The sequence below is a fragment of the Mytilus californianus genome, unplaced genomic scaffold, assembly GCF_021869535.1.
Source record: "Mytilus californianus isolate M0D057914Y unplaced genomic scaffold, xbMytCali1.0.p SCAF_1, whole genome shotgun sequence".
In the NCBI taxonomy this organism is placed as follows: Eukaryota; Metazoa; Mollusca; class Bivalvia; order Mytilida; family Mytilidae; genus Mytilus; species Mytilus californianus.
Genome location: NW_026262581.1, coordinates 117,098,739 through 117,368,096, shown reverse-complemented (window position 1 = coordinate 117,368,096; position 269,358 = coordinate 117,098,739). Strand labels below are relative to the sequence as shown.

Sequence of the window (269,358 nt, the reverse complement as noted above, 5' to 3'; positions counted from 1 at the left end):
ACATGTGTTCATTTCCAAACGTTTATGAAATGTACCTCAGAAAGAAGAAGCACTTTTTTCCCGTTTATTTGTTGCACTTGAATGGTCATATTGTTAAAGCATACATTAAATATTCAAAAGAATGTTCAGCAATTTGTATATAATAATAAAATGAAAATGTTATTTAGAGCAGAGACATGATATACAATTATTGATTAATGATGAGGTTGATGCAATGATTTATCAACCCCAGAGATATGATATTCACCGAGGTCAACTGATATCAAAAGTCAACAATTGTTTCATTACATGACTTTTATTTATCCATCTCAAATTTTCAAGTATTTGCTCTTGATGTTTTTTACTGAATATATTATCTGTTTCACCAGTTGATAACTTCTTTGAGTTGAAATACTAGTATACAATAACATTTAATAAAACTAATTAACACCGAAAAGAAGAATAAGAAAAACGAGAACTTGCATGACGTCATTAATCTATGTCATTGACGTTGCCAAGGAAAACAACTATTTAGGTTCACAATAGCTGTTCCAAATCTAATATCAACCTCTCATTATTTTTCCAGCGGTTAATATAACGTTTTATCAGAGAATATTCTCTATGCTTTTAGCCAATGAGAAAAACAAAAACAAAAACAAAATATTAAAATTGCAGTTCTGAACAATAGGTCGGCATTGATAATTTGACAAATAATCACGTCAAAATCTCATTTAAACTTAAACTCTGCAGAATTTGTAGAAATTTATTTGTTTAAAGTGTAATACCACCAAATCATAGTACATCACATCCGGTTGCATACGAAAAAGGGTCGAAAAAAAATATTCCATTGAATTGGACAGTTGTAGGAATTTAATCCTACGTTTCATTGCAGTAAAAAATTTCTGAGTCATAAACATATGTCTTGGGTGTTTCAAAGCACCATTATTTTTTTATTTGGTGTTTCTATAGAATATTTTGGAAACTTGAGGTTACATGGTTACTAAAGCTTATACACAGGAAAAAAGGGGTGAAAATTCGATTGGTTAACTTCAAGTGATGGTTATTTTCTTATATGCAATGAATTAGTTTGTGAAATTTTGTCTATAGTACTGGACAAGACAAAACTTTACTCATGTCAAGTATTTCTTTATTTGAAACAAAGATAAATTCTGCACAATTTTTTGAAAAGTGCAAATTTAACAAAGACTAATAGGGGAAAATCAATGGTGATATTACACCTATTATGGGAAGCTGCACATGCACCTTTGACCTTGTTTGTACTCTCATTTGTTAAAATTTCATGCTATTTAAGTGAAATATTACAAAAATGAAATATTCTGAGTGGATTGAGTCTCGAAAACACATCTTATGAAAAACATGCCTTGAAATAGGACTTTACCATGAATATTAGTAGACAGAACAACCCATACTCAGTGTTTTGGGGAGCTTTTTCTGACTTTTTCTCCTTAGTTCTTATATTTTGCTATCATAGAAAAATTTCTCCTAAGTAATACTTTAATAAATATATAGTTTTCAGTAAATGAAATTATTTTTGAAGGTGTAACAACAAATTATTCACTAAAAGGGAAGCTTTTTATGTCCCTCTCTGGAACGCGGCGTACATTTAAGTTTTACGTAAAGACTTATTGAAACCTCCATTGAGTCAGTAAACTTTTATATGGATAGTTCATTCAGCTTAAATACTTCAATTACTCATTTATTATCACATTTCTTTCATAAATGAGTGAAAGTTACCCCAAAATTTTTATTTATTGGCCTAAAAAATTGAAATTTTGAAGAAATGAGAGGTATAAATGGACCAAAAGGGACCTTATAATAAAGACAGAGGTCCATTAGTGGAATTTATCATCCTAGAGTCATCTTTTGTATCATATTCAACTGTTTGTATGCAGATGAGATAAATATTTCATCATTTATTGGTCCACACTAAATTCTATCATGATGCAGCTTGATTTCGAAATTTTGCGCAAATCGCAGTAGATGTCGTCTTACATTATACTAGATTTTTCTCAAACTATTGAACTGATTATGACAAAACTTGACAGTAATGCTTGAAATAACCAGTATTACAAAGGCAAAAAATTCACATTCAGTTTATTCAATAAAAAAGTCTTTTTAATACGGCGTTAGAGTGAAACAAATTCAATAGAAATTGGCACTATCTAATTTTTGTTGAATTATTCCTAGCGAAGTCATGTAATCGATCTTTTAAATTGTTTTTCTTAAATATATTAATATTTATGTATGTAATAGTATATTATATAACAATAATATTATATCTGATGAAAATGAAAAGTGGTCAGGGTGTCAATTGCTTTACGTTGTGAGATGGCATAAAAACCTGTGGCAGATATCATATTACACATTATCTATTTATTTATATATAGATCAGTGTTCTAGCCAGGATTTGAAAAGGGCAGGGTGCTAGTCAGAAAAATGACAATTTTACGCGTAAATGTCATTGAAAAAAGGGCAATTATTTGAGCCTCATAATTTATTAGCATATGTCATAAAATACATATGTACATAACATTACAAACAAAGTACTCTATATAACTCAGACACTATGGTAAAATCAAGTTTCAGTTAAAATGGAGTAATAAAAGTCAATACTTTTGGCACAATCTTCTGTTTAACTTAAAAAAAAACTTTGTTACAACATTGTCTAAAATTGAACACAACATGTCATTATGACAGTTAATTTTGATATATAGCAAGTTCTCAAGTGTTGATTGCTTGAGCCTATTTCTATGATCACATTTGATCAGCTTTACTTCAGAAAACACTCTCTCAGCCTCAGCTTTGCTCAGTGGCAAAACTGCTGCCACACTCACAAGTTTCAAAATTTTTAGATAGACATCAGTCAATCCTAGTGTTTCATTCATAAGCACAGTTATGCAATTCTAGATTGATCTGAGTTCAGCTGAAGTGTCCCCAAGTAGTTTTCTTTTTAAATTCTGCACAAAGTGAACATTGCATGGTATCATCAACACATTGTAACTAGTTTCTGCCGATTTGCCAACACCTATCAAAGCCTAAACGATGGCCACTATTGTGCCTTTTACGCGGAGATTTTGTTTCAGTTTGGCTAGTTTCCGGTAATTTTCTTTTAACTGATGAGACATGCGCCTGAAGTAGTTCTATTCTACAAAAAAACGTAAATATCTTTCATTTTTTTAATTTGGTGGAGTTTAGTTAAGCGACGTAAAAGATTTCAAAAGGATAAACTTTTTTTTCTAAAAATAATTTCCACTTAGATAGTAAAGAACGATGTCAAAGCTTTATTTTGGCTAGCATTCTTTTTAGTTTCATCTTTCAGGCGTCTATCTCGAGTCGGCATTGTGAAAATAATGATCTAAAATTTATCTGGCCTTAGTTAAGTTTAATTCTAATCACGAAATCGATCGATAGTCAAGGTAAACACTTTTTATGCTAATTAGTTATAGGTGGCGCGTTACGCATTGTCAACAAGGGAGAAAAATGGCGACGAAAATTTCGAAAAAACTCATCCGAGAAAAAGCAAATTTCGCGATAAAAACGGCAGGGCGCCCGAGAAACGGCAGAAAAAGGCATGGGCGTCAATAAAAAAGGGCGGGCGCTGCGTCCTGTTCAAACTTTGTAGCTAGAACACTAAATATTCCCAGATGACATCCTGTGAGAATGTCTGTTCCATTTAATTCAAACATCTGATGTATTCAGTTATAGAAATTATTATTTTTCCATTAGATATTCATCCATCATAATAAGATGTATCGGGCAAAATTCTGAATATGGTTCTTTAAAATTAACTTCATCCCTTGGAACAGGTGACCTGCAGAAAAAAATAAAGATATTTCTATAGTTTTACTTATTCTTTATTTTGTTAGTTTTGAATGAAATCAAAGAACAAAATCTAAAACATGTGAACTACTGTAAAAAGATCTGACAGCTCACATTTTAATACTTTTAAATAGATGTATACAAAATCAAATATCTTGACAAGAAGTACGTTGACCAATGTTAGAGTCGAAAACCATGAACAGCTCCTTCCAAACTTATGAACATTTTCAAACAAATAGGCCGGTTTATATATGGTCAGATGTCATCCCGTAACAGTTGTTCTCTATAAGAGCTAACGTTGTGTTATTTCATTGTAGAGAGTGTTATTATGTGAATGTGAAATATATCTGTATTACTTATCATCTTAATCGGAATGTTTTAGTTCTAAAGTTCTATATGACAGTATTTCGTAATATTCAAAATTGCAAGATCGTAAATTCCCATAAACTGATTCGTGACAATGTGACAGGGACATCAGGATTTCGACATCATGAGTGTCCATACTACTGTGCTTGCTTATATGCTTTGAAATTTCTGGTCATAGACATCATCGCTTCGGACGCATGAAGTTATTAAACGTGTTGTTTTCAATTTTTAAATAAGAAGGATCATGATAAGAAAAAATATTTTTCTAATCATGATGTTTTACTTGTAGACATTCCTTGATCTAAATTCTCCGAAAATATATATTTTTGAAAAATTATAACATTGCATTTTCAATAGCATTAATTGAATCATAACATTAATGTTGAAGAAAATAACAAGTTTTGAATGGAAATATTTCAGATCAACATAATATATTCAATCAATTTAAATTAAAGGTAAAGTATTACAAACAAGTTTACTAAAGCTATTCCACGCAAAACCTAACTATTTCTTACTAAATGAGCATCAATAGGAATTATAAGACACCCTCATGAAACCCTAAGCTGAAGGATGATCTTTACAAAATGGCAAAATAGCTTAAATGTGATCAATTTATATGATAACTGTCAAATGAAAAGGTTATGCAAAATAATCTCAATCTTCACAAATACAATTTAATATATAACATATACAAAACAGTCAACAAATAATAATACAGACAGTTATTGTTTTCTAATTCATCATGAATATAATTATTACTATTGGTATCTTAAATGCTTGAAAAACACCATTCTTCATTAAAAAAAATTTAATTTTGTTATGGCGTTCGACAGTATAAACTCAGTTCATGCCCATCCATGACATGACAACCAGCTGTCTGATTATAACATTCTCTAGTGTTAACATTAAAACCATCAACAGCACAGTGGCAGCGGTTCTCACAGTTTTGTCTATAAAACGCAGGCTGGCATACTGTTAAATGAATCAAAAGTACACAAGATGAAGTCGACACGAGACGGTTTAGAACTTCTGTTTGTTATACCCAATATCTCTTTTAAAACAATCAGCAAGTTTAGAACATTTGTCAAGTATTTTCTTTTTTTAATTTATGGGAAATTGGATCATTGATTTATTGCATTATGGTTAGATCTCCCTAATTATGTCATATTTCTATCAAAATAATAATTTTGACCCAATTAATGTGAAATTTTGTCAAACTTGACAAAAAATCACGCTAATTGAGGTGAAATAACAGAAAGTAATGGTAAGTAATGCAAATGATAGAATTCATTCTTTGAACTTCTTAAAGAAGTTCAAGAAAAAATCCATACTGTGAATGGGAATATAGTATATAAATATTAGAGATAATTACTACATGAAAAACTATGTCATTAACAACTTCTGGAATTTAATCTTGTGACTGATGGATACAAATTCAAGGGAAAATAATCATACATATTTTGGTAGTAAGACTCTTTATCAAAATTAGAATTACTATACTGAATTTTCACACGTTTTTTTTAATGACACACTGTCCTGTGAAATGTCGAGAAACGTATCAAAAGAATGCGTAGACAATGCTGAATATTTCGATCTCCTCAACGAAATCAATGATTGATTAGATGCGATAGAAGAAAAAAAAGAATAAAATAGACTGAATAGACAGAAACCTATCTATACTTACATCAAATGTGTGTTCATTGGAAAGACAAGTCGAAGACGTTACAAGAAAAGCACAAGAATTAGAGCAATGGACGAAAGGCATCATCAATCTTTTCGATTCCATGATAAAGAAATGTGACCCAAATTCGTTAAGTATAAATCGCTTAAAAGTGAAGTATCTGAGTTAAAACATTATATTGGCATATAAGCAGAGATGAAAGATGTGTTTGATATTAGAGAGAAAATCTTAGATCTTCCATGTCGATCCTTGAAAATAATCTAGGCTTTACGGAACTCAGAGAAAACAGTACAGAAAATAATGAAGACCTTATGAAAAACATTATTAAAGACGAGGTGAAAATAACAAATTGATTGCATTAGGCAATGTCAATCGATTCGATAATAAGAGAAATAACAATGAAAACATAAACACAGACAAGATTCGTATACCACCCAGACTTGATAATGATACCAGAAGCAGGTTCGAACCTAAAACGAACTACTTACTGTGTGAACCAATAATACTGGAATCAAGGAAAGGAGACGTTTTTATCCAAAGATGGAAGAAGCTAAAAAAACAAGTGGAAAAGCTACAATCATAAAAGATAAACTGATAATAGATGGTAAAGTATATAACCCAATGCCAGATAAGGAGATTCAAGTAATAATAGTAACTGAAGAAAGGCCGAGACCTGCGAACAGACAAAGTGAAGGAACACGAACTAACTCGTCCACCATAAATATACATGAATAATATTACGAGGCGGGAGTGTAAAACAAACTTGATAAACAGTCTTAAGAATCGGACTGTGTTATTGGCATAACTTGCTTGAAAATATTTTTTTGAACGTTTGTGGTATAAAAACTATCTATTATACCTCAATAAAAGTGGATAATTTGAGTTTTGAGCATATAGTTTTAATTTGGAACATGCCAAAATGGCAACAAAATCTGTTTCATATTGTATGCTTTTGTTTGAATTGAAATGCATAAATAAGAACATAACTAAGAATAAAATGACTAACAACTTTAAAAGCATTTTGATGACTAGAAACGTCTTTTATTCTTTTTCAAAATTAGGAAAGTTTCGTTATTTCAATCCAAAACTAATTGACACAAGATTAGACATTCTTTTCTAGGCAGGATAATTAAAAGAGGGACCGAAGATACCAGAGGGACAGTCAAACTCATAGATCGAAAACAAACTAACAACGCCATGGCCAAAAATAAAAAGACAAACAGACAAATAATAGTACAGATGACACAACATAGAAAACTAAAGACTAAGCAACACGAACCCCACCAAAAACTGGGGGTGATCTCAGGTACTCCGGAAGGGTAAGCAGGGTAATCCTGCTCCACATGTGGCACCCGTCATGTTGCTTATGTTATTACAAATCCGGTAAATAGTCTAATTCGGTAGGTCACATTCGTGAAAAGGGAAGGGTATTGTAGTTACGACATAAGGAACATATTCGATAGCATCTGTGAAACGGTTATTCCATAACGGTCAACCAACTCGTGATGGCGTCCTTAAAATTTACGAAGGGATGATTTCAACTTCACCATTTGGAACTCTTGGTTTAATAGCTTCCTTGTGAGCAGCAATCCTCTATCGAGGAAATCATGATAGGAAATACAAGCCCGGGAATATCGTATCAATTGGGAGATATATACTCCGTATGCAGGCGCTGCTGGAATGTTGCTACATAGAAATGGAAAGTTCACAATTGGGAAGCTGAAATCATCTCTTTTGTCGTAAAGTTTTGTTTTCAACCGACCCTCATTGCCAATTACTAGATGTAAGTCAAGATATGAGGCAGACTTAACTGTATCTGTAGTATCCTTTATGTATGTACTCTAAAAGATCTTTGGAATTTTTTAGTAACATCGCATTAAAAACTTTATATGTAATTTTGACCTAAAATGACTTCTGTTAGAGTATTGTGGGAACATTATTACCAGATTCTGACTCTTGGCTGGAACATTTGTTCGTACAGCAAGGTTCTGCTAAACAAATGACGAATATCAACATTGGTCCAAAGTTTCACGATAGTGGATAAGAAACACTACAAAATGCATACACCACAAATCCTAATAATTATATTCCGGTTATGAATGTAAAGTTTTGAACATTTGACTTGTTGTGCAATGGAGTAGAGTGCTGGTACAATGTTTGTGTACAACATGTAGCGTGCTTTTTTCAACATCATAGGATATTTTAAAACAATCTTCTTTGTAGAATACACTTTAGCCATGTTAATTGATTCAGTATCTTATATTTGAGGATATAAAATAACTTTTACATCGGAGCGCTTCTATGAAAAATTAAAAATAAACCCTGTACAGAAAAAAATATGTTGTCCTGTTGGATGTAACGCTATAATATCCCTCAACAAGAAAAACCAATCAAGCGAGAGGTTTAGCTAGATATAAAACCAGGTTTAATCCACCATTTTCTACATAAGGAAATTCCTGTACCAAGTCAGGAATATGACAATTGTTTTCCATTCGTTTGATGTGTTTGAGCATTTCGGTATTTTTGCTATTTTACCTTTTTCTATGATCGACAGTATACACGTGCCATAATCACATGATTGTAGTTTATCGTTTGTCTTGATTGTTCTATCCTACAGCCTGGTCTGTATAAATTGATTTGACATCTCAGTTTATATCATTATTAACCTCAGAATCAGTATAACCTTTAGCTATTTTATATCGCACTGCGCATTTAAAAAGCTTGTTCTGTAAATTTGTCTTGGTTAATTAACCAATAAAGTTTGAATCCCTTTAAAGACTTACAGGGGTGGTAAGGCAATTAGTCTTTACCTGAATTTATTTTAGAGTACTTAGTTTGTAATCATTTGTCTTGCTTGTAGCTTTCTCAGTGCAATATATTCAAGCATATGGAAAAAATTAGATAGATTCAAGCTTTGATATTCGTGACTTTGATTTTATGATCCGGCTGCTTTTTTAACGGTACATCTTCTAGCAAATCAGAGGCAACAGTTTACCGATGTTGAAAAAAACTAAGGGAACAGATTGAACTTTAAAAGGAGTGAGATCAGATGAGCCGAAAGCGTAAGCGTCTTTTGCTATGCATGCATTTCCCGTGACAATTTTGAAATAATAATAAAAAACGTTTACATGCGTTTCTATTCTTTAGAAGCAAAATACATTTTATATATTATATTATAAAATATTTGTTTCAAAGACAAAAATAACACTATACATATTTATACCTCCCACGTTGTTATTGTTATAATTTAGATTGTCCCTTCGTTTTAATTTCAAAACACAACTCAATGTGTGACACTTTGGTCATGATTTCGTTTTCTTTTTTCAAGTAAGTGATCATCCTGTTGGTACATGTAGCTTCCCTGTGTAATCTTGAACATTTTATTGAATGTTTTAGTTCAACGAAATTCGATCTAGATAGGCAAAGGGCGAGGTTAATGCGCATGTAAAAATCATTCATTCCCCCTCCCATTTTCCTTACACACATATATGCAATATGTTGATAAATAAATTTCCGTTTTAATAATGTAAAATTATAATAGGGTCACCGACTCAGTTTTTACGGTATACATAATTCAAAGTGGTGACCTAGGTGAACAAATACCACAAAACTAGAAATAGGCGTAACGTCATCGCGTTGTAGGCCGTAAAACCCCGATTTTTGACGTTGTTCACTACCAACTGCGTTAAAGATATGTTCATACACCAAACATGAAAAAGTTACCAATATCTGTGACATAGCCCATTTACTGTAACTTAGGTAGCAATACACAGTTAGAAGTTTTGTTTCGCATTTTGGCCATGGTGAATTTTTTAAATATGAAAGTTTTTGTACAATAAAATTGATTTTTAGATAGTTGAAGAATAATATTTAGCCTTCCAAGTGGGTTTATATGAACATTTAGATTGTTTTTAGCATGTTTTATAGGCCATTTTTCTGTTTGACAGTCCGTATTTTCACATCCGTACCGCCCATAGGTACAGAAATTATTTTAGTGTTTTTCAACAAAGGTTTGACCCTCGATCTTTTCAATTCAATTTATGGAAAAACGAGCAGAAATGCATATAATTTTTTTGGACCTCTTGATAGATAAATGTCTATGGTTTCTGGAAAGGTATCACTCTAATAGATTGAAATTCTCCTTTGGACCAAATTTTAGAGACTTTTGTGACATTTTCACCCCCCTTTTTGCAATATTTTATATTAGATAAATGCAGATTGTTGCCATTGTTACACCAAAAAGAGATTATATTTCACCATTATAACTATTGGAAATCAAATCTATGGAAGATACTCTTTCAATAAATATACACATGCATAACACAAACATTAAGCCTTACTTGTTTGGAAGGAAGGGAAAGAGGGTGGTTAAAAATTATGAGTGTCAATTTTAAGTTTTTTTCCTAACTGTGTACTGCTACCTTAACCTTAAATTTGTAGTAAAACAAGAAATGATTGTAACAGGATGCTGTTACGAAGTCTCTCAAACGAAGCTCCCATAATTCGTCATTCCCAGCCCTGACAATGGGCAAAGTCCAGTAAAAATTGGTTTGGTCCACTAAAGTGATATGCAATAGTAACGCCTGGGGACTGACCCTGTAATTCATTCTAATCTTTGTGAAATGACGAACAGGAACATATATGGTTTAGGGGTGGTGAACTTGACCATTTACAAGATATTTGAACAAATTCAAAAGACAGGGGGTGGGGATGACCCCTTGGGTCTTACCCCTTAAACCATTTAAATCATCATGACAAACCAAAAAATATATGGTTTAGGGGTGGAGATCTCGATTATTTACAAGATATTAGAACATTGGTAGTGGGGGAATCCCCTCGTGACTGACCCTATATATCATTCAAATCTTTGTGACATGATGAACAGGAATATATATGGTTTAGGGGTGGGGATTTTGACCATTTACAAGATATTAAAACATTGGGGGTGGGGGGAACCCCTGGGGATTGACCCTATATATCATTCAAATCTTCATGTCATGACGAACAGGAATGTATATGGTTTAGGGGTGGGATCTTAACCATTTACAAGATATTAGAACATTGGGGTGGGGAAAACCCCTGGGGACTGACCCTATATATCAATCAAATCTTCAAGACATGACGAACAGGAATATATATATGGTTAAGGGGTGGGGATCTCGACCATTTACAACATATTAAAACATTTGGGTAGGGAAAACCCCTGGGGACTGACCCTATATATCATTCAAATCTTCATGATATGACGAACAGGAATATATATGGTTTAGGGGTGGGGATCTCGACCATTAACAAGATATTTGAACATATTAAAATGACAGGGATGGGGATGACCCCTTGGGTCTTACCATGTATATCATTTAAATCATCTTGACATTGCAAACCAGCATATATATGGTTTAGGGAAGGGGATCTTGACCACTTTAAAGATATGTGAACTTTCTTTAATGACCGGGGATCGGGATGACCCCTGGTGACTTACCCTGTATATCATTCAAATCATCTTGGCATGACACACCAGAATATAAATGGTTTAGGGGTGGGGATCTTGACCACTCAAAATATATTAGAACTTGCTCAAACGGCAGGGGGTGGGGGTGACCCCTGGGGACTAACCTTTTATGTCATTTAATGTGCTTTATCGTTTAGAACATTTTCAATAATAAAAACTGTGTCTATTACTAACTGTTTTCAAGTTATACAGAATCATTTGAAAATTTAAAAAAAATAAAATCCCATAGGGTTCTATAGTAAACCCCTCCTTCCTTTTTGCCACTCAAAGTACCCCTTTATAAACCCCATTGCATAAACAAAACCCTGATTGCCCCACTAGACATGTTAGTCTAACATATTGTGGAACCCTAAGTTAATCTAAAAAGCGGGTTTGGAGAACGGGTGCGGACAAGTTCAAATTTAAAAGCGGCGGAAGAAGAAGAAGAACTGAGCAAAAACAATAGGTCTTAATAATTTCTATTTAGGTTATTGTAGTTGTTGTTCAATAATGGCATCTGTTATGTCATTTCATGAATATAAATTCGCTTATTTATAATGTGAAACTAAGCTTATTTTTTTTTTTTATCTGCTTTGAAATTATGTACAAAATTTATATTGGACTTTTACAATGTCCCATTTCGTAACTTTTATATAACTTTATATTTATGTAAATATATGGTTCTACACTCCGTAGATATTATGTCCTTATCTTTTGAAAATGCACAAGGTTATGCTTTTACAGACTGCTATGACGTTTTTACACTAAATGCGTTGGATGGTACTGATTGATACTTTAGTCTGGAAGAACATGATTTATTTATTAGTTGTTATTTTATATGAGCTAGCTTTCAGCAACTCCGGGTTCTCTTAGATCTGAAGTTTGTGTTTTTTGTCTTTATTTTAATTTCTTTTGTGCTCCGGGCCAATCAATTGAGCAAAGCTATTTCGAAAATACAGTTTGTAATTATGATACACTCAACTGCAGTCAAGTTTAGCGTTTGCCCAATCACTCATAACAATTGTTTGTATTGAGCAAACAGAAATGTATCGAACGATTTCATTGGCCAATAACATAAACACAACAATCATAGTATTGATTTAATTTTATCAATGAACTCACATGACTACAAAAGAATTTACTATTAATACTCACTGTTACAATGAAACCAAAAAATAAAGCTAAACACTGAAATTTCCGATATGTCTATAAAATCCATTAATATCGGACTTGTTTATTTGCTGAATTGCTTAAATCACTGCTAATTTAAGTTTTTGGCTAATAAGTTCCTTTAATCTTTTTGCATTATTATAGTTTTAAGTTTTGAAAAACACATTTCAACGGAGTTCAGATCCGGTAGCCTTTCCTGCTAATTATTTTTCTTTGCTGCCATATTCGATTCGAATCATAAATTGAGCCAACTTTTATGTGAGCGGGAAATCGTTTATTAATAGATTTATGCGATTGGCTCAGTATAATAGCAGATTTGGGCGGGTTTATGATTATTTAAGTAGTATTTTTTTTCCTTATTTTCCAATAAACTGACTGTACGTAGTGGAGCGACAAATCAATAAAAGGGTGCTTATTTTACGACTTTAATTGACCGGCATAACTGCAGGCTAAAAAGATTTTGTTGACATTAACGAAAAAATCAACTATCGAACTTTGACCTCAAATTAAAAAAAAATGCACCTTTTTCGATTCTAGGACAAGGCAAACATTAAAGCTTAAACATTTCCATAAACGAAAAATCATAATTTAGCCTGCAGGTAGGGTGGTCCATTAAAGTTGAAAACTCGTTGGCTTGGTCACTCAACTACTGATTTCACGCGTGTAAAAAACAAATAATAATACAATTTACATTTGTTTCCGATAATAGTAAGGGGAATGACTATTTATCAATGAACTTCATGCAGTGGTTGATATGTTTTTAATATTAATTTTGTCGAATTCTTCAACTGTCTTAAAAGTTTAAAATGATTAACATTACTATAATTTTAAGCATTGTAAAATTAGATGAACTGATGTATTTGCCAACACGACGGATGCCACTAGGTGACCAAGTTCTGCTTTCTTTTCCGGATCATTTGATGTTACAACCGGTTGTTGATAGGGTTAATGTTGCGTAATCTGTAATTTACTGTTTAGATTTTTGTAGATTGTTTGTATTTTCGTACTTTTTATTTCTGGACAATGTTGTTATGTCTTTTTCATCGACTTATTGGTTTGTTTTTTTTGGCCCCTTGGTTTCTTCTGTACCATTTCATACTTGACTTTGTATTTATACTTTAATGGGTTTTTTTTTTCAATTCCTGACAATTCTTTTACTATTTCAATACATATACCTGACTTATTATTTTTTTTAATAAAGCAATATACGAGGTTCTGGATGGGGTCCTTCATTACTGTATTCTTTAGTTTTTTAAGGTTTTCTCAAGTCTTCATATTTTAGCACCCCACTTTTCTCTATTCTTTATTCATTTGCATTATTTTTCTCTATCCTAGTTTTTTGCCCTTTTTCTGCACTTTTTACCTATTAAAGGAGACGTGACACGATTTAAAAAAAAATGAATTTAAATCAATAGATATTAGTCTTAGAACATGTTTCGTACAATTTTGCTTGTCAAAACCTGATCAATCGGCATTTTTTAGATCAAAGAATATCAGCGCTTGTCATAATCAATGATTTTTAATTAGATAATTAGATAACGTTCACGTGATCGTGCTTACGTCACGTGTTCCCAGCTGAGAAAATGTCTCAAACTGGACGATGTCGATCACTTTTCTGTACAATTACACGATGAACGGTATTGAATGCAGGTTAACCGATTGCTGACATACTAAAGACAATTGACCTCATCAAATAAAACTACTTTTAGTCATGATCGAAGTATAAATTTCTAATTATTGATCATCAAATTGTGTCCGTTTATTTCTGTTACGGTAACGTTATAGGTATGCACCAGAAGCAGAACAAACCGATAGTAGGTCTTATCATCCTTCCCTACCGCTATATCAGCTTCCTCAACATATCTTTAAAACTCGTATCCAGTTAGCGCGTGCAAGTGAGGAGACATTATCAAGTGAGCAGGACTTATCAACAAATTCTCCCAACAAATTGCTTTGTATTGTAATGGTGATAAGTCACCAAATAAATTCTTTTAATAAAATAAATTACACTTGCAGTGCATATTTTACAATGAACCATTTCTTTTTTCCTAAAATTACTTTACATTCTGAAACGAGATGTTGATAAAATGGTGTCGACGGCAGTCTTGATAAGTTCTGCCGGGACTACTTTTTTTCAGAACTGAACTATTTGACCTAATTTGAACTATTGATTTGACCTGTATTGAGATCAATCTATCGATACAAATGTCAACAATGCGGGGGTGGCAGTTTAAATTATTAAAAACATTTATAGTGAACATAAAATTCACAGTAAAACTTATAATAATCAAAGCGCGAAAGCGCTGTAAAGGCAGTTAATTACAGGTTGTGTGTATTTTTAGTCCAGTTATATCATTATCTTGCATAGTACAGTGTACTTATCAGAGGTGGCTTTCAGTATTTAAGATTTAGAGTTCTCTAATGATATTGAACAAGTTTTATGAATGTCATATTCTGAGCACTCATCTATATGAAGGAGATTGTTCTCACTTGTTTATGAACTAGTGCATTATGTCCAGTTTGTACCTTTTTTTTATCTATGTTTATAGTCAAATACTGTTTAAAATAGTTAGGCATTTTCTTTTTAGTAATAAGTAAATTATATCAACTGTATTTTATTCAACTTTGCAAATGTGGTTTGTTACTGGTAAGTATGGATGATAGTTCTTTCATTGGCAATCATAACACATCTCCTTATTTATATAATGATCTATATTCAACGACCTCAGGTACAAAAAAAATGTATGTAACTAAACTATGATGGGAAACCTTTGACTTCTTTCTTTTATATAAACTTTTGATTTGGTACCATAGAACTATGTAGAATAAATGTACATTGCAACATGTCAACTCTTTCAATGACCATACTTTTTTTAGAAACTATTACTCCAAGCAAAATTATATTTCCAAGTATAAAGTAATTTATGAATGAAAAAATGAGTTCTTAATTAAGAAATAAACTGATTCGCTGAGCGCAGCTGGATACACCCGCAGAGGTCCAACCCTGAACAGTTGGGGCAAAAATGGACACAATATTCAAGCATGATACAGGTCTGAATTTGGATTGTAATTAAATATTCGACATATTATAGTTTCTGAATAAATGTAGTCAAAGAACTTGAAATCGGTTATATGAAATGAATTTATATTCAATTAAAGATTTCTAGATTTGTGCAGTACACTGTGCTGTTGCGTAATACTTAATAAATCTGTTGCCAGACTATAAACAAATTAAAGAACCTTTGTGAGCACGCTCACATACCCCACGCCCCCACATTGTCACTGGACAAACAAAATCTCACCAGATTCCTAAGTTCAAAGACTCATAACTCTACAAAAGTCAACTGATAAAAATTTTCTTGTGGATATGCACATTTACATATTATGTCCTCATTAACTACAAAGTTTCATGAAATTTTGTAGTGTGGTTTCAGAGGAGTTGCGATGACAAACTGTGCAGTAGTATATTGAGGCCAATAAGTTCAAAGGGGCATAACTCCTAGAAAAAAAATTGAATCATAATTTCCTGTCGATATGCACATCTACCGGGTACATAGTATGTCCTTATTATCTACAAAGTTTCATGAAATTCTGTTGTGTGGTTTCAGAGGAGTTGCAATGACAAACTGTTGCAGTAGTATATTGAGGCCAATAAGTTCAAAGGGGCATAACTCCTAGAAAAAAAATTGAATCATAATTTCCTGTCGATATGCACATTTACATAGTATGTCCTCATGAAATTCTGTTGTGTGGTTTCAGAGGAGTTGCGATGACAAACTGTTGCAGTAGTATATTGAGGCCAATAAGTTCAAAGGGACATAACTCCTAGGAAAAAAAATTAAATCATAATTTCCAGTCAATATGCACATCTACATAGTATGTCCTTATTATCTACAAAGTTTCATGAAATTCTGTTTTGTGGTTTCAGAGGAGTTGCGATGACAAGAATAGGACTGACGGACTGACAGACGGACAGACGGGTCAAGAACATTATACCCATGGGGTATAATAAAGTTCAATTTCTTCTCAATGTCATATTTGAAATTTATGAAAATCAATAGGGATATTACATCAATAGCTATAAATAATTCACCAAAGTTTCATGCGAATTGCTTAAAGCATTTTTGAGTTGTTGTAAAAAAAACTGGAAAATCCCCCATTTTTAATGAATAAAACCCCATAACTCAGAAATGTAAAATCTAAAATTTATAAAATTCTAAAGGGAGCTTACGGATTAATAATTTAGTCTTAGATGCAAGATTTTTTTATCAGTTGTTAGTGGCTTTGAACTAGCTGTCAGTAACTGCGAGTACTCTCAGATCTGTACTTAGTGTCTTTTTGTTGTTTGGATGTACAACTACCTGGCCACGTCCACTTGTATTTGTATTTATCCATCTGATGAGTTAAGCCTCTTTCAACTGATTTTTATAGTTCGTTCTTATATTGTACTGTTACACCACTGTCCCAGATTAGGGGGAGGGTTGGGATCCCGCTAACATGTTTAACCCCGCCACATTCTGTATGTACATGTATGTGCCTGTCCCAAGTCAGGAGCCTGTAATTCAGTGGTTGTCGTTTGTTTATGTGTTGCATATTTGTTATTCGTTTATTTTTTGTACATAAATTAGGCCGTTAGTTTTCTTGTTTGAATTGTTTTACATTGTCATTTCGGGGCCTTTTATAGCTGACTGTGCGGTATGGGCTTTGCTCATTGTTGAAGGCTGTACTGTGACCTATAGCTGTTAATTTCTGTGTCATTTGGTCTCTTGTGGAGAGTTGTCTCATTGGCAATCATACCACATCTTCTTTTTTATATTTACATCAACAGATATAAACAATTCACCAAAGTCAAGGTGAGACAACAAAACTTAGTTGTAAGATCTCTGAAATTTTTTACACGGTACAAGTTTTTCTCATTGTTGGAGATTGTATGGTGATTGTACCTGTAACTGCTTAAACCCATTTCTTATGCACTTTGGTTCGATAAACTCACTGAATATCATACCACATCTCCTTATTTTTATATGCATTACAGTTTACATGTGCATGTAATTGTAAATATATATATATCAGAACAAAATTCATTGCGTCACTTTTATTTATGCATCTTTTGGCACAATACAAGTTCTAAAATTACACAACATAAAACAACTAAATGTTATTTCAGATGAAAGTTTTGTTTCAGTTCCATTCCTAGGATTTATTAGAATTTTGTATGTTTTGCCAAGTCCAATAATTCGCTCTATGTGCACGTGTTAATTGGAGACTTTTCTATCCTGTATAAGAGTTTTGGAACTAATTCTGTTTCTTTTTTTGAAAAAAAATGGCAAACAAATCTTGCACATTTAAACCTTTGTCTGCCATCACACTGTCACCTGGATCACATAATTGAATTATTCTACATCTTTTAACTATTTCATAGTCACTGGTACAACCAACATATGCATCAGAGACATAGTTGACTAAACCACCAGGTGTCGAACATACAAGTATTTTCAGTGTTTCTGTTTTTATATGATGAAAAGGTTGCCTGAGCTCTAGGAATTTTAGGTTTCATCACGGGATATTCTGTGCTGAATAATAATCCAAGTTGTAGGAAACTTTAATTTGAAGTTGGATGGCGAAAAATACCTGACTAAACCACTAGATGGCCAAGTGTTAGCCTCACACCACTGTTAAGACATAAAAACAATCCATGTATACACAATATTCTTAACACTAGATTCAATCTAGAATCTAGACAGTTCAAAGTTGGTTGTATAATGCCTCAATTTCATCAAAGTCATAAAAAAACTATTTTTCAACTGACACCCTATCAATTTGAAAATATATGTATCTCAAACAATGTGCTGCTGGACCAAGTGTGGTCAAAACAAGTAAAAATTTAGTATACAACTCTAAACCGGTATAAAAATGCATGGCTGTGTCACGTGTCTTCATTTCAAAATTCTCTGCTGAAAACATAGGCAGTTGGTGGTGGACAGTCATAAATCCTTTCTGCAGTATGAATGACTTCTTCAGGAAAACCAACTTTACAATCAAAACTTTCCTCTAGATTTCTACTACAATGTTCATCAAGTTTAGTTCTTTTGTTTTCACAGGAAACTGCCCTGATTTTTCTTTTTGCGGACGATTCAGTCTCTTGCTTGGTCCAGGAAAATAGGCTGGGAATGGCAGTAGACTTAAGTCTCTGTATGGTGGGTTTGCACCCTGAAAAAGGTTATAAAACATTAGTTTTTTGATAATTAAATGAACTTCCATTAGCAATGTATACTTTGTACTACCTGGCAAAATATTAACTAGATTTATTCATTACAATCTGGATAAAACTATGTTTGCCTGATTCAATGTATGTTATGTAAATCCAAAGGACAAACAAAGAGAGACTTATGCAACAAACGTACATTGTTTGTACTTAAATAACTATAATATAGATGAGAGCATGTCATTGTTTTGTTCCTGTTAACATTGTCATTGATATTTTTCAAGAAAGTCTATGAGGCATAGCTTATGCATTCCTGTCATTACTACATTAGCATAATTACTGCTAAAATAATTCTCAGTATGATATACTTCTTGTAAGAAATCATTATAATTGTAGCAATCACCAAAAAATCTCAAACATATCACATTGAATCGTATTCCAAAAAATTATGACGTCCCTTAAATTAACCACCACCATTTGTTCTAAAACGATTAATTGCGGTTGTAAACAGACTTTGGTTTATTCGCATGGCGATTATATATATAACTATATATTTCAAAAAGAAAATAGAGTTTTACCATGAATAGTTTCCTGCACGCAGTCTTTTTCAGTAAAATGTGCCTTGCAAACAACAGCTGATTGAGATGGACTCATCGTGTTCTCGTCCAATCTGCGTATGGGCCATGGCGTTGATCCAACTTTTCCTTCTTTTTAAGTCATTTGGAAATGCATGTCCTCCTCTTAAATGACATCCAGGTACACAACAACAAGTACTTGGCATCTTTAATTAAAAATGTACAAATAGTTGCACAGTGCAGAAACCGGAAGTTGAGGAACAGGATCGGCTACCACGGCGCCACCTATTCAGGAACGATAATTTGCTACTTTATATAACTGCGAAATAACAATAACGTTAGACGGGTTCACGTGCAAACAGAAAAGCGCTTTAAATTGTATAATATAATTCATGTTCAGTCGACCTTTAATTATTATATCAACGACTGAAATTATTTATAAACATCTAGATTGCAGATAACACTCGAAATTAACCCGACCTCTTTCCACACGGAATTCAAATAATTCTAGTTTGTCAATCGGTTGACTGCTTATAATGCAAAATACAAATATATCAAAAGTATTTAAAACTAACAAAACACAATGATCGTTTCTCTATTTCCCAATGTAAATGAAATGAAACAAAAAACATTTAATATCACAATAAGAAGAGGAGAGAATTCAACATTTCCGGATCTACTTGGAGCCTAATGACCCCCCACGTAGATAAGTTGGATATCGCGGAAGGAAAGATTAACCCGGCAACCAGAAAGGCATTAAAGCACTGCCTTTAAAAATTGATTAATTAAATGCACATATATTATACACTCTAGATTAAACATTTCATTTTAAATAATAAAATAGGGGGAAAAAATCTACCACAAAACAACAACCCTCATTCCGACAAGTCTAAAATAGTTATTTCTTCTGCTAAAACAAAAAAAACAAAACAAACATACAAAATGGCTACTGACAAAGATAATGCTTTTGAAGACCAATCAAACAGACATTTTTTACTTCAATTCGGGGAAAATTCAGCAAATGAAAGTCAAAGTCAAACTGAGTGCATGTACATACATGTATCACTAATGTAAAATTATTTGAGCCTGAGTTACATATACCAAGTTTTCTCAAATTGCTTGTAAAACAAAGAAAAATAATTGTTTCATAAAAAAAAGCACACATACAACAATTTATTATCATGTTCACTGCATATTAAATTGTTATCCTGAAAAATTCCACAAAAAGTCACAATTTAATGTTTTTGTTGTGAAAAATGGTGTAAATCATATATATTGGCTATATCTGTATATGTACATTGATAATTCACATGAAATAGACTGAAGAGGGCAAAATATTAAATAATTAATACATGTAAAACATGTTAAGATTCCATTTATAGTATTTACTGTTTCAGTGTAACTAAGTTAGGATTTGAACCTAAGACCTTCTCATAAAGAGATGCTCTGACCCCTGAGCTACCTAGTTGAATACACTGAAAGCATAATTTTTTTCAAGAATCATAAACATGATGTACCTTGTCATTTTAACTCCAAGTCATCAAAAGAATGATATATCAATGTACATGGACAAACAGAATGCAGCGAAGCAATTTTGTATAATATTTCAAAAATCCAGGTGATCTGGTTCTGTTATTTGTCAATACAGAAGAAAATATCTGACGGAAAATTTTGACATGTTTGAACCAAATATGTTTTCCCTCAATGATAACATTTGGCAAAGCACTTATAGGAAATGGTACCCCATAACCTGAACCAGAATACCGTCCCAATGCAATTTGGTGGGGTAGTCGTTACAAAAATGACACCTACCTTCCTTGTCTTCTCACGTACAAATGGCGGGTATATACAAGGTGCGAGATGTCGAGGTATTTACATACAAGAAGGACAATTTACCAACATCAGTCTTTCTCAAATTAACTTCTCCTTTACGAATTACGACTACTTAAATATATATGTGTACTTTTAGTCTTGAAAACAAACAGCATTTTGATGCGTTTCTGGAATTTTTTTATGAAGCGTATGCTGTTCAGCAGTCAGCGAGTAGAAATTTTCTTCTCTGGTGATATGAAATACTACGATCTTTCAATATAATCTTTAATATTTCTTTTTTTTTTTTTGTATCATCTTCAAATATTATACTCTCATATATGCATTATCATGTACACGAAACATTTTTCTTCCTCTAGTTAATGGGAATATTTTACCCTGCGTATTTTGGCCACAAGGTGTATCCGCGGTTTAATATTTTGATGACGTGTGTTGCCTGGTAATAACAATTACCGCGAAATTATTGAAAAAGGAAATTTTGATAAAAAAACATTGCTTTGAAAGATGATAAAAATGTTATCTGAATGTGGATTGTATAGATATTGAAAAATATCAGCCCCCTCGACAGAATATGAAGCTAAATGGATCGTTCGCTACGCTCACTCTACATTTAGCTTCATATTCTGGCTCGCGGGCTGATTTTTCTATATCTACATATCCACATCCAGATAACATGTACAAATTAGGCGTTCGCTTAGACGTTATACACGATATTGCGTCTCAATTGGTAACGCCGATAATTTAGAATATTTATTTTTCGTTGGTTTTTTTCTGCACATCAATATGGATACTTCTAAATGTTTGGTTGTGCTGAATATGCATGAAATACTTCCCCCTGAAATTAGATTTATTAACTGCTAAATAACCTCTAGTTTATGAAAGATATTTTACATATTTGCTCTTTAAAAAGGCAAGGGCTTGGTCAAAAAGAAAAACGAAGTAGGCTCTACACTTGGCTAAAGTATCAAAAATCTGATATCTTATTCGCACAAGAAACCCATTTTGTCCCAGAAATAGAAAATAAGATAAGACAAGAATTTAAAGGAGATGTATACCATAGCTTTGGGACATCTCAATCTAGAAGAGTCGCTATCTTTATTAATAAAACATTAAATCCTAGAACAATAGACACTTATTATGATCAAGATGGTCGTGTAATTTTGGTAAATGTAGAAATAAACAATAATATATTTTCTTTGATAAATTTGTATGCACCAAATGATAAGAAAAAAAGGAATACTTTCTTTAAAAAAGTAAACACAATTATTGAAGAACATAGGCTTGGTATTTTAATAATGGGAGGGGATTTAAACGAAATAATGTATAATGAAGACAGAAAAAAATAAATATATAACTGGCAAAAAGCAAAAAAAATCCAATATTTTGAAAACATTAATTAAAACAAAAAAGTTATTAGATATATGGAGCATATTACCTTCTTCTTTAAAACAATATACATGGAAAAGAAAAAAATAATGATCTTGAGGCAAGTAGGTTAGACTTCTTCCTGATTAGTGAAGAACTTTAAACACTTATTGAGTCTACAGATATCAGACCATCCATGATATCCAGTACAGATCATCAAGCTTTTTCATTAAAAGTAAATTTAGAAACCAAAAATAAAGTTAAAAAAGGTTATTTAAAAAAAAAATAGTATACTAAGTGAACCTAACTTTAAAGAAAAGAGAAATAATTTAATAGATTCCTATTTAAAAAAAATGTAAACATAATGAAAACCTATCCCAATTATGGGATTTATTTAAAATTGACAAAAGAGAAACTACAATCTTATATTGTAAAATTAGGGCAAAAAGGAAAAAAAATGAAATAAATGATTTGGAACGAATATTGCAATCATTAAAGAAAAAAACAGAAAATAGCAAAATAAACAAGACAGAAAATGATGAAATTAAACAGTTAGAAACTAAAATAGAAAACTTATATCATTTTAAAGCAAAAGGTGCACAAATACGCTCAAGAATAAAGTGAATACAAGAAGGAGAAAAGAATACTAATTTTTTTCTTGGTTTAGAAAAATGTAGGCAAGCAAGAAAAAATATTATTAAATTAAACTAGATGTGTCGGAACGACACGAATGGCCCAATCTCAAAAAGTTGAAAAATCTGCAATTTCAACAACACATGTGGACACAAACATGCATGGATAGTATCCAGCTCTCAAGACCAATACTAGTTTGATGAAAAATTTCCTTGATCAATGAGTAGTTAAATTTCAAACTATCAGCAAACAGGAAGTGGATTAAGTGAAGATGTGTTGAAACGACATGAAAATCAGCATATCGGAACGAAACATAAACTTGATCTGTAACTCATCATGGTAGACTCACATATAAAAAATTAGCGCAAAATTTGAAGGCGTATAGAAAAAAGTCCGTATAACTGTGATTTTCAACAATTTTCAAAGTCCAAAACCCGAAATTACGGCAAAAATCAGCAGAGCAGAACGAAACTTAAACTTTATCTGTAACACATCATGGTTAACTCACATACCAAAAATCAACCCAATTTCTGAAGGTGTTTAGAAAAACAATTCGTATAACTGTGATTTTCAATTTATCAAAGTCCAGAGCCCGTAATTTCGGCAAAAATTAGCAGAGCGGAACGAAACTTAAACTTGATCTGTAACTTATCATGGTTAACTCACATACCAAACATCAGCCCAATATCTGAAGGTGTTTAGAAAAAAGTCCGTATAACTGTGACTTTCAACAATTTATCAAAGTTCAAAGCCCGTAATTTCGGCAAAAATCAGAAGAGCAGAACGAAACTTAAACTTGATCTGTAACTCATCATGGTTAACTCACAAACCAAACATCAGCCCAATATCTGAAGGTGTTTAGAAAAAAGTCCGTATAATTGTGATTTTCAACAATCTATCAAAGTTCAAAGCCCGTAATTTCGGCAAAAATCAGAAGAGCAGAACGAAACTTTAACTTGATCTGTAACTCATCATGGTTAACTCACAAACCAAAAATCAGCCCAATATCTTAAGGTGTTTAGAAAAAACGTCCGTACATGTATAACTGTGATTTTCAACAATTTATCAAAGTCCAAAGCCTGTAATTTCGGCAAAAATTAGCAGAGCGGAACGAAACTTTAACTTGATCTGTAACTCATCATGGTTAACTAACATACCAAACATCACCCCGATATCTGTAGGTGTTTAGAAAAGAAGTCCGTATAACTGTGATTTTCAACAATTTATCAAAGTCCAAAGCCCGTAATTTCGGCAAAAATCAGCAGAGCAGAACGAAACTTAAACTTGATCTGTAACTCATCATGGTGGACTCACAAACTAAAAATCAGCCCAATATCTAAAGGTGTTTAGAAAAAAAGTTCGTATAATGGTTTGTTGTTGAATGACGGAATGACGGAATGACAGAATGATAGAATGACGGAATGACGGAATGACAGAATGACGGAATGACGGAATGACGGACAAGGGTTAAACTATATGGCCCCGACAACTTTGTTGCGGGGCCATAAAAATGAACAAGGGGAAGTAATAACGAATCAATCAGATATACTTAACTTAGAAAAGAAATATTATGAAAAACTTTATGCAACTTCTGAACCAGACAAACAATTAATTAATGATTATATAACCGACACAAATATTAATGCTTCATTGAGCGAAGAAGAAAGCGAGTCTTTAAATGGGTCTCTTACAGCCGATGAATGTACTAAATCTATTTTTCAAATGAAACTAAATAAGTCCCCAGGTTTAGACGGTATGTCTGTTGAATATTGTAGAGAATTTTAGGATAAATTAAAAAGTTTTGCAACAGATAGTTTTAATTACTGTTATAAAGTAGGAATGTTGTCAGAATCTCAAAAAATAGGCCTTATTTCTTTATTATTAAAAAAGGGGGACCTTACAAATCTAAGTAACTACAGACCAATTACATTACTGAATGTTGGTGTCAAAATCATTGCATATACATTAGCCTTAAGACTGAAATTATTATTGCCAAAAATTGAACATAGTGATCAAAATGGATACATAAAAAACCGTTATATAGGTTTCAACATACAACAAATACAAGACATTATTGAACATGCAGAAAAGCTTAAAATAGAAGGGGCCATACTGTTTCTTGATTTTTCAAAAGCATTCGACTCATTCGAATGGGAACTTATGTACCAATCTTTACAAAAATTTGGTATAAAAAAAATCTATGTTAAATTGGGTGAAAACGTTGTATAAAGATATAAGAGCCTGTATAGCAAACAATGGATGGATTTTAAGCCCATTGGAAATTTATAGGGGAATTCGTCAAGGATGCCGTTAAGTGCTATTTTGTTTGTTTTAGCTGTTGAAATACTAGCATGTAAAATAAAAGAAGATAATAAACTGAAGGGGATCAAAATAAAATTAGATGGGAAAACACATAGTGTAAAAATTAGTCAATTAGCAGATGACACAACACTATTTTTAAATGCTAAAGACGGACAAAAAAAATATCCAAGAAAATTTTGAAAACATAAATTGGAGTAGAGATATCATTAAATGTTTAGGTGTTTATTTTGGACATGACAAACCACAATGCATGAAACTTAACTTTGAAAAACAATTACAAAAATCAAAAAATATCTTAATTTATGGAAAAAAGAAATCACTGTGGTCAAATCACTAATTATCCCAAACATAACCTATATTGCATCCGTTTCAAATATTGACACTGAATCATTGTCCGAATTAAAGAAATTGGTATATGAATTCATCTGGGATGGAAAGACAGAAAAAGTAAAGAGAATTACGTTAAATTTAGTCAAAAAGGAAGGAGGACTAGGAATGATAGTTATTAATAAATACATAGAATCAATAAGAAGTAAATGGATAAAGCGATTAATAGATGACGAAAGTGCAAACTGGAAAATAATTCCATCATACTATTTAAATCAATATGGATCAAACCTATTAATTTTTCAAATGAATTTAGATAATATTAAATCAACCCATAATATCGCAAAACATATACCCATATTCTATTTAGAACTACTCAAAACATGGGTTAAAAGCAGGGGCGGGCAAACTGAATAACCTGATAATTTTAGAATAATCAGACAGCAAATAATATGTGGAAATAAATATATAAAGTCTAACAGACACAGTTTGATCTTCAGACACTGGATAGAAGACAAAATAATTACATAAATGACATTATTGAGGACAAGGGAAACATTTCTCAAGAAAAAAATTTAAGTAAATTAAAATGTAAAAAAAAATGGATTTCCGAATAATGCAGATAAAACATCGCATACCAAACCAGTGGAAAAAAATATACATTTTCTAAAGTATGCAATTCCATCCAGACCTTTATAAACCTAACTTCAAATTATAAGAAAGTTAAATTAAATTCACATATTTCAACCTCTCTCCCAAATTTTATTTAGCATTTAATTTGTTTATTGCTACCAGCAAAATGCTTGGAGTCCAGGAATATCTTTACAACACATAATTCTCTTTTTGATGTATGTCATATATGGATCATTTAAAAAAAAATGTTAAGATTTTCAATCGGAGCTGAGCATGAAATTGTAAACATGTAACAAACTTCAGTCTGAGAGAACATAAGTTATTTATTTCGGTGCTTTGTGTTTATTGTTTTTATGTTAGTGGTCTTTGTACTTCGTACCGATCTTTTGAGTTAAGCCAATTGCAACTGATTTTTACAGTTTGTTCTTATGTTGTGCTGTGAGACCACTGTCCCACGTTAGGGGAGGGTTGGGCGCTCATAAACATTTTTAACCCCGCCACATTCTGTATGTGCCTGTCCCAAGTCAGGAGCCTGTAGTTCTGTGGTTGTCGTTGGTTCATGTCTGTCATATTTGTTCTTTGGAAATTATTTTGTTATAAATTAGGTCGTTAGTTATCTCGTTTGAATTGTTTCACATTTTTCATGCCTTTTATAGCCGAAAATACGGTATTGGTTTTTTCTCAATGTTGAAGGCCGTATGGTTATACCAAATAATTGGTTCAAACAACATTTTCTAGTTGAAAAAGAAATGGTTTTCATCATCTGATTCTATACCAACTAGATATAGCCGATCTTTTCTTTGTAGTCTTATAAATCTGGGACATAATATATTATTTAGTATAATAGTCCCAGACTATATCTACCAAATCCGGCTATCTAAAGTAGGTGTTCACTATACATAAAAAGAAGATGTGGTATGATTGCCAATGAGACAACTCTCCACAAGAGACCAAATGACACAGAAATGAACAACTATAGGTCACCGTACGTCCTTCTACTAGTCTTGTTGTCAATAATTATATTCGATGAGAATTATAAGAATGTATAAGATTTATGATTCATATTCTCGTATCATTTCCTATTTTCCTTTTTTATGCTTTTTATAAAAATAATATGTGTGTATGTGTGTGGTTGGAGGGGGTTAAATTAATGAGTCTGACAAAGTGTTTTTTTTTTTTTGATAGTTCAATAGTCTAAAAGTAAGTAACTTTCATATATGCATTCTCAATTTTAACAAATGTCAACAATAGGGGTGTTCGGCAAAAACATAGTTTTGACCCGCCACCGATGAAAGTGCGGGGGGGGGGGGGGGGGTTGCCCCCGTGCATCCAAGCTCATACATCAGTTTTGTTTTTGTGTATCTTTTCTATTAATTTATCGAGCTTCATGCCTAACAATTTCTTAGGAAATTATAGACTTGCATGCATACAGGACTATATTTTTTCTTAACAAGTCAAAATAAAAAAATGCATACTGCAATAAACCTTTTTATATCGGCATATTCTTACAAGCAATAAAAAAATGAGATCTACATACAGTTATACCGGTATTGCTGTAACAATAATATACTCCTACCTCACCTGTGCCCTCGGCAAAATCTACATCAATGATGTACACAAAGTCAGAGCATATGAAGTAATATTGCGTAATAATTATGTCTTATCAATCACCCATGTGGCATAACACTTGCAGCTTAATTACAACTTCAAACGAGACCTGAAAATGCGAATCACCTGTACCACACACCTGAGACCCCAACTCTGGATTCCTTAGGAAAGTGGGCGGAACAAAGTGTAGTTTTTGGTTGGTAAAAAGTCCTATCTTCACCCCTTCTAAGTCTGCGGGTCATTCGAAAGACGAAAAATATCATGTCATTATTCTTTTTCATTATATTGTTAAATCCATCGGCATCACACAGAATCATTGTTTATCACTGTCATGCGTTTTGTTGAATAATAATCGAAAATAAATTTGCGCTATTCCCTTCTGCCAATACGATGATTGGAAATCGTGACGTAGCAGCCTCGTTCTGAGTGACTTCCTGGATGGAAATATGCATATTTAACAGGTCGATAGATCGTTGCATTAAAATACATATTTTATCAAATATTTGACACTTAAATTGCTATCGATGTATTTTGGGGAAAGTTATGTATAAATAAACATTTCGTGTCATATCTTCTTTAATCTCTTTTCTGTAAACCCCATCCACACCCCAATATAACTTTAGTATACGGATCGTGTGTAGCTAAACAATTTTTATTCAGTTGTATCGTCCAAGAGGTGTAATAGTACAACGAAGATTTTGATCTATAACACTACATTTAGCATATATGAAGTTTAAATAACCTGCTGTATGGAAATAGACTAAACCGAACGTAGCTTGGGATGCACGAGCTAGAGGCACAGAACAAAGCACTTGATAATGGACACGACACAAGTTCAAGTAATGTATGAGCCTGGGAAAAGCAGAAAGGCTGTCAGTGACACTTGCATAACGAAAGCATTTAGTTTCACAAAGGAGGTCGAGGGAACATACATGAGACGGGTGAAATTGATAATTTTTAATGGATGCTCTCCCCAGGTTAGTGGGTTTTCGACAGATAAAAGGGATGTTATGGAACCGAAATGCTTATTCGAATCCAGCAGAGATCCCGTTGAAGCCCTCGAGGCGGACTGTAAGCGTCAGTTACGGAAGAATGTTTACAGATCTCCACTACAGTTGTTAATTGATGAGCTTGAAGATAACTTTCACGTTAAAAGTGTGGAGTTTGATAGTGCTAAGGTACACTTCAAGTCTTTGGGGAAAAAAATCATCAATCCGAATATAAAGATTGACAAAACTAAAACTCAATGTGGACAGTGTCCGACATGAGACTTGGACATACAAAACGGAATTGCGAACTTGGCGTGTGCGAAGGTCAACAGATTTGTAATGATCTTGATAAACACGATGTTGTGAAAAAACAGTTTAGAACCCATCTACGACTGTCAAAAATGTTACCAAAGATCTTGAGAAGCTGAAACAAAACCTTCATTTGAAAAAGCAAACATATGAGAATACGTGCAACACATTGTTAAGCAAAGTTTAACCACATCTTGTTAACACAAACTCAGATAAGTACTATTCGGTAGGAAGTTTTGGTTTGAGAGAACTTTCAATGGGTGCAATTCATCCTGACATTGCGTTTTTGATAAACATTACCGGGGTACTATAACTTAAGACTTATACTCGGCTGCCAGTTTTTTTTTGAGAAATTACAAAAAGATAATCGCAGAACAAAAGAAAAAACAAAAAATTCAATCCAGAGATTTATGGAAGAGAGATGCGTCGAGTTTCCAAAATTTAAGACACCTCAAACTACAACGTCTACTATAACTACAACTCTGCTGCGACCAAGTTTAGCGAAAGGCCGTGCGACATAATCAGTCAAACAAACTTTATTAGATCAACTCGTTAAGGTCATTGGTCAATTCAAACCTTCGACCTCGAATAAACTTTCAAGCCCCGCCAAAGCACACCAGCGAAAAAAGAAGACGCGTATAAAAACGATCGGAAGTTGAATGGACTGATCACGTAAAGGATTGTGTACTTGATTATCTCATGGAAATTTTGGCATATACAAGTGCATGTAAAATTTATTTATATTATAATTTTGTGCAATAGTTCAAATATTCTAATAAGGTCCTTTGTTTTAAATTTTTTAATTTTTTCACAAAAACTCGGTTTTCACGGCGAAATATTGATTCCAACTATCTCCTCTCAAAGTAGTTCCGGACTAACCCCGTGCACCTTCTCTATATGTTAAATTGCATCATTATGTGTTTGAAATGAGACCAAATTAGGAAATATGAATGAAATGACTCGATGCTGTTGGATAAACGTAAATGAGACCGTAAATATAACCAAATTACATAATAAAGATATTGCACGATATTACAGTGAAATAAATTGTTCACTATTCATATTCTATCGTCAGTATATCACAGGATTTCTTCCTATGGAGATCCGTTATAATGGTTCCGTTCTGGATTTAACTCGTAGTATCAAGGAAGATTATTTTCTCCATTGATGGAATATAGTAAATGACATTACAATAAAACTGTCAAAATGCCTAAAAGTTGACATCCTAAACATAGCTCCCGTGGTATCCCTTTCAGTCAGGCATTGCGAATCAAGAGAATATGCTCAACTGAAAAAAAAGCAAAATACCAGACTTGGACAACTACGTAAACATCTAGTTGTTCGAGGATACAATAACAACAGCATTGATACAGCTTTCGAAAAAGCAGTCAAAACTAGCCGCCAAGAACTTTTGGAGTACAGGGATAAGAATAAAGGAGTCAGCAATACACCTCTTGTACTCAATTACTATCCTGATTTTAAAAATGTGTCATCCATTGTTCGAAAGCATTAGAAAATGTTCAGTCTAGGTGGCCGAGTGGTCAAGAGCGCTGGACACAGTGCAGGCGGTGTTGTCTCGATATCTCAATAGCATGAGTTCGAATCCCGGCGAGATAGATAGCTATGGTATAATTTTCGGTTATCGAGATTTATACATGGGTTGCATTCCCATAGGTTACATTGTACAGCTATAGGTTAATTATTTTTATTTTAGTTGTTTTGTGCCTTGTGTCGATCTTTTGAGTTAAGCCTATTGCTACTGATTTTCATAGCTTCTTCTTATGTTGTACTGATATACAACTGTCCCAGGTTAGGGGAGGGTTGAGCGCTCTCAAAGATGTTTAACCCGCCACATTTTGTATGTTCCAGTCCCAAGTCAAGAGCCTGTGTTTCAGTGATTGTCGTTGGTTCATGTCTGTTATGTTTGTTTTTCGTAATTTTTTTGTTATAAATTAGATCATTAGTTTCCTCGTTTGAATTGTTTCCCATTTTTCATGTCAGGGCTTTTTATAGCCAGCTATATGGTATTAGTTTTTCTCACTGTTGAAGGCCCTACGGTTGCCTATAATTACTTACAATAGATATTGTCAATGAGAAGATATATTGCTTTAGTCAACTCAACACAGTTTTAGTAAATACATGTTTATTTAGCATATTCCCCTATTTTCATTACAGAAGAAGTCTTAATAGTAGTTGCAGCAAGTGGATCTACAATCAGATTTTTAAAAGGACCATTCAATTGAATAAGAGAACTTCTGTTTGATAAGATGATTGTGTGGAAGTGTAGTGTACAGAGTCGAAAAGTTATAATTGTCAACCGAAAAAAACGTAACTTATCAAAAACATGCAAAGAGTTTTTAAAACTTCAAATATAATTAATATCATTATTTTCATATGTTTTATTACAAAAATTGATATCAAATTCTTTAATAGAAGTAAGGTAACTGGTTAGCAGCACAGAAAGATCATTTGTATCGTATACATTGCATATGAACAAAAAGAGATGTTGGATATATATATCAAAATAATGTGAAGTGATATGATCGCAAATGCGACACTATTCACAAGAGACCGATGGACGTGAATGTAAGCATCTATAGCTTCAACAGTGAGAAAAAACTTATTGTAAACTGTCATATGCCCTGGCATGGCATTATGTGAAACAATACAACAGAAAAGACCATGCTAAACGATCAAAAATTGCAGACAACAACAACAAAAAATCACTAAATAATCGACTCCTGAAATTGGACAGGCGTATAAAGAATGTATCGGTGTTAACCATGTTTGTATGCGCTAAACACTCTTCCTTACCTTGGGATAGTGGTGTTACAGTACAATAGTTAAACAAAATGTGAAAATTAGATCGTCATCAAGCAAACAATTAACAAAACACTTAAGACAGAAAGTACCGATCTAGGAGAACTCGAAATTCCTGAAAGCTAGATCAAGGTCAATTACGACTGGTCTCTAAATAATGTTTTTCCAGACTAAAATATCTATCAATACATATCCAATGAATTAAGTAAAAGACGTCATAAAGGTCATCAAAAGCGTCATTTAGACAAAAACCAAATGACAAAAGAAAGCGAAAAGACAATATCAGGTGGTCAATAATAAACAAGTGTCTGAATAATTATATTGTCATCTAAATCCGCCATGAATCCATGAAATTCCTGCTTAAATTTAACAGAGAATATAAAAAGATTGCCATTTATACTTAATAAATTTTCCCCTTTTTGTCAATTTTGGTGTTTATCTTATGTTTTTCTTTCTTTTTTTTTTGTTATAGACTTTTTTGACCGGAATAAACATATACACAGATAACATTTCTAGTAATTGAAAACCGAAACAACCTAGATATCGTAAATTCACTTGTTCATTAATCTCGATTCCTGTGTGTTGATTTACGGTCACCGATTATATTATTTTTACAACCGTTGCAAGCTATTTTGAGAAACCTACAAGGGTTCATAGTTTTAAAGCTTAATGTTAATTATTTTCAAACTATCAAATATTATAAGTATAAATATGTTTTACTACATTTTATTATTTCTGAGTCTGAGTCCAACGTAGGCAATTTAAAACAAAAACGTATCGTTATACTCAAAAAAAAAATGCGTATCATTACAGTGTTGACAACAATGTTGACATTATAACATACAAATTATCACTTCTTTCTGTATTATGAACATAATTTCGCTGAACTGAAATTGTTAAGGGGCCAGCTTAAGCCCGCCTACGGGTGCGGGATTTTTCTCGCTGCGTTGAAGACCCATCGGTGGCCTTGGGATGTGGTCTCTTTGACACATTCTCCGTTTCCATTCTCTATTCTATATTTGACTGGTTTTTTTTTCATTTCATTTTTCTGTATTTTTTAATGTGGAATTATGATTTGGTGTCTTTTGGTTATTTGTGTCGCTAGGGTGTTTTTTCATTGATATATACAAGGCATCTCCTTCGATATTTATCGATATATTACACCACTCAAACCCTTAGTGACATTCCATAAACTGTATATTAATTTCTACAACGACACTCATTAAATATTACGAACCGCGATTTGTGATAACACAAAACTCATCATAAAAAATGATATTTCCACAACTTAAATTTTGCTAGCATGATATTTGAATTTTCAAACAAATTTGATCGTTTGAGTTAACATAATTATCTAGTTCAGAAGACAAAAATAATTTTTCTGATCTGATCACAATCAGGGGTAGTATTTCCAAATTTCTACTAGTAGATATTGGAATTCCTGTTTGTACTTGTAGATATTAGAATTCCAATTTGTACTAGGAGAATTCTGAATTCAAATAACATGTACATGTAGTAATTATGTACATACCCATTTAGAGGCCACTGTCATACTGTAATTGCGTGAAACCATTGTTATTTGATTTTATGCGTCGAGAAATCTTTGGCGATCCCGTGCATTTAATAGAGATGTTGCAGAACTGAAGTATTTTGATACGTATACGTGTCGAAGTATCCATATACGTGCGATACAGTTAAAATGGGTATTTTTTCTTCTGACCCGATGACGCCATCAATGTATTGATTAAATCAAAAAGTGGTATTTTGTCATGTGTACTAGGTTTCTTATGTATGCTTTATTTATATACAAATCATTGAGGTAATGAAGAATGATATTTAAAGGTATAAATAAGAACAAAATGTAACTTCGAGATTCGAGTGCACCTTACTACTTTCGAGTGCTCTCTAACTGCTAAAGAATGACCCAACACTTGTGTAGATAAAATATCAACCGTTTTCCTTATTTGTTAATACACTAAGTAGGATTTTGGAAAACAAGGTCATTTAGGGAGCAAATATTTAACTTCAAAGGGGTTATGGTTTTATTTTGTCTGAGTCAGAAAAAATGTCCTGTAAAGCGCGAACATTTTTTTTTAGTTTTTCGACACTATCAATCAAGTTATTTTTTTCTTCAAAATTTAACACTATAAGGTATGGGGAAAATCTGGATTCATTATGTTTTTGTCATCTGCTTGACCGCAATATTTTTTTTCTTCATCAAATTAAGGATCAGAATTTTTTTTTTAAGAAAAAACCATAACCCCACTTAGGCATGTTGACAAAAATAAAATCCTGACGAAATGTTAAATTATTGTATTTGGCTATTTATAATTCATGCAGGCATGCAAGCTTGGAGCATTTCATTTAGTGCAATTCGCTACGGTACATCTTTATGCTCGTTAAACAATGTGTGAGTGTGTTGATTTGCTTAGCACTTATCCCTAAATAGTTACTTTACTTTAATAGAATTCAGAAAAAATTAAAACCGTTTTAACTAAATACAAATTGCACAAAACTACTGATTTTGGTAAGTTATATCATTTTGAATCTTGAAGATGCATGCATAAATTTTATTTTGAAATGAGTTTCCACATAAATGTAAGAGATTGTTCTGTAAAAGCTTTGATTTGGATCTCTGCCCCTGTAACAGTATTTTGAAGAAAAAAAATCATCAAAATAGCTAACAATCTTTTCATGGTAAGAAAGTCGGGTACACCTTTTATATTAAGCTTGTTTGGGTCACCTGTTTCGTTCTTTAGATGTTTTATACAGAAACAAAGAGTATATCATCTCCCTTCAATTTCATTATTTTTTATATTTTAAAGCTATATGTATATATCAATATTCAAATTTCATATTACTAGAAAACAGAATAGATCGGTCAAATATCTTTGAAATAAGTCATCATAACAGAGTAGGCGTGTTTGAATATAAAAATAACAGACCGAGTGCTTGCATTTAATTTCATTTGATCAATTATTAGAATAAGATTATTGCATACCAATTATCTTATTCATAAAATGTCGTTTAAAATAGAAGTCGGATTTCCATTTTATGTCGAAAAACTTAACGAGCCTTTACTTTGGGATTTTTAAAATGCATAAGCTAAAAATAAATCACTTTTTTTATAATTTTTTTCAGCAACTATTAGCCTTCAACTTCTAAAATCTTCTTGTTTACCCTTTCACGAAATATTTTCATCTTATTTTTAGAAAAAGTAGTGTTTTATTGAACTTTCCAAAATTCGTCGTGACAAACAATTATACAATAATTTTAAGTTTTATAAAGACATACATATACTTAATGAAATAAACCTTTATCTTTCCGAATATATACTTTCACGTACATCCGTAATGAAGCAATCTGAATAAAATAGACAAAAACGAGTCATCAGAGGCGGATTAAGGGGGAGGGGGCAGGCGGTCCCCCACGGAGCTACATATATGACAAATGTATATACATGTTACAAGCATCAGTCCAAACGTTGACTAACTAGGAGGCCCCTTTTTCAAAATCCCGGATATCGTTCTGCCATAAGAAACAGTCAACAGAGCAGCTTAGGTCCAGTGTGTTTAAAATAGAACGTAAATTGTCTCTATTGTTGTTTTATATAACTTAGGAACGTTGATGAAATACTTAAGCCACTATTCAAATGTAACTGTCATTTCCGATGACAGTTTTTGCGTGTTTTTAATAAGGCAAAAACGAATAAAGTCAAGTTTTATCTCTCGTCGTACACATCTTTTTTCACAAGTAAAACGACATCTGTATCCAAGTTTTCCCCTACCTTACAAGACCTACCTGTTGTATTGATTAATGTTTTTTTTAGTCCTGAACAAGAAATATTTGCCACTAGACATTAAACAAGCAACAACCAATCATGAGATATAGACATCTCTGTATCCATGTGATGTTTGCTCTCCCTATTATTGAGAGTGTTGATTGTTACACACCTCCCTCTCATGTTCCGTTCGGATTTTTATATATGTTTAAATATTGCCCTCCTTTCAAAGTGGTTCATATTCATTTTAACATCTCCCCCTATTACATACACTTCAAAGATCTGATTATACGTCAAATACGTCCTGGGAATATTCCATTTTTACTTTACGTGCTATAAGTATTTACAAAATTTGATTGGTTGAGCTCAACAGTAAACCTGTTGGATACATCGGATACGTTGGAGGAACATTCCATTTGTAATGCTGTTATTTCATTGGCTGTTCGATACGTATAGAAGCTTCAAAGGATGGTTCCATTTTATTTGTGGTGCTAATCAAGCGGACCTCGCTCAGCTTCGGTGTACTCTTTATCTGATTTATAATATAGTGTTTTACAGAAACTTTTCTGGACTACTCTTAGTATCCGTGGAATTATATTCAATCATTCTTGCTTTATGCTTCACGTGATAAATTTTTGAATTTTTTTATGTAACAAAATCTAAATGCAGCTTCAAAATGTGGAATTCCTCTTCAAATCGGTTAATATTGATTTTAACAGCTCCACATATTACACACACACTTCAAAGATTTAATTATACGTCAAATACGTTCTGGGAATATTCCAATTTTACTCCACGGTGTACTCTTTATCTGATTTTTAGCAATATGTATAGTGTCTATAGTCACTGTGGTTTACAGAAACTTTTCTAGAATACTCTATTTGGAGTATCCATGGAATGATATTCGTTCTTTATGTTTCACGTGATAAATTTGTGAATTGTTTTGTAAAAAAATATAAATTAAGCGTCAAAATGTGAAATTAACATAATGTTAAACACGATTATATGTTGAATCTCATTAGACAACGTTGAACTCAAACTCAAACATGCCTTCATTTAAAAGTTACGAAAATTGAGCACACCTTTTACATGAGGCGTGTTTGAGTTTCTCCTGAAAACATGACTCAAGAAAAAATAAACTGTTATCACAGAGATATGTCTCGCCTTTTTGTAATTTTGATAATGCAAATGTTGAAATTAAAATAGCAATACTTTAACATATAAGTTATGCAAATATTCAAAGTCGATGAACCATGACTGAAGGTACATGACTAAACAATCTCCATGGAATGAGATGTGCCAATGCTAATACAACTGCATACCAAATACCATTGACTTATTATAAGTCGTTCCCTTTAAACAAACCTAAACACAAACATTAACTTGTAAACTATGTAAAAGTTTCAAAGTCAATGAACCATGATCAGGGGTGGGGCTATATAATCTCCATGGAAACGATACTTGCAAATGCCAATAAATTTGCATACCAAATATCATTGACTTAACATTAGCAGTTCATCTTAAACTGATCTAATCACAAACTAATACATGTAACCTATGCAAAAGTTTCAAAGTCAATAGACCATGACTGAGGGGGCGGGGCCAAATATTCTCCATGGAAATGAGATGTACTAATGCTTATACAACTGAACACCAATTAACATTGGCCTACCACTAATGGTTCCCTTTGAACTGACCTAATCACAAACTAATACATGTTAACTTAGCAAAATTTTCAAAGTCTATAGACCATGACTAAGGGGGCGGAGCCAAATAATCTCCATGGAAATGAGATATGCCAATGCTTATACAACTGCATACCAAATATCATTGACCTACCACTAGTGGTTCCCCATAAATTGACCTAATCTCAAACTAATACATGTAAACTATGAAAAGTTTCAAAGTCAATAGACCTTGACTGAGGGGGCGGGGCCAAATAATCTCCATGGTAATGAGATGTGCAAATGCTAATACAACTGCATACCAAATATCATTGACCTACCACTAGTGGTTCACCATGAACTACACCTAATCACAAGCTAATACATTGTTGACGCCATCGCCGTCGCCGTCGCCGTCAAGGCGAGACAAAAATTGTGTTAAGATTTTTTTACATTTAAACTTAGGGTTAAGTTTCACTTGGTAAGAATGGATTGTATAAATATGTGGAATATCACGAGTAAACAAACTTGGGTGTTTTTACGTAAAATTTATCACTCCATTAGTAGTGCTACTTGATAAACAAATCATTTTCAAAATCTGTCTATTTGAATTATATTTTATTACTTTTACACTAAAGAATTTTATCGTTTGTAAACACTTGTTAGAAGTTCTGAAATTTTTTTCAGATATAATATATATACAATACATGATTGTCACTCATAATTGGACGATACGTCGGAGGAACATTCTATTTTTGATGCTATTATTTCATTGGCTGCCCGATACATACAGAAGATTCTCAGGAAGGTTCCATTATATTTTTAGTGCTCATCGAGCGTGCCTTTCTCGGCTTTCTAATTGGTTGATTTAGCTATACATATAGTTTACAGAAACTTTTTGGAAATATTTCATTTTAAGTCTACAGGATTACAGGAAGCTTACGGGATATTTATTCATTCTTCATCGAAGTTTCACCAGGTTTTGTCAATAAAAAATGAAGTTGCCCATTAGGTCTCTATGAGGGGGAGGACAGGGGGTAGTCTGCTCCCTTCTTTCATCCTCTCCTCCCTTACCCCATCAGATCAATATATCTCCCTTCGCAAAAAGTTAAAATTAAAATTATTTCATTTAAAATAAAAATCTTGTAACTGTCTTGACAACTGTTTCTTCTGGTTCAAATAACTCGGTTTTTTTTTTGTAACTGTTATAGTATATTTTTGTACCCCCTCAAGACATCGCACGAGGAACAGAGAAATACCGGGCGTCCCTCTGTTCGTCTGGCGCTTTCTCGCGTACAGTACGCGTACTTGGAAACATTAGCTATATTGAAAATGACTTTGAAAGCTCTCTTACGTGTACCATTCTAGACCCAATTTTTATCAAATTTATATCCAAGGTTTATACCATCAGTTCTCGGACAAGTTTGAAATTCAGCACTGGTGAACAATTTTCAAAAGAGTTATGACACTTTGAAATATTAATTATATGGGAAATTGCAATGTAAGTTCTCTAAACCCTACATTTCTCTAAAATATTCATAAAAACTTATAAAGACCCAAATAAGAAAACAAAAAATAGCTAATAAATATTTTGGATTAGGCGAATTAAAAAAAATGAATTTCAAGAGTTGTTCAAAATCCCGAATAATTCCATGGCAAGAAATGTTTTTTAACCTTGTTTACATGCTCGACTTGCATTAATTTGAACTTAACAGATTTTGTTTCGTGTTTCAGTCCATATTCGAACTATAATTGATTCATTGATTAATGTTGTAGAGACGGTGAGCAACATACAAAGAATTGTTCCTTTAAAAAATACATTAATTCATGTATATTCACCCTATATGCAGTGGTAGATTAAGGATAGAAGGGTGTAAAAGACATAAGCTCCCTCTAAGGTGACAAATATGTTTTTCCTTTACATTATTTTAAAAATTCAAATCGATACGCCGGCAATATCTGTACCATTTTTTTTTATTATAACGCCAACCCTCTCCTCGGACCTTGATCAGCCCCCGATGTATGACTACTCAAATTGCAGAAACCTTGTTAACTTTGTATACTGACAAAGCTATATAAATTTTTATAAACTAAACCCTATGCATGAAATATTTAATAGATGAGACTGCTGTCACATGAATATCAGCCAATAATTATACCATGCAAAGCTTTGTTTACTGCTAGTGATACACACCTTTTACTTTCTGCTCCAACTTGCAAAAAAATAAAATAATTTTCTTTGTTTGTAGTTGAAAAAAAGTTAATAAATTGTGACTACCTGTTGAGAAAAAAACATTTTCAAACCAATATAGAAATAGTAAACCCCTTGAATTGAAATGGTGATTCCCTTACTTTTAATTATTTTGAAAGCAGTGAAATCTTGTTCAGGCAATCTTTGCATGCAAACATCTAAATATTTGCACGCCAGAACTGATGGTTTCCATGATTGAAAACGTTGAACGCTCAATTTATAAGTAACGAAGTCAAAAACATGATCAAACGTGAAATCAAAATTCACATTACCCTAGTTTCACCTTTACCGTGATTTATATATTCGATTAAATGATAAAGTTTGATTATGTTTCTTTACCGTTTTGTCATTTTGTATCATGTGATTTTTTTTGATTTTTTTTTGTTTCCTCATTTTCACCTTTGATTTCTTTTTTCTCCTTTCTCTCGTCCTTTTTCTAACACCCTTCCTTTCCTTCTACCTACTCCCGTTTTACCTTGGATCTCTTTTTTCACCTTTGATCTCTTTTTTGCCTTTCTCCCTTTACCCTGTCCTCCCCCTTCTCTATAATAAATTTGTACTTAACAGTCTTTACACAGCAGCCATTCGTTTGTTCATAGCAGTACGTATGCCATTCACTTAAATACAAATGGAATACCCGTGATCATGATAATCACCATTCATATTTAAAATATGTTGTTTAGAATTATGAATAGATCATCTAACCAGTTACTGCCACGGTCAACTCGCTTACTCCATTTCTGATTATTAAGTTTGTTATGAAATTTTTAACAGTAGATCTAAGGGCTTAAGAAAGCATTTTTTAAATTAATTGTCAAAGTTCGTATACAACATAGATAAATATACACTGCAAAATAAGTAATGTAATTAAAAAATGTGATTTTTGATAATTCATTTTAGAAGCTTTATAGAATTTAAACGGACTATTGAGGAATTTTTCAAACTCCGCTTTCATCGTGAAAAAGTACAACAAAATACTACATAAAAACTACACTTTTCGATTGGCAATTCATATTTTTACAGAACTTCACCACTTCATGTAAGGACAAGGGAACAATAAATTCGTGTTTTTTACGAATACATGTAATACTCATTGTAGCATATTCACAAATACTTCATATAAGTTCAGTCATATACGGATACGTCCCCGACACGGGAGTTCTGCAACAGCTCTAATTAAATATCCATTGTAAATGCAACGTAGTATGTGTGCGTAACGGACAAACGTTTACTAGATTTGACCTAACCAATCGATGCCCAAAACTGATAAATGGCCCGTTCTACATTTAAGCTCTTATGGGTTGAATAATAAATCATTTTGTCAATTGCTATCAGACAGAAACTCTTCAAACTCATGAACAAGCAATGTGACTATAGCGACTAAGCAACTCAAATTATTGCTAGACATAAATTACTCTTTTATTGACTTTTTAAAAACAAATGCTGGTGTATGGACTATGGTAATTTTTCGATGTTAAACTTAAATTAGGGAGCTACCATTTGATTTTTATGGGGGGGCTAGGATGAAATTTGAAAAAAATAGGCAGGACAGGAGTTTTGAGTAAAAAAAAAGGCAGGATGAGATTATTTGCAAAAAAAAAAGGCAGGATGACAATTTATGTAAAAATAAAAAGTCAGGATAAATTAAAAAAAAAAGGCAGGACCGAATAGAGTGAAAAATAAAAAAGCAGGACCGAATAGAGGGAAAAAGAAAAAGGCAGGACAAAATTTTTAGCCCCCCCATAAAAATCAAATGGTAGCTCCCTTATGTGTTTTTATACATACCATTCGACATTGAAAGACTTCCAGAAGATAAATAAATACAAAAAAAATACAAATGAAATCATTTATGCACGAGCAACACACAGCCTTTTTGGGGATTTTTATCTTAAATAAAAACTAGTTACACGTCAAAGGTTATTCGATATTAAAAAATTCTATGCATGTTCCAGTGTAGGATGGCATGGTTTCTAATCAGCAGAATAAGTATTATATATCTCAACTTGTACGATTCGCTCGTGTATGTAACAACGTATTAGATTTTAGCGAGAGAAATTAATGTATTACTGAAAAATTATTACACCAGGGTTTTCGATATCACAAACTAGTCAAAACATTTACTAAATTTTATCATTGGTATAAGGACATCATTCGTAAATATAACTCAACATGCAGATATCTTATACGTTCGGGTATTTCACATCCAATCTTTTATGGTAATATTCTTTACAAAGCACAAAAAATGTCAGTATTCACCTCAAAAGCTAACAAAACCTTTAAACAGACTTATTAAGAAGGGATATAGTTACGATACTGTTGTCAGGTCATTAAAGATTGCATATTTTGGCTTTAATATTAATTCACTTATAGGGTCTTTGCATCGGAATTAAACACATTTATTCTAAAACCAGTTGTTGGCATGACACGGGTTATGTTCTTCTCATATATTTTATGACGGTATAATACTAAACCCCTAACAGGAGGGATTGTGCCTGATATTCATATGATGAAGACATAATCTTTTAATCAGTTTAATTGAGGTCTGGAGCTGGCATGTCAGTAACTGCTAGTAGTCTGTTGTTATGTATGTATTATTGTCATTTTGTTTATTTTCTTTTGTTTCCTATTCTGACATCGGACTTCTCTTATACTGAGTTTTACCGAACGTACTGTTGTGCGTTTGTTTTTTCTACATTGGCTAGAGGTATAGGGGGAGGGTTGAGAGCTCAAAAACATGTTTATCCCCGCCGCATTTTTGCGCCTGTCCCAAGTCAGGAGCCTCTGGCCTTTGTTAGTCTTATATCATTTTTAATTTTAGTTTCCTGTGCTTAATTTGGAGTTTAGTATGGCGTCCATTATCACTGAACTAGTATACATATTTGTTTAGGGGCCAGCTGAAGGACGCCTTCGGGTGCGGGAGTTTCTCGCTGCATTGAAGACCCATTGGTGGCCTTCGGCTGTTGTCTGCTCTATGGTCGGGTTGGTGTCTCTTTGACACATTCCCCATTTCCATTCTCAATTTTATTGAAAGTTTTACTTTCAATAACTGCGAGCATTTGTTGATACGGTATTGTTTATATATTGTTTGTACTCCTTTTCTATTATTTGTTATGGCGATATTATAGACTCCGACTATACGGTATGGTGTTTCACCTTTTTGAAGACCGTACGGTTGCCTATAATTGCTTATATCCACTTCATTTGACCTCTGGTAAATGGCCCTATCTACATGTAAGCTCTTATTGGTTAAATAATAAATCATTTTGCCAATTGCTGTAAGACAGAAACTCTTCAAACTCATGCAATGTGACTATAGCGACTAAGCAACCCAAACTATTGCTAGACATAAATTACTTTTTTGTTGACTTTTTAAAAACAAATGTGGTGTATGAAATATGGTAGTTTTTCAATGTTAAACTAAAATTATGTGTTTTTATACAGATCATTCGACATTGAAAAACTTCCTGAAGACAAATAGATACAAAAAACTACAAATGAAATGAAAAGTACAGTTGCAAATGTCTTTGAACCACATCAGAACAATTTCGACTGTCCAAACTATATTTAAAAATCCCAGAGAATTTGGTGTGAAGTATTACACGTAAACATTTTTTTCCAGAATTCATGTTGTATTTGAAGATTTTTGTAGACGTTGATAACATTTACGGTACCAATTTTGATTCACCAGATGCGCATTTCGAATTGGTGCTTTGAAGGTCACTAATTTATTCAAACTTTTATAAATAGTCTATCTTCTCATAGATATCGACGGTCTTGTTGGTCAACAAAGCATTTCAGCCTGGAGAACGCTTCGGCTATCGGCGTTAAAGTAGGCGTTTGATCTATGACCTACACTGTAGTCTCTTTTAAAATTAGTCTATCAATACTCATGTGACAGAAACTATGTGTCATGCTCTTACTATAGGTAAGTGGTTAACCCCGGTCATACTTCCCAATAAAACAATAAAATAGATCCCATGAAATTGTGGAATGAATGATCAAGTTTATATTCAGGATAAATTTTCAAGACTGAACCTCTGGTTATATAAATCACAAAATATTATAAGTCTGACTATTTCATTAGTATAACATGATATGATAAAAAACATGTCAGGTACAATGGGTGCCCCTGGGTGTATTTAACACGAGGACACATTCCAAAACGTCTTTTAGTCTTTGCCAAAGTCACGCCTTCATATGTATACTTTGCAGTTGTAACACAATTATAACGTTAATCTGAACACATATCCAAATCGTAAATTTAACTTACTATGGATTCCAATGAATATCATACTACATAATCAAACTACTGTTGCATCTAACTTTATATTATTTTCAAAATCTATTCAAGCAATTTTTTTTTAATCGGCTTATTTTATATATTTTTTTTAGATCTTTCCTCTTTTCATGAAAAGACCTTTTCCTTTTTAAAGTTCGTGGAAAGACCTTTTGCTTTTGTTCTGATTATATTTTTTTTCTTCTGCCAGATGCTTTTTTGTTACTTGACCTATCGAAAAGCTTTTTGGCCCATAATATCGTACAGAGATTACGATTTCACCATTGACCCTGCGTAACCGAACACTTTTCTATATAGATTTATCTCCCCGTGCCCTCTTTTTCTTGTTATCTTTATGTCTCTGTAACCGTAATAGATATCGACAAAACAATATTTCAAAATTGTTTTGTTTACTCCTAAGGATGCTTTAGTTTAGTTTAACGGAAGTTATCCAATGACATCTTATAGGAGTTATTTTACCTTTTCAAATTTGATATACGTGATATGTTGAATTAATTCATACACCATAAGACATACAGACTAAAGTCTTTTGATATAAAGTCCTTGGTCCATTAGGAAGAAATTGAGGTCTAAAGTCAAGGACATATTTTTACGTTTTAACTTTTATCATTATTCCAAAGGTACCGTAACAGTTAATGATAAGAGGCTTTTGCCAAATAATTGTTTATGACATGGCGCAACTCTAACGCATTTGAGTCGAAGAGTTTCGGTGACCCTTTTTAGAATTTTCTCCCCTTACATATTTGAAATCAGTATAACTCATCAAACATACATGCGAATGACCTAGGGCCTTTCGATTTGAGATCAATAACCTATGACCTTGAAATTGAAATCAAGTTCAACAATCAATTTGACGTTCTAGATAATTACCTTTTCTAAAAATTCATACTGGTTCATTATAAAATCATTGGGTCTTTTGCATTAGGTAAGAAGACATATGACCTTTAAAAAGGTGAACCGGAAGTGACATTCTTTAAACCGGAAGTAGCCATATTTACACTTATATAATTAAAAAGTACCTAGAAACCTTATATTTATAAAATCGGTTTGAAATAACCAATCATATGAACCACAAGTGACATCTTCTAACACCGTTTTTTGTTTAAATCTAATTCTTTATTATCTAAAGCTGAGGTGGAAAGAACTTCACTAACTTAATTTTTATTATTCTGCTGTCTGAGATGTTTTTTTCTTATTTAACATATTGAAAGGATGTTTGATCCATGATATTGTACACTGATTACAATTTCACCGTTCGTTGATCCTACGTAACGACACACTTTTACTTATAGAAGCTATCTCCCCACGTCCCCTTTTTCTTGTTATCTTTATTTCTCTGTAACCGTAAATGATATTGACAAAAAAAATCCAAATTATTCGTCTATTGTTTAGGATGCTTTGATTATGTTTAACTGAGGTGATCCAATAAAATCTTATGGGAGTTATTTCCCTTTTTCAAATACACCATAAGTCTAAGACCTAAAGTCTTTTCATATGAAGTCCTTGATCCATTTGGAGGAAATTGAGGTTAAGGTAAAATGTCAAGGTCATGTTCTTAATTTTGAACTTTGCTTGTTATCTTTATTCCAAAGAAACCTTAACAGTTAATGTGGAGATCCTTTGGCCAAATAACTGCTTACCACATGGAGCAACTACAACGCATTTGAGTCGAAGTGTTTCGGTGACACTTTATAGGAGTTTTCTCCCCTTACATATTTGAAATCAGTATAACTCCTCAACCATACAATAGAATGACCTGGGGTTTTAGATTTCAGATCCATGACATATGAGCTTGTAATTTAGGTCAAGGTCTAAGGCCAATTCATACTGGTTCATTATAAAAAATTATTAGGTTTTTGCATTAGGTTGGAAGACATATGACCTTTAAAAAGATGAACCGGAAGTGACATTCTTTAAACCGGAAACAGCCATATTTACACTTATATAAATAAAAAGTACTTATAAACCTTATACTTTTAAAATGAAGTAACCAATCATATGAACCCGAAATTAAGTGCCGACTTTTGTCATCCTTTTCCGCAAAATAAATTTGACGCCTGTGTTCAATAACACGGTATTTTCTAACTTTCTAATTTGGTCAGATTCTTTTAATCGTATGCATTTGCTTTGCAAATGAATGTTTTTCATTTGATAATTTAACAGTTTTTCCTATTTATTATATTTTATGATAAATTTGAGTTCAAACTTGTGTATCATTACTTTTGTTGACTAGTATATTTTCGAAATAAAAGTGAAAAATACAAATAGGTGTAGTTTTAGGTGTGGAGGGGTCGAAACAATAGAACACATTTATGGACTTAACATTTATACAATTAAAAAGTACTTATAAACCTTATACTTTTAAAATGAAGTAACCAATCATATGAACCCGAAGTGACATCTTCAAACACCGTTATTATCTAAAGGTGAGGTGGAAAGACCTTCAATTGTTCTCTGAACAATTGGTTTTTAAGTATTATTCTTTTTTGTTCAGTGAAACAGATATGATATCCAAACGTGATGTTTTATTTAAGATAGTTTTGATATTGAAAGAAATGAATGCTTAGTGTATAATTATGCTATAAAACTGCAATTTTGAGTGATTTCGGTCAATGCTGAGTGTTTATCCAAAAAGTAAAATAAAAAATGTTTTACCAATAAACAAAATTCTATCGGAAGTAAAGCAATAAACTAGCTTTCAAATTGATCAGGCTTCAGTGCGAGCATTGCTTTCGACATTGATAAATCAAAACGTAGCAACAACATGTATTCCTAAACTGTCATGATCACTTATGGTCCCACGGCTTGTCGATAGTTATATTTTTGTATTGCTGATTAATGACTTGTTAGATGAATGTGGAAATTTCATTACTTTTGATAACTTTCAAAATGTATACAATACCAAATCTAATTTCTGCAATAAAAGAGTATTTAAAAAAATATATATAAAATGTTCCAATGATTTAGAGAGAAAAAACGGTCAAGTTTTGCCTTCAGTTATAAAAATATTCTTTAAATCCCTGAAAGTTCAAAAGATATGTATAATATTTGAAATAGTAAAAAAATCAAACCTTAACCAGAAATGTGAAAAATTTGGTCCCTAATTCTCAATACAAACTACAATCGAAAAATATTCATGTATTGCTCTTTTATATTACCAAGAATTCAAAACTGCAGTTATTTAAATACATCGAATTTTGGTACGAATGAACTTATACTAGACAACAAAAGAAACGATACAATGCAATGTATTTTCCATATATAATGAAATTTGATACACTGTACCAAGGTAAACAATTGCCTAATAGGTCTGATATTGATAGAGGGTTATTTTCTTATCAAAACCATTGATTTAAGGCAAATACGCGATTTTTTTTATTTTGCAATTTTTGTTTTTTCAAAAATCGTATTTTCACCCAAAAATTCAAAAATCGATATTAGAAGTTAAAACTTTAAACTTAGACATGGTCTGCTTAATATTTTGAATGCCTTTGCAGGTATTTGAATACTTAATTCTCATCTTCGAAATTAAGTGCCGACTTTTGTCATCATTTTCCGCAAACTAAATTTGACGCCTGTGTTCAATAATACGGTATTTTCTAACTTTCTAATTTGGTCAGATTCTTTTAATTGTATGCATTTGCTTTGCAAATGAATGTTTTTCATTTGATAATTTAACAGTTTTTCCTATTTATTATATTTTATGATAAATTTGAGTTCAAACTTGTGTATCATTACTTTTGTTGACCTTGGGGCCTTGATCACCCCTGTTTTTGTTGGGTTCGTGTTGCTCAGTCTTTAGTTTTCTATTTGTTTTTTATGTGCTGTGTCTTTTTGGTCTTTTTTTTCTTTTTTTGCCATAGCGTTGTCAGTTTTTTGTCGACTTACGAGTTTGAATGTCCATTTGGTATCTGTCGCCTCTCTTCTAAACATGGACCTAAATTTCGAATACTTTTTATCTTTGATAATCAGAAGTTCACCTCTCGTTATTATGATTTATAAGCCTGTCGAAAAATGTAAAAACAAATTAAACACTCCATTGTTTGACAACAAAAAGAAAACGATTTTAATCGTCCAAAACATTCAGTATATTTTTTGTAACAATATTAAGTACTATATATATACCATGGTTCTTACGAGTTATCATATTTAAACAAAAATATGAGTTTGTTTAAATATTTTAATGAGTATATATAATTTGTAATATAAATTAAACGATTGACAGCATTAATATTAGACACTGATCATGTTACCGATTTATCCAGTAAGTCAGTATTGAAAGGTGAACTGGCACATATGCAGATTTGTAACAATTAAGTTCATGTTCAACATTATTCAAAAGACGGCGGTAAGTTTGTATAATTGTTTATTTTGAGGATAGTGTACAAATATGCAGGTGCGAATCCAGGATTTTTAAAAAGGGGAGGGGGTTGGGCTAGCAAGCCAACGTTTGGAGTTATCTTTGTAAAAAGTCTATGCATTCTTTATATATGAAGCTTCGTAAGGGGGCGGGCCCCCTGGACCCCCTAAATCCGTCTCTGAAATTTTTATTTTACAGGCTGTTTGTTTCATTTGAAAAAGTGCGTAAATTTACCTTCTAGCTTTTCGTACGTCAAACGGTTTCGTTATTTAATCAGATTTTTTAATTTACATCCAGTAGGCTATATGTGAGCATATAAAACGATAATTATAACTACTTTCATGATGTATGAATTAAACAAAACAATACACGCTATGTTTTTCCTTATTTTTTGTACAGTTGGTGAGAGGCAGCAAAACACAATTTAAGAAATTATTACCAGACACTTAAGACAACAAAAATATTACAATTGGATTTTTATTTGCTTTCAGTTAACCTTTGTTCAGTATCCTAAATAGTTGAGAGGCAGAAATGGGGTGTAGCTTCAGCCATGGAATAATACCAAAATGAACATGTTGTACCATGGCTAATCTCTACAAACTTTCCTCTAAGATTCTAGTTGGGTTTTATGTTTAGTTGTCAAAGTATGACACAACATTAAGTTACAGATAATAGACCATGGTTTCCCCCAACACACTTTTAAACCAAATTATTCATCAAAACATCAAAAGAAAAATTCCAATTTATATTACAAGCCTATTTGTAACAGTGGAAACCAATGAAAGAAGTCTTAAGTGTGAAAAAAATTATAAACTATGTCAGATCAACCGGGTATATAAACTCCTCATTTAGATCCTATATGAAAGTTTAATGTTTTAAGTATCGCTCTTGTCTTAAAGCTTAGCTGTCAAAAGGCGCTCACTGTCAACTTCTTACTTGCTACGACCAACTGTACCATCATCTATTTTAAGTTAGATAAATTGATACCATCTTTACAGTCACCTAACATTGTTTTATTTAGAGGAATCATTAGATATCTGTCATTTTTGTCATTAAGTTCTTCATAGAAGTTTTTAAAATATTTTTTCGGGTACTTGAAATATGAGTTTCTATAAAATAATAAACCATCTGCTAGTGTTTTCAAAAATTAAGTTCATTGATTTCAAGAACACAAGCAGATTGGAAAAACAACATATAACTTATTTTGAATTTGGGGTCAAAGTTGAACAATATTTTCCCATAGCATATACAATTCTAAGATATGTGAAAGAAAAAATAAACACATTCTTTTCTTTCGCCATATTAGGATAACAACATGTAAGAATAAAAGTATTTTATATTCAGTAGCAATAAAACTAAAAAAAAATATATAATAAATATCCTTTCTTCTTAGACTTCATTTGATAGTTTTTTGTATACTTTTTTTTTATCCTGTAAAGATAAGTTGATCACCCAAACCAGATTCAACTCCTTTAAACAACTTCATCAATGTATTGCCATTGGAGACTCATTAAACTCACACTTAAGGAAATTCAATTTTACCCCATAAAAGTAAAAACGTTAAAAAAATAATCTGACAATACAACACACTAAGCAATCTTTTAAATAGAAACTGTAAGAGGGTAAAAAACGGGTGCTCGACAAAAGCAATTTGAAACTCCTATTAAGTAAATTTACCCCTTTGGTATCTTTATTTTCAAACTACATCCCTTTCATTTTTTCAAAAAGCTTCTTCCAAGATAAAAATAAACAAGAAAGTAATTGTTTGTCTGCAGTCATGGGTTCTCAATCATAACTTGGTTTAAAGTAAGTTTGCTCCTCTTGTTTTTGAATTTTTGCCAGATATTCGAAATCCTCTGGTTTTGTCCATGTAGTGCCATTCAAACATTTTGCCCACTAATCCCTACTTTTCTTTTCATAATTTTATTACATATAGTTTCAAAAGCCATATTTGAAAATGTTATAAAACCCTTGTTATTTTTTCATAGTTTTTGAAAGAAAAAAGGTGCCAATGTTAAATGTATGAAAAATCTAGAGAGAATTATTTCCCGCCAAATTTAAATGGCTTATAAATGGCTTATATCTCGAAAACAAGCACACGGACCCTTCATTTTTTATATACTATCAATTTATAACAATCTTTTAAAAAGCTTTTTCTTTATTTTGAAACCGAGTAGCGAACATCATTTTGAATCAAGCATTGAAATCACGAAATCTTTTTTAATTTAATTTAATCCTGGTCCTGGTGGAAACTTTTAAACTTTTGCTTCGTCTCATAATTCAACCATAATGGTCGAATAAATCATCTGAAGTTGACACTTGTAAAAGAATATTGTATCAGTAGATATTCAAAACGTATATTAGAGATCACAATATCACAGGGCAGGAAAATTGATTAACTCTATAATAACGGTATAATAGATAATAAAAAAAGACAAAATAAATAACAACTATCTAGATAAATCATACATAAAAGAACATACAATAAAAAAAATATATATACAGGAAAAGTGTTGAATACAATACAAACAGTATAAAAGATAACAAAACAAAACAAAAAACACAAAATAAATAACAGTTATACCGTATTCAAGAATGCTTTTAGATTCTGAAGGCAAGTTCAAAGTACTTGACCTGCTGTAAATAAACCATGCCATCCTTAACTTTATATCAGTTGCTTTACTGTATAAAAGATTTTATAGAAGGGCACCGTAAACAGTACAAGAAGGCATGCATTTGTGCAATGCCTAGAACAAATTTTACAGGAAAAAAGAAACATTAAAGTATTGCTTCGAACTATAGATAAGCTAATTATGAAAAAACACTACAAGGCACAGTGATTAAACCACAGCATATAATCCTTTACCACTGAGTATATGATTGCAGCGAGACAATTTTGAAGGACACATCTTAAATTTTCTAGCTTTATAAACAATGTTATCGTAAAAAGCTTAAGGTCAAATGGAATCATACTTCCACAACAAATCTCTTTATTTATAGTTTTATCCATTGTGTTAGAAATGAAAATTTTACGTTCATTAAAATTAGAGACATGATGAATATAGAAAATATAGTCATTAGATAACCATTACTCTCGTAAAAGTGTTAATATTAACATGAAGGTCAAGAAAAGTCGACTCCATATGATGGCAAACAACCCTTCTACGTATCAAATACATAGTTATAACTTTGCAACAGTAGACACACTTGTCAAAGTCCACTTACTCGCGCAACTATTGTCAAATCATATAAATCGATAAAGAATAGTCGACTACATAAATGTAGATGTAGCTTTTGCATGTACCGGTACAACTTAGAGTCTGTAAAAATTGTAAACGAATACATATATAGCTAATTACGCAATATCAAAGGGTATTAATATTTTCACGACAATGGTTTTGTTATTTCCTTTACACTATTGATAAATTAATACTGAACTCAACAGTTTCTTGATAAAAGGGCTATTTTATATGCATACATTTATGATAAAAGAGATGATTTTTCATTTCCTATTGTAATTATCCATTTTTAGATGGTGATGTTCCCTTGTCACCATCTTATGGTGTTTATATATCTCAACTTGTACGATTCGCACGTGTATGTAACAACGTATTAGATTTTAGCGAGAGAAATTTATATATTACTGAAAAATTATTACACCAGGGTTTTCAATATCATAAACTAGTCAAAACATTTACTAAATTTTATCATCGGTATAAGGACATCATTCGTAAATATAACTCAACATGCAGACATCTTATACGTTCGGGTATTTCACATCCAATCTTTTATGGTAATATTCTTTACAAAGCACAAAAATGTCAGTATTCACCTCAAAAGCTAACAAAACCTTTAAACAGACTTATTAAGAAGGGATATAGTTACGATACTGTTGTCAGGTCATTAAAAATTGCATATTTTGGCTTTAATATTGATTCACTTATAGGGTCTTTGCATCGGAATTAAACATATTTATTCTAAAACCAGTTGTTGGCACGACACGGGTTATGTTCTTCTCATATATTTTATGACGGTATAATACTAAACCCCTAACAGGAGGGATATGCCTGATATTCATATGATGAAGACATAATCTTTCAATCAGTTTAATTGAGGTCTGGAGCTGGCATGTCAGTAACTGCTAGTAGTCTGTTGTTATTTATGTATTATTGTCATTTTGTTTATTTTCTTTTGTTTCCTATTCTGACATCGGACTCGGACTTCTCTTAAACTGAGTTTTACTGTGCGTACTGTTGTACGTTTGTTTTTTCTACATTGGCTAGAGGTATAGGGGGAGGGTTGAGATCTCAAAAAACATGTTTAATCCCGCCGCATTTTTGCGCCTGTCCCAAGTCAGGAGCCTCTGGCCTTTGTTAGTCTTGTATCATTTTTAATTTTAGTTTCTTGTGTATAATTTAGAGTTTAGTATGGCGTCCATTATCACTAAACTAGTATACATATTTGTTTAGGGGCCAGCTGAAGGACGCCTCCGGGTGCGGGAGGAGGTATAGGGGGAGGGTTGAGATCTCAAAAAACATGTTTAATCCCGCCGCATTTTTGCGCCTGTCCCAAGTCAGGAGCCTCTGGCCTTTGTTAGTCTTGTATCATTTTTAATTTTAGTTTCATGTGTATAATTTAGAGTTTAGTATGACGTCCATTATCACTAAACTAGTATAAATATTTGTTTAGGGGCCAGCTGAAGGACGCCTCCGGGTGCGGGAGTTTCTCGCTGCATTGAAGACCCATTGGTGGCCTTCGGCTGTTATCTGCTCTATGGTCGGGTTGTTGTCTCTTTGACACATTCCCCATTTCCATTCTCAATTTTATATTATAAAGTACCATAAGGTGGTAAATGTTCATATCTTTACATAGCACATAGATTAAAAGCACCAAACAGTTCAAATGAATTATAAAACTAATTTGTTTTTAGTAAGAGGCATATATAATGGACGATTTGATTTTTATAAGAACAGTTGTTGTGTCACTGGAAATTAGAATACGTTTCAAACTGTTTCAAGTATTCTAAAACAGCATCGTAAATAAACCGGAACTGTTCCTGAAAAATGAAAGAAAGAATATTATTATAAAAAGACCAATATAAATGACTATCTTACCAATCTAATTTGTAATACAAGTGGTAAGAGTTAATTGTTCCTTCAGTTTTAATCATTGTCATAAGTTAGTGGGAATAACGTTGATTCTATATATGCGATTCTCTAAGTAGGACGTACCTTTTGTTAAAATAAAATCAGTAAACATGGTGAATTAAAACCATACTAAATATTATTGTTATGTGACATACAGTCCTCGGATGGTGTAAACTTCCCACTAACACCATACACCATTACACTATTCACCATACACCATTACACCATACCACATTCACGGTACTACTATCTGTCGATACCTAGATTTTGGCATTGCACAAGCTCATGTTTTTCGTTGACTGTCAATGACGTCTTTACATTAAATCCATTGGATGTTGGATGTGTATTGATTGATATTTCAATCTTTGATACATGTTTTTTTTATTATTTGTTTTGGGCTTTGAACTAGATGTCAGTAACTGTGAGTACACTCAGATCTGCATTTTGTGTCTTTTTTATTTTCAGGGATGTATGAATACCCTGCCACGCCCGGTCTGTGTTTTTATTAGATGTTTTTCTGCTTTGTATTGATCTGATGAATTACACCCTTTACAATGATTTTTATAGTTTGTTTTTATGTTGTACTGTTACACCACTGTCCCAGGTTAGATGGAAGGTTGGCACCTTCAAACATGTTTAACCCCGCCACATTCTATATGTGCTTGTCCCAAGTCAGGAGCCTGTAGTTCAGTGGTTTTCGTTGGTACATGTCTGTCGTAGTTGTTTTTCGTAAATTGTTTTGTTATAAATTAGGCCGTTAGTTTTCTCAAATGAAATGTTTCATATTTTTCATTTCGGGTCCTTTTATAGCCGACTATACAGTATGTGTTTTTCTCATTGTTGAAGGCCGTGAGGTTGCCTATAATTGCTTAAATCCACTTCAATTGAATTTTGGTGGATAGTTGTCTCATTGGAATAAAGGCAACAGTAGTATACCGCTGTTTGAAATTCATAAATCGATTGAGAAAAAAACCAAATCCGGGTTACAATCTAAAGCTGAGGGAAACACATCAAATATAAGAGGAGAACTACGACACAACAGAAAAACAACATTAAAATGTAACACACACAGAAACGAACTATAATATAACAATGGCCATTTTCCTGACTTGGTTCAGGACATTTCAAGAAAAAAAATGGTTTTGTGGCTAGCCAAACCTCCCGCTTTTATGGCAATGTTAAATATAACATTAAAATGACAACACTACATGACAGGACTACAATACAAATAAATGGGAGAACATATAGGACAGAGAAACATACGAATAATAGCTAACAAAAGGTACCAGGTTTAAAATTTAATACGCAAGACGCGCGTTTCGTCCACAGAAGATTAACCAGTGACGCTCAGATCAAAAAAGTACGAAAGCCAAAACAAGTACAAAGTTGATGAGCATTGAGGACCAAAAGTTCCAAAAAGTTGTGCCAAATACGGCTTAGGTTATATGTCTGGGATAAGAAAATCCTTAGTATTTAGAATAATTCATACTTTTGTAAACAGTAAATTTATAAAAATGACTATATAATAGATATACATGATAACACCGAAGTGGTGACTAACTACAGAATAAAAACGGATACATAAAACAACATAACCCAGCACATAAAAATTCACAGCCGAGTAAGCCAAAGAGATCAACGCTAAAAAATGGTGACGTCACATTTGAATTTCTGAAATTTCCCCAAAATAGGATAGAATTAGGATAGAATTCAAGATTTGGTTTATAATACTCATATAACATTTATCAATAACAATGAAAATTACAATACTAATCAAAATAAAATGTAGTAGTAATAAGATAATTAATAGTATTATCTAGCTATGTCGGTGTTTCTTCTAAATCAAACTGTAAACCAAATATATCGTATAAATTTAGTTGACCCAAACTAAAATCTAATTAACAAACAGGGTGATTAATAATCTTTACCATAACACACGAATACAACAGAAAAAAATAAGATTTACAACTACAAACGATAAGACATTTGACAAAATCCGATGAGAGTAACAAGTATAACGTCAAAACTAAATACATGAATTTTGGATAGAAAGGTACCGTGTCACGTCTTATAGCAATGCGAATTCACACTCAGCAAAACAGTCACAATCGGGAATAAGTCACTTTCGGTAATTAAAAGATCAGACGACGTAATGTCAAACCACAATCTAACACGTGGTAAAAATGTCCTTAGTTTGTTTGGACAAAGACACATCGTATGGATCGACCAATTTGTGATGGTGTCCGTAAAATTTACGGAGTGTCATATTTAATCTGTCCTCCGCATAACTTTGTTAGAGCAATTTCTGCGTTAGGAGCATACTCCTGTATATGAAGTCCGTATAGTGTGAACATGCACGAGCATAACGTATCAACTGAGATATGTAAACACCATACGAAGGGGCAGAGGGTATGTTACTGCTGAGAAATTGGAAATTCATAATTGGGAAGTTGAAATCGTCCCGTTTATCATAAATTTTCGTGTGAAGTCGTCCATCTGTGTCAATATTGAGGAAAAGATCAAGGTATGAAGCAGTCCTTCTAGTATCAGTAGTATCCTTAATTTCAAGTTCACTGGGATAAATGAGATGTAAGTATTGGCTGAAATATGGGTTATTCAATGATAGGACATCATCAATATATCGGAAAGTAAAATTAAAGAATTTCGCAAGGTGCTTTTTCTTTTTGTCTTTTAGAAGGTTCTGAATGAATTCTGCATCATACGAATACAAAAACAAATCGGTCAGTAGGGGTTCACAATTAGTGCTCATTGAAATACCGACTGTCTGTTGAAATATAAATTCTCCAAACTCAACAAATATATTGTCGATCAAAAAGTCCAACATTTTGATAATATCATCTTCAGTATATTTTCTGGTAGATTCAGTGTGGTTCTTCACAAAATATGAATTATTGTAACCCAAAACAAGAAATTCGTATCTACGATTCCCATTTCTATAGAAAAAGCTCTGTTTAATGAGATGGTGAAGTCGATCTTTCAACTGAGCATGGGGAATAGTAGTGTAAAGCGTAGAAAAATCAAAAGTCTTTATGTTGCTGCAAAATTGCAAAGATTGTGATCGAAGATTAAGCAGTAGGTCTTTCGAATTTTTGAGAATCCACATCTGGTTAACACCACTGGTAGAATATATCTCATCACAATATTTTTGAAGCCCATCTTTAACTGTAGAAAGAATAGTAATCAGTACTTTAGAAAGATGTTTAGTCGAACATTTTGATGACCCAGCTATGTATCGTTCAACCACATTTTTACCGTAACAAGACAGTACAAAATTGTAATTGTTTAATTCCGAGAGAGAGACAAATATTTACCAAAACCAATTGTACGTCAAAATTTTTACCATTATTATACAGGATAAACCACGTGACATTTAGCACGGTGAATATCCTTTTCCTCTGGTGAATATGCTAATTTTTTTTTCAAATACAATTCGTATAGAAAACCCTACTATACAGAGCACTTTAGTTCCGCTCCGTTTTTAAAAAAGGGGTTCGTGTTGCACAATGTTGATTTTTTTGCGTAGTATTTTTGTTGCTTGTTTCCCTCTAGCCACGGTGTTATATATTTTCCATTTTGTGTTTTAAATTTATAGAAATTAATAAATACGGATAATTTAAACCTGCATTACAAAACATTGTATAGTTTATTTATCAGGACGTGTTAAAACTAATAGTTTCATTTTAATGTTCATCACTTATACAGCAAAAGTTATCGAACTAAAATGTTTCTCTATAAATAAGCAAATTTTATAATCAACAAGTGATTTTTTCCGAGAATGTATTACCTTGTAATGATGTACGATCACTGGTAAGGTAACATTATAAGACAAAAATCAAAGCTTACATGTCGTTTTGCTTAACTATAAAAAGAGATGTTCAGGTTTTTGTCAATGAGATTGTTTCCAAAAATATCAAAAGTACAGATGGTGCGGTCATAAAATGCACATCAAGTTAACTTGATGACCAAATATTTTGACTTTTCAAAGTTAAATTGTGACAGCCTTAAGAATTTCTTCAACCAGTCCTAGAAACAAAGTGAAGTGGACTTAAAAATCAAACTTAGTCCTTGAAAAAGAGAGGCGAAAGATATCAAAGGGACATTCAAACTCATAAGTCGAAAATAAAATGACAACGCCATTCCAAAAAAAAAGAAAAAGACCAAAAAAACAAACAACAGTACACTAAACACAACATAGAAAATCCAAGACTGAGCAACACGAACCCCACCAAAAACCGGGGTTGATCTCAGGTGCTATGGAAGGGTAAGTAGATTCTGCTCCACATGATGCACCCGTCGTGTTGCTCATGTAATTACAAATCCTCGAATTGTTATTATGGCCTAAGAAAGAGTTATTTGTTTACATTTCCGCTTCTGAGATTAACTCGATGATGTTAACTTCAACTGGACTGCATCGATTGAACCGGCTATGCTGTTGAGTTTGTTCTGCTCCAAACTAAAGTTAAATTTAAATCAGGTCCGCTGTGTATTGATTGATAAAGTGTAATAAAATGTTCTTGTTTCTGGATATCAACATATCGCAAACAAACTAATATAATATTATGATGTTCTTTTACCAAAGAGAGAGCTACACTGTTAAAAGAGAAACAAATTTAGTGTCAAAAGCAGACTTGTCCAAATGTCTGGTCTGGAGTATAGTTGTGTGGGACTGGTGAAAAGTACACACATCCAAAGGTGTGGTCTTTGTTAGATATTGTCAACAAGCAGACCTAAAACGTAGACATAAGTCTGGTCTACCACAGATTAAGTTAACTTGCTTTTGTGCGCCAAATACATTATGTTAACTTAAGCAGTCAAAATACGTTATTTGGTCTCTGGTGGAAAGTTGTCTCATAGGCGATCGTACCACATCTTCTTATTTTGTGTTAAAACGTCTGCTAAAATAACTTTTGTAGAGGTTATAACACGCGCCCATCTTTGAACTCTTATCTTATCAATATGCTGAGCTCTAAATAGCCTCTAGTGTTGAAAAGTTGTGAATAAATTAAATTGGTTAAATCAAACATCAGTTTTGATTCATGAATGAATGAATTTTCAAAACTTGTATTTTACTACAAATACATTCAAATGAAACAAAAGTGGATATTTTATTGCATAAAATGACCTTTTAATGACCATGTTGTTGACTTGAAAACATACATTAATCGTATAAAAAGATTTTTCTACCTACATAGTTTAAGATAATCTGTGGTCTTCTATTTCTCGTTTGTTTAATGATGTGCTGAATATCGATATCTTGTTCTATTCTCAGTCGTTCTAGCACTGTCGCCAAGACACAGTATAGTCCACTTTTGTCACAACCATTTCTATTGAATGTAATAAAGAACAATTAAAAAAAAAAAATTGAACTTTGAATTTACATCACACATTAAGAGTAGAGTAACCAAATTAATTTCGTAGTCAGACAACAGATTTGTTTTAATTTTCGAATATTGTCTTACATATTTGTATTCAGGCTTTTAACTTCTTGAATTTAGGGCAAAACTGCAAAAACTGCCAAAAAGCCACATTTTGAGATCTCGTCTTCAATAAAGATAGCCAACTAAGAGGCTTTACCCAAAAATATATTTTGCTACCAGATGAATTTTACTAAAATGTTGATGTGCGTAAAACAATTTTAAGGAAATCCCTTGTATAATTTGTCCAAAGACTGTGTGTAATACGCCCATTTAAGGGCAAATATGCCTTAATGCCATCATAGTCACATCACAAATTACTTTACTTCACTAGTGTCCAGATCATATCAATTTGTACATTTGCTTATTTACATAATTTCTGAAAGGCTTGAATATTTTTTCTATTTTTGTCATTTCAGGAGCCAAATTATGACTTTTATCATACCAACTCTTTTATTCATTTTACATTTATTTACTGGATGACGAGTCTTGTTTATATTATGTAGACGAAATACGCGTCTTGCGTACCAAATTGTAGGCCTTGTATGTTTGATGATTTTTTTTTTCAGACATGTATTCATCTTTATCTAGCTAATGATAATGACAAGTGACATATTATCATTAAATGAATGGCTCGAGTTTCATGACTTTATATTCTACAAAAGTACCAAACACATAATGTTGAGCGGACTACTTCGAGTTAGTCAGTAAGTCATAAACTGATTCAGATTAGTTAATAAATTATAAATGCTAAACACTCATATATGTATATGACTATAGTTGTCATTTTTATTTAGTTATATTGTATTATGTAGTCTGTTCACGTAACTTCGAGCTTTTTTCTATCTAAACTGCTCCTGTCACCATGATTATTGCAAGATTAGATACAACGAAAATGTGCGAGATTGAAATCCTTTCTATTTTTGTAAATACATTTTCGATCGGGTTTTTATATTCTTTTAAATTCTTCTCATTTAACAGAGTATTTTCCTGCAAAAATGGGAATAGTTAATACAAATTCCTTGTTTAAGGTAATGGAAAATCTTATTTTTTGAAATACCACATTGAATGCATAAAAAATGCACCGAAGATGATATCATAAAAATGCAGAATTTTTTATCGACTAATAAATTTGTTGAGTTTGGTGGATTGATATTTTAACAAAGAAACTAAGATTCTAACTCCCTCAAACAAAGTTGAACTTAAGCTGATTTGGCTCGGTTTTTCGAGTCCCATTAGTCATAAAGCTCATCACAAGTCTAGGTAGTTATACGTCCTTGGCTTTAAACATTTAAGGTGTGAGAGTTTTGAGATTTGTTAACCCAATACTCACACCCTAAATGTTAAAAAGTGATTTGACGCAGATATGTTAAAAATTCTATTTGGATTTTCAGTCAGTGTTTCAATCTATACTAATTTTGTACCCCTACGCCCGACTATTGTTGTACTCGAATGAAGCAATATTCATTCAAAACTTTCTTCGACTTATATCTTTAGCTACTAGACAATTTGTCTTATTTGATCATTTCTCGATTTTGTCCTATTTCCGATTTGAGACGTTTGGATTGAGGATTGAGGATGGATTGTATGACTTACGTAAAAAGAGGTCCGTCAAGTTATATTTCTCATACGGTGCATGTCTAGATTTTTAAAATGTGATTCAAAGATAGGAGTAAATGTATTGTAACTATTTTATGTGGTTTTATAGGGCTGTGTGTTTTTTAACCATCTGCAAATGTGCCTCCAAATTTTATATTAGTTACTATTTATGACAATAAACATTGAAAAAAGAAATAATAGTAATACCATCCCTCTCTCTCTCTCTCTCTCTCTCTCTCTCTCTCTCTCTCTCTCTCTCTTTTAACTTCCATTTGTCTCCTTAAGTCTAAATGTGTTAGCCTATATATTAGCGCATTAGCACAGAGCAACTTAATTAAGATGATGATTCAACTATAACCAGTATTCTAGAATATTTAAACATCCACGTACAGGCAGTGAACAAGGATAGGACTATTGTCGCCATTATTAGATTTATTCTCCACTTCAAATAATAAATTAAACAAATCCTCTTTTGAATCTGGAACTACATCATTGTCATCCCAAAACTTTGCTTGATACATTACCAAAGACCTTTCATCCTAAAAGTAATAAAAACATCTATGTGCCATACGAGTATGAAGTATATATCCAGATACAAGAAATATTGCAATAGGTTACTTACAATGTGCGATTTACAATATGAAAAAAATAATAATTGATGAATATATTATTGAAATGTAATCTCGATTTTTTAGTTCGAGTTTAAAGTTTAAAACATAAATGGTGTTTTGCATTAAAATTGAACATTCAAACAACTTGTTTGTATGAGTTCGCATATAATCATTCTTTTTCTTCTTATTGGACTTAGCTAAACTATTGACCGACAAGACAAAAATACATATTTTTTTAGTTTTTTCTTAATTGGGTGGGTTTATCATGTACGTATTTGAAGTATTCTAGCTTGTTATGGCAAATTATAGCCGACTATACAGTATGGTTTCAGCTCGTTGTAAAAGCCGATACAATGACGTTAATGCTTACATCCACGTCATTTGGACTCTGGTGGAAAATTGTCTCATTGCCAATCATACCACATCTTCTTATGTTCAAATTGATAACAAAGAGATTGAAGCTTATTTGTACATACCCAGGTTTTATACTTCAAGGTAAGATGTAAACAGTTACAGTAAGGCTTTGATTCCATTGTTGTAAGTTCTATTTTAAAAGCTCCTATTTGGATTGGTGTCTCTTGATTTTCAGGCCAATACGCATCCTAGGTAAGATTTTTTTTTACATAATAAGCTTTATTTATACTTGATAAAAACAACATTTGAGAAACAAGACTAAAGCTATATAGAAATTAATATAATTTCCAAAATAAATATATATATATCTGTATATATTTTTTCAAATGCATATTTTTCATACAATAATTAATTACTAGCTTAATCAATATCTCATTAATTTTGAAAAACTCTCATTTAGTGACATGCACCTTCTGAAGACAACATTTACGCATTTTTTGTTTTTTTGTCTTAATACGACTTTTGTTAATATTAGATTGAAACTTATTATAGAGTTAAAAATCAAAACGTCGTATAAAAGATTATTTTCCTTTCTGTACGTAAAGTGAATTGTGCATTTACTGACATTATTATGCTACAATAATTGACATGATCATTAAGGATGCTTCGTGTATAATATAATCATAAAATGCTCCTGCAATATACAATACATATACCTTTGGCAAAAAGTGCGTTTAGATTGTCCAAATTATAAAATAAAGGAAAATATTCATGTCAGGATAGGCATTGAAATTAGGACTTATCCAAAATAATGCCTATACAGGTTATTCAATCAACAATATTTTTTTTTAAATATTGCTTACAGGCCGCAATTTGGTCTTCTGAATTCGAAAATTTCATTTAATGAAAATCACGTTATAAATTTAGTGCGTTCGACGTGCTTTACTGGATTCTCCTTGATGAGGAAAACTTAAACCTTAACATTTGAAAGTCAGGAATGCATAAACAAGTAGACATGTTAGGGGCTATACTAAGAAAAAGAACATAAAAAGAACAGCCAAATTTATCTGATCAACTTTGCCTTAGGGAGTTGGAAACCTTAGTTTCTTACTAATTTCGTTATTTATCCACGGGACATTTTTAGTAAAAAATGTTATAAATCTTGTCAGTACCGGAGCACACTTCTTGGCTGATGATATTCTCGAGACTACCATTTAACTAGAAGAGGTATCAAAAAAGTATAACAGAAAAACCGAACTCCAAGGTAAATTCAAAAAGGGGAAGCCCATAAAAACTGACCAAATCAAACGTAACCAATCAACGGAACGAGTGAAAAACAACTGTCATATTCCTGACTTGGAACAGGCAATATGTTACCTCCTATACATTTCTAGGAATATGATTGGTTAAAAGCAACCGCGCGGAGACCGTGTATATTCCATATTGGGTTAGTAGGGTTCCATATTGGGTAAGTAGGCGGGGCTTATTTCAATACACGGTTAGTAGTGGTGTTACGTCCCTTTATAAAAAGAACACGGTGTTGAGGAAAATCTTAAACTTTTCAACAGACGAAGAAATTGATAATGAATGATTGAAATAAATTCATAAAACACATTCAAAACTAACAACTTGTTATTGTTGGCATTTGTTTTTGTATAGACCAATGGAAGTAGGTTCTTAATACGAACGGTATTAAAGACTTGATGACTTTGATATGCCAGTAGTCTATATACCACATGTTAAGACAGTCGGTAAGATAAATTCGTTACATAGTGTGCTAGTGACCAAATACGATATATATGGGGTCAGTATATTCCATATGGGGTGATAGCATATATCGTATTAGATCACTATCACACTATGTATCTAATATTACCCGAAGAAAATGGTGGGTTAATCAATCCAGTGCTAGTTTTAATGAAAATGATGTGTTATAAATTGAGTGCGTCTGAAGTGCTATTCTGGATTTACCTTTTCAGAAAAGGTCAAACCTTAACCTTTGTATGAATAGCTTCCTCCAGATATTTACGAAACATTTGTTATCTCAGATATCAGTATTTATTTGTTATTATTTTGTCAATCATTTTTGCATTTTATCTTCAAACTTCTTGTATGAAGACAAAAACTGAAGAAAGAACATATTTGGCCCAATATATTAATTTCGACATGTTTATGTGGTTACTTGAACATTACGAAGTGCCTAGTTGATACAATCATATTCATTTACCAATCAAGCTAATGGTATACGAATTGTAGTTTTTTGGGGTTTTTTTTTTTTTTGCAATTTCAGGTACCAAATAATGCCTTTAATTTTTCATAGCAGAACACATTTTATGTTAAAAGATTAAAAATTCACATGATAAAATATGACCTCATCGTCTATATTAATCATATTATTTTGAACAGAAATGCATATACTAAAAATGTTTAAAATGTTCATACACTAACGTTATTCAATCACAGTCTTTGATGGCCTTAGCCAGGTTTGGTACATTTTTTCGACTGTTTGGTTTTAACGTTCTTCAACTTCGTAATTCATTTGGTCGTTTCACTGTTTTAATTCGAAGTTCCCTGAATAGTCTTATAAGAGAATTCCGGACCTTCGATTTAACTTATGCTTTACTGCATCAGTCGTGTATCACAAACGTTTTATGCATTTTCATTATTAAATTATATTTCGATGCATTCAAATTTTGAGCATGTTTAGTGTTAAGTAAATATAATGTGTACGTGATGTCGCAAATCCGAAATTTTATATTATACAAAACGGGAGTTTGGCGTTCAAAATTATAAGCCTGGTATTTTTTAAGAGTTCTTATACTAACCGTATCTTCTTTAACTTGGTTGAGCATAACAATTGTTTGTATGTTGTGGTCGTACACCAGCCTCCAAAGATCCATTTTCGTATGATAAAGTGGCAACTGTGTTACTATGAATGCTTTCTTATTTTTGTAGCCCTTTAAAATATACCAGAAAACCATTTTCATTTAATCATAGATCACCAATGAACAAATTCTACCGATCGCATTTGTTAATTTTACTAAAATATGTGATAACAAAACTGAATAATATTAAAGGAACACATACAACAACATAGAAAATGAAGGGATTTATACTGTTTTTATTTTGCTTAGTTTTTTACATGTTATTGTCGTTATCTATTACATTAGTGATTTTCCGTGTCACTTCTGTCTGTTTGTACAACTTGCAACGTGGATATATAAGCAACATTTAAAGGATTTAAAACTATGATTAAACTGAACACTTTGGATAATATCTGTTTACAAATGGACTTTTCATTTTTGAAAAAAGTAATAAATACAAGTAGTAATGTAAAGCAGTATAATACAGCGACCTGCAGTACGCGTCACGCAATCATGAGTGCACAGAATGAATTAAATATGAAATACAGTAAATACCCGTCTTATTTGTTTTTGATTTTCTTTTGTGTTTTGTTTTCTTGGGAAGGAAGGAGGTAGGTGTTCCTGTCTCATTGACGTGTAACCATAATTCAATGTGTTTATAGTATGTTTTATATCATGGAAAATATAAACATTATGAAGTTTTTGGCATGATGAAAAAATAAAATCTAAATATTTTAACTGTCACAAGCTATGTATATTCAGGAGGTAAACTCAATTGAGAGAACGTTTTCAAGGTGCGATAATTGTATTTATATTAAGTATGCAAGAAGAATATGTATAGGAAGTCTTTTCAATTTTTGAATTCAATAAGTGTAATTACTATTCAAGTATGTTTGCTACTTTGTATATGAAAGAGTTCTTTTTTACATTTGCATATGCAATTTCACAATTACAAAATTAAAATCAAATAAAACTATGTTACAAAATTTTAAAATGATTTCAAACTATTTGACTTACAGGTAAGAATACGGCATTGATATATTCATTGTGTCCTTCCACAAATGTTGACAGAATTGGCATTTCATATTCAACTACAAAACCAATACAAATAAGTAGATCTGCCCTTAAAATGAAATGTACATGTAATGAAGTTACAAGAATCAGTTACTTGGTATTCAAAATCTTTAAGATGTAGTTTTGCCATATATAAATTACTCGCAGAAGTTTAATTTTTCAGTATTTAAATCTTAATTTGTTGCAATCAGCCAAGTTTACAACAGAAGCTCACTACATTAAAATGTGTCGACAGTAACAATTGTTAACTCTTTGTTTTTTTGGTCGTTTTAATTTAATAAAGCAGCTACATACCTGGAAGTATTGTACTGTCTCTATTCTTTGTCCTATTTTCAGGAATTTTACCTTGATCAAATACATTATCTTCATGTTTTTCGCACATTGCGTTCATTCGCTATGGAAAAAGACAACATATATATATATTGGAATTTTACATTTTATTAGATATGTTATAACTAGTAATTACAGAATTGGTTTTTTTTTTATCTTTCTTGTATTTTATCTTCATTTATAGAAATGTTAAGTGAAGTTTGCAGAAATGTAATTGAAGAATTGATTGGAGTACAAAGAAATAAACCAGAAATATACTCATACCTGATACTCCACTTGGAGTTTTGTTTTATTTCTACTTGAATCGTGCATCATTAACTCTTTATATAAATCAGGAAAATCTTTCGAAGGAATTCCAGAATTAGGACACATCACTGCTTCTAATATTGCTTCATGGAGAAACACGTACTGACGCTAAGAAATAAAGAATATCAATATACAAACTGTCAGTGTAGATCTTTAGGTGTTCTCTGTATTGTGTTGTGGACTCTTGTTTGTATTTTTGGTACATTTTTAACTCATGCTTTCTAATTTTGACATTGACACCGTTTTGTTCTTTCATAGAAAATACCTATGTAGAATGCAAAAGATTAAACAAAATAAGATCAAGTAGAAGTTGAGGAGGAATAACGTTTATGTTTTAAACACTTTTTTATTTGCAACAGACTGAAAGAAAACGAATGTCTAAAATTATGTAATAAAGAGACTGAAGAAGTATGAATAGCTAAGGTTTACTTATATGACATTATTTTTCCACATCATTGCATATTTGAATAATTAGGAAATAATCATGAATTACTTTGATAGTAAACTGCATTTGTTAGGAATTAAAACTGATCTTAGAACTAAAAAAGGACGTTAATTTCAGATTCCCTATGGATCTGAATCTTAATCTACCATAGGTCGGTTGCTCTCTCCTTACATCCCAACTTGCTCCTTTGATAAAGAAATTGTCGTCATGATATAGCCCAAAATAATGAAAGAAGCGTTAGAAACCAACAACATCAAACAACCCAAATCTCATTTATATTTGATTAGAAAATTCCACCATATAAAAAGTTACTCTTCTCATTTTTAGAAACGTTATATCAGCCGAAACTCTCTCACTGTTAATGACTATATAGATGTAGAGCAAGTGTGAGCAGGATTATTTAAAATTCCCTTTTTACCAAACCCTGAAACTAGTAAATGCAGATGTGAAACAAGGATTTTGTGTAAGGGAGAAGCATACTAACGCTTAGTAATACCATTACACAAAATAACTAGAGCTTTCAAGGCGCCTGTATCGACCACCGGTCAATTTTAAACAAATCTAATCCAACGCATTTAGAATTTTTCAAATACTTTTCCGGCAAAGACGCCCCAAATTGTTATATCATCCTTCCAGAGCAATAAATCCTAAGTGTATTCGAGACGACTGATGATTTCATGTATTTTGACATTTTGATAACCTTTCTTTTTACAGTTTCTCTCCATCTACTATAGTTTACGGAAAACAATGGTTAAAAGGTGTCTTTCAAAAACATTATCTCCTATAAGGAGGCGACTGTTCATATCGGCCATATTGACATATCTGTAGATGTTGTCCTGTTGATTTTTGGTGTCTACAGTTTCCAGCTTTCTACTCTATTGTCCGCAAAAACAACAATAAACACAGAAATTGGTTAAAACAAAATTGTCTTTGAAGAGCAATAACTCCTATACGGATTCAAATAACAATTTCGGACATCTAAACTTATCTATAAGTCTTGTCTTGCTGATGTTTTTACCATTTACAGTTTCTCCCTTTTTACATGTTCTAGTATAGTTCCGCAAAATCAAAACAATGAGTAAATATCTTTCTTGAAGGGCAATAACTCCTTCTATACGAGTCAATTGAAGAGTTAGCACTTTGGACTAATTAGCAAATCTTGTTCTGCTGGTAATGTTGTATACATTTTCCTTCTATCTACTATAGTTTCGACAAAAACACAAATGAGTAAAAAGAGTCTTTGAAGTGCAATCATATTTCTTTTCATATAAGGGGGCGACTGCTGAATTTGGCAATGTAGAGTTATTAGAAGATCTTGTCCTGCTGAAAAATTTTGTTGTTTACATTCTCCAGCTATATTTTCTAGTTTCCGCAAAAAGCAAAACAAAAATGATAAAAATATCGGGTTTTTTTAAGGGCAATAACTCCTATGAGGAGTCGACTGACAATTTCGGTAACATTGAAGTATTTGTTGCCTGTACCAAGTCAGGAATATGACAGTTGTTATCCATTCGTTTGATGTGTTTGAGCTTTTGATTTTGCCATTTGATTAGGGACTTTCCTTTTTGAATTTTCCTCCGAGTTCAGTATTTTTGTGATTTTACTTTTTGATGTTTTCCTGTAGATGAGTATTGCCATTCCAGTTGTTGTTGTTTATCTATTAAAATTTAAAAGATAATAGCAAATATGCAAAAAAAAAATGCTAAAAATTGTCATTTAAGGGCAATAACTCCTTTCAGGAGTCGTCTTACAGTTTTGGTCAAAATAAGGGGGTAAGTAGATCTTGCCAGAACATTTTCCATTTATAACAATTAACAAGATAATAGACAATATTTTCATTTTAACCCTATGTTCTATTTTATACATTTGCAGGCAGGTAATATTATCGGACAGATACCTTAATGATGACTTTGTACCAGTAGTTTCCGGGGAGAAGATTTGTAAAGGTTACAGGAGGAGAGACAACCACGGCGGATACCAAGTGATAGCAAAAGCTTACACTAGCCATTTTGACCAGGTGAGCTAAAACAATTTTTCCATATACAACTTTTCTTAGGACATTTTTATCTTAGACTTTACTAGTTTGAGAACCAGCATAAGGATGTTCGCTCTTCTTTTTCAAATAACAAGCATTTTAAAAGACTGTTATAGATTGATAGTATATGAATAACACAAAAAAAATAAAAGGTCCGTGTCCTTGTCTTTGAGATATAATCAATGGAAAATTTGGTGGGAAATGATTCTCTCTTTACTGTTCATATCTTTAATATGGGCACCTTTTTTCTTTCAAACACTATGAAATATATAACAAGGATATTTAGATTTTCAAAAATGTATTTTCAAACTATATGTAATAAAAATGTGAAAAAAAGAAGGGGTTAGCGGGCAAAATTTTTATTGGCACTGCATGGGTAAAACTTGAGGATTCCTTATATCTGACAAAAAGTCTAAAACAAGAGAAGCGAACATCCTTTAAAACAACTTTTACAAAAATTTAAACTTTTATGTATAAAATGACTGTATACAACTTACAGCTGTCTGCACCATGTTGACCCTTTGCCTCCTGAGAGTTTCTACACATTTAAACACGTCTATATACTTCAAATCATTCGCCTCATTCACAATATAGTCCAATGCAATGAAGGTTCCTGTTCGTCCAATACCAGCACTGAATGTGTATTTTGTAGATTAATAACATGTTTTAGTAGGGAACTATAAACGACTTTGTTTTGTGCATTGTAATTGAAAATAGTAACTCATCTAATTTTAAATCTTAAACACGAAAATGTTAACACTAAATTGGTATGACTTAGTGTCTATATGAGTATGGGGAAGATTTCAAAGACATTCCGTTGTTTTAATTTAAACCGGATAAATAAATATGGGAAAACATCTAATAGCTGGTTTCCTTCGTGTTTCCCTTGTCAAGGAAACATTGGTTGTAAATACTCAGCATAATTTGTCGCAATGAAGGAAAAGAAGCTACCACAAGTAGAGCGATAAACCAAATCGTGATAGCGTCGGTGAAACCGTAGAAGAGACTACTTTTATTTCAACTTTACCATTACTAAACTTTGATGCAGTAAATATTATAAATCAAAACTAAAAAACTGTATTGGTATTTGAATACACATGCTACATCAATCTTTACAAACCCAAATGTTTCAAAGCACCTGTCCTACCTCCATGACAGATATGTTATTGTTCCCGCAGATAAAGCCCCAAACAATATCGTTTGTGTGTGTAAATCACATTACATAAACTGCTTGATAAATGAATTAGGTATTGACAATTCACTTGGAAACTCAACATATACCCCCACGACACTTACCAAAGAGGAAATCCTTGATATTCATAGGTCTGATCTATGAACCTTTAGAATTTCAACCAGAGATGAAGTTCTAGATCTTCCTTAACTGTATTTGATACCTAAATTTTATAATGTCATTACAACCAACGTTATATTGCTGGGTCTTTCTAGTGATCCACGAAACCTCTTTCTAAATTATTAACATCCATTTGATCAGCAATCAAAGACAAGCTTCAACGTTATTGTGAAACTACCTATCATAGAGGTGGCGTGAATTAGATGTGAAACAAAGATCTTTTAGAGTACCGTCAATCAAAGACTCCTTCAGCTTGTAATAGTATTAAAACATTTGACTTTTCTACTCTTTACACAAGTATTCCCCATTCCAAACTAAAAGAAAAACTGAATGAGTTGGTCCTGCTTTGTTTCATAAAAAAACGGCCAACGTAGATACAAGTATTTTTTTGAGGTAGAGATACATCTTACTTTGTTAAAAATCACTCTGATGCAAACAAAAAATTGTCTGAAACTGAAATTGTCAAGATGCTTGATTTCTTTGTTGACAACATATTTGTTACGTTTGGAAGATGTGTTTTTCAACAAATAATCGGCATTCCCATGGAAACCAACTGTGCTCCTCTTCTTGCCGACTTGTTCCTTTATTCATATAAGGCTGACTTCATACAAGAGATTAAGAAGAAAGAAAATAATTAAGCATTATCCTTTTACTTCACTTTCCGCTATATAGATGATGTTCTCTAACTAAATAATTCAGAGTTTGGTGACTATGTCGAACGTATCTATCCTATTGAACTTGAGATAAAGGATACAACAGATACAGTTATGTCTGCCTCATATCTTGACTTACATCTAGAAATTTACAATTAGGGTCGGTTGCAAACAAACCTGTACGACAAAAAAAATAATTTCAGCTTCCCAATTGTGAACTTTCCATTTCTATGTAGCAACATTCCAGCAGCGCCTCCATATGGAGTATATATATCCCAATTGATACGATATCCCAGGGCTTGTATATTTTATCATGATTTCATTGATAAAAGGTTGCTGCTCACAAGGAATCTTTTAAACCAATAGTTCCAAGTGGTGAAGTTGAAATCATCCCTTCGTATATTTTACAGACGCCACCACGAGTTGGTTGACCGTTATGGAATATCTGTTTCAAATATGACGACGGATATGTTCCATTGTAGTAACCGCAATTCTGTCCTCTTTTGCAGTTTGTGACCTACCGAATTAGATTCATCACCGCTTTTGTACTTACATGAGCAACACGACGGGTGTCACATGTGGAGCTGGATCTGCTTACCCTTCCCGAACAACAGAGACCACTCCAGGTTTTTGGTGGGGTTCGTGTTGCTCAGTCTTTAGTTTTTCTATCTTGTGTTTTGTATACTGTAGTTTGTTTTTTGGTCTTTTTCTTTTCTTTTTGCCATTGCGTTGTCAGTTTATTTTCGACTTATGAGTTTGAATGTTCCTTTGGTATTGTTTGCCTCTCTTTTAACGCATGCACAATAAGTTCTCAGTAATAGGTGTACTCTTTTTCTTAATCATGTCATTGTAATCGTTCACTGCAATGTCTCTTTACCATTTTATGTAAATTTAATATAGTTGTTTTTAATAAGTAGCTATCAGCTCAATTTTCAATGCTTTGGTACTGGCATGAGTTCTAACATACCTTTCTTGAACTCTCCGTTCATAGTTAAAGAAATTATTTAGAAAACTCTCTCAGGCTTAGTAAACCTTAGGTGAATTTGGCTAAGATTGTTTTGTTTCCGTTTGGTCATTTATCTTATCACGTGTTCAGGGAAAAGAAGAAACGCGCTTCAGGTGCACACCAATTAAAAATTGTTATTTTCATTTTCTAGCTACTGCTCGATACCACTGCTAGTTTACATTTATATCAAATAGCATTGACCTACCGTTAGTGGTTCCCCTTAAGACAAGTACAGAACAGTCAAACCATTCTGATGTCAATTTTGATTTAAGGAGGTTAATCTTTAAGGAAAAAAGGAAATGTGGAATACATGTTTACAATTCTTTTATTTCAAATAAAAACTTTCATAAAAGTTATATTCAGTTCACATACTCTGCATGTATCTTGTATTCGGTTTACATTTTCTTCTCTCTTTCCAGAAAGTGTATGTAATTTTCCGGTATTTGTGCTTAGGCATGCAACAAATTATGCATACTGAATACGTTAAAAGAAAATAGTTTCTTTGTCACTTTGATGTGTACATAATATTAAGTTATCTTATATTAAATTAAAAAGCAGACACTTGCAGCCTTTTCTCAAAAGCTGTATTGAACATATCTGTTGACTGCAAGTTGTAGCTTACCTGCAGTGAATAATTATTGGTCCATTTGGTGAAACCTTGGATGAGAACACCTTATGTCGGAAGTGCACTATTGATGATGCATATTTTGGGACATCTTTATCAGGCCAAGCAGTAAAATGAAATTGTTTCACAGTTTTGCTTTGGTTTTCCTGTAAATGAAAAAAAAATAAGTGTGTACATATGGGATAAAGTATACATGGTTTGTATGTGCTTATTGTTAGGTTTTTGATCTTGTCTAAATTTTCCACAAATGAAAGGTTGTTGAACTTTGTCACTTTTGGGGGATATATTACACATACCGGGAACATGCTTTGTTCTGCTAACCGGTCCTTTATTCCTTTTTAGTGTTCAAGCTAAAAATGTTATACTATGCATAGATACAGTATAGTCATAATTTTTATAAGAATGTTGAATTTAGTCATATGTGTGCCCCCTCGAGCAAAAAATCCTTTATATAATGCATTAATGATGAATATATTATATCACATCAGTACCATATTCATCGCCTATTTACTGCTATTTCATTTTCATGTATATTTTTGCATTATTCGCATTTTTTACCTCTTGTTAACAATGCAAAAGTTGGGTTATGAAGTTTAAAAGGAACAACAATTAAATTGTCCTACGTTAGTGCATTAATCATTACTATGGAAGGAGCATTTAATTTGTTTGACAGACACACTAGTAGGTCTTCGACTTCACTTTTCGTCATTGTCTAGTTTTTAATGAATGTCTTACGTATATATGTGATAAATGCTGTGGTTGGAGATTTACCGCATACAGTGAGTATTATAAAATTTCTGCATTATTGAAACTAATAAACAAACGTATTGCTAGTAGTATAGACACACTTGGGATCAATAAAATCTTGAATGGTTTTTAATTTCCAAATGCACTTTCGGCTAATAAAAGCTCTATAGTGTGAATGCTTGTTTCAGAATAATGTAGATTGTGAAAAATAAAATAGCAAATATACCGAAATCCAAAGAAAATTCAAAACGGAAAATCCCTAATCAAATGGCAAAATCAAAAGCTCAAACACATCAAACAAATGGAAAACAACTGTCATATTCCTGACTTGGTACAGGCATTTCCTTATGTAGAAAATGGTTGTATAGCTAGCTAAACCTCTCACTTCTATGACAGTCGCATAAAATTCCATTATATTGACATCAATGTGTGACCAAAACAAACAGGGACAATAGGTAAAAATGTCAAACATAGGAGCAGTCAACATTGTGTTATTATTTTAATCACTATGAAACAAACAAATATGTCAACAAAGAAAAACAAAAAGGCATATAGACAAAGCACAGAAGCACAAAATGAAAGACACGAATACAAAAAGTGACCACAGCACAATAACACAATGGCAGGATGTATATGTACCGAGACACGTCAAAAGGATATAACCAAAAATGGACTAAACAGTAGGCTATTAATTTACAACGACAAATAAAAGAACACTATAACACGTTGAGATGATAAACAACGTCAGTACCTAGAATCTATACATCAAGACCATCATGTATTATTTGTGAAGTTGGAACGGAATATTTATCAATATTTATGTAACAACGTATTAGATTTTAGCGAGAGAAATTTATGTATTACTGAAAAATTATTACACCAGTGTTTTCGATATCATAAACTAGTCAAAACATTTACTCAATTTTATCATCGGTATAAGGACATCATTCGTAAATATAACTCAACTTGCAGACATCTTATACGTTCGGGTATTTCACATCCAATCTTTTATGGTAATATTCTTTACAAAGCACAAAAATGTCAGTATTCACCTCAAAAGCTAACAAAACCTTTAAACAGACTTAGAAGGGATATAGTTACGATAAGGTCATTAAAGATTGCATATTTTGGCTTTAATATTGATTCACTTATAGGGTCTTTGCATCGGAATTAACACATTTATTCTAAAACCAGTTGTTGGCATGACACGGGTTATGTTCTTCTCATATATTTTATGACGGTATTATACTAAACCCCTAACAGGAGGGATTGCGCCTGATATTCATATGATGAAGACATAATCTTTCAATCAGTTTAATTGAGGTCTGGAGCTGGCATGTCAGTAACTGCTAGTAGTCTGTTGTTATTTATGTATATTGTCATTTTGTCTATTTTCTTTTGTTTCCTATTCTGACATCGGACTCGGACTTCTCTTATACTGAGTTTTACTGTGCGTACTGTTGTGCGTTTGTTTTTTCTACATTGGCTAGAGGTATAGGGGAGGGTTGAGATCTCAAAGAACATGTTTAACGCCGCCGCATTTTTTGCGCCTGTCCCAAGTCAGGAGCCTCTGGCCTTTGTTAGTCTTGTATCATTTTTAATTTTAGTTTCCTGTGTATAATTTGGAGTTTAGTATGACGTCCATTATCACTGAACTAGTATACTTATTTGTTTAGGGGCCAGCTGAAGGACGCCTACGGGTGCGGTAGTTTCTCGCTGCATTGAAGACCCATTGGTGACCTTCGGCTGTTGTCTGCTATATGGTTGGGTTGTTGTCTCTTTGACACATTCCCCATTTCCATTCTCAATTTTAGGTCTTGGTATCTTCCGATGAACTTTTTTTTTCTTTGACAAAACCCTGGTTCATCAACTTTCTGCTCAGACTCTGGTGACGTTTTTTGACTTTTTGACACTATCAGATTATTACAAGGAAGTGTTCATATCATAATCTTTTTATCATATACTTCCACGTAGAAAAAAATACATTGTAAAAGAATGTTTTACTTTAAAAATTTCAATCGTAAGTACCTGTACGCAATTAATACTGCAGGTCATGGGCAGTTTCAAATATGTATTATTTTCAAAATATATTAAACTGAAGAATAATCATACGCCCTTATATTTTCTATGAGTTTCATATTGATAAATTCTGTACGGTACGAACATATTTCTTATTAGGCCGCTAAGCACCATTTCGAGAAAAATGGAATTTACGTAAATTTAAATCTTTTATCATTCTGTAAACATTATAAGTTATGTACTCCAAGTATACGATAGTATATATTATTATACCTTCACTATCTTCAGTGTTCTAATAGTAAAATCTGAGTAGACGTCTTCATCTATCAGCAAAATTTCAGTTGATCCATATCTTTTTGTTTTAGTTTCGGGATCAGGCCAATACTGTTTACATTTTGGCTAAAATGGAATGACAAACCTAAACATGTTTTTACACAACTTTTAATTACCTTTTCAGTTGTCACATTTATAGCAGTTTTTATTTTACTTATTTAATCTATCAAATGATTTAAAATTTCTAAATCATAGAGATAACTATAACTTTGAAACGAAAAAAAAGTGAAAATAGGAACAAAATAAATTTTAATGGTTAAAGAAAATGAATGATAGTAGTAAAAGACAGGAACATAACATAATATTTTTTTTTATATACCCTTATTTACGTCCGAAAAAAAAGTACTTAACATGTGTTTTATTATACAGAAAGTACAGGAAACTGTTTGCCTCCAGTAAACAATTCAAACCCAGTAAATAGTTTGAGAAACTATTAACTGGTAAATTGTTCATTTACCGGGAAATGTTTGTTTAACCGGTAAATATCCTTATTCAAACAATTTTGCAAAAAGAGTAAAATTCGTCTAAATTTTTATGAAGACAATACATACTAAAGTATAATGAAAATGCGCTTATTAGTAGCTATAGTTACTTTTTATTCTTTCTAAAACTATTTCAGATGATCTTTTATAAAATACATTATATAACATTCTCATTACCTTGCCTAGTTCAAAAACATTTGTTAACATAACAATTTTGCCACAATCATATTGCCAGATCATCCTCCAAAAATCATTGATAGTAGATTCCAATGGTCCTACAATACATTCAGAACTGAAGTTGATATTTTACCTTAATCAACATCTGGAAACGTAAAAAGTTCTATAGTATGTTTTAAATATCAATAGTGCACACATTTCCTATATGACATAATTTAGTCAGACCTTATGTTTGTCCTAGAGGAAAAGGAATTGTTTCTGATAAATCAGAGGATATTTATGTTTTCGAATAATCGTTAATAGTTTGACCCAATGGTCCTACATAATCCCAGTTTTTTTCCTGTCGATGGTTGGTGTTTCTATCCGAATACTTCGGTTCCACCACCAATACAAACTAGCCGTCAGGATAAAAAGTAAAATAACAAAAACACCAAACATGAAGAAAAATTCAAAACGGCAAGTCCCTTATGATAAAGCACAGATTTCTGAAATGGTGTTGAATTTAATCAATCAATCAATCAATCCTATAATCCATTTAGACCTTAGATAATAAAAAATCGTGTTTGAACTCAGAAATGTTCATACTACCTTTTACATGTAAATGTGTATAGTTCATAAATTTGCTTATGTGATTTATATGTCAGTCTTTGCTGAAGGTCACAATATGACTTTGGAAATAAAAGCGTTGTTCTTGTGTTCTTGGCTTTTTCAATATGCGCATGCAGTTGTGTCATTATATTCTTTTCTTCCATTTTTCTACGCAATTGAAACAGGCATTATTTTTTTATAATTCTTTTTATCAAATATAATGCTAAAACAATCCTGAAATTCTATAAATTCTATACCTACTTACCTTGGGCAGCTATGTATTTCTTTACTTTACCATATCCCTAAAATAACATTTTGTTAAAATTTTGTGTAAGAATAAGCTTTCTTGATAAGTTGGTATTAGTACAAAATACTATTGCCTAATAGAGAACTCAACTTTCCCTCATCAGCAGGGTCGAACCCTTTTTTAGGGTATACGGTAGTATATGTGTAGGTATAAGATATAATGCTAAATTACAATGTACTTAAAATGCTGCTTTAATAATAAAGATCAGAAGAAGATAGTTATATGTGCTAGATGCATTTTAATTTAGCTTTAGTCCTTTCAATCATATGATGTCATGACCAATGAAAAAGACTTTTCGAACAGATAAAAAAAAACATATTGCTAAGTATGTGAAGATTTCTACCATTAATAGTTTACAGAGCTTCAATAATAAATAGATAATTATGTATGAGTCATACAATCAATCACAGCGCCTCCGATTAAGGTACAGAAAAGAGCACCTCAAATGCTTTGAAAATTCAACACTACAATTTTCCTTTTACAAGTTATAGTTAAAAAGTGACAAGAAATATAGTAAAACATCCAAACTTTGACTATAAAAATTTCTTTACAAATAAATGATGAGATATAAAATACAACACCGCCCTCGTGTGAAATATTTTCAAACATGACTGTGTTTTACAAACTTCTTCTAACTGTCAAAACATTAAGCCAAATTATTCTTGTCAAGCCTTTCATGAAATCAGTATAATCTCCGTCACGATTGGCAACACTTAAAATTAACAGTTCTTGAATCTTTAATTCCTTTTCTTATATCAATTCTTTAATCATATATTCTATTCATGCGATCAATAATGGTATCATTACAATTCTCTACTTCAAGGGAATTTACAATGTAGAATTGGTATAAAAATAAGAAGATGTGGTATGATTGACATTGAGACAACTCTCTACCAGAGACATAAGAAACTATAGATCACTGTATGGTCTTCATAATATTTCCGTCTCATTATGTTCTTAGCATATATTTAAACGGAAGGGTAACAAACAACATCATTATTATAGTAACATGCTGATTTTACTTACATTTATAAATGATGCGTTAATATAGTCAGATGCTGCTTTTCCTGGTTGTAGGTCAAGTATAACACGAGTTTCATCATCTAAATGATAATTCAGATTAATTAAGAATTATTCAAGTTGATTGATATTTCAATGTTATTTTTTTTAATAAGGTGTTAAATGTAAATGAATAAGGCACAAAATAACGAGTTACTGTACCTTATAAACCCATCATAGATAACAGGTTTAACATTTTGTACGACGACGGGCGTTTATTCCACAATAGACTCATTAGTGACGCTAGAATAAAAAAAGGTAAAAAGTCCAAATCAAGTTGAAGTTGAAGAGCATTGAGGACCCAAATAACAACCATATGTGAAGCTTTCGTAAGAAACCGTTTATGAAGTTAACATGATGTGTTTCCCACTATAATTGCATTGTTTTATAAATAAAGATGTCAGTTTGATAAAGCATTCTTCATGATTGACCGATAAAACCATGTCTTGATTTTCACCTTGGTTCTCAAACTTTCCACTAAATACATATATACATTGTGTTTTATTCAATCAACTATGTGTTAATAACTTATCGGATTAGTACTAAGCAGAACACTAACATATGAGACACAAAATACCGATCAAAGAGTACGTGCAGTAATTACGGAAAGGTAGTTCAAGCCCAATTTCTGGTAATAAATAGACCATGATTTCCTCAGACTAAAATGTCAAACAGAACTACTTTTAAATTGTTTATACTAATAAAAAAAAGGGTCACAATTTCCTATTAGTCAATCATATATGTGTATTATGAATGTGTTTTTCAGACTTTCACGAGATTAATTTTGGTGGATGAAGCAATTTGAAGTATTAAATATGTTTTGACATTACTGATATCTTTTTGATACACATAATTGTAATACTTTACATACATGGAAATACATTTTTGTATTTATTTTTGCCTGTATTTTCAGTCATTGATGCTGTTTTGGTTTCCTTAAGGTGTTCCTTTTTCAGTTTCTGAAAGAAAGAAAAAACAATTGATATTTGCATATCACTATGTAAAAAAAATAACAAGAGGCTCCTAGCAGCCTGACAACCATGTCACATTATTGATATTAATTTCCCTATTTCGCGATCAAAATCTTTTATCACAAAAAACACATTAATAACAAGCATACTGCTTTTCGAGCGCGCTCAATTGAAATTGGGATCATCCCTATAATTTATATAAACATCAGGATAAGAAAAAAATATTGTAAAAAATCCTAGAAGCCTCCATCAACAACCCCTCTCACACCCTACCCATGCCCAAGTTTTTGTCCTCCGTTAATCATTTGTCGCAATGTTAACAACAATTAAAACGCTTTTGTTGAAAACTTACAGTTTATAAAAAAAAAAGATGATATCCAAATTTAACAATTAGAATCTTACTTTAAATGAATTGATTCAAGCAAGAACTAGTCTCATAGTTCTGGTGGACGTTGACTTGGTTTTACACTAGTCATTTTTGGGGCCCTATATAGCTTGCTGTTCGTTGTAAGCCAAGTCTCCGTGTTGAAGGCCGTACTTTGACCTATAATGGTTTAGGTGTAATACCACCATTGATTTTTCCCTATTAGTCTTTGTTAAATTTGCACTTTTCAAAACATTGTGCAGAATTTATCTTTGTTTCAAATAAAGAAATACTTTGCATGAGTAAAGTTGTATCCTGTCCAGTACTATAGAAAAAATTTCACATAACATTTCATTGCATATAAAAAGATAAACATCACTGGAAATTAACCAATCAAATTTTCCCCCTTTTTTAACCTGTGTACAAGCTTTAGTAACCATGTAACCTCAAGTTTCCAAAATATTCTATAGAAACCCCAAATAAAAAAATAATGGTGCTTTGAAATACCCAAGATATATGTTTATGACCAAGAAATGTTTTAATGCAATGAAATGTAGGATCAATTACCTACAGCTGTCAAATTCAAGGGAATATTTTTTTTCTACCTATTTTCGTATGCAACCGGATGTGACGTACTATGATTTGGTGGTATTACACCTAAAGAAGACTTTTTTGTTAAATAAACTGAATGTGACTTTTTTCCATTGTAATACTAGTTATTTCAAGCATTCCTGTCAAGTTTTGTCATAATCAGTTCAATAGTTTGAGAAAAATCTAGTATAATGTAAGACGACATTTACAGCGATTCGAGCAAAATTTCTTCGAAAAATCCAAACCAAGCCGCATCATGATAGAATATAGTGTTGACCAATAAATGATCAAATATTTATCTCATCTGCCTACAAACAGTTGAATATGATACAAAAGATGACTTAAGGATGATAATACTACTAATTGACCTCTTTGTCTTCCTTATAAGGTCTCTTTTGGTCCATTTATACCTCTAATTTCCTCAAAATTTCTACTTTTTAGGCCAATAAATAAACATTTTGGGGTAATTTTCTCTCATTTATGATAGAAATGTCATAATAAATGATTAGTTGAAGTATTCAGGCTGAATGAACTATCCGTATAAAAGTTTACTGTCTCCAAGGAGGTTTCAATAAGTCCTTACGTAAAACTTGAATTTACGCCGCGTTCCAGAGAGGGACATAAAAAGCTTCTCTTTTGGTGAATAATTTGTTGTTACTGCTTTAAAACTATATATTTATTAAAGTATTTCTTAGGAAAAAATTTCTAGTATAGCAGAATATAAGAAATAAGGAGAAAAAGCTCCCCAAAACTCTAAGTATGGCTTGTTCTGTCAACTAATATTCATGGTAAAGTCCTATTTCAAGGAAATTTTCTCATAAAAAGTGTTTTGGAGACTCAATCCACTCAGAATATTTCATTATTTGTAAAATTTAACTTAAATAGCAAGAAATTTTAACACATGAGAGTACTCACAAGGTCAAAAGTGCATGTACAGCTTCCCATATTAGGTGTAATACCACCATTGATTTTCCCCTATTAGTCTTTGTTAAATTTGCACTTTTCAAAAAATTGTGCAGAATTTATCTATGTTTCAAATAAAGAAATACTTGGCATGAGTAAAGTTGTATCCTGTCCAGTACTATAGAAAAAATTTCACATAACATTTCATTGCATATAAGAAAATAACCATAACTGGAAGTTAACCAATCAAATTTTCCCCCTTTTTTAACCTGTGTACAAGCCTTAGTAACCATGTTACCTCAAGTTTCCAAAATATTCTATAGAAACCCCAAATAGAAAAATAATGGTGCTTTGAAATACCCAAGATATATGTGTATGACCAAGAAATGTTTTAATGCAATGAAATGTAGGATCAATTACCTACAACTGTCAATATCAAGGGAATATTTTTTTCGACCTATTATCGTATGCAACCGGATGTGACGTTCTATGATTTGGTAGTATTACACCTTTTTTTTAAACTTTTACAAATTGTGACTTGGATGGAGAGTTGTCTCATTGGCACTCATACCACATCTTCTTATATCTATTGTCAAAAGATCCAGAACAGCCAAAAAATGTAATAACAAAAATAACGAACTCTAAGGTAAATTCATGAATGTGAAGCCCGTTAAAGTGACAAAACCAAACGTTCAACTATATCAACCAACGGAACGACTTGAAAACATCTGCCATATTTAATATAGTAATTTTTCGAAGAAAATGGCGGGTTAAATCTGGTTTTATAGCTTGCTAAACCTCCCACTTATTTAACAGTTGTATATAGAACCTTTATATTGACAAAATTGTGTTACCAATCCAAACAGAAATGATTGGTTAACACGATGATAATTTGGATTTAGCAGCCAAAATAGTGAAAACAAACATATAAAAGATATACATTATTCTTGAATCCCAAGAATAATGGGATTTTTTTCTGCTCTTTGGTCGGATTATTGTCTCTTTGACACATTCCTCGTTTCCGATCTCAAATTTACAATATAACAACATAATAACTAAACCAACTTTGGAAAAGGTCAACTGTCGGTTGGAAGAAATCCAGGCGACCATTTTTCAATACCATTATATGATGACTCGAATACAAAGTCAAATAGTAGATTCAGTCATGTATATATATTTGAACATCTTACATTGAGGATATTTGTATGTTTAAAGTTTTAAGACGTTTGCAAGTTAATAAATAACAAAAGGTTACGTGTACGATTTTCTTACAATGTTTTATATTTGAAATTGTTTCATGATCATGATTAGTATGTAGAAGAATTCCTTTTTTTTCAAATTATTTTGCATTGTTGATACTCCAAGGATGCATTGTTAAGATTAATTTATGGTTGAACAGTAGTGATTTAACATTTGTATTAAAAGTTAAATGTGTATGGAATCGTTATGTATACGTATATAAACAAACCGCAAATTCCCTTTCTATTGGTCCCTTTGTTCCGCGTCCTTTGTCAACATAGTCATAGAAATCATTTATTGAGATAGCAGTTCCGGAAATTTTTATGTCCCCAGCAAAACTATAATATTCTCCCTTCTCTTCTTCCTGGTTCTGGTTGTCATATATTGCGCCATTTGTTGTGATTTGAAGGGAAAGTCTTGAACTGTCTATATCTCCTGCAAACAACGTCAATATATTGCATGTCGATGAAAAAAAGTTCAGTATCATTAAGTTGTACATGTGTATTTATTATTGTTTTTTTTTAAACAACACACAACACTGGGACAACCCATTATTCCACAAAAATCATTCCGATAAGAAAAGCTTCCTCGAAGAGTACACTTATCCCTTTACACCTGTAGTGTTCATAATGATGATCAAATGTAAAAACCACATGCGAGAGGGATTCCGTTATTATTTTACGCATGCTTGTCATTTTAATCTATTTTTAGTGTCTTCTTCTTAATTTTCTCGTGTACGACATAAAATTTGATGGACCCGAATATCCGGAACTTTCGATTTATATTATCCAGCATTCGGGTCTGAAAAATTTTACGGAATTTGATATTTTATACACTCCGGAAGTGAAGGGTCTTGGGAAAACAGGAAAACCATTTTAATCACGAAGTAGATCATTCCACACTTCAAATGGAATAGTAATTTATTTTATCATTACTTTTGGGTATTTCTGAAAAAAATTTGTACTAACAAACACACAGAAGGTAAGACTTCTTTATATGTTCAAAATTTCTAGGCGCTAATATAGATTTCATGGCAAAATTTGGTCCCAAAGTTCCGCCAAAAATTCTCTCTCAAAGTCCAGACAAAAAAAAATTGATTCAGCGTTATGACGTCACAAGAACCCGTCACAGAAAAAAAAATTAAATAGCCTTTCAAGACGTCATAACTATTTGGACTATATCTCAATGTGAAGACATAAAGTCTTTATTTAAGTACTACAAACAGCCCCGAGCGTTTCAATCGTATTACCTAGAAACTTTTCACGAAGAACGAACTTTGTAACAACTAAATCCACAATATTCGATATAAGTATAGCAGTTCTATTTCATTCATATCATTGCCATAACAACAAAAGTATGTTAATGGATTTATAAAGATTAAGGATGACATTTTTTTATGAAATCAATACTTAAATATTCATCTTCTAGCCTTGGAGAATGGTGAAACACAACATAAGAAACAAACTGTAAAATCGGATGGAAAGGGTTTGACTTATCAGGTAGATACTTACCACAAAATCACTAAATATCATTTAGTGAGTAAACTATGATATCCAACGACCCAAAATAAAAAAGGAAAAGTTGTTAGCGATATGATGGCATGGTTTGTTCCCATTTTATTAAGATGTGATTCATTTTTGTTATGATTTGAGAAAGTAATATTGTCTTACACACTCTTTTTTTCAGTAATCATAACCTTGACTTTTAAGTTATAGCAAGTGACTTTTTCATATTCAATCACATATCGAATGAAGGTCGCAGTCACATATCTTGTATTTGATATTGCATCCTGAAACCACTGTTCTACTAGAAGTAATTTCGTCCTTGACCTATGAGACATTGACACCAAAATAAAATAGGTGTCTTCTAATTATATTTGACAATATATATAAGTAATGGTGCAATTTTATACATAGTATTTGATTAAACACTCGTCCATCACTTTACTGCAAAACTTTCAGTCATTTGCATTAAATATGACCTACAATCCGATATAAGACCCATTAAATCTCGAATAAATTTGTACACTGAACAAGGCTTAACTTAGAGCCTTTATCGCTCATCTGTCAAAAATATAGCTTGCATTGATTTTTTTTTGCTGTTTACAGTTTCTACTTATGTATATTATACTTCTCGAAATAATAGGCAAAACCTCGAAAATTAATCAAATAGCGTTATTTGAAGGCATAATTTTTATTAGCAGTCATCCAACATTTTTTATCATGATAACATATTTGTGGATCTTGTATTGTTGATCTTTTTTGCTGTTTACTGTTTCTACCTTTTTATCAAGGTAAACGAGAAAATAGCCAAATCCAACAAAATTGTCAAAATATCGTCATTTAAGCTCAACAAATCGAGTGTTTTCGGTCATTTGACATTTTTGTAGATTTCGTTTTGCTGATATTTTTTATCTATAATTTCTACATAAATATAACTGTTTTCTAAATTATAGGCCAAAAACTCGAAAATGCGTCAAAATTCGTCATTTAAGGACAATAACTGAGAGGTAGGTAGATCTTCGCATTCTGAACATTTTTGCTCCGGTCACATTTTACAATTAGTACATTTACCCCTTATGTTGTAGTGTAACCATGCAGTTAATTAGTATAAACAAAAAACTAAAAAGTATAACCAAAGTACCAAACTCTGAGGCAAACTCAAAAAAGGGAAGTACATAAAAACTGACAAAATCAAACGCAAGCTAAGAACTAAACAAGTAATGTTTTATTCAGCTTAATCTTGTTTCAGTTTGAATTCGTGTTTTTTTTTATTTAGTACATATTCTTTGAACAGCATATTACATCCAAGTAAAAACACAAATATGCATTTCCAAAAAATACAAACAATTTTAGTCTGAGAAAATATGGTTATTTATCAGCAAAGTAATTCTATTAAGTTTTACTTTATAACCATGGGATTAGAGTTGTGTAAATATGGGAATATTCATCTATGAAATTTAAGTCTTTATTCGTTTTATATCCTGTAAGGTATGATACACACAAACATGGTGTACTTTTCTCCAGTCTGAACTATAAAATACCTTTTCAGAGTTTTAAAACGTACCTTTATGAAAAAAAGAATAGGATGTAATTATCTGTGTACCTTTTTTACTAACTTGAGCATAAACGTCAGTACTTTTTGGATCTTTAAGAGGTTTACTTCTTGTTTTATCATCCGGAGATCTTCGCCTAAAAGACAAGAAACAAAAAAGACACTTAGAACTTCAGCTTAATTAGTTAGTTTCACTACAAAATATAATTTCAACTGGTACAACTAAGGTTCTTTTTGTATTAACGAGATAACACAATGATTTACGTTATAGAGAAAGTCCAAATACTGTCCCTTCCGGGAAAATAATGGATACCAAACAAAAATATCAATTAAGTCTGAAATCGTACAGGATAGAGGGAGTCAATTAACCATCACCAAAAAAGCGTATGAAGATATTACTTATTGAATATTTTTTTGTTGTTGACCGGTATTTATAATTTATAACATTATCATTTTTCCCTGTTTTTGAGATATACAGGGAGAATTCAAGTTAAAAAAAATTGTCAATCTTAAATATGTATTTGTCTGTCTAAGTCAGGAATTTCATCAGTATACATCGGTCTGTGAGACTGTATATATTATGTCTATTTCAAGTAATATGTTAATGTCAATTTTCAGCTTTTACAATAGAATTTATACCAAACCCCGAAACATTCTGCATTTGCCTATCCCAAGTAAGCAGCATGTAATTCATTGGTTACCGTTTGTTGTTGTTTATCATATATCATTTTTTTTCGTTCCTTGTTCGGTTCATAAATCAGGCCGTCAATTTTCTCGTTTGAATTGTTATATATTTTGTTATGTCGGGGCCTACTATATCATGCGAGGCGGTATGGATTTTGTTTATTGTTGAAGGCCGTACGTTGACCTATATTTGCTAACATCGATGTGAGTTGGTCTCTGGTTGATAGTTGTCTCATTGGCAATTATACTACATCTCCTAATGTATTTTTGTCTACACTTTGGCAGATTTCCATAAGATCTGATTGCTTTCAATCGTTGAAGAGCGTATGATGACCTGCAAATGTTCTTTTGGTGTGGTTGTTTGATAGATGTTTTACATTGACGTGTATCTGATTCATCATTTCATTCATAAAACAACTGCCAGACAATATGTAAACACATAAAAAAATGTATATAAACAATGTTTTGAGACAGTTCCTGTTAAATTTATGGCCTCGTCGTGCCACTCATCGGTATATTATCTAGTCATACATAACGAAATATTGATTGACAGTCAACCAAGCTAAGTTATGGATCGTATATTTTTTAAAAAGAGAGACGAAAGATACCAAAGGAATATTCAGACTCAAAATCAAACTGACAATTCCATGACAAAAATAAACTGAAAAACGATCAAAAGACAAATAACAGTATACAAAACACAACATAGAACAATAATGACTGGGGTGGTCATGTGCTCTGGAAGTGTAAGCAGATCCAACTCCACATGTGGCACCCGTCGAGTAGCTATTTTAAGTACAATCCCGGTAATAAGTCTAATTCACATTCGGGGAATGGGTGGGTTGGGATTTACGACGATTTGAACATATCCGTCGTCATATATGAAACGGATATTCCGTAACGGTCAATCAACTCGTGTTGGCGTCCGTAAAATTTTCGAAGGGATGATTTAAACTTCACCACATGTGGCACCCGTCGTGTTGCTTATGTTATTACAAATCCGCTAAATAGTCTAATTCGGTAAGTCACATTCGTGAAAAGGGAAGGGTATTGTAGTTACGACATAAGGAACATATCCGATATCATCTGTGAAACGGTAATTTCATAACGGTCAACCAACTCGTGATGGCGTCCGTAAAATTTACGAAGGGATGATTTCAACTTCATCATTTGGAACTCTTGGTTTAATAGCGTCCTTGTGAGCTGCAATCATCTATCAAGGAAATCATGATAGGAAATGCAAGACCTTGAATATCGTATCAACTGGGAGATATATACGCCTTATGCAGGTGCTGCTGGAATGTTGCTAAAAAGAAATACACTAAAAATGGCAATATCATAATTAACAATTTTATTATTGTCAGCTTATTTATCCATTATATTTTACAGCAATTAAAGACAGAAGACATAAAACTCACATTTTATAGTAGGATCTCTTGTTTCTTACCTTCTAATAAATACTCTCACACAAATAACTACCACAATCAAAGCAAATGTTGCTCCCAATCCTACAGCTACTGCAGTTAATAGGGATTTTTCTTGAGTTTTTAAATCCACTGAAAATAAGTTTTAGAGAACTTAAATCGAATCAACATTAAACTACTAAGGTGAATATAGAATATGTTTCTGAATACCCAGCATAGTATCTGTTAGTATAAAAGGTGACTTTTTTTTCCGAAACGTATTATAATTGAAAATGTAGGCATATGGTAGGTTTATGAAATGCACAAAAAGTTTTAACAGTAATTTTGTATTGAAAGTGAAAACAATCTTTGAAAATAAGCAGCTTAAAATGTATCATACTCTTGATTCATTATAAATTTTTTACCTTTACAAGAAGGAACTGGCGTTCTCCAAATACCAGCCGCACTACATTTCAACCAACTGGAACCGTTTACAATATATCCAGTCATACATTTTATCATTATACTATTTGGATAACGGTATTGGCGGTTTTCTATTTGTTGTACATTTTCAATCTTTGGTAAAACAGGACATAAAAGACCTGTACACTCAAAAACAAAAGAAAACATGTGTAGAGCTACTTTCTGATAAACTGTTTTAAACATTTCAAATGTCAATATGCAGTTTGATTTTTTTTTTGTCAAACAACTAAATGTTAAAAAAAATTCGTCGACAACAACAAGTTCAAATTAAATTCGGTCTACTATCACCGTGGTAGGTTTCGAACATCGATTTGGTCATTGGTCAACATGACAAGGTTTATTTACTACCTTGTTTGACATAAAAAAGAATACCGATGAATAGGAATAAATGTGTTGCCTATCAAAAAGATAATCACATCGTTTATACAAGAAAGCCTTTCCCTTACAGTACATGCTACAACAGCTGATTTTATAATTTCAATACGCAGAGGGAAAAGTTTTAAAATCATTTAGTACAAACAATTCATGGTATTACTCATGTTCCGGTCATTAAAATCGAACAAATATAGACAATCTTGAACATCACCAAGATTTAACAAATAATTTGATGCGAGAGTGATAGATGATTTGTAATACGCGTTCACAGATTTGGCTTTGATTGCGCCTGACGAAGGTCAATCCAGAAAAGATCTTTGGAAGCTTAACATTTTCATTTTATTTTTCAGTAACAAAAATAATGCATGAATAAACACTCATATTAACGTAAAAACAAACCTACCTGTACAAACTGGTGGGGTACTCCAATCTCCGGTTTGATTACAATGCAGTGGGTTGGAACCGTTAATCTGGTATCCTGCTTTGCAAGAGACATTCACAGACGCCGGAAACCGGTATCTTTTTGTTGCCTGTATAGACGTCACTATGCTGTCTATTTTGGGAAAGTCTCTACATAAAACTCCTGAAAAAACACATGTATCATGTAAAACAGTAACATATCAAACATAGATATTAAATATTTAGAGACATAATGTATATCTATAATCATATATTACATTTTTACTTTTTTGCAGTTGTGCATGTTAATTTGGAGCAACCAGAGAAATATTGAGGGATCGCGTGAACTTATTTCATTTTATACTTTTATTGCGTATTAGACATGATGCAGTTGTGATGGATTGTTGAGTATCATTAACGTCAGTTGTTTTGCTTTATCAAGCTGAAGAAAAAAATCAAATCATCACGATGTGTTCATGTGACATTTCTTGGGAAATCTCTTATTTATTATTTTGTGGTTTCTTCTTTTTTTGTAAAATTAATAAAGCAATACGTTCAACAAGGCAAATTATGAGGTGTTTATTTGATAAGGATATTAGTTGTGCGAGTTACGAATAGTACAGCTTGCTATAATATAATGTGCTTACTTGTGGTAAATCGTAATAGAATCAGTTTTTCACTAGCAAATTATGTAAAATTGGATATTGGAAGGGTTTTTCAATTGATCACTTTTATACATGCACAATTTAGAAGAATAATGGTAGGCACAATAGGTAATGATAAAAGATACAGTGTAATAAGTTTAATAACGTCTATCAATAATAATGCAAATCGAAAAGGGCAACATCAACACGAAGAAAGAGTGTATGATTGTGACTTATCTTTTAGTGTATAGTCCTTTAATTTTTTTCCCCATCAAATGTGTTATAAACTTTATTCATGTCGTTTACCGATGTATCCCCCCCGATTCTACTGTTGACAACAGATCAAATTTACAACTGTGTTGTTTATTTAAAAATGACAGGGTCATAGATCAAACTTATACGTTCAGTGTATGTTTACTTGTTTTTATTTAAATGTCTTTTTGATCGAGTAAAGCCATTTCAATTGATATTTTATAGTGTGTCTTTTTTATGTTGTAATGTTACACTACTGTCTCAGGTTAGGGTTAGGATGAAGGTTGTCAGCTGTTAAAACGTTTAAACCAGCTGCATTTTTATGCACCTGTCATAAGTCAGGAGCCTGTTGTTCAGTGGTTGTCGTTTATTGGTGTGGTTCATAAGTGTTTCTTGTTTCTCGTTTTTTATATAGATTAGACTGTTGGTTTTCGTGTTTTACACTAGTCATTTATAGGCCCTTCATAGCTTGTTGTTCGGTGTGAGCCAAGGCTCTGTGTTGAAGGCCATACTTTGACCTATAACTTTTTATACATTGTGACTAGGATGGAGAGTTGTCTCATTGGTACTCACGACACATCTTCTTATTTATATGAATGAAATAATTAACACAATTATCAAATCATCGAAAATACTCTAATTCATAATATATCGATAACCTCCATAAAGATTGTGTTATCGATAAGAAAAGTACGGCATAACCAAACTGTTTCATATGGCAGAGATCATTACTTATATTGCCAATATTACCTTTGCATTGTGGTATAAATCCCCAAAATCCACTTGAATTACACTGGAGTAGATCAGAACCATCAAACACATAACCTGTTTCACAAGTGACTTTCAATGTTTCAGGATATCTATATCCTTGTATCTTGGTTGGTAGTAAGGCATTGCCAACCTTAGGCAAAGGAGGGCATAGAACACCTAATGAAAAATGAAATATTTGTTTTTTGACAACATGAAAACAAATCTGAAGTACATTAACGTTTACATCAATTGTATTTTGGGTGCTGCCTCGTTGATATATTACACAAATCTCTGTGTACTCAATAAACACGATAGTCAATGCAGTCAATTGCTCTTGATACTATTAACGCTATTCTTTTGTAATAAGACTAAATGTAGGTGTCTTAAATTTCCTAATAAATAGATATTGTAATTGTCGATATCTTTTAATCATTAGCATCAATTTATACAAAATGAACCGTGTATTTAAACATTGTTATCATATGTTCAAAGAACACAATAATGGTTCAGCAAACCTGTTTTTCGATTTAGAACAGATGAAGATGATAAGGCTTATAATGCAGTATTTCATTTATACTGAACTATAGATAAGACTGCTTCAAATAGAATTGGCATTTCAAATTGCCGAAGATTTTCAGAAAACCTGCAATAGAGATCATTTCCTACACATGTTCTTTCATGTGGAATCTGGTTTATTTAATAAAAAGATGAATGTCAACTAAAAGCATATAGTATGCGTAGAGTGAAAATGTTATATTGCAACATTCTCTTCATTATTTTGCTTTTTCTCGCAAACAGACATAAAAAAAACAACTGGAAATGTATTGGAGTCTATCTAATTTACATTGTTTTGGAGTTTTTTTTATAATTTTAACTTTTTTTCTTTCCTTATAGCCGAGATGGTATCGTTGTCAAATTTTTCATACGAAATACAAATGTATTATTAGGTTAATATTTTGTACCCATACTTTAAACTCCCCACTACTGCAACAGTTTAAAATCGTATCTATAAGATAAATGGTACTGAGATGATTTTTCATACTTGTCTGTCCCGTCTTTCTCACGTAGAAACCTTTGTGTTGCACGTACACGATCACAGTTTCGATCTTAGATGAAGTAGGCTTTGTATATGAATAAAAGATGCAAAGTATCAGACAGTAGTACGAAGACATAAAAACCCAAACGACATTAAAAGACTCACGTTCTTTTACAACAGACAAGTGCAATATATACCATTTCTTTGTATTAAAAAGAAATTCTAGATAAATATAAAAATTATTCCTGAAAATAATTTTAATCGGGAAACAGTTTATTAAATGATATTCATTTAAATTGCATCCAGTGTACTTTTTATTTGTTTATTTATTGCATCATATATACCTGTACAATTTGGTTGTTTTTTACTCCATGTTCCATCACTTTGACAGGTTATGGTATCGGCTGATGACAACTCATATCCATTATCACATTTAAACGTCACATTGTCTTTGTATGAGTATATTGTTTGAACTGGGTCCAACTTTTGTTTGTGCAATGTTCTCAATTCAAAACAGGTTACGACTGTCAGTTGAAACATATTAAACATGTATGAATATAAACAACAAATTTGTTTTTTTCTGTAACAATGAAAGAATGCATATACCAATGGTTCAGATTTTAAATGTTAGTGTTATTCCGAATGTTTTAACACAACGATAAACTAAACAGAATAAGCAATTATGATGTGTATTATATAAACTCATGTTATCTGTTATGAAACAGATCATTCTCACATATTGCTACGTCTTACTGGAGTAAATCTTCCTGATTTCTATTAAAAAGGTAACCGTTATAATTCTATTCATGCTTATCCTTCTTCTATTTATCAATATGTTATTCATTCCTCTAACCGACATGTTGACTTCGTCTTCATTGCACTCTAACTTCTATTTTTCCTTCGTATTCCAAATTTATTCCTGAACTGTTTATGACTAAACTTCATACCGAAACAACAAAACACCACTTGATAGATATGTTTTACAATACCTAATGATATATGACGATATACTTTACAAACAATACATATTTTTTTCTCAAATATAAACTTATCCACATCAACTCACTATAACTTAATTCAAATCTTGATACTACTTCGTGGCAAATAATGAAAAACATGGCGACTTTTCATTTTAGTAATCGTTAATTTTTATTTTCGTTGATGTTGATGTTGATGTTCTATTGCCTCCTTCGTCATGAGTGCACATTTAAATGTTTTACGTGTTTTCAGATTTTATTGAACGTAATATTTTCATTACAACACATCTTCTATAGAAGGATACAAATATCATAAAATTGAGTAAAATTTTATGATATTTGTATCATTCTATAGAAGATGTGTTGTAATGAAAATATTACGTTCAATGAAATCTGAAAACAAGCAAAACATTTAAATGTTCACTCATGACGAATGAGGCAATACTTTACTCAATTTTATGACAAATATATATATATATATATAGGTTTAATCTAAAATTATTTTTAATAATGAATAGGGTATTTATAATTTTGTTCATGAAGCTTTCTAAATTTTGACATTACGAACTGCTTTGCACATGTCAGATACCAACGTAAATGAAATTGTCATAATGAATTAAGATTACCGTGAATATATAAGATGGATAGAAGTATAAATGTAATAAAAACAAAATACGCTTTAAAAATGAGATTATACAAAGGATGTAATCAAAAACAATAAGTCGAAAATGATAAAAAAAAAAAACACCATTGCCAAATCACGTACAGTAAAAATACCGTTCACAAAATTCTACATAGAAAACTAAACATTGAGTGAAACGAACCCAATAAAAAAACCGGAGTGCACTAATAATTCGGAAATAACACATTTCATACATTTTGCAATACGTTTCATTTCTGAAGTTAGTTCTTTTCTTGTGGTTGATACACAATTTTTAAATATAAATTTGATTTAAGATACCATTTCTTTTGTAATTGATAAAGTAGTTTTTACGAACCTTGACAATTAGGTAATTTGCCGTTCCAATGCCCTGATTTTTGACATGTCAGAGACTTTGATCCTATCAATCTGTATCCAGTTTCACATGTCAGCTTCACTATCTCTCCATATCGATATATAGTCTTACCATCTAGTGGTTTTAATTTGGGAATAACAGAAAGGTCGGGACATTTTTCACCTAAAGCGATTAAGAACAAACTATCTGGGTTTACACAAAACATGTCTCAATTAATATCAATAGTATCATATTTGGACATTGGTTTGAAAGATCAACAACTACTCTGAGCTTATAATTATCTCCGTAATATACCCAGATATGAGATATACAAATAGTTAAAAAAAAAACATACCACAACAAGTTGATTTATTGGTCCTGCTTTCATACGGGCGATGAGTTATGGATTTCCGTAGTCACAAATTTTTTTTATTTAATGAAAAAAAATATGGTTTATGTCACAGTGAAATTGACACAGAGTTTACACAAGTTACGAAAACTGATTCGGTATCATACTCTCTCGAAGTGTAGACCAAAGGAAAAATTATAACGGATAAATCACCTTCAAGTATTGCAGATATGCAAATTATACTAGAATTATTTCTTATTAGTTTCGACTCAGAATATTTTATTATCGAATCGACTACTACAAGTTTGATATTGAAATCTTATAAAACTTCATATTTTTCATCTCGATATCAGCTTCAATATAATGCACCTATTTATCGTTTACCTTAAACACTAATTAAGTAGTTTGTATAACGTTGAAATTCGTTATTTTATAAGACATATCAAACAAATGCTGCAAAAATTAAACATCGGACTAGGTTCATCAATTTCCCCTTCTAATTATTTTTTTTTGGCAATTAATACTATAATGCATTGTATTTTTTTTTAAATTGTCGCAAATGCAATGCCGACTTACTGTCATATTTTAAATAAGGGTATTATAAACGGTGCAATCCTGGTTTGCAAACTTTTAATTGTAGCTTTATAAAAACATTTTTTCCTTTTTTTTTAACAATTATGTTGATTTCTAAATTAATTTTCTTGCCTGTATATAACCAATAAAATTTTATAAATAATACTTACTTCTACTATTAAATTGAGGGAAATGTGCAAAAATATGTATAACAAAAATTAGAAAAGATGTGAAATTTTGTGGAAATTTCTTATAAATTTTCAAGGAAAATGCATTGAATTTCATAAATATTTGAACAAACTATACAGAATTGTTTATAGTTTTATCAAATATAAAATTCTGAAAAAAATTAGAAGTAAAATAATGAAAATAAAATGAGTCCCATTAATAATTTCTTATATTTTTTTCACCTCATCTATCTATTATTTTTTTTCTGTAATTAACCTTTTTGAAATTTTAATATAGAATAAAACAATGAATTCTAACAAATAAATGCAACTGTATAGTGACCGAGTTTTATAATTGACATTATGAGAACAATATTCTCCATCCAAGCTACTTTTTTTTTCTTGCTTCGATCTGGAAGACATTTGTGAACTTGCCAACGTAACAGTTCCAACAATTGTTACTAACTAAGTAACAGAGTTTGAGTTGAATGATACTGCTTTTCATGGAACCACTACTTGACCGAAGGACCCAGCACCATCAACCACCTTGAAGGATTGCACAAGCATATAAAAAATGGGGATCAAAATGCCCACCCTAACATCTACGAGATCATCGAACTACTCATGAAGACCCAAGCAGTAACATAAAGTACATTTGTCCAGTATGCAACATGAAGAGCTCGTTTTTTTGTAATATAGCTCTTCAACTGTTTAGGTTCTTATACATCCTTGGCTTTTGAATATTCGGCTTTATGCGTTCCTGATGAAGCTTAATTCAGAAAAGCGCTTCGGACACATGAAAGTTAAAACGTATTGTTTTCATTTTTTACAGCACTGGGTCGATACCTCTGCCGGTGGACTATCAGTCCCCGAGGATATCATCAGCTCAGTAGTCAGTACTTCGGTACTGACATGATTTATAACTATAAAAAGATGATTTGGTATGATTGCCAATGATACAACTCTCCACAATAGACCAAATGACATAGAAATTAACAACTATAGGTCACCGTACGGCCTTCAACAATGAGCAAAGCCCATACCGCATAGTCAGTTATAAAAGGCCCCGAAATGACAAATGTAAAACAATTCAAACTAACGACCTAATTTATGTACAAAATAATGAACGAAGAACAAATATGAAACACAGCGACAACCACTAAATTACAGTTTCGTGACTTGGGACAGGCACATACAGAATGTGGCGGGGTTAAACTAGTTTGAAGGCGCCAACCCTCCCCCTAACCTGGGACAGTGGTGTAACAGTACAACATAAGAACAAACTATAAAAATCAGTTGAAAAAGGCTTTACTCATCAGATGGATACAAATAGAAATACATCCAACAAAAACGCAAAGTGGACGTGGACGGGTACTTGTACATCCCAACAACAAAAAGACACTTAACACAGATTTGAAAGTACTCGCAGTTACAAACCTTTCTAAAATTGTCCGTTGAAAAAAATTGAAATTATTAGAAACTAAGGTTTCAATTCCCTCAGGCAAAGTTGACCTTAGATGGATTTGGCTATTTTTTTATATCTTTTTTGGTTACATAAATGAAATGAAAATAAGTAGAAATTAGACGATTTTTTTTTCTAAACAAATAATTTAATCACTAAGGAAAAAAGAAAAAGAGGTCTATGCCCCAAACGCTTGTGGTTTTACTTACGGACGAAAAATTTGACATGAAAAGGGCACTTTAAATTGACTCTGTCGAAGGCAAGATAACAATAACAATATGTCAAAGATAAAGGAATTCAAAAGGTAAATTTTCCCGTCTTGGGTTAGGAGAACGAGCTGTGTGTTTCTGCGATGGAAAAAAGAATTAATTAAAAAAAATAAAATAGTCTTAACACGCATATTGTCCGGCCCGTTGATAACCAAACGAGTATTATTCTCATAGGTTCAAACAATACGCATAGGTCCAAATAATCATAAGTTCGGAACACATATTCAAAACTTACTTTCACATACTGGTATATTACATCGGTCCCACCGTGGATCAGTAAGACCTGTATAACACCACGGACCTCCCACGTTATCAGAATCTCCATCTGGTGTCCTGCAATAGTTCTGGTCCTCTGATGTGTATTTAGTTGCACTTTTCCAATATATGCAATTATGACCTCTTCTAGTAATATTTATCTGTCCATGGTAAACAAGGTCTTGTATTGAGTTTCTACAATCTATATTACAATAATCAACAATTAACTAGTAATAATTGGCACACATACATAAAATTATTAGCAGTAGTAGTAGTAGTTATTTTATTTTATTTTATAACTTTATTTTACATATAAGCAGATTCCTCTGAAGCTGGAAATTAATATTATTAAATAATATTAATGGTTGTCATTTTTCCTTCCTAAATGTTTTTCAAACCGTTTTAATGTTACACTAGTAATAACTATAGTTCTTTACGCACATACTTAACCAAAAATGTTATCATATATTTTTTATAGCTATTTATTTCAGCTTTATTCATATCTTAATATTTATTCGGAAATGCTGTTTTATTTAGAAAAGAGGAGCTTAAACCTTCTATAAGTATGGCCTATATTCCATTTATTTCATGGCATTATAATTTGTTTACTACTTTACCACAGACTGGAATGATGCACTTTTCAAATGCCCATTTGTTTCCAGCTTTATAACAATATGGTCTGTCAACTGCTGATGGTAATGGATTTCGACAGTAGTTATGGTCCTCTCTGTAGTTATGTAAAGGATGTTTTAGCACTTCACTCCACTCTAAACAAGGTTTTCCAGATGGTATTTTACTAATATTTCCGATATAGTTTATTCCCTTGTTGTATCGGTTATAACAATCAACTTCTGAAATTGAAATAATGCACTGCAGTTTAAATGGATTTCAAAATATTTTGAATATCGAAGAAAGTGAAGTTAAAATGTCTGTATGGATAGTATGAAATTGTTAAAAATTAGAAAATCTTCCCTTAAAAAGGGTAATAAAAAAAAACAAGACGCGATTCACCACAATGCATTAAGTACACGTACATAACTATGAACAATTTTTAGGTTTGCTATGTAATTTAAAAAAAAAGTATTAAGTTACAAATTATAAAAATCACTATTTTGACTCCTCTGATTCCAGTGATATGATTACTCTTCTGGTGCACTTAATATTGCTTCCTGTTTTAATACATTAAAAAAAAATTATACATACGATCTAGTAAGTGTATTAATATAATAAAGTATATTTACAGCTGAAGAAAATTCTATGGCAAAATCGCAATACTGTATTTCTAAACATGTCACAGATATTTAACAATTAGTTATGATTCAAACTACCTTATTTTTTTGTTGCTGAAAAAAATGAAATATAATCTGTATTCAGGATAAAATTATCCAAAAAAGTGTGTATTTAGGTGCTGCTAAAATAGTGATGAAAATGGAAAGTTAAAAAAATGAAAAACTGAAATGAAGTTCATAAAACCTATCTGCTACATGAATATTGCCTTATAATTTTTATATCATATTTTATTATAAAAATAGAGATTTGTAGGACGGTTGCCAATGAATAACTATCCACCAAAGGATGTTGATACATTGAACAAAACTCATACCGTATATGCCGTTTATTAATCTTTAATATGCCAACTAGCTAGGAAGACAACATTGGACCCTTTAAACCCAATTTTCTGATTTATGCTAACACAAAAAACAACAAACAATTATGGCAGACAGAAATAAACGAAAATCCCTAGAATAGAGGCTACTGGCTTGAAACAGGTACATAAAGAATGTTGCGGGGTTGAACATGTGTGGTGTAACAATACGACATAAAAGGAAACACTATAAAACATTAATTGAAAAAAGGCTCAAATCATCAAAGTATGAATACTAACAGATTTTAGACAAAAGTTAGACCATGAAAACCAAATTACCAAATAGTTAAATTATAAAAACCAGAATGAAATAATTTTGCAAAAACATCCGGTCACTTATGGACCATTCAAAAAGAGCTTGTTGAGAAGGATCTTTAACGTGCTAAGAGCGTGGTACTCCCTGAACACGGGACCTCGGATTTAACGTCCCCATCCGACGGACATGCTCATTTTTACTATTTACATTTTCTATATATCTGTTACAGTTTTCGAGATAATTGTGAAAATAGGTAGACACAGATCTTGACATCTGCGCATTTTTACCATTTCTGATTTCTTAAAAAAAAGTTTTTAATAAATAAGACAAATCATACACTCATATTCCATTTTTAGCCATGGTGGCCATGTTTGTTAACTGACTAAATACCATAAGAATCATTTACCCCAAGTTTGGTTGAAATTAATTGAGTAGTATCAGAGGTAAATATCTGGCAAAGTTTACGATGGACAAGTCAGGGCGACTATAGCATCAACTTAAGGTGTCTGTTTTGGAACACCAATTTAAACTAATTATTTTTTAAATATGTGAAATGTGAGATGCAATACTTGATTTTGAGTTATGGGTATGATGTTCGTGTTCTTTGACATATATTTGTTAACTTCCAAATGTAATGTTGCCCTAATTGCAATATATCATCCTTTTTTAGTTCATGAAACTCTTCAAGTCTAGGCACTTTTAAAAACGCTTTTACAGTAAAGAGGGGTATCAGTAGCCGAGTGGTCTAAAATGTTCAACTAGTGTATAACTAGCCTGTAAAATTTGAGGTAGTGAGTTCGAATCCCACATGTGGCAGGTGCGTTCGACATCAATTTTTATCCACTAGGATTGCCTGTTTTCCTGTCGAAGGTAGTTGGTTCTTTCCGGCACTACAAATTGGTCGCCACGACATAACCAATAGTGCTCAAAAATTCAATCAATCAATCAATTTACAATGAAGACAATTCTGATGGCTGATTTTACTAAAATGTTAAGTAAATTAATAAACTTCAAAAGTAAAAAAAAAATCAGTTTAACATGTTTAAGTTAGTTTGATTTTCTCATGGACAAAAAAGTGGTAATCTTAGTTGATTATTTGATAAATTGAATAGTTATAATACTGCTCAAAGTAAGTAATGATGTCCAAAGATAATAATCCAATGATGAATACGTTCTAATCCATAATGTAATAACACAGAATAATATTTAAAACTGGAATGGAATCCGTCTCTGATACTGATCAAAACAGAAAGTTCGGGAAGAATAAAAATGTTGGATAATCTTAAAACTTTTGCAGCTTTTTCGTCGTTCGTCATATTATTTTGACATCACTGCCTGACATTTGACATGGAAGTAATCAGTGGGGCGTGGCCAATAAGTTGTTATTCAATATGAATCAAACAATCAATAAAGCATATGTTTCTTGTTCTGCATAAACAGGTTTATTACGGGCGCGAGACATTTGGGCTAAATCATAAGCGTGGCCATGGTATCAATTGGACTAAAATTTTTGGAGTCAAGTTTACATTTGGGCGAATTATTTGTGTTTATCTGTACAGATAAATTACAGATAAAATTTATCTATATCAAAATTTGATATGAAATATATAAGATATGTATTAAAAAAAATAAGTTATAGATATTTCATATCTTTTGAATAGTTTTGTGGTGTTTCGTAAATTATACGATAGCTTTTGTTGAAAACCCCGGCAATAACCTCACGAGACGAAGTCGAATGAGGTTGCCGAGGGGTTTCAACAAAAAACTATGGTATAATTTACGAAACACCACAAAACTAACCAAAATATATGAAATATCTGTTTTAACCTATTGCATATGTTGTTGTTTAAAAATGTGTATTTCATATATTTTTGTTTATTAACTTCAAAAATAATTTTGATAAGAATCGGTCAAATTACCCTTTTAGGACCTTACACATTAAGCTCCGCCTACTTTCCAAAATACGCACGGGCTTCTGAAACAGCGGGAAAATCAGTTGGACAAGATTTTTCGACAGCGATGGATGCACATCTACATTGGTGACGGGTAACGTTACAGACTAAAAACTGTTGAAGGAATTATATGTTCTGCATATGGACGCAAGATATATTTGAAAGATTTCTGGAACCAAGATTTAAAGTTGAACTGCAAAGGGTTAGTTTTTATTTTCATTTTATCAAAATATTTGAAATGTTTTTAAGTTTTTGGTATTAATTTATAATTCTGTGGAAATTTAATTCACAAGAATCTTTCTGAGAGTTTGGATGAATCATTCTATGTTTTAATTTGTACCAGAAGCCCAAGTTGTACATTTAATTTAATTTAATTAAAAAGGATTTCAAAATGATCACGATTAAAGATCACATGTAGACTATAGATAATTTAAACAAAAAGTTCACCATTATTTAGAGTAACCAGACGCTTTCTATTCTCAACGGCCCAACATTATAGTTATTACTTAAGCAAATCGTTAAATTAAGATGTATATAAAATCGGATACGGATCCAGGATTTTGAAAAGGAGGGGGGGTCTAGTCATCCAACATTTGCAGTAATTATACGAAATATCTATGCATTTACCATATATAAAGCTTCTTGAAAGGGGCATGCCTTCCCCCTCCTTCCCCCTTAAAAAAGCCGCCACAGCAAATTTCAACCTTTACATGTAGCTATACAGTTGAGCCTAAGGGACTACAATCCAAGTATACATCTCAATAACCGAAAATCGAATTATATTTTCAAGTATAATATGATAATACATTTATATATACGTTTTTTTTTAAACTTTGTTCTTGAATCGAATTTTCGTGCATTTAAAAATATAGGACAACGGAGTTGGTGTATGTGGGTTCGATTCCCTCCCTAGGCATTCATTTATATTGGCTGGTGCAAAGCGGGCAGTTTAGCTTAGTGGCCCCACACTGACTCTGTTGTTCCTATTTCAAAAAATTCAGGCGGCCTCGGATAGGCCTTGCTATCTTTCTTTTTTTCTTTTCGAATACCAAATACAACAAAACCATGGTATAATTGTGAAAATTATACCATAGATAGCTATTGTATAATTTTCGGTTATTGATATTTATACTCTTGTTGCATTTCCATAGGTTACATTGTACAGCTATAGGTGAATTAAAAAATACAACCTACATAAAAATTCCGTCATTGGGAAACCATGCTTGTTTGCAAAAAGAAATGACTTTTAGTTAAAGTTATTGACCAAGCAAATCGGTATATATATATCTAATCTGAACGGCTTAGATGACCCTACTGGACCCGAACGACGTAGGAGTTCGGGTTAAAGGGTCACCCCGACCGTGCAGATTAAATGATATATACCAATTTGATTGGACAATAAATATGACACCATCAATGTACATGAACGTTTTTGAAATTTGCGGACGATATTCAATTCACGGCTCCTATGAATGTTATCTTGTAGATAACGAAAGGGTGAAATACGCATCTGAGTAATAAAAGGTTGGTAACTTTTAAATTATTAACTTTTTAGATATTGAGGCTTCCTCCTAGATTATTTGGAAATTGCGATTTAATGGCAGATGTTTTATTGTTTCTGTTAAATATATTCACAATTTTTATATAAATTCATGAGGATTTAAAACTTGACATATTGTGTAGACACCTATCTATTGTGGAAAACTACATGTTGCTCTCTAGATGTCCTTGGATTGTTTTTGTCGTACGATTGCTGTCTTAATGACGTAAAACCAAGATAACCTACATCTCCTACAGTTTTAGTGCCGTTTGTTGTACTTTTAAATCGGTTTATGAAAAATCATACATGAAAGGGTTATTGAGTAAAGATTAGTTGCTTTTCTTCCCATCAAGAAAAATATCCTCAGAAGAAGATAAATCGAGGAGAGATTTACCTAAATTTATAGTACAAAGTAAACAGAAAAAAAGTTTCACTTTTCAAAGTCTAATCCATATCAGATTTCAATTATTTAGATATTCTAAAATACATTTCTTTTTTAGCAGAAATCACAAAAATAAATTATTATCTTGTTTCACTTGAAACACTGATTAAGATTTACTTTGTACACAAAATATCATAACATGTTCCCAGTTTAAGGAATGAGAAACACTTTCCATTTCATATTTTGGAACGACGAAGTTTGTACAAAGTTGTTAATTGATCAACTATGTCGTAACTACAAGATCAGTGGCGGATTCAGGGGGAAGGGCGAAGAGGACGCATCCCCTTTGATTGGAAAAAATATGCCACTCGTCGGTATTTCTTCTATTTTGAGGAAGAACGCCCCCTTGTGAAAATTCTTGGACCCGCCATGCCTTCCCCCTCCTTCCCCCTTAAAAAAGCCGCCACAGCAAATTTCAACCTTTACATGTAGCTATACAGTTGAGCCTAAGGGACTACAATCCAAGTATACATCTCAATAACCGAAAATCGAATTATATTTTCAAGTATAATATGATAATACATTTATATATACGTTTTTTTTTAAACTTTGTTCTTGAATCGAATTTTCGTGCATTTAAAAATATAGGACAACGGAGTTGGTGTATGTGGGTTCGATTCCCTCCCTAGGCATTCATTTATATTGGCTGGTGCAAAGCGGGCAGTTTAGCTTAGTGGCCCCACACTGACTCTGTTGTTCCTATTTCAAAAAATTCAGGCGGCCTCGGATAGGCCTTGCTATCTTTCTTTTTTTCTTTTCGAATACCAAATACAACAAAACCATGGTATAATTGTGAAAATTATACCATAGATAGCTATTGTATAATTTTCGGTTATTGATATTTATACTCTTGTTGCATTTCCATAGGTTACATTGTACAGCTATAGGTGAATTAAAAAATACAACCTACATAAAAATTCCGTCATTGGGAAACCATGCTTGTTTGCAAAAAGAAATGACTTTTAGTTAAAGTTATTGACCAAGCAAATCGGTATATATATATCTAATCTGAACGGCTTAGATGACCCTACTGGACCCGAACGACGTAGGAGTTCGGGTTAAAGGGTCACCCCGACCGTGCAGATTAAATGATATATACCAATTTGATTGGACAATAAATATGACACCATCAATGTACATGAACGTTTTTGAAATTTGCGGACGATATTCAATTCACGGCTCCTATGAATGTTATCTTGTAGATAACGAAAGGGTGAAATACGCATCTGAGTAATAAAAGGTTGGTAACTTTTAAATTATTAACTTTTTAGATATTGAGGCTTCCTCCTAGATTATTTGGAAATTGCGATTTAATGGCAGATGTTTTATTGTTTCTGTTAAATATATTCACAATTTTTATATAAATTCATGAGGATTTAAAACTTGACATATTGTGTAGACACCTATCTATTGTGGAAAACTACATGTTGCTCTCTAGATGTCCTTGGATTGTTTTTGTCGTACGATTGCTGTCTTAATGACGTAAAACCAAGATAACCTACATCTCCTACAGTTTTAGTGCCGTTTGTTGTACTTTTAAATCGGTTTATGAAAAATCATACATGAAAGGGTTATTGAGTAAAGATTAGTTGCTTTTCTTCCCATCAAGAAAAATATCCTCAGAAGAAGATAAATCGAGGAGAGATTTACCTAAATTTATAGTACAAAGTAAACAGAAAAAAAGTTTCACTTTTCAAAGTCTAATCCATATCAGATTTCAATTATTTAGATATTCTAAAATACATTTCTTTTTTAGCAGAAATCACAAAAATAAATTATTATCTTGTTTCACTTGAAACACTGATTAAGATTTACTTTGTACACAAAATATCATAACATGTTCCCAGTTTAAGGAATGAGAAACACTTTCCATTTCATATTTTGGAACGACAAAGTTTGTACAAAGTTGTTAATTGATCAACTATGTCGTAACTACAAGATCAGTGGCGGATTCAGGGGGAAGGGCGAAGAGGACGCATCCCCTTTGATTGGAAAAAATATGCCACTCGTCGGTATTTCTTCTATTTTGAGGAAGAACGCCCCCTTGTGAAAATTCTTGGACCCGCCCCTAAAGGTTAGAGTACTTTTGAACTGTGCAGAATATCTGAGGAAGTTAATACACACCTTAGCTGTGCATTATCAAGATTATAGCACAGTAAAAACAAAGAGAAAGGCAAATTCAAAAATTCGGAAGTCTATAACAACTAACGAAGTCACACGGTACATGTATCCGTCAGCGTAACAAGTGAAAAATAATGTCTTGGTACACGCATTTTCCGATTATAAGGGCACTAGCTGTTAAATTTATGTTCACCGATTTGACTCAAATTCTCATATTAGATTTCTAACAATGTAAAAAATTTATCCAAATTATAAAAAGTCTAAAATAAACAATATACAGGACATGGGCTCGATAATATGTAGCTTCGTTTCGTGTGTATTTTAGTCTAGACGCCATCTAATTAACTATCGAGATGACTCTGAAAACAAACTACGGTCACATAACACGATATAAACATAAACATAAATATAAATAGGTATATGGACCTTGTGCAAATGGATTTTTCTATGTCTGTTTGATTTCAATTTTAAGGTTAAAGAAATAAGTTAATTATCTGTATAAGAATGTTTTTTTTTTTTGTGGATTGAATCAGTCAATCAAATGATTTACCTTTGTTTCACTTTCAATGTTGACATTCTTTTCTTTTAATAGCCTAACACGCATCAATCATGCATAATCCATCTCTAGCTAAGGGGTTAAATTGAAGTTCGCATGAATACGGATTCAATGAGGTCAAATTATTCACTTGCAAGTGAATAATTCATCATCGATGTTTCTTAGCTTATCATGACAAAATTGAACCATACTGGCTGCTAATAGCGAATTATTATTTCACTATTTCACTTTCATTAATGATTGAACAAAAAAAATCATAATTTAATTTTTTTTTATGTATCTCGTAGCTAGTGTCCCTTTAAGACATTATAGTTTAATATGACAAAAATTGGGATCTTGCGGTCAAAACTGTGTAAACATACATCACAGATATACAACACAACTGACTAAAAATTCTAACAAGCATACAAATTAAGGTTCATCATAACCTTTTGGCTTATATGGCCGCATTTACACCACAAATTTTACTCTGAGTACAGACAAACCTGTGCACCTGGAAAAGTTTTAAGGCATTGCAGGAGCTAGATAATTAAATTTTAAATGCATTTTATGTTTCAGAAAATTATAAACTTTTCTGGATTTTTCTAATCATTTTTTGTTTTCATTCCTGCAGAAGGTGTCAATATAAACTAAGTTGGGAAAGAGGTTATGACGCTCCCCTCATATAATAAATGATGTGAGTAGTATTGATTTACAGCTCTTATCCTAATGCTAGCAAGTTAAAGGTTTGGTTTGCTTGCTTGCTTTGTTTGTATTAAAGTTTGTTCAAGCATTGTAATTAAGATTGACATCTACAAACAATATAAGTAGGCGGAGTTAAACCTGTATATAGGTAAATTTGGTTATTTGATAATGTCCAAACCTTTAACTTGCTAGTATTAAGATAACAGCTGTAAATGGACAATAGATGGACAATAGACATCTGCAAACAATAGGTGGTTTAAACTGTGTATCTGAGTGGTCCGTATCAATGAAACTCGCGTGTTTGTTTATTTTTCTATCTTCTGCAGACTGGAAAAAAATGCACATCAAAATCCATGTAAGTTTTTAATTTTCGGAAACATAGACTACATATTACTTTTAAATATCTAGGTCCTGCCATGCCTTAAAACTTTCGTAGAAGCATCAGTTTTGTGGTGTAAACACGGCCATATTTTGAATTTCTTTTAATGAACCTTAATCTAATAAAGACCGCAGTTTGACAATGACGTCAACAAAAAAAGTTTATCTCGTTGATAGAACATACCGAGTTTTCAGTATCACAAGATTAAATTTTTCAAAGGCTGAAGTCCAACTACTTTATCACTAGCCTGTTAACATTGAGGTTGTGAGTTCGAATCCCAGACGAGGCAGGTGTGCTCGACTCCAATCCTACTGACTATGAATGTTAGTTTTCTTACCGAAGCTCGGTGGATCTTTCTATAGGTCACCAAACGACCTTCAAAAATGAGCAAACTCTATACCGTATAGTAAGCTATAAAAATCACCGGCATGATAAAACAAGTAACAATTCAAACAAGAAGATCAACAGTCTGTTCTATGCTAAAATACTAAACGAAATACAAATATTAGACACAGCAATAAAAGAAAATCACTGAATTACTGGCTCCTAGCTTAGATGGTGTCGTGGCACAACATAAGAACAAACAGAACTTTGGAAAGGGCTTAACTCATCATATCAGCACTAAGCAAACAAATAACAAAAACAGTCAATTGCACTTGATAAATGGATCATGTTTTACCAGATTAAAACATCAATCAGTGCACATCGAACGGATCAAGTCAAGAAAAGTTATGTAGATAAAAATAAGACAAATGACACGATAAAGCGGAAGGACACGTAGAGGTCCACATATGGTATTCAACAACAGACAAATGCCTACATAATTATACTGTAATCTAAATTCGCCAAAACTCCGTGAAAATTCTACCTTAATCTTATATAGAATTCAAACATTTGCAATCAATACTAAATTTATTTTTCCCTTGTTTGCCTATTTCAATTTTAAAAAGAAATTTGATAACTTTATGATTTCTTTCTTTCTTTCTTTTTTTTTGCTAAGTTCTGTTGGTTGCATCTTTTGCTACAGTTTTATGACAATTACAATCATATATATACTATATCTGCCCTTGAATTTTTACTTGATAACATTTTTGTTCGCTTTGAAGATTCCGTTTATCGTCAAGTTATCGGAATTCTAATGAGGACTAACTGTGCACCACTTATTGCGGACCTGTTTTTGTATTGTTATGAGTTACAATTTATGACTAAAATCAGCAAAGACCCATCGAAACAACATCTGTCAAATTTAACAATACTTTTAGATATTTGGATGATATATTGGCTCTCAATAATGACGACTTCAGTATGTATACTAAAGAAATTTATCCTGTTGAACTTACTTTAAATAAGGCTAATACTAACAATGACCACTGTCCTTTCCTCGATCTTGATATTTATATCATTAACGGGAAGCTTAATACAAAAATTTATGATAAAAGAGATGATTTTTCATTTCCTATCGTTAATTATCCATTTTTAGATGGTGACGTTCCCTTGTCACCATCTTATATATCTCAACTTGTACGATTCGCTCGTGTATGTAACAACGTATTAGATTTTAGCGAGAGAAATTTATGTATTACTGAAAAATTATTACACCAGGGTTTTCGATATCATAAACTAGTCAAAACATTTACTAAATTTTATCATCGGTATAAGGACATCATTCGTAAATATAACTCAACATGCAGACATCTTATACGTTCGGGTATTTCACATCCAATCTTTTATGGTAATATTCTTAACAAAGCACAAAAATGTCAGTATTCACCTCAAAAGCTAACAAAACCTTTAAACAGACTTATTAAGAAGGGATATAGTTACGATACTGTTGTCAGGTCATTAAAGATTGCATATTTTGGCTTTAATATTGATTCACTTATAGGGTCTTTGCATCGGAATTAAACATATTTATTCTAAAACCAGTTGTTGGCATGACACGGGTTATGTTCTTCTCATATACTTTATGATGGTATAATACTAAACCCCTAACAGGAGGGATTGTGCCTGATATTCATATGATGAAGACATAATCTTTCTATCAGTTTAATTGAGGTCTGGAGCTGGCATGTCAGTAACTGCTAGTAGTCTGTTGTTATTTATGTATTATTGCCATTTTGTTTATTTTCTTTTGTTTCCTATTCTGACATCGGACTCGGACTTCTCTTGAACTGAGTTTTACTGTGCGTACTGTTGTACGTTTGTTTTTTCTACGTTGGCTAGAGGTATAGGAGGAGGGTTGAGATTTCAAAAAACATGTCTAACCCCGCCGCATTTTTGCGCCTGTCCCAAGTCAGGAGCCTCTGGCCTTTGTTAGTCTTGTATCATTTTTAATTTTAGTATCTTGTGTATGGAGTTTAGTATGACGTCCATTATCACTGAACTAGTATACATATTTGTTTAGCGGCCAGCTGAAGGACGCCTCCGGGTGCGGGAGTTTCTCGCTGCATTGAAGACCCATTGGTGGCCTTCGGCTGTTGTCTGCTCTATGGTCGGGTTGTTGTCTCTTTGACACATTCCCCATTTCCATTCTCAATTTTAAGCTAACTGTTACGTCATATGGTCTCTTGTAGAAGGTTGTATCATTTGCAATAATACAACATCTTCTCATTTTTATATACATGCCAGTTATGTGATATTATTTTGCAAATTGATATTTGACAGAAACTCTTCAGACACATGAACATGCATTTTGACTTTACGGACTAAGAAAACCAACTGTGCTTGAAATATCACTTTTGTTGACTTTTTCAAAGAAAAAGGCTTTAACTAATGTGTTTCTATACATACCTTTCGAAATTAAAAAACTTCCAGTAGACAAATAGATACCCAAAATTAAAAATGAAATCATTTCTGCACGGGCAACAAACAAACAGCCTTTGTCTCGGTTTTTGTCATATATAAAAAAAAATATAGTTATTGTAATACTTCTCAACGGTTATTCGATTTTTAATAAATCTATAAAATGAAAGATAAATTTTTATCTTCGTACTTATCTGACCTACTGAAATTATTTACTTTTGTGAAGTGCAATACTTAATACATGACTTGTGTCGTTTAATATTTACAAACACTTTTCAATGTTTACATATGTTAAGTCTTGAATTCTAAGGTATTTCAAAACGACAAGGAAGTATAAATGCAGTATGATATTTTGTAGACTGAATTGAAAATACCAAAGATATGTGATAAAGCCTGGTATAAAAAGAGATGAAATAATAAATAGGCAAATAGAGAGATCTATTGCAGGTTTTTTTTAATACATTCAGAAATAGGACAAAATTGTCAGAATCTAAAACTCTGATAGCGTACAAACTTGTTTTGACACCATTTTTTGTTTTTTTTTTGTTAAAGATTTAACGACTTTTAAATGAGCTTCTAGCGCGTTAAATGTAGAACAAATGTCTCTGTTATTTGTAGGTGGTATATGAAATCGAGTATCTGAAAAAACAATTAAGACATACATTTTTACAATAAAATTGAGAATGGAAATGGGGAATGTGCCAAAGAGACAACAACCCGACCATAGAGCAGAAAACAGCCCTAGGCCACCAATGGGTCTTCAACACAGCGAGAAAATCCCGCACCCGGAGGCGGGCTTCAGCTGGCTCCTAAACAATAATGTATATGAAGACTTCTATTCATAAATTGTCTATCAGCAGGGCTTTATCTTGGATTTTAGAGAGGAAGAAGTGACTTTTCCTACCAGGTAGGAGTAGGGAGAAGTGATCAACTTCTTGGAGAATTGGAATTCCATTACCGTTTCGGTGGCGTCATGTTTTTATGTTTATCTATGGTATATGCATTAAGGAAAGTGTTATATATGCAACACTTGGATGGAGAGTTGTCTCATTGGCACTCATATCACATCTTCTTATTTAGATAGAAAAATATACCTGCGATATTTGTATATGATATTGTATATAATGAAAAAGTTTAATTAAATAGATAGTATTCACAATGTAGTTGTCATGTATTTAGTCATAGTTTTGTACTTTCAACTTGATTTTAAAATGAGATCAAAAGTGTTGTTAGTATTGCATGCATTAGTCTCATATGCATTTTCCTCAATTTATCCAAAAGAATCCAGAAAAATATACGCCCAGTATGTATCTGACGATATTTTATTTCATCAAGAACTGCTCGAGATGAAAGCATTGCCGCTTTAGCTACAAAACAGATTTCACAATGCCTGGGGTTTTCTTTAAACCAGTCAAAGCTATATCTTGGTTCACAACTAAACCTAACTTTAACTATCATTTCTAAAATTTTCATCTGTTTTTTTAAATGTTAAATTTAGATGACTTAACTATATTAAGATCCAGGAATTACTTGCCAGAACCCAATAAAACAGTACTAGTGACCACAAGTAAACTGTAAAATGTATGATCAAGTTTATATTCAGTATAAACAGGATAGTCTGCAACATTTCAAGACAGAACTTCTTATTTTATTTTTCGTGGATTATCAGAAGACTTAATATTTCATAGTATATCAAAATATTATATAGAAAATGTCTGACACAAAGAGTTAAGGTCAATTTCTCCATAAATGAATATAAAAAAAAAACATTTTTACCCAAAAGCAAAATTCTGTCGAAAGTAAAGCTGTGAATTATCTTCTGAATAAAAATAGGTTCATTTTGATTATGGATGTCCTTCGATGCAAAATTTTACAAAAACATATAAAATTTGTACTTTTGTATCAAAGTTTTCTCAAATACGGTGTAAACCTAATGAAGAGTTTGTGAATAAACATTGTCTGCATAAAATTAATTGTTAACAAATATTTTGAGTACACTATAATATATGTAACTCGAAAATTGCAATTTCTAATACTTGCATTTTGACTCCATGCGTGAACCAAATTCATGGAGAAATTGTTCATCTGACGACCAGGTCAATTTGAATCAAACTGAATTGCAGAATACTACAGTCATATACGATATCATGTAATGCATGTTCGTATCACTGACAGAATTATTATAATAAATCGAAAAAGAAATAAGACTTATACAACATTAACGTTTTAACATCAACCTTGGTTTTTCTCAGCAATCTAGAGGATATTTATTGTATTTTACAATCTCTTCAACTTTTTTAGTATTAAAATATTTAAATAAAAATGAAACTCAAATATAGGATATTTTTTTTGCATTACGAGTATATTTTCGTATATCTAGTTTTCCATACCTTCACTAAGGGTCTGACATCCAACATGCAAAGAAAATGTCACAAAGACCAAATATTCTAAAGTCATATCTACACTGGTACTAATAACATTGTTATTGTTATCTAATGTGTTACACACTACAGATACATTAGGTCAAAATAATGTACTTAACCGGACATTATAAAAGTACATCATCTGATATCCTGTAAAACCTTACGTAAGAGAAAACTTTTACAAAATTTCTTTTCTTTACACCCACAAACCTGTTATTAATTTTTCCATATTCAGTTTTATATGTTATTCTATTTTGACAAAATTCAGATGGTGCAATATTGAGACAGTATAAAAAAGGAGATGTGGTATGATTTCCAACTATCAATCATGTACCAAAGGACGAGGATGTAAGCAACTATAAAACGCAGTACGGCCTTCATCAATGATCAAAACCCAAATCTGTATAGTAAACTATAAAATTCACCGGCAAAAAGAGTGAAACAATCAAAAAGAGAAAAACAATGGGCTGATTAATGCTTAAGAGAATACACGAAAAAGAAATATGCCAGACAGCAACCAACGACAACCACTAATTACATGTCCCTGATTTGGAACAGACACACAAAGAATGTGGCGGAGTTAAACATGACTGTGAGCGCTCAGCCTTTTCCTAACCTGGGAGTATGAACTGCTGTGCTGTTTTCCTTAATAAATTTTACAACTGTTTCCTGTTAACACAAAGATAACTTACACGGAAGAAGTCCAATTTCGACTACCATTTCCGTGATTACAAGCTCTTATCGTATCAGTACAACTGATATTGGCAATTATCAGCAAGTGACTAAATTTAAAACTGGAGTTAAAAGTAAAATAACAAAAATACCGAACTTCAAGGAAAATTCAAAGCGGAAAGTCCCTTATCAAATGGCAAAATTAAAAGCTCAAACACATCAAACGAATGGAAAACAACTGTTTTATTCCTGACTTGGTACTAAATTTACTAAAACTTTGGAGAATGAGTACCGCTGACTTCTTAAAACACTCTTATTTATATTCTAATAAAGCAGAAAATTCCAATCCATTCATAAATGTTTTCACCTGAAATTCATAGTCATGCATTGTAAAAATATGTCTTAATGATCTTACATTAATAATTGATAATGAATAAAATACAACGTGTGTCTGTATTTGCCTAATGGCTGTATATTTTTATTTTCTAAAAATATTATGTTTTAACTAATTATCTGCCCAATTTGACAGTCTGTATATAATTACAACATAGATAGTGAACCCTCATCTTAGAAACACGAGTTCTACACGGTTTTCTAAAAAGCTAAGTCATATATAATATTCAAAAGAGGCGAAAGATACCACCAAAGGAACATTCAAACTCATAAGTCGAAAATAAACTGACAATGATGTGGCTAAAAAAGAAAAAGACAAACAGACAAGAAACAGTACACAAAACACAACATAGAAAACTGAGCAACATGAACCCCACCAAAAACTGGGAGTGATCTTAGGTGCTGCGGAAGGGTAAGCAGATTCTGCTCCACATGTGGCACCCATCGTTTTGCTCATGTTAGTACAATCCCGATGAAAAGTCTAAATCATTTTCACCACTTGAAACTCTTGGTTTGATAGCTTCATTATGAGTAGCAAACGTCTATCAAGGAAAACATGATAGGAAATACAAGCCCTGGGTGTCGTACTGCTTAATTGTGAAATTTTTTTTTTTAATTTCTGTTATGACTATAAATTGGACACATGGTTTCAAACGCAATTGTTTGCCTTATATCTCACATATAGCACAGTTAAAGCAAAACTGGCTGGCATAAAATGATCAGTAGGTCATGATCTATCCACTTTTATATTTTCAGGGAAATCGGACAACCCATTTTGAGGTTATTACCCTGATATGTGAATTTATAGCAAACTTCGCAGTTTTAGCTATTCTCTTGAAAACTGAAGTAAAAAAGTGAGAAACTTTTATTAATTTGCAAAAATAATCAACTTGACACGATCTACAAAGAGTTTTTATAGCCGGGGTCGTCAGTGGACTCCTTGTTCGAATGTTTACCCTTAAATAACGAGCTGTACCCATTTTTGCGTTATTGGTTATCTTAAAACAATATTAGAATAAGAGAAACTTTGAACAGCAGAATGATCAACTAGAATACGTCTCTTACCGATATAACGACCGACCATTTGAAAGGAGTAGACGCTCATATTTTGGCAACAAGTAGAGTTATAGCCGTCATCGTACTTCTTTATCTATTGTATTCTTATTTATAGTAAACCATTTTGTTTCTCTTGTAGTTAAATTTGTGATAAGCAAACCATGCACAAAAGTACATAAATAAAACCCAAGCTGCAGTGGTCCTTTATACAAAACATGATATCTTTGCTTAATATTAAGTACAGAAAAGTCCTGTAAAATTAATAGTATAGGGTTCTTGTGCAGCTGAGAGACATTAATTGCAGGAACCCACTTTTAAAAACTCCATTCGGATAAGTTTGAGTAAGGGTTTTCTTTATCCGTGAACCACCTAATTTTATGTGATTTGAGATGATATATGCAATATTAAGCAGGATGTGATATCTACTGAAAGAACAGTCTACTACATAAGTGTCCTTACAAACAACGTTATATTGCTGGGTCTTCCAAGTACTCCACGAAACCTCTTTCTAAATTATTAACATCAATTTTATCAGCAATCAAAGTTATTGTGAAACTACATATTCTAGAGGTGGCGTTAATCAGATGTGGATACTAAAAATTCCAAATATCTTTTGGAGTACATACAATCTAAGACTCTTTCATCTTGGTATAGTATTAAAACATTTGACTTTTCTACACTTTACAGAAGTATTCCCCATTCCAAACTAAAAGACAAATTGAAAGAGTTGGTCCTGTTTTGTTTCATAAAAAAGAATGGCCAACGCAGATACAAGTATCTTGTCTTAGAGAGGGATAAATGCTACTTTGTAAAAAATCACTCCGATTCAAACAAAAAATTATCTAAAACTGACATTATCAAGATGCTTGATTTCTTGATTGACAACATATTTGTTACGTTTGGAGGACGTGTTTTCAACAAACAATCGGCATTCCTATGGGAACCAACTGTGCCCCTCTTCTTGGCGACTTGTTCCTTTATTCATATGAGGCTGACTTCATATAGGAACTTCTTAGGAAGAAAGAAAAGAAGTTTGCAGTATCCTTTAACTTTACTTTCCGCTATATAGATGATGTTCTCTCACTAAATAATTCAAAATTTGGTGACTATGTTGAACACATCTATCCCATCGAACTTGAGATAAAGGATACACCAAATACAGTTAAGTCTGCCTCATATCTTCACTTACCTCTAGAAATTGACAATGAGGGTCGGTTGAAAACAAAACTTTACAACAAAAGAGATAATTTCAGCTTCCTAATTGTGAACTTTCCATTTCTATGTAGCTACATTCTTACAGCGCCTGCATACGGAGTATATATCTCCCAGTTGATACGATATTCCAGGGCTTGTATATCCTATCATGATTCCCTTGATAGAGGGTTGCTGCTAAAAAGGGAGCTATTAAACCAAGAGTTCCAAGTGGTGAAGTTGAAATCATCCCTGCGTCAATTTTGAGGACGCCACCACGAGTTGGTTGACCGTTATGGAATATACGTTTCACAGATGATAGCGGATATGTTCCTATTGTCGTAACTACTATCCAGTCCCCTTTTCCCGGAATGCGACCTACCGAATTAGACTTATTTCCGGGTTTGTAATAACATGAGCAACACGACGGGTGCCACATGTGGAGCAGGATCTGCTCACCCTTCCAGAGCACCTGAGATCACCCCCAGTTTTTGTTGGGGTTCGCGTTGCTCAGTCTTTAGTTTTCTACGTTGTGTTTTGTGTACTGTTGTTTGTCTGTTAATCTTTTTCTTTTTGAGCCGTGGCGTTGTCAGTTTATTTTCGACTTATGAGTTTGAATGTCCCTTTGGTGGTATCTTTCGCCTCTTTTGAATATTGTATTTGACTTAGCTTTTAAATATAACGTTAATGTTGGACCTAGGTTACTTTCGTAAGATAGTAAAAAAAACCTTATAAGTGAAAGAAATGAACGAACATTTAAAGTCTAATTATAGCCAATTTTTTTCCAAAACAATCTCACGACACCCTTATTTTACCACTGAATGCCTAGTTTGTATATAAAGGGGGTTGCTATTTGTTATCATCGATACGTACACATATAATAGACAAATGAGGAGGAATACATTAAACGAGCAAAATAATTGTGCTCTGTGCAAAGAAGTAAAGGAAATGTGTATCGAAGCAATTGTGTCATAAGGTCAATCAAAATGCCAGGTCAGAGAGTATCCAAATATCTAAAAAAAGAAAAACATATGAGAAACAAACAAACCATTTAAAATATTTGACCTTTAAGCAGGCGAGGAGAATAATTAAAAAAAAAATCACTTAAACCTTAATCAATGACGTACGTACCATATTGTTTTTGTTTTTGTTTTTGTTTTTTTTACTTTATCTTCCTATATTTATTTCCCTCACATTTCTTTAATCGAGTAAGGATTGTATTACACGGTCTTTGCGGAAGTTACTGTTCACCTCTTTATCTCTGTTCATTTAAAACAATCTGTAGGGACAATAGTTTGTGCCATTCGGTCACGATGATTTTACATTTGATAGTGCCTAAATACAAATGTTCATTAAATTTCTCACGGATTATATCAATTTCAAGTTTGTTCCGGAAATTTCAAGAAGTTAACTTATACTTTTTCTTGAAATAAAGTATTTCCCTATCACCATTCGTGCAAGATAGAATATGAAAATAATTAAATATATAAAGAATCAAGAATTGCAATTGACATGTTTTATCAAAACAAGAAGGGATTTGTCATACGGATCTTCTGTAAATTACAATATTCCTGTTTAGCCCGAATTTGTCAAATAATTTCAGGATAAGAGGAGACAATATTTTACTTAAACGTACGATTGTGAAAAGCAGGTGCAAGGGTCATGACACAGCTGAATTAACCTATGATTCAGGTGAATAACAATATCATAATCAAAAGCTGGAATTTATCGAATCATAAAAAACACTTATTAACTTGACCTTACTAAAACGGTAACAAATTGACCTGATGTTACTAAAAAGAAGGGACAACAAATAGAGCTCTGTGATGGTAAAACGACGGTACATACTGAAAGTAAGAGTGTACACACCAATTGTATTGGGTCTTTTATTCACCTTTTTGGTCACTGTTTGTGTACTATTTAAAATTAATGAAACATGAATGTAGCACCAAAGAGTTGCTGGGTAGGTTACCAATAGTCAATGTGACAACAAAAGAGAATAGAAATGGACAAAACCGAAGAATCTTGACTAAATAGATATAAGAAGATGTGGTATGAGTGCCAATGAGACAACTCTCCATCCAAGTCACAATTTATGAAAGTAAACCATTATAGGTCAACGTACGGTCTTCAACACGGAGCCTTGGCTCACACCGCACAGCAAGCTATAAAGGGACCCAAAAATTACCAGTGTAAAACCATTCAAACGAGAAAACCAACGGTCTAATCTATATAAAAAACGAGAAACGAGAAACACTTATGAACCACATCAACAAACGAAAACTACTGAACATCAGATTCCTGACTTAGGACAGGTGCAAACAATTGCAGCGGGTTTAAACGTTTTAATGGTACCAAACCTTCACCCTTATCCGAAACAATAGTGTAACATCACAACATAGAAAGACACACTATAAAATATCAATTGAAATGGCTTAACTCAATCAAAAGACATATTAACACAAGTGAACATACATTTTTGGGGCCCTTTATAGCTTGCTGTTCGGTGTGAGCCAAGGCTCCGTGTTGAAGACCGTACTTTGACCTATAATGGTTTACTTTTGTAAATTTTGACTTGGATGGAGAGATGTCTCGTTGGCACTCATACCACATCTTCTTATACCTATACACTGAACGAATAAATTTGAACTATGATACAATGTAAATACAAAATCAATAAAATAAGGGATTAATAATTGAAGTAACAGTATTATATCGCTGTGAAATGTTAAACAATTTCAGAAAAACAACAATAACCTTAAACAAAAATCCGCCATTTACAATAATATTATACACAGGTAAATGAAAATAATTGTGTTATTAGGTATACAGTTTAAAAGGAGTAAGGAAATATTTTTACAAAATAAATAATTTTGATGTTCATAGTTCGAAGAAGTGAAAATTTTTAGTAATACCAAACACTTATCAAAGCTGGTATATAGACCAGATGTAACCCTGAATAAGTAAACATTAAACAACAAAAAAGCATTACAAATAGTATCAACAGGTCGAATTAACAAGAAAGTACGATTTGAGAGTACTCGCAGTTACTGACAGCTAGTTAAAAGCCAAAAACAAAAATAATAAAAAATCATGCATCAGAGACTAAAATCAACTAAAACACATCCCAGGGATTTAGTATTTTAACGTCATGGACAGCCAAAGAAGACGTGACTTGTTCAATGCCAAAAATAAATGTATCGACAGGCAGTAGGTTAGGAGTTAACCTCTTAATAGATCAAAATGAACGTGGGTGTGTCTTTATACATCCCGTTTGAAAAGAATACAAATTTACAGTTTCAATTTGCTGATGACAAAATCGATATTAGTGCCAATGTAAACTATTATTATTCAAAGATCTAATTACAACATTGGTAAGATAACCTTTACTAATAAGTTTGTTTAAAGGTTCGATGAGTTTACACGGATCACAAAGTGATTTCCGCGCTTTTAGTACAATATTACCGTAAAATTTAGGATGTGAAATACCGTTTTTAATAAGTTTTCTACAGGTACAGCCAAATTTACTAATCAAATCTTTGTATCTATGAAAGAATTTTGTAAAAGTTTTAAGTAATTTATGGTAACGAGATCCCTGACTTAATAATTTACCAGTGATGCATTGATTACGTTCGTTAAAAAGTATGACATCACTACACACACGGGCATAACGAACGAGTGGGGATATATAAACACCGTATGATGGAGCCAAAGGAACACCGCCGTCTAAAAAAAGGAAAATTAACAAAAGGGAATGAAAAATCGTCTCTTTTTATCGTAAATTTTAGTATGGAGTTTCCCTTTAGAAATTGAAATCTAAATCTAGAAAAGGACAACTACTGCTGTTTATGTCAGATTTAGTTAACGTAAGTTCTTTTGGGTAAATATTGGTAGTATATTTAGAGAACTCTGGATTATTTAACGAAAAAATATCATCCAGATAACGATAGGTATTGTTGAATGTATCAACCAAATGTAACAATGACGTGTCCTTACTGAGTTTGGTCATACACTGAGATTCATAGCGATACAGGAATAAATCTGCTATTAAAGGGGCGCAGTTAGTGCCCAGAGGAATACCTACTACTTGTCGATACACTTTATCGCCGAAACGTACATGTATGTTGTCCAGGAGAAAATTTAAAGCTTCAATCATATCTTCACATTTCCAGTAAGTGTATCTAGCATACGCTCGGTATAAATAGAGCAAAGCATAAAAAGTAACACAGGAAATAAAACTTTTACAAGAAATCGTACAAAACAAACAAAAAAATAACCATAAAAGTTTGAGGACGAGAAATTGAACTATTTGTTTTTAAAAAGCTCTTGTAATTTAATCTACTCCTTTCTAACAAAACAAAAAACGCAAATCTTATTAATAAAGGCAACAGTAGTATACCGCTGTTCGAAACTCATAAATCGATAGAGATAAAAACAAATCCGGGTTACAAACTAAAACTGGGGGAAACGCATCAAATATAAGAGGAGAACAACGACACAACAAAAACACAACATTAAAATGTAACACACACAGAAACGAACTATAATATAACAATGGCCATTTACCTGACTTGGTACAGGACATTTTAAGAAAAAAATGGTGGGTTGAACCTGGTTTTGTGGCATGCCAAACCTCCCGCTTTTATGGCAACGTCAAACACAACACCAAAACGACAATACACATGACAGGACCACAATACAAATAAATGGGAGAACATATAGGACAAAGAAACACACGAATAATAGCTAACAAAAGGTACTTGGCTTAAAATTCAATACGCCAGACGTGCGTCTCGTCCACACAAGACCAACCAGTGACGCTCAGATGAAAAAGTCTGAAAGCCAAAACAAGTACAAAGCTGAAGAGCACCGAGAACCAATTTCTGCCTGGTACAAGAACATCCTTATTATTCAGAATAATTTATAATTTTGCAAACATCCACTGTGTGTATCATAACTTTTAATGTTTAATAAAAAAAGGTTATAATGCGTTTCAAAGGTAGTTGTGCATAAATAAATTTTAGAATTAAAGACACTAAACTAAAAATTACTAGTAAATAAAAAAAAAATCAGATTTCATACATTCTGGGTATACATAAAAAAAACAAGATCTCCGGTCAAAGCAAATTCAAATATGATACAAAATGCTGAGATATTTGTAAATTAAAGGCCACTGTACCTTCTGCAGAAGTTACTGATCCAATATAAATAAAAAATACCAAACTTATCAAAAATACAACAGCCATGTTCTTTTCCTGGATGTTACATGAATTATACAGCTTTATCATGTCGAACGTTTGCCGGACGTTTAACGCGATTTCCTGTCATACTTATAAAAAAATATTTAATAAAATCATGGTTAATCTTAACCTACTATGTACTTCCTTTAACATTAAAACTTAACATTTTTAAAGAAGTGCATGCGTCTTGATTTTGATTTTTAATCTAAAATATATTTAGACTTATAGTTAAGATCAAACATTGAAAATTTTTAAAAATAATTAGGAAGTTTTAATTGTTTTAGGCGATATCCGATGTTATGGCTATTTTAAGGTTAATTATATTAATCATGACACTATTAACATTTATTTCCGTTTATCAGAAATCACCATTAGAAAAACAATATGTGTTAATTTCCAAACGTTTATAAAATGTGCTTCAGAAAGAAGAAGCATTATTTTCCCGTTTATTTGTTGTACTTGCAGGGTCATGTTGTTAAAGCATACATTAAATATTCAAAAGATTGTTCAGCAATTTGCATATAATAATAAACTGAAAATGTTATTTAGAGCAGAGACATGATATACAATTATTGACTAATGATGAGGTTGATGCAATGATTTATCAACCCCAGAGATATGATATTCACCGAGGTCAACTGATATCAAAAGTCAACAATTGTTTCATTACATGACTTTTATTTATCAATCTCAAATTTTCAAGTTTTTTTTACTAAATATATTATCTGTTTCACGAGTTGATAACTTCTTTGAGTTGAAATACTAGTATACAATAACATTTACTAAAACAAATTATCACCGACAAGAAGAAGAAAAAAAAAAACCGAGAATTTGCATGACGTCATAAATCTATGTCATTGAAGTTGTGAAGGAAAATAACGATTTAGGTTCACATTAGCTGTTCCAAATCTTATATCAACCTGTCATGATTTTTCCCGCGGTTAATATAACGTTTTATCAGAGAATATTCTCTATACTTTTAGCCACTGAGAAAAACAAAAACAAAATATTATTTTGCAGTTCTGCAGTATTCTTCAATACGGCGTTAGAGTGAAACAAATTCAATAGAAATTGGCACTATCTAATTTTTGTTGAATTATTCCTAGCGAAGAGATCATTTAATTTTTTTTCTTAAAAAAATGATATTTATGTATGTAATAGTGTTATATTATAAATAATGGTCCCATGTCCCTATAGAGATAAGATATGGGGTAGGAGAAATATCTCCAGAGAAGACTATAGAGACATGGGAACTAAACAGTCTGGGAAACTGGCAAAATAATAGATTATCTGTATCTAAAGTGTGCAGACACTCAAACATCGATCATTAGCATTTTTTTTTTTTTTTTTTTTTCTCGCACATATACGTACATAAACATTCGGCCATGAAGCTGTTACTCTCCTTATTACATAAATATTATATATTTCCTCTATAGATATGTTTCTCCTATCTGTGAGCGAACTGACGGAGTACTAGGGATATCTTATCTCTATATAGTACATGTGATTATCATTTAGAATAGTGTTCTATTATAAATGATTGTCCCATGTCCCTATAGAGATAAGATATGGGGTAGGAGAAATATCTCCTCTCAAACATGAAACGTGATACGAAACACACATCTCCCTTAACTCCATTCACAAACAAACACGAATTCCAGACACTGTCAATACTTAATTCATTTTCCTAAAACATAAATCAATGACTTCCTTTTCATTCACATGCTAAAACATTTCAGTTTTATAATACCGGTAAAACAAAATTAAATGAACATCAAAACAAAACGTATGGGTAAAACACATATAATCACCGACAATCTGACACGTAAGTACCTTAAACTTTGGCAACAAAAATCTGTGACGCAATAACTATTAGAGACAACAGGACATGCATTACCCTTTTCGAGCAAAGAATTGAGATGCAGCTGTGATACATTAGTCATCAGGAGATATGGAATTAAATTAATTACAGTCGGTAGAGGGTCATTTGAAGATTATGAAAACAAACTGGTCTGCAGTTTATGACACCCTAATGCTATAGCAGAAACCAAAATAAACTAATGTGTCCAACTAAAACATTTATTACTATATCAAAGACTACTGATCTCGTGATTATTCCTATGTCTAAAGTTTAGTACCATACCAAACGCAATTAAAGCCACATGACATTGATGTGTCCTGTTTAAAGATACTGCCTAATTATAATAAACAGACCATTGTTCTGGTATTCATCTGATACACGTGTCTAGTGTGAAAATAAGCATAACGGCACTTCTCAAATACATTTATTCTATCAATTAAAACATATCAAAACAAAGTTTCATATGTAATATTCAGACAAAAACAAACTACTTAACTAATGTATCTAAACGAAAACAAAATTAATAACTTCTTATAAAATCATATTGACTTACACATGCTCTTCAACAATACAAAAATAAGTAAAGTTACAAAAATCAACTTAGATTTCTAACGAATAGTAATTGTCCTGACTCATTGAAATGTACAACATCACTCAAATATGATGATGAAATATTTGATTGATCTATATACAAATGTTTACCCTTCTTACAGAGTTCTTTCAAAATATTATTCAATTTATTAATTCTCAAATTAATAATTTTATTTTTTGTATACACACAACCAGAAAAAATAAATGCAAACTGTTTAACCTTCTGCAACTCAGGTATTAGTTGAAAAATGTTATCTAGATCTCTTACAGCATTTGCAAGTTGAGCTGTTTCCGGTTTTGCAGATTTGTTTACATTATTCGTTCCACAATGGAAAATCACTATAAAGCTTGTTGAATGTTTTAAAAATTCTACTAAAGAAAAGTAACAATCTAACAATTTTCCTCCACTTAAGGAAATAACGTTAACATTTTTATTTGTATTGCTCAAAAATTTAATCATCGAATCACCTATAATTAAAACCGGAACAAAGTTTTTAGGAGGTATTAAATTATGTTCAATTTTTTCATGAACTCTATCAAAGGAAAAACTAGCAGCAAGCATATTCCATTGCAATCCCTTCTTGTCAGAAAGAAACCCCTTTTTGGAGGGATAAAGCAAAATCCCCTTTAAAACCAATAGGAACTACTTGGTTCGTTTGTGCTAAAACAACAGGAAACCAAGGTTGAACTGGTTTAAAATCTGGAAAAACTAAAGTACAGCTAAGTCTTTCTTGTAAAATAATATTTACTACAGTGGAAATCAAACAAAAAGGGGGAAATGCGTAATATCTTTCTCCTACTTCGTATTTCTGGGCGAAAGCATCCACCACAGTTGGAAGAGGTGTAGGAAAAGTTGTAAAATGAGATAATGATTTACCATCTTCATCTAACACTGTGTTACTATCAATTGAAAACATATCAAGTGTGTGTGGGCCAAATAAATATTGCAAGTACCACCAAGTTCGCTTAGTAATCGATGCATCTGATTTTGATAAACTTCTAGAGGGTTCATCGGCCGGATTTTCAGATGTATGAACATAAGACACAGATAGGTTAATGTTAGAGTGAAAGGTCAATTGAAACATATCTTTCAAAATTTTGTTCCACATATCGTTTTTACCATACTGATTATTCCAAGCAAAAACAAGGGCTTTGTTATCTTCTCTTGCCTCTATGCTTGAATTTTTTAACTTTTCACCTAAAGATATAATAGCGTTCTTCAAGGCCAGTGCTTCCTTTATCATAATGTGCGAACCCTTTATTTCGTCACTCCAGTAATCTGAAAATGTTTAAGACTGGCCATTGCTTAAAAATGATACCCCCATTTAAAATCAGATGCATCAGAAAAAATAGACAAAACATGATGTCTTTCTGCAATCCAAGGGAGCGGTTCTATCAAATTATCTAAAAACTTCCAATGGCTAACTTCTTCCCTAAGATTTGAATCAATTTTAATTGTCGTTGAGTTCTTTACAGCTTTAGAAATAGCCCTATTACATACCGAAGTGTAAAGTTTTGCCCCTGGGATTGCCAAAGACATCGATATACACATACCAGTAAATTTTTGAATCAGTGCAATTGGACATGAATTACAGCTTAAAATGTTTTCCCTCAACATTGCGAATTTATGTTTCCTCTGCTCTGTGATGAAAAATGACATACAAACAGTATCAATAATCATGCCTAAAAATGTTAAAGACTGCTTCGGCAGGAAACTAGATTTATCTATATTCAAAAAATACCCTAAACTTATAAAAAGTCTAACAGCATATCTTAAAGCAATATGTGACCTCATTATGGGGTTATCTAGATCATTAGGAAGATAACCATGAAACTCTTCAATTAATCGGTCATCAATATATAATAAACATGAAATAGACTTGCTTCGAAGGAATGAAATGCCCTGTAAATTTAATGTATGGTATATGAAAGCTGAATTTTTCCATCCAAATGGGAGGGTATTACAGCAGAAAAAGTACCCTCCCCACTCAAAACCTAGTATTTGTCTTGATGATTCAGTAACAAATACATTGTCGTAACCAGATTTATCATCTAACTTTGTCAAAAATGAGCCCTTTCGAACAGTTTTTGGAACATCAACCAAAGTATCCAGATTAAAAGGTGTATCTTTCATAAACGAGTTAAGGTACATCAAGTTAATACACAAACGAGGCTTGGTAGGTTCTATAGTAATTGGTGATACAATATACGGCGGTTGCACTTCTCCAACTTTCCCCAATAATGTAACAGCACCAGATTGTAAGCGAGAAGTTATTTCATCATTTATAAAATCGATATGTTCTTGACAGTTTGCTGCATTGTTGAACTGTCGGGATCGTGGGTAAACGTCATCATATTGTACACCCCAAATCATGCCTTTAAATGGCTGCATAAAGTCATGGATATCAACGTAATTATTAACCCAATTTAACACTTCACTATTACTTTTCTCGATTATTTTAACCCAAACATGTTTATTATTATGAATACTGCCAGCAATAAAATTACATGGATCGGGAAAAGCCATTTCCTTATCTAGATCGAAGTCTAAAACATATCCTTCAGGATCAAACACCACATCAGCATATTTAACCGTGTCCTTATTCCTATTTACATACTGCATACTACACCGCTTCACAACTTCGTACGGTTTGAAGGAGTCAGAGAATTCCCATACGCGTGGCTCTACAAGGTATTGTTCATCTGAAACCTACAAAAGTTATAACACTATTATTTTCTTGGGCAATCTACTCTAAAATGAGATACATCTCCACACTTAAAACAACCAGAGAAGTTTTGAGGTATCTTTCTAGGAGCAGCTAACCTCCTGTAATTTACATTTTTGACTGGCGGAGGACTCTGAGCCGGGAGTGCAGGTTGGAAAAAGGATTGTGCTACTTGCATCATATTGACGAACTGCTGGAGGTCATTCTCTGATTTTGGATTTGATGCATTTTTGGGGCTTTCGTCCGAAACTTTTTCTTTGTTACACCCGTGAACCTTTAAGAACTTTTGCTCCTTTTCAAATATCTTTGTTTCAGCGGGAGAAAACAGCAAAGAGGTGACCAGAAAACCAATTTTCTCATGATTCTTATGGCACAAGAATCTTTGTAATACCATGGAATAGAATTCTCTATTGCTGTCATTTACTCTTCGAGCTACTTCGTCCAAATGAATGAGCTTAAGTTGCATGGTATCGACGTTAATCTCTGAAGAACGGGCCGCGTACTCTTTTACCTCCCTTAAGGCTTGGGCGACAACATCAACATTCAAACATTTTTTCAGGATCTCTATCTCTAACAACAGATCTTGATTCTGTAATTTGATAAAATTATTTAAACAGTCTACAATTTTCCTAAGATTTTGAATTTGTTCTATATTCGCAAACACATTAGCTGGAATAACCTCACTCGTTTTAGATAATGACTTTGCAGACTTTATTTTATCACATAAGACATTTGGGGCAATGTAATGTTTTAACATGTCATCCGATTTCCAGCCTACATGTGACTTAATTATTTCATTGCTAATTCCTAACCAAGCTAATGTTAAAGCACACCCACTTCTGGCACTATGGGGAGTTTCACCTTCCAACAAATCAAGATCCTTTAAATACAATTTTAATCTCGCATTAGCGGCTGATGATGAAAATGGTGCATCTAGAATCTCATTCTGAGACGATGCTAAAGGACGGAAAAAATATCCACCTGATAATGCAATATCATGTTTTTTACAAAATTTTACATAATTTTCCATTTCATAGTAGGAACATATTTCCACATTACTCGACGGGAATACAAACACTATTCGCGGTTCTCGAATATCTATAGTTTTCCCGGTTACAAGAAGCAAAAGAATTCCTTCATTATTTGGAAGCCATTTAATTTTATCTGTAAGTACTGAACCAAGATCTCCTGCGCGATCGCCAGTAAAGGCAATCACTTTAAGGAAAACTATGTCACGCATTAAAATGTATTGCTGAAAGGTTGTTAATCTCTTATCCGATAACTTATATGAAATGTACCGTGACAAAAGTAAAAGTTTATTAAAAAAAAGAGGGACTGCTCTTTTCGGAGATGTCGCAGCTAACGATTGTTCTAATCTAACAGCGGACAAATCATCGGTGCACCTGCTGGATTGCCAAGTTTTAATACTTCGTTCCAATCACCCCCTTTACCATTATCCCTAAAAATTGCACGAAGTTGACCAATTAGACTATCAACCGAGTGTCCATACTACTGTGCTTGCTAATATGCTTTGAAATTCCTGGGCATCATGTTGGTTATTTATGTTTTAATCGACTTTCGAATATTTCACCTAAATTCTATAGAATAAATAGTCACAATGTAACGGCTACCTATTCGGTACGCAACGTGTTTTCATTTTAAAAAGTTGAATAGTGAATTGTAAGTTAAATCCAGAAAAGCGCTTCGGACGCATGAAATTTATAACTTGTTGTTTTCATATTTTTTAATAACATTCAACTATTTTTTAAATCTTTTTGACGAATTCGATCTTATTTTCCTTAAATTGGACAGATAAAGAAATATTTTTGTTGTAACGGTATATTAATTGACCGCTTACTTTTCCTTATCTGATACTGTCAATTGTTTCCACATTGCAAATTTGAGAGTGAGAAAAAAACAACATCTGCAACCGGTAAAAGTTCTTTGTTTGACATTCATATTTTCCCTCGTTTTATATTCAAATAACTCATAGGATATGTAAAAAATCATAAAAAATATTAGGCTTATAATTAGGTACGCCATACGTTCGTTTCGTCTACATAAGTAAATGATATTTGTTTGCCATTCGAATGCAGAATAAGGGATAAGTAACAAACTTGGTGTCGATTTTCTTAGAAATAATTATCATAAATATTTAATTTGTATTATATTTTAAAAATTATATAGGCTTGGTTATAAACATTTGAACACGTTGTCGTATTTTGAATAAAGTTATAACGATACTTACAACTTCAAGTACACCAGTCGCATAAGTAGCTTGACATCTACTTTCTCCAACTACTGATAATGTTTTGATGAAAGTAAATCCATACAAGCGCCTCAAACGCATGAAATTATTAAACGTGTTGTTTTCAATTTTTTACATCACTGGGTCGATACCTCTGCTGGTTGACTATCAGTCCCCGAGGGTATCATCAGCTCAGTAGTCAGTACTTCGGTACTGACATGATTTATAACAAACTTTTCTAAAATTGTCCGTTTATAAATTTTGAAATTATAAAGAAACTAAGGTTTCAACTCCCTCAGGCAAAGTTGAAATTAGATTATTTGGCTATTTGTTTTAGGTATTTTTGTCATACAGCCCTTCAACTGTTTCGATAATTATACATCCCACGGATTTCAAATGTTTGGCATTGAGCGTTCCTGATGAAGGTAAATCCAGAAAAGCGCTTCGGACGCATGAAATTATTAAACGTGTTGTTTTCAATTTTTTACATCAGTGGGTCGATACCTCTGCTGGTGGACTATCAATCCCCGAGGGTATCATCAGCTCAGTAGTCAGTACTTCGGTACTGACATGATTTATAACAAACTTTTCTAAAATTGTCCGTTTATATATTTTGAAATTATAAAGAAACTAAGGTTTCAACTCCCTCAGGCAAAGTTGACCTTAGATGAATTTGGCTATTTGTTTTAGGTATTTTTGTTATATAGCTCTTCAACTGTTTCGATAATTATACATCCCACGGATTTCAAATGTTTGGCATTGAGCGTTCCTGATGAAGATAAATCCAGAAAAGCGCGTCGGACGCATGAAATTATTAAACGTGTTGTTTTCAATTTTTTAACAAGAAGGATCATGATAAGAAAAAATATTTTTCTAATCATTATGTTTTACTTGTAGACATTCCTTGATCTAAATTCTCCGAAAATATATATTTTTGAAAAATTATAACATTGCATTTTCAATAGCATTAATTGAATCATAACATTAATGTTGAAGAAAATAACAAGTTTTGAATGGAAATATTCCGGATCAACATAATATATCCAATCAATTTAAATTAAAGGTAAAAGTATTACAAACAAGTTTACTTAAACTATGCCACGCAAAAGCTGACTATTTCTCACTAAATGAGCATCAATAAGAATTATAAGACACCCTCATGAAACCCTAAGCTGAAGGATGATCTTTACAAAATGGCAAAATAGCTTAAATGTGATCAATTTATATGATTACTGTCAAATGAAAAGGTTATGCAAAATAATCTCAATCTTCACAGATACAATTTAATATATAACATATACAAAACAGTCAACAAATAATAATACAGACAGTTATTGTTTTCTAATTCATCATGAATATAATTATTACTATTGGTATCTTAAATGCTTGAAAAATACCATTCTTTATTAAAAAAAAATAATTTTGTTATGGCGTACGACAGTATAAACTCAGTTCATGCCCGTCCATGACACATGACAACCAGCTGTCTGATTATAACATTCTCTAGTGTTAACATTACAACCATCAACAGCACAGTGGCAGCGGTTCTCACAGTTTTGTCTATAAAAAGCAGGCTGGCATACTGTTAAATGAATCAAAAGTACACAAGATGAAGTCGACACGAAACGGTTTAGAACTTCTGTTTGTTATACATAATATCTCTTTTAAAACAATCAGCAAGTTTAGAACATTTGTCAAGTATTTTCTTATAAGACATAATTTTGGTAAGTTTTGTGAAATCTCTTTTTAATTTATGGGAAATTGGATCATTGATTTATTGCATTATGGTCAGATCTCCCAATTAATGTGAAATTTCGTCAAACTTGACAAAAATTCACGCTAATTGAGGTGAAATAACAGAAAGTAATGGTAAGTAATGCAAATGATAGAATTCATCCTTTGAACTTCTTAAAGAAGTTCAAGAAAAAATCCATACTGTGAATGGGAATATAGTATATAAATATTAGAGATAATTACTACATGAAAAACTATGTCATAAACAACTTCTGGAATTTAATCTTGTGACTGATGGATACAAATTCAAGGGAAAATAGTCATACATATTTTGGTAGTAAGACTCTTTATTAAAATTAGAATCACTATACTGAATTTTCACCGGTTTTTTTTTAATGACACACTCTCCTGTGAAATGTCGAGAAACATATCTAAAGAATGCGTAGACAATGCTGAATATTTCGATCTCCTCAACGAAATCAATGATTGATTAGATGCGATTCATAAGAAAGACAAGTCGAAGACGTTACAACAAAAGCACAAGAATTAGAGCAATGGACGAAAGGTATCATCAATCTTTTCGATTCCATGATAAAGAAATGTGACCCAAATTCGTTAAGTATAAATCACTTAAAAGTGAAGTATCTGAGTTAAAACATTATATTGGCATATAAGCAGAGATGAAAGATGTGTTTGATATTAGAGAGAAAATCTTAGATCTTCCATGTCGATCCTTGAAAATAATCTAGGCTTTACGGAACTCAGAGAAAACAGTACAGAAAATAATGAAGACCTTATGAAAAACATTATTAAGGACGAGGTGAAAATAACAAAGTGATTGCAATAGGCAATGTCAATCGATTCGATAATAAGAGAAATAACAATGAAAACATAAACACAGACAAGATTCGTATACCACACAGACTTGATAATGATACCAGAAGCAGGTTCGGACCTAAAACGAACTACTAACTGTGTGAACCAATAATACTGGAATCAAGGAAAGGAGACGTTTTATCCAAAGATGGAAGAAGCTAAAAAACAAGTGGAAAAGCTACAATCATAAAAGATAAACTGATATTAGATGGTAAAGTATATAACCCAATGCCAGATAAGGAGATTCAAGTAACTAAAGTAACTGAAGAAAGGCCGAGACCTGCGACAGACAAAGTGAAAGAGCACGAACTAACTTGTCCACCATAAATATACATGAATAATATTACGAGGCTGGAGTGTAAAACAAACTTGATAAACAGTCTTAAGAATCGGACTGTGTTATTGGCATAACTTGCTTGAAAATATTTTTTTTGAACGTTTGTGGTATAAAAACTATCTATTATACCTCAATAAAAGTGGATGATTTGAGTTTTGAGCATATAGTTTTAATTTGGGACATGCCAAAATGGTAACAAAATCTGTTTCAAAGTAATCTTATATTTAAGTTTAAACAATGTCATAGCTTTTGTATGAATTGATATGCATAAATAGGAACATAGCTTAACATAAAATGACTAACAACTTTAAAAGCATTTTGGAAGACTAGAAACGTCTTTTATTCTGTTTCAAAATTAGGAAAGTTTCGTTATTTCAATCCAAAACTAATTGACACAAGATGAGACATTCTTTTCTAGGCAGGATAATTAAAAGAGGGACCGAAGATACCAGAGGGACAGTCAAACTCATAGATCGAAAACAAACTAACAACGCCATGGCCAAAAATAAAAAGACAAACAGACAAATAATAGTACAGATGACACAACATAGAAAACTAAAGACTAAGCAACACGAACACCACCAAAAACTGGGGGTGATCTCAGGTGCTCCGGAAGGGTAAGCAGATCCTGCTCCACATGTGGCACCCGTCGTGTTGCATATGTTATTACAAATCCGGTAAATAGTGTAATTCGGTAGGTCAAATTCGTGAAAAGGAAAGGATATTGTAGTTACGACATAAGGAACATATCCAATAGCATCTGTGAAACGGTTATTCCATAACGGTCAACCAACTCGTGATGGCGTCCGTAAAATTGACGAAGGGATGATTTCAACTTCACCATTTGGAACTCTTGGTTTAATAGCTTCCTTGTGAGCAGCAATCCTTTATCAAGGAAATCATGATAGGAAATACAAGCCCGGGAATATCGTATCAATTGGGAGATATATACTCCGTATGCAGGCGCTGCTGGAATGTTGCTACATAGAAATGGAAAGTTCACAATTGGGAAGCTGAAATCATCTCTTTTGTCGTAAAGTTTTGTTTTCAACCGACCCTCATTGTCAATTACTAGATGTAAGTCAAGATATGAGGCAGACTTAACTGTATCTGTAGTATCCTTTATCTCTTGTTCGATGGGATAGATTCTTTCAACATAGTCACCAAATTTTGTATTATTTAGTGAGAGAACATCATCTATATAGCGGAACGTAAAGTTAAAGGATATTGGTAACTTCTTATCTTTCTTCCTAAGAAGTTCCTGTATGAAGTCAGCCTCATAATAATAAAGAAACAAGTCGGCAAGAAGAGGGACACAATTGGTTCCCATTAGAATTCCGACAGTTTGTTGAAAAACACGTCCTCCAAACGTAACAAATATGTTGTCAATCAAGAAATCAAGCATCTTGATAATGTCATTTTCAGAGAATTTTTTTTTTGAATCAGAGTGATTCTTTACAAAATAGGATTTATCCCTCACCAAGACAAGATACTTGTATCTACGTTCGCCATTCTTTTTAATGAAACAAAGTAATACCAACTCTTTCAATTTGTCTTTTAGTTTGGAATGGGGAATACTTGTGTAAAGTGTAGAAAAGTCAAATGTTTTAATACTATTGCAAGATGAGAGAGTCTTAGATTGTATGTACTCTAAAAGATCTTTGGAATTTTTTAGTAACATCGCATTTAAAACTTTACTTAATATGTAATTTTGACCTCAAATGACTTCTGTTAGAGTATTGTGGGAACATTATTACCAGATTCTGACCCTTGGCTGGAACATTTGTTCGTACAGCAAGGTTCTGTTAAACAAATGACGAATATCAACATTGGTCCAAAGTTTCACGATAGTGGATAAGAAACACTACAAAATGCATACACCACAAATCCTAATAATTATATTCCGGTTATGAATGTAAAGCTTTGAACATTTGACTTGTTGTGCAATGGAGTAGAGTGCTGGTACAATGTTTGTGTACAACATGTAGCGTGCTTTTTTCAGCATCATAGGATATTTTAAAACAATCTTCTTTGTAGAATACATTTAGCCTATTAATTGATTCAGTATCTTATATTTGAGGATATAAAATAACCTTTACATCGGAGCGCTTCTATGAAAAATTAAAAATAAACCCTGTACAGAAAAAAATATGTTGTCCTGTTGGATGTAACGCTTTAATATCCCTCAACAAGAAAAACCAATCAAGTAAGAGGTTTAGCTAGCTAAAAAACCAGGTTTAATCCACCATTTTCTACATAAGAAAATTCCTGTACCAAGTCAGGAATATGACAGTTGTTTCCCATTCGTTTGATGTGTTTGAGCTTTTCGGTATTTTTGCTATTTTACTTTTTTCTATGATGGACAGTATACACGTGCCATAATCACATGACTGTAGTTTATCGTTTGTCCTGATTGTTCTATCCTACAGCCTGGTCTGTATAAATTGATTTGGCATCTGAGTTTCTATCATTATTAACCTCAGAATCAGTATAACCTTTAGCTATTTTATATCGCACTGCGCATTTAAAAAGCTTGTTCTGTAAATTTGTCTTGGTTAATTAACCAATAAAGTTTGAATCCCTTTAAAGACTTACAGTGGTGGTAAGGCAATTAGTCTTTACCTAAATTTATTTAAGAGTACTTAGTTTGTAATCATTTGTCTTGCTTGTAGCTTTCTCAATATATTCAAGCATATGAAAAAATTTAGATAGATTCAAGCTTTGATATTCGTGACTTTGATTTTATGATCCGGCTGCTTTTTTAACGGTACATCTTCTAGCAAATCAGAGGCTACAGTTTACCGATGTTGAAAAAAAACTAAGGGAAGAGATTGAACTTTAAAAGGAGTGAGATCAGATGCGCCGAAAGCGTAAGCGTCTTTTGCTATGCATGCATTTCCCGTGACAATTTTGAAATAATAATAAAAAACGTTTACATGCGTTTCTATTCTTTAGAAGCAAAATACATTTTATATATTATATTATAAAATATTTGTTTCAAATACAAACATAACACTATACATATTTATACATCCCACGTTATTATTGTTATAATTTAGATTGTCCCTTCTTTTTAATTTCAAAACACTACTCAACGTGTGACACTTTGATCATGATTTCATTTTCTTTTTTCAAATAAGTGATCATCCTGTTGGTACATGTAGCTGCCCTGTGTTATCTTGAACATTTTATTGAATGTTTTAGTTCAACGAAATTCGATCTAGATAGGCAAAGGGCGAGGTTAATGCGCATGTAAAAATCATTCATTCCACTCACATTTTCCTTACACACATATATACAATATGTTGATAAATATATTTCCGTTTTAATAATGTAAAATAATAATAGGGTCACCGACTTAGTTTTTACGGTATACAATATTCAAAGTGGTGATCTAGGTGAACAAATACCACAAAACGTAGAAATAGGCGTAAAGTCATCGCGTTGTAGGCCGTAAAACGCCGATTTTTGACGTTTTTCACTACCAACTGGGTTAAAGATATGTTCATACACCAAACATGAAAATGTTAACAATATCTGTGACATAGCCCATTTACTGTAACTTGACCTTAAATTTGTAGTAAAACAAGAAATATTTGTAACAGGATGGTGTTACGAAGACTCCCAAACGAAGCTCCCATAATTCGTCATTCCCAGGCCTGACATTGGGCAAAGTCCAGTTAAAATTGGTTTGGTCCACTAAAGTGATATGCATTAGTGACGCCTGGGGACTGACCCTGTAATTCATTCTAATCTTTGTGAAATGAAGAACAGGAACGTATATGGTTTAGGGGTGGGGAACTTGACCATTTACAAGATATTTGTACAAATTCAAATGACAGGGGGTGGGGATGACCCCTTGGGTCTTACCCCTTACACCATTCAAATCATCTTCGCATGACAAACCAGAATATATATTGTTTAGGGGTGGGGATCTCGACCATTTACAAGATATTAAAACATTTGGTGTGGGGAAAACCCCTGGGGACTGATCCTATATATCATTCAAATCTTCATGAAATGACGAACAGGAATATATATGGTTTAGGGGTGGGGATCTCGACCATTTACAAGATATTAAAACATTGGGGTGGGGAAAACCCTGGGGACTGACCCTATATATCATTCAAATCTTCATGACATGACGAACAGGAATATATATGGTTTAGGGGTGGGGATCTCGACCATTTACAAGATATTTAAACATTGGGGGTGGGGAAAACACCCTGGGGACTGACCCTATATATCATTCAAATCTTAATGACATGACGAATAGGAATATATATGGTTTAGGGGTGGGGATATCTACCATTTACAAGATATCAAAACATTGGGGATGGGGAAAAACCCCTGGGGACTGACCCTATATATCATTCAAATCTTCATGACATGACGAACAGGAATATATATGGTTTAGGGGTGGGGATCTCGACCATTTACAAGATATTAAAACATTGGGGGTGGGGAAAACCCCTGGGGACTGACCCTATATATCATTCAAATCTTCATGACATGACGAATAGGAATATATATGGTTTAGGGGTAGGGATCTCGACCATTTACAAGATATTTAAACATTGGGGGTGGGGAAAACCCCCTGGGGACTGACCCTATATATCATTCAAATCTTAATGACATGACGAATAGGAATATATATGGTTTAGGGTGGGGATATCTACCATTAACAAGATATTTGAAAATATTCAAATGACAGAGGGAGATGACCCCTTGGGTCTTACTATGTATATCATTTTAATCATCTTGGCATTGCAAACCAGCATATATATGGTTTAGGGGTGGGGATCTTGACCACTTTAAAGATATTTGATTTTTCTCAAATATTTTCCCCTGATGACTAACCCTGTATATCATTCAAATCATCTTGGCATGACAAACCAGAATAAAAAATGGTTTAGGGGTAGGGATCCTGACCATTTACAAGATATTAGAACTTTCTCAAATGGCAGGGGGTGGAGGTGACCCCTGGGGGCTAACCTTTTATTTCATTTAATGTGCTTTATCATTTAAAACATTTTTAATTATAAAACATGTGTCTATCACTAACTGTTTTCAAATTATAATAATTTGAAATTAAAAATAAAATAAAATCCCATAGGGTTCTATAGTAAAACCCTCCTTCCTTTTTCCCCTCAAAGTACCCTTTATAAACCCCATTGCACAAACAAAACCCTGATTGCACCACTAGACTTAGACTACACATAAAAGAGTAGTATTTCACATCAATTTTTGCAATTTATCACAGCTATAATGGTTATTTTTAACATGGATTTATACAGCAAACAAGTTCAAATCTTTCGATCTTATTTGGATGTGTCAAATTTCTATTTAGATTGTTGTAGTTGTTGTTCAATAATGGCATATGTTATGTTATTTCATGAATATAAATTCGCTTATTTATAAAATGAAACTAAGCTTATTTTTTATTTTTTTTATCTGCTTTGAAATTATGTACAAAATTTATATTGGACTTTTACAATGTCCCATTTCGTAACTATAATAACTTTACATTTATGCAAACATATGTTTCTACACTCTGTAGATAGTATGTCCTTATCTTTTGAAAATGCACAAGGTTATGCTTTTACAGACTGCCATGACGTTTTTACACTAAATCCGTTCGATGGTACTGATTGATACTTTGGTCTGGAAGAACATGATTTATTTATTAGTTGTTATTTGCTGTGAGCTAGCTTTCGGCAACTCCGGGTTCTCTTAGATCTGTAGTTTGTGTTTTTTGTCTTTATTTTAGTTTCTTTTGTGCTCCGGGCCAATCAATTGAGCAAAGCTATTTCGAAAATACAGTTTGTAATTATGATACACTCAACTGCAGTCAAGTTTAATGTTTGCCCAATCACTCATAACAATGTTGTTTGTATTGAGCAAACGGAAATGTATCGAACGATTTCATTGGCCGATAACATAAACACAACAATCAAAGTATTGATTTAATTTTATCAATGAACTCACATGACTACAAAAGAATTTACTATTACTACTCACTGTTACAATGAAACCAAAAAATAAAGCTAAACACTGTAATATCCGATATGTCTATAAAATCCATTAATATCGGACTTGTTAATTTGCTGAATTGCTGAAATCACTGCTAATTTAAGGTTTTGGCGAATAAGTTCCTTTAATCTTTCTTGCTTTATTACAGTTTTAAGTTTTGAAAAACACATTTCAATGGAGTTCAGATCCGGTGAGTAAACCGGAAGAAACCCATAATCAATACCTTGCATATTAAAGGAATTATTAAGGATTCTCTCAGCTTGGTAGTGGTGGAATGCGCAATTATCAACAATTATCAAATCTCCCGGAAAAAAGGTCGGTCGGATAACCGTCCTGTGTTAAACTTGCCTCATGCAAAAATTAAGATAACGCCCTGAATTTGATGGACCGTCGACAAAATTGTAGAATGAAACGCAGTCAAATCCAATAAAAAGTTTAAAGTGAAATTTGCACCTGGAATAATTCTACCAATTTCGATACACTGCTCCCCTTTTTGTGAGTGACCATATTTTCTGTTTGCACTAACCAACTCGAAATCGCTCTCGTCCATGAACTTAGTTTGGTGTGGCCTTTTAGTTTGGCAAAAGTCTAAATACGCTTGGGTAACGTATATCTCATATTTCCCGGTGTAAACCTATCCCCGGACTGACGATGTAATCGTTTAAATGTAAAATCAAGATCTCTGGACATGGTGCGATAAATAGTGAACACATATACATTAGCATTCCCAGGCGAATAACGGAGCAACTTGTCCTTCAATTTCCTTGCTGTAATTGATGGATTTTCTTTCTTAATAAATTCAATTAATCTAAAGTCTTGTTCATTTAATTTTCTTCGTCCAAGCAAAGTTTTTTCTTTCTTTTTCTCTGAGATGGAGCCGTCTGTGACATATCTATTCTAGAAATTTGTTACAGATTGTCTGTTTATCTTGAATTTGTTGGCGATTTTGGTGTAAACTCCTCTTGGTACTTCGCTAGTTATCAAGTTTCACCAGCTTCTATCATTTCTTGTAGAATTAAAATTCTCAGGTATCGCCCGGTAGCCTTTCCTGCTAATTATTCACGTTCGTAACTTTTTTCTTTGCTGCCATATTCGATTCGAATCTAAAATTGCGCCAACTTTTATGTGAGCGGGAAATCGTTTATTAATGGATTTATTCGATTGACTCAGTATAATACCAGATTTGGGCGGGTTTATGATAAATTAAGTAGTTAATTTTTTTAAATTCCAATAAACTGACTGTACGTAGTGGAGTGACAAATCAAGAAAAAGGTGTTTATTTAACGACTTTAATTGACCGGCATAACTGCAGGCTAAAAAGATTTTGTTGACACTAACGAAAAAATCAAGTACCGAACTTTGAGCTCAAATTAAAAAAAAATGCACCTTTTTACGATTCTACGACCAGACAAAAATTAAAGCTTAAACATTTCCATAAACGAAAAATAATAATTTAGCCTGCAGGTAGGGCGGTTCATTAAAGTTGAAAACTCGTTAGCTTGGTCACTCCACTACTGATTTCACGGGTGTAAAAACAAATAATAATTTAATTTACATTTGTTTCCGATAAAAGTAAGGGGAATGACTATTTATCAATGAACTTCATGCAGTGGTTAATATGTTTTTAATATTTATTTTGCCATACTCTTCAACTGTCTTAAAAATTTAAAATGATTACCATTACTATAATTTTAAGTATTGTAAAATTAGATGAACTGATGTATTTGCCAACACGACGGATGCCACTAGGTGACCAAGTTCTGCTTTCTTTTCCGGATCATTTGATGTTACCCCGGTTGTTGATAAGGTTAATGTTGCGTAATCTGTAATTTACTGGTTACATTTTTGTAGATTGTTTGTATTTTCGTACTTTATATTTCTGGACAATGGTGTTGTGTCTTTTTCTTCGACTTATTGATTTTTTTGGCCCCTTGGTTTCTTCTGTGTCATTTCATATTTGACTTTCAAATTGTATTTATACTTTAATGGGTTTTTTTTTCAATTCCTGACAATTCATTTACTATTTCAATACATATACCTGACTTATAATTTTTTTACTAAAGCAATATACGAGGTTCTGGATGGGATGTCCTTCATTAGTGTATTCTATAATTTTAAAGTTTTTTCTCTATTATTCATATTTTAGCACCCCATTATTCTCTATTCTTTATCCATTTGCATTATTTTTCTCTATCCTTTGTTTTTTGCCCTTTTTTCTGCACTTTTTACCTATTAAAGGAGACGTGACACGATTTAAAAAAAAATAATTTAAATCAATAGATATTAGTCTTAAAACATGTTTCGTACAATTTTGCTGGTCTAAACCTGATCAATCGGCATTTTTTAGATCAAAGAATATCAGCGCTTGTCATAAACAATGATTCTTAATTAGATAACGGTCACGTGATCGTGCTTACGTCACGGGTTCCAGCTGAGAAAAAGTCTCAAACTGGACGATGTCGATCACTTTTCTGTACAATTACACGATGGACGGTATTGACAGCAGGTTTCCCGATTGCTAACAAATAAAGACAATTGACCTCATCAATTTGAGCCATTGAGTGTGGAAAATAACCCAAAAAAAAAACATGAATTCTTCATGCGAAGAGTCCAACATCGACGATTTTTCAGTCAATACCGATCGGCTTGTGACCATACATATGGGTTCGTCTGATATAATAAAGCACTTTAGTGATCTCGTTTAAAGTGTTTCACATTTTTCGTGCCTTTTATAGCCGAATATACGGTATTGGTTTTTTCTCAATGTTGAAGGCCGTATGGTTATACCAAATAATTGGTACAAACAACACTTTCTAGTTTAAAAAGAAAGGGTTTTCATCATCTGATTCTATACCAACTAGATATAGCCGATCTTTTCTTTGTAGTCTAATAAATCTGGGACATAATATATTGTTAGTATAAAAGTCCCAGAATAAATCTACCAAATCCGGCTATCTAAAGTAGGTGTTCACTATATATTAAAAAGAAGATGTGGTATGATTGCCAATGAGACAACTCTCCACAAGGGACCAAATGACACAGAAATGAACAACTATAGGTCACCGTACGTCCTTCAACTAGTCTCGTTGTCAATAATTATATTCGATGAGAATTATAAGAATGTATAAGATTTATGATTCATATTCTCGTATCATTTCCTATTTTACTTTTTTATGCTTTTTATAAAAATAATATGTGTGTATGTGTGTGGTTGGAGGGGGTTAAATTAATGACTATGACACAACTTTTTTTTATAGTTCAATAGCATAAAAGTAAGTAGTTTTCATATTTGCATTCTCAATTTTATAAAATGTCAACAATAGGGGTGTGTGGCAAAAACATAGTTTTGACCCGCCACTGATGAAAGTGCGGGGGGAGGCGGGTGGGGTTTCCCCCCGTGCATCCAAGCTTATACTTCAGTTTTGTTTTTGTGTATCTTTTCTATTAATTTATCGAGCTTCATGCCTAACAATTTCTAAGGAAATTATAGACTTGCATACAGGAATATAATTTTTCTTAACAGGTCAAAATAAAAAAATGCATACTGCAATAAACTTTTTTATATCGGCATATTCTTAAAAGCAATCAAAAAATGAGATCTACATACAGTTATATCTGTATTACTGTAACAATAATATACTCCTACCTCACCTGTGCCCTTGGCAAAATCTACATCAATGATGTACACAAAGTCAGAGCATATGAAGTAATATTGCGTAATAATTATGTCTTATCAATCAACCATGTGGCGTGACACCTGCAGCTTAATTAAAACTTCAAACGAGACCTGAAATTGCGAATCACCTGTACCGCACACCTGAGACCCCAATTCTGGATTCCTTCGGAAAGTGGGCGCAACAAAGTGTAGTTTTGGGTTGGGTAAAAAGCCCCATCTTCACCCCTTCTAATTCTGCAGGTCATTCGAAAGACGAAAAATATCATGTCATTATTCTTTTTCATTATATTATTAAATCCATCGGCATCACACAGGATCATTGTTTATCACTGTCATGTGTTTTGTTGGATAATAATCGAAATAAATTTGCGCTATTCCCTTCTGTCAATATGAATGATTGGAAATCGTGACGTAGCAGCCTCGTTCTGAGTGACTTCCGGGATGGAAATATGCATATTTAACAGGTCGATAGATCGTTGCATTAAAATACATATTTTACCAAATATTTGACACTTAAATTGATATCGATGTATTTTGGGGAAAGTTATGTATAAATAAACATTTTGGAAAAAAATTGAAAATCGTGTCATATCTCCTTTAATCTCTATTCTGTTAACCCCATCCACACCCCCAATATAACTTTAGTATACGGATCGTGTGTAGCTAAACAATTTTTAATCAGTTGTATCGTCCAAGAGGTGTAATAGTACAACGATGATTTTGATCTATAACAGTACATTCAGCATATATGAAGTTTAAATAACCTGATGTATGGAAATAGACTAAACCGAACGTGGCTTGGGTTGCACGAGCTAGAGGCACAGAACAAAGCATTTGATAATGGACACGACACAAGTTCAAGTAATGTATGGGCCTTGGAAAATCAGAAAGGCCGTCAGTGACACTTGCATAACGAAAGCATTTAGATTCACAAAGGAGGTCGCGGGAACATACATGAGACGGGTGAAATTGATAAATTTTAATGGATGCTCTCCCCAGGTTAGTGGGTTTTCGACAGATAAAAGGGATGTTATGGAACCGAAATGCTTATTCGAATCCAGCAGAGATCCCGTTGAAGCCCTCGGACTGTAAGCGTCAGTTACGGAAGAATGTTTACAGATCTCCACTACAGTTGTTAATTGATGAGCTTGAAGATGACTTTTACGTTAAAAATGTGGAGTTTGATAGTGCTAAGGTACACTTCAAGTCTTTGGAGAAAACAATCACCAATCCGAATATTAAGATTGACAAAACTAAAACTCAGTGTGGACAGTGTCCGACATGAGACTTGGACATATAAAACGGAATTGCGAACTTGGCGTGTGCGAAGGTCAACAGATTTGTAATGATCTTGATAAGCACGATGTTGTGAAAAAACAGATTAGGACCCATCTACGACTGTCAAAAATGTTACCAAAGATCTGGAGAAGCTGAAACAAAACCTTCATTTGAAAAAGCAAACATATGAGAATACGTGCAACACATTGTTTAGCAAAGTTTTACCACATCTTGTTAACACAAACTCAGATAAGTACTATCCGGTAGGAAGTTTTGGTTTGAGACAACTTTAAATGGGTGCCATTCATCCTGACATTTTTTGATAAACATTACCGGGGTATTATACCTAAAGACTTAGACTCGGCTACCAGTTTGTTTCCTCAAATTTTTTAGAAGTTACAAAAAGATAATCGCAAAACAAAAGAAAAAACAAAAAATTCAATCCAGAGATTTATGGAAGAGAGATGCGTCGAGTTTCCAAATTTAAGACACCTCAAACTACAACGTCTACTATAACTACAACTCTGCTGCGACCAAGTTTAGTGAAAGGCCGTGCGACATGATCAGTCAAACAAACTTTATTAGATCAACTCGTTAAGGTCATTGGTCAATTCAAACCTTTTACCTCAAATAAACTTTCAAGCCCCGCCCAAGCACACCAGCGAAAAAAGAATACGCGTATAAAAACGATCGGAAGTTGAATCGACTGATCACGTAAAGGATTGTGTACTTGATTATCTCATGGCAATTTTGGCACATACAAGTGCATGTAAATTTATTTATATTATAATTTTGTGCAATAGTTCAAATATTCTAATAAGGTCCTTTGTTTTAAATTTTTTAATTTTTTGACAAAAACTCGGTTTTCACGGCGAAATATTGATTCCAACTATCTCCTCTCAAAGTAGTTCTGGACTAACCCCGTGCACCTTCTCTATCTGTTAAATTGCATCATTATGTGTTTGCAATGAGACCAAATTAGGAAATATGAATGAAATGACTCGATGCTGTTGGATAAACGTAAATGAGACCGTAAATATAACCAAATTACATAATAAAGATATTGCACGATATTACAGTGAAATAAATTGTTCACTATTCATATTCTATCGTCAGTATATCACAGGAGAGATAACTTGATGTTTGTCTGTTTTCTTCCTATGGAGATCCGTTATAATGGCTCCGTTCTGGATTCAACTCGTAGTATCAAGGAAGATTATTTTCTCCATTGATGGAATATAGTAAATGACATTACAATAAAACTGTCAAAATGCCTAAAAGTTGACATCCTAAACACAGTTCCCGTGGTATCCCTTTCAGTCAGGCATTGCGAATCAAGAGAATATGCTCAACTGAAAAAAAAGCAAAATACCAGACTTGGACAACTACGTAAACATCTAGTTGTTCGAGGATACAATAACAACAGCTTTGATACAGCTTTCGAAAAAGCAGTCAAAACTAGCCGCCAAGAACTTCTGGAGTACAGGGATAAGAATAAAGGAGTCAGCAATACACCTCTTGTACTCAATTACTATCCTGATTTTAAAAATGTGTCATCCATTGTTCGAAAGCATGGGAAATGTTCAGTCTAGGTGGCCGAGTGGTCAAGAGCGCTGGAGACAGTGCAGGCGGTGTTGTCTCGATATCTCAATAGCATGAGTTCGAATCCCGGCGAGATAGATAGCTATGGTATAATTTTCGGCTATAGAGATTTATACATGGGCTGCATTCCCATAGGTTACATTGTACAGCTATAGGTTACTTATTTTTATTTTAGTTGTTTTGTGCCTTGTATCGATCTTTTGAGTTAAGCCTATTGCTACTGATTTTCATAGCTTCTTCTTATGTTGTACTGATACACAACTGTCCCAGGTTAGGGGAGGGTTGAGCGCTCTCAAAGATGTTTAACCCGCCACATTTTGTATGTTCCAGTCCCAAGTCAAGAGCCTGTGTTTCAGTGATTGTCGTTGGTTCATGTCTGTTATGTTTGTTTTTCGTAATTTTTTTGTTATAAATTAGGTCATTAGTTTCCTCGTTTGAATTGTTTCACATTTTTCATGTCAGGGCTTTTTATAGCCAGCTATATGATATTGGTTTTTCTCACTGTTGAAGGCCCTACGGTTGTCTATAATTACTTACAATAGATATTGTCAATGAGAAGATATATTGCTTTAGTCAACTCAACACAGTTTTAGTAAATACATGTTTATTTAGCATATTCCCCTATTTTCATTACAGAAGAAGTCTTAATAGTAGTTGCAGCAAGTGGATCTACAATCAGATTTTTAAAAGGACCATTTAATTGAATAAGAGAACTTCTGTTTGATAAGATGATTGTGTGGAAGTGTAGTGTACAGAGTCGAAAAGTTATAATTGTCAACCGAAAAAAACGTAACTTATCAAAAACATGCAAAGAGTTTTTAAAACTTCAAATATAATTAATATCATTATTCTCATATGTTTTATTACAAAAATTGATATCAAATTCTTTAATAGAAGTAAGGTAACTGGTTAGCAGCACAGAGAGATCATTTGTATCGTATACATTGCACATGAACAAAAAGAGATGTTGGATATACATATCAAAATAATGTGATGTGATATGATCGCAAATGCGACACTATTCACAAGAGACCGATGGACGTGAATGTAAGCATCTATAGCTTCAACAGTGAGAAAAAACTTATTGTAAACTGTAATATGCCCTGGCATGGCATAATGGGAAACAATACAAAAGAAAAGACCATGCTAAACAATCAAAAATTGCAGACAACAACAAAAGAAAATCACTAAATAATCGACTCCTGAAATTGGACAGGCGTATAAAGAATGTAGCGGTGTTAACCATATTTGTATGCGCTAAACACTCTTCCTTACCTTGGGATAGTGGTGTTACAGTACAATAGTTAAACAAAATTTTGAAAATTAGATCGTCATCAAGCAAACAATTAACAAAACACTTAAGACAGAAAGTACCGATCTAGGAGAACTCGAAATTCCTGAAAGCTAGATCAAGGTCAATTACGACTGGTCTCTAAATAATGTTTTTCCAGACTAAAATATCTATCAATACATATCCAATGAATTAAGTAAAAGACGTCATAAAGGTCATCAAAAGCGTCATTTAGACAAAAACCAAATGACAAAAGAAAGCGAAAAGACAATATCAGGTGTTCAACAATAAACAAGTGTCTGCATAATTATATTGTCATCTAAATCCGCCATGAATCCATGAAAGTCCTGCTTAAAATTAACAGAGAATATAAAAAGATTGCCATTAATACTTAATAAATTTTCCCCTTTTTTGTTAATTTTGATATTTAAAATGGTGTTTATCTTATGTTTTTCTTTCTTTTTTTTTGTTTTAGACTTTTTTGACCGGAATAAGCATATACACAGATAACATTTCTAGTAGATTGAAAACCGAAACAACCTAGATATCGTAAATTCACTTGTTCATAGTTTTAAAGCTTAATGTTAATTATTTTCAAACTATCAAATATTATAAGTATAAATATGTTTTACTACATTTCAATATTTCTGAGTCTGAGTCCAACGTAGGCAATTTAAAACAAAAACGTATCGTTACACTCAAAACAAAAAATGCGTATCATTGCAGTGTTGACAACAATGTTGACATTATAACCTACAAATTATCACTTCTTTCTGTATTATGAACATAATTTCGCTGAACTGAAATACATTATTGTTAAGGGGCCAGCTTAAGCCCTCTTACGGGTGCGGGATTTTTCTCGCTGCGTTGAAGACCCATCGGTGGCCTTGGGATGTTTTCTCTTTGACACATTCCCCGTTTCCATTCTCTATTCTATATTTGACTGTTGTTTTTTTTCATTTCATTTTTCTGTATTTTTTAATGTGGAATTATGATTTGGTGTCTTTTGGTTATTTGTGTCGCTAGGGTGTTTTTCCATTGATATATACAAGGCATCTCCTTCGATATTTATCGATATATTACACCACTCAAACCCTTAGTGACATTCCATAAACTGTATATTAATTTCTACAACGACACTCATTAAATATTACGAACCGCGATTTGTGATAACACAAAACTCATCCTAAAAAAATGATATTTCCACAACTTATTTTTGCTAGCATGATATTTGAATTCTGAATTCAAATAACATGATTTTATGAGTCGAGAAATCTTTGGCGATCCCGTGCATTTAATTAAATATCGATTGTAAATGCAACTTAGTATGTGTGCGTAACGGACAAACGTTTACTAGATTTGACCTAATCAATCGATGCCCAAAACTGATAAATGGCCCTATCTACATTTAAGCTCTTATGGGTTGAATAATAAATCATTTTGTCAATTGCTATCAGACAGAAACTCTTCAAACTCATGAACAAGCAATGTGACTATAGCGACTAAGCAACCCAAATTATTGCTAGACATAAATTACTCTTTTGTTGACTTTTTAAAAACAAATGCTGGTGTATGGAATATGGTAAATTTTCGATGTTAAACTTAAATTATGTGTTTTTATACATACCATTCGACATTGAAAGACTTCCAGAGGATAAATAGATACCCCAAAATACAAATGAAATCATTTATGCATGAGCAACACACAGACTTTTTTTGGATTTTTATCTTAAATGAAAACTAGTTACACGTCAAAGGTTATTCGATATTAAAAAATTCTATGCATGTTACAGTGTAGGATGGCATGGTTTCTAATCAGCAGAATAAGTATTGAAAGCTTTACTTTCAATAACTGCGAGCATTTTTTTATACGGTATTGTTTATATATTGTTTGTACTTTTTATTATTTTTATGGCGATATTATAGACTCCGACTATATGGTATGGGTTTTTGTTGAAGGTAGTACGGTTGCCTATAATTCCTTATATCCACTTCATTTGATCTCCAGTAAATGGCCCTATCTACATGTAAGCTCTTATTGGTTAAATAATAAATCATTTTGCCAATTGCTGTAAGACAGAAACTCTTCAAACTCATGCAATGTGACTACAGGTATTAAGCAACCCAAACTATTGCTAGACATAAATTACTCTTTTGTTGACTTTTTAAGAACAAATGCTAGTGTATGAAATATGGTAATTTTTCAATGTTAAACTAAAATTATGTGTTTTTATACAGACCATTCGACATTGAAAGACTTCCGGAAGACAAATAGATACAAAAAACTACAAATGAAATGGAAAGTAGTTGCAAATGTCCTTGAACCACATCAAAACGATTTCGACTGTCCAAACTCGATTTAAAAACCCCAGAGAATTTGGTGTGAAGTATTACATGTAAACATTTTTTTCCAGAATTCATGTTGTATTTAAAGATTTTTGTAGACGTTGAGAACATTTACGGTACCAATTTTGATTCACCAGATGCGCATTTCGAATTGGTGCTTTGAAGGTCACAAATTTATTCAAACTTTTATAAATAGTCTATCTTCTCATAGATATCGACGGTCTTGTTGGTCAACAAAGCATTTCAGCCTTGGAGAACGCTTCGGCTATCGGCGTTAAAGTAGGCGTTTGATCTATGACCTACACTGTAGTCTCTTTTAAAAATTAGTCTATCAATACTCATGTGACAGAAACTATGTGTCATGCTCTTACTAGAGGTAAGTGGTTAACCCCGGTTAAACCTCCCAATAAAACAATAAAATAGATCCCATGAAATTGTGGAATGAATGATCAAGTTTATATTCAGGATATATTTTCAAGACTGAACCTCTGGTTATATAAATCACGAAATATTATTAGTCTGACTATTTCATTAGTATAACATGAAATGATAAAAAAAAACATGTCAGGTACAATGGGTGCCCCTGGGTGTATTTAACACGAGGACACATTCCAAAACGTCTTTTAGTCTTTGCCAAAGTCACGCCTTCATATGTATACTTTGCAGTTGTAACACAATTATAACGTTAATCTGAACACATATCCAAATCGTAAATTTAACTTACTATGGATTCCAATGAATATCATACTACATAATCAAACTACTGTTGCATCTAACTTTATATTATTTTCAAAATCTTTTCAAGCAATTTTTTTTTAATCGGCTTATTTTATATATTTTTTTTAGATCTTTCCTCTTTTCATGAAAAGACCTTTTCCTTTTTAAAGTTCGTGGAAAGACCTTTTGCTTTTGTTCTGATTATATTTTTTTTCTTCTGCCAGATGCTTTTTTGTTACTTGACCTATCGAAAAGCTTTTTGGCCCATAATATCGTACAGAGATTACGTTTTCACCATTGACACTGCGTAACCGAACACTTTTCTATTAAGATTTATCTCCCTGTGCCCTCTTTTTCTTGTTATCTTTATGTCTCTGCAACCGTAAAAGATATCGACGAAACAGTATTTCAAAATTGTTTTGTTTACTCCTAAGGATGCTTTAGTTTAATTTAACGGAAGTTTTCCAATGACACCTTATAGGAGTTATTTTACCTTTTCAAATTTGATATACGTGATATGTTGAATTAATTCATACATCATAAGACATACAGACTAAAGTATTTTAATATGAAGTCCTTGGTCCATTAGGAAGAAATTGAGGTCAAAGGTCAATGACATATTTTTACGTTTAAACTTTTATCATTATTCCAAAGGCACCGTAACAGTTAATGATAAAAGGCTTTTGCCAAATAAGTGTTTATGACATGGCGCAACTTTAACGCATTTGAGTGGAAGAGTTCCGGTGACCCTTTTTAGAACTTTTCCCCCTTACATATTTGAAATCAGTATAACTCATCAACCATACATGCGAATGACATAGGGCCTTTCGATTTGAGATCAATGACCTATGACCTTGAAATTGAAATCAAAGTCAACAATCAATTTGACGTTCTAGATAATTACCTTTGCTAAAAATTCATACTGGTACATTATAAAATCATTGGGTCTTTTGCATTAGGTAAGAAGACATATGACCTTTAAAAAGGTGAACCAGAAGTAGCCATATTTACACTTATATAATTAAAAAGTACCTAGAAACCTTATATTTATAAAATCGGTTTGAAGTAACCAATCATATGAACCACAAGTGACATCTTCTTACACCGTTTTTTTTTTTTTTTAATCTAATCCTTTTTTATCTAAAGCTGAAGTGGAAAGAACTTCACTAAAAGATGCATTATATCTATTATATGCATACTATGATTTGGGAGTAATTACTTTGCAGGTACAGCATAGAAACTTTAAACCACCATAGAAACAAATATGCCCTTTTAATCATTTTTCTTCTGTAATTTAGAGCTTTATTTTTTTTTCATTTATTTCCAGTACCTATCCGCTTGTTACACAAATATTTTTTTCTAAATGAAATAGATATTTATGTTGAGGTTATCCAAATTAATAAATTGATCGATAGAGAAAAATACCATTGAGAAACGCAAAAAACCAAAAAACAAAAAAAAGACGAAAAGGCAATTCCAATGAAATACAATTGTAAACATTAATCGTAAGCCTAACTATGTTTTGCTACACAGGTTGGGCCCGTTAGGTTGTTGATGTAAACATAAAATTCGTTGATATTTTTTACAAGAAAAAGAAGGATAGACCCTCGATAAATGGTAAACTTATCGATCCTTTAAATAAACTTATTTTTAAAGGTTAACAACTCAACACTGTAATTATATCTTTGAATATTGTTTTATTGGTATTAGTATTGATTGTGTTATCAGTAAATCAAAATCAAACTAAATATTATTTTATATTTTCATATACACATTCATGACTCTACAATCTGTCGATACCTGTATCTAGGCATTGCACAAGGTCATGTTTTTCTCTGACTGTTAATGACGTCTTTACACTAGATCCATTGGATGTGTACTGATTGATATCTTAGTCTTAGATGCATGATTTTTATTAGTTGTTGTTGGCTTTGAACTAGATGTCAGCAACTGCGAGTACTCTTAGATCTGTACGTAGTGTTTTTTTTTGTTGTGGGGATGTATAAATACCCTGTCACGCCCGGTCTGTTCTTTTTTTTTTTTTTTTTTTGCTAAATCTCTTTCTGCTTTGTATCGATCTGATGAGTCAAGCCCTTTTCAACTGATTTTTATAGTTTGTTTTTATGTTGTACTATTTCACCACTGTCCCAGGTTAGGGGAGGGTTGGCGCCTTCAAACTAGTTTAACCCCGCAACATTCTGTATGTAGGTCCAAAGTCATGAGCCTGTAAATCAGTGCTATTCGTTTGTTGCTATATATCATATTTGTTTTTCAATCATTATTTTGTACATAAATCAGGCCGTCCGTCTTCTCGTTTGAATTGTTTTACAGTTTTCATTATGGGCCCGTTTATACCTGACTATGCGGTATGGGTTTTGCTCATTGTTGAAAGCCTTGCGGTGACTTATAGTTGTTAACTTCTATGTCATTTGGTCTCTTGTGGAGAGCTGTCTCATTGGCATTTATACCACATCTTCTTATTTTTATATATATAAAGAAACGCATTGGACGAACATGATTTCTAAATTGTTATTTTCTTGGAGCATATCCGTGGTCATCTATGACTTGCTTACCCGTCTGTTAACCGAAGCCTTGCAGTACATGAAATGAACTTAAAATACACCTGTGACGTAAATCTTTTGCTCAAACTATCCATTATTTTTCAGGAATGGAGAGTTATTTTCTATTGTTCATCTTCATTCATCCGGACGTTTTTCCCTTTGGATATTTGGGCTCTTTCGTAAAAAAGTGTTCCCCTATGGAAATAATTCTAAAGGACGTAACGCGATATTGAATGAAAATGAAAACTTACTAAAACGGCTGATACTAGATTTTTAAAAATTGGGATCGTAGTAATACAATGAACACCAAATATCTCTTTACAAACAAACATCTTTTTTTTGCGAGTCGTAATTCCATCGTATGATATATAGTATTGTATTCACTAAAATTCAACAACATTATCCACAATTTGTTTTGCGATGAAATCTTGGCTAAATTTCTGTCACGGATAGTATCCAAACGGGTAAAAACGAATATTTTCCGTTAAGTGCCATTCCTCTTCTGTGCATCTACAAAATATTAAAATGCGGGATAGTTTTTACAATATATTGTGGTTTAAAAAAATAAATATTTCAAGAAACTGAAATGGTCAAAATAGCGTATTCGGTATATTTTTTTTTATTTTTCGTTGTTATAATCAAAATATAGTACTTATGAATAGAATTTGAGGGGTATGAATACCATGTGTTAAATATTGGGCGGGGTTTTTATTAAATTTTTAAGAGAAACGCCTACCATAATCGAATTCATTCATGGTTTTTATGTGTCCAGTGGCAAACATAACAGTTATATCGGCAGCGCAAATGACGGCGTAGATCTTAAAATGTTTAAATGAAATTAAAAAGTGGTTTTCCACTTAAGTTAAAGACATACAAAATGGAATCCAGAAATGTTTTAATCAAGCGAGTGTTTTTCTTAAACTTTTTGCTTCCTTTCTGATAATAGAGAAGAATGAAAAATATTTTCAATTTGCTTGTATTGCTATTTAAGACTCATCTAACAAATGCATCCACGTTTTGTTCGTTGTAACGAGCAAAGAGAAAGAAAAAATGTTGGGTTATGCATGAAACATTGTTTTCTTGTTTACTTTATTTCATCTAATAGAATGGTTTGAAATATAGAATCACATTTTGTTTTCGATATGACATATAATCGTGCACACCCTTATTTGTTAAATAACGTAGACTAGTGTGTAACATGTACATACCTGGAAATTCTAGTTGTACCATTTCATTTTCTTAGACGATTCTACATCCAATATTTATCAAACGAAAAACTCACATAATCCATTAACATAATTATATGCATAAATAATAGTGTTTGCTCTCTCTCCCGAAATACCACTTAAAGACACAAATAAATATCATTTCAATCCCAAAACAAAAAAAGAAATGCGTATCCAATGACTTAAAACATAAATCTGGATGAACTTTATTCTTTTTATAGTAATTATTCTACTGTTCATAAATACTTCGTTAAGTAGGTAGATGGTTAGCTTGATCTTAAATTTTGCCTGTGGATTTTTTGTTACAACATGGGGGAAATGAAATAAAAATCATTACAGAATGAAATAAAATTCTTTAAAATGTTATAATCTGAAAATACGTTCTTAATATTTAAGGTGTATTTTAAGTTAGCGAAAGTCCAAATAACTGTCCAGTCCTGGGAAACAATGGGCGTCGGCCCTACGGGCTTCCACTCCATTATCTCCTAGGAAGGGACAGTTATCTGGACTTTCTCTATAACTGATATTTACATGTAGACTGATTTATCCCCTGTCCCACTGACCTGTAGGACTCATCCACATTTTGAATGTTAAAAATAATACCTCTGTCCTCATTGACATGTTGACCTGACGATAGGCATATCTTGTCGACTTGCTGACTTGTTCAATATAACTAGAAATAAATACTGACTTATTAATTTGTTGACCTGTCGACTCGTGGACTAGTAAACTGGCTGCTCAAAAATGGTCATGCATGTTCACCGATGTATATAAGGGAAATTTACCAAAGCATCGACATATAAATTTGAACCGAATTTTGCCGGAATTAATTCAATATTTTTTTCCAAATGGTGCAGTTGAATAAGGCAACAGTAGTATACCGCTGTTAAATATTCATCAATCGATTAAGCAAATACAAATCCGGGTAACAAACTAAAACTGAGGGAAACACATCAACTGACGGAACAACAGAAACACTGAACTACAACAAAAGCAAACGCCAACATACATAGAAACGGACTATTTGATAACAACTGACATATTCCTGACTTGGTACAGGACATTTTAAGAAAAATTGTTGGGTTGAACCTGGTTTTATGTCTATCCAAACCTCCCGCTTATATGGCAATCTTAAAAATACCGTACAGACAAACGCAAGAACACTCAGCACAGAGAAATACATAAATAAATAATTTAATAGTATATAACAACATGTAAACCGCAGAATAACAATGGACACCTCCCATGAATTTACGACAGCCATCACGAGTTTGTTGACCGTTATGGAATATTTGTTTCAAAGATGACGACGGATTAGTTCCAATCGTCGTAAACACAATCCCGTCCTCCTTTTCCCCGAATGTGACCTACCGAATTAGACTTTTCACCAGGTTTGCACTTACATGAGCAACACGAATGGTGCTACATGTGGAGCAGGATCTGCTTACCCTTGCAGAGAACCTGAGATCACCCCTGTTTTGTGTGGGGTTCGTGTTGCTCAGTCTTCAGTTTTCTATGTTGTGTTTTATGTAATGTTTTTTGTCTTTTTGGTCTTTTTTTTCTTTTTTTTTTTTTTGCCATGGCGTTGTCAGTTTATTTTCGACTTATGAGTTTGAATGTCCATTTGGTATCTTTCGCCTCTCTTCTAAACATGGACCCAAATTTCAAATACTTTTATCTTTGATAATCAGAAGTTCACCTCTCGTTATCATGATTCGTAAGCCTGTCAAAAAATTGAAAAGCAAATTAAACACTCCATTGTTTGACAACAAAAAGCAAACGATTTTATTCGTCCAAAACACACAGTATATTTTTTGTAACAATATTAAGTTTTTGTAACAATATTAAATACTATATATACCACGGTTCTTACGAGTCTTACGTTGTTTATTTTGAAGATAGTGTACACATATTCAGGTGCGAATCCAGGATATTTTTTTTAAAAGTGGGGGGGGGGGACAAACCAATGTTTGGATTGATCCTTGTAAAAAGTCTATGCACGCTTTATATATGAAACTCCGTAAGGGGGCGGGCCCCCTGGACCCCCTTAATCCGCCTCTGATATTTTTATTTTACAGGTTGTCTGTTTCATTTAAATTTACCTTCTAGCTTTTCGTACGTCAAACGACTTCGTTCTTCAATTAGATTTTTGAATTTACATCCAGTAGGCTTTTATGTGAGCATATAAAACGATACTTATAACTACGTACATTTATGAATGAACAAAGCAATACACGACATGATTTTCCTTATTTTTTGTAGAGTTGGTGAGATGCAGCAAAACACAATTTAAAAGATTATTACCAGACACTAAAGACAAAAACAATATTACAATTTGATTTTTTTTTTTTTTTTTTTTTTTTTGCCTTCAGTTAACCTTTGTTCAGTACCCTAAATAGCTGAGAGGCAAAAATGGGGGTGGAGCTTTAGTCATGGAATAACATCAAAATGAACATGTTGTACCCTGACTAATCTGTACATACTTTCCTCTTAGATTCTAGTTGGGTTTTATGTTTAGTTGTCAAAGTATGTCACAACATTAAATTACAGATACATGTAATTGACCATGGTTTCCCCCAACACACTTTTTATCCAAAGTATTCATCAAAACATCAAAAGAAAAACTACAATTTCTATGACAAGCCTATTTGTTATAGTTGAAACAAATGAAAGAATTCTAAGTGTGAAACAAAAACATAAACTATGTCAGATCAACCGGGGATATAAACTCCTCAATCAGATGCTATATGAAAGTTAGATGTTTTAAGTATCGCTCTTGTCTTAAAGTTTAGCTGCCAAAAGGCGCTCACTGTCAACTTCTTACTTGCTACGACCAACTTTTAACATCATCTATTTTAAGTTAAATAAATTGATACCATCTTTACAGTCACCTAACATTGTATTACTTAGAGGAATTATCAGATATCTGTCATTTTTATCATTAAATTCTTCATAGAAGTTTTTAAAATACTTGTCCGAGTACTTGAAATATGAGTTTCTATAAAATAATAAACCATCTGCTAGTGTTTTCGAAAATCAAGTTCATTGATTTTTACGAAAACAAGCAGATTGGAGACAACATAACTTAGTTTGAATTTGAGGTCAAGGTTGAACAATAATTTCCCATAGCATATACAATTCTAAGATATGTGAAAGAAAAAAATAAACACATTCTTTTCGCCATATAAGGATTACAACATGTAAGAATAAAAGTATTTTATATTCAGTAGCAATAAAACTTAATAAATATATAATAAATATCCTTTCTTATTTACACTTCATTTGATAGTTTTTTGTATATACTTTTTTATCCTGTAAAGATAAGTTGACCATAGAAACCAGATCCAACTTCTTTAAACAACTTCATCCATGTATGGCCATTGGAGACTCCTTAGAATCACATTTAAAGTAATTTTCAATTTTACCCCATAACAGTAAAAACCTTTAAAAAGTAAGCTGACAACTGGTTATTTGCCAGAATATAACTGACAATACAATACACTAAACAAGCTTTTAAATAGAAACTGTAAGAGGAAAAAGAACGGGTGCTCGAAAAATGCAATTTGAAACTCCTATTAAGTAAATATATCCGTTTGGTATCTTCTATCTCTATTTTCAGAATACATGACCTACATCTCTTCAGCTTCTTCAAAGATAAAATAGACAAGAAAGTAATTGTTTGTCTGCAGTCAGGGGTTCTCAATCATAACTTCGTTTTAATAAATGCTCTCTCATAAATGCCTTTTGAACAAATTCAATTTAATCCTGGTCCTGGTGTAAACTTTTAAACTTTTGCTTGGTCAAATATATCAATTTAAGTTGACACTTGTAAAAGAATATTTAATCTCGATCAGTAGATATTCAAAACGTACATTAAAGATTATACAATATCACAGGACTGGAAAATTGTATAACTCTATAATAACTGTATAATAGATAATAACAAAAAAGACGAAATAAACAACAACTATCTAGATTATCCAAACAAACAAAAACAAACATACAATAAAAAAATGTATACAGGAAAAGAGCTAAAATCAATAAAAACGGTAAGAAAGATTACTAAACAAAAAAACACACAAAATAAATTAGTTATACCGTATTCAAGAATGCTTGCAGATTCTGAAAGCAACCTCAAAGTGGTTTACCTGCTGTAAATAAACCGTGTCATACTTCACCTTATATCAGTTGCTGTACTTTATAGAAGATTTTATACAAGGACACCGTAAACGGTGCAAGAAGGCATGCATTTGTGCAATGCCTAAAACAAACTTTACAGAGAAAAAAAGAAATCATAAATAATTATATACAATTACTGTCTTTTGATGAGGTAAACATGTGGTTTTATTGAATTTTGAAGAAAAAAGACCTGATATTCAAGGAGGCCAAAGGCCGCAGTGAATATTAGTTTTTCAAAAGTCAATCCAACCACATATTTAACGGGAAAAAAAGACAGTACAAAAAATATGTAATCGATTTATTACATTAAAGTATTGCTTTGAACTATAGATAATTGACAGTTCTCGTAATTATAAAACAAAATCAATACCAGACGCAGTGTTTAAACCACACAGTATATAATCCTTTACCACTGAGCATATGATTGCAGCGAGACAATTTTGAAGGACACATCTTAAATTTTCTAGCTTTATAAACAATGTAATCGTAAAAAAGTGTCATGGCAAATGGAATCATACTTCCACAACAAATCTCTTTATTTACAGTTGTGTAAGAAATGAAAATTTTACGTTCATTAAAATCAAAGACCTCGTGAATATAGAAAATATAGTCATATTAGATAACGATTACTCTCGTAAAAACTGTTAATAGTAACATGAAGGTCAAGAATAGTCAATTCCATATGATGGCAAATAACCCTTCTATGTATGAAATACATATCAAAAGTCATAATTTTGAAATTGTAGACAAACTTTCTCAAAAAACTCGCGAAACTATTGTCAAATCATATAAATCGATAAAGAATTATTATAGTCAACTACATAAATGTAGACGTAGCTTTTGCATGTATTGGTACAACTTACAGTCTGGATAACTTCGTAAATGTAGACACATATATATATAACTAGTTTCGGATTATTAAAGGGTATTGATATTTTCACCACAATGGAATGTTTTGTTATTTTCTTTACACTATTGATAAATGAATGTGAATACATATAATAAAGTGACATAAGATGGTACTTGCTCATATCTTTACACATTCTTTGTTCATAGCACACTTGATGAAAAGCACCAAACAGTTTGAAAGAATAACAAAACTAATGTGTTTTAGTAAGAGGCATATATAATGAACGATTTGATTTTTAGAAGAACAATTGTCTTGTCACTGGAAATTTGAATACGTTTCAAACTGTTTCAAGTATTCTAAAACAGCATCGTAAATAAACCGGAACTGTTCCTGAAAAATGAAAGATAAAATATTATTATAAATGACTATCTTACCAGTCTTATTTGTTGCATTGTTATACAAGTGTATTTGTCCCCTCAGTTTTAATTATTGTGATAAGTTAGTGGGAATAACGTTGATTTTCTAAATGAGATTTTCTAAGTAAGACCTATCTTTTGTTTAAAAAAAGTAAACATCTGTATAACAAATTATGTTTTCAATACAACATACTATCCAATAAATAAATACACAAAATCAAACCTCTGTCACAGATGACCATGTATGTATTTATCATAAATAATTATATACAATTACTGTCTTTTGATGAGGTAAACATGTGGTTTTATTGAATTTTGAAGAAAAAAGACCTGATATTCAAGGAGGCCAAAGGCCTCGGTGAATATTAGTTTTTCAAAAGTCAATCCAACCACATATTTAACGGGGAAAAAAAGACAGTACAAAAAAATACGTAATCGATTTATTCTAAGAGAGAAAATTGTATTTAATGATAAATTTACCAAAACCAATTGTACCTCAAACATTTTACCATTAGTATATAGGTAAAACCAGGGTTTCCCCTGGCTCAATTATCTTTTTCGCCACCTCCTTCTCCAAAACAATATATTTTTCGCCACTTTCAAAATTTTTTCGCCAACTAAAATAAACATATTTTTTGTTTAAAATTCTTTCCAACAAAACAAAAAATCAGTTTGCCATATTGTTGTCTATTATTATTCTAGATATCTATTTTTAATCTACATGAAATTATCATTTTTGACTTCTGGGAACACGGGATTCATCTGCATTAAGTTTATCGGATACATTCCGTCTAGTTGAAGGATAAAGACTTATGTCAGAGTTTGTTCTTACTTTTGAATACATTTCTTCATGACAACAGATTTCTTTTCTAGACCATCGTCAAAAGAAGAAGTATAGATGTAAAACTATGCTTCAAACACGTTCGTCGCTAAAACGATTGTAAAGTAACCACCTCAAAAAAAGTACCCACGTGAAAACAGTTATTTCTATTAAAGTTAAAGGATAAAGTTTAAAGTCTTACTTTTGTACATTTTTAGTCATAACAACAGTTTTCTTTTCTGGACCATCGTTTAAAGAAAATGAGGAGACGTAAATCTGTATTATAGATACAATGGACAAGCGTTGATTCTTGAAAAAGAAACTATAAGTCCGGAGGCTTAAACTTAAACTATTGTGTTGATATCTTTTCACAATTAAAGCCTTTTCTTAATTAGAAGGTATTGTAAGTGAGTTTAGATAATCCTGTTATCATGTTTAACGATCAAACTTTACAATTAATTGGTTAGAGAAATACAAATATAACATAACACATCTGTCTTTAAATTATTATGCATCTGCATATTATCCGTAATTTACAAAATAAGACATATTCGAACTTATTTCTAATTATATATGATTGTATGATACCGAAATTTCTAGCAAGAAACCTAATTCTAGGCACATCATGATTTACTCGCATAAAACAGATGAAATCATATTATATTTATAAAACAAAAATAGACAAATTGAATGTAATATTTTTTTCTTCAAATACCTGAAGTAGCCAATAATAATCAAAAAATAAACGGGAAAATCCGCTATAATTACATAAATATCCACAATAACATACAAAATAAGAAAAACGGAAACACTAAAGAATAGGGGCAACAAAGAGAAAACAGGGATTCGAACCTAAACCGACAAGTCTCTACTTCTAAGTTGACTCTATAATTTATTGATCTTAACCTCACAGCTACCAACTTATACAATACGATTGTCTATTATGTATATATAAAGGTACACGCCCTGTGTGTCCGTTGTACCGATATGTATCATATGTTAATTTATATATATATAATCTACATCTAAATTGCAACCCATTGGTAGCCGAGAGGTTTCGACGATGTGTTGATGTCAGCCATACATAACAGATTTCATGGAGGGGTTCGATTCCAAGTGAAGGCATAGAAAAATTACAAAAGTTAAAGGTAAGTTTTTAAATTAATTCCATTGGTGAACAGAAATCAGTGAATTAGCTAATTCAAACTAAATGAAATTAGGCACACAAAGGAAACAATTGAATATAATTTGGTGAGTTCATTTCAGCGACAGATTTGGGAAACCTTGATTCTAGAAAAAAAACCGTGATTCGCTAAAACGATTGTGAAGTACCCACTTCAAAACACAAAACAATTATTTCTATCAAAGTTGTAAATAAATCCTTTAGGTGACATGTGACGCCATTTCACCACACATTTCATTAAACAATACAATCAACACCTTTATTAATTAGTCCATTGGTGCCGATAGTTATAAAATGCAATCAGCTGATTATTGACTTTTTATCAAAATCGTAACGAGTTCAAGGTGAATTCCTAGTATTGCCTGATCAGAGAAAAAGTCCGAGAAACCTGAAAAAGTAAACAAGATGGACGAAGTCGAGCCGTTATATTTTTTTCGCCAAATTCTTTCGCCAATAATGAATTTATTCGCCACAATTTTTATTTTTTTCGCAAAATGTGAAAATGGCGACCGCCAGCGGAAAGCTTGGGTAAAACCACCTGACGTTTAGCACGGTGAATATCACTTTTCCTCTGGTGAATATGTTGTTTTATTCAAAATTCAATTCGTATAATAAACCCCGCTACAGAGCACTTTAGTTCCTCTCCATTTTTTTATGTGGAGTTCGTGTTGCACAATGTTAAGTTTTCTGTGTTGTATTTTGTTGCCTTTTGTCCTCTCGCCACAGTGTAATTTATTTTTCTTTGACTGACAGTTTTTGATTGCCCTATAGTTTTCGTCTAACCTTTTCAGTTAAGATCCATTCGTAAAAGTAGAGTGCATGTACAAAGAGAGGTAAACCAAGATTTTTGGGTCATTTTTCATTTTGTGTTTCAAATTGAAATAAATTCATGACGTTTCATTATTAACGAAAAAAAGTGCGCATGTGCAAGAAGTGAAAGTCATAGAAATATTAGTCTTAAAAAAACTTAGTTTTAAAGTAATTTCGTGCTATTTCTGTGGAATATTTTTTGCTCTGAAGGATTATTTTAGTTTTGGAGACAATTTAGCAAAAGAAGTTTGTAGAAATATTTTGTCTTTGTGCGATATAAAGTGAGTTGAAAATACACAATGCAGGTGAGCGACGTCAATAAAATAAACATGATCAGCCAAGTAAATCCTACTCAGCTGGATTATAATACTTCAAACAGTGACGGCAATACACAACCAGGTACGTCTAGAAAAAGGCAAAGTTCGGAAAAGGACGATATCGAAAATAAAAAGCTGAAAGTAACTGAACAACTACAAATCCCTGTAATGGGAGAGTCCGAGAAGTTTCTTTTTTCTGCAATCCAGAATTTGGCAACCAATATAACTGTTAGTTTTAACATGCTGAATGATAGGATGATCCAAATGGAATCGAGTATTGAAGCGAAAATATCTGCAAAAATCGAGTCTGCATTGGAAACTAAGGTCAAAGAAGAAGTTGGGAAAATGAAAAAAGACATACAACAAGATTTTGATCGTATTTATGATAAAATCGACAATGTACAGAAATCATACGACGATCTTGCCAAGAATAAAGACAATGGAACCATAAACTCTGCAAGAGCAGCAAATCTTGTGATTAAGAATTTAGAATATGATGCCCGCGAGAAAGATGACAATCAAATAACTGTACACAAAGTGCAAGCCCTATTTAGAGATGGTATGACAATTCCCGACGTTAAGATAAAGTCCGCCTCTAGAAAGCAGGGAAGGGAAAATCACAATGGCATAATCATTGTTGAATTAGATGATGCAGCTCAGAAGAAAACAATGTTTAGCCAGAAACGTAAACTAAAGAACAATGCCGCCTATAAGAAAGTTTATATTGACAATGACTTGCCTCTAGAAACAAGAATTGTCCAAAACAACATGAGAACAATCATCAAAGAAATGGGAAAGGAACAAGACATGGTATTTGTCGGTAACAGATTGGTACATAAACGTCACTAGGATAGATTGCGGTTAGGTGTGTGGAACTGTCGAGGATGGTCAACGCGCAGAAACGACAATTCGACGTTCAGAAAGTTAGTTCTCGAACACTCTAATTGTGATATTCTTGCGATTTGTGAATCGTTTCTACGAGAGGAAGAGCAACTTTGTGTCCCAGGATATAAATGGATAGGTCATAACCGTACGAATCTGCATAGAAACGCAGTACGAGGATCTGGTGGAGTGAGTGCTTTTATTCGTTCAGAGTTGTTTAACTCATTTGATATTGAAATAATAGATAAAAGTGTTGAAGGAATATTGTGGATATGTTTTAATTGTAAATATAGTGATCTTATTTTTTCTCTTGGAATATGTTATTTGCCACCAAGTGTATCGACACGGCTGAATGATCAAGAAAAATTCTTTGAAAATCTTTTACACCAAGTTTACTGTAATCAATTGAAAGGAAATACGATTATTTGTGGTGATTTTAATGCTAGATGTGGCTTTAACACGGATTATATTGAAGGTATTGACGATGTTATACCTAGATCGGTCATTGATTCTATCGAAAACCATAACGGAGATCTATTTAGCGATTTTTTATCAGATGTCAATTTTGCTATGCTAAATGGTCGATTAGGCGTTAACGATTATATATATATATCACCAGCCGGAAAGTCGTTTGTGGATTATATTTGTGTGCCGTATGAGCAATTAAACCGTATTTTAGATTTTAAAGTATTACGAATGTCAGATGTAATTGATTCTGTGAATTATCACCCCGAAAGTATCCCAGATCATTCAATCCTATTATGTGATCTTAAATGTGTTTAACAAAATAGTGAAAATTACGATTGTAAAGTCAGTAAAAGGATCAAGCGCAATACCAAAAACGTTCCAAATGATTTTCTTACAGACGAAAGTGTGCAACAAATGGTTCGAGACACAATTACGAAAATAGAAAATTTTATTCACGTCGACCAGGATATTCAAAGTGCTTACAACGAATTTCAAGAGCTTGTCCAACGTGAAATGAGCAATAGATTACCAATGGTGAAACAAATACAAAGCAAAAGGTCGAAATCCTTTTATAAACCGTATTGGAACGAAACGCTACAGAATCAGTGGAATATTGCTTGCAAATATGAAAAACAATGGCTGAAATTTCATGGATCTCCACAACGTAATAAACTCATGAAAGATAGATATTGCAACGAAAGGAAAACTTTCGACAAACTTAACCGGAAATTTAAAGACCAAACAGCCTATTCAGTTCTACCAGTGATTTTTCTTTAAAATTTTATGTGAAGGTATTTCATGTTTTGAGGAACAAAATATGATAAAAAAAATTGGGGGTCACCGACTTAGTTTTGTCACTATAGCAACCTCAGTTTCGTGTTTTCCCGAATATTAACATGATATTTGCTTGTTATTTAAACTCTCAAAAAATACCATTATATCAAACCTACAAGCATAATTCTTGTTTCATGTTAAACAGTAGATTTGTGTCTATCAAATACAGGTTCAAGACTTTAAGACTCTTATTGTTTTGATCTTAAAAAATATGATTTATTTCATTCGCGCCAAAAATAAAACGCAAGAATGAAAAACGTTTCAAGTATTAAAAAATATCTACCAGTGATTTTTTCATAAAAATTTCAAGAAAGAAAGTGCCATGTGTATTCTTCAAAATAAAGCAAAAAAATGTATATGTCACCGACCTTTCAAAAAGGTTATGATTAATTTTCATGTTTTTTTCTCGTTCGTTTTGAAGAAAAGAGTTGTCGTTCTTCAGAACATTGAATCTGACGTCATAGTACAAGTTTTCCTTGTTGTCGCACGGTTTGAAAAAAAATTGCAAATTGGACGTTTGAAACCCACATTTTAATTTTCAAGAATCAAGAATAACAACTATATTCACCTACTTTATTATCCGGTAATACAAGCGGTCACATGTATGTATCAGTATCAGATCTCATGATGTTGTTGCCGCATAAAATTAACCTTCAGAAACACCATCCGTCGGAATGAAAAATTGTTCGAAATAACCTTTTACGACGCTTTAGAAAGGAAAGTCTGTTTTGTCCTCTCCATCTCATTAGCAAAATCATTGAAAATAAAAAGAGAAATGAAAGATGATTACTTACAGACTATTTGACTATATTAGACTAGATGTGTGGGTTTTTTTGTCGCGTCAATTTCAGAACTTCGCCCTAGCGCACACTTTCGCTACTATTGACAGACGGACAGACATTAGCACGGACGGACTTCTTTATACCATTATGTGTCCCGACTAAGACGAGCGTATACAAATTATTCCATCTAGTTTGTGGATTCATTATTTCTTCAAATATTTAAAATATAAGAAAATTAAAACTATAGGTATAATATATGAATTAAAGTTTCGATTCTAAAACGTTTTACATCCATTTAACCTATCATAAAATACGATCCCCGTTATTACTACCTCACGTGTTTTGAATAAACGAGACAGTAAATATAAAATACAAATAAGTTTTTAATTCAAAAATTGATTTAGAATCTAAGAAATAATTTTCCGTTGAAAATTATAAAGTATTTCTCAAAACAGGATGAAATATTATGAATCTAAATAGCTCACTTTGGAAATTAAAACAAAGACAAGGTTGTATGTATAGCCGGATTGCCGGCATTGAAAATCGAAATTTATTTTCAATCTTTCCGGTCATTGTAGCTTTTTGAAAGTGAGAAATTTTATGTTGGATCTTATTCTTGAAGCAATTGTTTTTGTCATAAGTTAAATTTACAAGAAGTTTAGTTTTAAAAACCGTAAATTTTTATTTTAATTCACATTCACTTAGTATATTAATTTCTTATATTTTTATCATTTCTCCTTGAGACAATTTGAAATGAAACAAAAGACAAAATACAATGTACCTTTATCATTTTTATTTTTACTATAAGATTTTGTCAATTAAGCAGTATAGATAAAATTTAACTTCATTGCAAGATCACCATTAATTTACGAGAATCTTAAAGAAATAAGTTAATCTCATCATGCATACGTTGCCAGTATATCGAAACTTCTAGAAAGTATTGTTTATCGGCCTTACCTTCTGAAAACTCAGTTTTGAAAATCACATATTAAGTTAAAATTATAAGCGTAAGTCATATAAATCTACCAGTGTAAAGTTACACGGGCGTACGAGATTTGCGCCGATTTAAAAAAAATTTCGATCTTTAATTTGCGCCGATTTGATTCTTTCATTAGCGCCTATTTTATTTTTTTTATCACTAGCCCCGATACTTTATTTGCTATACGAGTAAATACATGTACATGTAGTAAACCTAGAATGTATATTGCATGGTAATATATGGATATAAATAGTGTTCCCTTATGTTTAAGATAATTTTGGTCATACTGTTCGAGAACTTCGTTTTGACACGAGAAAGAAAAGATGGATTTCGTTATTGGCAAGTACAACAAGTATAGAAAAGATAAAATGACAAGAAAGAATTATATATCAGATGTGTGGCATATAAATTCTCGGCAAGATAATAATTCATTGTACTAGTATTACATTTTTATGGATTTTATTGTGGTGCTTTGAAATGCTGTAAATAGAATTTTACTCCGTGATTTTAGTGGATGTAAACAGAGTGCACAAATATCTTTTAAATTGACTTATCCTGCTCGAAATTCTATTCCCACTTCCCCTTTGTGAGCAGGGGACAACAGTTATATACATGCATATCCAACTATAGCAGTCATCACGTGACATTGGCGACGTCACACATCACCCTTATCATGCCCAAGTAAAATGTATAGAAATGCACAGGGGCTTTCAGGAATCGATAAAATAAATTACTTTAAGTTCATGATAAAAAAAAGTGTGGAAATATATAGTAATTCCTCATATATTTAGAAATATATTTATGCCTTTTGGAAAAGTTTAAATTTTGGTCTTCTCCCTTCCAAATGTTTTTGAAAATTTGTCTTGTTGCCTCGATAATTCACACTGTTAAATCATCCAACTCCGATAAATATTGGATTTTCTGTCGTGTTAAACCTTAAATTGCGATTTAAACAAAACAGATGGAAAAATTGTGGAAATATGAGCTTATTACTATATTCATAAATATTTGGCGTACATGCAATAGTTTAATTTTTTATTACGTCCCTTCCAAATTGATTTGAAAATTAGCTATTTTCAGAAAATCGGGTATTATTTTTCAAGATGGCGACCACATTGACAGCGTGGGCCGACTTGGTAAAAATATATTTTGTAAGATTGTTACAATGAAAATCAAATAACTGTTGGATGCTCGCGTTTTCAGTCATTGTCTTACCTTAAAGCAGCATAGAATCAAACATTGGTTCCTTTTGATAAAGCTGATACATGCTGTTGTTTTTTAATAAAAATTTTAAAAAATGGCGACCAAATAATTTTCAAACATAGACGATGTTCGACACTTATTTTGTCCATGCAAATTATTCAATTTAATTTCACTGTTTATATTGCAATTAAATATGACACGTTATTGTCACTATAATGATGGCCAAGGACATAGCTAGACTAAGGAGATATTAAGTCATAACATCAACGTGATCAAAGAAAACAAACATGGCACCTAATCACGATGTTAGTTTTGACAATACCTATGTAGATTAGTGTTGTCAGATTCTCAATGAAATTCATTACGATATTATTTTATATTTATAAAAGAAGACCTCGAATGGATATTAACCGAGGTGAAATAACTATATTTTTCAATTTTCTTTAAACAATTCATCGGGTAACTAGTAAATTTTACATAATCTTAATTAAACCAGTAACATGCAGAGTTATCGAACGTAATTATGACTGGAATAGTTGCATATGTTATAATTGACAATTCATAACATATGTACAACTGGCTAACGGAAGAGGTTTATATGATAAATAAAAAAATAACTTTCACCTATAATATACCTGTACACAATCGGCGCAAATGAAAAACAAAATCGGCGTAAGTGAAAGAAAAAAAGTGAAATGCAGATCGGCGCAAATGCAAAAAGCCGAGTTCAAAATTTATATTTTTACTATTATTTTTTTTTGAACGGAGGTTACAGATAGTGTAGTATCTTTTGTGTCCATTTGTGTTTAATTTCCACTAGGTATCAGTGCGACGCTTAATTCCACTTTTCTTGGAATCCGTAGTTTTAAGCGTACACCATGTTGGAATCCGTGAAAAACGCGAAATAGGACGTTATAATTCATGGCTAGAAACAACGTCATAGAGCTTTTATGTCACTACCAAGTTGCGTTAGTTGATGCGCATCAACAATAGACTGCAAGAAATGATAACATTGACGATCTCGATAATTTAGTCAATGAGGAAAACATAACTGATTTACCTGATCTGAACAATAACATAACCCATGATGAAATAGTCAAGGCCGTTGAACATACGAAATTACGCAAAGCAGCTGGATATGATGAAATTCCATCAGAGGTGCTAAAGAATGAAAGTGCGATCGACTTACTGCATGTTATATGCAACGGTTGTTTTGAACTGGGTAAAGTGCCTGAACAGTGGACATCTGGAGTTGTAAATCCCATATTAAAACCGGGAACAAACGATAAACGCCTCCCAACAAACTACAGGGGAATTACGATTACATCCGTACCAAGCAAAATCTACTGTAGTGTCTTGAATTCACCTTTATGTAAGCAGTTAGAGGACAACGATATTCTGTGTGAGGAACAAAATGGCTTTCGTCCAAAACGCAGTTGTGAAGAGCATATATATAGCCTTACTTCAGTTATATCAAACAGAAAATATCAAAACAGTCTACATTCGTCAGTTTTATAGATATGAGGAAGGCGTTTGATTCAGTATCTAGAAGCCTATTGTGGTATAAACTCCGACGTGCAGGTATTCAAGGAAAATTCCTGTCCGCCATACAGTCACTTTACGAGAATGTCAAATGTACAGTCCGCGTGAATGATAGATACACTCCATGGTTTGATGTGGACTGTGGTGTGAAACAAGGGTGTTTGTTATCACCGGCAATGTTCGCGATCTATATTAATGATTTGGCCGAACGCATTAACAATCTACAGTGCGGCATTCGAATAGGAGATGATCTTTTAAGTATCCTTTTTTACGCCGATGATATAGCGCTTATTGCACCCGATGAAGATAGTCTGCAAAAAATGTTGGATGTTGTCTCAGATTGGTGTATTCAGTGGAAGCTTGATGTTAATCCGTCCAAGAGTAACGTAGTGCATTTCCGAAATCCATCTATCGATCGTAGTAACTTTAACTTTACTTGTTCCAGACAAAACATTACCTATGCTACATCATATAAATATTTAGGCATGTGGTTAAATGAACATTTAACGTTCGACAAAGCCGTACGCGAACTATCAAAATCAGCGAGCAGAGCACTCGGTGCGTTGTATGGCAAATTTATAAGCGCAGGTGGAATGACACACTCCGTATACTCCAAGTTGTATTCTATTATGGTTAAACCAGTGTTATTTTATAGTTCGAGAATAGGGGCACAAAAGTGCATTCAGTAATAAACTCTATTCAGAACAAAGCAGCTAAATTTTTCATGTCTGTTGGAAGATACACTGCAAATACTGCGATTCGAGGAGATATGGGTTGGACCTCGTGTTTTAAGAAACAAAGAACTGCATGTATACGATTATTAAGTCGGATTTTGCGATCTGATGATACGCGTTTAACTCGAAAGATTACCGAGTGGACTAAAAATCGACGTAAAGGATGGTACGTTAAAGTGAAAAGTTTTGCGAAAACCGTTGATGCCACTGCTATTCTTAATGATACATTAATTTCTACAAAAACTGTTATACGAACAATAAAGGAACGCTTTGATGTCGTTGATAACGATGAATTCAAACAAGAGTTGTTTGATGATTCGAACAATGTAAACGGAAATAAATTTACGACATACCGTTTATACAAAACAAACGTTAAAACTGAACGATACCTTAAGCTACAACTCCCAAAAAATGTGCGTCGAACTGTTTCCCTGTTCCGTAGCGGGTCTCTGCCGCTGGCTATCGAGACAGGACGATATGTCCGACCGCGAACACCAGTAGATGAAAGACTATGCCGACTATGTAATACGAACGATGTTGAAAGTGAAAAACATTTTTTGTTGTTTTGCCCATTATATGAAGATATTAGATTTGAATTGTTTGCTAAAGCTAGAACTTTAATGGATGGTTTTAATACTCTTGATATGGACAGTAAATTTATCGAAATAATGTCTTGTGAAGATATACAAACTTCTTTGTCATATGCAATTTTTAAATCTTTTCAGAGACGAAAACTATTTAGCACATGAGAATTTATCAAGCAATAATATTTAATGTTTTTTCTATTTATATTTATTAACAGTGATTTTAACTCAAATACTTTAGTCATTTTTGAAGACCTTTTTCTTTTTTGTAAGTTTGACTGTGATAATTAATATTTCTATTTTTATTTCTTATTTTTAAAGCTCAGTGTGATGATAAGTAAATCTTTTTAAATCTTTTTTAGATTTTTAGAATTTGAATTTTACACATATAGAGTAAATTGACTTGTTTAGTGAAGTCTTTTAACTTTTAGATTTTAGAAATGTTTCTACATAAGTGTCTCATAAGTCTACATAAGGCTGGATATTTGGTCATTTTATTTTGTGTTGTTTATGTAATTGTGTATATATATATATATGTCTGATCAAATATGTGACACTATAATAAAATAAATCATTATTATTTATTATTATTAACCTCCCCTCAAATTTCAAAACAATAAATAGTTGTGAATGCAATTAATATTTTTAAATACCGATACTTCGAAACTGCATCATAAATATATTGTATAGTTTCTTTATCAGGACGTGATAAAACTGATGGTTTCATTTTAATATTCATCAATTATACAACAAAAGTCATCGGGCCAAAATGTTTCTCTATAATTAAGCAAATCTTAAAATCAACAAGTAATTTTTTTCGACAAGATAAATTGTGACAGCTTTTAGAAATGCTCCAACTTTTCCTCAAAACAAAGTCGTGTTGGCTTGAAAACTTAGTCATTGAACTGTTATTGTGGCCTAAGAAAGAACTATTTGTTAACATGTCCGCTCCTGAGGTTAACTCTCGGTGAAGTTAACTTCGACAGGACGTCATCGATTTGACCGGCTATGCTCTTGAGTTAACTTTTGGTCTGGTCTGCTCTAAACTAAAGTTAAATTTTGATCAGGACCTCTGTGTATCGATTGATGAAGTATGATAAAATATTCTTGTTATTGGATATCAATATATCGCAAAAAAAAAAAGAATATATTATGATGTGCTTTTACCAAATAGAGAGAAAAGTTGTTACACTGTTAAAAGAGAAACGAGTTAAAAGTCAATAGCAGACTTGTCCACAGATCTGGTCTTGAGGAGACGTGTAACTGGTACCGGTCAAATGTGCACCTATCCAAAGGTCTGGTCTGTGTTAGACGTGTCAACAGTCCTTGAACAGTCTTTAATAGCAGACCCAGGTCTTGTCTACCGCAGATTGAGTTAACTTACTTGTATGCGCCAAATACATTATGTTAACTTAAAAGTAGTCAAAATGCTTGATAACGTCTACGTCTCATTGGCGAAAACACTTCATCTTCTTATTTTATGTTTAAATGCTGCTCAAAATAACTTTTGTTGAGGTAATAACACTAACCCATCTTTGAACTCTTATCTTATCAATTTGCTGAGCTCTAAATATCCTCTAGTGTTGTGAATAAATTAAATTGAGAAAAAAATCACACATCTGTTTGAATTTATGAATGACTGAATTTCCAAAACTTGTATTTTACTACAACAACATTCAAATAACACACAATTAGATATTTTATTGCATAAAATAGCCTTTCCATTACCATGTTGTTTACTTGATTATATACATTAATCGTAAAAAGATTTTTCTACCTACATAGTTTAAGATAATCTGTGGTCTTCTATTCCTCGTTTGCTTAATGATGTGCTGAATATCGATATCTTGTTCTATTCTCAGTCGTTCTAGCACTGTCGCCAAAACACAGTATAGTCCACTTTTGTCACAACCATTTCTATTGAATGTAACAAAGAACAATTAAAAATACGTCTTAAATTTTGAACTTTGAATTTACATCAAACATTTAGAGTAGATAAAAATAATTAATTTCGTAGTCAGACATCAGATTTGTTTTTCTTTTCGAATGTTGTCGTACATATTTGTATTAGGGGTTTTAACTGATTGAAATTAGTGCACAACTGAAAAAAACTGCCCAAAAGCCACATTTTGAGATATCGTCTTCAATAAACTAAGAGGCTTTACCTAAAAATATATTTTGCAATAGGATGAATTTTACTAAAATGTTGATGTGTGTAAAACATTTTTAAGGAAATGCCTTGTATTATATCTAATTTGTCCAAAAACTGTGTGTAAAATGGCCATTTAAGGGCAAATATGCATTAATGCAATCATAGTCCCATCACAAATTACTTAGCTGCACTAGTGTCCAACTCCCTCAGGCAGCGGAGCTGAACTTAAGCGGATACTCTCTCTCTCTCTCTCTCTCTCTCTCTCTCTCTCTTAACTTCCATTTGTCTGTTTTAGTCTAAATGAGTTAGTCTGGATATTAGCATATAACAAGCAACTTAATAAAAATGATGGTTTAACTATAACCATCTTCGCTAGCCAAGGGCTACGATCCAGTCCCCTCCTCTCCACCCTTGACGGATTAAGATAGAATTTCGGATACACTAGGTAATGATTTTCATTGGTCGCAGTTGTAACTTACTGCATTCAATTAAAAAGCGCCTTCGTGATGATCACGTGTAAATGTAGAAAATGTAAATGAACAATGGCCACGTGCTGATTGTGCAACAAGTCTTTACCCCCAAAAATAGGACGATATGTAATGACAATTTTAAATTTCTTAATCAACTAATTGAAGTTCCTGGGTATGTTTCTTGCGCAAATGCTGGAATGTCAACGTATATATTCGGTTCCTGCTTCACGATATTTGTAAACACTAGAAACATCCATTTTTACACCTCCACACTGAATAAAGTTCAAGTATTGCCATTGGTCAAGAATTATGTAGTCGGAATGGGCGTGACTTTTGTCTACGGTTAAATGGCGCAGCATTGTAACCACAAATGTTGGCTTAATCTGCCAAGGGTGGAGAGGATGGGACAGGATCGTGACCCTTGGCTAGCGAAGATGAACTATAACCAGTATTCTAGAATATTTAAACTCTGACGTACAGGCAGTGAACAAGGATAGGACTATTGTCACCATTATTAGATTTATTCTCCACTTCAAACAATAAATTAAACAAATCCTCTTTTGAATGTGGAACTACAGCATCGTCATCCCAACGCTTTGCTTGATACATTACCAACGACCTTTCATCCTAAAAGTAATAAAACACCTATGTGCATACGAATATGAAGTTTATATCCAGATACAAGAAATATTCCAATAGATTACTAACAATGCGCTATTTACAATATGAAAAAAATAATCAGTGTTGATTTTATTATTGAAGTGTTAACTAGACTTTTCAGTTTTAGTATAAAGTTTAAAACATAAATGGCGTTTTGCATTTGAAGTGAGCATTATAAAAACTTGTTTGTATGAGTTCGTATATAATCCTTCTTTTCGTTCTTATTGGGCTGAGCTAAACTATTAACCAACGAGACAAAACGTGAATACATATTTTTATAGTTTTTCTTAATTGGATGGATTAATCATTTACGTATTTGAAGTATTGTAGCTTGTTGTGGCAAATTGTAGCCGACCTTACAGTATGGTTTCAGCTCGTTGTAAAAGCCGATACAATGACTTTTATGCTTACATTCACGTCATTTGGACTCTGGTGGAAAATTATCTCATTGCCAATCATACCATATCTTCTTATGTTCATATCGATAACAAACAGACTGAATCTTATTTGTACATACCCAGGTTTTATACTTCAAGGTAAGATGTAAACAGTTACAGTAAGGTTTTGATTCCATTGTTGTAAGTTCTATTTTAAAAGCTTCAATTTGGATTGGTGTCTCTTGATTTTCTGGCCAATACGCATCCTAGATAAGATTTTTTTTTTTACATAATAAGCTTTATTTATACTTATTAAAACAACATTTGAGAAACAAGGCTAAAGCTACATAGAAATAAATATAATTTTTCCAAAATAAATATTTTTCTATATATATTTTTTTTTCAAATACATTGTTTTTATACGCTAAATGATCATAAGCTTAATCGATATCTCATTAACTTTGGAAAACTCTCATTTAGTGATATGCACCTTCTGAAGACAACACTTACGCACTTTTTTGTTTTAGTACGACTTATGTTAATATTGGATTGGAAAATTCATTATAGAGTTAAAAATCAGAACGCCATATATTTAAGATTGTTTTCCTATCTGAACGTAAAGTAAATTGTTCATTTACTGACATTATTATGCTACAATATTTGACATGATCATAAAGGATGCCTCGTGTATAATATAATCATAAAATGCTCCCACAATATACAAAAAATATACCTTCCATTGCATGTTTTTTGAAAAAAGTGTGTTTAGATTGTCTATCCTCTTTTTTTATCAGTACAAATTATAATATAATGGGAAATATTTATGTCAGGATAGGAATTAAAATTGGAACTTATCCCAAATAATGCCTATACAGGTTACACAATCAAAAATCATTATTTTTTTTTAAATATTGCTTACAGGCCGCAATTTGGTTTACCTAATTCGAAAATTTCCTTAACTGAATTATACGTTTGGCGTACTTTTCTGGACTTTCCTTGATGACGAATGCTCAAACCTAAACATTTGAAATAAAATTGAGAATGGAAATGGGGGATGTGTCAAAAAAAAAACAACCCGACCAAAGAGCAGAAAACTGTCAAAGGCATCCAATGGGTCTTCAACACACCAGCGGGCCCTAAACAAAACTGTGTACTAGTTCAGTGAAAATTAACGTCACACTAAACTCTGAAACATATAAATGAACTAAAATTTAAAAAAAAACATACAAGACTAACAAAGGCCAGAGGCTTCTGACTTGAGACAGGCGCAAAAATGCGGCGGGGTTAAGCATGTTTTGTGAGATCTCAACCCTCCCCCTATACCTCTAGCGAATGTAGAATAAACAAACACACATCAATACGCAAAGTCAGGAATTTATGAATACGTAGACACGTTAGGGGCTATACTAAGAAAAAGAACAACGAAATTTATCTTATCCAACTTAGTTTTTACTTATTTCGTTATTTTCCACTGGACAATTTTAGTAAAGTATGTTAGAAATCTTGTCAGTAACGGAGCACACTTCTTTGCTAATGATATATTCAGGTGGCTAGGGCGTCTTAATCAAAATTGATAAAAAAATTTAATAATTTGTCAAAATGAAGTATTTATCATGCTTTTTTCAAAAATATAATAAAAAGCATGGGTCACTGGACATTTTTTCATGCTAAAGGTAGTGCAAAATTGTCAGATTTTGTATAGATAATGCATGGAAAATCAAATTTTGTGTGATAAAAAGAAAACTACCTGATAGAATTTTAAGATATAATGTGAGAAGATAGCTCTTATAACATGCTTTCAGATAAGAAAAAGAAAAAATGGAGTCACTGAACTTGTTTTCTTGCTACAGATTAAAATAGGTAAATTCACAACACTTTCTATTATAAAAATGACTTTATCGGAGTTATCTCCCATTATTTGGCAAAGTTGAAAAAAAATAATCAAACACAAATTAGGTGTATTTGAGAAATTACAGCAATAATTATGAGAAAACATACAATTTTCTATAATTATATCAAAAGTCTTACACATAAATTGCACACTACTCTCAAAATTTGCTCATTTAATCAAAGATCTAAACCAACGTTATCTGCTACTTCAGAATCCAACATGGAAGAAGACACCCGAGCCACCTTAACAAGAAGCGGTATCAAAAAAGTATAAAAAAAATACCGAACTCCAAGGTAAATTCAAAAAGGGGAAGTCCATAAAAACTGACAAAATCAAACGTAACCAATCAACGGAACGACTGAAAAACAACTGACATATTCCTGACTTGGAACAGGCATTACCCGAACATAAGGGTGGGTTAATCAACCCAGTGCTAGTTTTAATGAAAATAACGTTTAATAAATTGAGTGCGTATGAAGTGCTATTTTGAATTTACCTTTTCAGGAAAGCTCAAACCATAACCTTTTAAAACCAGGGATGTATATATACGTACGTGTAGATATGTTAGGAGCTAATACATGTATAAATAGCTTCCTCCAGATATTTACGAAACATTGTTATCTCAGATATCAGTATTAAATTTGTTATCATTTTGTCCATCATTTTTGCATTTTACCTTAAAACTCCTGTATGAAGACAAAAACTGAACAAAACATGTTTGGCCCAATATATTAATTTTGAAGAAGATGTTGTATGAGTGCAAATGAGACAACTCTCCATCCAAGTCAAAATTTATAAAAGTAAACCAATATAGGTCAAAGTACGGTCTTCAACAGGGAGCCTTGGCTCACACCGATCAGCAAGCTATAAAGGGCCCACAAAATTACTAGTGTAAAACTATTCAAATGGGAAAACCAACGGTCTAATCTATATAAAAAACGAGAACCGAGAAACACTTATGAACCACATCAACAAACGACAACTACTGAACATCAGATTCCTGACTTAGGACAGGTGCGAACAATTGCAGCGGGTATAAACGTTTTAATGGTACCAAACCTTCACCCTTATCTGAAACAATAGTGTAACATCACAACATAGAAAGACACATTATGAAATATCAATTGAAATGGCTTAACTCAATCAAAAGACATGTTAACACCAGTGAACATAAACTGATATGTTTATTTGGTTACTTGCACATTACAAATGACTTTTCACCACTCAAGTGCCTAGTTGCTATTATCATATTCATTTACCCATATAGCTAATGGTATACGAATTGTATTTTTTTTTGCAATTTCAGGTACAAAATAATGCCTTTGAATTTTCGTAGCAGAACACATTTTTTGTTAAAAGATTAAAAATTCACATGAGAAAATATCTTAAAGTCTGACCACATCGTCTATATTAATCATAATATTTTGAACAGAAATGTACATATTTAAAATGTTTAAAATTTTCATACACTTACGTTATTCAATCACAGTTTTTGATGGCCTTAGCCAGATTTGGCACTATTTTTCGACTATTTGGCTTTCAAGGTTCTTCAATTTCGTAATTTATTTGGTCGTTCAACTGTTTTGAAGTTCCTTGAAGAGTCTTATTAGAGAATTCGATGTAACTTATACTTTACTGTATCAGACGTGTATCACAAACGTTTTATGTATTTGTATTGTTATATTATATTTTGATGTATTCAAGTTATCAGTGTTAAGTATAAATTATGTATATGTGATGTCGCAAATCCGAAATTTTATATTTAGACATGCGCGAGTTTGGCGTACAAAATTATAAGCCTGGTAATTTTTCAGAGTTCTTATACTAACCGTATCTTCTTTAACTTGGTTGAGCATAACAATTGTTTGTATGTTGTGGTCGTACACCAGCCTCCAAAGATCTATTTTCGTATGTTCAAGTGGCAGCTGTGTTACTATGAATGCTTTTTTATTTTTGTAGCCCTTTAAAAGATACCAGAAAACCATTTTCAATTATTATAGCTCATCAATGAACCAATTGCATTTGTTAATTTTACTAAAATATATGATTACAAAACTAATTAATATTTGAGGAACACATACAACAACATAGAAAATGAACGGGTTTATACTGTTTTATTTCGCTTTGTTTTTACATATTATTGTCATTATCCATTACGTTTGGTGATTTTCTGTGTCACTTCTGTGTGTTTGTACAACTTGCCACGTGTATGTATAAGCAGCAATTAAAGGTATTTAAAACTATAAATAAAATGAACACTTCGGAGAATACCTGTTAAAAAATGGACTTTTAATTTTTGAAAAAAATAATAAATAAAAGTAATAATGTAATGCTGTTTAATACGCCGACACTACAGTACGCTTCACGAAACCGAGAGTGCACAGAATGAATTAAATATAAAATACAGAAAATACCCGTCTTATTTGAAAGACAGTTTGTTGATTTTCTGGGGTTGTTTTTTTTTTCCTCAGGGAGGAGGGAGGTAGGTATTCCTCTCTCCCTTGACGCATACCCATAATTCAATGTGTTTATAGTATGTTTTACATCATGGAAAAAATAAACATAAAGAAACTTTTTGCATGATGAATTAATATAATCTAAATATTTCAACTGTCACACGTTATATGTACTCGGGTAGTAAACTCTATTGAAAGAACGTTTCCAAGGTGCGATAATTGTATTTATCTTAAGTATGCAAGAAAAATATGTATTGGATGTCTTTTCATTTGTTGGATTCAATAAATGTAATTACTATTCAAGTATGTTTGCTACTTTGCGTATAACAGAATTCTTTTTAACATTTGCATATGCAATTTTACAATTGCAAAAATTAAAATGAAATAAAACTATTGAACAAAGTTTTAAAATGATTTCAAACTATTTGACTTACAGGTAGGAATACGGCATTGATATATTCATTGTGTCCTTCCACAAACGTAGACAGGATTGGCATCTCGTATTCAACTACAAAACCAATACAAATAAGTAGATCTGCCATTAAAATGAAATATACATGTAATGAAGTTACAAGAATCAGTCACTTCGTAATTAGAATCTTTAAGATCTAGTTTTGCTATATATAAATTACTCGCAGAAACTTTATATTTTTAGTATTCAAATCTTAATTTGTTGCAATCGGCCAAGTTAACAACAGAAGCCTACTGCATAAAATTTGTCGGTAGTTACAATTGTTTACTCTTTGTTTTTTTAGTCGTTTTAATTTATTAAAGCAGCTACATACCTGGAAGTATTGTACTGTCTCTATTCTTGGTCCTATTTTCAGGAATTGTACCTTTAACAAATACATCATCTTCATGTTTTTCGCACATTGCATTCATACGCTATGGAAAAGACAATACATATATATATATATATATATATATTGGAATTTTACATTTTAATAAATATTTGTTTGGTTATAACTAGTAAATTACAGAATTGTTTTTTTTTTTTTTTTTCTTATGTTTTATCTTCATTTATATAAATGTCAAGTGAAGTTTGCAGAAATGTAATTGTAGAAATGATTGGAGTACAAAGAAATAAACCAGAAATATACTCATACCTGATATTCCACTTGGAGTTTTGTTTTATTTCTACTTGAATCGTGCAACATTAACTCTTTATATAGATCTGGAAAATCTTTCGAAGGAATTCCAGAATTAGGACACATCACTGCTTCTAATATTGCTTCATGGAGAAACACGTACTGGCGCTAAGAAATAAAGAATATCAAAATACAGAAGATGATTAAGTATGAGCATTCATCTTCTGTCAGTGGAGATCTTTAGGTATTCTCTGTACTGTTTTGTGGACTCTTGTTTGTTTATTTTTATTTGTATTTTTACAACTCATGCTTTCTAATTTTGACATTAGTACCGTTTTGTTCTGCATGGATAACAAAAATACCTTAAATTTATTAAAAAAAATATCTGTGTAGAATGCAAAAGATTTATCAAAATAAGATCTAGTAGAACTAAAGGAGGAACAACGTTCATGTTCTAAAACGCTTTTATTTGCAACTGACAGAAAGAAAACGAATGTCTAAAATTTTCAATAAAGAGACTGAAGATTGAACACTATCAGTGGTATGAATAGCTAAGGTTTATTTATATGACATCATTTTTCCACAACATTGAATACTTGAATAATAAGGACTATAAATTAAGTACATGGTAGTACACTGCAGTTTTTAAGAATTAAAACTGATCTTAGAACTAAAAAAAGACGTTAATTTTAAATTGACAATGGATCTGAATCTCAGTCTGCAAAAGGTCGGTTGCTCTCTCCTGACACCCCGACTTGCTCCATTAATAAAGAAATTCCCGTCATTATATAGCTATAAAAAGTTACCCTTCTCATTTGTAGAAAAGTTGTATCTACCGAAACTCACTCACAGCTAAAAGCTATCTGGATGTAGAGCAAGTGTGAGCAGGATCATTTATTATTCCCTTTTTAACAAACCGAGAAACTAATACGTAGATGTGAAACAAGGATTGTGTGTAAGGGAGAAGCATAATAACGCTAAACACCATTAAACAAAATAACTACAGTCTCCAAGATGACTGTATCGATCACTTGTCAATTTTGCATAAATTTGATACAAAACATTTTGAATATTTCAAAATGTTTCAAAATGTTTTCAGTAAAAACGCCCCAAAGTTATTATATCATTCTTCAAGAGCAATAACTCCTAGAAAGAGTCGAGTAAACTGATGATTTCATGCATTTTTGACTGATTTGAAGATCATTTCGATAACCTTTGCATTTGATTGTTTCTCTCCATCTACTATATATAGTTTTATATAGTTTTCGGAAAATAATCATTAAAAGGCGTCTCTCCAAAACATTAACTCCTATAAGGAGGCGACTGATGATATCGACCATAATCACATATCTGTAGATGTTGTTCTTTTGATTTTTGGTGTCTACAGTTTCCAGCTATCTACTATATTTTCCGCAACAACAACAAAAAAACCACAGACATTGTTAATAAAACAATTGTCTTTGAAAAGCAATAACTCCTTTAAGGATTCAAATAACAATTTCAGACATCTCAACTTATTTATAAATCTTGTCCTGCTGATCTTTTTACCATTTACAGTTTCTCCCTTTCTACATGTTTAAGTATAGTTTCCGCAAAATTGAAACAATGAGTAAATATCTTTCGTCAAGGACCATAACTCCGCCTTTACGAATCAATTGCAGATTTAGCACATTGGACTTATTAGTAAATCTTTTTCTGCTGGTAATATTGTATACAATTTCATTCCATCTACTATAGTTTCCACAAAACCACAAAATGAGTAAAATGGTCTTTGAAGGGCAATCATATTACCTTTCATATAAGGGGACGACTGTTAAATTTGAAAATTTAGAGTTATGAGTAGACCTTGTCCTACTGATAAGTTTTGTTTGTTTAAATTCTTCAGCTATATATTCTAGTTTCCGAAAAGAGCAAAACAAAAATGATAAAAAGGACGATTTCGGCAATATTTGCGTATTTTTTTATGTTGTTCTGCTGATGATCATTGCCATTCTAGTTGTCCTTAATCTATTGAAATTATAAAGATAATAGCTAAAATAGAAAACAATGGTAAAAATCGTCATTTAAGGGCAATATCTCAAGGAGTCGTCTGACAGTTTTGGTCAAAACTAGGTAAGAAGATCTTGCCAGAAATTTTTCCATTTATAACAGTTTAAAAGATAATAGACAATATTTTCATTTAAACCCTATGTTCTTTTTTAAGCATTGGCTGGCAGGCAGGCTTATCGGACACATTTTTTTAAACAGATACTGTAATGATGATTTTGTCTCAGTAGTTTCCGGGGAGTAGATTTGTAAAAGTCACAGGAGGAAAGACGACGACGATAGATGCTAAGTGATAGCAAAAGCTTGTACTGGCCTGTTGGACAAGGTGAGCTAAAAACACTCTTTTCTATATACAACTTTTCTAGAGACATAATTATCTTAAACTTCACCAGTTTGAGAGCCAGCTTAAGGATGTTCTCTCCTTTTTTTCAAAATAACAAGCGTTTTAAAAGACTGGTATAGATTGATAGTATATAAATAACGGAACTCAAAAAGCAGAAAAAAATAAAAGGTCCGTGTCCTTGTCTTTGAGATACAATCAATTGAAAATTTGGCTGGAAATGATTCTTTCTTTATCGTTCATACCTTTAACATGGGCACCTTAATTCTTTCATACTTTGAAAATGAACAAGGATTTTTGAAGATTTTCAAAAATGGCTTCTTAAACTATATGTAATAAAGATATGAAAAATAAAGAAGGGGTTAGCGGACAAAATTTTTATTGGCACTATATGGGTAAAACTAGAGGATTTCGAATATCTGACAAAAAGTAAAAAACAAGAACATCCTTAAAAACAACTTTTACAATAATTTATACTTTTATGTATAAAATGACAGTATACAACTTACAGCAGTCTGCACCATGTTGACCCTTTGCCTCCTGAGAGTTTCTACACATTTAAACACGTCTATATACTTCAAATCATTCGCCTCATTCACAATATAGTCCAAGGCAATGAAGGTGCCTGTTCGTCCAATTCCAGCACTGATGTGTTTTGTAAATAAATGTCATGTATTAAACAGAACAATAACAAAGCACAATGAAAGTAAACGAATAACAAACATTTTCATCCAGTAAGGAACTAAAAACGCCCTAGTTTCAGTGCATTGTTAATAAAATAATAACTCATCCCATTTAAAACCTTAAACACGAAAATGTTTACACTAAATTGGTCTGACTTAGTGCATATGAGTATGGGAAGAAATCCAAAAACACTTCGTTATTTTAATTTGACCGGATAAATAAATAAGGGAAAACATCTAATAGCATTTTTCCTTCGTGTTTCCGGGTCAAGGAAATATCGGTTTTAAATACTAAGCACAATTGTGATAGCCTCGGTTAAACAGTAGAGAAGATTACTTTAAATTCAACTTTAACATTACTAAATTTTGATGTAAAAATTCCAAGAAAAGGTTTTAACCTATTCAGCACATGTACACTAAATTATCGGCAATAGGTGTACTTTTTTCCTAATCATGTCATCGTATTCGTTCACTTCAATGTCTCTTTACCATTTTATATAAATTTAATATATTTGTTTAATAAGTAGTTATCAACTCATTTTCAATGCTTTGGTACTGGCATGAATTCTAACATACCTTTCTTGAACTATCCGTTTATAATTAAAACATTATTCAATAAACTCTCTGAGGCTTAGTAAACCTTAGGTGAATTTGGCTAAGATTGTTTTTTTTTTGTGGTCATATGGCTTATCACATATTCAGGGAAACACGCTTCAGGTGCACACCATTTAAAAAATGTTATTTTCATTTTCTAGCTACTGCTCGATACCACTGCTAGTCATATCAAATAGCATTTCTTTCTATTAGTTGTTCCCCCTTAATTGATATATACTTGTTCGATGCGAGACAACTACAGAACAGTCAAATTATTCTGATATCAATTTTGATTTAAGGAGGTCAATCTTTAAGGGAAAAAAGAGAATGTGGAATGCATGTTTACAATTCTTTTAGTTCAAATGAAATCATCATCAGGTCAGTTTTGCTATATAAACTTTCATAAAAGTTATATCCAGTTCACATACACTGCATGTAACTTGTATTCAGTTTCCATTTTCTTATGTCTTTCCAGAAAGTGTACGTATCCTTCCGGTATTCGTGCTAAGGCATGCAAAAAATTATGCATACTGAATACGTTAAATAGGAAATAGTTTCTCTGTCACTTTGATGTGTACATAATAGTAAGTTATATTATATTAAATAAGTAAAAAACAGACATTGGCAGCTTTTTCTCAAAAGCTGTATTGAACAAATATGTTGACTGCAAGTTGTAGCCTACCTGCAGTGAATAATTATCGGTCCATTTGGTGAAACATTGGATGAGAACACCTTATGTCGGAAATGCACTATTGATGATGCATATTTTGGGACATCTTTATCAGGCCAAGCAGTAAAATGAAATTGTTTTACAGTTTTGCTTTGGTTTTCCTGTAAATGAAAAAATAACAATTGTGTAGTTATGTTTTACATATAAGACGGTTATTTGATACAGTAAGGCAAAATAAAAGAGTTTTACACCTTAAAATTAAACCTTCAAAATTTTAGTTCGTGCTTCGCCACCGACAGGATTCATCACATTCGTTTCTTATATTTTTCATTGGTTTTTGAAGTATTTAAACATCCCGGATTTCAAGTTTTGAGTGTTCATGATGGTAAATCAACGAGAGCCCCGGCGACCAAATGTCGGGGATATTATTGTTTTATCCCTATCAGTCCGTCCGTCCTTCCAATCGTCCGTTGGTCCCACGTTGATATAAGGTGTAAATGGTTTGTACTTGCTTATTGTTAGGATTTTGATTTTGTCTAAATTTTCATCAAATGAAAGAATGTTGAACTTTGTCACTTTTGGGGGATAGTTTACATACGGGGAACATGTTTTGTCCTGATAACCCGTCCTATAGTGTTCAAGATAGAAATATTATACTATGCAAAATAGTACATTTACATTGTACTTAGGGTGCGCATATTGTCGGCATTTTTATTAGAATGTTGAACTTAGTCGTTTGTATGCTCCTTGAAAAAAAATCCTTTATAATAATGCACTAATGATGACTATTCATCTGATAAATATAATTTATCACATTATTACCATATTCAACGAGAACAATTATTTACTACTATTGCATTTTCCGTGTACATTTTAGTATTATTAACCATTCACATTTTTTACGTTTTGTTAACAATGCAAAAGTTGAGTTATGAAGTTTAAAAGAACAACAAATAAAATTGTCTGACGTTGGGGATAGATCATAACTAAGGCAGGAGCATTAAATGTGTATGACAGACACAGTTATACCAAGTTGTACTTCGACATCACTTTCCAACTTTGTCTACTTTTTATTTAATGTCTTACGTTTAAATGTGATAACTGCTGTGATTGGATATTTCCTGCATAAAGTGATTAATATAACATGTCTGTATATTTGAAACTAATAAAACAAATATATTCCCGAATATAATAATAAAGACACACTTGGGATCAATAAAATCTTAAATGGTTTTTCATTACCAAATGCATATCCACTTTCGGCTGATAATTGCTCTATGATTTGAATGCGTGTTTCAGAAGAATGTAGAGTGTGATATGATACTATCAGATTATTACAAGGAGGTTTTCATGTCAGATGTATTATCAACCCTAGGTCATAATATCAGCCCAAAAGACATAGGTTCAAGGGTTGATGTTGACGGGGGCTGATAATACATCTGATATGAAAAATATCATGTTATAATCTTTTCATTATATACTTCCACGCGGAAAAAATTCAATTGAAAACAAATGTTTTGACTTATAAATGTCAATTGCAACTACCTGTATGGATTTAAAATTAATCAAACCGTAGAATAATCATACGTCCCAATATTTTCTAGGAGTTTCATACTCATTTTTGTACGACACAAATATATTTGAACATTTGAGGCCGACATTAACTTCATTGAAATCGTAACGTTGACATCTAGTTTCAAGAATTTGCCGAGTGACGACGCCTTGCCATTCGATAACGTTTTGAACAGATCTACGATAATAATCGGAAATAGTTGATAGATATTTCATATTAGGCCACTAAGCACCATTTCGGGAATTTACGCAAAAAAAAGCTGTTATCATTCTGTAAATATTATTATATAAATGTATAAGTTATTTACTCAAAGTACATGATAATATATATAATACCTTCACTATCTTCAGTGTTCTAATAGTAAAATCTGAGTAGACATCTTCATCTATCAACAAAATTTCGGTTGATCCATATTGTTTTGTTTTAGATTCGGGATCAGGCCAATACTGTTTACATTTTTGCTGAAATAGAATGACAAACCCAAACATGTTTTTAATAATTTTTTTTTCAATTTACAATATTAGTTGTCACACTGATAGCCGTTTTATTTTTTATTGATATTTGTTAATTTAAAAAGGAAAAATTTAAACAAAAAACGAACATTATAAAATATAACTGATAAAGAAAAAGAATTCATAAAAAAAGGTAGAAACATAATCTAAAAAGCGTTTGTTAATAACTAATGTTACTTTTTCTTTCCAAAACTATTTCAAATGATCAATCGTAAAAATACATTTTATAAAACACACACTACCTTTCCTAGTTCACACACATTTGTTAACATAACAATTTTGCCACAATCATATTGCCAGATCATCCCCCAAAAATCGTTGATAGTAGGTTCCAATGGTCCTACAATACATTCAGAACTTAAGTTAATTTTTTACCTTAGTAACCACCTGGAAATGTAGAAAGTTCTATAGTATGTGTTAAATATCAATAGAGCATACATTACATATCGTAGTCAAAACTCATTTTGCCCTAGAGGAAAAGGAATTGTTTTCTGATAAATCATAGGATATTGATAGCCGTTCATAGTATGATACAATGGTTCTATAACACAAAGATTGCCAGTTTTCCAACCGAAGGTCTACCCGGTTACTTTGGGTTTCTCGACCGATAAAGACTGGCGGTCATGAAATATTACAGATTGCTGAAAATGGCGTTGAAAACGATCAATCAGTAAATCAATCCTACAATCTATTAAGACGTCAAGTTAAAATTCTACGTTTTTGGTCGTGGTAATATTTATTCTGCGTTATACATATACATGTGTTCATTAATTTTCATTTGTGATATATATGTTAGTCCCTGTTTAAGTTTATACTATGACTTTGGAAAAATCAATTAAAGCGCTGTTGATGTGTCTTTGCCTGTTTCAATGTGCGCATGATGTTGTGGCACCATATTCCTTTTTTCCATTTTTCTTGATGCAAATGGAGCCGTCAGTGATTTTTTTTTATTTTCTATCAAATATATATAATGTTAAGACAATCCTAAAATTTCTTCTATCAACTTACCTTGGGCGGCTATGTATTTCTTAACTTGACCATATCCCTGAAATGACATTTTGATAAAACAGTGTTTAAGAATAAGCAGTCTTGACAATTTAATGTTAGTACGGAATACTATTGCCCAATTGAAAACTCAACTTTCTTTTAATATTAGGGTCGCACCCTTTTTAGGGTATACGGTAGTCTATTTTGTAGGTTTACAATAGAATGCTAAATAATTTATTTTCTGCGTTAGTAAGAAAGATCAGAACAAGATAGTTATGTGTGCTAGAAGCATTTTAATTTAGATTTAGACCTTGAAATCATTTGATAGTATGACCAATGAAAAATTAAAGTACTTTTCGAAAAGCTAAAAAATCAACCATATTGCTAGGTATGTGAAGGTTCCTACCATATATATCTTACAGAGCTTCAATAATAAATAGATAAGTATGTATAAGTCAGACAATCAAATAGAGCGCTCCAATGTTTTTTGTCTCCGGAAAAGTATATGTACAGAATAGAGCATCTCAATCGCTATGAATATTCAACCCTACCATTTTACAAGTTATACAGTTGAAAAGTGGCAAGAAATACAGTAAAATTTATATCGACACTACATTAATAAAACATTGACTTCTTGAAAAATGATGGGATATAAAATACATCAGTGATATCTCCGTCATATTTGGTAAGAGTTAATATCTTAACATTTTCTTTAATCTTTAATTTTTTAGTACTTAATTCTTGAATCAAATATTTTATTTACTTCCAGGGAATTTTCAAAGGTCGAATTAAGTGTGAAATAAGAGAAACCAATGACATATTTGTATGAAACTGTAGGTCACCGCATGGTCGTCAACATGATATCCCCTTCTCGTTCTCCTTTAAGATTTAAGGGGTTTTTGAAACTCTTAGTATGTATTTGAACGGAAGAGATAACAGACAACATCATTATTGTAGTTACATGTAGATGATACTTTTTTATGATACTTACATTTATAAATGATGCGTTAATATAGTCAGATGCTCCTTTTCCTGGTTGTATGTCAAGTATAACACGAGTTTCATCATCTAAATATGGAATGATTTGATATTAATTACATTGACGTTGATATTTATCTAAGTTGTATTGATATCCAATTTTAAGTCAGGAGTATTTCAGTTGTTTTTCACTTGTTCGTTGATTGATAACGTTTGATTCCGTCAGTTTTTGTGGACTATTCCTTTTTGAATTTGCTTCGAGTTCGATATTTTTGTTATACTGTTTTAAATAATACACCGAAGTACTTCGAAGCCAGCTTTATAAATGTTAATATTAAAACTAGATTTTAACATAAAGAAGCGTCTTTTTTAGGCTTATATGAATATGGTTTGCTCTACTGAGAACTAGATGTACTACTAGCAAAGCTTACAAAATTACACCCGCCCTTTGCAAAATCCATGCTCGCCCCTTGTAAAGTCCATGCTTTGGTAAGAGAAACCCGAAAACTAAATGAGACAAAACATAAAAGGTGCACAATGGCATTATATTGTGAAGATTCTGAGAAAATTCCATCAAATTCATACAAGTAGGAGGTTTAGCTAGCTACAAAACCAGATTTAACACTCCATTTTCTTCGGAAAATGACTGTATCTTATCAGGAATTTTTGTTTTTCTGATAAGGGGTTTAAGAGAAGAATGGATATAAATGTGACCTTTAGTGTGCAGATGATTTGCTGAAGGAAACCGCAAATTTGATTCTGATAAAATAGAATTTAATAGGATGTGCATCATAGTATAATATTGTTACGATTGTGAGAATGTTTCAATAAATTTTGATAAGGGGTTAAGGAGAAGTTGCAGCTATAAAATGGGTAACCCAAATAAAGTAATGAGAAATGCAATCTTTTTGTTAAGCAAATCCCAGATATAATTAGGACCAAAAAACAAAATAGGAGGTGCATGATGACACAATATGGTAAATATTGTGAGAAAGTGTCATTAAAATATGATTAGGGTTTAAGAAGAAGAAGCGGATACAAATGTGTATTACATTTTGCAAATATGACGCAGTCCGTGTCACCCAAACTAAACATCAAAAATTATTCAGATGAAGAAATGAAAAAAGAGGCGCAAAAGTATATTTTGCGAGTAAGATTCTATGAAAGTCTCACACAAATTCTGGCAAGTGGTACAGGAGCAGTTGCAGAATACAAAAGCTTTAGAATGCGGGGAATATTAAAGAGTGCAAAATCATTTTTATGTGTATGTTTCAAAAAAAAAGTAAAACAACAAAAATACCGAACTCCTAAGAACGTCCAAAACGGAAAGTCCGTAATCAAATGGCAAAATCAAAAGCTCAAACACACCAAACGAATGGATAACAACTGTCAAATTCCTGACTTTGTACAGGTATTTTCTTATGTAGAAAATGGTGGACTAAACCTGGTTTTATAGCTAGCTAAACATCTCACTTGTATGACAGTCGCATAAAATTCCATAACTTGACAACGATGTGCATGTGAACAAAACAAACAGACTTAATAGGTAAAAATGTCAAAAATAGGGGTACAGCAGTCAACATTGTGTTATAATCTTAATCACTATTAAAACAATTGTTTCAACTAGATTGAAAAAGTAATAGTTATATTATATAATCATTTATTTATTCAAAAATATATTTGAGTTTTGTATTTCAGTTACAATTCAAATTCATTAGAAATAATTCATGCTTACTGATATTTTCTTGTTTGCTATTAAGATAAGGTGTTAAATGTAACTGAATATGAGTAATTGTTATTGTACCATATGTACAGCTTTCGTAATAAACCGTTTGTAAAGTTCCTCAGTATAATTTCATTGTTAATAGATGAAATGGTTTGAACAAGCTGTCAGTTTGTTAAAGCATTATTCATGATTGATATTTCCGGTAAAACCAGTCTCAATTTGGTGCTCCGATTTTGACGAAATACATATATACATTGTATCTTCTAAAAGTTAAATATGTTTTCGTGGCTCATCAGATCAGTACTCAGCACAAAAAAAAACAAAATGATGAATACACAATGTACTGATCAAAGAGTACATACAGTTACTGAAAAGCCCTATTTCAGTTTATAAATAGGATTGTGCCTGATATTCATATGATGAAGACATAATCTTTCAATCAGTTTAATTGAAGTCTGGAGCTGGCATGTCAGTTAACTGCTAGTAGTCTGTTGTTATTTATGTATTATTGTCATTTTGTTTATTTTCTTTGGTTACATCTTCTGACATCAGACTCGGACTTCTCTTGAACTGAATTTTAATGTGCGTATTGTTATGCGTTTACTTTTCTACATTGGCTAGAGGTATAGGAGGAGGGTTGAGATCTCATAAACATGTTTAACCCCGCCGCATTTTTGCGCCTGTCCCAAGTCGGGAGCCTCTGGCCTTTGTTAGTCTTGTATTATTTTTAATTTTAGTTTCTTGTGTACAATTTGGAGTTTAGTATGGCGTTCATTATCACTGAACTAGTATATATATTTGTTTAGGGGCCAGCTGAAGGACGCCTCCGGGTGCGGGAATTTCTCGCTGCATTGAAGACCTGTTGGTGGCCTTCTGCTGTTGTCTGTCCTGTGTTGTTGTCTCTTTGACACATTCCCCATTTCCATTCTCATTTTATTCATGTTTTCCTAGTCTTAATATCAAACAGTTCTTCTCACATGGATTCAGTGATAAGAAGTCTGAGACATAAATGACCTTGTGCGATGCCGAAACATAGTTTGATTTGCTCTGTCCAGTGTGAGTAAGTATTTTTAGCTGTCTTTTTTTACTTTTTTCTATTTTCCATCAAAACCATACATGTATGTAAATGCTAATAGTAGTATTAGACAATCATTTATGTCATAAATTACTTAACCTTGATACAAGCTGTAGCTTGATTTCAGATTATCATACCTAATATTTTAAAGACAATTGCAAATGGAAAGGAATCATAATTTACTTAAATATTTTAATAAAATTGCTCCTGAATTATCCTGTTTTTCCTTAGAATTATTTGAAAACAGGTTTTTTAATTGTTTATATATAAAAAATCACAACTTTCTATTAATCAATCAAAAAATGTTAATAATGAGTGTGTTTAGACTTTTACAAAATGATTGGTGGTGTTTGAAGTAGTTTGAAGTATGAAATATGTTTCAAAATTACTGATGTCTTTTTGATACACAAAATTGAAATAATTTACATACACGGAAATACATTTTTGTATTTATTTTTGCCAATATTTTCAGTCAATGATGCTGTTTTTGTTTCCTTAAGATGATGCTTTTTCAGTTTCTGAAAGAAAAAAAAAACATTTGATATTTATTTTTGTATATTTCTATGAAATAATAACTAGAGGCTCCCAGCAGCCGAAATCGCTCAACTGACAAACATGTCACTAGATTTATCTTTATTTCCGATATTTCGCGATCAAAATCTTTTATGATAAAAATATTATAACAAACATACTGATTTTCGCAATATTAACAACAAATGAAATGATTTTGTTGAAAATTTACAGCTTAAAAAAAATCAATATGATATCCGAATAAAACAAATCTCCCTTCATATGAATTGATGGAAGCAAGAAATAGTCTCACAGTTCTGTCGGATGTAGAATGTGAGACAATTTTTATTTCAGGTGCATTAACCACTATCATAGTCTCCCTAATCATTCAAGTCACGGTTAGTAAAAGAATATGAATCACATGTGTAAATGAGACAGAAACCCAAAGTAATATAAACAAAACAATCTAGTTGTCAACGCTTAAATTGGTCAGTAGTTTCAGGAGTGAAATGCTTGCTAAACGTCCCCTGACAATTATTTTTTGCTTATCTCACATTTATGACTTTTTTCACGGTTTAAATTGTTTATAAAGTTGCAAGATAATCGGCAGTAATACTAAAACTATTCAAAATTGTCAAATAATGACTAACCAAGTGCTGCGTATATGATTTTCGTACAATTTTTTATATCGAAATTCTTTCATAAGTGTGAAGTAGGATTTAGAATTTGATTTTAATTTTGTTTCAAATTATTTTGTGTTGTAAATCATCTAAGGGAGCATTGTTAAGATTAATTTATGATTGAACAACAACGATATAACATAAGTATATGAACAGTAACTGTTGTAATGTATACGTATATAAACCTCAAATTCCTTTTCAATTGGTCCCTTTGTTCCTCGTCCTTTGTCAACATAGTCGTAGAAATCATTTATTGAGATAGCAGTTCCGGAAATTTTTAAGTCCCCAGCAAAACTATAATATTCTCTCTTCTCCTCATCCTGGTTGTCATATGTTGCGCCATTTGTTGTAATTTGATGGGAAAGTCTTGATTCGTCTGTATTGCCTGACAAAAAACTTGAATCAATTGCACGTCGACATATTCCTATTATAGTTTGATTTAAATAATGTTTGCGGGTAATAGTTTATCCTTTAAAGCATTACCGAAATGTGACGGGCAAGATTGACCCTTCCGGAACACCCGTTTTATCCATAAAATACAGTTCAGTATCATTCAATTGATTTCAAAACTGTGCATGTGTATTTATTATTCTTTGTTTCTGGTCACAATTTTTAAACGACAAACAACAACACTATCACTTCCAATTACTCCACAAAATAGCAATCCAAAAAAAGAAACCTTATATTTTCCGGAAACTGTCAACTTATCCCTTTACACCTGCAGTGTTCATTATGATAATCAAATATAAAAATCATAAGGATGAATATGGTTTCCTGCATACTTTTATGCATGCTTGTTCAATTTTATTGGGGACTCGGTCAGTCAGGATTCTACTTCGTCAAGTTTATATCTCCATTACGCCACCTATTTTTTCAATCGCAAAAATGAAAGCCATTGTAGTGATGACGAGCTGTCAATTTAGCTCTTAAAACCCGAAAAATATATCCACATATCATCATTACAATTCTTACATGACGGTTGAATCTTTAAAAACAAATATATCTACCAGCTATTAAGCATCATGTTATTTACTTATATGTCTTTTGTCTTAAAACTATTATCTGGTTCAGTTGTCAAGGTGAATTTTGGAAAGTTCAAAAAACTAAATTCTTATGAAAAATTATATGGAAGGGCAGACTAAAATTGATCACAGGTTGAAGACGAACTACCCCAGATAATTAACACAAAAAAAAAAGATTTTCTGAAGTCATACATTTTTAAGATCCACTTGTAGTCTGTCGTCAAGGGTTTTCAGTCAAAATATAAGGGGTGTTAGTGCAGGGTGTGTCCGACCTTTCTTTTTTTTCAGTACATTTCATGAATAAAATAATTAATATAACTAATTTTCAATTAAACATGAGTGAACGAAAATAAAAATAGAATACAAGGAAGAAATACACCTCAAATTTTAACATTTTTTGCTTTTTTTTTTATTTCAACACTCCACCTCTGTTGTTATGACTCATTAGAAAAGTATTTTAATTAACCCATATACTTTATTTCATTGTACTGTGAATTTTTGGTGTAACTATATTAACACGAAGTCTGATAATATGAAAATAATGGAAATTATGCTAATGCACAAAAAAGATCCACATGTATTTGCACCTACCATATTCGACTGTTTTGTGAAAATTTGTCTTTACTTTAAAAGTTTATAAATATCTCGAAGCTCTGTACTATGATTTAACTATACACACGTATATACGATGCAAATAATCCTACATTATGCACCTACATTAAACTTTTAAAGCCCATAGAAAAAGATGTAAACAATTCAAATATACTAACTTGACGATTTATACCTTCTTTAACCCTTTGAGCGCTGAGACGTTGCTTTTTATACGACCGCAAAAAAAATTTTGTGGTCGTATATTGGTATGACGTTGGCGTCGTCGTTGTCGTCGTCGTCCGGCGTCGTCCGATGACACATTGGTTTTCGCACTCTAACTTTAGTTTAAGTGAATGGATCTCTATGGGTTATGGTACCAACAGTAAAGGAATTAGGGGCAAAAAAGGGGCCAAAAATAAGCATTTTTGTAACTTCCAGACATAACTTGTGTGTTAGTGTATGGATCCCTCTGACATTGTACCACAAGGTTCCATATCACAAAAGGAATGCTGGGATTGATTTTGGGGGTAATTGCCTCTAAATTTTAGGAATTAGGGGGCAAAAAGGGGGCAAAAAACAAGCATTTTTCTAGTTTCATGACAATAACTTGTGTGTAAGTGTATGGATCTTTCTGAAATTGTACTACAAGGTTCCATATCACAAAGGGAAAGCTGGAATTGAGTTTGGGGGTAATTGCCGAAACGTTTAGGAATTGGGGGCCAAAAAGGGGCCAAAAATAAGCATTTTTCTAGTTTCCAGACAATAACTTGTGTTCAAGTGTATGGATCTCTCTGAAATTGTACTGCAAGGTACCATACCACAAAGGGAAGGCTGGGATTGAGTTTGGGGGTGATGAATCATAAGGGGGTTCAAAAAATTGGGGGGGGGATTTTTTTTTTTCCTTTTTTTTCTTTTTTTCCTTTTTTTTTTCTTTTAAAATTTTCCATTTTAAGTTGGTTATTTCTGATTTATATTTAAAAGCAAATAATAATGATATGGTAGGAGATACACACCAAACAGGATGTGTAAATTATTATATAATAAGTATTGTGCAATAGCAAGACATTTTCAATTGCACAGTATTGCACAATAGCAAGAAATCTTCAATTGCACAGTATTGCACAATAGCAAGAAATCTTCAATTGCACAGTATTGCGCAATAGCAAGAAATATCCAATATCACAATATTGCGCAATAGCAAGAAATTGTCAATTGTACAGTATTGCGCAATAGCAAGAAATATTTAATTGCACAGTATTGTGCAAAAGACGATACTTCGTATAAATTGCTTATTTCTTGACCAATTTCAATGGGGTTTTATTCTTGAATTCTTGGGGTTCTTTAATATGCTGAATCTAATCGTGTATTTAGTTTTTGGATTTTGGGCCCCGTTTTTAAATTGGTCCACATTGAGGTCCAAAGGGTCCAAAATTAAACTCTGTTTGATTTCATCAAAAATTGAATTATTGGGGTTCTTTGATATACCGAATCTAACCGTGTATTTAGATTCTTAATTTTTGGTTCCGTTTTCAAATTGGTCTACATTAAGGTCCAAAGGGTCCAAAATTAAACTTAGTTTGATTTTAACAAAAATTGAATTCTTAGGGTTCTTTGATATGCTGAATCTAAACATGTATTTAGATTTTTGATTATGGGTCCAGTTTTCAAGTTGGTCCAAATCGGGGTCCAAAATTAAACTTTGTTTGATTTCAACAAAAATTTAATATATGGGGTTCTTTGATATGTTGAATCTAACCATGTATTTAGATTTTTGATTTTTGGGCCCCGTTATCAACTTTGTCCACATTGAGGTCAAAAGGATCCAAAATTAAACTTTGTTTGATTTCATCAAAAATTGAATTCTTGGGGTTCTTTGATATGTTGAATCTAACCATGTATTTAGATTTTGGATATTGGACCATAATAGGTGAATGTCCAATTTAAAATTTTTAAGTTCTTAGACCACATTCATTCTGTGTTAGAAACCTATGTTGTGTCAAATATTTAATCACAATCCAAATGCAAAGCTGTATCAAGCTTGAATGTTGTGTCCATACTTGCCCCAACTGTTCAGGGTTCGACCTCTACGGTCGTATCAAGCTGCGCCCTGCGGAGCATTTTATTCACTTTGTTACGTTGCCATACATATTTGAATGACGTTACTATAAACGATACGTAACGTAACGTCAACACATTACCTACAAGCACATGCACGTTATCCTCGTTAATGGATAAATTGGACATCTCGCACATTCGGGGAAATCCAACATCCTCGGGACTAATCTTTTAATTTGAGTACACGTACGTAGCGGACCTTGCGTATATTAAGTAATTTTTTTTAATTTTTGGGTTGGAAATCGAAGTTTTTTTATTACATTTCTATATCTTTTTCTAGAATACTATAAAAAAAAACACGACAATATCGAAATAGATAAAGGTTTTTATAATATGATAAATATTACAAACAATAAAGATATATTGAAGAAAATATAGCTCAATTACTGTACTTTGATATAAAGGATCATGCAAGATTTGATATCATCGAGGGTTTCAAAAGACGAGTAGTGTTCTCATCTTCATAGTTGGCGCGGGTCTTTTTTTTTATATAAAGCACCGTAGATAAAGAGTCCGACTTAACACTTTGTAAACTATAAATAACCACAAAAATCGGGATACTAGTATATAGCATTTTAATGATTTATGATTTAACCATCAAAGTCTTAACTGATTGATCAATAAATCGAATGACAACTGCGTTCAGCGGCAAATATTTCATGAATATTCACAACAATAACTTATCTTTTTCTGATAATGTATAGTTTACTTTTGCATTACATTTGTGTGACTTGCCCTTCATTGTTATTTGCCTATTTGGTTTTTAGGAATGTCACTTGTCTGACTAAACCAGTAGTAGTGAACTTTTAGCATCAATTTTGCTTCTTTTTATGTATAGTCTAAACTGATCTTCTATTTTTTTTTGTATTCAAGTCAATATTTTACATGTCAAAGGCATGTGAAATTCCATTAATTTCGCTAAATCTGTATTTTTTAATGCAACATTTAATGTCTTAATTTGATGTTTATCTGTGGTTCAAACTGTCTTGACCCTTTTATGAGTAAGCTGATTTTTACAGATAATATTTAAGTGTTATGAACACAATTATTGGTACAGAAATCCTTTGCTGTGTTAAATACATGTCCGACTTATATCAGTTTTGTCATTAAATGAGGCTGTCGATAAAATTATTTTCTATTTCTTGTTGCGATCATTGACATCGAAAATCTGATATAAATCCCTTTTTCAATGGTGTGATTTAGGCAGATGATGAGAAGAAACTATCTAATCTGGGAGTTCATTTAGGAATTTCGGTAAAAATCGATATGGCCCAAAATGCTGTAACTATCTTTTTTTTCATTGCTTCCTACCTTATGATGTAGTATCTATTTTTCAAAACTAGTACATGGTTAGTTTGAGTATGAAATAAAAGAGGTAGTTTGGTATCAATAGTTTATCCCAATCATTATTACGGACGAAGTACTTTCCTTTTGACTGTGGTTGATTCTTTAAGTTTTTGAATTTGATTTGATACATGCACAAACATAATCACAAACTGTTTACTTCAAAACCCTTCTCAAATTTTAAACAGAGATGCGGACTCGATGTAAATGAGACTTTAATTCCAGGACACAAACAACTAACAAAGATATATAGAGGTCAACTTACAGTCTTAAAAGATAGTCGGACATTATACAATATTTCAAACACTAAAAGGATAAAGTATACATAGTCTGTGAATAAATTATCAGAGACTACTAAAATTTGCTATCAGCATTCATTTCCTAAAAAAATTTATAGCAGTCGGATATTAACGAACACAAACTCTTAGACAATAAAAGAAAACACTCAAATATTAACGATAACAACGACTGGGACAATAAATCAACTCTGACATGAGTGAAAACATCCGCCGTTGACTGACACAGATAAATGGTGCCGGGTTAAAACAGTCCTCATATCCCATCCCTTGTATAACGTTAGATAGAAGAATGTACTTGTGTGAAGAATAGACGATTTAGACGACCCTTTATTTTTCAGTTGAAAAATTTGAAATAAAACTCATTTTTACAAGAATGGACATTTTCAAATTACATGAATTAATCAACCCTTTTTTGTATGTTCTTAAAACTGAAAAAAATGCTTTGTTTTAGCAATATTCAGGTTCCACCATAAGGAAAGCTTTTCACATAAAATTTAAAAATAAACTATTGGACTAGATGATCACGATGAGGACGTGGCGCAGCGAATGTTCGCTCCCTCGAGATTTGGATAAGCCAAACGGAAATATTTCTTACAACACTGTGGTCTCGGAATTACAAGAAAGGCCCCATTATATTTTGTATACTTGTATCTCTTTTCCTTAGCTCTATTGATTATATCTTGATCTTTTTCATATATAGTTATACGTAGTAGTTAGATTAGAGTCTTGTTTAATCCTTCCTACTTACAAAACAAAAAACAAAAACAAAAAAAAAAAGATTCAAAATGCTGACAATAGTTTAATAGTTTTAATGGATCAGATGGACTGAAAAAATCTACATGCTGTTAATAAGTTCTGTATAAAAAAAGTTCGTATATCAATTTTGTGTGTTGGATTTAAATTTTCAGTACTAGTATTAGCTTAACTTTTGCATAGTATCATGCACTGCCGTCCGTGTTTATATATTGTTTTTCTTTAGCTACTGTTAAACAATTTTGGTTGTGAAAGTAAACAATTCATAATTTTTTTTTGGTACCAGTATTATTTTGAAAAAGTCCGTTATGATATGAGAGTCATGATATTCGGTATGGTTACAAATGAGACAGCTATAGCCACCAAAGACATCAGGACAAGGCTATAAACTACGGGTCGTAGAAATGCTTTCAACAATAGTTTTGTATATATGATCTCCACCAGTTTTTTGGGTGGGTTCGTGTTGCTCAGTCTTGAGTATTCTATTGTATGTGTGTACTGTTAATTGTCTTTTGGTCAGTTTTCGTGTTTTACCATGGCATTGTCAGTGTGTTTTCGACTTGTGAGTTTGACTATCCCTAAGGTATCTTTCGTCTCTCTTTTATGTATGCAAGACTGTCCTTCAAGTAATTCAATGTGAAACAATTAGAATGAGAAAGTTCACGACATGTTAAGCTTTTAGCATTGAAGGATCGAAAAACAAACATGACAAACAAAGGGTTATAACGACAACCACTTGGCAAAAAGCTTCTTCCTGGCTTTGGAAAAGTTCAGTATATTTTTGTAGGCGCTGATCCCCTCTTCTAACCTTGAACTGTCGGTGTCGTGTACCAGTATAACATTAGAACAAATAGCAAAAAATATTTGAAAAAAGTTTGACTTGTCAGAATTGGACCAAGCACAAAAAAAAACCTAACACAATGACAAAAGACAAAAAGTAAATAAAAAAATAAAAGATATGTTATTCAAAACACGATCTTAACTAAAAATAGAACATGTTTTCAAACATTGAATTGACAACAAAGTTGGACGCATGAACAATTAAGGCGGAGTATAAAAATTGTATGCCATGATCAAGTATTAGAATGATAAATTAAAATATCAGGGTAAAACTATGATTTGGCTTTTCGCAGAAATTGTTTTAAAAGACATTGTCGAAATTATTAATAACTTTAATATTTTGGTATTTTTAATACTAATTAAGTCAACATATGTGTACACCAACAGCTAATGGGTAAGTTTCTCAAGAAATATGTTGGGTAAAATAGTGCATTCAAAAACAGATATTCCAGAATTCGACCGACTTTATCTGCCGAGCTAGCCTCCTAAATTTGAACAAACAGTTTTATTGAATATATTTACAGAAATCAAACTGTGATATCAATTATCGAACGATTTGCATCTGTAACACTTCACATTGTGAAAATCAGTAAAAATACAATGGTTTTACTACAAAACGTTACCAGTAATTTCAAGTACCTGCCACTTTTATACGCACAAACGTCACACACAGCACCAGTTTTGATGACGTCATTCGGATAAACGTTACAATTTGAAAATAAAATAACAATGTTTTTTTTTTACTGTCAACCATGTGAACTAATTTCACTAAGTTAATTTAATAAATAAAGGCATACAAAGTTTATAATTGGAGTATAGCTTGTGTAAAAATTTGCACGTTACCTCTAAAAAAAATTGTTTTTAACCAGGAAAATTCAATATATATTTGTGACTTTTAGGGTTATTCTTGTATAACAGAACAAAGTCAGTTATTTTTCTTCAAACCTATTATGGTTTCGGCAGTTAAATGAAGTTTTTAATATACATTTTTAATGGTTTGTGGGTTTTGCTTAAAGCGACAAAAATGTCGTGTTGGCGTGCTAGCGGTAAACGACAAAAATGTCGTTTTGGCGCCGAAAGGGTTAACAAAGAGTTCATCACATTCGCACGAAGCTTTGTTCATTATCCCTTTCAAAACGCCATTCTCTATACAACTTATGTTTTGAATCCACTGTTTCAAACCCCCATTAAAACCAATACCAACTTACAGCTATCATCTCAGATATTGCAAGTCAAAGACTTTTTAAACCAGTTCGCATTGGAAAAGATGTAAAGATCCTTTATAAAAATTTCCTTCGCAAACAAAGGTCTCGATGCCATCAATTTAGCCAATATCCTTAATCATAAATCAGTTTAATCGAAAATACCTCCCTATTTTAAAGATCAGTCTGTATCTATCATTTCTTATACCTATACAAACTAATTGCAACTAAAATTTCAAATACAAACACATGTTGCAGGATCTCAATATTGACGACTTCAAGTCTAAACCTCCTGATTGCACCTGTGCTAGTTCCCTATTCATTTATTATCCGGCTGGCCACGTTATTACTGGTGACCTAAACATTGCAAGTAACACTTCTCTGCGAAATGTGTTATCCTAAGGCCCGAAATATCGTGAGCCTATATCCACCAATTCGAAACACAACTTCAAAATACTGATGGATTCAGTCGAAGATTATGCCAGGCAATGGGTTAAACGCGAGAGAGAAGACGTAGATGCTTTTTCCGAATGGATTAAGGCTGTGAGGTCGTTGATACAAATCAGAATTAAAAAAAAACTGAATAGGTCTATGAACACCAATGCTACATCAATCTTTAAAGACCCTAATGTTTCAAAACATCTGTCCTACCTCCATGACAAATATTTTCTTTTCCCCGCAGATAAAGCTCCAAACAACATCGTTTTTGTGTGTAAATCACTTGATAAATGGATTTGGTATCGACAATTCACTTGGAAACTCAACATATACCCCGACGACACTTACCAAGGAGGATATTCTGGATAATCAAAGGTCTGTTCTATGTTCCTTAAAATTTCAACCAAAGATGAAGAACAGGATCTTCCTTCACTGTATTGGATATCTAAACTACATAAGTGTCCTTACAAACAACGTTATATTGCTGCGTCTTCTTAGTGCATATTCTAGAGGTGGCGTGAATCAGATGCGGATACTAAAAAATTCTTTTAAAGTACATACAATCTAAGACTCTTTCATATTGCAATAATATTAAAACATATTACTTTTCTACACTTTACACAAGTATTCCCCATTCCAAACTTAAAGACAAATTGAAAGAGTTGTTTCATAAAAAAAAAATAGCTTATCTTAGGGGGGATAAATCGTACTTTGTAAAAAATCACTCTGATTCAAACAAAAAAAATCCCTGAAACTGACATTATAAAGAGGTTTGATTTCTTGATTGACAACATATTTGTTACATTTGGAGGACGTGTTTTCAACAAACAATCGGCATTCCCATAGGAACCAACTGTGCTCCCCTTCTTACCGACTTGTTCCTTTATTCATATGAGGCTGATTTCATACAGGAACTTCTTAAAATGAAGGTAAGAAGTTAGTAGTATCCTTTAACTTCATTTTCAGCTATATGATGATGTTCTCTCACTAAATAATTCAAAATTTGGTGACTATGTTGAACGCATCTCATCCCATCGATCTTGAGTTAGGAATACAACAGATACTGTCAAGTCTGCCTCATATCTTGACTTACATCTAGAAATTTACAATAAGGGTCAGTTAAAAACTAAACTTTACGACAAAAGAGATGATTTCAGCTTCCCAATTGTGAACATTCCATTTTTATGTAGCAATATTCCAGCAGCGCCTGCATACGCAGTATATATCTCTCAGTTGATACGATATTCCAGGGCTTGTGTTTCCTATCATGATTTCCTTGATAGAGGGTTGCAGCTCACAAGGAAGCTATTAAACCAAGAGTTCAAAGTGGTGAAGTTGAAATCATCCATTCGTAAATTTTACGGACGCCATTACGAGTTGGTTAACAGTTATGGAATATCTGTTTCACAGATGACGACGGATACGCTATAATTGTCGTAACTACAAGTAGGTCTTCTTCAACGTTCACAAGACAGTCAAAACCGAGGTTGTAAGTTGGAACACCGCCCGTGGGGGTGCGTTCGACTCCTATCTTAATGTACTAGGAATGCCAGTTTTTCTGTCGAATTTTTGTGGTTTTCTCTTGGTATTCCGGCTTTCTCCACCTATAAAACTGGCCGCCAAGATATAACCGAGCGAGATGAAACTGTTATTGAACACCGTCAATCAATCATCAATATATTTTAATTATATTTATCTAAACGTGATATTCTTCCTTATATTTAAAAAAATGTATTCAGCTTTGCGTGCCTTGTTCGTCAATTTTTGTTTCTTCTTTTTTTTTTCCTTCTTGTGTACGAATTCATTAAAGACTTTTATGGTTAGACCTATCTTAATGTACTAGGAATGCCAGTTTTTCTGTCGAATTTTTGTGGTTTTCTCTTGGTATTCCGGCTTCTCCACCAATAAAACTGGCCGCCAAGATATAACCGAGCGAGATGAAACTGTTATTGAACACCGTCAATCAATCATCAATATATTTTAATTATATTTATCTAAACGTGATATTCTTCCTTATATTTAGAAAAAAAATGTATTCAGCTTTGCGTGCCTTGTTCGTCAATTTTTGTTTCTTCTTTTTTTTCCTTCTTGCGTACGAATTCATTCAAGACTTTTATGGTTAGATGCACTTATTGTGACAATTTCATTTGTTATTTAACATTCCGATATGTAAACGGAGTTATCTAAAATGCACAATGTGTCTTTCTTTTGAAGAAATGACTGGACGATACAAAGTTTCAATAAAATGTGCTTCAAGGCATAAAATAAAGACCTGTGTAAGTTCATTATTTATCCTTTTTAAATGCAAACCACAGTTATTCATTTGATAGTTATCGTGTGTTCTTTCCTCCGTTTATTTGTCTGAAATACCAGAAAACGTTAACATACAGTTAACTTTTGAAATAACTAATGTGAAGCTATGTTAATTTTTCGCTACAAAAAGGGACATTATGTGAGATCGATTTAATAATGCAGAACTTTTTATAAAATTTTTAACAAAACCTTAATTGCACCACATCCTTGTGTATGATTATAAAAAATAACTAAAGTATACAATCTTGTTGATTCACACACATGACCTATGGATGTACTTTTTTTCGAATTACATGATCATTTACATAATGATTATCTGCCTTTTTCGTGCCAGTATTGCCATACAAAACTGAGAAAACAATTCTTCTAAATCGTGTGTTTAAAAATATAATCTGCTTTTCAAAATAACAATTTAAAAATAATCTAAACCTTTTCAGGGAAAATAGCACTTCAGATTTACTATTCTATCTGACATATAAAAGATTTAGTTGCAAATATATCAAGATTTATAAGAATGTGACCATTATAGATCCAAAACGTTATTTTTATTTTTCTTAAATGGTAATAAGGTTATGTATCGCTTTATGTGTTTTCTTAAAACGTACTGCATTTTTTCTTTATCTTAGTGCTCAATATCATTAAGGAAATAAGAACATTATGACAAACATATTTCTTTTTTCTTTATTTTACGGCATTTTAATGATGTCACAGATTTTGCAGTTAAATTTATCAAATCGTATTCACGATCCGTTACCAGATCTTCAACGATCCTTTCGCAATGCTTAACCACCGTTTTTTAACGATCATTTACCGATAGTCGGGTAATGAAAGGTTAAATCATTAAACCTTATAACATAACAATCACGTTTCTCGAACAAGAATTAATTTACCTATTTACAAACATATCAAATGTTGGAGAAACATAAAGATCGACCGTAGAAAGATCTTTCTTTGGGCAATTCTGACACCCAAAGGTGTGTAAAAGTATTAATGTACTAATAACATCTCCCGTCCGATTAAGTCTTATATCGTAATGTATTCTTCCAAAATTTGAGCTTTAGACAATAAATTCCTCAATGTTCGGTTTTAGAATAGCTATAAAATTTAATTCATATGCATTGCAACATTTAAAAAAATAGTTACTGGTTACTGTTTAATAAATATATTCAATTATCCGATGTTTTTTCTTTATGATGGGGTTTGTTTTGCTTAAACTTTCAGAGTTGTGTTTTGTGGACTGTTCCTCTTTTGAGTTTTTTTCTGTCATGATGTTGTCTGTCATTTTGTGATTATGGTTTTGATTGCCCATATAGCATCTCTTTTTTTCGTGAAAGAAGGGACATGTTAAGAACCGATATCTGACCCATGTAATGACATAAAGGGTTAATATCTTCAATCCTTTCAAGATTATGATAATTTTTTTTTATCAATGAAAATGATAGTATAATCTGAATACTTATGTAAATGAATCTCATTATGATATCATAAGAATGCTAATATTGCTATATTTGACTTTAAATGGTCATTTAGCCGATGCCTTAAGGCAAAACTTCATGTGACCCACACCCTACATAAAAAAACATTTTACCCACATTAACATTTTTTAACACATCTTAGAGGCAAGTACATTTTGGGTGCGACTGTTGCTCATATTCAATTATATAAATATTTTTTTTTCTTTACAGTGACATTTATTATTACCTGATACTGAACATTTAACTCAAATTAATCAATCATGTAACATGAACGACATTGTTTTTGTTTTCTACTTGCTGCCTTAAGGAGTAAACAGAGGGTCTGTTTTGTTTTTACATCTAGACGATGGTGGAAAGTTCAAAATTACGATCTATGACACACACAATGAAAACCGTTTCACAAGTGTAATTTTGTTTTTTAATGTTTGCACCTTCGGTATCTGCTTTCGTTTTCCCCTACTTGAGTATTTAATAATATCTACCAAGCCTCTGACTTTCACGTATCACAGTTGACCAACACTTACTACAGACATATATGTCATTGATTCCACATGTCCACAATTGTCTTTTTGATATTATTACTGGTTTTGTTGTATTCATATTTTGACACGTATAACTATAGGAGTTGATTATTGTTTTGATGCATCTGGTTTCACTCCATTCTGAGTTAATGCGAATCCTTTTATTCACACATATTTTTTAAACCCCGACTTCAGATATATTGAATGAATCTTTTAATATAATTAATACCAGGTGTTCACATTCCCAAAATAAACTTTATGTATTAAAAATATTATACCTGTCTTGCTGACTTGTGCGTAAACTTCAGGATTGTTAATGTCTTTTGACGGCTCCTTACGTTTGACACTTTTTGGTTTACCTTTCTTGGATCTCCGCCTTGAAGAGGTAAATAAAAATTCAATTTAGTATCAAAACTGAAGTAGCTATCATTCCTATCGAAAACTTGCATATCGTAATTCAAACAACTGATGTTAAAAACATGTTTTTTTATCACTTGTATATATCCATATTAACATCTACCCAATAAGTCAGGACTTGCAAAATTCGAGTGACCTTTAGTCCCATATCGTACAACATCAAACGGAATATGCTCAGCACAGTTCAGTTCTCCTTAAGAAAACCAACTCTACGGTTATATAAATTACACTGTTGTTATCCTTATCTTCAATACTACATGTAAGCTGAAATCAAAAACATACATTTTGGGCTATATGTTTAATTAAAATACTGTGACAAATCAGACGACACAAACAAACATTCATCTTTAAACCTTTTTTTTCTGTTTATCATGGAATCAAGGTAAATACGCCAATTTTGCTTTAATGGATTTGCGTATTTTTATTTACTTTTATTGGAAATAAAAAGTAGGAAAGCAAAAGATGCTTGAAAACAAATGTTGTTGGCACATAAAAATTGAACCGAAAAAAAACTCAACTTATCTTTTATCTTATAAAAAAAATACTTTAACACTTTATGAATGAGCTTTATAAACAAAATTCAGAGAAAAGAAAGCACAGAACATTTAATGATAAAATGAAATATCGATCTCCAATTATATGCGGCTGCCAAAAAAAAATCTATGTATTATACATGTTTATAAATACAACATACATAAATATTTTCAGATCGCATCAAACAATCAGAATGTCTTCATTCTTTTAACAAAACTCATGTTCACATCTACGAGTGCAATTCTTATCATACAATAAATTAGTTCACGGCAATTGCAAGAATTTTGCTTATTTGAATAATACCATTAACGGTTCCAATTTTACACTACAAGATACAATAAAGAACATGTTTGTCAACTCTTACCTTTATAACGTAAGGGTACCAAAATGGCACCTATTATCATGATTATGACATGTTTTTTTACCTACATTTATTTGAGAAACAAATAACAGTTTTAATTTATGTGTTTATTTTGTAGAAGAATCTTTATTATCTATTCAGTTCCACATATTTAGTTCTGAATCCATACTTAATCATGGCAAAATGGGTATGAACCGACCTCCAAAACGACCCAAGATTCTGTAATGAGGAGAACCTAAATTGCATAAATGATTAACTTCATTTTGTTAAAATCGAACAACTGATGTTTGTTTTATTTCTCCAATTTTTAAAACTATTTCACGATAGTCCAGGAACGCTCAAAGTCAAAACATTTGAAAGCCAATAAAGTACCGAAACACTTGAAATTGGTATTAGCTGTTATTAGCCATGCATTGATTAATCATAGAATGCCAAAGTACAGAAGGTAAGAAATAATGCTATATAAATCTGAATGGATTATTGGATTCAGGGTAGGCAGTGACTAAGTTGTACAGATAATATGAACAAGGATGGAAAAGAAAACATATGTCTTCTAATTTTGTCACAATAAGCTTCGGTATGAAGGTTTAATAATGTATCCCAATATAGTGTATCAAATTGGGTTTTCTAACAAGTTAATTATGTGTATTTTAATTTTTTTTAGTGTAGTTTTTAAATGAAATAACATTTTTAAATTCCATGTGTCCGAAGCGCCCCTCTGGTTCCACCTTCACCAGGAACGCTCAAACTCAATCATTTCAAACCTAGGGATATGCAAATATGTTGTAACGTTATGAGATGTAATATGATGCAGTTTTTGCCTGTGAAAGGGGACGAAGTCATCAAACCTGTAGAATTCTTTCGATATCCCGTTAACAGCAGATTTATATAGTATGTGTTTTCAGCCGTGTATCACTGGTGATCCAATGAATGGATATGTCGTAGAGTTGTCACTTGTTTATACGTACTTATCAAATAATTATGTCTGTGACTGCATCTTACGATCCTCTACGATAGATAATTTAGCTAATCTGCAATCAATTCCATCTTCATGCCTTATATATCATGTATTGTGTTACAACTCTAGATTCTACTGACGAGGAAAGGTAACACTAGGCCACCGAAAGCTGAATTTTTAGTTCAGTCTAGGTGGCCCAGTGGTCGAGAGCGCTGGATACAGTGCAGGCGGTGTTGTCTCCATATCTCAATAGCATGAGTTCGAATCCCGGCGAGGGAAGAAAAATGTTTGCAAATTTAACATTGTTGTGCTGATATTTAGAGTCATTATATATATATATATATAAAAAATTGCGGTTTTTATCCAACGCAATCATAGGTTTGAATGTTGTTTTCAATTTAGACTTGTTAATAATTTTTCGTTTGGGCTTGTATTATATTTGCCTTAGGGTTTATATGATCCGTTCATCCTATTTTGACTCCTCAAAATTCAAGAGTCTATCCTAAATTGAGATAAATTGTTGGGCTTTCCAAATACCGTTTCGATTCTTAACATCACTGAAGAGACATTATTTGTCGAAATCCGGATATAGTGTTAAAAACCTTTGCCCCTTTTGTTTGCGGTATACCACCTTTCTGCAAGTTTATTGTGTTCTGTTTAGTATTAAATTTAAAATTAAGATCCATTTATTACATCGGTGATCCGTTTATTTGGCAATCGCCAATGGCAGTCAGCAGGGTTTAAGAACATTTGTTTTTCGACCTGTTAGTCAAATGCGTTTTGTTTAAATATACTTTTTCACTTTTTTGGTCTTTTGGAAAATGTTGTTTGTACTGTATTTAGACCCCTCTAACAAGAAATTTATTTTGCATGCACACGTATAAAAATTGCGGTTTTTATCAAACGCAATCATAGGTTTGAACGTTGTTTTCAATTTAGACTTGTTTATAATTTTTCGTTTGGGCTTGTATTATATTTGCCTTAGGGTTTATATGATCCGTTCATCCTATTTTGACTCCTCAAAATTCAAGAGTCTATCCTAAATTGAGATAAATTGTTGGGCTTTCCAAATACCGTTTCGATTCTTAACATCACTGAAGAGACATTATTTGTCGAAATCCGGATAAAGTGTACAAAAACTTTTGCCCCTTTTGTTTGCGTTATACCACCTTTCCGCAAGTTTATTGTTTTCTGTTTAGTATTAAATTTAAAATTAAGATCCATTTATTACATCGGTGATCCGTTTATTTGGCAATCGCCAATGGCAGTTAGCAGGGTTTAAGAACATTTGTTGTTCGACCTGTTAGTCAAATGCGTTTTGTTAAAATATACTTTTTTATTTTTTTTTTGTCTTTTGGAAAATGTTGTTTGTGCTGTATTTAGACCCCTCTAACAAGAAATAATTTTGCATGCACACGTATAAAAATTGCGGTTTTTATCCAACGCAATCATTGGTTTGAATGTTGTTTTCAATTTAGACTTGTTTATAATTTTTCGTTTGGGCTTGTATTATATTTGCCTTAGGGTTTATATGATCCGTTCATCCTATTTTGACTCCTCAAAATTCAAGAGTCTATCCTAAATTGAGATAAATTGTTGGGCTTTCCAAATACCGTTTCGATTCTTAACATCACTAAAGAGACATTATTTGTCGAAATCCGGATAAAGTGTACAAAAACCTTTGCCCCTTTTGTTTGCGGTATACCACCTTTCCGCAAGTTTATTGTTTTCTGCTTAGTAATAAATTTAAAATTAAGATCCATTTATTACATCGGTGATCCGTTTATTTGGCAATCGCCAATGGCAGTCAGCAGGGTTTAAGAACATTTTTTGTTCGACCTGTTAGTCAAATGCGTTTTGTTAAAATATACTTTTTCACTTTTTGTTTAAATATACTTTTTCACTTTTTTGTTCTTTTGGAAAATGTTGTTTATGCTGTATTAAGACACCTCTAACAAGAAATTTATTTTGCATGCACACGTATAAAAATTGCGGTTTTTATCCAACGCAATCATAAGTTTGAACGTTGTTTTTAATTTAGACTTGTTTATAATTTTTCGTTTGGGCTTGTATTATATTTGCCTTAGGGTTTATATGATCCGTTAATCCTATTTTGACTCCTCAAAATTCAAGAGTCTATCCTAAATTGAGATAAATTGTTGGGCTTTCCAAATACCGTTTCGATTCTTAACATCACTGAAGAGACATTATTTGTCGAAATCCGGATAAAGTGTACAAAAACTTTTGCCCCTTTTGTTTGCGTTATACCACCTTTCCGCAAGTTTATTGTTTTCTGTTTAGTATTTAATTTAAAATTAAGATCCATTTATTACATCGGTGATCCGTTTATTTGGCAATCGCCAATGGCAGTCAGCAGGGTTTAAGAACATTTTTTGTTCGACCTGTTAGTCAAATGCGTTTTGTTAAAATATACATTTTCACTTTTTGTTTAAATATACTTTTTCACTTTTTGTTTAAATATACTTTTTCACTTTTTGTTTAAATATACTTTTTCACTTTTTGTTTAAATATACTTTTTCACTTTTTTGTTCTTTTGGAAAATGTTGTTTATGCTGTATTTAGACCCCTCTAACATGAAATTTATTTTGCATGCACACGTATAAAAATTGCGGTTTTTATCCAACGCAATCATAAGTTTGAACGTTGTTTTTAATTTAGACTTGTTTATAATTTTTCGTTTGGGCTTGTATTATATTTGCCTTAGGGTTTATATGATCCGTTCCTCCTATTTTGATTCCTCAAAATTCAAGAGTCTATCCTAAATTGAGATAAATTGTTGGGCTTTCCAAATACCGTTTCGATTCTTAACATCACTGAAGAGACATTATTTGTCGAAATCCGGATATGGTGTACAAAAACCTTTGCCCCTTTTGTTTGCGGTATACCACCTTTCCGCAAGTTTATTGTTTTCTGTTTAGTATTAAATTTAAAATTAAGATCCATTTATTACATCGGTGATCCGTTTATTTGGCAATCGCCAATGGCAGTCAGCAGGGTTTAAGAACATTTGTTGTTCGACCTGTTAGTCAAATGCGTTTTGTTAAAATATACTTTTTCACTTGTTTGGTCTTTTGGAAAATGTTGTTTGTGCTGTATTTAGACCCCTCTAACAAGAAATTTATTTTGCATGCACACGTATAAAAATTGCAGTTTTTTTCCAACGCAATCATAGGTTTGAACGTTGTTTTCAATTTAGACTTCTTTATAATTTTTCGTTTGGGCTTGTATTATATTTGCCTTAGGGTTTATATGATCCGTTAATCCTATTTTGACTCCTCAAAATTCAAGAGTCTATCCTAAATTGAGATAAATTGTTGGGCTTTCCAAATACCGTTTCGAATCCTAACATCACTAAAGAGACATTATTTGTCGAAATCCGGATATGGTGTACAAAAACCTTTGCCCCTTTTGTTTGCGGTATACCACCTTTCCGCAAGTTTATTGTTTTCTGTTTAGTATTAGATTTAAAATTAAGATCCATTTATTACATCGGTGATCCGTTTATTTGGCAATCGCCAATGGCAGTCAGCAGGGTTCAAGAACATTTGTTGTTCGACCTGTTAGTCAAATGCGTTTTGTTAAAATATACTTTTTCACTTTTTGTTTAAATATACTTTTTCCCTTTTTTGTTCTTTTGGAAAATGTTGTTTATGCTGTATTTAGACCCCTCTAACAAGAAATTTATTTTGCATGCACACGTATAAAAATTGCGGTTTTTATCCAACGCAATCATAAGTTTGAACGTTGTTTTCAATTTAGACTTGTTTATAATTTTTCGTTTGGGCTTGTATTATATTTGCCTTAGGGTTTATATGATCCGTTCTTCCTATTTTGACCCCTCAAAATTCAAGAGTCTATCCTAAATTGAGATAAATTGTTGGGCTTTCCAAATACCGTTTCGATTCTTAACATCACTGAAGAGACATTATTTGTCGAAATCCGGATATGGTGTACAAAAACCTTTGCCCCTTTTGTTTGCGGTATACCACCTTTCCGCAAGTTTATTGTTTTCTGTTTAGTATTAAATTTAAAATTAAGATCCATTTATTACATCGGTGATCCGTTTATTTGGCAATCGCCAATGGCAGTCAGCAGGGTTCAAGAACATTTGTTGTTCGACCTGTTAGTCAAATGCGTTTTGTTAAAATATACTTTTTCACTTTTTGTTTAAATATACTTTTTCCCTTTTTTGTTCTTTTGGAAAATGTTGTTTATGCTGTATTTAGACCCCTCTAACAAGAAATTTATTTTGCATGCACACGTATAAAAATTGCGGTTTTTATCAAACGCAATCACAAGTTTGAACGTTGTTTTCAATTTAGACTTGTTTATAATTTTTCGTTTGGGCTTGTATTATATTTGCCTTAGGGTTTATATGATCCGTTCTTCCTATTTTGACCCCTCAAAATTCAAGAGTCTATCCTAAATTGAGATAAATTGTTGGGCTTTCCAAATACCGTTTCGATTCTTAACATCACTGAAGAGACATTATTTGTCGAAATCCGGATATGGTGTACAAAAACCTTTGCCCCTTTTGTTTGCGGTATACCACCTTTCCGCAAGTTTATTGTTTTCTGTTTAGTATTAAATTTAAAATTAAGATCCATTTATTACATCGGTGATCCGTTTATTTGGCAATCGCCAATGGCAGTCAGCAGGGTTTAAGAACATTTGTTGTTCGACCTGTTAGTCAAATGCGTTTTGTTAAAATATACTTTTTCATTTTTTTGGTCTTTTGGAAAATGTTGTTTGTGCTGTATTTAGACCCCTCTAACAAGAAATTTATTTTGCATGCACACGTATAAAAATTGCGGTTTTTATCCAACGCAATCATAGGTTTGAACGTTGTTTTCAATTTAGACTTGTTTATAATTTTTCGTTTGGGCTTGTATTATATTTGCCTTAGGGTTTATATGATCCGTTCATCCTATTTTGACTCCTCAAAATTCAAGAGTCTATCCTAAATTGAGATAAATTGTTGGGCTTTCCAAATACCGTTTCGATTCCTAACATCACTGAAGAGACATTATTTGTCGAAATCCGGATATGGTGTACAAAAACCTTTGCCCCTTTTGTTTGCGGTATACCACCTTTCCGCAAGTTTGTTGTTTTCTGTTTAGTATTAAATTTAAAATTAAGATCCATTCATTACATCGGTGATCCGTTTATTTGGCAATCGTCAATGGCAGTCATCAGGGTTTAAGAACATTTGTTGTTCGACCTGTTAGTCAAATGCGTTTTGTTAAAATATACTTTTTCACTTTTTTGGTCTTTTGGAAAATGTTGTTTGTGCTGTACTTAGACCCCTCTACAAAGAAATTTGTTTTGCATGCACACGTATAAAAATTGCGGTTTTTATCCAACGCAATCATAGGTTTGAACGTTGTTTTCAATTTAGACTTGTTTATATATATATATATATATATATATATATTGAAAAGTTATAAAATTTGTCTAGGCTGTGCTTAAAATAAGAAAAAAATAATAAGGCTGAAAATGCACTAAATACTTATATTCAATATGAATAATCACATTTTATCTATTAAGACATCAAATTGTTCTAAAATGTTCTCCATAATTTCCTACCGGTTTCACTGTTTCACAGATATTCATGGATATCAGTCTTATATTTTTTCCCTATATATCAGCAGGGTTTAAGAACATCCGTTGTTCGACCTGCAAGTCAAATGCGTTTTGTTAAAATATACTTTTTCACTTTTTTTGGTCTTTTTGAAAATGTTGTTTGTGTTGTATTAATACCCCTCTACCAAGAAATTTGTTTTGCATGCACACGTATAAAAATTGCGGTTTTTATCCAACGCAATCATAGGTTTGAACGTTGTTTTCAATTTAGACTTAATATGGTCCGGAACATATATATTAACATTTATTGTAAAACAAATTCACAGCAAAAAAGTAACTGAATTACGGAAAGGTATTGAATGTTGTTCCTATTGTTAGGAATTTCATATATGACGTCATTTTCAAGGAAAGCAACAAAAAACGCTATCTGCAGGTAGCGGTTTTTTTTTTTCTCTCGTTTGAAAGTATAGTTTAATTAAAGGCATAATAACGTTTACCTAAGAACAAAGCTTATTACTGATCCGTGTACAAATACAAAAATCTGCCTAATTGAACTAAGTTGAGTTTTCCCCCAGAGAACTCATTTTGTTTGCTATAAAATCGTATGTTGAATATGCTCTAGACTCATTTTATTACGTACACAAATAGAATAAATTCAAAATGTTCGTCCTCATTTTTGTTTTTGGTAATCAGTTATACAAATTTGAGGGAAATCGTTTGACTAACAACATTGAGGTGTCCATCAACAGAACAGGAATAGGTTAATGCGCAAGCTCAACTGTTAGAAAAAAATTAGAAAAAAGGTTAACGATTTTGAGTTCATTAGTATTTGATTTTTATATTGATTTTTTCGTTTTATTGATTTTCTTACTGTTATGTAGTCCCCATATGACCATAAGAGACCAACATTTACCTAAGGTCAACTTTGCCTTAGGAAATTGGAACCTAAGTATCTTAATAAATTCTAAATAAATCAAGGGAAATTTATTTTTAAGAAAGTTGTTTTTTAGAAATCATGTCAGTACCAAAGCACTGACTATTGAGCTGATGATACCCTCGGGGACTAATAGTCCACGAGCAAGGATATCCACCTAGTGCTCGTAAATGAAAATAACACTTTTAGATTGCGTTCATCCAAAGCGTCCATTTGAACCTACCCTCATCAGGAACGCTCATACCAAAACGTTAAAAAGGCAATGATGTAGATATATACGCGAGGAGCTATAGACCTAGGAGTAAAGGTTTAAATATACTAAATAGTTCTAATGTCCTCATTACCTGATAACTACTACAACAACAATTATCAATACTAAAGTAAGTATAGCTCCTAGTCCGCCAAATACTGCTGGTAATAGGGATGTATTCGGGCGTTGAACAATTGCTAAAAATAAATTATGATAAATATATAACTCTGAAAGATGCAGATTCAGTGCCTTTGGCAGATTTCGGAATATTTGTTTCATTTGACTTGCTGAAAGCTTGGTATTTAACTGCACGTGGTTATATCGTAACCCTTGTCATATGTATTACAGATAAATATGTTGTAATTCGTCAATAATTATACTGTTTAAATGTTTTTAGATGTTACAATTTATTTGAATCTTGGCCAATCGCATCGGAGAATATATAACAACAATTCTATTTCTGTTTTCTTTATCCCATCCTTATTTATGTGCTTTCGTAGATTGTTAGTAACTTCAGTCTGTATGATTGTTTCATAAATACTTTCATAAAATTAGTATTGTAGATGTTATTGGCCCATTTTTTTTGGTTTTGTCTAAACAACTGATGCCCAACTGCTCTGTTCAGCACTTCTGTGTTGACATGAGTATCATTGATATGGTCATAATCATAAATAATTTTTCTACCGCTTGAATAGATTACCTATCTGTATTTGGCAAAACTTTTAGGAATTTTGGGTCCTCAATGCTCTTCAGCTTCGTGTTTTTTTTTTACCTTTTTACCTTTTTTATCCGAGCTTCAATGATTAGTCTTTTGTAGACAAAACGCGTGTCTGGCGTACACCATTTCAATCCTGGTATCTATGATGAGTTTATTTAACTGTTTACAAAACTTTGATTTTTCGAAATACTAAAGATTTTCTTCCCTAGGAATAGATTACCTTAGCTGTATCTGAAGTTTTAAAGGTCATGTTTTTGTTTCCAAATTCTCATGTTAATATGTATACGGCTTTGTTCTCTTCTCTTTTTTTGTATGTAATCCAAATATATCTGTACGTTATGAACATTACTTTATCTTTAAAAATTTTTCTTTCATTTTCTTATTATAAATAATGGTTTGCAAACATATTGTATAGGCAATACTAAAAACATTGTTGACATATGTTGTCAAGTGTAAATGTGCATAGATGACCTCGCTTGTCTATAGTAGCATAATAAAAACGTATAGTATCGATTTCGTGCGCACGACATGTGTTTTTGGAGATTGTTCACTGAATATGATCATTACTTCAATTCTTAAAGGCCAAATATATACATATGCTCTTTAGAGCATAAAAATTAATAGGCAAAAAATAAACTTTGCCGTAAGGAGGAATAACCTTGAATTATTCATGATTTAAAAATTATTTGTTAATCACTCAAAAGGTTTCTGAGATGTAGCGATATCAGGCAATCTTAAAAATTAGAATGTGATTCTGACCTTATTCTTGACCTCAATTTCCTTTCATCGAGCAAGAACTTTAAATTTAAAGACCATTTGTCTCGATTACGTATTGTTATTGAGTTATACTGCTAAACCGCTAATTTAAAAATATTTGAGGGGAGGCAAATTCATCAAAGCACTTCGACATATGTATTTAGATTGCGACGTATCGAGCATATTGCGAGCAATTGGTAAAACAAATTTGTTGATATAATTTGCGGCTTTAAAGAAGTCAACTACAAATAATAACTGTTCGATATCATGTGTCAAAAAATATATTGCATCTTGCCAAACAACAAAAAATCAACATGTTGTGGAAGAAAACATTTATCATCAGTACAAAATCAAAAGGTTTTTCCAAGGACAATTGCAAATCCAAGTAATCAGAACGAAATCAAACGGAATATATCCTCTTCTGCGGGTTATTGATGGATTCATGTTGATAAATATTTAGTTTTATTATGTAAAATTGAGAATGGAAATGGGGAATGTGTCAAAGAGACAACAACCCGACCATAGAACAGACAACAGCAGAAGGTCACCAACAGGTCTTCAATGCAGCGAGAAATTCCCGCACCCGGAGGCGGGCTTCAGCTGGCCCCTAAACAAATATATATACTAGTTCAGTGATAATGAACGCCATACTATACTCCAAATTGTACACAAGAAACTAAAATTAAAAATAATACAAGACTAACAAAGGCTAGAGGCTCCTGACTTGGGACAGGCGCAAAAATGCGGCGGGGTTAAACATGTTTATGAGATCTCAACCCTCCCCCTATACCTCTAGCCAATGTAGAAAAGTAAACGCATAACAATACGCACATTAAAATTCAGTTCAAGAGAAGTCCGAGTCTGATGTCAGAAGATGTAACCAAAGAAAATAAACAAAATGACAATAATACATAAATAACAACAGACTACTAGCAGTTAACTGACATGCCAGCTGCAGACTTCAATTAAACTGATTGAAAGATTATGTCTTCATCATATGAATATCAGGCACAATCCTTCCCGTTAGGGGTTTAGTATCATACCATCATAACATTTATGAGAAGAACATAACCCGTGTCATGTGTAGTGTTTCATGGATTTTTTGTTCATTTTTCTTATTTTTCTTTCGGCCATTGTGTTGTTTGTATATCTTTGACTAATGGTTTTGAGCTCTCTCTCAACGATTTGATTTCTTACCTGTGCATAATGGTGGAGAACTCCAATTTCCATTTGTTTGACATTGAAGCGTCGTTGGGCCTTTTATCTGATATCCCTCTTTACATGAGATGTTCACTGATGACGGGAAACTGTATTTATTTGAAGTTTTAGGTAGCATATATTCAATGTCAGGAATGGAATTACACAACACACCTTAAACAGATATCAGATAATATAATCTACCCCGCTAAGAAAGTCATTAGAATCAATCAGTACTTATTAGAGGCAGTATCTACGAGTTTCACAAAAAAAATGGTTGCCCACTTTTTGTTCAAGAATATAGTACATTGTGTATAGCAAATACGAATGAAGTCTGTTTCGGTGCAAAGTTTTTTTTCACAATAGTTTATTTTTTATCAAGAAAATGAATTTTTTGGTTCGACAAAAACTCACTTGAAATCCTGCACCATATTCACATAACTCTAGATTAACCTGATAAATGCACAAGCGTACAAAGTGAAAAACGTGTTTCATAAAAACAAAATATAATCGAGATAGATAGACACCGCTATGTCTGGACCACGATAAATATAGGTAGACAGTGTGAAAAAGTATAACAAAAATATCAAACTCCAAGGTAAATTCAAAAAGGGGAAGTCCATGAAAACTGACAAAATCAAACGTTATCAATCAACGGAACGGGTGAAAAATAACTGTCATATTCCTTACTTGGTTCACACATTTTCCCGAAGAAAAGCGATTTTATAGCTAGCTAAACCCCCAACTTGTATTATGACAGTTATTTATATTGACGAAATTTGGTGAGTAACCCAAACACACGTAATAAGTAAATGTGACAAAAATGGTTATCCAGCAGCAAAATTGTGTGAAAAAAATTCGAACAAAATTTTAAATAAATCTTTTAGAATTAAATTTAAAATTTTTTAGCGTTTTTTTTTTTTTTTTTTTTTTTTATTTCAAGCCGATGTTTAAAAATCTCTCAACAACAAAAAAACACAATTGCATTAATTCAATTTTGCAGCAGATCTTATATTAGTAGACTTTTGTTATTTATATCATACAGAACAAAATATTTAATTTGCTACGTTCTGAGTAATCACGTCGCCAAAATGAAAATAGTAGATGTTATCGATGACTTCTAAACTTTGAAAATGAACGGATCGATTACTTTGTATGAAAAACTAATCATTATTATAAATATATTGCTTAAGATGTAATATCTCAATGATAGTTTTTTACGATTTTAAGTATTTTTACTATTTAAAACTACTTTCAAGTATTTAACCTAAAAAACACAATTAGCTGGTCGCGTGTTAAAAAGATCATCTCGAGAAAAGCCAGAACTCCTTGTTTGTCGTTTGCATCTACTTTATGCATTTAAAGCTCTGTGAAAGGAACCGCTCACACATCTTAGCTTAACTATATTTTGGCGGAACAGTATGTTTGTATAAATTTGATTCAGAGAAATGACAATTAAAGTTATACTGTGGATTCATTATTATTCGTGGGGTACCAATTTTCGTGGATTTCGTTGGAAAACGTAAACCACGAAATTTGATGTTCAACTAAGTACAGATTTTGCATAGGCTTGTATAGAGATTTTAACCAAACCATGAAATTCAATTTCCACGAAAATGCAATTTTTCTTCAATCCATAAAAATTGGTATCCATGAAAAATAAATGAATCTACAGTAGTTTCCGGTTTAAAAAGTCAGTTTCATTGTTAAAAGATGATTCGTGTTTATTGCACACTGATTCAAAGATACAGAGATTTAGGTACTTTTTTCTTGAAATAAGGGAGATAGTGAGCAATTTCAGGTTGATTAAGTCAACGCCAGTTTTATTTGATAGGTTATATCATAAATATTTCAAAATGACGCTTCCGGTTTAATTCGATATGTAACTTACTTTGAAACCAGATTTCCAGGTACTCACTAAACTAAATTAAGTGCAAAACCACCAGTTCACATATTGTTACCATTTTTCATGTTCAAATGTTTCCCAAGCCAATGCAAAAGACTTTATGATTAAGCATATGCCAGTATGAAGTCATCGCAAAGGTCAAAATCTACAAAAACAATTTAATCTTCGACCATTACCTCATATTTTAGGTCATAGGTCATGAATCTCAAATCAAAATACCCTATTATGTATTGCTACTGAGTTATATTTCCAACAGATTATTCAAAATAAATAAGAAGAGAAAACTCACCAAAGTACTTCAACTAAAATGTATTTAGGTGCGACATGTCGTTATCAATAATTTTATGGTAATAACTCTTATGGTTTCTGAGAAGTAATTACAACAACCAGAATTCAACAAGTTACTTAGAACTTTGACCTTAACGTCAAATCTGAAGACCCGATGTCACTATCACTTACAGTTTATGAACGAGCTTCACTTTTTTATCACAAATGTCAAATAATAGGAATTTGTAACGGCTCTGAAAGGAAAAGCGCTAACAAAACAAACAATGTGCAATAGAAAATATTTTTAATCAGAACAAACTGAAAAGGTCTTCAAACGGAAATTTGAAAGTCCAAGTTATCAGAACGAAATCAAAAGTTCTTTTCACATAAAAAGTTTTCGCAAAGCTTCATTTAAAAAGACAGATTTTTTATCGATATTATTTGAGATAAAACTAATTAAAAATTCTCTGTAGGTTGTAAAACATTTCTTTGCTCGTTTAGACTTATGATATATTCACTTGTCTATTGTTTAAAGACGTATTTCAAACGGTAGATGCCTTTTATTTGTTTGTCTGTGTTGTGGGATTGGTGTTTAATGGCGTGACCCAAATTTTCCTTTGTTCAAATACTAAGAGAATTAAATGGACATATTGTTAAAGTATGTTCCTTTTTATCGAGTAACGACCCATAGTTAGCATGTTATTTTTTCGTCTTAACTCGTTTTGATTTTATTTTTTATTATATTTTTTAAAAGAAAGACCAAGGGTGTTTTTTCTAACTTCTTAACAAAATAAAGTAATTCAAAGAGAAAAAGGTAACAATGAGCTTTTCTTATGCAAATTCACTACGATGTTTTACACCTTCTATGTTTGAAAACGTATGTTTTTATTATGCATGCTAGTTCATCAAACGTCTCACATATTTAATCAAGTTGTTTTTTTTTATAGAATTTACATTCAACGCTCTTTTGTCTGGTAGTTTATTTATCTATTTTCAAAATATTTCTTCTGTAAACAGGGAAATTTATGCGGCAGTTTTGTTTTCGCTATTGTTGCGGTAAGAGTTGAAACGCGAAAATAAAACGACCGCGAATTTTTCAAAGAAAACCGACCACGTAGATGAAGACCACACATGATCGTATATCAATAGGATATGTAGATGACCAATTTAAAACATCGTTTTACTGACGACAAACCTATACCGCAAGACGTAACTTTATTACTAAATGAAAGTCAATGTTCAAAATTAAAACTTAAAAACTCATGATAGTCTTATTAACATGGGAGACATCTCAAGCAATTGGACATTACGGATATTGCTAAATAAACAACTATCGTTAATGTAAATGACACCTGTGCATCTCTTCTAACATGATTACCTGGTTGTATCTGCTACACAGATCAATCGGATTAAAAGATTAATTAATTAGCAGTTATCCTGTCATCATTTAATTCACTCTTAATCAGGTCATTCCTCTCTGTTTAGTTTAAATGTGTTTTACAAGCAAACATGACTAATAATTTTGAATCTGAACCGACAAATAGAATTTCTGATTTGTTTTATCACTTGATTTAAATGTATGTATTAAAACTGCAAAGTTTCCAAATCATTTATGAAAAAACTGGTAAAAGACACCGGGACATCGCGAATTCAAAACGGCACGAATTTAGATCTTGTTGGTAAATCGTGAAAAAAAAGACGGCGCGAAAATTTCCAGGTTAACAGTATATATATTATATAGCTCCTAAAAAAACACAAAACGGACGTGTTTTACCCCACAAAAAAGAAATATTTTCGTCTAACATATTAGATGAGTCGCGGTAGTAGATATGCATGCATCATGATCATCTGTGACAATCAGTATTGAGTAACAAACCAAGCCTTATCAAAGTTGCAAAAGTAATGATTTGGTACACTAGATGCACGTTGTGTCTACTTAAGACTCGTCAGTCGGGAAGGTGTAAACATTAGGAACGGAAATTTCTTTAATTCTTCACAAAAGGGAAAAAACGATATACCGACCATATCAAAAACGCCGTAGTCGAGATATATTTTCGTAATTTTTAGTAACATAATATGTGTAGTGCTTCGTGGAATGTTTGTTCATTTTTAGTTCTTTTTCTTTCGACCGTTCTTTTAATCTTTGATTTCTGGTTTTGATTGCAAAGTTAGTATTTTGTCCTCTTTATCAACGATTCGAGTCCTTACCTGTGCATATTGGTGGAGAACTCCAATTTCCATTTGTTTGACATTGAAGCATCGTAGGGCCTTTTATCTGGTACCCCTCTTTACATGAGATGTTAACTGACGACGGGAAACTGTATTCTTTAGAGTTTTGAGGAAGCATAAATTCAATGTGAGGAATGGAACTACACAACACACCTTAGAAAAATATCAGATAGTTTAGTTTACTCTACCAAGAAAGTCATCAGAATTAATTTCAGTCCCTAGTCGTACATTTGTCTTCGAGAATATGCACAAGATCTTTTTAATGGGATCGAAAAATATTTTGACCAATGTGTTTACGTGTATTGTGTAAGAAAATAATAACAAATAATAGTGTACTTGTATGTTGAAAGTTTTATTCCTGGCTATTGTTAACCTCAAAACCTAGGTGTAAAGGCCAAACTAAGGCTTCGACGTAGTCACAATAAAACATTCCCAAAACAATTTGTATAATAATTACAATACGATAAATCTACTAATTTTAAAATTTATTAATTAATGTATGTATTAATTGATTTTTAATTTTTAATCAATTAATCAATTGGTTTATTATCAATTAATTAATCAATTGGTTGATTAACAAATTAATTTATCAATCGATTAATTAATTTATTAGTTGATAAATTATTTAATTAATTAATTAATTTAAAATCACATCATTTATTTACTTATTAATACATCGATTTATTTATTTATGTTTTGTTTATTTATTTATAATTTTTGTTTATTTATTATTTATGGGGTAGGCATTCGTAACCCAAAATAGTACGGGTATGTTGTGAATGTTTAGTTATGCGTTGATATCGTTGTGTGGACTTAACGTCGTTCCGGCAAATTTTACAGTTGCCGATTTATCTTTACGAAATTCCGCACTTGTGGCATACGAAAGACATCTTTTGTTTTCAAACTTGTTGCTTTTTCTAGATTTCTTAAGTTACTGCTATTTACCTTTTTTATATTCTAAAATCGATGTCAGGGCTAAAAACACGTGCTTCCATTCAAAAGATAAAAGTAACGTGCATTTGTTTACAGTAAAGGTCTAAACTACTCTGTATTGGTTACCTAAACTACACCAAATCAAACGTAAAATATCGTTTCCTCTTGGCTTCTAGTAATAACATAAACGGTACCAATTTTTCTGCACTAGTATTCTACGATTAATTTTTCAGTGTTTTTAACTTGTTTCTTAGCTACTATCTAAGAACTTGTCATTAACTTTTGTAATAAAGCATATTAAATTAGTGGTATTAATATTTTTGGAGTGTAAAAAATTTATCGGATGTTTTAGATAAATTACGTGCTTTTGTTTATCCTTTTTAATCGGTTGACAGTTTTGACTTTTCAACTCTTTACACTACACATCTACACACTCTTATCAGATAACTCAATAAAACGCCAAAATGACTTTTAATACATTTGTTAGTTATCTGAAATACCCTAGGTCTACCCCCTTAGATTAAAAGCCTTTCTTTTTTTTCTGGTGGTCAGCTAAACAGGTTATACACCGATATATATTGTTATTATCGCAATTTTCGGAAATTGTATTTTGACGAAATCTCTTACTTACAACACTACTCCATAAGATATGTCAACTACTATTAGAGGAAAATAACGGAAGATATCAAACCTTTTTAAATTCTTCATATGTGTCATAAGTCATTTATATATGAAATGCGCATCAGGCGTACAAAATTATAAGCCTGATATCTATGATAAGGTTTTTGTTCACATCAATCTAATTTGCGTTAGGACGCATTACAGGTCAGTTACGAGGCGTCGTTTAGAAAGGCAATCTGTGTAAGGAGAACGAATAAACTGTTAATAATTAACAACTAAGAGTTTTTGATGCTAAATATTGGCGAAATTAATTGATGTTACATTGAAAAGAGCACTAAGCTACATAGGTCCGTGAGAAAAAGAGGTTTTGCAAATATTGTGTTACACAGCTTTAACCTTTATGAAGTATGTTTCCCAAGCCAATGCAAAATATCTTATGATTTATCATATATAGATATAAGAATAAAAATATGCCAATATTAAGTTATAGCAAAGATCAATATCTACGATCTCAAATCAAAATGCCCTATTATGTAATTTTACTGAAGTATACTGCCAACAGATTATTCAAAATATTTAAGAGGAAAAAACTCTCTAAAGTACTTCAACCCAAATGTATTTAGGTTGCGACATGTGTTACCAATAATCTTTTGTTTTACCTCTTATGGTTTCTGAGAAATAATTATAAAAAGCAGAATTCAGAAAGTGACATTGACCTTTGACCTTGACCTCAAATCTAAAGACTCTATGTCACTATCACTTACAGTTTATGATCAAGCTTCACTTTTTTATCATTAATGTCAAATGGTAGAAATGTGTAACGGCTCTCAAAGGAGAAGCGCTAACAAGAAAAACAATGTACGATAGAAAAAATATTTAATCAGAAAAAACTGAAAAGGTCTTTAAACGGAAAGTTGAAAGTCCTAGTAATCAGAATGAAATCAAAATCTTTTCACAGAAAAAAATTCGGAAGTTTCATTTAAAAAGACAGTCAACAAAACTTTTGCATTTTTTATCGATATTATTTGAGATAAAACTAATTAAATATTCTCTGTAGGTTGTAAAACATTTCTTTGCTCGTTTAGACTTATGATATATTCACTTGTCTATTGTTGAAAGAGTATTTCAAACGGTAGATGCCTTTTATTTGTTTGTCTGTGTTGTGGGATTGGTGTTTAATGGCGTGACTCAAACTTCCCTTTGTTCAAATACTAAGAGAATTAAATGGACATATTGTTTGTACCTTTTTATCAAGTAAAGACCAATAGTAAGCGTGTTTTATTGGTCTCGTCTTGTTTTGATTTTATTTATTTTTTTTATATTTCGTAAGAGAAAGACCAAGGATCTTCTTTCTAACTTTTTAACCAAATAAAATAACTCAAAGAAAAAACGTTACTCATGCAAATGCACTACAAAGTTTTACACCTACTATTTTTGAAACGTATGTTTTCATTATGCATGTTAGTTCATCAAACATCTCATATATCTAAACTACATACATTTTTCAAGTTAGTTTTTTATAGAATTTACATTCAACGCGATTTATCTGGTAATTTATTTGTTTATTTTCAAAATCTTTTCTATTCATATTATATAGCTCCTAACAAATCCACAAAACGGATGTGTTTCACCCCACAAGAAAGAAATATTATCGTCTAACATGTTTGTTGAGATGCGTCGCGATGGTAGATTCCTGGTATGCATGCATCATGATCATCTGTGACAATCAGTATTGAGTATCAAACCAAGCCTTATAAAAGTTGCAAAGTATTGATTTGGTACGCTATATCTACGTTGCGTCTACTTAAGACTCATCAGAAAGGAAGGTGTAAAAATTAGGAACGGCAATTTCTGTATATCTTCACAAAGGGTAAAAAAAACACGATATACCGACCATATCAGATACGCCGTAATCGAGATGCCTTTTGGTTATTCTAAGTAAAATAATTTGTGTGTAGTGTTTCGTGCAATGTTTGTTCTTTTCTTTCTATCGTTCTTTTTATCTTCGACTTATGTGTTTGATTGCACAGTCAGTATTTGTCCTCTTCGTCTACAATTTGAGTCCTTACCTGTGCATATTGGTGGAGAACTCCAATTTCCATTTGTTTGACATTGAAGCATCGTAGGGCCTTTTATCTGGTACCCCTCTTTACAGGAGATGTTCACTGATGACGGGAAATTGTATTCCTTAGGGTTTTGAGGTAGCATAAATTCAATGTGAGGAATGGAACTACACAACACACCTTAGAAAGATACCAGATAATTTATTTTACCCTGCCAAGAAAGCCATCAGAACAAATTTTTCCCTAGTCTTTCATTTGTCTTAATTAATTTCGTCTTTGAGAACATGCACAAGATCTTTCTAATGGGACCAACAAATATTTTTTGACATTGTGTTAAAGTGTATTGCGTTAGCAAATAATAACAAATAATAGTGTACTTTTATGTTACAAGTTTAATTCCTTTCTATAGTTAACCTCAAAACTTAGGTGTAAAGGCGAACCTAAGGCTTTCAAGTAGTCACAATACAGCATTCCAGAAACATAATTTGTATGATAATTACAATACGATTAATTTATTGATTAATCTTTTTATTAATTGATAATCAATAAATTTATTAATTGATTGATTAACAAATAAACTTATTGATTGATTAGTACTGTGCATTTTACTGCTGCCGATTAAGCGTTAGGATATTCGAATATTACATTTTGAAAATAATTTAGAACAAAATCAAAGATTCATAACACGCCTTTTTCTAGAATAAAAAAACACAAACTTCAAGTCCTCGCAAAGCAGTTTGTGTTCGTACCGGCGAAAATCAGCCAACAATGTGGTGCTGGTTGTATGACGTAAATACTACACGGAGGGTTTTAAGAATAAAATTATAAATTCTTCTACATTCAGGTGCTTGCGTACCACAGACAGTCAAACAGAAAACAATCATATCATTACCACATCTCAGCTTAAGGCCTCTGTTGAACATTTGAAGTTCTCGACTCTGTATTGTAAAATTAACTACACAAAACAAACCGTAATATATCGTTTCATCTCGGCCTGTAGTAAGTATCTACAATTAATCTTTCAGTGTTTTTAACTAATTCCTTAATTAATTTCAAAGAACTTGTCATTAACTTTTGTAATAAAACATATGAAAATAGTGAAATTGACTATTTTTGAAGTGTAAATAAAGGCAACAGTAGTACACCGCTGTTCGAAATTCATAAATCTATTGAGAAAAAAACAAATCCGGGTTACAAACTAAATCTGAGGGAAACACATCAAATATAAGAGAACTACGACACAACAGAAACACAACATTAAAATGTAACACACACAGAAACGAACTATAATATAACAATGGCCATTTTCCTGACTTGGTACAGGACATTTTAAGAAAAAAATGGTGGGTTGAAACTGGGTTTGTGGCTAGCCAAACTTCCCGCTTTTATGGCAATGTTAAATATAACATTAAAATGACAACATTACATGACAGGACTACAATACAAATAAATGGGAGAACATATAGGACAGAGAAACATACGAATAATAGCTAACAAAAGGTACCAGGTTTAAAATTTAAGACGCGCGTTTCGTCCACACAAGACCAACCAGTGACGCTCAGATCAAAAAAATTCGAAAGCCACAACAAGTACAAAGCTGAAGAGCATTGAGGACCAAAAGTTCCAAAAAGTTGTGCCAAATACGGCTAAGGTTATATATCTAGGATAAGAAAATCCTTAGTATTTAGAATAATTCATACTTTTGCAAACAGTAAATTTATACAAATGACTATATAATAAATATACATGATAACACCGAAGTGGTGACTAACTACAGAATAAAAACGGATACATAAAACAACATAAACCAGCACATAAAAATTCACAGCCGAGTTAGCCAAATAAAAAAGTGACGTCACATTTGAATTTCTGAAATTTCCCCAAAATAGGATGGAATTAGGATAGAATTCAAGATTTGGTTTAAAATACTCATATAACATTTATTAATAACAATGAAAATTACAATACTAATTAATATAAAATGTAGTAGTAATTAGATAATTAATAGTATTATCTAGCTATGTCGGTGTTTCTTCTAAAACATTCATCGGATGTTTAAGATAAATTACTTGCTTTTATTTGTCCTCTTAAATCAGTTGACAGTATGACTTTTCAACTCTATACACTACACTCCCACACAATCTCTCAATAAAACGACCAAATGACTTCCAATACATTTGTTAGTTATCTGACATACCACAGTTCTATCATCTTAATTTAAATGCCGTTCTCTCTTTTTCTTGTGCTCAGCAAAACAGGGTTATACACCGAGATATGCTGTTATTATCGCAAATTTCTTCGGATATTCTATTTTGACGAAATCTCTTACTTACAACACTACTCAAGAAGATATGTCAACTACTGTTAGAGGAAAATAACGGGAGATATTAAACTTACTTAATTTCCTCAGAGTCTTTTATAGATTAAACGCCCGTCTGGCGTACAAAATTATACGCCGGGTATCTCAGTTTTTTTACAACCACTGGATCGATGCCCCTGCTGGTGGAAGCTTCTTCCTCGAGGGTATCACCAACCCAGTAGTCGTCATTACAAAACTTTATATTGTTTGAAATACTAAATACGTTCTACCCTATAAATAGATTACCTTATCAGTTTTTGGCAAAACCTTTCGAAATTTTGGGTCCTTCAACTTCGTACTTTATTTGGCCTTTTTATTTATGATTTACATATGAGCATTTTGTACACGAAACGCGCGTCTGGTGCAGACAAATATAAGCCTAGTATCTTTGGTAAGTTTTTTTTAACATGAATCTGATTTGCGTTAAGAAGCGTGGCAGGTCAGTTATGAAGCGTCGTTTGGAAAGGCAATCTGTGTAAGGAGAACAAATAAACGGTTAATAATCAACATCTAAGGATATTTTTATGGAAAATATTGAAAAAAATCATTTAGGTAACATTGAAAAGAGCATTACGTTACGTTATTATTATTATTATTATTCAAATATTGCGTTACACAGCCTATACCCTTATGAACTATTCAACTACTGTGTTTGAGCAATTTAAATCATCAACAAAGCTAGAAAACAAATTAAACAGTTTTTTACAATTCATAACATTGAAGAGTAAGTTGGATATATAAAAAAATTATCAACTGAACATTAGAATGACACCGTCTGAAAAAATAGACAAGGTCGAGTCAACCTCATTCGGCTCAAAATGGATTATCCATACAGTATCTTATTTTCCCCTCAAGATTATGAATAAAGTTGTGTCAATCGGTGTTTGAGGAATGTGTATCTTTGAAAGAAATTTGATTAAAATCTTAAGAAGGGAAATAGTTTTTAAAAATCAAGAAAATGGATTGCATACTTTTCCTTCCGGTTATTTTGAGGATTATCTTCCACAATTGCGTTAATAGCATAAAATGGTACCATTTCTACAGCACCAGTTGCGTATTTAGACAAGGTATACTGCACACCTAAATTATATTACAAATGTTGAAGAGTTTATATAACCAACAATGACAAAAAGAACAGTATTGATGAGTAAGATACATGTCATTTTACATTAATGTTATGCACAAGAAATCCGAAAAGCGATAAATTAACGGCACGAAAAGCTAAGTTCACATTTCAAAAAAAAGTTTAAATAAACCAATAGATATGTTATACGCCTTTACTGGGCTTTTTGGCAGATTGATTACTGGCCTTAAACAAATAGAACAAACAGTATGTTTTTTCAATGGGTACTTATAGTACAACCCTACTGGCCAACTTTGCTTTATTCATATGAAGCAGATATTATACAAAAAGTTCTCAAAGATTAAAGAAAAAGACATCAGTCTTATCTTCATATGTTCCTATTTTCTGTCAGTTAAAAAAAAACAGTGAATGCTTGCATCTCTTATCAGAGATATTTTTTAAATCCGTTACTTTTAAAGAGTATGTGACACGCACAAAATTGAAACCATATAATACCTCTAGGAGGAAATGATTGGTCCCTTTTTAGAAAATTGAAAAACGAAATTAGTTCAAAACTTGAATATTATAAGAGCTGTTAACCACTTTGCCGATTTCATTCCAAACATTTAAAATCCTTACGAGATTGATTTAAGTTTTATATTTTTTACTCTATCAAATGTCAACAAAATAGACACAGTATTTATTGAAACTGCCTAATAAATACAGGTAGCTCTTTTGAGAGAAAAAAAAAACCGATAGAATGAATACTTTATTCAAGCGATTATATTTGGTGTGATATTAAAAATGTATAGATAGATTATACTACATGTACATTTGTACAAAGATAGATGATATTTATAAAGATAGAGGTTAATTATTAATAATGTGAGTTTTTTTTTCTCATTTGCTTTTTCCCCGACAAATGAGCCTGTAAAAATCGGGGACCCCATTGTTGCTTCCCTGGGCAACTAAGGGTTGATGTAACAGGTGATTATTAATAAAATATGTTTAAAATTTAAAAAAAAAAAAAAAAAAAAAAAAAAAATAATAGACACAGTACAAAAAAAACTTAAAGGTAGAAAGTTGAGTGTATGGTTAACTTATAATGAATTCTTGCATGAAGAAAATTATTCTAACTGTACCCCTATTTTTGACATTTTTACCTATTATGTCTGTTTGTTTTGTTTTCACATTGTTGTCAATATAATGGAATTTTATGCGACTGTCATACAAGTGAGAGGTTTAGCTAGCTATAAAACCGGGTTTAATCCACCATTTTTTACATAAGGAAATGCATGTACCAAGTCACGAATATGACAGTTGTTTTCCATTCGTTTGATGTGTTTGAGCCATTTGATAAGGGACTTTCCGTTTTGAATTTTCCTTGGAGTTCAGTATTTTTGTAATTTTACTTTTTTAACAATAACCAATACTTTTAAATTATTATAACAGTAATTAGCATTTTAATTCTATGGATATCAAATGCACTGTACAAACACTAAAGTCGGTTTTAATCAGACATAGTTATAAACATGAAACGTACTTGCTTTAATTTTCTCTCCGACTTTAAATGTGACAACACGTAAAATCAATTAAATCATCTATTATAAATATTACAAAAAGACAGTACGTTTGGTACATGAATATTAGCAAGTGAAATGTCCTCAAAAAGGTAAAAGCAGTTTTAATCAAAATATCGTAGGTGCTCAAAAGTAGTTAATTTTTCTGACCTGAACACTCATACATGTACATTTTTACATTGACATTTTTATTAAAAATGTTTTATTTAAATTAGTTTTCGTGATCTCTATAAGCAAGTTTACCATCTAATATTCATGCGATCCGATGTAGATATTATTATATCATATTATCATATATGCACATTAGTTCTGATATTTGATTTAAGTAGCTTGAAATAATTAATTTGATAAAGTTAAGTTATTCTGTCTGGTCAGAAGTCATTAGTAAGTGATGTCCTGAGGTGGTATTGCCTTGAAGTTACATCATGACCATCCTTATTCTTTGTTTTGATGCTGAAGTTGCTGATTTGAGTCAACATTTGTTTTTCAGTTTGATCCTGCTTTAACTTAACCCTCAGTATAAAAAAGAGTTTATATTGAAAATATTTTTTTTTCAAATATGAATATCTGACAAATGCATGTAGAAATATGCACAAAAAGCAATTAAATGAACAAATATCTTGCAATAAAACTGAACCTTGGTGTACAAATCGTCCCCGGCCACCTTGTGCTGAGTACAGATTTTCCCCGATACCAATACAGATGATCCCCGATCTTGAAACTGCTGATCTTTTTGAAGAAAAAAATGCTATTACCAGGACTATTTGCCAAATTTCTTTATATACATGAGCATGTGCTATTAAAAAATAACAGAATGTAAAGAAAATTCAAAGAATATTCTTGGTTGCAATTTAATTTGACTGCAACCCATTATTCTTCATATTTTATAAAAATTGTATTTTATGGACATTTTGCAGAATCATTTGTGAATGAAAAAAAAAAGGAAACAAGTCTCTATTTCAATAATGCCTCTAAATTTTGATTGTTTTTATGCGTTTAGTGGATTTTAATTGTCTCATCTTTAAGTAATTTTATTTCGATCTCACTCGACAAAGTGCAAATAAAATGAACACTTTGTGAATTTCATGCGTTCAAAGCACTTTTCTGGATTTACCATAATCAGAAAAGCACTGGTCCAAACATTTGTGAAGCCAATGTGCCACATGTGCATAAAGCTTAATTTTCATCTTTAGAAAATAGAATACCTGACCACCTGCCAATTTGAGGGAGATAGTAAAAAGCTAACAGGGTCAGATTCAATTTGGAAAAGTTGAGCTTTGCCACCAAAAGATTTTGCAATGAAAAAAACTTTGTGAAAAGGGTATTTATATGCCAAGATTGCTCAAACAAGCTTTAATTTAATGTTTCATACAAAAACCTTTCACAGAACAGACTAAGTGACCTATAGTTATTATTTTCTGTGTCATTTGGTCTCTTGTCTTGTGGAGAGTTGTCTCATTGGCAATCATACCACATCTTCTTTTTTATAAGGAATTATATGCACTTAAAAGGGCAAACATTTTCCTTTTGTAAAGTACTAATTTACGACAAATATATAACTAATACTATAAAGCAAATCGGGGAAAATCGGTAATTAACTTCAACTTCTCTGGGACAATCTGTACACAGATCTTTGATAATCAGTACACTGAATCATGAATTGAAATCCTAACTTTTTACTTGTTTTCTTTCATCTCAATAAAAAAGTATTTTCAGATCTAAATCAATTATAATTGCACTTTTCTAAATATGTATTTTCAATTCGAATAATAACATTTAGGACAGTTACATAATAGCAAAAATCACTTAACATGTCTTGCATGCTTCAAAAAAGACATCCATTTAAAGGATTGGTCATCACAATCTGTAGTGCGCATGGACGGTCATAATCAACATGTATAAAGGAAAAGGAAGGTTGAATAATTATTGACACACTCTTTAATTCATATATAATTACCCTTTTGGTGTTCTCTTCAACGGAAATTAGGGGAAATCCGTAATCAATCGGAGAAAAGCAGTACTGAAATCGGGGAAAAATCAACTTCTGCTGTACTCAGTTACAGGCAGTGATACATTAAGCATAACAAATAGCTAGATAAACTTTTGTTGGTAATTGTCTAATGCATCTTCTTTTTTATATTGTAAATGTCAACTTTATTTTGAATAACTCGGATCAAATTGTCACCCATAAAGTAGTCACAATTTTATGTTTTTATCTAGCCAGTCGATCATTTCTTCGTTTTAAAGCTTTTTTCATTGTACAAATTGCTATAAGGCATTCCATGCAGCTATCCAGACTCAACTTCAAGCCAAGTGATTTTGTCCCGAAAGAAATATCTTGTGATTAGACAAGGTTTCTATTAAATGACAACACAAAGATAGAAATGTACAACATAAGTTGTATGAATTTGACGGACCTCGTACAGACAGAGAAAAAAGAAAGATATCTATTTATTTATTTGTTATTTGAATTGAATTGTAGAATAAAAATACACATATTACTATTTTCGATTATGAGATGTTATATTTTTACAACCGTTCTAGATTGATGGAGAAATTAGTAAAAATGCTAGGCAAAATGATGAATATGTTGACCCTCAAATTTTTTTTAATTTCTAATTAAATTATGCACATTGTACGGAAAGAAACGTACTGAAAGAAAGAAAAATATACATATTGAGATTGCGAGATAAGTCACTTCGGACAAGCAAATTATATATCTAAATAATGAAATAGTGTATATGTTCCGGACCATATGAGTATTTGGACCAGACGCGGTATGTAGTAAAACTTACTACAATTCTTACTGTAGAAATCATTTGTTTAACGTTTTATACTGTAATATAAACTTTATGTGTGACCCTTCGATTTGACATTTAAAAAAAAAGAGTTCATAAAAATGTAGAGTTTTGAAGAATTTATAAATATTCAATTTTAAGGGATTTTTTAACCATAGCTTTGCTATGATAGTATAACGGTGATCGTAATTTATATGATTAATTAAATAAAGGGACGATGAATAACCCAGTGAATTCAATTCACAAGTTAAAAGTATACTGAACACATTTATCTATGGTTGTTATCAATTTGTCCTGACGAATGACCTTAGAAGAGAACTTCAAGAAATATTTAATTCAAATGTTAACCAAAAGGTGACGCTTTTAATTAACACTAGCGACTATCGAAGGCAAGAAAACAGATGAACCCAGATTCAGACAAAATGTGAAATTTCAGAGCAAATTTTTTACTTGCTGCCATAGCATCATATATCCTTTTAAGTTATTTTTTTATCTCATTTACTAAACTTACTTGTATTGTATCTTACTTGCTAAACAAAAAGCACACAAGTAGGATAATTAGCGAACGATATTGGTTGAAGTTTGGTTTGCATATTCAAAAAAAAATACCTATATGGTCAAAATATTCATATGGTCCGACCATAAGGTATACGGGTATGGTCATGACCATAGGCGTACGGTCCAAATCCTCATATGTTCCGGATCATATATATATAAAAGACAATATTTATACGAATAAAGGCTTACCTGTACAATTTGGTTGAATGTCACTCCATGTTCCATCAGACTGACATGTAATATTTGTAGATGAAGACAATTCATATCCTTCATCACATGTGAACGTGACATTGTCATTATATATGTATGGTCGTTTACTCGGGTGCCAGTTTTGATGGGGTTCATTTGAGAAACCATGGCATGTAACAACTGAAATAATAACAGAGAAAATAAAATTTTAAAGAAAGTATTATTCGGTGCAAAAAATAGGCAACAACAGCCTACCGATGTTCAAATCTCATAAATCCATTAGGAATAATGACCCATGAATTAAATATATTTCTAACCCTCTTTGATTTACAGAATCCCCGTGACATGGACACATGTTAAAATTTAACATTTGAAAAAATTAAATGTACCCCATAATAAAAACAGATCTGACTATGTAAAGAATTATATTGATTCCAACAACGATTACGCTGAACACGATAATAAAAAATGCTTGCTCTAGTTGTTTTAGCGTACGCGAACAAAGTGTAAGGTGTTTGCACTATGATACGTGAACGAATTGTTACGCGTTGTTCTAGTGTACACGAACCAACAGCTAAACGTTGCTTTATCGAACCTGTTTAAAATTGCATTGTGACCCAAAAGGACCTTCATAGTTATCAAGCGAACTTTCGTTAAGCGTAAAAAAGTGTAAGGGAAGGGGAAATTACCAGACATAAACCAATAAGCAGATTATAGAGTTTTCTGCGTATATATATCGTAAAATATTCGTGTTTGCATATGCGACTCGTATTGGTTGTTCCTTATCTAGAAGAGGTACACTCTTTTGAGAAATAAGGACGCCATTTTGTTTTGTGAACCTTTTCCTTTTTGTTAACTGCCTCCATCCCAAACCTCATGCCTTCAATATATCAATGATCAGGAAATTATTTTCAGCTACTGGACATCAATGAAATTTAATTGACATTAATGAAATTTAATTGACATTAATGAAATTTTATTGTCTGGATCTATAAACCAAATTTCATTTATTCCCCAAAGAAATTCTGTTGTCTCATCACCACCGTCAGTTTAACTCGTTCGGCAGCAATGCTGCTCTGTTTGAAGCAATAGTTTAAGGAGTCATGATGTGCTCCCTTAGAACTACGCTGTGTTCCTTAGAATGTACAGTGGTGTCACTGCCTTTAAAAATTTCTTCTCGTGAATGCTTATAGACTTTTTAAGCAGGGATCAGTCAAAATTTTATACATGTTTGAGATGATTCCCAAGGGCCAAAATATTTGCTTAATCCTAAACATATATTTTTAACAAACCTTGCTGTCCACAGATATGTCCATATTGTAAATATGTAGTCTGATTAATAGTACATGAGTATCCATCAAAAAGATGTTAGCAACAAGTTGCAAATGAGACATACTTATTTCTTTCGCGGTGCTTATCGATGGTCTTAGTAGATGATTGTTTTAACACAACCACAGATAATTTTCGCCGCAAATCTTTATGCGACATCGCTATTACGTTCTCGGTCCTTATGATAAATATTTACAGAAATATCGTAGGGTTTCTTTGTATCTTTTCTCGCTATTGATTTTGTTTTTGTTTTATATATTTGTATCAATCGAACTTTTTGATTTATTACTATTAGTAATTAATATTTCGATAATTACTTGTATGATAGCAAATATTTCTGTTTACTAAGCTGTCCGTCCCGAAATTAAAGAGGAATAACACTGCTAATGTTTAGGCCTATTGCTAAAATGACAGTCATTTCATGTCAAAACTTTACCTTATCCTGACTTGGGCAACATAATTTTAATTGCATATTACAGCGCGCTGCATGTTTCCGGAAGTTTGGTAGTACAAAAGAGGTTAATCTGATCTGAGCAACAGGGCAAATATGCCCTCCTATTTTAATTTTATATATTTTTTTTTTTATTATTCAAAAGAAACTTTTAACACGTGCTACGAATTGATCACAAGTCTTTAAGCTTTCTTTTGATTCCCAAATTACCCAAATATTTTACTTATTGACAAAGTTACAGCTATGCGTATGAACTGTTTGTTTAAAATATGCACTACTTTCTTGTATGTTTTTTCTATTCGGCCCCAAATTAGTGGTTCTATACCTATAGTATCGATTGCACATAGATATTTTGGTTATTCTTAGTATTTTAATATCTAGGATTTCGGAATGTTTGACGTGAATAAATGTGAAGAAAACCCGTAATCTATACTTAAAATCTGATTAGTAAAAGTATCGTACAATATTCCTTTTTCTAAAAATTTACAGGGTACCCAAAACTTATCTTTTGATTGGTTCCAGCATCCACCGTTTGAAGTAATTTCATGTTACATCAGTGGTACATGTTACAACATTCCTGCTTTCTAATACTCATCTACATGTACAATTTAAGCAATAGACAGAAAATTGATTTCAAACTTAGTGCTATATTGAAGTTTGAGATTTAAATCACAGTAGATAATCAAAATTCCATTTTAAATGGCTACCTACCTTCACATGTAGGTATTGTATTGCTCCAATTGCCAGTTTCTTGACATGATAGGTTTCTTAAACCATTTAATATGTATCCAGTTTCGCATGCAAGGTTCACGGTTTCCCCATATCTGTATGAATCCTTGTTGTCCTGTGTTTGTAAATGGGACCGAAGCGATAGATCTGGACATGATGCACCTTAAAGAATAAATATTTTCTTTCTGAGATATGAATACAGGATAAAAAGTAAAAACCACAAAAAACAAACACGAAAACTCGAATACTAGTACAAATCGAGAGATAACTCATACATGTACATGAATCATCATTTATATGGTCAAAATTATAAATTAACTGTTTATAAAACTTTTTGACTTTTTCGAAATACTAAGGATTTTCTACACCAGGAATAGATTACCTTAGCAGTATTTGGTAAAACCTTTCGGAGTTTTGGGTTCGTAATATCAGAATGTAAGAGAGGCTATATTGTAAATCTACCTGTTGTCATTTGAGCATCACCATTCCTTTAAAAAATGATAATAAAGTTATGAAAACTATCTTACCGTCACATATAGGTACATTACAACTATCCCGTCCTCCTTTCGTATCAAAATAACACCAAGGTCCAGTATCATTATATGCATCTCCGGCAGGTGTCCTGCAGTAATTCTCATGTTGAGACTGATAATTAACGGCTTTATTCCAATGTATACAAGTATGTCCATTTCTGGTGATGTTTATCTGTCCGTCGTAATTATGATCCGATGTGGAATTTCTGCAATCTATAGTTACAAATTTTGGAAATAATGTTAATATAACTTTCTAGACCAGATTACAGGATTCTATACATTCTTATTCTATTTGAGTTAACTTTTTCACTTATCTTTATGACATTGTTTCTTCTTTACATTGTATGATACACTATATATTTTTTGTTTAAATAATAAGTTAATAATGGTCAATATGTGTCCAGATCATCTTGTTTTAAAGCAAATATAATATTCATATTCAGGACAACTGAACGACCACAAATCAATACAATAAAACCTCCAAATTATTCTCGAGTACAGCTATAATGCGCAACACATGCAACATGTTAAGATAAAAGGATTTAAAAAAAGAAAAAAATATGATACCTCTTTTTGGGGATATATATATTACAAAATGCCAGATTTGTATACATGTATATATAAGATATATTAAAATCAAAGTTTAGAGAAACATACGAACAAGATGAAATGAAATAATGAAATCTTTGAACAAATATTTCGGCCAAAAATGGCGTCCGTCAGTGTCAATCCTTTTTTAAAATGTAATGAATTGTATGAGTTATTTGTTTTTTGTATGAGTGAGCCTGTGTGATGTTATTTATAGAGCCTGTAAATTGAGATACGTTCCAAGTAAGTTTATCGATCCTTGAATAAACTTATTCTAAAAGTTTAACAATTTAACACTGCAGTAAAATCTTTAAATATTTATTTTATCGGTTCTTACATTGATTGAATTAAAACATAACTAAACAAGTATTGCTTTACAGTTATGAATACTTATGAGCCTACTTCCTGTCGATACTATTTACATATATATTTTGGCATTGCACAATACTTTTCTCGGACTCTTCTTACTGAATCCGCTGGATGTGTCCTGATTGGTACGTTAGTCTGGGAGGACATTGTTATTTACCAGTTGTTATTGACTTTTAACTAGCTTTCAGTAACTGGGAGTACTCTTTAATCGATACTTTTTATCTTTTGCCTTTATGTTAGTTGTTTTTGTAATCCGTACCAATATCAATTGACTTAAGCCATTTCCAACTGATATTTACTGTATGTTCTCATGTCTGTCTTTTTAGTCGTCGTCAATTGCTTTGTTATTAATCCGGCCGTTGATATTTCTCGTTTGATGTTTCTCACATTTTGTCATGTCTGGGGTCTTTTATAACTGACTATACTGTGTTGGTTTTTCTCATTGTTGAAAGATGATCGGTGACCTATAAATGCTTACATCCACGTCATTAGAGCTCTGGTGAAAGTCGGCTCATTGACAATTATACGACACATCTCCTTATTTTGATATTATATTGTTTTATTACATTTAAAAAAAAAGATTGACACTGACAAAGGCCATTTGTAATGCCGAAATATTTATCGACATCGTTGCAAAAATATTTAGAATAATTATTTAAAGTCTAGAGAAAAAACCCAAATGGGAAATGAAAATATATTTTTATTTTTTTATCATTTTTCGTTTTTTTTGTATGATAGAATCAGTTTGGAAAGTAAATTGAAAATACAAAATGCGTATACTGTACCACAGACTGTTATGATGCACTTTTCAAAAACAAATCCGGCTCCTGTATAACAAAATGGTCTATCAACTTCACTTGGTAGAGGATTACGACAGTATGTATGGTTTTCATGAAGGTCTACAAAACGAGAATTATATACCTTCCAGTTCAAACATGGTTCTCCTGTTAATGTTTTACTGACATTACCTACATAGTTTTGACCACGGTTGTACTTGTTGTAGCAGTTCACCTCTGAAACGACATATATGCATATATATAGCAAAAGTAAATAAATACGGTGTCGTATATACATATATATACACTTCATTTAATTTGGTTATGGTTATTTTGTTCATTTTACGCAATTTTTAAAATGCAAAAGAGTTTACTATTAATACATACATAGTGAGTGTAAAGTGTTGTAGGCTTTATTTGTTTCTTTAAAAGACTTCAATAGTACTTTTTATAATGATTTCATTAATCGACATTGCAATGCTGTATTGAAAAATAGCTGCATGAATCAATAATGGTTTTTTTAAACTTCATAAACAAACCTTCACAATAAGGTAACCTTTCATTCCAATTCCCTGACTGCAGACACGTCAGAGTAGTCGTTTTTTTTAATTTATATCCAGCTTTACATGTAAGAGCAGCCTTTTCGCCGTAGTGGAATGTAGTCTTTCCTTCTTTTGAAATTAAATTAGGCCTCACAGATAGATCAGGACATTGTGCACCTAAATTGTACATATATGAAATAACTAAGGAACTTTTTGCCTTATATTCTTAACTAAATTCTACTCAGTTTTTTAAGACAGAACATCCCTTTTCAATAATGATACAAAGATTTTTTAAGAATCAAATTAAAACTAATATGGTTTTCGCAATATTGGTATTGGATGACAATTTTAGAATAAAGCATAACAAACGTTTACGTGTTTTTTATGGAATTTAAATTTAAAAAAAACTTCAAAAGCAACATATATTGATTTGTTTTAAAGACAAACATAACATTATACGTGTTATATATATCTCTCATGTAATTGTGGTTTTAGTTTAGATTGACCCTTCTATTTATGTTCACACTACTCAACGTGTGACATTTTGAGTCTGCTTTCCAAATTATTTGCCCATTTGTTTCATTTACTTTTTAAAATAAGTGGTCATCCTGTTGGTACATGTAGTTGCCCTGTTACAGACTAATAGGCTTTTATTTTATGTCTTATTTTACGACATCCGATCTAGAGAGTCAATAGGTGAGGTTTAGGCGCATGTAAAACTGATATATCACCCAACCCCAATTTTCCTATCACACATACACACATTCATTGTGTGCCTCTACCAAGTCAGAATATCTGGACAATGAGTTGTTTGCTGTTGCTTCTCTTTGTTTGTACGTCATGGCTTTTTTCGGAGGAATCGGTTGTTTGTGTTGTCTGTTGTATTGTTCATTAGTTTTAATGAAACCTGTTAATCTTTGTATATACTATGTAATTGAAGCTTCAGGAATTTAATTAGAGAGCAGTTGTTCACACCAATTTTTGCAAAGCTTTTAACGGTTATTCAACATATATTCATAAACCTAACAAGTTCAAATCTTTCGATCTTTATGGATGTATTAAATTTTGATTTATGTTATTGCAGTTGATGGTCAACAATTGCCTCTGTTATTCTATTTGACGAAAATAAATTCTCTTATTTATAGTTTGAAACCAAGCTTATTTTTCTGCATTAAAATTATGTACATATTTGTATTAGACGTTTGCATTGTCAAATTTTGTAACTGCATATGTATTGCTACAAACATTTATGCAAATATCCTGTCGATATAATTTACCTATATTTTGTAAATTTCACGCGGTTATGCTTTTCTCGGACTGTTTATGAGTCTTTAAATTTAATATGTTGTACTAATTGATACTTTGGTGTTGGAGAATAGGATTTCTGTATTTGTTGTTCTTAGCTTTGTATAAACATATAGTGGTTACTAGTAATTAAATTCAAGTTAAATAGAATACATAATTTGGCATAAACATATTAATACGATTGAATAATTAATAGGATCATGGGAAAAGCTGTTAACTTATATTAATCCGTATCCTAAAATTATTGGCTTTGAACTAGCTTTCAGTAACTGTGATCGGTACTTTTGTGACTTTTGTCTGTGTAGTACTTCGTGCCAATCTGATGGGTAAAGCCATTTCCAACTGAATTTTACAGTCTGGTGTGCTGTTACACCACTGTCACAGGTTAAGGGAGGATTGAGAGTTCACAAACATGTTTAATCCAAAAACATTCAATATGTGCTTGCCACAAGTCAAGAGCCTATAATTCAGGGGTTATCGTTGGTTGCTGTCTGTAATATTCGTTTTCGTTTATTGTTTTGTCATAAATCAGGCCGTTGCATTTTTTGTTTGAATTCTTTCACACTTTATGCATGTAGGGTCTATTTATAGCTGACATGCTGTATGGATTTTCTCATTGTTGAAGACTGTATGGTAACCTATATTTTCTTAAATCCACGTCATTTGGACTCTCTTGGATAGTTGTCTCATTAATTGTACCACGTCTCTTTATTTTATACTGATAAACAAAAGTTTAAAAAATCAGAGTTAAAATTTGTGTGAAATGTCTTTATCTAATCCTTTATAGAGTATGGCATGGTATTGGTTGCAAAAATTTGATATTTTTCATTTATATGCAATATTTTAAATTTAATTGGTATATTTCTTCATTCAAATGCAATATTTTTTATTTGAATGGTATATTTTTTCATTTAAATGCAATATTTTTTATTCAAATGGTATAATTTGTCATTCAAATGCAATATTTTTTATTCAATTGGTATAGTAGATTTTTTTTTTATATGCAATATTTGCATTATGGGTAATTTTTTGACGTCATAAGGTCAAATTTGCAACAACGTTTGTGATTGGGCGGGAATTGTTTGGATTTCTCCCCTTTCTTTCTAAACATGAGTGACCAAGAATTAAAAAAAACGCGTCGGAATATCGCCCCTCTAATGCCAATAATGGTTAGGTCGAGCAAAAAATGCGAGTTATAAGTAACAATAATTAATTTGACAAGTAATAATAATTAATTTGACACACAACCTGTTCATGGATAGAAACAGATGCCTACGTGCATGGCAAAAATGCATCCAATGAAAACTCTTTCTGAAGAAACTCCCTTAGAAAAAAAATCACCTCATTACGACAGCAGAACCAGAGACCCACAAGAAGAGACCTGAGCTGTGATACTCCGGAACTAATTCTTTAATAAAGACAATTCGGGAAAAATTGGAACAAGTAACTAACCCATGTTACAACAATAGTCCTATGACATAGGACGTACACTGTTTAAGGCGTGAACTTCATATTTTGGACTATCTATAATATGTGCTCTCATGTCATATGCCGCAAATCATTTTACATTTAGGATTCGTTGCTGAGCATTTTTCACTGTTCCCGTCTCCGAATCCCTTAAATAGATTTTTTTTTCAAGTCCCACAGTAGTTCAATAATTACTATATGTCTTTGCATAAATAAGTATGCAGGGCATATTTCAAAACATATTTTTTCTTCAGGACTTTTAAATGATTTACATTTCAATGCTGCATTGGGAAAAGGGGGGGGGGGGGGGGGGTATACAAGATTATTTTGTGACACAGTATATAATATAATTAGATACAAATATTTAATGATTTGTAATTTTGTATCCAACAAATTATAGAATTGTACGTTTAGCTATTATCTAGACCCGTACAAAATAAAATTGAGAATGGAAATGGGGAATGTGTCAAAGAGACAACAACCCGACCCTAGAACAGACAACAGCAGAAGGTCACCAACAGGTCTTCAATGCAGCGAGAAATTCCCGCACCCGGAGGCGTCCTTCAGCTGGCCCCTAAACAAATATATATACTAGTTCAGTGATAATGAACGCCATACTAAACTCCAAATTGTACACAAGAAACTAAAATTAAAAATAATACAAGACTAACAAAGGCTAGAGGCTCCTGACTTGGGACAGGCGCAAAAATGCGGCGGGGTTAAACATGTATATGAGATCTCAACCCTCCCCTATACCTCTAGCCAATGTAGAAAAGTAAACGCATAACAATACGCACATTAAAATTCAGTTCAAGAGAAGTCCGAGTCTGATGTCAGAAGATGTAACAAAAGAAAATAAACAAAATGACAATAATACATAAATAACAACAGACTACTAGCAGTTAACTGACATGCCAGCTCCAGGCTTCAATTAAACTGATTGAAAGATTATGTCTTCATCATATGAATATCAGGCAAAATCCTTCCCGTTAGGGGTTTAGTATCATACCATCATAACATATATGAGAAGAACATAACCCGTGTCATGCCAACAACTGGTTTTTAAATAAATGTGTTTAGTGCCGATGCAAAGACCCTATAAGTGAATCAATTTGAATATTAACGCCAAAATATGTAATCTTTAATGACCTGTTAACAGTATTGTAACTATATCCCTTCTTAATAAGTCTATTTAAAGGTTTTGTTAGCTTCAGAGGTGAATACTGACATTTTTGTGCTTTATAAAGAATATTTCCATAAAAAATTGGATGTGAAATACCTGAACGTATAAGAAGTCTGCATGTTGAGCTATATTTACGAATGATGTCCTTATACCGATGTATATAATAAGATACATTTTACAGGGGCGGATCCAGAACCTCTGTGTCTAGGGGGGTGGGGGAGGGTTCAGATTTAGATATTTGTATAGAGATTTATATATGCGAGTATTGACAGTAATGGTTATGATGTGTGTGTGTGTGAGGGGAGGGGGGTGGGGGTGGGTGGGGTTCAGATCAAAGATCGTTTCTATAATTCTATATCTTTTAGTTTTTACCATTTCACTCTTTTCTTTATCCTTTGATCTCTATTATATTTGTCTTAAACATGCGTGAAATATTTGCCACTAGACATAAGGTAACCAAAAAACAATCAACGTATTCTTTATATTTCATCATTTTTTATTATTTTATCTATAGGTTTGGTCCCGCCCCTTATCTATTTTTTGCACATTATTCTCTCTATGTAAACCCAATTCCTGTCCTGATAAATGGTGACTCATGCATAGCATCATATGCGGTTATTAAAACAAGAAACATATTCATATTATAATAATTTACTGTATGCTTGGACTTATAAATAGATGTCATTAGTCCAGGATCATGTAATAAAGTAGGTCTTATAAAAAATACAATAGCATTTTAATGATGATTATATATATGTATATATATTTAACAATGCCATTTTTTTGGAAAAAAAGGTAGGGGCAAGGCGTTTTTAAAACATATTAGTAGGGCGCGTTTGTTTGTTCTTCGGTAGTGAGCCAGAAGAAGTCCATTTCTGTTTTTTACATCGAGATGACCGTGAGGGTATTCCGATGTATTGCTATCGCCTAGATTTGCACACATAACTTTCGTTTTGGGTTTGTAACCGATCTATAAACATGATAAATACGCGGAAATTAACTAGTGCAAACTAACATTCCTTATCGTTTGTTATAAATACATCTCTTCAATGAATACTGATAAAAATATTTTTGTTTAGAATATAAATTAATAATATGAAAATGTTTTGTCGTTAGATATATATATATATTATATATAAGTAAAATATCATTAATAATATCTATGCACACGTACCTAAAAAGTGTGTTAAAGCATGCGGAAGAATATCTCAAGAACGTGTTTGCGACGATCCCGGCAAGGACCGGTAACTCTGTAATTGTTTTTACGGGAAAATATGAATGCCTTCTCATATCCAATCTTTTAGAAAAATCGAATTTTTACAGAAGAGTGTCCACCATGCACTTGCACTGCACTATTATTAGAATAGTTGAATAGAATGATATACAAATGGATGGAAATTATATATACATGTAACTGTTATATTAATATAATATATAACAACAAACCAGTGTATACTGATTTGTATCAACACAATATAATAGTTACTACTGTGCGGTTGAATTTCATGTCATTTATTCATCATCCACGCACGAACTTGTCTCAGAAAAAAATATATCTCTGTACATTTACCTCAGTTTCAGGTATAGAGATGTGATCTTTTTCTGTGACAAGTGCTTTTGCCCATCCACAAGAACTTGCAGTCATCCGATGTTCAGTACTTCAGTACTTTGATTTGCATTGGGAAGATGTTCTGGCTCTCTTCCACCTCTTCTTTTTTGATAGGTTGTTTAGACGGCAGAGGCACATAACAAACATGGCGTCGTTTAGTCTAAATGACGTTAATAAATTTATGAATGCTGATATATTAGAATGTGAGCTGTGTTATAAACGTTTTTATGGTATGCCAGCCTTAGTAGGATATCCCTATAGAACGATAAGCTGGATAAATATAAGAACTACACGAACAATAACAGTTAAGGGACGATTATTTGATATTCTAGGAAAGGGATTTTGATTGATTGGTGTTTAACACTACTTTCAACATTATTGGGCTATTCCGTGTGGTCAGTTTAATTTATAGATGAAGGATGGGGAAGGGAAGAGAGGGCATTATTATTCATTTTAATCTGTCGCTAATCATGCCTATTTTCAGCTCTTTTACTAGGCAACCATATTCATATATTAAATCCTTCTGTCCCCACCCCAACACATAAATAAATATCAAATGGTTTTCCTCTTATTTAACACAAGTTTAAATTGATTGATTGTTTGTTGCTTTTTAACGCCCAGTGACAAATATTTCATGCTTGTTCAGGAAAACACGAGTTTAGAAGTCATGTATATAATATAAAAACGAAGAGATGGGATATGATTGCTAATAAGGTAACTATCCACCGGATTTCAAATATGAAGTGGATGTAAGCAATTATAGACAATCGTAAGGCCTTCAACAACGACAAAAACCTATTACTGTAAAGTCGTCTATAAAAGGCCCGACATGAAAAGTGTGAACAATTCAAACGAAAAACTAACGGTCTAATTATACATAACAAAACAATTTACAAAGTATCAAATATGAGTCGAGACATGAACCAACGACAACCACTAAACTACAGGCTCCTGACCTGGGACAGGCAAATAAAAAAGATGGCAGGGTTAATATAAAAACGAAGATGTGGTATGATTGCAAATGAGACAACTCTCAAAATTACACAGAAATCAACAGCTATAAGTCACCGTACAGCCTTCGAAAATAAGCAAAGCCTACACCGCATAGTCAGCTATAAAAAGCCATGAAATCACAAATGTAAAACAATTCAAACGAGAAAATTAACGGCCGAATTAATGTACAATAAAATGAACGAAACACAAATATGTATAACACAGCAACAAACGGCAACCACTGAATTACAGGCTCCTGACTTGGGACAAGCACATACATACAGAATGTGGCGGGGTTAAACATGTTAGCGGGATACCAATCCTCTCCCTAACCTGGGACAGTAGTGTAACAGTACAACAACATGTTTGTGAGCACTCAACCCATCCCGAAGCTTGGACAGTGGTGTAACAGTCCAATAAAAGAACAACCTGCACTTATCAGTTGCAATTAGATTAACTCAAAAGATCGGTACGAGACACACAAAAAAAAACTAACATTAAGACAATAGACACAAAGCACCGACATAAGAGTATTTGCAATTACTGATAGTTCCCTCAAAGCTAATTACAACTAGTACTGAAATAAATCTTGTTCTCTCAGACTGAAGTATCAATCAGTACACAACGCGCGGCAAAGGATTTCTTAAAAAAAGAAAACAATCTAAGAAACGTCTGGTTTACGTTGTATACAGATAAAAGAAGATGTGGTATGAGTGCCAATGAGACAAATATCCATCCAAGTCATAATTTGTAAATGTAAACCATTATAAAGGTCAAAGTACGGTTTTCAACACGTAGTCTTTGCTCACACCGAACAACAAGATATAAAGGGCCCCCAAAAATGACTAGTGTAAAACCATTCAAACGGGAAAACCAACGGTGTCTAATCCAAAAAAAAAAGTTATACTTGCATATAGATCCATAAATAATGAAAGTTTTTGAAAAGTTGTGGTCAGAACGTTTTGACCATCGAAATTTTGCAATAGAAATAATAGTTAGGACCAGAAGATTTTAACAGCCAGTGCAGAACTCGCACGAACGCCAGATTTAGTTAGAGGGGCGATATTCTGACGCGTTTTTTAATTCTTGGTCACTCATGTTTAGAAAGAATCCAAACAATACCGACCAATCACAAACGTTGTTGCAAATTTGACATTATGACGTCAAAGAATTTCCCATAATGCAATTATTGCATATAAATAAAAAAACTACTATACCAATTGAATAAAAAATATTGCATTTGAATAAAAAATATTGCATTTAAATGAAAAAATATACCATTCAAATAAAAAATATTGCATTTGAATGACAAATTATACCATTTGAATAAAAAATATTGCATTTAAATGAAAAAATATACCATTCAAATAAAAAAAATATTGCATTTAAATGAAGAAATATACCAATTAAATTTAAAATATTGCATTTAAATGAAAAATATCAAATTTTTGCAACCAATACCATGCCATAATAGAGAGCCAGAATGTTAAAAGGTATAATATCATCTCTATGAATTTTCATGAGCTGAATTAAAACTAAATCTAAGAGAAAGCTTATGACCTTGTATTTTATTTTGTTTTGTTTTGATTTGTATAATACATGTATGACAGAGCATGTGTGAGTCGAGTGTTTTCTCATACAGTGTATTTACATGCATCTGCTGTGTATGGAACCTGTTTTAATCGTTGTTTACAATAGTGAAAAGAACATATGTCCTGTCGGTTGCGTTCTTATTGACGTATGGCTCTCATCTCCATTTACTCTTAAGAATACATTTTATATATGGTATTTCAATAAGCTTGCTGTTTTTATTTAAATGAATGATTTAAATTTCAAGTCTCCATACAAAAATATAATACTAAATAATCACTGTGACTACTTGAAAAGAGTAAAAGGTTACGTTGAAAAAATGTGAGGCAGTTTCTATGCACACATTTTAATTGGATTCTGGTCTGTACGGTTTACAATGTAGTAACAATATCCGAAAAACGAGAAGAAACTAAAAGAATTAATATTTCAATTATGTACATGCAATGCTGTTACTTAATGTCAATTTCTTTTATCGTATGCATTGTTTGTGTTTAACTAACTTACCATCGCACACGGGTACATTACACGTTTCCCGGCCTGTAAAATTATTAATATAACACCAAGGACCATCAACATTGTCAGATTCTCCTGCAGGTGTCCTACAGTAATTTTTGTCTTGAGTAGTGTATGCAGAAGCATTCATCCAATGAATGCATTCATTTCCTGTCATAGTTACGTTTTTCTTTCCACTGTAACTATGGTCACTTGTTGAATTTCTGCAGTCTGTGGTATAATTATAATATTTTGAGTAAATTTAAGAAATTAACACAACCATGATTATATCAATAAAAAAAAATGTTTTGTTAACCAATTTGGATATAAAGTTCTTTTGCAAATTAACCATATTTAACATATAAGAATGAACACTTATACTGTCTTGTTCATTCATTTCGGGTTTCTGCGCGTTGTTTTCCGATGATTTTCTTATGTAAAGAAACATATAAAAGATTTTTTTTACCCTAATTGTCTACCACAGAGTAGGTAAACTGTCGAAAAATTATAAACTCAGTAGTCAAAATCGGTAATATGAAAATAGTATATTGAATCTTCTAGCCATCACGTTGGTTAACCGTAATGAAATACCTGTTTCACAGATGACGACAGATATGTTCTGATTGTCGTAACCATAATCCCCTCCTCTTTTCCCCAAATTTGACCTACCGAATTAGATTTGTCACCGAGTTTGTATCTACATGATCAACACAACGTGTGCCACATGTGGAGAAGGATATGCTTACCCTTTCGGAGCACCTGATATCACCCCGGTTTTTTGGTGGAGTTCGTGTTGCTCAGTCTTTTGTTTTGTATGTTGTTTTTTGTATATTGTTTGTCTTTTGATCGTTCTTCATTTTTTTGCCATGGCATTGTCAGTTTCTTTTCGACTTATTTGTTTGAATATTCCTTTGATATCTTCCGCCTCTCTTTCACACTATACGGACTTCGTAAGCCGGTTTGTGATCCAACAGAATTAAGAGGAAGAACTACTGAAATCGATACTACATAATTTTTAGGGTCACCATCACGATTTCTGTTTTACCTATACGATACGTTTGTGTCTTTACTCAATTGCAACATGTTTTTTGCAGTCTTAGATCTTCAGATACAAGAATAGTCGTCTTATGACATTAGAACATCGGTAAACTACTAATGTATGTATAATTGATAAATTATTAAGTCAGGGATTTCTTAATTAAAATCTGTACCAAATTCTTTCGTGGATACAAAGATTTGGTAAGGAAGTTTGGCTGTATCTGTAGAGCTTTAATCAAAAACGGGATATCACAATTTTTACGGTGATGTTGTTTACAAAGTCAGTCAATTTAGATAGATCCTTGTGAACTAATTGATCCTTTGAAAAAAAATGATTCTTAAAGGTTATCAATTTAACACAGTAGCTTGTTTTTATTGGTACTAACATCGATTTTGTTTTTGAAAAATTAAAACATAACTAAATATATATTGATATATATGTACAGTTATGAGAACTCATTATCCTACATTCTGTCGTTACTGTTTACTTATATTTTTGGCATTGCAAAAGGTCATGTGGTTTTCAGACTGTGTATGACGTCTTTACACTTAACCCGTTGGATGTGTACTGATTGATACTTAATTCTTGGAGAACATGATTTATTTATAAGTTGTAATTGGCTTAGAGTTATCTTTCTGTAACTGCGAGTACTCTTATTTCGTTGTTTTGTGTCTATTATTTTTATGTTACTAGTAGTTGTTTTTGTGCCCCGTACCGATCTTTTGAGTATTCCCATGAAGTAAAATTAGATAATGGTCAAATTTCTTGTGATAAAGATGAAGTCTTAAATAAATGGAAGTGCGATTTCTCTAATATGTTTAATAAAAATCATGATAGTCTTGTAAATATGTGTGAAAATGATGTAGATGTTTTATATGATGATATGTTAGATTGTGAAATATCTGTTGAAGAAGTATTTAATGTTTTAAAATGTTCAAAAAAGGTAAATCACCTGGATATGACGAAATACCAGTTGAATTGTACAAGAACCAAACTATGTTAAATGCACTCACTAGAGTTTTCAACGTTTGGTTTAACTCTGGTAATGTTCCGGTAATGTGGTCAGAAGGGATTATAACGCCTTTTCCGAAAAGCTCAACATCAGATCCGAGGGATCCTTTGTCGTACATTGGTATTACTTTAGCACCAGATTCCTACAAACTGTACTGTAGGTATTGAACTCACGACTAACGTACAAGCTTGATGATATTGACTTCCTATGTGACGAACAAACCGGTTTAAGATAAGGGCGTAGTACTGTCGACCATTTAAGTACACTGTCTACCATTATAGAAACTAGAAAACTTCGTAAACAATCAACATATGTGGCATCCATTGACTTCAAAAAAGCTTACGATTGGATAAATAGAAATTTATTATTTTGTAAATTAAAATCAATTGGTATTAGCTCAAAAATATTACAGTCACTTTATTCTCCTTATAATAATGTACAGTCTTGTGTTAAAGTACATGGTAACTTAACAGATTGGTTTGATGTAAATTGTGGTCTAAAACAAGGGTGTATGTATCCTTTCGTCTCTGTTATTTAACATCTATATATAAAAATGATCTTGTTGATTAGGTTAAGAAATTTAACATAGGTATAGACATTGAAAATCATAAAGTTAGCATGTTGTTATATGCAGATGATCTTTTATTTATTACTGAGAATGAAAGTGATTTACAAAAAATATTAGATGTTTTGAATATACGGTGCTGTACTAATGACCTATCTGTTAATTTTTTTTTTAAATAGTACATTTTAGAACACAGTCTGTATCTAGATCAAATTTTCCACTTGTGCTTAATGGTAACAATATTGATAATGTTTCTCAAAATATATATTTAGGTTTATTGTTTACTGAGCATTTAAGCTATGATAATATGGCAAAAGTAGTTGCTAAAGCCGCTATTAGATCGTTGGCTTTGTTAATATCTAAATGTAAAGTTTACGGTGGTTTTCAATATTGAACATTTACAAAATTGTTTGATACGCTTGATTTACAGGTTTCCATCTATTTATACCTGTCTACCTTCAAGTGTTTCAAGGATAATGATATTGTTATAGTCCGAAGAGACCAATACTTGACCAGAAGCGCCGATATGAAATGTTAGTGCGTCTGGAAGACAATAAGTGTTTCAGGAGGATAAGTTTTTAAATTTCATGGGAAAAATAACCAGAGGTCTGTGAAAATTTGTTTTAGTTAGTAAAATCTAAATGAATGGACACCTATGTAAATAATATTTTAAAAAGTTGCTTATATAAGTAATATTTAAAAAGCCTCGTTTTCAACATAACTTGTAATGGTAATTTTGAAATGTACTTGTTTAAGTAATGCCCCTGACTATATGAAGAGGACATTTTATCTGTACTCCTGATTGTTACTTTACTATATTCCCATAACAAATCTTTTGTATTTCAAAGGAGAAACTTTATTTTTATTTAATTCAAAAAGACGAACAACAATAATCATTGATTAAATTTTGACATTGAATGATTTTTGTAGTAAAAGTTTCAAGGACTAACAATAATTTGTAAAACATTTGTTTATTCGTTCTTAAAATACGGTAATACTTACCACAAATTGGAATATCACATTTTTCAAAAGCAAAATCTGAAGCTCTGGTGTAACAAAACGGCCTGTCAACTTCACTAGGTAATGGATTACGACAGTAGTTATGGTCTTCGTGGTATTTTACTCTAGGCGAATTTACCATGTTCCATTTCAAACATGGACTTCCATTTGATTTGGTTATGTTTCCTAAAAAATTCGATCCATTGGTATATCTATTGTAGCAATGTAACTCTGAAATTAAAAATAAAGACATATTTAGGTCTTTTAACTTTTGCCATGGATGAATTTTCACAGTTTCTTCTGATATTTATTCTAATTTATATGCCATTCAAAAATCTTTCTCGTTTTTTTTCTTCCGCGAGATAACAAAATTTATTTGGTACTCAATATTGAAGTTACTACAATATTGACATCGACCGCATCACAAACAATTTTTTTTTCTGTAGAGGTTAACCTTCCTTTTGCACGGATTTTTCTCACAAGCACTACATGTACTTCTTCAAAAACCATCAACTTGAAATAAAAATTTAATATTATATATTTTTGTTATTTTATCCAGAAAATTTGGTCGTTCATAAAAGAGTTATCCCCCATTCAGTAATTTACATAAGTGGTATGTCGATGTAGTCGTAAAGAACTTGACACTTCTAAATGTTGATCATATATTTTAGTTGTTATATAACAATGAAAAATATCAAATCTGACTTCTACATATGTTTGCGTATGAGCATTCTTGTTGAAGGAAAATCCAGAAAAGCGCTTCGGGAGTTAAGATGGAGTTATCAAGTGTCTGTGCGAAAGTTGGTGTCCATTTTTAGACTTTGCTTGACAGTAAGCTTTAAATGGCAATTTCATGGAAAAACAATTATACACATATTATTAGACAAGTATTTTTAACGATTCCGATGGTTATTATAATATGTACCACCACTACCACCTCAGTTATTTGCCAACAGCTGACCTTCAATCAATCCCCACATTTTCAAAACGGGTTTGCTGCAAAAAATCCCACCTTAAATCAAATGAAATTTAAATTGGACTGCTTTAAAAAAAAAATCGACTTCCTTACCGGGGAAAAATCTGGATTGAACATATAATATGAGTGGAAAGAAAATGGAGCAAATGGCCTTGAATTGGAAAATAGTTTATATGTTTGATAACAAAATTTGTAATTCTTAAAAGAAGAAAGAGTAAAAGGTATTGCAAAATAAGAAAACAAAACTGAAAATTTGGATTTTGGATTCAATGTGACATATAAGTAGTCATTTAGATTTAGGTTATTCTAAATTTTATATTTAATTGAATGATTGTTCTATTACCAATAACTGAAAAGAAGTTAAGTTTCTAACACAAATTTCAACTGTTTTCATTATAATTGAACACCAGCTGGGACATAGTCATTGTTTGTCTTAATTTTGATAAATGTTCTCAGAGCCATTGATCAATAATTTCAAGTAAATTCTTTTTCCTAATAAAAGTGCGAAAAATGATATAATTCCCATTGTATCATCGTCATTGGAATCACGAAATCTTATATATGTATGATTATTTACATTGATTGAACAATACATACTTTTATTAAGCACTGGGGTTAAATTGATGTTGGTGTGTAAAACAATAAAAATAAATATGGATAGTGTCCACATGTGAACTTGGTCTGAGTTTTGTGGTAATAAGCATTGTGTGTAAGTCTCATAACATTTGGTTGAGGCTAACTTAAGAAGAGAACAAAAACTAAAAATTCAGCAATTTTTCTATTTGTAAACACGCATAACTCTTGAACAATTTTTATGTTTATACAGGGACATAACTCAAGAATGGTAAAAGTGTCGCCACCAAATTTCGTACTTAATCTGTATTCTGTAGTAATAAGCATTGTGTATAAGTTTCATAACATTTGGTTGAGGCAAACTAAAGTTAGAAAACGGAAACAAAACATTTGTACTTGATCTTAGTTTTGTGGTAATGAATATTGTGTATAGGTTTCATAATGTTTGGTTGTAGTTGATTCAACTATAATCATGGACAAAGGAAGATAACTCCAATTTTAAAAATTACTTGATATTTAGAAGAAAATAAAAATTTTGCAATTTTTCCATTTATAAAGGGGCATAACTCTAGAACGGTTAAAGTGACGCCACCAAAACTCAAACTTGATCTGTGTTTTGTGGTAATAAGCATTGTGTATAAGTTTCATAACATTTGGTTGAGGCAAACTTAAGTTAGAGAACAGAAACTAAAAATTTTGCAATTTTTATACGACCGCAAAAAAATTTTGTGGTCGTATATTGGTATGACGTTGGCGTCGTCGTCGTCGTCGTCGTCGTCGTCCGGCGTCGTCGTCGTCGTCGTCGTCCGGCGTCGTCGTCCGAATACATATTGGTTTTCGCACTCTAACTTTAGTTTAAGTGAATGGATCTTTTTGAAATTTGACCATAAGGTTAAATACCACAAAAGGAAGGTTGGGATTGATTTTGGGGGTTATGGTACCAACAGTTAAGGAATTAGGGGCCAAAAAGGGGCCAAAAATGAGCATTTTCTAGTTTCCAGACAATAACTGTGGAACGGTGTATGGGTCTCTCTGAAATTATACTACAAGTTTCCATACCACAAAGGGATGGTTAGGATTTGCTTTGGGGGGTTATGGCTCAAACCGTTTAGGAATTAGGGGCAAAAAAGGGGGAAAAACAAGGTTGTCCTGGTTAATGGACAAATACTTTAGTACAAAACATAATTTAAAGCAGTGTAAGGGAGATAAATCAAATACATCATTGAAATTATCTCCCTTACACTGCTTTTAAATTATGTATAAAGTAATGGTTAATGAACAATAAAGATAATCTAAAACAGTGTAAGGGAGGTAATCCAAATACAACGTTTTGGTTACTTCCCTTGCACTGCTTTTAAATTATGTTTAAAGAAATGCATATTTATAAAGGAAGACCAGTAAAAATATCTGCAAATGTTTTCATCTTTTTTTTTTACAAAAAAATCCATATGAAAGATTTGACACTATATTTTTATTAATTCTATTATAAAATAGATTAAGTTAGCACTATGGTAAATTTAAATGGGTAATTATGGTTGCCAACTCCATTGGAAATTTGAATTGAGATTATGACCATATCTTGAGGGAAAGAATTTTTTTGGGGGAAAAAGGAGGGGGGGGGATAAAAAGAAATTGTGGGGGGCCAATTTTTTCTCATTTCAGATTTCAGAAATTAAAAAGAATTATTCTTCAAATATTATTTTTTTTTCAAATTTCAAATATTGAAAAATTTCAAGAAGTAATCTTTAATTGCACAGTATGGCGCATTAGATTTGTAAAATCTTTGATCACATTTATTTATTTGTTATGCCGAATCTAACAGTGTATTTAGATTTTTAATTTTGGGTCCAGTTTTCAAATTGGTCTACATTAATGTCCAAAGGGTCCAAAATTAAACTTTGTTTGATTTTAGCAAAAATTGAATATATGAGGTTCTTTGATATGCTGAATCTAAACATGTATTTAGATTTTTGATTTTTGGCCCAGTTTTCAAGTTGGTCCAAATTGGGGTCCAAAATTAAACTTTGTTTGATTTCAACAAAAATTGAATATATGGGGTTCTTTGATATGCTGAATCTAACCATGTATTTAGATTTTTTTTTTGTGGACCCCGTTATCTAATTGGTTCATATTGAGGTCAAAAGGGTGCAAAATTAAACTTTGTTTGATTTCATCTAAAATTGAATTATTGGGGTTCTTTGATATTCCAAATCTAACCATGAATTTAGGTTTTTAATTTTGGGTCCTGTTTTTTAAATTGGTCTACATTGAGGTCCGAAGGGTCCAAAATTAAACTTAGTTTGATTTTAACAAAAATTGAATTCTTGGGGTTCTTTGATTTGCTGAATCTAAACATGTGTTTAGATTTTTGATTATGGGCCCAGTTTTCAAGTTGGTCCAAGATAGGGTCCAGTATTTAAACTTTGTTTGATTTCAACAAAAATTGAATATATGGGGTTCTTTGATATGCTGAATCTAAACATGTATTTAGATTTTTGATTATGGGCCCAGTTTTCAAGTTGGTCCAAATTGGGGTCCAAAATTAAACTTTGTTTGATTTCAACAAAAATTGAATATATGAGGTTCTTTGATATGCTGAATCTAACCATGTTTTTAGATTTTTTATTTGTAGGCCCCGCTATCAAATTGGTTCATATTGAGGTCAAAAGGGTCCAAAATTAAACTTTGTTTGATTTCATCGAAAATTGAATTATTGGGGTTCTTTGATATGCCAAATCTAACCGTGTTTTTAGATTTTTAATTTGGGTCCCGTTTTTTAAATTGGTCTTCATTGAGGTCCAAAGGGTCCAAAATTAAACTTAGTTTGATTTTAACAAAAATTGAGTTCTTGGGGTTCTTTGATATGCTGAATCTAAACATGTGTTTAGATTTTTGATTATGGGCCCAGTTTTCAAGTTGGTCCAAGTTGGGGTCCAAAATTAAACTTTGTTTGATTTCAACAAAAATTGAATATATGGGGTTCTTTGATATGCTGAATCTAACCATGAATTTAGAATTTTTATTTGTGGGCCCCGCTATCAAATTGGTTCATATTGAGGTCAAAAGGGTCCAAAATTAAACTTTGTTTGATTTCATCAAAAATTGAATTATTGGGATTCTTTGATATTCCAAATCTAACCGTGTATTTAGATTTTTAATTTTAAGTCCCGTTTTTTAAATTGGTCTACATTAAGGTCCAAAGGGTCCAAAATTAAACTTAGTCTGATTTTAGCAAAAATTGAATTCTTGGGGTTCTTTGATATGCTGAATCTAAACATGTGTTTAGATTTTTGATTATGGGCCCAGTTTTCAAGTTTGTCCAAGTTGGGGTCCAAAATTAAACTTTGTTTGATTTTAACAAAAATTGAATATATGGGGTTCTTTGATATGCTGAATCTAACCATGTATTTTGATTTTGGACATTGGACCATAATAGGTAAATTAAAAAAATTCAAGTTCTTAGACCACATTCTTTCTGTGTCAGAAACCTATGCTGTGTCAAATATTTAATGACAATCCAAATTCAGAGCTGTATCAAGCTTGAATGTTGTGTCCATACTTGCCCCAACTGTTCAGGGTTCGACCTCTGCGGTCGTATCAAGCTGCGCCCCAGCGAAGCATTTTATTCCATTTATAAAGGGGCATAACTCTAGAACGGTTAAGGTGACGCCACCAAAATTCAAACTTGATCTGTGTTTTGTGGTAATAAGCATTGTGTATAAGTTTCATAACTTTTAGTTGAAGCAAACTTAAGTTAGAGAACGGAAACTAAACATTTTGCAATTTTTCCATTTATAAAGGGGCATAATTCTGGAACGGTTAAAGTGATGCCACCAAAATTCAAACTTGATCCGTGTTTTGTAGTAATAAGCATTGTGTATAAGTTTCATAACATTTGGTTGAGGCAAACTTAAGTTAGAGAACGGAAACCAATTTTGGGACGTGCGTACAGACGGACAAGGGTAAAACTTAATGCCCCCACCGCTACGGCGGGGGCATAAAAACGTAACCAAATAAAATATCCAAAACAATGCAAAATTGGTGCATAAGAGAAAAGATTGTTTAAATGAACGAGATCGGGAAGAAAACATATTTGTAATGCAAAACTTCCATCTATCGTGTTACTAAAGGAGAGATGAAAAGGGCTTGGAAGGAAATTGATGGATTTATTGATAATTGCTTAACATCCAGTGGCAAATATTTCATGCATCTTCAGAACCAGAACAAATTAACAATAAATACAATAGGTTTGTCCTGTAATAGAGGCTGTTCGGGATGACGGTCGGGAAATTTGGACAGCCACAGGAAAACGAAGGAATACTGGTTAGGGACAGAAATTTTGCCTTGCAACAGGCCACCTACGGACCCCTCAAAGAGTTGTTGTATGTGTTCTTAACGTGCAGAGAGCGTGGTACTCTCTACACGATGCATCAAATTTAACGTCTCAATTCTGATCGGACGTGGTTGCGTACTTATACATCCCGCACAGCCAAACGAACACCCCACTTTAGCAAGGGTTTTACTACCTGTCGGAATAAGACTAGAGTGACCGGTCGGACTTAGACCAAAGTGACCGTATTTATAATTGCCAGTCACGCTTGGCGGTGGAAGGAAATAACAAATATATAAACAAAAATTTAATAAGTAAAGATGAGGAGAGATTCTTAAGAGATGCAAAAGAAGTGAGACAACTTATGCATGGAGTGATTAATGTAAAATATCAAAGTTAACCATAAGCAATTTTGTTTTTATTGCAAACAAAACTTCAATCACATGAGGAGTCGGTAAATGGATTCTCAACATTATCTTGTAGCAAATCATCCAGCTTGATAATGGTATATGTTAGTAAAATCTGAATTTAATAAAAGTTCCAAATCATCTTATTTATCAAACAAATTTGTCTCATTTTAAGGCACCGACCATTCATTTTCATGTGTGTTGCTGGTTCGAGGGGAATGTTTATTTTCTAGAGACAACCATATATGTTTCCAACATTACATGATCAAGATCTATTCCGATTTAAAATAAACTGTTGGTCTCTGGAGGAGAGTTGTCTCATTGGCAATCATACTACATCTTCTTATTTTTATATTTTCATCACTTCCCTTTTACAACAATTAAAAAAGGGGTATGATAATTTTTTCATGAATTCATATCAAAACAGGGGCGTTTTTCAAAATTCCTTCAATCTTTACTAAAACACACATTATCCGATTCACATGTTTACTGTAAGGTATTATCAGCGTCTAGGCGTATTTCCGAATATTTCACTAGAAAGTTATCAATCAGCCTAAAGATGACTAAAAAATTTAGCAATAATCCCTTCTTTTTTAAAATGACATTTGACTTGATTATGTATGACTGTTCAAAGGATAGAAATGTCCAAGAAACCAAAATTTTGAGTAAATGTCTAAACTTTTGACCCCATTTATCTCTAAAATTAGCACATTAAGGTATATTTTTTATTACATATTTAAATTGACAAGGTTAAAAATAGCTTGTATGCAAATTTTCGTCAAAAAATCACCGTGGGATCAAAACTGTATCGTATGCCCTTAGCCAAAACTAAAATTCTTTCGAAAGTAATTACATAAATTGTCTTTCAGATACCCCATAATTCATTTGATTAAAGTCTTCCTTCTATGCAAAATTTGAAATTTGCAATTTGTTCGATAACATCAATATCTCACTGGATATTTAAGGAAATATGAAAAAAAATGAAAACAGTTTAAGTATCATGAATATGTTATAGAGACTTCGAATTCCATTGAGTAGGTCTTAAAACTTTCTGATTTTGTCCCAGCTAGTGAAACAGATATAGGGAAAATTTGCCATATATCTTTAGAATAAACTAAATCTTTAGATAAATTTGTCTATTTTTTCAGGTCCTTTTTTGGTCATATAGCTCTTCAACTGTTTAGGTTATTATACATTCTTGGCTTTCAAATATTCGGCTTTGAGCGTTCCTGGTGAAGGTAAATCCATAAAAGTAAACATCAAGGGATTAAATCAGATTAGGTTGTAAAAACATGAAGCTAATTAACTTCAGATAATTATCCATAAAACCGTTTGAGTTTTTATCTGAATGTCCAATTTGAAAATATTAATAGTAGAAAATGTTTTTAAAAAAAGTTTTACTTCTCTATCTGTTTACAAAACTGTTGTGTTAAGTTTGCTCGTGTAATGAAAAGTTTTTGCCATTGGGTAAATCTATCAACAAAAAATTGGTACAAAAATACAAAAAATAAAAGTTTACTAAAACTATGATGTATTAACGCAGTATTTAAGCACCATATTATACTTCAAGCAATGAGTCTCCTATACAAAATGTTATCCTTAACATTAGAGAAAAAATGTCACTAAGAAATATAATATGTTTAGATATCAGAATTTATCATAAAATCCGTCTACATAAAGCAAGAATTTAAGTTCTAAAAGGAGCATGTTACATTAAACATGAGCAAAATTAACAAAAAGTGGCATATTTCTAAACATCAGAATTTATCACAAAATCAGTCTTTTTAAAGTCATTGTGATCTTGAACAAATACATGACTTGGTCCTATCTATGGGTCCTAGGTGCGATGCATGCGATGATCTGGGTACTGTGGATCATTTTACTGTGAGTGTTATGAAGTGTAGTTTTCAACCTTACACTTTTGTAGCATTGATCCCGGCATCAATTAATTTAGCACTACAGTCTAACAATGATTTTTTGAAGATATTTTTTTTATCACATAATTTTGAAGTAAGTATTATTCTGCACAGTTTGTAAAAATCCCAAAGTCATTATCATATCACAACAGGGAGTTAATTGATAATGTACGTATGTAAATAAAAGCACATGTAATTAATCTAAATATATAGGCATTTGGGAGGGGCTAATATGTCAATCATCTGTTGATACCAGTGTCCAGCTGTTAATCCCTGACCACAAGATAAATATCTCATTGCATTGCAACAAAACTAATTTATTAAACATGAAAGTTCAGAACAGAGAAAAGGAAAAAGATATGAATAGGAAAAAATTTAAAGGGAAAAAATCTACCAAAATGAAAAAAAAACTATGGAAAAGAGTGTGAATGTATCTTTGAAAGCCTCTGACTGCCTGTATAAATTTCTCGTCTTTGGTCTTCTACATTTAAAAATAATTTTAGGCATTTTAACTAATTTTAAACTTATTTGAAATTTTTTAATTCCATGAAACTCATAAATCATGTTGGACAGTCTATTTTCAAGAAGGGGATGGTCTTGATCTTTTTATGGACATGTATTTTAATTTTAATATTTTAGCTAATTTCAGTCATCATGGTCATATTATATTTCTTTTTAAAATTCAAATGAAAATTATTCTTTATAGTGAGAATAATGATGTTAAATATTAATTATGATGCAGCTAGCCAATCCTGTTATTCTCTTATCTTAGCCTGTCTGGACAGAGGCGGAGCTTTGTCTTTATTTAATTACTACATCACAGATGTTGGTCAAATCTGTGACGTCAAACTCCCGCCAAATGCCAAGTTAGTGTTATACAGTGCACACAAAATGCAAATTTTACAGCATTAGAGCATCAAAGACACAATGTGTGTGGTTCTATTGATAAAGTAATGGTGTCAGAACACTCCTGGGGTGTTCCCAGTGGAATTTTTGTATTTATGTGGCATTTATAGGGGTTCTTAAGAGGAAACTCAGTTTTCAGGTCATTTCTCAGAACAATTTTTCATGAGAATTGTAAGGAAAAAATGAAAATAGAAACTTTATGGGTACCCCCTTTGGCTTGACTTTGATATATGTGATTGAAGGGAGTATTTTCTACAATACCGTGTCCCAGTTTTTGGATAATTTGTTTCTAAATGAATTTATAGGTCTCCAAAGATGAAAGGTGAAATGAGGTTTGGCATCCAGCAGTAAAAATAATATATCTTATTACTGGAGGCATATATCAAAAATCTGAGACACGGTTTTGTAGATTGTGAATGGTTGATTAAAGGGATGAAAACAAATTTTTACTACCATTTGACCTGAATGTGCCATTTTCATCCAAGTTAGAAGACCACTTTTTTGGCAATTAATGAGCTATATTTTGAGATTAATCATACCAAAAATAAATTTATCTATAGATTAAGAAAGAGTTATGTTTCAGCTTTAAAATGTGTTAAAGATTTTAAAAATCCATTGAGTAGTTTTGGAGAAATTATTCTTTAAAGACTGTTGGTTGGAGTCAGAAAATTCTGACTGTAGTGCTACCTTAAGGCTGTCTATAATTAAGATTACAGTTCAAATTTTAAACTATATGTGTAATATGTTAGTATAATTTAATTTGAAATTTTCATTTCTGTATTAAGCCATTTCTTCCCGCTCATTACTTTTCATATTTGAAATATTCGGATTTTCCTTTTATATAAATTCATTGTACATTTATCTATTTAATTTTCTATATTATTATTTGCAATGCATCCATGTTTAATTTTATTTTTATTATCCTAATTCTTCATGAATAAGTAAGAAGTGTGTAATTTTCTGTTGTTGCACTTATTTGCCTGTACCAGAGACATATAATACAATAATTGTATTATATGTCTCTGCCTGTACATCAATTTAATCTAAATAGCAAAAACAACAAATTACCTTATAAAAACGGCTATTGTACTTTGTCTGTAGGGATAGAAGAAATATGTATTTTTAAAATGTAGGAATAGCAGGAAGACACCATATTAGCATACACGAAAAGAGAAATCAAAAGAAACATAATAACATGAACTCCAAGCGTGTAAAACTAAGTACTTTTCGGAATACACAATAGCGAGTTCAAGACATAAGGGTAGGATGAAATTATATAACTACGCCTCTGGCATCTCTTGATTTTGTTGATTATACGTGATTTTAAGAAAATTTCACTGGTCGTTAATATTTTAGCAATAAGTAAACGAAATATTACTGAATCAGATATAGTTATTAATCAATTAAATGGTAGCTATTCTATCCAATTCAATTCAATATTTTATTTATCCATGTTCTGCAAAACACGCATACTTTCGACTGATTTTATCGATTTTTGAAAATTTAAGGTAACTTCTTAATTTAAGGGGTTTTATGCATACCACTTTTAAGTTTTGTGGGCGTGACTTAAACCTACAAAGATTTTACCAAGGAAATGCTTAGTTTAAGATTTTTTATGCATACCACTAAGGGAAAAAGGCAGAATTTCCTTAAATTAAGTTTTAACTGGGAGCTTACATCCCAGCTCCTTTGTTCTACCAGGAATGATCTGAGCCGGATCATCCCTACCAGATCACCCCAGAGTTTCTTTGTTTTGCATGCTTTCCTTTGTTTTGAAACATTTTGGCGGGAATGCCTTATCCACAATAAAACTTAGAATTATTTATTGAGAAAAGACACACTTTCAAAGTTTATGTAGAAAAAGTCCATTAGCTATGCTGGGATTCGAACTCAAGACCTTTAGCATATCAACCCACGACACATACCCCTACACCAGGACGACTGGATACCAACTCTCAGTAATTTAACATATTTAAGTGGGGCGAGTTGGCAGACCTTCATTCAGTGGGATTTTAACCCTTTTCATAAATAAGGCGAGTTGTCAGACTGATTGTTCAATGGGATTTTGCCATTTTTCATAAGTTGGGCGAGTTGGTAAACAAGAAGGGGGCAATTTTTTAGAAAGTGGCGATTAAGTGTGGGCCGATTGGCCATTGGGGCGAGTTGACATGTTTTCATGTTTAAACATCGTGTTCGGGGGTCATAAAGGGTATATATTATGTAGTAATATATAACGTATATTATAATGGTTGTGTGGCTTTCTAAACTAGATTTTATGAATTGTAAATGGTTTTTCGTCTAATCTAAAACAGCTGGGATGTAAAATATGATTACACGTATTAGTCTTTTATATGAAAAGTGCATTTCATCTATGTATATAATAGTTGAGCTCAATTAAATAATTTGTACATAAATTCTAACTGTAAAACTCATTTGGAAAGGTCTCTGATAGAATTGTCTCATTGGCAATCAAACCACATTTTTTATGTTTATAAACATACCATTTCTTTTATTTTGCAAATTGCTATTTGACACAAACTCTTCAAGAGTCAAACACATGAAAATGCAGTTTGACTTAAGGAACTTAGCAACCCGATGTCAACGTATTACTAAAAAAATATGACTCTTTTGTTGACTTTTAAAACGAAATAGGCTTGTTTATGAAATATGGTAACTTTTCATTAAAAAACTTCACTTATTTTTTTTTATACATACCTTTCGACATTGCAAGACTTCCAGAAGGCAAATAGATACCCCAAATTACAAATCAAATAATTTATGCACGGGCAATAGACAGCCTTCGTCTCGGTTTTTGTCATAAATAAAAAATCTAGTTACTGTAATACATCTCAACGGTTATTCGAATTTTAATAAATCTATAAAATGAAAGATAAGTTTCTATCTTCATGCTTATCAGACCTACTAAAATTATTTACTTTTATGAAGCACAATGCTAATACACGTCTTGTGTCGTTTAAAATATTTACAAATACTTTTCAATGTTTACACATTTTTAGTATTGGATACTAAGATATTTCAAAACGACAAGGAAGCATAATTGCATTTGGTTATTTTGTAGATTGAAATGCAAATACCAAAAATATGTGATATAAAAAAAAGATTGAAAAATATGCATTGAGAAAGTTCTATTGCTAGGTTGCCCTACTACAAAATAAAAAAAAATACCGCTTTTGTACATCCGATAATTTCTATTTTTTTAATTTCTTCCAATTTTGGGTATTTGAGAATAGTTCTATTTTGCCCAAATCTAATCATAAAAGTATTCATAAGTTAAATTGTATATTCATAAATAGGACAATGTTGTCAGAATCTAAAAGTATACACACCTGATTTAATATAAAAATAAGAAGATGTGGTATGATTGCCAATGAGACAACTCCCCACAAAAGACCAAATGACACAAAAATTTACAATTATAGGTCACCGTACGGCCTTCAACAATGAGTAAAACCCATACCGCATAGTCAGCTATAAAAGGCCCCGAAATGACAAAATGTAAAAAATTCAAACCAGAAGACTAACGGCCTGATATATGTACAAAATATTGAACGAAAAACAAATATGATATACAGCAACAAACGACAACCACTGAATTACAGGCTCCTGACTTGGACACGCACATACAAAATGTGGCGGGGTTAAACACCTCTTTAGTTTTTTGTTAAAAACTTTTCAATGGTACTACTAGCGAGATAAATGCAGATGAAATTTGCCCTTCATCTGTTACAGTAGGCGATATATGATATCGAATATTTGAAAGGTCCATCAAGGAATAACAATGTTGTATATAAGACTTTTCTTTATAAATTGTGTATCTTAATAGTCAGAAATTATTTGCTAATACCCAATAAAACAATAATAGTGATCACCATAAAACTGTAAAATGTACGATCAAGTTTATATTTAGTATGAACAGGATAGTCTATGTCATTTCAATACAGAACTTTATTATTGGTGGAATATCAGAAGACTGAATATATCATAAGTTTAAAAAAGCATGATATAGAAAAAATGTCTGATAAAAAGGGTTACCCCAGAATTTAATTCACAAATTTCTAATGTCTTAAAATCTTTACTGACATTTAGAGAGTCCTAGCTTTATGTGTATACTTTACGGTTGTAACACCATAGTGACGTGTATCTGAACACAGTCATATCATACAGAAATTGAATAAGAAAAAAAAAAATTTAACCGAAAAACAAACTTCTATCGGAAGTATAGCTGTAAATTATCTTTTAGAAAGATAAAATAGTTTCATTTTGATTATGAATATCCTTCGATGCAAAATTTCACAAAAACATAAGAGATTTGCAACTTTGTATCAAAATTATCTAAAATATCAACGTGTAAACCTAATGAAGAGTTTGTGGATAAAGATTTTCTCCATAAAAATTAATTGTTAACAAAATTTTAAGTATTTTATAACAACTCTCAAATTTACAACTTCTAGCATTTGGATTTTGCCAACTGACGATATGGTTAATTGTATTGTAAAAGCCATTGAATCCAACGGAATTATAGAATACTACATACAGTCATACACGATATCATGCTTGCAAGTTCATTCCAATGACGTAATGAAATTGAATTGAGAAGAATTATCTTTACAAATCAAACAGACATAAGATTTATTACTCTAAAGCTTTAACGTTATAACCTCAGCTTATTTGTTCTTCATAACTTAGAGGGTATTTATCGTGGTATTAAAATCTCTACAACTTTTTTTATAATAGTTCAAAGGAAAATATAAATGAAGCAAAAATGAAGAATTTTTTCTTTGTATTACGATAGTTGAATATTTCATTTAAATAGTTACATTCCATACCTTCACCAAGAGTCTGACATCCAACATACGAACAAAATGTCACAATAACCAAATATACTAAAGTCATATCTACACTGGTATTATTTACACTGTTATTGTCATCCAATGTATTTCACACTACTGTAACATTAGGCAAAATAATGTCTTTAACCGGACATTATACAAGTACATCATCTGATATCCTGTTAAACCTTGCGTAAGTGAAAACTTTTTCTTTTCTTTTCTTTACACCCACAAACATGATATTTATTTTTTACATATCAAATCTTATATGATATTCTATTTTGACTTAAATTGAGATGGAACAATATTGAGAAAGAATAAAAAAGGGGAGTTGGTATGATTTCCAACGAGACAAATATCATTACGGACTTCATCAATGATTAAAACTTCATACTGTATAGTAAGCTATAAAAGGGCCCGGCAAAAAGAGTGAAACTATTAAAAAGAGAACACCAAAGGGCTGATTAATGCTTAAGACAATAAACGAAAAAGAAATATGGCAGACAACAACCACTAAATTACATGACTTGGGACAGGCACATAAATAACGTGGCGACTTCTCCTAACCTGTGAGTATGAATTGCTATGTTGTTTTCCTAAATAAATTTTGCAACTGTTTCCTGTTTTAACATAAATATAACTTACACAGAAGAAGTTCAATTTCCATGATAACAAGCTCTTTTCTTATCAGTACAATTGATAATGGCAATATTATTATCAACAAGTGACTGAATTTGAAACTTGGATCAATTTTACTAAAACTTTGGTAAATGAGTACCGCTGATTTCTTAAAACAGGCTTATTCATATTTTGATACAACAGAAAACTCCAATCTATTCATAAATATCTGAAATTCCTAATCATGCATTGTTAAAGTGTGTCTTAATGATCTTGCAAAAATAATTAAAAATGAATAAAATACAAAGTGTTTCTTTATTTGCCTTATGGCTTCATAAAAGTTAAGTCATATTGTCGTTCTGGATATAAAGATGTGATCTGTTTGACTGTCAACTATTTTTTTATTATCCTTTTAATGTATAAGAGAGTTTATTTGATTATAGGAAACAGATGTCACATTGAATAGTTTTTGATGAAAAGAGAAATATTGTTCATGTTCAAAAACTATATCTTGATTATCAAAGCAAAAAAAAATCAAGGTTTTTTTATTCTGGGAGTTTGATGCGTGCTATTACATGTAGCTCACCAGCTATTGCCACCATTTAGCGTCCATCGTCGTCTGTTTTCGTCAACATTTAGAAAAAAAAAAGTTTTCTTGTCAGAGTCCAGATCTGGCCCTAGTGACGCATTTCAGTTTTGCTATTGTCTGCGGTCACTGACTTAAGTAATTGACTTCTCTGAAACTACCGAACGGATCGGTATGAAACTTGTCCACGATAATCAGTACTTTCAAAAATATGACGATAATATTCTTCGACTAGCGAACAAAGCCGTTATGAATAAAAATAGTACACAGGGGATAAACCGCAATTGTTTGCCTTGTAACTCTCAAACGAGCACGGTTACAGCAAAACTAGGCCCTCTGTCATAAAACTTTAATCAGTACTCGGAGTACAAAATTTGTGCTCGAAACACCAAATCAGCCGGATAATTTGATTGGTTGATTTCTGAGTCTGAGTACGATAATCGTACTCCAAAGTTTTTTGACCGCAAGACCTGATAATTTAAAATGTTTTTCTTTTGGTTATTATCTCGAAAACTATTGTTTTAAATTGCACAAATAATCCATTTGACATGAACTATAAAGAGGTCTTATAGCCGAAGTCGTCAGTCAACTACTTGTAAAAAGTTTTACCCTTAAAAATACACATTTTTGCGTTTTGGTTATCTTAAAAACAATAACAGATCGAGAGAAACTCTAACCAGCAAAATGATCAACTAGAAATGGATCTACAAATACGGCTCTTATCGAGATAACGGGCAGTCATTTAAATGGATCTACAAATACGGCTCTTATCCAGTTAACGGGTGGTCATTTCAAAGGAACAGACGCTCATACTTAGGCAATAAGTAGAGTATAGCCGTCATTGAACTTCTTTATCCATTGTATTCTTATTTATAATAAACCATTTATGTCTCTTTTGTAGTTAAATGATGATAAATAAAAATACTGAAAAGTCCTGTAAGATTAGTAGGAGTATAAGGTGCTTGTGCTGATGAAGAACATTAATATGCGGAATTCATTTAAAACTCCATTCGGATAAGTTTGATTAAGGGTTTTCTTTATCCGTGACCCACCTAATATGATGTGGTTTGAGATGATATATGCCATCTTTAGCAGGATATGCTATCTACTGAAAGAACAATCTTAAATATAACGTTAATGTTGGACCTAGGATACTTTTGTAAGATAGTAAAAAAAACCTTGCATGTGAAATAAATGAACGAACATTTAAGGCATAATTTTAACCATTTTTTTTCCCCAAAAAAATTGCATGACACCTTGATTTTACCACTGAATTCCTAGTTACAATAACAATCGGGTTGCTATTTGTTATACATCGATACGTACATGTATAAAAGACAAATAAAGAGGGATACAATAAACGTTCAAAATAACAAAAATAATTGTGCTCTCTGCAAAGAAGTAATGGAAATGTGTTTCGATGCAACTGTGTCATAAGGTCAATCAAAATGCCAGGCCAGAGAGAATCCCAATATTTGAAAAAGAAAAACATATTAGAAACAAACTAACATAAATCAATTAAAACAATTAACCTATAAGTAGGCGAAGCATAATTTAAAAAAAAATCACTTATACCTTAATCGTTGACGTACGTACCTTATTTTATTTTAATGAATTCATTCTTATAAAGCACATTTTTCTTATTTACTGTTTTTTTTTTTATTTTACTTTATCTTCCCATATTTATTTTCGTCACATTTCTTAGATCGAGTAGGGATTGTATCACACGATCTTTGCGGAAGTCACTGTTCACCTCTTTATCTCTGTCCATTTACAACAATCTGTAGGGACAATAGTTAGTGTCATTCCGTCACCATGATTTTAAATTTGATAACAACTAAATATAAATGTTCATTAAATTTCTCACGGATCATATCAATTTCAAGTTTATTACGGAATTTCAAGAAGTAAAATTTTCCTTTTAAGTGCATTTGGGAAAGTTTTAGACGTAAAATTTTCCTTTAAGTGCATTTGGGAAAGTTTTAGACGTAAAAGTTTTAGGCGTAAAATTTTCCTTTCAGTGCATTTGGGAAAGTTTTAGACGTAAAATTTTCCTTTAAGTGCATTTGGGAAAGTTTTAGACGTAAAATTTTCTTTAAGTGCATTTGGGAAAGTTTTAGACGTAAAATTATCCTATGGCATTGCTAATTTACATTGATATACTTTATTCGTCGACGATACCATGACTACTAACCTGTTTTTTTCCTGCATGATGTCGTTAATTATCTAGTATTTCCTTTTTGAATGTATATGCTAGTTTTCTTTTAAAAAAAAAAGATTTTAAAAAGCAATAGAAGAGACATGCTCCACCAACTTTGTAAATTGTGACAGACTTCGCTGTCTTGAACCTAATTATCGTCTTTCATTTTATTCAATTATTTCTTATATGACAAAAGAAACATTGATAATGATCGATGTCTCTTTCGAGGGGCGTATAACATTCACTCATATTTTGTAAGAGTGTTAACAACTCCAGTGGAGAGATCCGAGTAATAATTTGATGCATAAGTGTCTTCTTTTGTAGAGTGGAATCAAAGTACTGAATTAATGAACATCGGATGACCGCAAGTTCTTGTGGATGGTCAAAAGCACTTGTCACAGAAAAAAATCACATCTCTATACCTGAAACTGAGGTTAATGTACAGAGATATATTTTTTTTCTGAGACACGTTCGTGCGTGGATGATGAATAAATGACAGGAAATTCAACCTCACCGTAATAACTATTATATTGTAGTGATACAAATCAGTATACACTGGTTTGTTGTTATATATTATATTAATATAACAGTTACATATATATATAATTTTCATCCATTTGTATATCATTCTATTATACTATTCTCATAATAGTGCAGTGCAAGTGCATGGTGGACACTCTTCTGTAAAAATTCGATTTTTCTAAAAGATTGGATATGAGTAGGCATTCATATTTTTCGCAAAAACAATTACAGAGTTACCGGTACTTGCCGGGATTCTTGAGATATTCTTCCGCATGCTTTAACACAATTTTTCGGTACGTGTGCATAGATATTATCAATGATTTTTTACTAATATATATATATATATATATATATATATATATATATATATATATATATATATATATATCTAAAACGACAAAACATTCTCATATTATTAATTTATGTTCTAAACAAAAATATTTTTATCAGTATTCATTGCAGAGATGTATTTATAACAAACGATAAGGAATGTTAGTTTGCACTCGTTAATATCCGCGTATTTATCATGTTTATAGATCGGTTAAAAACCCAAAACGAAAGTTACGTCATGGAAATCTAGGCGATAGCAATACATCGGAATGCCCTCACGGTCATCGCGATGTAAAAATCCCAAAGTGGGTTAATTTTTAACAAGTGTGAACCGAAGTAATTAATTCGGGTTAACTATACCAGGTTCGACCTGGGGTAGACTCATAGTGTTAAAATGATATTACAGTTTCACTTTTCCGCAAAAAAATTATTACAATATCCACAAAAAGGTCATTATTCTTTTCCGCGATTTAACTGATCGTTTAGAAAAGATATACATAAATATCCATTTTATGACTAAATACTGGTTACCTGATCCTTTGAAAAATTTACATTATATAAAAAAATTAGGATATGTGGCTTGAATGCCAATTATTTAACTATTCATCAAATACAAAGTTATCTAAATTCTACTTGGATTCTAAGTATGAGTGATTAACAAAGTCCTCTGAAATTTGTGGAAAATAAAATGTTTCCCAAAATAGCTGAATTTTATGATCCATTTTATATATTAAAATGAATACCGTTTAGTGTAAACAATATTTTATTATAACTTATACAAGTTACAATATAAATTCATATTCACAAATAAGATTCAGAAACAAGCAACAAGTGCTTATATTAATCTGTCTCCTTGTTTAATCGGAAAGAATATACACAAATAAATCAAAACTACATGCTCTGTTACATAATAAAGATATTGTATTTCTTTAGCTGATGACTTTTTTCAATATATATACAACACAACATTAAACACACAGGAGAGTTAAGAAAAACTTGCGGAAACGTACAGCCATTATAATAAACAATTGCAGAAAAGGAGGCCATTATTATTACAGAAACGTATTTAAAAAATTGCGTCAACGTGAAACGCCCTTTTTAAGACCTTGAAATATGATGTAAATCTTCATACCAAAGTTCAAGATTAACGGAATAACTTTTTTTCTTTTCGATTGTCAGTTTTCTTTTTCTTGATCGTAATGTTCCATGGTCACCTTCTAATGCACTTGTATATTTTTAGTTAATTCGATGTGCGCGTGCTTGCAGAAACGTACTCAATCAACGGGTTACCCGAACAGTGCAGTACTACTTGGGGTGTTTAACGACCTTGACTACCCATGAGGGTCTCGCACGGTCGGTAGTGCAGTATATGTAACATATACCGAAATGATTGATCAATAAAATTAAGAATGGAAACGGGGAATGTGTCAAAGAGTCAACAGTTCGACCATAGAGCATAAAACAGCCCAAGACTCGAACCAGAGACGGGCTTTGACTGATTCCTAAACAAAAATGTATACACTAGTTCGGCAAAAATGGGCATCACACTGAACTCCAAAACATATAAATGAACCAAAATTAAAAACAACCATACAAGACTAACAAAGACCAGAGGTTCCGGACTTGGGACTGGCGCAAAAATGCTGCGGGGTTAAACATGTTTTGTGAGATCTCAACCCTCCTCATATACCTCTATCCAATGTAGAATAAACAAACACACAGCAATACTTATAGTAAAACTCTGTTCAAAAGAAGTCCGAGTCCGATGTTAGAATAGGTAACAGTAGAAACTAAGCAAAATTACAATGATCAACATAAATTAACAAAGAACTACTGGCAGTTACTGACATGTCAGCTCCAGACCTCAATTGAACTGATTGAAAGATTATGTCTTCATCATATGAAAATCAAGCACCATCCCTCCCGTTATTGGTTTAGTATCATACCATCATAAAATATATGAGAAGAACATAACCCGTATCATGCCAACAACTGGGTTGAGTTCAATTTCGTAGCGGCTACATAGGGCTACGTAGATTTATGACTATTTAACGTGTAGCTAGCCTAGCTGCTACATAGATATTGATAGCAGCTAGGCTAGCTACTCGTTCAATAGTCATAAATCTACGTAGCACTACGTAGCCGCTACGATATTGAACGCAACCCTGGTTAACTGTTTTAACACATGATGTCATCAACTTACATGAACGAGTTTTTCAAACAAATATACATTTATAAGCTGTCAACGGCTACTGAGAAAGATATCTTTTATGTAGGAAAGGTCTGGCTTGAAAGAAATATATTATTACCTATCAAAATGTTTTGTTTACTTTTTTCCAGGTTTTCGTCTTAATTGCCAGTTTCAGTTCCGTTTAATTCAGTTCAAAATCGTTCTTGCAAATCATATTTAAAAAGATATTACATATAATAGATAAATAACTTTCCTTTCTTTCAAGGACATGTACTGGAGAAGATTACGCGAACAGAGGTGTGAGGAATGTGTGCCACAATTCATCGGGCAAAATGAAACGGAATAAAATTCAATATTTTTCATTTTTTACGTTTGTAAAAAGAACAAAAATAAAAGAGGGACAAAAGATACCAGAGGGACAGTCAAACTCATAGATCGAAAACAAACTGACAACGTCATGGCCAAAAATAATAAGACAGACAGACAAATAATAGTACAGATGACACAACATAGAAAACCAAAGACTAAGCAACACGAACCCCACCAAAAACTGGGGGTAATCTCAGGTGCTCCGGAAGGGTAAGCAGATCCTGCTCCACATGTGGCACCCGTCGTGTTGCTTATGTTATTACAAATCCGGTAAATAGTCTAATTCGGTAAGTCACATTCGTGAAAAGGGAGGGTATTGTAGTTACGACATAAGGAACATATCCGATATCATCTGTGAAACGGTTATTCCATAACGGTCAACCAACTCGTGATGGCGTCCGTAAAATTTACGAAGGGATGACTTCAACTTCACCATTTGGAACTCTTGGTTTAATAGCTTCCTTGTGAGCAGCAATCCTTTATCAAGGAAATCATGATAGGAAACACAAGCCCGGGAATATCGTATCAGTTGGGAGATATATACTCCGTATGCAGGCGCTGCTGGAATGTTGCTACATAGAAATGGAAAGTTCACAATTGGGAAGCTGAAATCATCTCTTTTGTCGTAAAGTTTTATCTGTTGTGAAGACCAAATTTGTAGACATCTTACCTCGAGTATGTACCTTATTATTTTTTTTTCCTGTTAATGTTTATATTAAAACATGACTCTCTAAACAGGACAAAATATTTTTAAAAAAAGTCGTGACTACTAGTAAATCCAGTGACCCCAAAACTATTCCAATTTTGATTTAAGTTTTCAAAACTTTTACAATGGTCTTTTTTATAGCAATGAATACAATATTCGCTACTTTGACTTGGAGGCACTAAATTTTAGTAGTTTCACTGTTAGGCAATGCAAGTATTTGGTGGGGTTCGTGTTGCTCAGTCTTTAGTTTTCTATGTTGTATTTTGTATACTGTTTGTCTTTTGATAATTTTTCGTTGTTTGGTGTCTAGTTCGAATTGATCGAATTTTGGCAAGATTATTGATGTAAATATTAA

General features: G+C 32.1%; 1 protein-coding gene and 1 long non-coding RNA gene across 15 annotated transcripts; both read right to left on the bottom strand.

The window, feature by feature from the left end:
- Window positions 1-53,341: 53,341 nt before the first annotated feature.
- On the bottom strand, window positions 53,342-244,134 carry LOC127732004 (receptor-type tyrosine-protein phosphatase T-like). 14 transcript variants are annotated; one of them, XM_052241071.1, is made up of 27 exons: window positions 243,921-244,134; window positions 235,267-235,446; window positions 234,737-234,964; window positions 232,989-233,207; window positions 232,444-232,623; window positions 229,953-230,132; window positions 221,412-221,585; window positions 217,768-217,941; window positions 213,387-213,560; window positions 210,810-210,912; window positions 201,936-202,033; window positions 188,930-189,129; window positions 187,985-188,072; window positions 184,767-184,843; window positions 183,797-183,833; window positions 183,031-183,128; window positions 182,612-182,737; window positions 180,716-180,864; window positions 179,266-179,401; window positions 176,389-176,538; window positions 176,068-176,167; window positions 175,717-175,790; window positions 174,656-174,787; window positions 171,076-171,201; window positions 170,377-170,525; window positions 169,058-169,193; window positions 53,342-53,552 (listed from the first exon to the last, which is right to left on the bottom strand). In XM_052241071.1, the coding sequence occupies exons 1-27, from the start codon at window positions 244,084-244,086 to the stop codon at window positions 53,478-53,480; spliced, it is 3,729 nt and encodes a 1,242-aa protein (XP_052097031.1). In that variant the 5' UTR covers window positions 244,087-244,134; the 3' UTR covers window positions 53,342-53,477. The 14 variants fall into 14 exon arrangements, with proteins under 14 accessions (XP_052097031.1, XP_052097032.1, XP_052097029.1 ...); XM_052241072.1 differs by lacking the exon at window positions 169,058-169,193 and adding an exon at window positions 58,853-58,988; XM_052241069.1 differs by lacking the exons at window positions 169,058-169,193; window positions 170,377-170,525 and adding exons at window positions 58,853-58,988; window positions 61,068-61,216.
- LOC127732085 (uncharacterized) lies at window positions 88,519-91,668 on the bottom strand. The gene is made up of 3 exons (XR_007996053.1): window positions 91,536-91,668; window positions 90,156-90,332; window positions 88,519-88,693 (listed from the first exon to the last, which is right to left on the bottom strand). It is a non-coding gene; the product is annotated as an uncharacterized LOC127732085 (long non-coding RNA).
- Window positions 244,135-269,358: the final 25,224 nt, after the last annotated feature.

Bases quoted from the DNA above. Each gene is read 5' to 3' on its own strand.
- LOC127732004 (XM_052241071.1), bottom strand. From the start codon at position 244,086: ATGACAGGAAATGAATGCATTCATTGGATGAATGCTTCTGCATACACT. The intron at 179,402-180,715 runs GTAGGCTACAAC...AAAACACATCAG, and splicing joins CCGATAATTATTCACTGCAG to TGCTGGAATTGGACGAACAG. The intron at 53,553-169,057 runs GTAGGTAGAAAA...TTCATTTTTCAG, and splicing joins CACAGATTATCTTAAACTAT to GAACAGTTCCGGTTTATTTA.